At 39.4% G+C, this 288,358-nt stretch overlaps 3 protein-coding genes across 4 annotated transcripts; 1 reads left to right on the plus strand and 2 right to left on the minus strand.

The window, feature by feature from the left end:
• Positions 1 to 956: 956 nt before the first annotated feature.
• NUP155 (nucleoporin 155) lies at positions 957 to 31,831 on the minus strand. The gene is made up of 35 exons (XM_082497906.1): positions 31,699 to 31,831; positions 31,275 to 31,371; positions 30,071 to 30,141; positions 29,372 to 29,464; positions 28,428 to 28,594; positions 27,869 to 27,974; positions 27,217 to 27,290; positions 26,814 to 26,905; positions 26,585 to 26,682; positions 26,338 to 26,490; positions 25,367 to 25,467; positions 23,734 to 23,904; positions 22,726 to 22,836; positions 21,719 to 21,813; positions 20,121 to 20,209; positions 18,537 to 18,599; positions 16,841 to 16,903; positions 16,589 to 16,739; positions 15,666 to 15,732; positions 14,680 to 14,798; positions 14,377 to 14,480; positions 12,378 to 12,511; positions 10,383 to 10,574; positions 9,596 to 9,734; positions 8,800 to 8,935; positions 8,217 to 8,370; positions 7,846 to 7,950; positions 7,562 to 7,716; positions 6,953 to 7,082; positions 6,578 to 6,691; positions 6,000 to 6,120; positions 4,966 to 5,076; positions 3,512 to 3,648; positions 2,659 to 2,759; positions 957 to 1,398 (listed from the first exon to the last, which is right to left on the minus strand). Exons 1-35 carry the CDS (start codon positions 31,814 to 31,816, stop codon positions 1,260 to 1,262), a joined length of 4,071 nt encoding a protein of 1,356 aa, XP_082354032.1. The 5' UTR covers positions 31,817 to 31,831; the 3' UTR covers positions 957 to 1,259.
• A 3,931-nt stretch (positions 31,832 to 35,762) lies between these two features.
• WDR70 (WD repeat domain 70) lies at positions 35,763 to 175,789 on the plus strand (the record flags this gene model as incomplete). Its single annotated transcript, XM_082496965.1, has 18 exons — positions 35,763 to 35,784; positions 35,880 to 35,942; positions 36,145 to 36,228; positions 38,509 to 38,623; positions 42,790 to 42,991; positions 71,702 to 71,761; positions 76,932 to 77,065; positions 82,295 to 82,448; positions 83,919 to 83,995; positions 112,641 to 112,815; positions 134,177 to 134,276; positions 141,744 to 141,828; positions 142,918 to 143,056; positions 160,323 to 160,423; positions 161,668 to 161,747; positions 166,732 to 166,848; positions 167,233 to 167,395; positions 175,293 to 175,789. The coding sequence occupies 18 exons, from the start codon at positions 35,763 to 35,765 to the stop codon at positions 175,375 to 175,377; spliced, it is 1,956 nt and encodes a 651-aa protein (XP_082353091.1). The 3' UTR covers positions 175,378 to 175,789.
• A 29,899-nt stretch (positions 175,790 to 205,688) lies between these two features.
• On the minus strand, positions 205,689 to 223,295 carry GDNF (glial cell derived neurotrophic factor; the record flags this gene model as incomplete). Of its 2 annotated transcripts, none has more annotated exons than XM_082497439.1 (2): positions 205,689 to 206,173; positions 223,223 to 223,295. In XM_082497439.1, the coding sequence occupies 2 exons, from the start codon at positions 223,293 to 223,295 to the stop codon at positions 205,689 to 205,691; spliced, it is 558 nt and encodes a 185-aa protein (XP_082353565.1). The 2 variants fall into 2 exon arrangements, with proteins under 2 accessions (XP_082353565.1, XP_082353564.1); XM_082497438.1 differs by having other exon boundaries at positions 223,124 to 223,295.
• Between the last annotated feature and the right edge of the window lie 65,063 nt (positions 223,296 to 288,358).

A 288,358-nucleotide genomic window follows, 5' to 3' on the forward strand; every position in this document is an offset into this window, starting at 1 on the left:
TTGGCAGTTCACAGGAAAAGAAATTTAATGGCTGTACTATAAACAAAACTTTAGAGCATAGAAATTAGATATAGTAGTAAAGGCTATAAGTAGGCAACTTGCATGTAAATAAATGTCTTAATCTATACTTCTTTTTTTTCCTATTTTTTTGAACACCTGTGATGGGCGTATCAACTGCTCATTCTCCTGGAAAAAAAAATACATTAATCTACTCTGTAGGCATAAAGATATTTGCTTCTTTCCCCCATTAAAAATCTCTCCAAACTCTTTGATTATTTAAATATATGAAGTTATTTGGGAAAGACTAAAGACCAACATAAACTGGTAATTTCTTGTGCAGGTTATATAGAGTTTATGTTGTTGAATATGTACACAATGCACACCAGCAAAATAGGGACAAACCAAATTTCCTTGTATGATGAGATTTTAAAATCTTAGGAAGCACGCATGCATACAGGATGATGAGTAGGTTTTGCTTTTTTTAAGGAATATACACAATTTGATGCTTGTGTGCATGTAATGAAAGTAGACAGAAGTCACTTCTTGACTTCTTTATGTGAACAGGTACAATATCTTTATTAAAATGGAACAGGGAAAATAACCTGATGGGCTTTTAATACTATGCTTTCACGTCAAAGTTTCTTTAATTTAATCCCAAACATTCTATTTACAGAGGCAGGCTGTGTTTAAAGTCACAGTTATGAAATAATGGTTATCTTTGTTATTAAAAGATCTGCCGATAAACACACGCAGAGAGATATGATTGCATCACTATTCCCTAGTTATGACCACATTTACAACCGGACTCATCCACATGCACTCTTATCATCACCTTGCCTTCAGCAGTTGTCATTTCTTGTTTTGATATTGTAAAACAGCTAGTAAGTAGATTTTACATCCTACTTTTCTCCACTACTTTATGTTAAGAAAAGAAAATGAAAAAAGTTTTCCAAATATTTTTAATTCTTAAAGGAATGATCTCACAATGTATTTTATTTCAACAGTATAAAAAAAAAAGCTTTCCATTGTTAAAAAATTTGGTGGCAGTAAAGAAACTCCATTTGTCACATTTACATTCTACAATTTGTAGATACCTTTAGAATAGCACGAATACAGGCCACGCGATTGATAACTGCAACAGGAAATAAAACTTTCTCAGAATTTATTTCTGAGGATTTGTTTTTCCAGAGATTCAGTGCAGACATCTGAACTTTTATAGTTCATTTCATCTGAGCTAATAATCCTGTTATATTAGCCAATCAGTGAAGCCGTTCTAGTTTAGCCTGTAGTGATTTAAAATTCCCAATAGTAGTCTGCACCGTTAGTGTCGGGCTCATAGACTGAAGTTCAACAAGGTAGCAACTAACAGCATCCAAGCAATCATTTGTGAATCGTCGCCTGTAAAGAAAACATAATAATAATGAGCTCCTTTTTGTTTCTGTATATTAGAATTCATCTGAAATACAGAACGTGAGTGTTCTTTTGTGTTTTAATGGAATAACATATCAGCAAGACATCTGTCAGCTACTTTTAAGTATTTATTTATTAGAAAAATTGATTTTTGAAATATAATGCTTGTGACTAAGGCATACTGGGAAAAGGAATGAATAATTACTATTTATCTGATATTAAATATAAACAATAACACGATACAGTTAACAGCAATGTGAAATATTTCATATTTAGATATTACTTTAGATATTAATAAAATCAATGTATAAGTTATAAATGTAGATAGCAATTTAAATATTTAAAATTACTATCAAATCACAACAATTTAGGTATTAATATCTAAGTAGATACTAAAATTAGACAACATTCACTAAAGTTCTAATAAACTAGAATATTTAAATCACCTAACCATATAAGACCAAAGAAGTGAGACAGGTTAGATGTAAACTCTACAGGTGAACAGGGAATATTTACATGTATATTTTCAAGAGATTAAGAAAAAATTATGGTTAGAAGAGCTGTCAAGATTTTGCCTAGTTCTGCTCGTTGTTTCTAAGAGAAGACAGTTCTGACTGATGTTTGTATTCACAAAAGTTGCCACAGCAAGAGATACTATAATATGCAGGCAACTTGTTCAAATATATAGCTATTCTTTTGGCTAGAAACTTTTTCTGATATTAAACCTAAATTCTTTCCTGTTGCAGACTAAGATGAATATTAGTCTTGGAGAGTGATTCATCACCAATCTCTTTAAAACTATTTGGGAAGATCTATCCCCATGTTTAGTCTTCTCTTTTCCAGAATACAAGAATTTAGTGCTTTCTAGCCTTTCTTCAGTAAACAGTTCACTTTTTCATTCATAAGATGCCCAATTCTAATTTTTCCCTGCTTTTCCCAGATTCCCTCTAATTTGTCTGTACTACTGCTTAAAGTATGTTGACAAAATTTACAAAATAATCCTCTCAGTTGCTCATGAAACTTCAGTGAGGTGGAGAAAATTATCTCTATTGAAGCTGTTTATATAGGGAGGACCCTACAAGGTTTTACCAACTGGTTTTGAACAAGGAATCTCAGTGATCACAGATAGGAAAGAAATACCAAAGTACCCAAAAATAAAGAAGAAAAGCTTTGGGGATTGCTGAAGTGTAGTGCTTTAGGATATTTTATATCTTTCACTATTTTTTAGGATATAGTTGCCTTTCTTACCTCAGAAGTACTTTGCTTGGATCGTGTACATAACCTGATAATAATACATGAATACACTCTAAAAGGTGTAAAGGCTTTTTCATTCTATTCCAGTAGGGGTCCTAAAAAAGATGCCAAAATATTAAGGAGACAAATATTAAGAAGGCAAAGGGAAAAAAAACAAAGTATGTGCACACATATTGCCAGCTGTGATAATTATTTATTCATTGTAACAAAAATATAAGAGAAATGGGAATTCTATCTTTATCTATATTAAGTCTGTATTTAAGTACTATTTTGACTTTTGAGTACTAAAACATACATTAATTTAACTCAGTTTTCCATTACATAACAGTCTGTAAAGTAATAGATTTTAGAAGTTCTGAATTCCTTACACTGTAAGTAATCTGGGTAAAAAGAAGCAAATCAATTCTCTTTGTTTTAATCCTGTTTAAACCTTTTCTACAAACCAAAAGCTAAAAATATGACTTCTTATTCTTTATGCCTACTGCATCAATAGATTAGACAAGATGCAGTAATATAGCAAATTTTAATCATTAACAGGAAACAAATAATATTAATATAGTCAAGATATGTTGTTCCTTCTGCAACATAACAGTTCTAATCCTACCTACTCCTCAATCAGATTTAGGTGAAGTAAAAGGATTTACAATTTTCCTCATACTTTAGGATTGAAGTGAATAAAATCAAAAGGAAGAGAAAAAGCAGCATTAAGCGCCTTTGAGTAAAAAAAAAAAATGCAACAAAAGTTATGAAGTTGATATCACACCATATATTATTTTAGGTTACCTGCTAATGGACCTTGAGATAGTAGTTGAAAAGAGAATTTTTATTTTGTGGCTATTTTCCTTACCCGTGCTTTAAACAACTGGTCATATACTTCAAGCAGCCTTGGCAATGGCACTCCAATTTCTTGCATGGTGTATGTTACAAAACCTACATCCCAGTTCAAAGTACAGACCTGTTGCTCTAGAAACTGCACTAGAAAATCTGGAAGACAAAATAACAGGATGTTTAGGTTCCAATGTATTAATGGGAGTCTAGCAAAGAAAGGCATTTGAAAGTGATCTACTCCAAGTTTTCTGTTTTTCACACAGTTGGTACTTTCTCCTGTGAAGCCCACATAACAGTTTCCTCCAGTCTGCACTGAGGGAAGGATATGCAAAATGTAACTACTTCCAAAGATGGTATTAAGCTTCAGCAATGCATGACATGGATTACTCATACTAAGTACTTTAATATCTGCCATGGAACTATGCTCTTAAAAAAAGTACATTAACTTTTGTTTCAGCACAAAATAACATAGTATCATTTAATTTGTTGGAACAGCCAGCGACACTCCTGCATTTTTTTATCATGTTAAGTGTCAGTAAGAATTAACAATAAATTGTTCAGCACTACATGTTCTTTTACAATACTAAAATATTGTAAAGCTTGGTATTTTAGTATTGTAAAAGAACATTTAGTGCTAAACAATATATTTTCCAGGTTTTTATATATTACAAAGTTGTCAAAACATGTGAGCATCTCAAAAGCAGAAATAAGCTCCAAAAATGATCCAGAAATCTCCTGTATTGTTTTTAGAATCTGACCCTGCAAGTAGCAGTAAATACTTCAAAAGACAGCAGATATTATTGTGTTTGCCTAAAATCTTATTATATAATAAGATATATACATAAACAAACATTTTTACTTTGTACTTTGATACAAACAAACTTCACTACTTTCTAAAATGGGATATGCGCAGCCATCTGAAAATAACCGTTGCTGCCTTCTATGCTTCATTTACTTCCCATTCAGGGTGAAAATCTGTAACTTCTGGTTTTTCTAGGAAAAACTGCACCTGTAAAATCTGTAATAGTTTTGTAATCATACAGTTATACTGTGTTTACAAAATTAGAGGCCAATAGGAAGTGTGTTTCTACTTTTTGTCTAACCTCCCTCTCCTCAGTCCTTTGTCAAACTCACTGTAATTATAAACAAGTATCACAACATTTTCGTTCCTAATTTCCTGGGAAAAACTGAAAAGTACCACCCAGCTACCCTCAAGATCAACTCCATCACTACTGACAGCTGAATTTATTTGTTGCTTCAGCTACAGCGAAAAACTTCACAAATAACTACGGTAATTATGGATCACAAGCATGTAATTATGTATTACAGAATTATCAATACTCTTTCCTTTTAGATTTAAAAAAAAAACAACACATTTCTTAGGTTAAAACTTTTTTTAAGAGGCTACAAAGAAAGCTGAGACCCATTCATGTAATACATTTGTTTATTTACTATGCAGGCTAAACAACTTGCCTAAAGGAAAGTAACGAGGTGTGCCAGCATATATCTTTCCAAGCAATACCATCTTCAGACTAAGTGCTTGCATTCTGTCAGCAGGGCTCAGAGACACGCTATCGCTCAACTCTGAAAGTGAAAAAGTGAAATAATTTTGAGAGAACTTCGGAAAAAAGTTCCACATCTATACACAACTGAACTGTGGTGTTTAAATTTATAACACATCAAAATCTTACACTATTGTCAGTGCAAAATCAGCACATGAAAGAGAAAATATAACATTTCTGGTGTGTATGCATATATATTCACAGATTTTTGTGTTTCCTTGAAGTTCCATGCAAATCTACTTCACACAAACAAACAAAAAACCCATCCAAAACCCACCACCAAACGCAACAACAAAAAATACACAAAACCTCACTACCATGTAGCTTTTTCCTCAAATCACTGTCTATGTTGTTTGCACAACGGCAACCTTGAGCACAAAATCTAAGAAAAAACCCAACAGTAAGAGAGAGTGAATAACCAGCTTATGGTAAAGGGTGAGGCAGATGATCAGAGGTGAGTGGCTAGGCTTGCAGAGCTGTGCCCACTACTCTGCTTCTCTATGGATAAAACCCTTACACTTCCACTCCTGTCAACATTATTAAAACACTGAACTCCCTAAAGATTCTTTAACCTTATCATGATAAATTTAACATTTTTATTATAATTTCCTAATAGTGAAACCTTCAGATGAAATTTCACAGGTATTCTGAAGTCCGTGTATCTAGGAACACCTAAGCATTTAAGAACAAGAAGGGATGAAATGACATACACGCAATATAGTCCAACATATACATAGAAATATTACTTTTCTGTCCTTTATTCACACAAGCCACATGAATGAATTACTAGTTAACTATGATTACCAAATATATTACAGAATAGTCCAGAAAAAAAAGCATCTCACTTGGACAGCATGTCAGTAGCAGCACATAGCCTTAAAAGCATTAATCGTACCATTTTCCTATAGTTCTAGTTTGTACCGCTCCTAGTCCATTAAGACCTACCTTTCTCAATGATTTCTTGCCAGAGAGTTTGCACCAAGATAGGATCAGAATGACCCGCACAATGTATAATTGCAAGCTTACACTCCGAGAGCTTAAAAGGATCAGCAAATTCTCCATACAGCTGAAAGAAAAATTATCAGGCTTTACATTTAAGCAGGATAAAAAGGAAATTTTTAAATTCAGTTTTTCTTTATTTTATATGGTAGGTATCAGACTAGTAAAGGTGCAACTTATCTAACTATTGTCAAACACTAAATGATTTTTTTTACTACATTTAGTTTCACTTCTTTAATACAATTTTATATGAAGTTATAATTAATACCGTTAATTTTCTAAAAATTTTCCCAGTAAGAGACTTAGTAAAGAAGATAAAGACAGGGAAGAAATTAAAGGACTAAAGATGAAGGAATATCAAAGTACAGAAAAAGACAGTCTAGGGTAACAGACATCCTGAGACCAGGAATGCCAAACTGTCTTTCTATTACTTTTGCTAGTCAGCATAGGATTATTCTTCGCAAAACATTTTTTCCCCCCTAAATGTGAAAACTTGTCTTTTAATACAGAGAAATTTTAATCACCTTGGTTATATCCATCAGCTCAGCATCAAGCTGGGAGATTGCGTCTTGCACTGAAGAATGATGGGAATACTGCCTTTGTAATGTTTCTTGTATTTGAAGCTGGATCCTTGCAACCTTGATTAAAAAGAAAAATAAAATATTTCCAGATTGGCTTAATTTAATTAAAGCTTAAGAACACACACAGAATTAATTAACCTATTTAAATGTAGAAATGTTACTGTCTTATACCTCAGAGTCTCCAATCAACTGCATAACTGCCACATCAGGAAGGTAACACAGAAAACTGTTCCTACATAATTGGTAATAATGTCATGTGCCGATGAGACAAAGAAATAGTGCATTTACAGTGTATCTTAGATTAGTATTTTTTCTTACTTCCATTTTCTCTTCTAGTTCATGTAGGAATTCACCATCTGCAGCTATAGAGGATATGGCAGTGGAACTTTTGGCACTTAAAATGGCACGTGCAATGTATTCAAGACGCTGCTGAAGAGAAATTTCTGTGCTGCAAAACAAATATTCAAAATGAAATGGGTACTTTATATTTGAGGGTTAGTTATATTTTAACTAGACTCTGGGAATTAGTATACGAGTTCTCCTGATTTTACTAAGTCACGCAGGACATTATTGAACCATGTAACCCCATCTTTGTTGCATGATCTGTTCTAGTGTACTTCTCGATCCACTGCTCCACAGTTACACCATCACATTATAGAATTCTGTGTAAGAAATGACCACTTAATATACAGTACTTGCAACAGGAAATACATTGCAAGCTAATGTATAAAACATAAAATAAACATATAATTTCTTTCTAATAACGGCCTGGATTAACAACTAGTATATTCCATTCATTTAAATTTTTTTTAGCAAACATCCTTGGGCACTGGCATATTCTTGTCCTTGGCCTTTTCTTAAAGTAGATAGTTTGTTTTTTTCCCCCCATTACCTCAATATATACAATAGATCATGCATAGTCCATACCTATGCAGGTCAGCCAACTTAGCCAAGACTCTGGCTGCATTACTAAAATTTCTGTTTTTTTCAAAGTATCTCCACAGTAAATCCATGTAACGGACTTTGTTTTGGTCAATCTTGGTCATCCGCACAAGGTAAGGTTCCAAAAAGGGAGCAGTGACCTGCAAAAATCATAATGATAACAGTTACATTCTTGCTCTCTTCTTTTTTAAAGCACCAGGTTACAATTAACTCTTCCAGTTCAGTGGAACCCTCTGACAAATTATTTCATTGTATAGAGATGAGCTCACCTGTAACAGTTTGTCTGTCAAGTCAACTTGTATCAACCAGTTGTAAAGTGCAATACTGAAGAGTTCATCTGTTGAACGCTGAGCCAGCTTTAGCATTTGTTCAAACTAAGGGAAGAGAAGGCCAAAGCTGCTATTCCAGAAGTGGATACATTACATCAAGCACTGGATACATATGCGACAATACTTAGGTTCATGTTATTTGCATGTCATCATTTCTAGGAACACTCTGTACATAAAGAAGCCAATTTATGAGAAATCTTGACTTTTATCTACTTTGCTAAACTATTCTGTAATTTTTCAAAAATAAATTCTACACCCTTTCAAATCACAGTATTATCTGGAGTGCAGTCATGATTTTCTGTGTTTCTTACATGATGCCCTGCTTCTTCATTGCTTAGCATGTTGGGGTCAGATGACAGCACAGGAGGACCTGGTTTTTTGGGTACACTGGGAGACTGAGGAGCAGCTTTACTTTGATTCACTAACTCCTGAAGGGTGTCAGTGATACACTTGTAGCTGTTCAACCTGTAAACACACCAAAAGAAAATAAAAGTCTCACAATTTTCATTGCAACTATCTATGAAATACTCTTCTCAAATGTTATTGTATGGCTTTGTAAACGGAATTACTAACATTTAAAAGAAGTCACAGTTTATTGTCAGCTAGTGGCCATAATCTACTTCATTCTCAATCGTCTTTCTAACAAGTATTTCTGTAACATTCAGATCACAATGTTTTCTGCGTCTATCAGTTTACCCTCTGTTCCAGATTAAGTTGGTGACATATTAATGATAATCAAGGACAGCACGCAGGGTAAAAACATTTATATTGTGTCCCTTATTATAAAATTCTTGTTTGTCATTACCCTGCATACCTTCCCCAAAAGAGTTACTCTTCTAGTCACCTGAAATAAAGCACCTCATATAAAGGTAACAAGACATTCTGAGAACTTGCCTTTCTTGAAAAGCTTGTAGTCCAACAACATCCTCTTCTGGTTCTCCATTTTTATAGAAATGAAGGCCAAGGCCTTGGGGATCTTTCTTCTCTGCAGCTGTAAGAGAGAGTTCTACTACTCCCTCATAGAAACGCACTAGAAGAAAAGCAACAAATATCACCATTAATTGTTGTATTAAATCTATGACAAAATGTAAGTGACATCAAACAATTCCCATGTTAACAAGCAAGAAAAAAAATAAACCTTATTCACTCTAGTCTGTATCATATAGAGGTGTACACCTGTACCTAACCTGTGGGATGTGAGTTTGAAGTCACATATTTGTACAGAAAACTTGTACTAAAATCTTGACTGTTACAACAGTTATATCTACATTTAAATTAGGTACTGAATCCTGTTTTATGCAGGAGAAGCTAGAACCATTTTTCAAACAGCATATCTGGTATAACAACTTACCTGCAAAAGTACAGTCATTTACCCTCTGTTACATACAGCCCAACGATTTTCCTAAAATCATTTTTACCACATATATGAAACAAATGGACACTGCAATGTGAAATAAGTAGAATGGAATATTTTTATACAGAAGTGGGTTCTTTTATTGGTTGGTGAAATCTAGAAAACCTTTAAACAAGAACAGGTTGACTTATGTTAACTGTAAGAGCTATTAAGAAACTGCTTATGGTAAAACACTATAAAATGAGTTGAAAGTTAATAAAACAAACAAATATGAAGATGGCACAAAAGGATACTACAGAAACTATTTACCAGACATGATCAGTGATTGCCTCTTACCTTGCCTATATTGAGCACAAACGTTAGCAAGGTCTACTTGATTGCTGATCTTCTGGTACTCTTTCAGTGACTCTCTTAGCATCTTCTCTTTTTCCAGTTTGCTTTGAGCCTGTCGAGACCGCTGAAGCAGTTCATTTGCCTAAAGACAAATGATGGGAAAATGGAAACTATTCACATGAACACACCGTGAACAGATCACGGATATTGTTGTAATTTAATCAGTTATTATTCCGAACTTAAAAGCTGAAACAGTAGAAACATCACCCTCTCAAAAGCACTCTCCTGTTGCTTGATAACACAGGTTTCCAGCAGAAATACTACAACGGCAGTAGAGAGAAGGGCTTAAGACTTAAACAGCCACTGGTTCCCTATCCTCCCCTCACCAGTTACTCTTCAAATTTATTTGAAGAGCTTCAAAGAGTGAAGTTCTTAAACACAATTATCTTTCCACAAATGCCATGAAACTAGGCAACAGACAGAAAACAAGAGCCCACGCTGAGGGAAGAGTGGAATAAAATCACATTTTATTAACATCAAGATGACAGTTTTATTAGACATCACATTGGAGGTAGAGACCCTATGAACACTACAAAGAACTTGAAAATGCACCAAACCAGAGGTCACATAATTTTCAGCATTAATCACAAATATGCACATGACCTGCCTTCATTAGTTCTGTGCTCCTGATATTGCTCAAGCATAAAGATTTACAAGCTGCCCAATTTACCTCATTTGAACATGTTCTAAAGTTGTGTTTTGATGCTGTAAAATCTGGAAGTGCACTTACCTTGGAACACACAGCATCATCCGTGCTATACAGAAGAGGACAGATGTCTTGCAAATGGGCAATGATGCCATCCACAGCAGCGTTATCTCTGATATAACAGTTTATGAGAGAAGCAATGAGTGCTCCAGTCAACTCTCTGTCTCTAATTACCAAGTCTTTGAAAGCAGTAATCTTTAGTTGTTCTTGAAGTTCCTGAGGACAGACAGAATGTCAGTCTACTAAAGTTTTTACTTTATTCTCTTCAGAAACATCAAAATGTTATAGCAGCAAAATTAACTGTTTCTGGTAAATAAAAGCATGCAAAACTCCAAGGACTAAAGTGCACAGCATAGAAATACATTACCTAAAACACACACTAAATAGCAAAATGGAAATAATAAAGAAAGCCCTATCAATGAAGGCACTAGACCCTTGGATGCCAAAGGACGGACAGAACTCCCCTTAGCAGACTTCCTCTCCCATCTTCACTATGTGTCACTTTTGTTTCAGATCTCTGCGAGTAAGAATGAAATTAGTTCCCTTTACTTCACAGGGCACTGTCAGAATGGACACCCTATAAAATTAGCATGTCACAGCTTTCATTACTGGGAACCATCTGAGTACTGTCACAAATGAAAAAAAATGACAGATACATAAAAAGGAGGAATTAAAAAAGTTTGAGGTCTGTACTCTTCATGCTTTTTTTATATTAAATTAGATTGAAGGTTATTATTTTTTTTTAATTATTAGGAATATTTGCTCACATACAGTTGCCCGTAGTGTCTATGTAAGGTCTATGGATGACCACTAATAGCATGAAAATACTTTTATAAAAATTCTGAAACTACTGAAGACAGAGGAAAAGGTTCTATTTGTTAAACAACTGGTTAACTCCTTGACCAACACAAGAGAACAGCTGCCTGTGTTAGAAATCATGCTAACTCCCCAAAGCAACAGTGTAAATAACTCCAGCTTCTGTGCATTTGTGAAATTTAAAAACCGTTCTTTTTAATCGACAAAGAATACAACTTCTCAGATAACCTATTTTCCTATCAAGTGCTAGGACAGAATGCCTAGTATCCAAATTAATTCCTTCTTCAAGGGCTGGACGCAAATTCAGCATTAGCAAAGGGTACACAGTAGTAGCACCCACAGTTCTGTAAGCTTCCTTCTTTGCAAAGAAGGAGAGGCTGAAAGAACTGGGATTATTTAGCCTGGAGAAGAGAAGGTTCAGGGGACAGTGTGTGGGATCTTACTAATATTTATAGGAAGGTGTAAAGAAGGCAGAGCCAGATTTTTTGTGGTGCCCAGTGACAGGACACAACACAATGACGGAAAGCTGAAGTTAAGAAAAATCTTTTTTACTCTAAAGGTGGTTAAACACTGGAATGGGTTGCCCAGAGAGGCTGTGGAGCGTCCATCTTTGGACATATTAAAAACCTCACGGGACACAGTCCTTGGCAACCTGCTCTAGTTGATGCTGCTTTGAGCAGAGGGGGCAGATAAACTCCACAGGTCCCTTCCAACTTCAGCTGTTCTGTGATATGTTCTAGACCCCTACTTACCCAAAAGCACAAGGGTTTGAGACTCTAGTTTGAGACTCTACAACCCTAGTGCTCTCCACTGTTAAACCTTTACCAACACTAAGGGAAAGAGTGAATTTCTCTCAGCTGGACAACATTGGTCTATTCTTCTCAGCACATTTTGCAGAATGTGCTTAAGGTGAAAACACAGTAATTTATAAAACCAGACTCATCATTATTAACTGTCAAAAGTAAAATAAAATCTATTGTTAGCAACACTTCCAATTTGTTAATTGGGTAATGAGATCAATACTACACATCAGTCTCTTGAAAATAAACACTTGCACCCTGAATAAAAATCATATGCGGTTTAAAATTCATTATATGTTTCTCAATGAATTAAAGTAATACTCCCTTGGGAATATTTAGGTAGCAAAAGAAATTCAGCTGCTAAATACAAATTAAAATTAAGATCATATGATTCAGAACGTACCTTCTGAAGCTCACCTACAACAACACTGAATTGGTGCTCACACAGCAACTTCCATAAAGCCAATGCCTGGCAGGTTTTGTGAACAAGCTGCTGGATGCCTTGAAGTGAGGTCTTCTCAGTTAGCTGTGCCTCAGCTGAAAAACCAAAAAGATTGTCAATAAGTGACTGTTCTACATGTTTCAAATTAGCATGTAAATTTTTGAGGTTTTACAACAACGATCTCCTTAAATTTCTAGTTTTTTTTTTTTTCTTTTCCATTCTTGATTAATGCTCTCTAGCTCTCTTTGGAGGAAAGTTCCATGTTAACATTTCCCCAAAACAAATACCATCTGTTAACATTTATTTCAAACTACACAATACAGGAGTAGTATTTTGTGAAAAAGAAGTATGGTTTCATGTCAGTGCACCGGATTTACATATCAGTCAAGTTTTTGCTTGTGTTTTTTTTTTTTTTTTTTTTTTATAAGTAGTTATTATAGATGTATTTATGATGAACATAAAGAAATAAAAATAAAACCATACATATTTCCTTTTTGTTTGATTACCTGTACTGGCTTTTATAAGGAACAACTGCAATTACCACTTGGGTCAACACTCTCTACACTATCTTTAAAGGAACAACAACTACTCAAAAAAACTAGTAACATTTAAATCTGGGAAGATGTATTATATTCACTGAAAGAATAATATGGACTACTTATTACTTGTCTTTACTTTTGAGTGCTTGCAGTTCAGATATGAGACAGCTATAACTATACTGTGTCATTTAGTAATCCAGCAGAGTTTATGGGCTTTGGAATGCATAAAAATGAAAAAAAAAAAAAAATTATTAAATAACTACCAGTTCTACATGACTTTAAAAAAAAATAAATTACATCCACCCTATTTAAAGTGAGCAGCACAGAAAAAGAAGTGGAAATTAAACCCCAGGATTACACCCACATGGATCACAGCTATCTTCAGTTCTGTATACACACCAGCAACCCCTCCCAACTTGCCTGCAAGTGCTGGCAAAAGCTACACTATAGGAGGACATGAGTTCAAATAGGCTGTGGGACGGGCTTCTTACTTCTAAACAAAATCTTGTAGACATTTCAGTTACTGTAACTTTGTAACTTGAATTACAGTATTTCTTTTTAATAAGACAACATACTCACTTGTCTCACAAACAAATTGCTTAAGAATTGCTATCCTGAAAACATAAACGAGCATGTAGCTACTAAGTACTGTAATGAGATGAAACAACCTTAAGAAATATGGAGAACATTAAGAAGAAAAAAAAGACACAGGTAAGTGTACAAAGAAACCTCTAGTTTTGTATTTCAAGATTGTCTGATTGATGAAAATAGGATAGAGAGGACACATATCTACACATAACTGGAATTTAGTTATTTGTATGAGAGAGAGAAGTTTAGAAGTTTGTTAAAGTTCAAGCACTTTTCTTTTAGGTTAATAAATTGAAAAATACAACTTGTGTTTTGCAGTAGCTCAAGACCACTAGACGTTACTGTACTGAAACCCAGACTCTCGTCACAGGGAGCTATTCTCCTTTGTGAACCGCTTTAATTAGTTGCAATATTAAAGCTTTCAATACCAAACTGAAAGGTAAGATCTGCAGCTTGTAACAAAGTCTCTTGCCACAGTCAACCTAAAGGCTGGAATGGAGTATCTAGATTTGAGTTTTCATTCTGGGTATCTACTTCATCTCTAGCACAGTCATATGTAAATGATTTTTTCACATCAAAATCACTGCAGAAGCACTGCTCCCGATGGAACAGTATCATATGGTATGGAAACAAAAGAAAAGTTCTAGCAAAGTTAGCTTCCAAATTACAGTGCTTTTTCTGAAGAACTTATTACAGAGTATGGCATGTTAATTAATGCCAAATTTGTGTGGAAAAAAGACATTTTTATTCAGAGGTTTTAACAAGAAAAGTGAGAAAGGCAACATCCAAATACACCATTCCCTGATACTTCCTGTTCAAAAGTAATTACATACCATGGTATTTCCTCTGGAGTTCTTGCTGGACTTGCTGAGAGCTTCCACCATCGGGCCGCATGAAACCCAGGAGCCTCTGTTGCAGATTGGCTGGTGTGGTGAAACTACAATTCCAAAATAAAGAGAGATACTAATATGATTACAAATACTCAATCTTTTAAAGATGAATTTTAACAACTTATTTTTTGCATCTGAATAGTTGAAGCCACAAATACACTTCAACTCAACAGATAGACATGGTATAGTTTTTCAAGAGATGGACATTAAATGCCACTACTAAATTTAAAACACAACGAATAATACCTTGGGTTTCCAAGGGCTCCTACTGTAGCAAACTGTGCATTTCTATCCAGAAATTCTTGTAAACCTTTTAGTTCTTGCAGTACACATTCCAGCACATGGGATGGAACACTGCTTTCTACCTGTAAAAAAAGCAGAATTCTTTACAGAAAGCTTTGTTTCCAAACTTTTTTCCAAGAACTTACAGTTTTAAGCTAAAGCCACTAAAAAGACAAAAGCAAAGAGGGTACAACAAATAAATAGCATAATAGTAATGTTAACACTACAACACAACATAGTCATTGAGGAGGGAGCACACATGTGAAGAGGCAGTAGTCTGTTGAAGACATACAGTATTCAAGATGCTACTTTCTTTGCCCCTCTGATAACAAATCAGCTGTGTTTTACTATTTCCAACTCTGAACTAAAACAATGATCGAGACTGCCAAAGTCTTCCAGAGTCTCCCAGTTGCCTTATAAATGGAGGAGGAAAGCACATGTAGCAGTTAATTTGCATTGCTGAAATTACTCAGTTCAGGATTCTACTAACACCCACAGTCAGAAAAGATGTGGCTATTTTGATCATGGACAAAAAGTGAAACACCAAGGTGTTAGTTAGGAAGATGCTGGAAAATCTTTTTACTTCCTTACATAACTGCAGTGTTTACCCTAATCCGCTAAAGCATTTTATTTTTATGCTTTGTCTGGAAGAGTTATGTAGAAATGAAGGAAGTGCAATCACTAAACATGGAGAAAACTGGCCATTGCCAATTAAAAACAGAGATCAAATTATACAGTTAGGTGTCTTAAAAAGTAACATTCAAAATAGTAGCTTTAAAAGATTAAAGACCTACCATTACTCCTCAGTTAAGAGCTCAGTTAAGAAAACATTCAGATGACAACGATGTTTTTTTTCTCTTACCAGCTTATAATTGGGAACAGAAGTATAATAGAACTTAAGACATATACTATAAGGAACTTTTAAAAATACAAAATTATCTTTTACATACTGCAACAACTTCTCGATTGCCACTTTTGAAAACTCTCTCCAAAACTATACTGCCATCCCAAATATTTCTGCAAGACAAAACAATGCTGTGTTAAAAGCCAAGTAATTTAAGCAACAGTTGTTGCAAGTCTCCTATGTATAATTTCTTAAGAAAGAAATGGTAATGCTTTTTACTTCAAGGTCTAAAATAAGGATTTAATTTGGATGAAAATGAAACATTCAAAAAAGTTACTACTGTACATTTCTGAATGCTACAGATGTAGATAATTAATAAAATTTCAAATTTTAAAACTTGAATCAAATGAAGTTCGATGGTCTCAAATACTTAAATACAGGCCAATATTATTATCTGGAAATATAGCGTAGGCAAACAATTGTCATAGCAAAAATTTCTTTCCCAACCAGCATGCAGATATGACAAACATACGAAGAGCTCTGCTCTTGCATGGAGTGCTTAGTAACACAGGACTCAATATCCAAGTAACAGAATCCTCTTTAGTCTTGCTTCATTGCTCTGATTTGAGCATTCTGTTTAAAGCTTCTTAACAGAAAAGACTGCAAGCCAGGACTTTGATCCCGAAGTCCTTCTGCATTTCTGTTTCATCCTTTAGTTGGAGTTTGAAACATACAGATCATAGGTTTGAAAAATAAAACAGTGGTTTTCAGAGGTGTGCATATACATGATTCCAGGATCAATGTCTAAGCAACTTTCCTGTCCTAGATGTTTACCAAATGCATTAATAGGGCTGTAAAGAGAACTTATTTTATCAACAGGTACTCCACAAACACAACATAAAAAAGCACTTTACTAATTTCAAATTTAAATGCTTTTAAGATAAGAGTTCACCACCTACAAGCATTAGGGGAAAGAAAAACTATGAAACAAACTGAGTGACAGGATCTCTTTTTACACAAATACCTCACCCTATAATCCGAGCAAAGTATATACAGATGCCATTGTGCCTTCCAGAAAATACTATCTCGGGACCCATCATTCCGCTAATGGATGTACCAGGGTGAGACATGGAATTCCCAGAAGGAAACATGGGAGTTGACACAGTAGGAGGTTGTACACCTAGGGTAAAAGTAGGGAAATATTATTCATTCGAATGCGAACAGAAAAGCCTAGTTGAAAAAAAATTCCTTATTTCTCCAGCAAAGGAAAGGCGGCATTACCTGGCACAGGTGTTGGCAAAAAGCTAACATTAGGATGTGGACTATCAGCAACCAAGGGGGAACCTGAAAGTGAAAAGAAATAAGTAAGTTTGTTGTAAAGAAACAATTAAAAAACCCAAACCAAAATGTAACTCACAAAATCCCTGTCCAAAAGCAGCAAAGTTGTTAAATCATGTACTTTAAAGCTAGAACTGTTCCAAGAGCTTTTATTTAAATACCAAATCGCACTCATTTCTTATCAACCCAACACTCTGTAAGCAAACCAAATCTATATGCTTCTTTCAAGAGCAGTTATTAAGCATACTTTTTTCCAGCATTTATGTGTCATTTATTGCACACCATCTGTTCCCTGCATTTAGTAGAATACTGTCCACATACTTTCTCTTGTTCTTTACCTTCTGACTTGCTCCCAGTCCTGATATGGACACTTGTTCTCAAAGCATTCACTTTCAGTCATTTAGATACTTTCAAAGAACATCAATTTTACCTTCAAAGCACTCAACTGAAAGAAGCTGGTATTACTACTCTTTTTTTTATTATTTTTTTATTTTTTTTTTAAACACAGGGCAGTTGGACAAACACTACAGCAACACTTAACTTGGAACATTCGGTTTGAGACTGTCCGTGGCCCCAGATTCAGCTGTGAATACTCAACTCTTCTGCAAATTAAGTCTGAATACCCAACTTAAGATCCCCAAGTATGAGGAATACGTGTGGTCATCTACAAAAATGTCCATGTACCATCAGCATGTAGGATGACGTATCACAGAAATGGCACGAAAAATGGCACTCTGAAAATCTGGATTTTATCAAAGAATCAGTCCTTCTTGCCTTATCACTACAGTTCTATCAACTTGGCAACACACAACAGTGCTAAGGATAACAAAGTCCTTCACTAAACAGTGCCATTGCATTCTCAGAGCACATTCTCCTGTGTGCCAAGCAAAGCACAAACTTGCAGAAAAGCAGCATGCGAATGGATGACTAGACTTTCAACAGGAAAAAGAGGGAACAAAGTTAAAGGTGCTGTCCTGGTTTCAGCTGGGGTAGAGTTTTCTTCCTAGTAGCTGCTGTCTTTTGGATTTAGTATGGGAACAATGTTGATAACACACTGATGTCTTAGTTGTTGCTAAGTAATGCTTATATTAAGTCAAGGACTTTTTCGGCTTCCCATAGAAGCTGAGAGGAAGCATACACAGGACGAGGTGGCCAAGGAAATATTCCATACCATAGACATCATGCTCAGTATATAAGTGGGGGTTGGCTGGGAGCGGGGCAGGCAGAAATCAATGATCACCACTCTGGATGGGCTGGGCAATCAATCATCAGGGTGGTGACAGCAATTGTATTACATCACTTATTTTGTATATCCTTTTACCGTTATTAATATTTTCTCTTCCATTACTGTTCTATGAAACTGTCTTTATCTCAACACAGAAGGTTGTTGGGTTTTCTTCTCCCTCTTCTCCCTACCCTACTGGGGGCAGGGGGGAGTGAGTGAATGGCTGCATGGTCCTAGTTGCTGTCTGGGGTTAAACCACAACAGGTGCCTGGCCTTTTAATGCTAACATTATTGTAATGTAGCTTCACATGCAAAATTCCAAGGTGTTTTAAGCAATTTCTGTCAGCACTGCCAGACCCAGCATATGGGACATCCACAATACCAGAATCTTAATTTCACATGACAGTTCTCTACCCTTTGAGCAAACGGAGTAAGTAGTAGCAGAAGAATGGCGCCATCTTCCACCTAGACTTGTCACTGAAGCAAAACAGAAACAAGTGCTTTGATACTAGGTTTCAAAGAGGCATATATGACAGCAAATGATAAAAATATCCAAACATTTGGACTTGGGCAAATTACAATTACTTCCAAAAGGAGTCACCTAATTGATTACAGAGCTTCCTGCCATTTCTCCCACAACTTACTTTCAACTTACTGCTCCTAGCACCTGTTGTCCCCATAGCTGCTGTCCTTTTCAACTCAGATTTAATTTTACACTCTTATGCCTTGCTTCAGCTTCTGCCCACATTGCTATTGTTCCACGTCATCAGGCTCAGAAAGCGATGCCATTGATGCATTTAAAATAGCCACTCTTGTTAGTATTTTAATAATAGTTAAGAATTCTGAAAAAGAAGGTCAACTGTTTTTCCAAAACTTCATCCCAGTTCAGAACATGTTTCTCCGATACTCATGAATTTGGATATATCAAAAATGGTACTGAAATGGAATTTCTTTGCATTCCAGGCAGTCAAGTTTTTTCCCAGTCTGATGTGTAAAATTGAATGCCACATGTCAGGTAAGGGTAAAGGATCTTGTAAATTAATGAGTTCCTGATAAAAAAAAAAAATTCAGTAATTCAATGAGTTCCAAATTCATAGAATCATAGAATTATTTAGGTTGGAAAAGACCATTAAGATCATTAAGATCCAACCGTTAACCTAACAATTCCAAAACCACCACTAAACCATGTCCGTAACTGCCACATATACATGTCTTTTCAATACCTCCAGGGATCAACCCATTCCCTGGGCAGCCTGTTCCAATGCTTGACAACCCACACCTTGCTACAACCTCCTACATCATTATGAATTTCTTTTTTAAAAACTCTTAAGACCTGAAATTAAGTAACACACGTTAAGCAACAACTTCCTGAAGCAACTGTAGAAATTTAAGTGAACCTGAGTAATACAGAAAGGCTTCCACCCCAATAAGCATCGAGTTCTGAGGAGAAACGATAGGCACTATTCTCATTTGCAGATGGCACTCACGACCTAAGTAGAAACCAAATGTTGAAGCTAGAGCTTTTACAGGGAGAAATAACTCCAAATGGCTAACCTATTTCTTGACCAAATTTTTTTCTTTTCATCTCATACACAATATCTGCAGAGGTATGAGAACGACATTGTAAGAAGATACTCTGCTATAGCCACACAACAACCAACTAACCTTTGTAAAGTTTGAACTACAGTATTGATAAATTGTTCTCTGGCACCTGAAGTGCCTCTGGGAGCAACAAATGCATACCTTCTTCACATAATCTTAATATATTATATGCAACATCGAGATACAGTTAGAGATCACATCAATCTTGCACTAAATAATAATAAAAAAAAAATCATTCAAGAGACATGGAAAAAGCTCTGCAATTAATTAGCTGGTGAGCAGAAAATAAAGAACTATTTCAGACAAAAAGAACACAGGTACTTGGGAGAAGACAAAATACAACATTTTTAAGGGAAAAAAAAAATTGTCTGAAACCATGAAATGGTTTCTACTTACTGGAAGTAACAGGAGAAACCAAAATAGGTCCAACATTGCTTGGAGGAGGCAGAGCTGACGGAAATCTCATTTGTGCTTCTCCACCATACCTGAAGTTTACATGCAAAGACAAAAATTCCTCACACTCCATACACAGTCCATTTAATTTTCAGGTCTTTGAGAATTAACAGCAAATTTGGGGTTCTTTTAAAATAGGGAATAAAAAAAACAGTGTAACTTTTCAGAAATATTTGTGACTTCTGGCAGAATAAAACAAAACTAACTGAATACTTTATAAGAAAAGCATTAACACATGCAATTACAAAGATAAGTTAGATGAACACCTAAGTATTTTTTTTTGTGGATGTTTTGAGTTCTGTGGTGATATGATATGATTAGGGTTTAAAAATAAATTGACCAATTCTCAAAATCAGGCATATGCTTTAGCATCTTTTTAAGGTTTGCCTCTACAGGAAAGTGGAAAGAAGGACACAGTTAAAATGACCCATGCTTATCTTCCTATTGTCCACAAATAATTTCTATTAATCTCTCTCCAATACTGCTACATGAGCCCTTTGCTATGTCTTCCCTTGCAAACACCCATCTCTCCTTAGTTATCACCCACATTTTCTCTCAGATCTTGTAATGTAATTGAGTTTACAAAGAGTAACTATTCACAACCTACTGAGAGTAGCTGACTTGATCTAACACCTGCACAAGTTTTGGAAAAGAACAAGCAAGTTTTTGGAAATAACACTCAAACTCTAGCGCAAACATATAGTAAAAGCTGCCTATTTTATCATTACTTTTAACAGCTGTATCTTACCAAAACCCTTTTTTCCTCCAGCCTACATGCCCTGCAAGGACAGCTAAGAGTCCCAACTTCTTTAAGGCAGCTAATTAAAATACACAGATCTGCACCATACCAAGGGTATGCAGCATTTAAGATACAGAGATGACAAATCAATCCTCCAGAGTGGAAGCCCGTACTTCCTCACTCAATTTGTGGTAGAAAAAAAAAAACCAAAACCAACAAACCAACAAAATAAATAATAAAAAAAATTAAAAAAAATAAATCAACATCTATGATCAAGAGCCATCAGTCCCTGAACAGGGTAAGTCCATTTCAATATAAATTTCCGTGGTGCGATGGTGAACAGCATAACTAACTACAACATGGTAAGAAAAAAAAACAACAAACCAAACAGAAAAACCAAGCCCACCCCACCCCCCAAAAATTAAAAAAAATCTGTCTGTTCTTTTTCCAGCTGTCTTTGTCTCACTAAAGATATTACTACACATTGCACTTCAACGAACTGGGATATTGAAGTATAGGGTAAGTGCATTTCAAGATTAAACTACATTTTCAATATCCTCCTCTACATGTGGAACACAAGCATCCAAAAGGGGAACTAAGCAGAAATCACCATTACAGTAAGCTTCCTTTGTTGAAGAGCCCTAAATTAGCGTGGAAGCTTATTCCACCAGATTTAACAGTCTATGCTCATTTTAAAACAATGCTCCCTCAGGCACCAGGTTAAAGAGCCTGTACAATTATTTAGTATTATTTAGTGACCCTGAGCATAATACTCAGAATAACCTACAGAATTGAAATTTACCTGAAGAATGCTCGAGTAGCCCAGGCAGATACTTCTCTATCACATGCAGCATTAGAACAGGCCAAGATAAGACAAGTTGCACAGGCTTGATCCTCCTAGAGCATATTATACTGTTAGTGTGGCAGCTTATATCAAGTTGATCAGAAATGTATAGAAGTCATATTGCTCAATAACTAAACAGTAAGTACTTTTTGCAGCATTTTATTTAGAATGAAAGGAAATCAGCTCTTCCCAATCACAGACAGGAAGTGAATCATAGGGAGGCATCCCATTGTAGCAGATAAGTTCTTGTTATACAGTTTTTGCAAACTCTGATTTGCTACCTACCATTACTGATAAGAAACAATCTTCATGTCTGCCACCTAATTATGACTAAGAATCATGCAATTTCTACAGAAACGTAAATTAAGATTGTGTTTGAAGAAAAAATTCTATACAAATAATGGTTTGCATATTCTAATGGCATGTTAAAATATCACTTAGTGTGTCCTTTCAAAGAACAAGAGAATAGATTACACTGAATATTCAGTACAGATACTAATAAGTATTAGTCAAAATTGTAATCCATGATAGTTTCCCTCCTGCTTGTTATTTACCTTAAACAAAAACACGGACCAATTATACACATTTCTACTGGCCTTCAACATGTAGAAATATCTTGCAGTGGTAGGAATTTAACTTTTTTAGGAAAAAGGGTGTTTTTTTACTCTTAGATGAACTCCTTTTCTAAACAAAGAACTGCATTACACTTCTGTGTACAAGACATCTAAGAATTTCAGGGAAAGAGAATTACACTTCCATTTTCATATATCATAAAATGAGAAGTTATTCTCATTATACAATCTTGTTTTATGTAGACAAAACAGGAGGAAAAGCTAACACTTTAATCAATAAAAGAAATGTTAACTAGAAGTTTACAGCAACAAAAAAAAGCGATGAAGAAAGAGACTAGATTTATATAAATATTATAAATCTTTCATTTTTCACAGCAAGTCAAAAGTTCTTACCTGATGCAACTTGAAAAACCTTTCAATCTCTTCTCCATCTCCACCTACATTGCTAACAAGCAGATGTCGCAGCTGATCAACAGGTCTGAGTTTATGAAACATAAAGCTCCCCTAGAAGTAACGCAAAATAAGTTAGAAAAAAAAAAAAGTCTTTACTCTGGCCATAACAACACCCTCTCCCCACAATGCTTATCTTTAGCAGTCTGAATTTTCCTTTATTGAGTTATTGGATCAAAATATAACACTAATGGTGCCTAAAGCCCAGTTCCCATTCACATGTAGAAAATTCTTCAGCAAGTCTAGAACAGGCTGAAAAAATGGCAATAAACCCTCCATAAATGGAGTGAATTTTGCTGTTCTTAGCCTAACCTGAAGCATATAATACAAACATATAGTAAGTATATACAGAAAAGAAAGGCTTTATGTATCTTGTAAATCCTCAAAACTGCCTGGAAAAAAAAATGCTGGGAGAATTCAAGATCAAGGGCATGGTAAGACTCTACACACAATCACCTTGCCTGCATCCATAGTTAACTACTGGAGAGGGTCTGATTATTGACTTTAACAAAACAGCTGACATTAAACCCTTTCAAAAAACCCTTTTGGGACTTGTTCTGTGACAAAGAAGAAATAATTTATTCAGACTTCAATTGCCAACAATATTCACTCAAACTGTATTTTCTGGGAAGCCAGCGTCTGTTTCAATTTCATATAATCACGAGTACAAACAGGGTTAGAAGAACTTCTCAGATGATCTATATCTACATGGGTCTCTGGAGATTAACAAAAACTGTTAATACACTGGAGAAGAGAAGCTGCCCCCACAGCTTAGAGTAAATTTAAAATAGGTACAGATGGCTTCAGCAATCTTCTTCCCTATACCTTTTAATGTTCCGAATACAATCCTTAAAATATATTGAAACCAAATAAATATTTACAGGTTTAGATCAGTCTTCCAACTTTATACTTACTCTTCTGATTTCCTTTATTAAGAAAAGTAACACTCACCTGGGCTGAAAGCAGAACAAACTTCTTAGGTGGCAGCATGTGTTGCTGCACAACAACAGGTGAATCAGTTATTGGAATAATGTCTTTATTTAGTGGTGTTACAATCTTCTGAACTTTAAATTCATCGATAGCAGAAAGAGCCCAGGAATGTCCATCAACACGAGTGGTCATCTGCACAACACACAGATATTGTCCAAAGTCTGGTAACACACGTGGATTTTATACATCCATGGTAATATTTTACCATTTACCATTTAAAATTACACAGAATAGAATCTACTTTTAACAAAAGAAAACCCAGAGAAAATAAGCAAGTTCTTATATTGTCTAACAGAAGGTTACCACGAAATTTACAGCCATATATACACTGCTGCTTTTGGGAGATGCAATACTATACTGCATCCTTTGGGGGACAGAAATAGTGTTTTGTATTTAAACGTAAAACAATTTGCAATGTGGGATCTTTTACTGCTGCTACAATATAAACAGCAACAATCTGCTAATCATATTAGAACTAAGTACCAAAGGTATCATGAACTTAAATTATTTCTTAAAAGAATCAAAAAATGCTGCAACTGAATCATAAAGGTTTACAAGACTTTCACAGTTGGCAGCAGTACTTCAAATATAACTCAAGAAGAGATATATGGTAGTGAAGACATTTCAGAAAACCACATATGCTAACAAGGAAGAACTGCTTCTCAATAACAGGCTGCAATTTTGGTTGGGAAACCTAGCTGTCTGTTACGGTCAAATGCTTTGGGAAAAAAGGGAGGTCAGCACTTGGGATATTTATGCCTAAGTGTTTGCAGGGAAGGGATCTAGAGTAATTATAAAGCTCCTTTTCAAGTTTTTAAAACAGCAGATAAATCAAAACCTGACTTTAAAACTTTTATACAGTCTCTCCATTCACTCCAACTACCACTGCTCCTCCAATAATACTATTTTTAACATATCACTTCTCTACTTCAGCAGAAGACTTCAGACTTCCTTCAGAGCTAGAATACATGAAATGGTCTCCCTGAACTGAAGCATAAGGCAACTAACTCCCTCAAAAGCCCTCTTACAAACTCACTTATGTAACAATAAGACAAATTGGAAAAAACACATGAAATAATGAAGAGATTAATCGTGCCTGAAATTTAATAAAGATGTGGCATATCACCTTAAATAAAGAAACCCAAAATCTCTAGTACCTGCATTTTAAATAATCTGCACCAAATTTTATCCTCAGCAAACACCACTATGAACTGTGGACTCTTTCTTCCTGTGCTTGTGCACAATAATCAGCATTCTCTAGACAACTGTATTTTCAAATACGATAATTAGTAGGCAAGTCTTAGAAGTCAAGGCAATTGCTTTTGATACATAGCTTGCATCAAGCTAGAAAGCAAGGCTGAACTAGCATTTTGTGCTAAGTGATCAGTTCCCATTCACTAACAAAACTGCCAACTGATTTCTTTTTCTTTGAAGCATATTGACTATTAGTTTTGTAAGCATTTCCAAATTCCTCAAGAAGCTTCCTGTGAACTACCCATTTCTTGCAGACACTATTATTCAAGTATCAGTTATCAGGAAGGAAAAAAATGTAATCTAAATTCCATCAAAACTGTATAAAAGTTTGCTTTAGTACCTGTGTTTCCATCATTGGCTTTTGAAAAGGAAAAGAATCGTGATTGATACACCACAGGATGTCATTATCCTCATTTTCTGAAGCTGTCATCAGCAGGACCCCTAGCAAGAACACCAATATAAAGTTTATATTAGAAGCAATAATCATGCATTAGATGCAAATTCATTAATTCATTCCTTTTTTATTAAAAATCAATCTTTAAGTCATAATCATACAACTTGAACAGTAAATAATATCTCCTGAGTTTGTATGTCATAAGGTTCTTCAGACGGTCACTTTTAACACCATTTGCCATCTAGTCTAAAATGTACAAACAAAAATAAGCCTAAAATAGGTAGAACATGCCTCAAAAATTAGATGTTTAAACAGATCCTGGATGAAAAAACATCCGGAAATGACTTCAATGATAAAAATCAATATGTATGACTAAAATGGTCAGCAACGCAGAGACATTCCCCCGCCCCCGCATTTCTGCAGCACCTTTAAAAATTCAGCCTACAGTCAGAAGTGACATAAAGTTGGAACCATGTGGTGGCTGTTTGGTATCTCATATGGTATCAGTAGCTAAACAAGTTAAAAGAGAAAGAACAGTCAGCACATGCTAAACTCTGCCTGAGAGGCACTGAATACACAAGAAGCCTATTCTGTACCCTGCTTTCAAGAACTGATCACACATGGCCCGAGACATGTAGGTGAATTTGAACACATTAAATATATTTTATGGGGCGATAAAAAAAGGCTTATCAACGCATGAACAGAGTTCTCTGCTCAAACACAGCACCTTGCATAAGAACTAAATTCTGAAAAACATGACAATCTTCCACTTCCAAAAACTCTCCCATTAACACACAGAAGCCATGCTTAGTTCTTAGTTATTCCCACTGCTTCAAACTCCCCAGTGTAAAAACAGTGTGATAGTAACTGTCACAAAAATATAATCAATCTCACCTGAGCTGTTTTCCACTGCTTACCTTTGCTATAAAGAGCTCTGTGAACCTTTGCGGGCTTCTCCACATTAGAAGAAGCTGAAAATCCAGGTGGCAAACGGACATGAACCAAGGTTAACATGGAGGGACGAGCTGTTGGACACTTAAATGGTGAAGTACTAAAATACAGTCGGACACCTGAACAAAAGATAAAAAAAGGTAACAATTTTGCTAAACTGTGCAGATGCCATTTATTAGTTTAAAAGGAGAGGAACTAGCATTGCTTTCCTACCTGCATGTGTGATTGCCAGTAGCTGACAGTCTATGGATTCAGAATTTTCAATCACTGCTATTTGAACAATAGGCTTAAATACAGAACGATCTATTGTTCTAAAAAACAAAATGAAACAAACCCATACACTCTCAATCCTGGGAAATAAGCAACAACATTCTTCAAAAACATAGCATGAAACTGTTGGCCTTAAAGGAAGCCTCATACATTATAATTGTCATAAACATACCTGGCAATGCTCCCAGCAGCAGAAACTATAGCATTTTGTGAAAGAGAAGTAACCCTGGTCATTCCTTGACCATCTTGTCCCAAATCGTAAACCTGCAACTCAATAAGACAGCTTAGTGATTTATGGTTGAATCAATGAATACAGCTTCACCTATCAAGCAGCAACTCAAACTCTATTTTTATTTCATCCTCATGTTTCCATATAATTGAGAGGAAGATCAAAAGGCTACTCAGAAGCCTCAGAAGAAAGTATTTTAAGTCTTCAGCACACACCTTTGTTACAAAAGATAAACTGGAATAATACTCTGACACACTTACAGAGAATTCCCAGGTACTAACAAAAACTTAAAAATTTATATACACACTAGTAACATAGCCACCAGTCATTAGAAGAAGTCACATACTTGCAGCACTCCTTTTTCTGAGCGGGTGTGTAAGATATTTCGAGAGTTGTCAATGGCGATTTGAACTACAGGATCTGGGGAGGGGGGCAAAAAAGGGAGAACCAGCTGATCAACACTGGATTTAGTGGAAATAAGTTTAAGACAGAATATCTATAAAACAATTAATTGTAAGTTAACAAAAAATGCATGAGTTCCACACAGGACTCCTACCAGAAGTGATTTAAAACAGCAATCAATTTCACACAATTAGTAGTAAACTAAAAAAACAAACAAACAAACAAAAAAAAAAACACAAAATGAGCAAAAAATTGTATAATAATTTCAAATTAATTTTTCACTGAACAGTGAAACACATCAAAAATATTTACTTAAAGATTCTACAGTTCCCAGTGATTCAACTAAGCACATATTAATTCTGTACTACAGAACACTAACTTTAGTCATAAATGTCAAACTTTCCAGGCATTGGAATGTATATCCTGAAGTACACACAGAAACAAGTGACCTGATTTTTATAATCATCAACCACTGCAAGTTTCATTGACAATAACTAAATGCTCGGAATGAAGAAACTATTCAGTCTGACTTCTTAGCAGTATTATTTAAAGAGTTACATTAAATTACTGGGTAAGTCTTTAACACCAGTACTTACCATCCTCTGAGAATGTGAACTGTAGTAATGAAGGAATAAGAAAAGACAGCGCGCTCTTTGAATGATTAATTTTTCTACAGCGCTGGCTAAACCAGCCTGCTTCAGCCTACAATTTAAAATAAACACAACATTGAAAGAAAAAACAAAACAAAACCCAAACTAGTAGTTATATTAAAAAAATTGTTAACAGGACAAATATGAAAACAAGTAAAAGTCTAACTACACACAACTGATTTAATTGAAAAAGTATGCACTATTAAATTGAAAGAAACAGGTGATCGTTAAAAAGAAAACTTTACATAAAAAAGGGTGCCAGATGTCACAATTTTATTTTGAAGTTGACAAAAACTGTGTTGCTATTCCTCATATAATTACTACTTCTTCAAAGACAATGTATCTACACTAAGACGTCAGAGTTGTTGTGCAACCAAGCCATGCAATGCAACAAAATTATGGCAGAAAAAAAGACAGCAAACCTGGCATGTTTTGGAACTCTTAGTGCCTACATCCCACAACCATGAAACAATGAAAAACGCCTGTGTGTAAAACCTATAGTCACCTGGTATGCTACTTCATATAAGCAGCCATCTTTTCCAGCCAAAAAGATACGCCCGTTATCAGTGGATGTTATTGCCAGAATGTAGGTATTGTCAGTAGGGAGCGAATAGAGAGGGTCTGGTAGCAGCTGCATTCCCCCAGACATACTGTCATTGAGTGATCCAGTACCTTAAATAAATAAATAAAATCCTCTTTAATTTTTAATTTGTTCTAATAAATATTACAGGCCTGTGATGAGAAGCATTTTGGAAAGCAGGGAAAATTACAGCAGATTTTATAATTACTAAACATGTTCTGGAATAGCTATTCTCCAAAGTAACAAATCTTCTGTTTTGATAAAAGTGAAAGTAAATTCTCTGTATAGGTTTTCCAAGTAAGGAAATGCAATATTTTTCATTTCTACACATTGTAATTCCCTTTAAACCAGAAAAAGTCTATAAGACAGATTTCTACTTTTGTCTCTTTCAAATCAAGATACTATAGAAAGAGAGCAAAAGATTGTAATCCTCTCAATCCAAACAATTCTGTATTTTCTCTATTAACAAATATGGCATTACAAAAATGGTATCTGGTTCTCGGTTTCTGTGGTTGGAATACAAATGCCAACCAGGCTAAACTATTCACCACTTCCAAGATCCATGCCCACCTCTTCTCTCCCTCTCCAACATGCTGTTTAATTAACAGGAGCACCTGTTTCAAAAGCTCATTTTATGTTAAACTGGTGAATAATACAACTCAATGCTCTTATGGGAGTCCAGCATCCAGCAAGTACACACCCCATAAAAATTACTTCCCCCTGTTTGTAACATGATTTAAATATTAGCAAGGTGTTCAGCACATGGTCTTGTTTACTTTTTTATTTTTATTTTTTAAGTGGCTACTAATACAACAGCAATGTATGTTTGTCAACACACAACTGAGAATGAGGGGAGAAGACAGAATTACCTGCTTGTATATTAGCACAACTGAACCCTAAAATCACAATATCCACAGGGGTAGCCAGAACAAGTAAGTGTCGTACATGAGGCTGGAAGATACCTAAAGAAGGGGAGAAAATAAAATTTTAGTTTGCAGCCAACCTCTCATATCACTATGGTGTATCCAATGTATCCATTGGAAAGAAACATCAACTGGTTAGAAGGAAGAGTCATATTTAAGACATAATGATATGTGAAACTAGAATTAGACAGGAGTACCAGCCAGTTTTTCAGCTTCCAGTTCATGAAATACAGGATCTTTAAGATAACATTTTTCTTATAAACACACTTCTTTTAAATTACACCCTATAGCCAATTCCAGTTTGATTTCAATGTTTTTAAGCAAGAGTTACCAAGAGAACTGAGAGCAATAGAAACCAGGATCCCATGGAAGTTATCACTTGCATGTGTAAATTTATAAAAAATATGAATGTTAAGTGTACGATGTGACAAAAAATGCAAGCTTATCAGTGTAAATGAGTTAAACTATACATTATTTTTGGCTTGTAATTTATATCCTGTTTCTGAAAATGAAACAAACCCATGCATTTTGTGTACGCGTATATACATGTACACAAGACACAGATTTTCACATATTTGCATCTAAAAAACATATATAGATGTCTTAGTAACTGCCTAATTCTAGTCACTGTCATATATTCCTTACCTGCCTTTGGCTTTACAAGACCCACTGCAAGAATAGTTTCACTAAGGCCATCAAAATAAGCCAGATCCCCCCTGTCAACAAATAAGAAAAAAAAAACCCACCCTGCATAAATCTTGTCATGAAGTATCACATAATAACAAAGTAAATAAAATCAGATTCTGTATGTGTTAAAATTATTAATACTCATTATAATACTCTGAAGCCATCTACATCTTTTGCTTTGGGTGAAAGCAGGTCTAGCAGAATGGAATGACAGAGAAGTTTCACAGCAAAACTATGTAAGCAATAATTTGAGCTGCCTGGGACCCCTATAGACAAGTTTCAAATCTGAAACCCAACTGCAATATTTTATATTTTTGGATTTTGTTAATTACCGTCTACTCTCAATCACACAATGCAGCATATGCAATGCTGATTAATATCAAGAGGAAGGAACTTATATGATTTTTTTTCCCCATGAAAATTATCTAAATCAAGAATTCTCAACCCCCTCCCCAGCACCTTATAATTAACACCATGCAGTGTTGTTTTATTTGGGAAACATATTTAACACACTGTGATACAATGCAAATGTATGCATAGGAGGTATGTGAGCCACAATCTGAACTTTAGTCTTCTTAGGAAATGCAACAATAAGTATAAAGCAATTCTTACTGAAAAAATTCTTACTATATAGACAAAGATAGAAGCAAACCTTCAAATTATAAACATATCACTGCCATTTGAAGATATAATTAAATTATTTTCAGTTTGTGCATCCTTAAAATAAGCTAGACAGGTGAGCTTCAATCACAATAATTCAAAGTACTAATGCTGTATTAGTTACCGTTGTGGGAGTAACGAGCCACTGAACATGCACCAGAGTACTTAATAAATATACTTTTCTAAGTTAGGCAATTAGAGTAATTTTTTTCTACTTTTTTGGCATAAGCAAAGCCCTAACAAATTCAGCAAAACTGTAAGATATGTCCAAGCCTAAGGAAATGCATTTCTTTTCTTTCATCTCTAAATGATTTGGCAGCTATATGACTCTTAAAAATCCTTAAACACTTATTATTCAAAAGTTTTAATAAAACCTAAAAGGAATCAAGGTAAGTTAAACTGAACACTTCTGTGCTACCAGTAAACACTCTCCCACTACTGCAATCGCTTAATTCTGGTGTAATACCGATAGAAAATCATCAGGAATGTATTCTCTACATACCCGTCTTCATAGTTCCATATAAAAATGTCGCTGTCAATGGTCAGCCAAGCTCTGCTGATTTCAGGAAACACTCCCATCATACAGTTGCACTGCATATCTGAAGCACTACTGATGTAAGGATTAAATGCATTTTGGCTAGCAAAGGCAAAATATCCTTTGGAGAATTTAAAAAAAAATACTACTACTTTATATATAGTAATACACAAATTATGTATCATGAACACTCAAAATTATTCATACAGAAACTAATTCCACCAGCAACTCTACAAAAATGGACCTTGTTACCACCTGGACCCTTATGAAGGGAATGTGAACAATATCAAAGATCATTACTGGGAGTCTGACAGAAAGATCAGGGAAGAAAAAAGTTTCTTTCTAATATTATGACTTACACAACGTAACACATTAGTTTTCATAAGGATACGTCCAAACTGCTCCACTAGCTCTGGAGGCAGTGGGACTCTGCGGACTGAGCTGATCTCTGGAAGATTAGGTATTGACAGCAAACCTGGTCCTTGCAAAGGATAATCCATATCTGACATACCAGAAACAGTAGGGCTACCTGCAATTAAGAACAACAAAAGAAGATTAGGCTTCTTATAAAGCATGAGAAATTTACAAAAAAGCTTATATTCTCTTTCTCTGTCTTCACCTGACTGCTTCCTAATCTGTGAAATATAAATAAGATCAACTGCATTTCCCATTTTACATGAGATGAATACAGGCCTTCAGACTATGTAGAAAAAAACGCCTTGATACTGCAGAGACTCCAAGTGTATAAATACCACTATTCACAAGAGATGTTTGAACAGAGGTTTCTGTAGGAGCAGGACCACAAACAATAAATCTAGACCTCAAATCAGACATGAGCAAACAGATTTGCGCACAAACTGTGTGGGGAATACAGCACTTGTTCTTGTTAAACTTCATATAACTCATTTAGACCCCAGCCTACTCTTTACCTCATTTTTACTGTGATACTCTCCAGCATTTTTTTCATCGTATGGCCAGACATTAAATACGCTATTTGAACAAGTCAGGAGCACATTCCTTCACCTAGAAAAGCTCATCTGTGCTCCCTGTATCAAGTTAAAATACACATATATACTCATTATTTTATGTGAGGCATATCCATGATGCTGCTAGGGTAGTTACACTTTGGCCATGCACATCACATCGCATCATAACAGAAAACAGACACTCTTTGCTTCTGACACCCACTGAATATAGATATTAATTAGGTCACCTACAGCTCTACAGTGCCTGTTCACAGCCTACTGCCAGACAGCTGGCACCAATGAAGTAGGAAATGATATCCTGATGTTATAAGGAGAACAAAACCAGTGTTTGAGAAGAGGTACACCTTACATCGTAAGTACACATAATATACAACTACAGACAAAAGAAAGTCACTCAGAGAGGCTTAAGAGAGATTTTCAGGCTGCTTGTAACTTAGGGATGGTGCTGGGCACTTATCGACCCCAAGAGCATTCTGCAAGAAACTTCCAATAGACAGAATGGAAAACATTTTCTTCACCTTCTGGAGGGCGATGGGGCCGAGGAGCCAACCCAAGCCCATTCCTCCTGCAGTGCCCCGCTGCCATGGAGATCCCTCACCCACAACTTACATTCACGCACCAAAGCGCCCGCTACACCACGTGCGCCCCGCCCTGCCCCCCCCCCAAGCTTAAGAAGCCGTCAGACTCAGCCCTGCCGCCCTCCCTGAGAAGGCAGCGCCAAACAGCCGCTGTCCCCGGGGCCTGGCCAAGGCGGTAGCCGCCAAGGGGAAGGGGCCGTGCCCTGCTGGCTGCCCGCTGAGGGTCCCCACGCGTGGCGGGCCAGGCACAGCCGGCCAAGGCCACCCTGAAAGAGGTCGCGGTGGGGCGGGGGCACCGGGGCGGCCGAAGCGACGAGGGCGAAAGGCAGCGGGCCACCGAGCACTCCTCACCAGGCGCCGGCACCGCCAGCAGCTCGGACAGGTCCGGGTAGCAGCGATCATCCTGGATCTGCCGGTCGATGATGCGGCCCGCGATCTCCAGCGCCTCCTGCGCGGTGGGCGCCGTGGGGCTCATGGCGGCGGGCATGGCGGTGGCGGTGGCGATGGGGACGAGAGGGAAGGGGATAGCGGGGCCGGGGCCGGGGCCCGGACCGGTGGGCGGCTCTGCGCACGGCCAGAAAGCGCGAACTCGCTACCCGCCGCTCCGCCACCCGCCAAATCCCGGCAGGCCTTGCGCGCGTGACGGCATTCTGCCGCACCGGCTTCCGCTTCCGCCGGCGGGAAGAGGGGGAAGGGTCGGGGCTGCGTGAAAGCGAGGTGCCAGGTCTAGGGAGGAGCTGCCGAAGCCGGGCAGGGCAGTGATGGCCGCGTCGGGGCTGCGGAGCCTCAGCGAAGGGTCCTGTGGGCCACCTGAGGGCCAGGCGTGGTCTGGTGTGATGGTCCTCAAAGGCACAAACCGTCGTAGGAAGTCCCGGAGCTGGGTGACAACTGGGCTTCAGGGAAGGGGGCTGAGCTGTAACTCGTGTTTGCTGCCCCGTCTGCACCAGCGCTGCTCCCGGATTGGTCCAGCACCCGTTCTGGAAAGGTTTCTCTATGGGAGAGGCACCTCTCGAGAGAAAGGGAAACCCCCCTGCTCTGCTTTCCAAACAGAGAGCCTGAAGTTCAGCCCCAAACCCCACAGTGTTTACATGGCAAAGCAGGAAATTCCCCCTGTATCTTTTCTCACGTTTGAGAAGCTGGTGGCCAGTCACCAGTGGGGTTCCCCAGGGCTCAACTTTAGGGCCAGTGCTCTTTAATGTTTTTATAAATTACCTGGATGCAGGAATTGAACGTTAAGTTTGCTGGTGATACTAAACTAGGAAGAGCTGTGGACTCCCTCAAGGGTAGTAGAGGCCTTACAGAGAGATCTGGATAGACTAGAGAGCTGGGCAGTCACCAACCGTATGAAATTTAACAAGAACAAGTGCTGGATTCTCCACCTGGAATGGGACAATCCTGGTTATACATACAAATTGGAGGATAAGAGGCTGGAGAGCAGCCCTGCGGAAAAGGATCTAGGGGTTTGGGTTGATGGCAAGTTGAATGTAAGTCAGCAGCATGCCCTGGCTGCCCAAAGGGCCAGCTGTGTCCCGGGGGGCATTGAGCACAGCGCAGCCAGCCCGGTCGAGGGAAGTGACCGTCCCGTTCTGCACCGCACTGGTGCAGCACCGCCCCAAGTACTATGTGCGGTTTTGGGCCCCTCGTGTAAGATGGACAACAAACTGTGTGTGCAGAGGAGGGCGCCCAAGATGGTGAAAGTCCTCGAGGACAAGGCTGAGGAGCAGCTGAGGCCACTGGGCATGTTCAGGTTGCAGAAGAGCAGGCCGAGGGGTGCCCTCATGGCAGTCTACACCTTCCTCATGGGGGGCAGTGGAGCAGGACGTGCTGTTGTCCAAAAAGCACATTCTTTACCTGGTGTGCAACAACCCTATTGTCACACACTCACAAGAGACATTGATTATTTGTTTCAGAGTTGCGCAAGGCTGGGTGCTCTGTGCTTTCCGCAAATCAGGCACACCAAAAATCATCTCTATGGTATCTTTTATACACACGAATTACATAATCATACTCTCCCAGTTGCAATGATTGGTTAGCAATTATCTAATAATTATATCTGCTTAGTCACTTCTCACACTATTGTGCCTGTGCAGAGGAACGGTCCTCACCTGGGCAAGGGTCTCTCTTTTAGTATAAAGAAGGTAGTTGAGCTAGGGACATCTACACTACAGCTTTCTTTTCCACGCTGGCCATATATATAAAAAAACTTAAGTTTGTGTGTCTTTGATCTAGACTCTGATATTCCAGAAAGTGTAAGAGAAACACTTAAGATCAGTTTCTTTGCTTTTCATCTTTTGGCTTTTAACTTAGCATTGTTTGTTGTTTTCCAAACTAGCTTAGCCTGCAAAAGCCAAGCTTAATTTTAACTTAGCAATAAGTACCCAATAATTTGTATCAGTGCTGATCTCCTCTCTCTGGAGACCAGCAACAGGAGATGAGAAAGTGGAATGGAGCTGTGCCCTGGCACGTTCAGCTTTGACATTAGGTTCTTCACTGAGAGAGAGGGTGGTCGGTCCCTAAGAGGCTCCCCAGGAAAGCGGCCATGGCACCAAGCCTGTCAGAGTTCGAGGAGCGTCTGCACGACGATGTGTTTTAGTTTCAGGTGGCCCTGCGAGGAGCGGGGAGTTGGACTCGATGATGCTCGTGGGTCCCTTCCAGCTCGAGACATTCAGTGATTATTTGAAGATGTAGCCGAGGCCTTCCGAGCAGCGAGGGCCACCACCGCGACCCCGCCGGCCGACGCCCGCAGCCGGCAGTGTGCGCGGGCCGGGCGGGGCCGGGCCCGAGGGGGCCGGGCCGAGGGGCGGCGCTGGCGGACGTTCGTCCCCGGGCGGCTCTGGCCGTGCTGGGCCACTTCCTGCCGGCGCCTGTTGTGGTTCCGGGGCAGCCGCAGCATGGAGCCGGCGGCGGAGGGCGGTGAGCGGTGGGGCGGTGCGGGCCGGGGAGCCCCGCCGAGCTCCCCCCGCGCCCCTGGCTGAACCCCCGCGGTTTTCTTTCCCCTCTCTTTGCAGACGCTGAGATGCTCGGGGGACCCGACCCGGAGCTGGCGGCCACCATGGGCTTCTCCGGCTTCGGTGCGTTGTGATGCGGGCCGGGGGGCACCGGGCGCCCTTGGGGCTGGCGGCCCTTGGCGGGGAGGGGGAGGCTGGCGGTTGGAGGTGGAAACGAAGCGGTTGTGCCTGTCGCCCGCCTCATCCCCCACCCCCGGCCCTGAGCTGCCGGAGTGCCCGTGGCCAGGGTGAGCCTGTGTTCCAGCTGCCTTTTCTTCATTTTCAGGGAAGAAAGCTCGGACTTTCGACCTCGAAGCCATGTTTGAGCAAACGAGAAGAACTGCAGTGGAGAGGAGCAGGAAGGTCTTGGGTAAGATGCAGGCGTGTAGTCAGTTAATGCGTCTTAAACTGTGTCTTGGTTTTCTGTCTTGGGGTGATGTTTGAAGTACCTCAGGCTGACTGTCTAGAGAACAAAAAACAGTTGCAGTTGTGTTCAAGGAAAATGGTCCTAAACAGCTTGGGGCATAATGAATAGTAAAGTTATTAATTCACATACGTTGTCTGAGTATGTGAGAGTAGTGTGTGTGTGCAAGGTTCCTGTTGTGAGGCACAGCTTACAGACACAGGAAAAAAGTCGATTTGAACGCAAGACTTGTTCTTTTCTTGTTTTACTTAGCTCTGTGTTTATTTTGGAAGGGGAGTTGGTACAGACAGCTTTAATCTAGAGATAACAGAATAACAAAGAAGAAATGTGAGTCTTACACTGAACAGCGGGTTATATAGCAGCCCACAAATTTATCTCTGTCTTCTGCTGTGCTGGGAGTGGGTAAGTTTTCATGGAGGTGGCTTTAGAGTGGGAGATGGGGAAAATTTTATCCCTTGCTCCCCATATTCAAGCAAACACCATTCCAAAGAAGGTCCTTGGGAGACTCTCATGTGTTTTAGAAACACCTTTGCTAACCCACATGTCTGTGCTTTTTCCCTCCACTTAGTTTGTGGGTTTGGTTATTGGCTTGGGTTTTTTTACGTGATGCTATCGTGGTTGAGCAGCTTCTGTCCTACTAGATTACACTTAACCTGCTCTCTAAAGTGTTGCAGTTTATGAAATTAGTAGACTTGAAGCACCTTATAATGAAGAAAGCAATTCTGTATGAAGGAATGAGATAATAATTATTTTGGTTGTTTTTATTGTTTTGATTCTACACAAAGCCATAGGAACAGACCTCTGTGGAGGCTCGTTGACTTTAAGACATTGTGAAATTCAAATATGGAAGGGATTCCAAAACTTGATTTGGACCATTTTTTGTGTTGGCTGAATCTAAGCGCAACAGTGTGTTTACATGTTGGAAACCTTTTCATTTTTGATACTGGTTCAGGTTGAGCTATCATTCCTTATGAGAGATCATTTGCTTACACCATGCTTTAGTTTAGGAGGGAAGTCCAGTAAACGATTACAAAAACATAATGTTCTTAAGTCAAGACATCTTGAACAGTATCTTGAATGGGTCCCCTCCCTTGCACCCACTCTCCCCCTCCTCCCTAGGTTTCTAGGCTCTTATCTGTAAAGGAAGCACAAGACCTTTTGTTGTTGATAAGGTTGATTGTTTAACCAAACATGACAAAACTTTGTATGCAATTCGGCTGTTTAACTTAGAAACAAATTTTGGTTTCTAGAATATAGCAATCAAAAAGGTGTATGTTTTACAGCTTTTTGTGGGGGTAGGGTAATGTGAGCATTTTATTTTCAGATTTCTTTGGATACACTGTTGACTTTTAGCTTTTTGGAATACCTATGATAACTTTTGGAAATGTCTTCTCTGCTACCTGAACTGTGGATAAAAAGAACTGAGATCAAATATGTTTCCTGGTTCTGTGTCTTGTGTTTCTCTTCAGAGGATAATGTTTCCTAGCTTTGGCTAGCAAAACGTGTTTTAGTTTAGTTAACAAACAGTAAGCAAAAAAAGAGTCGTATATCTTGTATAGAGAGAAAGTATTTTTTTTCTGCTTAATTGAAGTTATTTGAGCACTTCTAGAAATATGGTAGCTGTATCTGTTAGCCTATCATAATCTTACCATTCTTATTTATACTTTGAAGTGGAAGATTCTGTTTAGTTTGATTTTGTTGCACTGTTCCACAGGGATTCTTTTTTCAGTAAGTGGGAATAAACTCTTAATACAAATAAATCTTTGTATTTATTTTCCATAAATCGTATTTAGAGTTCACTTATTTATACACCTGTGTATACTTATGTACTAATTTGGTTCCTTGTGCTATGAAAACTTAAATAACTCAATGAAGCAATCATCCTGTTTTAGTTTAGTATTGAAAATACTGAAATAGCAGCATCCTTATATGATCAGCTTATGTTCGATAGTTTGTACAAGCTAACAACTGGAAGGTGTTTGCATTTTCCTTGTGGTATTTTTTTTTTTTTTTTTCTGAGTTATCATTGCAGTAGCAATGGAAATTTAATTTATATGGAGAAGTAATCTATTTTCAGGTGAAATCCTTTATTTGCTGTTAGCTTTTCAGGTATCATACATAGGTCTGAAAATGAAGAAAATTGTTTTACTGTCCTCAGCAAGCCTCTAATTTTATTATTTTCTAAAAGTTATGATTGTTTGTCATTTATGTGGTCTCCGTATTCAGAGGCTCGTGAAAGAGAGAAGGAGGAGCAGGCTGAAAAAGAGTTTAGAAGTCCAGGTGCCAATTCATCAGCTTCAGCATCCAGTGCAACAGGAGCTGCATCCACGTTAACCCAAAGGTACTTGGATGTGGTGGGAGATTCCATGTAACAGCTTTCTTATCTGAAGAGGAGTTTTGTTTTGTTTTTTTTGAGAGCATAGGTGTCATTTAACTTGTGTGAACATGTCTGTTATCTGAAGTATTTCAGTGGAAATAGTGATATTTAATTTTTTTTTATCTATGCTTTCTTAAAGATGTGTCAATGTTTTTAAATATTGACATTTTGTATATTTAGTAGTTAATCTTGCAGTCTCTTTCCTAATCCTGCTTGGTATACTTTTGTTAAAAAATAACAACAATATTGTTATCTGTGGATATTTTTAAAATATTAGGGCAAATATAATGACTGCATGTGCTGACTTAATGACCAGCTTTTGTTCCCACTTCTAGATAGGATATACTTGTTCATGCCTGATGAAAAAAAAAAAAGCGAAGTAGGTGGAGAGCCTCTGTATGCACATTGTGTAGAGTAGTGATGGGATTGAGACCGTATTTTGTTTTGACTTCAGTCTGAAATTTTCTCTCAAACTTGCCCAGGTTTGTTTGTCATTTACAAACAATAATTGCTACTGCTTTGACAGTCTGAATTCTGAAACGCTGGGAAATCAAAAAACTGAAGGTAATGGGAGCCACATAACTCCATTGCATGGCAGGGATTGTGGAATCAGTGCACTGTAAATTTGTAGGTTTCTGTATTTATGGAAGTCTAATAACTCATACAAGACTCTAGTAGATCTATATATATTTATTTTATGGGCTGATAGAGTATATATGTGGTAGGTTATTATAGACAAACTTCTGGTATTTCAGACTGTGAACAAATTCCTGTTACAAAATTTACTTTTTACCTGTTGCTCTGTGGAAAACTCAAATGAGCCATGCACCCTCACTGAAATAACTGATAGCAAGATATACTACCTTATAGATCCTGTGTTATGTCTTGTTGCATAAGGGGAAGTACTCTGTGCTCCCATTTGCATTTGATACCTATCTGGTAAAATAATGAGGTATCACAATAACGTAAGTGTAATGTGATTGTGTACTGTGTATGGGTAACTTCAATATAAAGAATCAATTAAAACAAATTGTAAGGTTTAAAGCAGTCAGGTGGTATAAAGCCTTTCCCTAATCATATCATTTCGCTAATGGACTTCACGGAAGAGAACTCCAGGGACTATGTATAAAGGAAGATAACAAATACTTTTCTGTATTCTGAGTTACTAGATGGACTCTGGTAACTCACCAGAGGTCTGCTGAGTTTTCTTTGTTTTTCATTTTTGTTTTTAACAAGCGTTGAGAAGGGAGGGCATGACATGAAAAGCTCTCCTGGAAGTTTTATATTTTCTCGTAAAATCTGATGCGTAGCTTCGTACTTAGTGCTAATAACAGGAAGCTAATGAAGGAGACGTGCCTTTGTGACTCAGCCTTCGTTCAGAGGAACATTCCTACAACTGACAATTGACAAGTCTGAAATGCATGGCTGTCAGTAGTTCTTTTTATAATTTAGATTTTGGTTACTATAAACTGATCTAATATATATATAGCTTGTTCTGTTCTCTGAAAATGGCAACACTTTCCTGAATATTACTCTTTTTAAAATTTCAAGTTAACATAGTAGCCCTCATGCTATTTTTTTAATTGTTACGAAGTTGTTTGCCACTCCAAAAAGATGTGAAGAACAGCTACTGATTCTTTTTGCTTTTGAGCTATTTTGCTGTAGAGTAGTGTTTACAATAGTTACAGTACTTATGTATTTATGCATAAGTATAATAATTACGCTTTGTGAATGAAAGCATCTGCTAGTATATAAAACGAAAAAAACCTGAGAAAATAGAATGGATGATGTGAGGAGAGTGAACGCATGGGGGGGATATGCCCACATACTTGCACAACTCTCAGAATGCTTTTTGTTATTTCCCCTGTCTGTGTGCTATCCGTGCTCTAAACTTTTTCCTCTTAAAGTTTGTTTCACTTACTGATGAGGTAATAAGGGAAAGCAAAAAAACTAATTCCTTACGCTTCTTTGAATCCTGGGAAAGGGGCTAGCAAACTGGTTCTAATTTCTTTACAGCCTCTGGTAGAGTATGACTGTAAGGCTGAAAGTTGAAAGAAATGCCACTTGTTGTGTCCTTTCTGTCAGCACCACTCCCGGCGCTGTCAAGAAGGTGGATGGGCTTTTAGTCTGGCTGCATTGGGGTGTTTTTATGTTTGACTTTCTTCCAGTCAGGACAGAGGAGACCAGTAGCTGTAGCTGGAGTACTTGGCTGTCCCTGCCAAGCTTCGAGTGTGATGAAAAATAGCACTGCAGTTCTAGTCATTTCGCATGCAGAGTGATTATACTGCCCCTCAAAATACTGAAATGTTTAGTTTGATATATTTATCCTTCCTAGGAAATGAGGGAATGATAAGGATAGGTAATTAGGAAGGAAGCTGGTATTGTTAATGGGCGCCCATGGAAAGATCTGAAAATCTGGGACACCACGATTGGAAAGGCCTCCTTGAATTATTATATTGTATACATTTTTCTCACTGGCATCCACAGTGTATATTTGGTTTAGTTCCAAAAGTAATTCAATAGTTTGGCTTTTGGGGAAAAGGTATGTGGTTTGCTAGTTTAAGAATGCATATTGACTCTTAAAACACAACTCTTTGCACATAATATTGTAAAGTTATTAGTTTTGGGGATACCTAACTTTGAAGGTCCCAACCTCTTCCTCACATGCTGGAAAAGGTCTCTTTTGGTGAAAGGATATGGATTGCCACATTGTTGTAGAGTCAGAGAAGCTCTTTCTATTTGAGTTAGATTTATTAGATAATCGTATCTTGATCTAGGTCTTTAAATGTCCCTCATCACTATGCAAAACAAAGTTTATAAGTAGAGGTAATATCTTTTATTAGGCTAGTAAATATAGTTGGAAGAACTAGACAAGCATTCAGGCATGCAAATCCTTCTCATCACTGTAACATCTGAGGACCTAATTCATGTTGGTTTTAGTTTGTTTTGATTTCTTCCTAAAATAGAATCTCAATTGCTTAACCAACACGAATATTTGCTGTGTAACCTACTACCTGCTTGGTGTACAGCTGGTTTGGGGGGCAGAGTGGGCTTGCATTCTCTGTCACAATTACATAGCATGGAACATATTTTCTTAATCCTTTATTATGTTCTTAAACTTATGTGGTTTTATTACAGTTTCTCTGTGATAACCTAAACTTAAAAAACCCTCAGTACTTCTGTAGTCTTTTTTTTTTTCCCCCTTTATTAAACTGCCTTTTGCAGTCTGCTCACTTAAGAGCACGTATGTGAGTTTTTAAACTGTAAGCTCCCAAAGGAAGTCTTGCAATTTGAGCTTATTTCCCTGAATCTGAAAGTAATATCCGATTTCCACTGCAAGGTATCACTGGGACGATACTCTGTATCTAGTCGAAAGTCACGGTTTTCTGCTTATCACTTTTTAGACCTTCTGCCAGTCAGAGTACCGACTACTTGATAACTACCAGCAGAGGGAGCACATTTATTTTGAATAAACGGAATGAACGTGGATTAAATAGCTCTGCTTTTCAGAATTTTTCCAATGCCAAAAATAATGTGTTCACACAACTGATTTGGACAGCAGCAAAATGATAACTTAATGTAACTTTTATAGCCTAGGTTTGTGTCAGTATCGAATATTTGGTTGAAAGTGCCTGATTCCCTGTTATTCTTTACCATCAGTATAAAGCAAGTGCCATGCTTTGTGTCCTCACTCTGGTTGTGAGCCTGGGCGATTACTGTTCTGAGTCCCACCCAGCCAACAGAGGTGCAGAGCATCTGCACAAGTTGCAACTGGAAGGAAAATATTGAAAATACTTTGTAACAATATATTCTGTTGGCTTCTAAGTAATATTGAAACCCATATTAGTGACGTGGTACTGTTGATTTTACAATCCATCTAACTTTTCCTTTGTTTTATTTTGTCCGTTTTTTTGAACTGTCTGTCACTATGGTATTCCTTTTTTTTAAAGTGTTGTTTATGCTTTCAAGATGATGGTGGGCCCATGCTCTGTTAATGAAAATTAGTTTACGTTTTGCTGCTAATTTCAGCATTTAAAAATTTACAACAGTGCTTAACATCTTTTATCTGAAAATTCCTATGGAAGTGCTGATGTTCTTGAAATAGTAATTTTTTAAATTCTTCCATGCAGAGGGACAGTCAGTAGTGAAAGTGAAGATAGCTCAGATGAAGAGTTAATTGGTCCTTCCATGCAATCTCAGACTTCTGCTCAAGGTCCAGCTGACGATACTGATGATGACGACGATAACGAATTCATTGGGCCACCACTTCCGCCTGGGTTCAAGGATAGTGATGAAGATAATGACAATGATGATACAGAGGAGGAAGATAACGTAAGTATTTTTTTCCTACTTAATGTTTTAATGCTTTGAGTAGACTCTAATTTGTAAGTGTGCTCTTCTGTTTATGATTAACTTTGCAGGTGAAAAATGACTGTTGTTTGAAATGCGTTTTTTTTTGTGTTTTTTTTTTTTCTAATGATTATTCAACAAATGCAAATAAATGTTTTCATTTAAAAGTGGTGGGATTTTAAAAAAAAAGTACGAATGTGAATCTCACAGGAAATTAATCATCAATTAGTATGCATTGTTTACTGTTTTTTGTTTTCGTGTTATGAAAGAACTGTATATATAAGTATTTTGTATTAATATTTTATATGATTTGTTTCCCAACGCATGTGTGGAATTTTTTACAAGAAAGAGGAGATAGAGGTGGGCTTGAATCTAGGGAGAACAATTGTGCCAAAACTGTTTTGAGAAAATGAACTGTGGTAACTGGGGACTTCTTTTTCTTTTTGTTTGTCTTGGTTTGATTTTTTTTCTAAACCTAAATATGTGCCAGATTGGTTTGTTAGACTGAATGTAGACTGTCTTTTCTATCTATGTTAAAAGCAAGAAAACCCCTAACATTCTGGAGAACTTACTGGAGTGGATATTTTATGGCAGTGGATTTTGTATGGTGGTTTCCGTGTTGTTTTTTAGCAACAGTGATAGAAGTCCTGTAAAAAAGGCCTTACTTACACTGTTTTGAACCATTCCGTAGCAGGTGAAAGCCTATATGTCCTGTTTAACAAATACAAACCTAAAAAATCTTAAAAGACAAATTCTCAGGTGTCTCAAGCATTTCTTGTCAATTCCTCTTCAGTTTTGACTAGGTGTTCAGTTTGTTTGTTTCCTGTAAAATCTCTTTTCTTGCATCTTGTGAACTTTAAAACATATGTTTACTCACTTAAGATGAGCAAGAGAAAATACTTAAGCAATGATGTAGCTGATTTTTAGAGTTAGTCTAACCTTGTATGATCACAGTTTGGGGATTTTTATTAGCTAGCTGATTTCTGAACTGAGTGTCTCCAGATTCTTCTTCGTAATAATTAAGAGAATTTTGTGTGTGTTGGAAAATCATCGAGAATTTTGCTTAAAACCCACACTTATCAGATTAGCGAATTAATGGTGGTTCATCTTATATACCTCTATTATTCTTGTAACTCATGCCAGAAGTTATTTGAGTTTTCTTTTGGAAATGAGAATTGATACAAGTAGCTTGTGGTTTGACCATAATTTTGTTGTAAGAGTGGATTAAAATTTGGAAAAATTTTTTCTCCTGGTTCCATCGTCTTTTAGAGGCATCACTTTCTGTAAAATATGTATATACCTTTCAACTGAGTGTGTTGGCAATAGTCTTGCCTACTTATACTGAATTAGCAAAATTATTTGGTTGTGTCAAAGAGACTTTCACCATATTGGTCACGTACGCTACAATGGAAATACATTAAATATTCAACGTCTGCTTTATTGCATGATCAGTGGAAGGCTGGCATCGTTTGTCTTTTTTGTTGAGTAATTTTAGTTGAGTAATTAGCTTCACGTGAATAAAGAGTCTTATACATATTACTGTTTCAGTTTATGGTATAATCACCTCTTTTGTCTCAGTAGTGAGTGCTATAGGGATTCTTAAATGTAATCATGTTCAAACTACAGATTAGTGCCAAGTTGTAGCAGGCTCCTTCATTTATTCATATTTATGGGATATAAGAGGCCTTGTGGGAGAAAGTAACTAAATGCTGAGCACTCATTTACACAGCATAGCCGTGTGTGAGAATGGTAGAATTTAATAATTGAGAAATTGCAGGAAGATGCATAACATCTCTTAGGTGGTAAAACTGTATATTTTTGGAGGCAGTCTGTATGTTCACAGAACAGGGTAAGGCTTTTAGTGGTAAAGGTAGGTTATGAAGAGAAGAGGGGGTTATCAGCAATGTGATAGGAAACATCTATTTCTTTTTAATCCCTCTGTGCTATAGTGTGCTGTGTTCCTATTTTCTGTTGTCTTCCATCAAAGATGGCTGCACCTTAGTAGGGCTTTGTGCATTGAAATCTCTAAAACACAATCTATTATGCATATAAATAATTTTGGAAGAAACTGCTGGATTGTTACTTTAACGTGATGTCTGTTGTGTGCCAGTGAGATATGGATTTTTAATTTTTTTTTTTTTGTATAATTGCTTGTATGCCTGTCATATTTGTGGATTCTGAGCACTGAATATAATTTTATTTTCATTCTCTCTCCAAAGGGCAGTGGGCATCTTGTTTAGCAAAATTCTTGCTTTAGTTCTGTAAACTTCTCTAGAATGCCAAAGGGAAAACAATGTGTGGAAACAACTGATTTTACTTCAACCTATCTTTCTCAGTAGTTGCTTTGTTTGCTGGTTGACTGTTTTAATTTCTAGCAAGATTGTAGTGTTAATTTTTTATTTATATGTATTTGAATAATGCTACAACTGGCTCAATAAACTGGAGTTACTGGAAACCAGAGTTAAAAGACCCCAATGAACAGTTTCAGACAGAAAGGTAACTGCATTGCAGACTGGTGTGATTTAAGTTTGTCTGAACTTAAGACAATAGTTACAAAACAGTCTAGAATAGATTTGGTTGAGAATAAGCAGAGCAGCAGAAATATGAGACTTGTGGGTTTTCAGTCTAAACAGTTAATTTATAATGGGGAAGATTTTGTGTCAGCGTGGATGCCAGAGGCCTTTGGGGTCTAGAGCCTCCCCTTACTGCTGCTCGTGAACTCAGTTTCTTTCCTGTGAAGGGAATCAGGAAGCAGCTGTGCTTTCCTGATTTCCTGTTGATCGATTGGTGATCACAGTGTGATCCTGTGAGCCCCAAGGAAGGCAGGTGTTGCTGTTATGAGAACTCTGTGATTCCTTTTTCTTGCCTGTACATCAGGCTGTGGTTGGTATGCATGGGGGCAGAACTGGGAGGAGAAACGGAAAGCTCCATTGAATAATTCTTTTGTTTTGTTTCCAGATGTATGGAGAGACTGACTGTCGTTTGCTATCATGTTTTGCTGCTGAAGTAACTTCTTTAAAACACAAGTATCTTTATTTTTGACCCTGAATGAAACAATTTTTTCTTTAATAGTTATATGAGTTGCAGTTCTGTAATCTGAAGTCCTGTGTACTTTGTATAACATAAAATGCATCAATATACTGGCTCTGCCCTGGTAGCTTGCCACTGTCTCTCAAGCCTGACTTTAGCTGCAGTTTATGTAATAAGAACATTGTTTTTCCACCTTTGCTTGTTTAGTTGTTTTTTCTTTCTTATGAGAGACTGTCAATGGAGACATTTGTTGAAATTGCTTGCTATAAGGTTAGCATCTCTTGAATCTAGGGTTGGTCCAGGACTGCCCGGCTCACATTGGGTATTTTAGTGAATATTCGTCAGGTGGAAGGACTAGCTGGTGGTTATTTGGGAATTTTTCATACCTTATCGCTGTTTTTATAGGAAAATTAATAACAGCAGTTAATTGCTGAATGTTTTGAATCAGCAGTGTTAGTTTTTGATTATTATACATTTCTGTAATTTACATGTTGTACAAACCAAACATAATTTTTTTGAGGAGAGCCATTGATACTGTATTACATGTGTGAATTCTGACGAGTTACTTTTTTTCTCTGAATTTATGTAAGTTCATTTTATATACTCAAGTCTGTGGTAGCTGTTGCAAAGCATTTTTCTGTGCTTGCTTAAGTTCTGTGTTAATACTGATGGTAGTTACGTTTAACAAATAAATATTTAGATGTAATGACATACTCATTTAGTATAATTCACCTCCATTTGGTCCAGAAGTGATGATTCTTAACAAGGCACAATATGCCTGTAAGGACTTATACAAATACCTTACAGTGCTTGTTTTGTAGTAGTGTAAGGAATAGTGCTGTATCAAGGTTTTTTTGTTCCAAGAACGATAGGTACACTTGATATCAATTCACTCTGATATTTTCCTATTGTTACAGTTTTCCTTTTTATATGAAAAACTTGCATTAATTTGGTGTGTGAAGAAAATGGGAAGAGTTGTCTATTTGAATTGCAATCAATGCAATCAAAATAAAATCTGGTTGGACAGGGACAGGAGACTAGCCAAAGCAGTCATGTAAGGGTTGGTGGATGGACAGCTTTGATGCTAGGACATAAGCATTTTTCAAGGTAATAGATTACACTTATTAAAAGACAATATTAAGGGAGTGTGTATTTATTAATATTCTCTTCTACATGTCATCAGAAAATGTGCTGAGATCTTTAACAGAGCTTAATGGAGTGCTAGTACCTTTTCCTCACTTGAAGCAACAGGTATAGAGGTGGTTGTTGGAGGAATTTGCTGGATGGATTTGCAAAGCTTTATTTTCTGTCTGGAGCTTACTTATAGTTGATTCTTCTTTGGAATGGAGAACTATTTCTCCCTGCAGTACCAAAGGGATACTAATCATGTAATTATGTCCCTGAAACAAGTACAGCCTTGGGCCTCTTCAAGGCTGTACTCTGATTTGGGCATATTTCCAGAATGATAGTGTAGCTGTATTCCAAGCTTTAGAATTGTTTTGAGACACTTCTAAATTTTTGCAGAGGTTTAACAGGACATACCAGTAACACTCATTTGTTCGGAATTGAAGAAAGCCATTTCCTGCTGATTTAGATGGAGAATTTAAGTAGACTGTAATTGCTCCAATTAGAATTTGGCTATGATACCAGGCTAAAAATCCTGATGCTGTAAAAGTAAATAAATGTTATGGGAATTTTTAGTCATCCTAAGGAGTTATAACATTTACACTGAGAATTGTCTATCCCGGTATCTGCTGAATCTTCTTTACCCAGTCATGCTTCATCTTGTCTAAAGAAGAAAAAGTGAAGCTGAACAAAGCAAGGTTTTGTGTGCACAACAGAGAGAGAAAAGTGTGGGCTTGAGGATGAGAGACATTGTTTTTTAAGTACTTCTAGTCACTGATAGGTTGATGAAAAATAGGTAGCAATTACCATTGATTTAAATTTTCTTTTGTCTTCTCTTCCTATGTAATTAGGAGGAAAATACTTTTGTCACATGTGGATAGTATGTTCTTAGGTCTTGACAGGATTTCCGCTGTAAAAATCAGGAAAATGTATTTTCCTTTATATTAAACTTGGAACAAGTCATGGAATTTTTGTTAAGGATCATAGATGTGGTTACTGGTGTTGCAAAGAATGAGATTATCTCAAAAGTAGGTTAGAATGGATTTTCAAGCTTCACAAAAATTAAAAGAGAATTAAATCAAACCACTAAATTTTGTATAACGAAGCTCAGTGTAAGAATGTGAGAGAATCAGTCAGAAGCTGGAAGGAAAGGAATACGTAGAATAAGAAACTGAGAGCATCATATGGACAATGTACAAGAGGAAACTAGCAGGGTAATTCCCTTAGGGAATGATCATCTTTTGTAGAAAGTCATGAGGTATTTGCTCCTCTTCTCTCCAACCCAATGCCCCAGTGTTTATGATTACCAGTTGTCCCCAGAGAAAACAAATCTAGTTACAAGATCTCTCTCAATTCTGCAGAGCACAGTAATGCCAAGACTTCTGCTGTGTATCATACCATCCCTTTTTGAAGGCACAATATTGGTTTTAATTAATTAGTAGTATGACTGAATATGAGCAGTTTTAGAATGTTTCCTCTGTGGATAGATACTTAGTCCTATGAGTTTGTTTCTAGAAATATTTTGTGGGAAAATTAATAGGCATATATTTGTTGAGTTCACTTCTCCCTAAACTTTAAGTACCTTGACTTTAGTAGTCTTAAATAAAATGTGATATAGAACATAATTATTGTTACTACTATCCTTTTTAGCAAAGTTTAGAGATCATCTTATATCCTTTTTTTACTCTTTGCCAGCTTCTTTAGAGACGCCTTTATCAGGTCAGCGTAACCTGATGGAGCCTGTAGGAAGCTTCTTTAGGAGCTGCTGGTACCACTTCTCTATTTGGAAAGGGAACTGCAAAGAGTGATGCAAAGCGTTCTTCATCTCTCTATCAGATACACTGTGGCTGTAGGGCTCCCATGCTTGTGTGGTCGTCATGCTCATCTCTCCTGAGACCCTTGGTTTCTTTATAGCCAGAAGATTTTGTGGGAGCTAATGTCCTCTACTGTCCTTAGAGGGAAAGTGGAAAAGTTTTGTTGGTTTTTTTTTTTTTTCTGTCAGGTATATCTGAGGCATGGGTAACCTTGAGGCTGTAAAAGTCTGTGACCTGCCTCTTAAGACAACAATTTCTAAGTCTTTCTAAGTATGCATTCTACACGCATATCTCAGTCACAAGACCGTACATTCGATATAGTAGTATTTAACAAGGATACGTACTTGGAAATGTTAGGAAATTCTGTTCATGCGATGGTATATGAACATCTGATCCCAAATACTACTTTCTTAACTTTCAGTAGAAATTGGGATCTTTGCAGGTGAAGAGGCTGAAATGAACTTATTCTTTGAGAACCTGAAATGCTTACAAAGTCAAAAGTAAGTGGTGACTACTGTGTTACATGATGCTTTTCTTGGCAATTGCAGAAAATTTCCAATGTACTTTTATAAAGAAGCACAAATAGTGTAGTGTTTCTATCAGTGTTTGAAAAGATAACATATTTCTAAATTTGGAAAGGGAGCTCACAGCGGTACTGATACTGCATTTGATGCTGTTGGTATCACTGTGGAATACGTAAGTGGAAAGTAGCAGGTTTTCTTTGTATCTGGCATGTGAATGTTATCTTTTTCAAAAGATTGTTTATGCTCTAAACAGACTAATGAGAAATACAGGTATAGAGAACTTGTGTGAATGAAGAGGAGAATAAAGTGGATGATAACAAGCATCTGAAATATTTATGGTGGGGATAATTAAATAATTTAGAGGGCTATATTTGAAGGAAAATTGTAAGTGACATACCGTTACATTTCCTTTCCAAAACAAGTCTTCACAGGGTTTTCAATTAACAATGATTTATGTTAAACTGTTGGAACTGCAGACTGCTCCAATGGTATCCTTGGAGAGTAATTTTGTAGACTCTTGGAATGTCTGCTGTTTGTTTAAAAGATGGCTTTGAATTTTTTATGCATGTGAGACTACCACATGCAATGTTTTACAACTTCTGCAATGGCATCTCTTATTTACAGGTGGGCACTTAGCGGTACACAGGGACTATACATACTTGATGCTAACACTGTCCAGATCACACAGCAATCATGCTGAACTTCCTTCCTTTCTTCCAGCTTATCTTTTTGTTTTTATTTTAATACATAATGCAGTTATTTTAAAATTATTAGGATCTTGAATAGTATTTTGCTGAGTTACCTTGTCTACTGTTTATAAATGTTTATTTGATGCATCCTTGTAACTGAGGATTGATAAGTGTTCATATAAACAAATCTTAAGGCAATATGTTACAAAATTTTTCTGATTTCCTTTCACAAACTAAAAGAGTTACTTTCTCTAAAGGAACTGACGAATCACAAAGAATCATTCATATGAATTTTTATTAACCATCCCCTTTCATGGTCCGGTCCTGAGGCTTTTGAAATGTGTTTAAAGCTCTTAGTTGGATTCCAGTGAGTGCACTTGTTGCCTTTTTGTAAATTATTTATTCCTTTATTCTGCTAGAAGCATTTTATTTTAATTTTGAAAATTATCAGTTTTACACCTATTGTTTTTGTAGAAAAGCTTTTTGAAATGTCTCAAAGATTACCTGCTTAATGAGAGATAAGATAGCAGAAAACTGAAAAAGAAGTGTTTGAGATCTTACATCTATTTATTTGAGGACCCTAATGTAGTTTAGAAAGTAAGGTGAGTTAGACGTAGTATTTGGTTTTCAAGTAAAATATTACTTTGTAAAGCAAAAGTTATTTTCATATCGTTCCTGCACATGACACTTACAGTAAAAGGGTGATAAATTATGTAACCTTTACTTCCCAATATAAAAAAAAAAAAGCATAGTTCAGACAGGACCTTTATGCAGTAGGGATAAGGAACTTTCTGATCAGTTTTCTTGATGAATGCAAATAGCTAATAAATAGCTCATGCAGCTCAGGTTCATTATTTATGGTTGGAGGATTAGATCCTTTTCCGTGTAAATACTTGTGTTGACCTCAGTGGGACTACAGACATGGACTTCCAGTTTTGTAAGCGGGACTGAGTATGCATAATCGGTGGAACTACCGGCATTGTAGCTTTGCTTTTATGCTATTGATGAGACAGAAGACTCAGACAAAACATAGTTTGCTACTAACAGAAGGTGATTTGTGACTTCCATTTTTATTTCTAGGTTTAGTTTAACAGTGTTTAGTAAATAAAAATGTATGGTATTTTGCAGCAAAGTATGCTCTTAAGGTGCAAATAGGAGCTTATGGAACAGAGCAGTGATGGACTCCCAAAATAACCACTCTGCATTTTGAGCAGCTTGGGACAGCACTGAGCTCCACGCAGGCTAGCTATGAAGGGATCACGCTGCAGGGGAATGGGCAGGTTGTTCACTCTCTGTTATGTCTGCGTTGCAGTTTATACACGAGTTACCTAGCTGGTATACAAGTTTGAGTTTATCTACATGACATGCTGTCGATGTTTGACTTAAATTTTCTTTTTTCTTTGATACACCTTAACCCAAATATTGCCAGCTAACATCGATGTTCTTTTTTTCCTTCCTTCCTGAAAATTGCACTAGGGGGCAGTGGAAATATCTTAGATGCATACTAGCCTTCCTGGAACTTCTGTTTGTCTTGCATAGTTTCTGCAGCCCTCTTCAGCAACTAGCTTGGAACCAGTTTTCAGACTAAATAGTATTATGTAAAGATTTTGATTGGGATTATTTGGATGTGTGGAATTCATTGCAGTGAGGACGTGTACATTCTTGTGTGGTGAAACACAAGGTCTTAAATAAGAGTTGGACTCAGTCATGGTGGACCTTTTACAGTACAGAGGCCCCAGAGGTCATCTTTCATATAATAATGTATATGAATGCAGGTAATAAATCCTGGAAGAGCTATAGAAATTAGGAATATAACTTATTTTTCTATGTATGATCAACATTTTGTCATGGAAAAATCAGTTGTGAAGAGTTAAAATATTCAATTAATTAATTAAAATTGTATCTGGAATGAAATCAAAAGCTAGAGTTATCACTAATATGTGAGTTTTTTGCATAGAAAGGCTAGAAAGCTTGGCTTGTTTTTTTAAGTCAAATATTTCACAAATATCACAAGATAGGTGATATTTCCTTATTAGTTGCTGTATGGTGTATATTTGGATTAATTGAGGTGTCAGAAAGAGCTGAGAACCTTTATTGGAGTTGCAGTGTCCTATGAATTATGACAATTTTTATCTTAATGTCTGCCTCTACTAGTTTACATGAACTAGCCGTTCTCTTCCTATCATATAATACAGGCAAACCATAAGACTCAATTCCTTTTTTTTTTTTTTTAATTTAAAGAGGAAAACAAAAAATTAAATTATTCCTTATACATATAGCCTTTTTCCCTCCTGTTAAAAATGGAATTGTCAACTTTGGAAGATTAGTTGGAGGATGGAGAAGTTACTTAGGATTTATGCAGCATCTTACATCTTTAAAAGGAGTGGGGAAAATAGAGCTGAATTTTTAACAGTCTTCCCATGTCAAATTTCTATTTCTTTTATTTCAGTTTGTTAAACAAAGTATGAAAGATCTTTTGATTGAGTTTGACCATATAGCTTTTTCGTATTGGAGTACTTCATTCTTCAGACGTTTCCTTGTACAGGAGGAAAAATCTGTCCTGTTGCCAAAATGTAGTCAGTCTCTGTGTTACCAAGTATGTGTGTAATGTGGTGTGTGTGACTTTGTATTGATCACACGTAAAGCGGATCAGACCCGCAGACTGCATCTTATCCATTGCTATATTAGAAAACAGGGGGATGCGGGCCAGAACAGGATGCCCTTCTTTTCCAAGTTTAACCCGATGACTAAGACTTACTCACCATGTTCACTGTTTACCTCTTGGGTCTTGTGAAAACAATGATGATGCTAAATCTCTGGAGTTTCAGAGCAAACAAAATCTTGTGGCAGGACAAATGCAAGCACAGTAAAAACGGGTCTGTAAGTTCTGCTGCTGTGTCCTGTGACTTCACATTTTCTCATTAGTCAAAGTTAATTAGAGGGACTTAAAGCCTCCTTGATGCCTTAATGTACAACTGTGTTGGCTCATGCCTGTTTTGAAATACTAGAAATGAAAGTAATAAAAGACTTCAGTTTTCTCAGAAGATGCAGAGATTGCCTGCTTATATTGCTGTTAGTCATTGTCTCAAAAAGTCAACTACCAAAAATGTGAGACATATTCTGCATGTTATTGAACCTTCATCTCTGGGCTTACTTTGAAACCTGCCCTTATATTTACTGCAGGTTGCTTAAATGTCTTGCTTGCAAATATTGCAGTTGTGCTACGCATGTGCAGGCACAAAGCAAATTTTGTAAAAATGTTGAGTTGACAGGACTGAAAGAGCCGAATTAGGAGTAAAAGATCAGATTTTATTCAAAACCAGTAGATTTTATGGTTGATGCAGATTCGATTGAAAAGGCAAATCATGTCAGCATTAGATTTCAAGAAGAATTTGCATTTCTTTGGAAAAGGTGAACTCTTCATATTGGGAGTATTCTAAGTAGAAGGGGAAAACAGTGATTAATTCTGAAGCTTTTGAACTACCTCTGAATGACAACAATAAGGTGCTTTTAACTATTCAGACTTTCAGAATTTTAGTGCACAATTTTCAAACCAGAATCTTTTTGATTCAAAAAGTTAATAAACTTTTTGATTAAGATATAATGTAACATAGGTCTCTATATATCAAGAACTTGCTAGGCTTCATTTAAAATATAAGTTGGGGTGAGAAGAATCATAGCTCACAGAATAATTACTGTTTCTTTCTCAAGTCTGTAATCTTCCAAGTTTCATGCATCATCTGGATTTATAGAGATTTATCTGCCTTTTTCTGACCAACCTGTTACTTAGGGTGTCTTGTAACATGCTGTTCTCTGCAAAGAAAGCAGACTTAGATGTCAGGCTGTAACCACATCTGTAGGGATCAGCTGGCTTTCAGTGCTACCAGATTTGTAACCTTTTTCTGTACAAATAGTAAGTGTGTATCTCTTGCAAAGCAAATGTCATGACGTTAACCGCTCTTATTGCCTTAAATGTAAGAATAAACATATTTTTCAGTGACGTTCCTTCTTCAGTTACATTAATTCTATTACTACCTTTTCTGCTGAGTTCCAAAAATATCATGAATGGAAATTCAAATTAAAAAATAACTAGCTTAATCATCCTTAGCATCTGCAAATTGCACATACCTATTTTACAAGACCACTGTGACAGAGTGATGTATCATTTCAAAGACAACCCCTTCAGTGGATAGAAGTATGTGTGTCATGCAGAATTAAGTCCTAGAAATAATGATGCCAGAGTAAAACTCACAGTGTATCTCAATAGAAAATAGTTTAACAATTCTGATATGGATCTCTATTCTGCCAATGATAGAGTAGCTTGGTTTAATGACTTAATTTGTTTTAGTTTGAAATTTATTACCTTTCTTTTCAGATGAGTCCTTCAGTGTTGTTCCTCTGTTCTATGATTAAATGCTGCCTTATCTAGCAGTTTCTTTGATGAGGGTAGCCAGTTGTTTTGGAGCTTTTTTTTCTTTGTGACAGAGTGACAGACCTGTACTATTTCATAATTGATATGTCTTCCTAAGGTGCCTTGTAGGTGTTAGGCATCCTGTTGATCCTCTGTGTCCCCTTTCTGCTTGTATCCCTATCTCTGGTGACTTCACGTCATATTTTTCTTCTTTCTGAAAGGGAATATCTGAAAAAAGGGGTTTAAAATATCAAATGTTTATATTTGTATTGTGATACAGAAAGCCTGTAAGTAATAGAGTAATAAAGGAAATTCCTGTATTTAACAGCTGCAATTTTAAGGGCAGATATTTTCAATTATCTCTAAATTAATGGTATAAATAGTACCAGGCTTAGTCCAGTTGCTGTCCATAGAATCTTTTTCTTAGGGAAGGCTGTTATGACACATTGAATAGATGGTGAATTTATGAGACGGCCCACTGGTAGTTTTCTGTGATTTCCCGAAGTCTTGTAGTCCAAATAAGAAACTGCGATCAGTGTTTGAATGCAGAACGAGCAGTAGTCAACTAATTCACTGCATTTTCAGCAGAAATAATAACCCCTTAGAGTAAGATGAATGTCGCTGAATCTAAATTAGTTATAACTATGCTATTTATAACGCTATTTTAAATGAGCGTCTGCCCAAATCACATGACAGTTATGAAAACTAGTTCTGCCCTGTCAAAAAATAATAGTTGTCAGCTGTAGTTCAACTCTATGTAGTTTAATGCAATTTGCATTAGTTTACCTCTTGGGAGTTGTCTCATAATGTAGGAACTAATGGAAGCTGCAACCCTGCCTGGTAGTTTTAGGGAGTAACCTCATGATGGATTCTGCAACCAAGTTTTTGTGAATGGCAGAGTGTCATAGAAATTACCGAACTTCTCTGGCTGATTAGGAGAAAACTTTGTGTCTAGCTGCATCTTGAAGTACTGTATAAAGTCAGATTTATAATAGCAGACCTTTTATAATGTGGATCATACACAGCAGTTAAATGATACAGAGGTGAATTAGGCAAGTAAGAATCAGTAATATGAGGGAACACTTAACAGAGCAGTAAATCGGTGGGATAAGAAGAGAGTGTGGATCCTCTGCTGTTTGTGAGGGAGGGAAGTGTCAGAAGAACAGTTAGTATTGCTCTTAAGTATTACTTAGAAAAGCATGGAGAGAAAGAAAAATGAAAATGTGGGATTGCAAAGATTCATGTTTCCTTCTGTTGGTTATGTATGTATCAAGCCTACTTTCTTTTTAAGTATAAGAATTTTTTTTTTTTCTGGAGCCAACCTTGGCACTTCCTGTTTGTTCACATTTTTGGAATCATAGTTAGTGACACAATTTTTCTTTAGAGCATTTTAAACCTAATTTATATGCAGGCAAGAAAATATCTTTAAGTTATGTTTTCTCTGATGGTTGTACAACCACTAATGTCATTGTCTCACTTTCAGAACTAAATTGAGCATGAGAACTTCCTAATAACTGGTCTTAGGTCAAAGCTGTTTGTACGTATTGCAGTTTTTGCAGATAAAAAAATTAAATCAGGAGTGACTGAGGCACAGATAGTCTAAAAGAAAGATTATTGGTGGTTTTAGTCTTTCTTTGTTAGGAAATAATGTCTTGCAGGTCAGGAGCTGATATGAGAATCCAAACACATATGCAGAATGTTAGCATTTGAAATAAGGTGAATAAATAGTATTTGATTTATTGTAACCACTTATCTGTCATCAAAGAAAACAACCCAGCTTTAGATGTCATAGGTTTTTTTGAAAACAGTGTGTGGCAGCCCCTGCTAATACATTGCCTGACTTCGCTCTGTGACATTGTTCAGGCTGAAAAGGCATGGAGAAGCTCTGAGGCACACTGACAATAATCTCTCAGCTTGGCGCTATTACAATGAGAAGGACTTACTATGTAAACGTTAGGCTTAACGTACCATACCTTGTTGTAATTACAAGTTTTAAGGAGGTCGTCTGAGGTCTTCCATCCATTGGGGTAGATAGGTTAAATTGCATGCAGTTCAAAATACAGCTTATGAGTTATTTGAGTTCTTTAAGTGCAAGTTTGTAAACAAGCCTATCACTTGAACAGTAATTATCATCTCAGAGCAAATATCTAAGCTTATGAAAAATTCCAGCATCTTAGCCAGAACTCCCCCACTCCCTTTGTTGTGCAAAATTTTGACAGTGCAATGTGTATCTCCCCTGCAACTGTCAGTATTAATAGATACTTCTAAGCTCTTGATACCCACAACCAACTGCAAAAATCTATTTATATGCATTTGCTCACTCTTGCTAGCTTGTTCCCTTACTTACGTTCTGCACTACTGGAATTGTTCAGTATTATAGTGACTGTGAAGTATTGAGAATGCATGAATACCTTATGGTAGATTTTAATAATTTTTGTGCATGTTTGTGTCAAACTCCTCATTGGGTTTTAAAAGCAGGATTCTTCTGTTTTCTCTATTTTCTTATTTCTGTATTGCACTGAAATTCCAAGGGCAAGTGGTTCACAGGTAGGAACACGTTACCATCAGTGTCAGGGTTTTCCCATTTTTATAGATTGCCCTATATAGTGGTTTCTGAAATAATTGCTTTATGAAGAGAGACTTTACCTACATAAAGTGTCCCAGGAGGAGTTTCTCCATGTCTATAGAGGTTTATCAGGATCCCATGAGAAGAACCTGGAGACAAGAGGATGCCATCATTCTCTACTCAGAGGTCCACTTTTGCTATCTCAGGCTGGATATTACCTGTGGTATCCAGGTGAAGTAAGGATCCAGAGTATCTGAATGTATGATACAGAAAGCGAGGTAAACTCAAAAAGCAAGCACGTAAAGAAAAGTTCCTTCAAGTGATCTGTACTTTGCACTTTGAACTTTAGCTGTAGACAGAATAATGGCACTGAAAAACTCAAGGCAAAACAATTTGTTTTGTGAGCTTATCTACTGTCCATTTTGCGTGGCTCCCAAGAGCTGAAATGCAAATTGTTAAAAGGCCTGGGAAGCAGTCAAGCCTGGGGCAGTGGTAGGTGTTATGTGAGATAGCATTAGTTTCAGAACTAAACCATATCACTTCGTGGATCACATGTCCAAGGTGGACGTCAAACATGAGGTTAATGTGAAGAATTCAGGCTTACAGAACAAATTCCAGAAATGGGAGTTAAATTCTCCCAAGCCCAGCAAACTATGCAAAATTAAGAATCCTTTTTTTGGCTTTGTTATTAGCTGTCTGGAAAATGTCCATAGCAGGGAATTTGAACAAATCTGAGCAAAAATTCTTGAACTGCATTTGATTCAGATTATTTTATGGTTTTTACGTTCCTTCCCACCACTTCATCTTTTCCTGTGGAGAGCCAGTAAGTGTTTATAAGCTCTCTGCTTCTCTCAAGCTAATTTTTGACTTCTTTTATACTTTCATTTCTCTTCTGATAGAATAGCAAGTTGGACCTCTGTTTAAGCACTTGCTTGTTACAGGGGAAGAACTGCTGGCGGGTTTTTTTAGCCTGCCTGTTTATGGAAACAGTAGTCATAGAACTGTGCATTCCCTGGTATCTTCACCAATTAGTCAACCAGGAGATACAAAGTACCACAGGTCTGTTTTCTCAACAATTGTTGAGTTTTCACATGTGTAATATGAGCATTATACAGACAGCTCTTCTTCCCCCCCCCCCCCCCCAATGTGTTTTTCTGTGTTTATTTTTATTTTGTTTTGTAAATTAGTTTGTAAGGGACTTAGGGTACCTCAAAGTATGACACATGTGAGGGATCGGATGCCATTCAGAGGGACCTGGACAGGCTCAAGAAGTGGGCCCATGTGAATCTCATAAGGTTCAACAAGGCCAAGTGCAGGGTCCTGCACCTGTGTTGGGGCAACCCTGGGGATCAATACAGGCTGGGGGATGAAGGGATTGAGAGCAGCCCTGCCGAGAAGGACTTGGGAATACTGGTGGATGAAAAGCTGGACATGAGCTGGCAATGTGTGCTTGCAGCCCAGAAAACCAACCATATCCTGGACTGCATCAAAAGAAGTGTGGCCAGCATGTCAAAGGAGGTGATTCTGCCCTTCTACTCTGTTCTGGTGAGGTCCCACCTGGACTACTGCCTCCAGCTCTGGAGCCCTCAGCACAGGAAAGACATGGACCTGTTGGAGCAGGTCCAGAGGAGGGGCATGAAAATGATCAGAAGGATGGAGCATCTCTCCTGTGAAGACAGGCTGAGAGAGTTGGGTTTGTTCAGCCTAGAGAAGAGAAAGCTCCGTGGAGACCTTATTGTGGCCTTTTGGTACTTAAAGGGGGCTTATAAGAAACACTGGGACAGACTTATTAGCAGGGCCTGTAGCGGTAGGACAAGGGATGATGGTTTTAAACTAAAAGAGGGTAGATTCAGACTGGTACATGGAGGAAATTTGTACAATGAAGGTGGCCAAACACTGGCCCAGGTTGCCCAGAGAGGTGGTAGATGCCCCATCCCCGGAAACCTTCAAGGTTAGGTTATCTGGGGCTCTGAGCAACCTGATCTAGTTGAAGATGTCCCTGCTTATTGCAGGGGGGTTGGACTAGGTGACTTTTAAAGGTCCCTTCCAACCCAAACTGTTCTATGGTCTCTGTAAACAGGCATTAATAATGGCTTCTGGCTTGGTAGAGTCTGAGCAACTCAAATGCATGAACAAACCTACCATACTTATTACTGTGTCATTGTAGCACACCTGCAAGATGGGACTTTTTATCCCATTTGAGACATGACACCTAGACAAACAAGTGATTGTCTTATATGAAAATCGCACAGCAGATATGTAGTAGATACCTGATCTGAAATCTGGAATCTGGAGTTCCTTCTATCTATGGACTATGCTTCTCTTTCTTGACACCAAAAGAAAGTAATTGCATCATCTGAACATCAGAAATTGTCATCTTTGCACTACATAAAGATATATTGTTTACTGTTTATCATGACCAAGTTGAAGGTGCATGTTGCTATTAATCCCCCTCAGCTAGATTAACACGATTATTTTGTACATGACTAATAGTAACTTAATTTGAAATCATATAATCCAAACTTAATTTTGGAATCGAAAAGGAAGAAGACTTTTCTGGTAACTCAAGTATATGGAGTATCTTGTTGAGAAGATCAAGAAGCCTGTTGAATAATTTAAGATCTCATAGGATGTATGTAATATTCTACATTTTCTAGCAGTTACAGAGTAAGAAAAACATATGAGGTCTTACAATAATGTCAGTAGAGGTCTGAAATGGGGCATTTCAGTAAGGTATGATGTGCTTGAATTTTTGCCTTATTTCTCCATGCACACAGCTAAAATTTTGTGTATTGTCTAGACAACGGATCTTTATCTTAGTCTGGGTTAAAAAATAAAAGCATTGCTTCTGAATGCTTTTATACCTCAGGCTCCTTGTGGAATGACTATAATAAGTGTTGGATTTGACATGTGGGAATCATTCTACTGGAAAATGTGTCGGGGTCTTTACTCTGTTCCTGTATAATCCACAACTGAGCAATACTGAATAATAGTTTTTTAATTGCTATGTAGAAATCAATCACTCTGTTTAGTTGTGTGTCTTGTCAGCTTTAATTGTAATGATTTTAAATTTTCAGACTACATTATGTGTGTAGAAACCAGTATTTTTGATATGATACGCTGGAGGGGTCTCAATATTTATAGATACTATAGTAAGATGTATCCTATCAAAACATAGGAGATAAGCATGTTTTATAACTCTTGGGCACAACTTTTAAAAATGATGGGGTTTATGATTAAAAATAAAACCAAGATATTCACAGTGGCTGTGATTTTTTAATGTAGTGCTTATTATTTGCCCTGAACACTTTGAAAATTATTTGCAGTGTCATTGGGTATTAAAACAGTTTTAACAATATGAGATACATCATCTGGCCATAATGCACTACCTTCTTCTGACATAAGCTTTAGTTAAAGGCGTATACCTGAGTGAAGCATGGAGAAAGGTGAGTTTATTCCAAGCGTGGACCTCACATGCATACAATATAAATGTATCTTTTTCTCTTTCCAGATGCATAGTTAAAGTTACTTAGCAATTTATTCTCATGTCACATTACATAAAATTGTGCTGCTATAAGACAGCTTAAATGTTAATGTTTTGAAGGTAATTTATGGGTGGCATGGGAGAATTAGTAATCGAAACAGTAATAGAATTGGAACCAGCTGTGGGAGCTAGATAGGAAATTGTCTTTCCTTCCTGCAGTAACTTAGACATGCTGTAATTTTTAGCCCCCATCCCCCTACCTTTGCCCTGTGGTTGTAGATCTTCTTTGCATGACAAGCTGATGCCTTTGCCCCTCCCTTCTCCTGCTGTTTTAATTCCTTACCCTAATTGATTAGTACTTTTGTAGACTACTGGAATATTTGTCACTAAGTGGGTCCGTATGCGTAAATTTGTGTATCTCAAGATCCTAGAGTAAACTTTTAAGTGAACACCTTTTTACAATCACAATTGGAAAACTATTGAAAAGTATAGTCTGTGGACAACTCTCTCTCTCGAGATGTGATAGTTTAGTTTTGCTGACTGTAGTATGTTTGATGAGAATAAGAGGATCCTCGAGGAATTTGAAGAACTTCATGAGCATTGCTGAATAAAACCTTGTAGCAGATTCTTTATGATATATATTATTTATTCAAATTTTTCAGATGAGGAAACTGCTGTATGCAGGAATGAAATAAATTGCACTGAGTCGAAGGTCAAGGATTGTTCTGCACCAGTATCGTATTGTTTTAATTTGGTCATTAAGACATGTATAATTTAAAAGAGGTTTCTCGCTAATGAGGTTGGTATTATACTGGTATAGAAGTTCTTGTTTGTATTGCCTTGATGCTTTAGAAATTCTGTGCTAACATGATCACCAGAAATCTTAAAATTAACATCAGGCTCTTGTTTGACGGGAGGAAAAATGCATTTTATTTCAGTTGTAGTAATCTCCGTGTCTGTTTTAGGCAGCAGTGCCAAATATTGAACATCTATTGGTTGCATTGGCTTTTTGATGAGTCCAAAATTAAAATTTAGAGTGTAGTGCTGCTGATGGACTTAATTCCACTGCTTACAAAACTTGCAAAAGAGACAGTAATACTTATTCTACTGCATCTATTATTTTAATGTATTTCCATAGAAGTGTGCCTAACTAAAATTGCCTTTTGCTGTGGGAATTGCAAAGACTTAATAGTATTACTAACTTTTAAAATATACGGAGGGGAGGCTTTTTTTTTTTTTTTGCAAAAAATGTTAAACTTTTGTACATACATGGTTTCTAAATTCTAAAGTACTTCATAAATAATTCCATTTTAAGACACAAGGTAAATCTGGAGAACAGTAAAGCTGTTTTAATGATTGAAAAACTTCTGCAAGTGTTCTAATTATTAAAAGGTAGGATACTGCTGCTGGAAGTCTTAGTGTAACCTTGGTTTTCATGGTTTCTCTTGGTCAGTCAAATGAAAGAACTTCACACACTTTTTTTCCTAATGTTTGCTGAGAGGTGATAATGATAAAGTGTCTATAGTTTAGATAAAGGATGTTTTAGAGTGAGTTTAATGTAAATAATTAAGTGAACTGGCTAGCAAGCTGAAAAATGTTATGCATTAATAAAAGTTAGGTTGTCTGGTCCTGCATCTTGTGTTGTGTTCTTGGATTCTTTCATGTGTGGTTTTTAGGGCATATTCCTTGTGGTAGAAATAGCGCATGGAATCTGTGTGGTACAGAAACTCTTATCAAGCTGGATGTGAGATATGTGAATGCGCAAGTAATGCCTGATTGCATCTGAACTAAGCATTTGGCACTTAGACTCCAAAGAGTTGAAAGTCCACAATTATTTGTCCTTTCTGATTTCAGAATTGAGCTATTCTTTGGTTGCCTGCCAGGCTGAGCAGAGCTTTCAGAGCAAAGAATTTAGTTGTGTGTTTGGTTTGTTTCTCCTTGTTTTCAACTGATCTGTAGTCGTGTGTGCTGTTTTACTGTTTTGAGGTAAACAGAATTATTCCTTTAAGTCAAAATGGAATACTCTATTTAGCTCTAAAGAGCAATGTTAATAAAGGATATGTCTGACTGAAAATGCTAGTGATTTTTTTCATTCTTAATGTGGTAGGTTGTAGTAATTGCTGTAGTAAAACTGTATTGATGGAACATGGGTGCTTTTTGATGGTATGTGGCAGTTGTGCATACTGTTTTAGCAAATATGAAGTATTTATATGCATTTGAAACTGCAGTGATAAAGATGGAGTAGGTAGGTGGTTATGTGAGCAGAATGTAACATATCAGAAATATCACCAGAACACTCATCGTAAGTAAATTGGTCTCCCAGAAACTGCAAAGGAAACTTGAACGACTGCAGGCAATTTTAGATTTGAATCAGTTTTATCAGTGGTTACAACTTGTATTAGAAAAGGCTCAAGAGGATTTCTCTGGTACACATGTGAGAACAATTCCCAGGTTATAAATATTAATATAAACTATGACTTCATAAATCAAGGGCTTATTGTAAATTTAGAAATTATTTGAATGCGATTTTAGAATCTAGGTGAAAAATAGTAACCTCCTGAAATCTGTCTAAAACTGTCTCCCAGGAGACAGATCACAGTCACAGAATCACAGAATTATCAGAGTTGGAAGGGACCTCTAGGGATCACCTAGTCCAACTCCCCTGCTAAAGCAGGATTGCCCAGAGCACATTACTCAGGACTGCATCCAGGCGGGTCTTGAAAATCTCCAGAGAAGGGGACTCCACAACCTCCCTGGGCAGCCTGTGCCAGTGCTCTGTCACCCTCACCGTAAAGAAGTTTTTCCGTGTATTTGAACGGAACTTCCTGTGTTCTAACTTGTGCCCATTGCCCCTCGTCCTGTCACTGGGAACCAGTGAAAAGAGCCTGGCTCCATCCTCCTTCAGCCCACCCTTTAGATACTTGTACGCCAAAGTCAGGCAGGCTTTTTGCTGTACTTTAAAAGTGTGATGTTTACAGCTAAAAAAGGTATTTGCAAACCATGCTGAGATTCTAATTGCAATGCCTTTTCTAAATTGTTAAGCCAATGGAGTCTCTTCAGAAGTGGACGTGCCAGTAAGTAGAATAAAAGGGAAGAGGAGATTTAGTTGTGTCTGGGAACAGTCTCTGAATTACCATTTGACCCATCATCTAATAAAATATGTTCTATCTGACCTATAATAACATTACAAAATTATTATTTTTAGTCAGTCATGTGTTGGAATGAAGATTTAATCTAAAGTCTTTTCCCTTGCTGGTTAAACCTGACAAAGCACTCTGGTTCAGATCATAAGAAAAAAATTCATAAGGCTGTGAATTAGATGATGTTGAGAGAAGCTAGTCACAGTACTGTTTCCATATTGAATAAATAAATTTACTTCCTATAGGCATTTGAAAGGAAGTTCATCTAGTTAAGTGCCTCCTTAGTTCGTGAATGTACCCTGGAGTAATCCGTTTTAGCTCACTAAAGAACAGAATAACCTCACCTTAGTCTTCCCATACTTAAAATTCAAGATATAAGCTCTGTGCTGTTTTCAGTGTTACCCAAATTAAAGAATAACTGGGAGAGATAGCATTTTATTGGGCCCTTCCAATATTTCTGTTAATTTTGGAGGTTTTCTACATTTGTCATTGAGTTATGTGTTATCTACGTTATTCAATGAGTGACGGATATTGTGGGTGTTTCACAGGAATATCAGCCAAGATGATTAATACCAATGTTTGCATGCATCTTCCTGTTTTCCATAATATTTTCCTTTTCTTTGCCTTTTTGGGGCCAAAATTTTAGATAATACACATACGTAGGCCCTGATTCATCCAACCTGATCGAGGCACCTATGTTAGGAATTTGGTTGCCCTGCACTCACTGAATAATTCATGAAGAGGAGGGGTCTCCAGATCATTCAGGTTTTTGATACACTGATTTGTCTTCTGGAGTTACATGTCTCTTTTTGAAGGCTATGTAGGAAGTCTGAAGTGTTTTCCATATTTAGATGCATCACATTCATAAACTTGGATTATATGAATCTGGGCCAAGCTGAGTTTAATAACATGTAAATTTGCATCAGAATACACATGTTAACTCTAACACCTAAAAGAGAGGAAATTAAAAGTTGTTGAAACATCCTTTCAAATCTGGATGCTTCCTTCTGCACTCTTGTAAACCCCAAAACGTTTCTGTTTTTCTGTTGCTGTAAAACAGCATCTTACCTATCTCTCACATTGTGTTTTTTTTTTTGTACTCCATCTTTCTCTTGAGTGTACACTTGTGCAACCTTAGTGTATATCTTAGACATTTATTTTCACTTTAAGTTATGGAGGAAAATAACATAAAATTGTGACTCAGAAAACCTGCCCATTTTACAAGTAATATGGTTTTAATCAGTGCATGAGGTGTAACTTGTGGAACTAAACATGAATGTCAGTGTGTGTTTGTTTGCAGAATGCGTTTTAAAAAGAACAGAAAAAATCAATTTAGGCTCTTATTACTGTCTTCCATTTTCACTGCTCTCATGGAAAATTCAGCTGGGTGCCTAACAGCTTAAAACATTTTTCTAGTCTGAAAAGAGGAATGAGGCATGTTTTCTTCCAGATCTTGAAACACTCCCCTCCACACCCTTTTATCTTTCTTCTAATAGTGTTTCAGACCTGACACTGAAGGATGAAACAAGATTCTGTTCTCTCCATTCATCATCAGTAGAATAGTCTCTTGATATCATTCACTTACACGGACATAATATCTATCAAAGTTGGATGTGAGGTAGAAAAGAAAAACTGCATGTTTGTGACTCTGAACTTAACTGCAATACAGGGAGGTTGTGCAAGTGTCACCCTACGGAATTTGATGGAATTCTGTAGCTTCTTTCCACTGAAAAGAGAAGCATTTGGGTTGTACATTAGGTGTCTTTTGAGAGAGAATACGTGGACGTGTAAACCAAACACATCTGATTCAGAAATTAGCAAGCAACAGCAAACCTGAGTTGCTTTTCTTTTTTTTTTTGTAACTTCTAAAATAAAAGTAGTTTAAAGCCTTCTGCTATTGGTATTAGCATATTTTTGTGCCTAGATACTGCAGCAGTTGGATGGGATTTTTGTGATGCTGTTCTAACAGTTTATCTGCACAATTCGGTGTTTTTCTGTGATATTTTATCTGTCTAAATTGGAAGAGCTTGTAGTGGTGTTCCTCTCTGCTTTGGGAATTACCACATCAACAATCCCATCTTTTCTGTTGTGATTGTTGATGAGTTGTCTGCCCACTTGTTTTATTCTTAAATCTCTTAAGAGCATTTTCTTTCAATATATTACATAATTTACAGCACGAAAATTTTAATTAGGAGACATTACATTTCTCTTTTTAACTGCTCCTGTCACTCTTGATTACTCTTTTTTAATCATGCTTATTACTTTAAACTCTTCTCTGAAGAAGAATGGAAGATCTGAAAAATTGCTACTCTCTGGTCACAAGGAAGAAGATTTCAGCACTGTCAGTCTGTATGCTGGAGTCTAAAATAAAAGCCTTTCAAAGACTCTCAAACTTTCCTCCTTCCCCAATCTTGTGCCCCAGCACTGTGGCATTTGCTTTTCTGTGCAATAGTCTTTTTGAAGAAGAAGTGGGAAGGCTTTAAAAAAACTTAAAAGAAAACATGAATATGATGTATTTAAACAAAATGCTTGAAAATAGAAAGTTCTTTTTTCTTAATTGCCAGAACGCCTGGGATTTGGATGACTAAAACATGGTTTTGTGCAGGGAGTCCTTCACTTGGGAGTTTGAATTGCTGCAGTTTCTTAAGCAGATGAAGGTAATTTCATCACCATTTGATGCTAGTGTTTTTTGTCCCCCTCCCACTGCCACCAGTTATTTCTGCTGTCCATTAGAAGTCCAGTTATTCCATCTATCTTCTAGTGAGGCAGCAATCATCTGTGTCAGACCACCTCTGTTAAATTTGTTCTGTGAAACGTGCAGTTTCACCAGAAATGGAGAAGTCTCTGTAAAGTGTAGCTCTTGCCTCCTTCTCTTCACTCCTGCCCGTGAACAGGCGGCATCTTCCATGTGGAGTGTAGCAAACAAGAGACTCAAAAGAGCAGTGTGTGAGTGTTTACATTTCCAGCAGAAGAGATTTTTTTAGTATAGTACTTGAGGTATTTAAAGTAAGTAGTAGCCAAGCCAACTTTAACCTTTTCTCCTGCTCAAGACGGGGAAAATGCACGCGCTTAGTTTAACCAGTTGTAGTTTTGCATGTTTTTCTCCGTGCTGTACCATAGCTCTGCTCCCACAAATGAGAAGTCTCTGCAAGTCTCCAGCAAGTCAGCGACTCAGGAGAGCTCTAAGAACGCAGGAGCTATCCAGAAAAGGAAAGTTGTCTTTTCTTCCAGGGCAGCATACGATCTTGAAATCCTCAAGGAAGGCAAGATCTTCCATACTGGAATCTAAGGACCATTGACGACACAGAGAAAAAAATTGTCTTGTTTCCTCTGTTAAACTGTAGTCGTCTGGGTGCCCAGAAAAGTTCCCATTTAAGGGCCTGGTGTGTGAAAGATTACCTGTAGCTTGCAAGTGTCTTTCAGACAAGATAATTTCCACTTTGTGAAATACAGACATCTGCTAACAGAGCAGTATCACAGAATCACAGAATCACAGAATTATCAGAGTTGGAAGGGACCTCTAGAGATCATCTAGTCCAACTCCCCTGCTAAAGCAGGATTGCCCAGAGCACATGACTCAGGACTGCATCCAGGCGGGGCTTGAAAATCTCCAGGGAAGGGGACTCCACAACCTCCCTGGGCAGCCTGTGCCAGTGCTCTGTCACCCTCACCGTAAAGAACTGTTTCCGTGTATTTGAACAGAACTTCCTGTGTTCTAACTTGTGCCCATTGCCCCTCGTCCTGTCACTTGGAACCAATGAAAAGAGCCTGGCTCCATCCTTCTTCAACCCACCCTTTAGATACTTGTATGCCAAGTAGACATACTTTTAGGCATAAATGCATCATTCTGCCCTTCTCTGGTTGGGCCATGAAAACGTGAGTCATTCGAGGACCTATATTCTAACTTGTAGGGGTATTTTTAGTGGGGGAGAGGTCAGATTCTAGTGGATGAATTTATTTTTCACCAAGTGCAGTTTGCAGTTACTGTGTATTTGAGATCAGCAGAATATGTCATTGTGGAATCTACATTTAGTTTTTTATAGCCTTTGCTTTTATCTGTTTAAGCCTGTGAACATAATCTAATGGTGATTCTGAAGTAATTCTAAAATACCTTTTGGGTGGTCAGTCTGTTAGAAAGGCTAACAGCTGGTAAAGGCTGAGGTATTTATTAATTGTAGATTCTTCTCCCTGGTACTATTTAGTGGATTTTTTTTTTTTTATTACTTTGGTAGGACCTAACTTTCTCCCCAAGCCAAATGTTTGTCATAAATATACCAGCACGTTCTTCTGCCACCTTCTGTATCCCTCTGTCTTCTGTCAAGTCCCAGTGATTATTATTGCCCATATTCACAATCTCAAGGATATTGAAGGATATCTTGTAGGATGTAGAAAGCTAGATTTTACCTAATTTTTCCTTTTTGTGTCTATTCTCTCACTTATCTGGTTTGACCTGCATCGTTGGTTGGTTTGATTTTTTTCATTTTTGTCTTTGGTTTTTCTCAAGAGATCTTGGGGATTCCGACCTAGTTTCAGCCTGTGGTTTCTAGTGTCATATTTTCTGAATATTGCTTGAGGATAAGGAAGCTCCCAAAAGGAACAAGGAAAAAAAATTCCACAGTATTTAGGGACAGTGATGCAGTGAATAGAAGAGTGTTGTCAGGCACAGGAGCTTAACAGTCAGCTGGGGCTGGAATTCTGTGAAAAAATGTAACCGCAAACTGCAGATGTGATGCCTGACTTGCAGTGCCTCTTTGCAGAAATTATGTAAAAGGTAAGACTTTTCATTTTTTAGAAAAACTGTGAACTCCTAGAATACACTATTTCACAGATTTAATATATATTAATCTTATTTAAGCTAGGGAATTGAGAATTTTTGTAAAACTATTAGGAGATATGTCAACACCAAACCTCTTTTCCTTTCTTCTTTCTTTCTCCTGAAAGAGAATGAGAAATTTAACATGTCTTTTCCTGATATGTTTTAAAAAAAAAAAAAAAAAAAAAAAAGAAAGCTAACAAAAATTCTGTAAAGATTTCATCTCATCTAGTTTTAACCATAATACGAATTTGCCAGAACAGCATTATTGAAATACTAAAATCAATTTCTGTAAATGTAGCAGCTGGAATCCAAGCTATAACTGGAAGACCTGGAAGTGCAAGTACACTTCGGGCAAACTCTACCTTTTTATTTTTTCAGACTTACAGTAATATTCCAGTATACATGGAATCCTGATGTTCACATCAGCATAAAATGTATTAAGTATGATTTCCTTTGAGGGTGTGAAAAAAGGATTTTATGGCATTCCTTATTTGGAATGTAATAACTGGAAAAGTGGTAGTTGCATCTGATTTTTGTGTGCACGTATAGGCGTTTGTTGTAGCAGGTTAGAGATATTTATAGCATTCTCAGTCATTTAGGAAGTTCACAGTTATTAAAATAGAACAAGCCACCTTGTTTTTTTGTAAATGCTTGGCTGATTTGAAGATGTTATGCCAAGATATGTTCCTGGACATTGTTATCTTAATTTTTTGTTTTGAAAAGTCTGAACAGTTACTTCAACTCTCAGCCATCCCTTGGACAGTGCTGAGTGTAGCAACACTAGCACTCGCCAAATGTCTGACTTTCAGGCTTAGGGTGTTTGATTTATCAGGTGGCAGAATGTAGTCCTATCTGTTGTTCTCCCTTAAAGATAAGTAGCCAGAACAGTGTTCAGCATGAGTGCACTGTAAAGCAAAAATGTTTTTTCTGGGGGTGGTTCACTGTTCTCATTAAAAGAGAGATTTGATTATTGTCATCTGGAGGAGCTAGGAATTAAAATTAAGTAAGTTTGTTCTAGCACATTTTCTTTATTAATAATTTAATTTTTGTTGTTTGCATTCTTGAAAGTAGTTAAGATACCCTCTCAGAATTAAATTCAGTGCTGATGCAATATAGACATACGATACCTCCCTTTATGGCAAGGTGTATGAAATGGGCAACCTTATAATATTCCAGTAAGTGGATTGGAATACAAAATCACCTTGCAGTGATGAAGATGAGAATGACCAAAATGCTGTTTCTTGTTCCAGCAGCAAATGGCTTCCTTGAAAGCCTTTGATTCATGGTAGTAGTACATCTTTTGTACATCTTTACCTGGTGTAGTGGAAGGTGTGGCAGGGGGTGTTGGAACTAGATGATCTTTAAGGTCGCTTCCAACCTAAACCGTTCTATGATTCCATGATCTTTTGTTGTGGGTGGTGGCAGCGTGAATCTTGGAAGCTGTTTGTTTCCTTTTCACACTTCCATTTTTATGGAATGTGCTTAGATGGCAAGTGCAGGCAGCAGCTGTTGAGCAGTTTTTTGCATCCTGAGAACAGCAAATGCCAATTTATAGTGCAGGGAATGATGAGGCATGGAAAACGTAATTCTTTAATTATAATTATACTTTTTTTTCCAGGTGCTTTATAGTGTCAGTTGAACAGTAAACTTATTTTCGTAATCACAGCTTCACTTGGAAATTTTGAGTTACACCTGCTTCTCAACTTGTAAGCCACTGAGTCTATGGAAATGTCTCTTTATGCTATGTGGGCTATTCCTTTCACAATGTCATGTGTAACTAGTTGTAAACCTTTACCTTTTCAGACTTAGCATGAACCACAGTCCCACAAATATTTTTTTGCTCAGGTGCATGTATGATTTCCATGCTAATACTTGAGTTGCCCTTCAAACACCTGTGACTACTGAAGATGTGCATATGCTGTGGGTGTGAAAACAGAGAGTATGAGTCTTCTGCTGGCTTATTTCTGTATATGCATGTGTGAAAACGGAAAGACATTATACAGTCGTTTCAGGAATTGGAGCTGTTATTAGTGGCAAGAAACAAAGGTAGAAGAAAGGTAGATTTGGCTAAACCAAAGATAATGAAAGTTTCAGTTTTATCTAAAACAAGTATAAAGGAAATCAGACCAATGTTATACTTTTGGTGGCAAGCATGTAAAAAGAAAGAAATTGGCAGAGATGGATGAGGAAAGAGATATAACATGTAATATAAAGTGCGCTTCAAGTTGTTTTAAAATCAGACTTCAGCAACAGAAACCTGTAACAGAGATGTCGGGCATCAAAATGATAGATTGTGTCTGTTTTAGGAAACTTAAATGGTACCACGCAAATGAGCATTTTGAAAATAAAGATTGAAATTACTTTTGTTGAACCTTGCAATCACTTGGGTACTTTCAGTACATTTCTTCCTGTGTAAATTAAATATTTTCATAATTGTGTTAGAGATGTTAGTGTGATGTGTTAGCTGTTTAAACTATAATTGCCTTTGATCTTTATGTTGCTATTAAATGAAATTTCCTGAAGTACATTAACTATGGGCGCTATTGAAGCGGCAGGTGTGAAGACCCATGAGAGCTGGGGATAATGGCACAAGTGGAAGTGGGAAGCCAGTCCATGATCTTAATAAAACACATAGATAACTTAGCTCCTGTAATGAATTCTATATTTTTTCATTAATTTTGTTTACTTCATAGAGTCCTTTTATTGAAAAGATGTTGTATAATAATGACAGGTTGACTAAATCACAATTCAAGATTGTTAGATATTGGTGATTAAGAACAAAAGAAAATTTTAATGTTTTCTAAAGAGGAAAAACAGGAAATCTTTTCCTGTTTTTGTTCTTTATTAAGGTAGTCTCATATTTTTTAACAATTATTCCTCATATTTCCAGGGTTATATCCATGAAAATAAAAAACTGGAATCACTGTCTTGTTTCTGATTTCCCCCTGCTTTCTTCTCCTCAGGTTATGGCTGGTGTGAGGGAAACCTTTCTTAATTTTATATATATTGCAGTATTGGGTTTTTTGTTTGATTGGGTTTTTTTTTTGGTCATAGCATTGTTTTCACAGAGGTAGATTTTCTTTTTTTTTCCAGAACCCCATCAAGAAAATTCCAGATTCTCATGAAATTACACTCCAACATGGGACAAAAACAGTAAGTGATAACACATTTCAACACTTCTTGTTTTTCTAGAACTGAGCCAGTCTATGAAATGACTTAACAAATACTTATTGTCAGCTAAAGTTCAAGAAGCTAATTATCTTTCTGAATTTGTTTTAGTCTAGCTCTTTTCTTACTGCAATTGAAAGTGTGTTTTAGGGTTGCCTCTTTACTGGATTGTAATAACCCAAACATGGCTCCATTTGACTCAATTGTAGTCTCATTTTCTTCTTCCTTTTGTCAAACATACTCTCTACAATTGTTAAAGTTCCTCTTCTAGGCTAGACTTTCCCAATCTAGACAGAAATCTAATCTAGACCTTTCCTTGATTGGTCATGGATTTCAAAGAGAATGTTATTGCTGAACTTTCTAAGACTATTTTGTAGCTGAATACAGGTCTCCTTCATTCTCATTGAATCTTTAAGTGACTTTTATATGCCATTCTCAATTTCTTGAAACCCTGTGCTTTGTCTTTGACTGCATGTTTTCTAGGTTTCACCTCCAATATTGCTCCTTCGCTTACTTTTTAAAGAACCACTGTCCGACTTGGAACTATCACTTCTTTGTTCTCAATATTTTTATCTCTGGGTAACCTCATCTTCCAACACCAATTCAACTGCTTTTATTTGCTGATTGGTTTAAGATCTATTTTTAAAGAATGGAATTTATTTTCTGGCCATGAATAGCCCTGAATCTGTTCCTAAATCCTTTCCCCATGTTCTTCTTTGGTCATAAGAAAAACTTGCTGCTGCTGTTTATGCTCTTCAGTTTGGGCCACAGCTTAATAATACGAGAATACAAAATAATACTAGAATTCCTTTTATTGTTATTATATTTCCATGAAAGCAATGTCAGCTAGTTAATACAATTCTCACTTACGGCATTCCTGAGAATTTCTTGGGAGAAAGGGAAAAAGAAGAAAGGAAGGAGAAATAAAACAACAACAAAAATTGAGAAAAATGCTTTTTCATGAGGTTTTAAATGATCTAAGGAAATGTATAATTTTCCTTTTATTGGATTTTTAAGACAACTCATGGTTTCATTTGCTGTTTATATAATTAATATAATCATACATGTAGTATTTTAACATTCAACAATATTAATTATTTAATAATAAGCTTATTAAATTAACATATATCAAATTAAAACATTAAACATCGTTAATAATGAGTTTAAAATTTGAATTTTTAATAATTAATTTCTCAATATTGGGATTTTAAAGGTGTTTTCTGGGGGTTTAAACTTAACAGTGTAGATCATAAATGTTTTTTTATAAGCTTTCAGAAATAGTTATTTTCAGAAGTGTCTATTCATTAATCTGGCATCAAACTTTGTGGTCTGTCTTGGAGTGTGGAGAGATGATAAGGCTTACCCATTTGTTTTATCATAGAGTTAGATGTACAGTCGTAGAGTGAGGAGAGGGGAGAAGTAGCAAGTGAGTTATAAATGAAAATCGAGAAACATTCTCTTTTAAGGCCTGTAAAAGATGCATTGTACTACACTAAACAAAATTAGAGTGGATTTTAATACACACAGTGCATGTAACTGTTGCATACTAATTTCTATGGATACTGGGAAATGCATACTAGTGTACTAGTGCAAAGCAGTTACATTTTGCACGTGACAGTAATTGCTTCTACAGTATGTTTCTTGAATACATTTTCTGACAAACTTTTATTATGGAAAATTTTTTGAATTATTTTTCTTTTTATCCAGTAAATCTTTTGATGTCTTCTTAAAGCATAAGCTCATGTTATTTCTAACTAAATGGCCTTGTAAAGTGGAAGTTATGGTTTTGGAAGACTTCTGAGGTACTTTAACTGCATGAGAATGCAGCTGTCATCACCTAGAGCAGAGGTGAATTATAGTGTGGGTATATATAGCACAGTTGGATTAGACTGGATGCAGTGAATGAAACATATTGAAAAAAAACCAAACAGCTCTTCTGTAAGAGGACTGTCTTTTTGTTTTATTTGTTTTAGAATAATGAAAGCACTTATGCACGTCATTACGCACATATAAGGAAGGGAGCAACTTCATATCTTGATATCAGTGTTTCACCGTAACGTTTTAAAATCCAGTCTTCTCATTGTGTTCGTACAGTGTACTGTATTTCAGCTAAACTTATGTATCCCATCTGTACCTCTTCAGTCTAATCATCGTGGGTTTGATGATGACTCTATTCCTGCGCAGCTGAAAAGTCTCAGAAAAGATTTCCCAAGCTGGAGATTCTTTCCAGAAACCCAATTAATTTCCCGGTTGCCTTGCTTATACAGTGTAATAGGAGTTACTGTTCGCAATGAAACTTCAGGGATATATATATTTATATTTTTTTCTCCTGACACTTTTGATACATAGGTGGATATAAAAAAGAATACATAATCAGAGGTATTCTGAACAGTGTGCTTTCTAACATCTCGTATCACAGCTGCTCCTTCCTATAGTAATTATTGTAGAATAGAACACTTGAGTCTATTAATTGAATGCATGATTAATCTGGAGATGCCCTGTTTTTCCGCATGTTAGAAATCATGAATGAAGTGAATAGGGTTCATAATTTGCATTTAAATGTTAAAAAGGGCATTTTTTTTTTTTTTGGAAACACATAAGAGGTTGCATCTGTTTTATTTGAAAGAAAAACAAGTATGTCACAGTGACAATCACTAAGTGGAGTTTAATTCATTCTTAGGGATAGCACAAAGCAGTACATCTAAACATTTGATTCAGGGAAGTAAAAAGAAAAATGTTGAATCTGTTAGTAACTCTGTAAACTAGATTTTTTTGAGGGGCACTGGATTAGGATGTCTGATGATCCTTTGCATTCTTTAGAAGAATGAGGTTTTAGACCTTCTACAAAAGCTAAGATTTCTGCAAGTGAATGCCTCTAATATAGTGCAGGACGATTAGATTAAGGACGAGTCAGTTGCCTGATGAGCAGCAGCATCATTTCTGCAACATCGTGGTTTTCTTGAAAGTACTTTTTTCAAACTGTTGGCTATATGATGGCACTCAATGTGAGCCTTAAGGAGAAGATGACTAGAAATAAGTCTTTGATAAAATAAGGAATACCCAAGTGAACCTTTTCTACATGAAGCTGGAGAATGAAGACTCTTTCATATAAGGAGACCTTAATTTTAGAAAAACAAATTGTCCATCTTAAAGAATAAATTCCATTTGTAACTGGTGTTTTTATTGAAACATTTATTTTCTGTAGGTTACTTTTTCAATGGGGCATGGAGAAGGGAATATCTCATGCTAAATTCCATTTTTTAAACAGTGTTTTGTGTGGGAACTATTCAACAGTTTACGTAAGTTTTAAAAGTCTCCGTAACACAGTGTATATACTAAAGCTTTAAAAAAAAAAAAAAGTAGTAGTAGACTGATACATCTTTCAGACAAGGTTTTTTGAAGGTACTTCTATGTGTCTGCATTAAGTCATAGTGAGTGTCAGTACTTTTCACGTATACATGTAAAGAAGATACATACAGCCGAGCGTACTTATATGCAAATTATTGTAATTTTAAAACTTCAATATCTGGAATTTTTAATACAGCTTTAGGCATCTGAAAGTAATTGGCCTGATTTCCCTCCTCTTCCCCCCCCCCCGAAGTTGAGTGTTGCTCACGTGTAGCCATGACAGTATTCTCAGGTGTTATCTTTGACTCAGAAATTAAGGCTTTGCCTTCTTTTATGGTGTATATGCTTTCTTTGCCTGATTGTCGTGTTTCCCCCCCCCCCAGTTTTTTATACTCCACCAAGAACATTCAGACTTATATGATTATTTTCCTTCCTTCGTAATTTTCTGGCTCATCTCTTCAAATCCCTTTCCAGGAACTTTCTAGAACTTATGATAATAATAATATTATCTTGTGTTGAAGACTGCCTTCCTTGTTGTGAAAAGGTTTCTGAATCTGATGATTATCTATCTCATGTATGTTGGATGACCCAAGTTTTTGTCCAGTGGTTAAAAGTCATCCTCTGGTTAGAGTCTTGGTTTTACCCCTGGTCTGCCTAACTTGAAATGCCTGTTAGAGGTTAAGTAGTGTTCTAGGGCACAAAACCTAAGCATGAATTCCATATGAGTTTTGTTTTCTCATGGAAACTTTTTCAGTCATTTTAACACTTCAGGTTGGGCATAAATTTGAGTAATACTAAAAACACTCTTGTTTTACAGTTTTTGAAATCACTTTTCAATGCTATCTCATGTAGACAACTTAATTTTGGAGAGTTATTCTCTTTACTTACAAATTTATTAAACACATTGTGTAGCTAATCTTGTATTAATATTTGAAATCATGGTAGGAGATTATATTTTCACAGATGAGAAATGAGAAGAAATAGTTTTGAAGGTAAAAGAAAGGATATTTAATCAGTTAGATGCTTTCTGTTACTGCCACTTCTCCATATGGTGATTTGAAAACTACTGTAATAAAGTTCTTCAAATAGAGAATTAAAATCCCATTTTAATCAACCTTTGATTTGAGGATAACAAATGACAGTAATGAGCATTAAACATTCTTTCCTCAAAGTTCTTGAGTAGCTTTAAGCGCAGCTAGTTCTGTATATAAAACAAATGGGTTTTGGTAAGTTTCTTTTGAGCTTTTTTAGTTATAACATCTTTTTTAAATCTGTGGTTCTTTTTTAATCAGGTTAATACTTTATTTTTGTCTTTTTGTCAGAAGAGAAATTTAACCAAACAACATATATGCACAGATGAACTCTCTTGAATAAACTAGAGCAAAATCTTAAACGTATGGAAGTTAAATGCCATTTCAGTATCTTAATAGAAATATTATTTGTACTTTTGAGAAAAGTCTGGAGTACAGTTTTCTTCATAGAAATGAAACGTATCCAAATTCTTCAATGAGATTATTAAAAAGCAAACACTGTAAACTAACTTTTCTCAGCTGTCTTCAGTGGTTTATTCAGATTATGTAAGTTCCACTTCTATTCTCCCTACTCTTTCCAAAGTACTCAGACATTATACAAGCTAGCGAAAATTTAGAACTGAAATATAGCTGATGTATTTTAGAAAAAAACTAGCACACATATTTTTATTTTTTTTTTTTTACTTTAGTACTATTTTATATTTTGGTGACACCTGAAGAAAGAAAGTAACAAAAAGCTTCAGTTATCTTCATTTTTTTTTTTTTCCCCTGTGTAGGTTTCTGCTTTGGGGTTGGATCCTTCAGGTGCCCGTTTGATAACTGGTGGATATGACTATGATGTTAAATTTTGGGATTTTGCTGGAATGGATGCCTCTCTTCAAGCTTTTCGGTCACTCCAGCCTTGTGAATGGTAGGCATGAAGACTGCCTTTTTAACCTGAGACTGTGCCTATATTAAGCTCCTAATAGAATGCACAAAATCCTTGTAAGATAGCTTGTTTAAAGGGCTTTTGTAACCCATTGTACATTTTGTGGTAAATGGAATGTGAACCTAAGAACTTGTCTGCTTACGTGTTCTCATGGTTTTTCCAATGACTTGCATATTTTGCTCTTTTAGAAAGCTACAGGGGAATTTGCAGATTGAATTGTTATAGTTTGTTATAGCAAATAGATTATGAACCTCTCAAAGAGACAGGTTGACCTTCATAATTGGAATCAAAATTAATAGAATAGACGTTCCAAATGTAGGCTGCTTATATAAAATTATTGAAGAAGAGAAGAAAGTTAAAACAGTTGACCCCTTTGTGGAGAGCCTGTGTAGTTGCTGCAATCAGCAACTACAGAGTATCTAATTTTCACTAAATTGTCTGTTTCTGGAAGCACTGGTCCTTTGCATTGCACTGATAATTGAATAGCTGCATAGTGTGCATTAAAAAGTCTATTATCTTTTTTAAAGGAAAAAAGCTATATGCTTATTTACATTTATCTAAATATGTATATCTGTAAATTAAAAAAAAGGAAGCATGTTTTAGAGAGTGATTTCCATACTACCCATACTGTTCACTGGTAACTCAGCAAGTAAATGAACTGAATTAATTTACTTGCTGAATTAACAGTGAACAGTACATGAACTCAGTTCATTCTAGAGAATTGGACTATGTAACTCCTTCAAAAGGAGTGCATGTCTCATGCACAGCAAACTTTCAGATAAACACATGCATAAATTAGTAATACAGTTGTTCTTAGCAAGGTACTTTGTAATGTCTAATTAATGTGGTGCACTTCATAAGATACTTTGGTATGCTTAAAAAAGGGATTGAATTTTATGATGCACGGTAAGTAGTCCTTAGAATGTCTAATTTTAATCATTACTGTATTACAAGGTTGAGTTTTGGTCAGTTTGGAAGGTTAAAATGTTTATGACTAATTATAGATGTGCCAAAAATCTAGATAATGAAAGATGAGAAAAAGTTGGGGCTGTTAGCCTGAAAAGGAGCAAAATAGAAAGGGATTCTACTGATGTTCTAAACTGTGAAAAAGCAGGAAAACAAGAAGTGTGCTTTGATTCATTATTCAATTCTAATGTCTTTGACAGGCTTATATTGTTATAATAAACCAATGAATGGCACATGTACTTTGAAAACATAACTTAGTAAACATGCTGCTTTGAAGTAAATAAATAAATAAAATTCTCCAAATATGAAGTCACATTCAGACTCTTCTGGCCTGAGTTTCATTTACATGATTAGTTAGCAGGATAGAAATGGTATTTTCCTCTCGTCCATCATAACTGAGCAAGCTGACAGTCTTTACTCTCACAGTAGGAGTTTACTTTAACTGAACCATTTCCAAATTGAGCAGAAGACCGCATTCAAATTTAGTAGTACATGGTAATAGAAGTATATGACATAAATATGGTATGAAAACTGCAAGTACAGTGTACATTAATGTTCCATTTCAAGGAAAACAGCTTGCCAAATACATTTGTAACTTCCTTTTGGCAAAAAATGATGGTAAAATATGAGGTTAAAGTGCTTGTTATCCCTGCCACTGTTCATTTAGTGTGTTATAAGTATCTCATAAGTATTTTTATATGAATGTTCTTGGTTACATATACATTCTTGTGGTTTGAGTATGTTTAAGTATAAATGAAATACATAAAAATCTAAATATAAAATAATACTAAAAATAGAATTGACTGCTGAAGAGTTTGGGAATGCCACTTATGTTGCAATTCCCATGTACTAATTTTGGATTTTTAAAAGTATAGCATTTAAATACCCCTTCTGTATTGTTTTGTAAACATCAGACTGGAACTGTAGCTCTGTCTGGTAAAAAGATCCAAACTCATGAAAAAGTTCTTTCATGCTGACATTGAGGCATGCTGGTGAGCACTATGTGGAATATTATATAACTTATGCCCAGGTGTATATATATTTTATGTTTGTTTTTTTTTTTTTTACTATGGAATTTATTGCAAGGACTATTAGCATTCACAGATCTTAATTTCAGAGAATTCTGAGACGTTCTGGTATGGAAGCTTTAGATGTTAGCAGAAATCCAGTTCTGGAGCCATAACTTTAATTCCATTTAAAAAATAAAAAAGCCTGAAAACAATTCTATATTGTCCAGGCTTCATTTTGTAGCAAAATATCAGGTTACGCAGTTAATTTCTCCTTGGATTTGGGATGTAAGTAAAAAAAAAAAAAAAAACCAAACCAAAAAAAAAAAACCAAAACCAAAAAACCCCCAAAAAATCCTTAAAAAAAAAACCCTAGTGTGTTCAAACCACACCTCGGTGTTAAAGGCAAAGGCAAGCATAAGGCAAAGCTGTGTTACGTGTGTAGAAATTATCTGTATGTTGTGGTTCACTCACGTATGTAGCTCTGTTCTGGGGGTCCTGGCAGAAAGTACTATGCACATTTGGCAGCTTTAAACCAAAATGACTTGGATTAATGCTATTAAAGGGGACTGTTTTTGTAAGTTTCTCAAGACTTTAACATTAATAAGAAGCAAAAATATTTTCTTTAAGAACTGCCACTGTAGAGCCTCACTCTTGGTCATACTCCAATAAACATCTGAAAAGCGGTAACTTCTGGGGCTTTGCAAATACCCTGCTTATAGAATCAATTTTTGGACGTGATTTTAAAGGTCATATTGTACAGTCACAAAGGTGGGTTTTTTCCTTTAGATAAAGGCTGTAGAAATCTTTTCTCTGAGTAATTTTTTCTCATGACTGATTTGATGAATTATTAGTTATGATGCCATTGTGGTAGAGACTGTAAAATCAGGTGCTCTTCCTTGTTATAAGAAACTTTAAATCTAAGATGAAAACAAAGTTTGTTAAAACACAGTCATATAGAACTATAAAGAAGCAATGAGACCATATTGGTCAAATTATGAACAGTGCCATGTTAAAAGTATTAGTGTCTGTAGTTTTAATTTCAGTACTTTAGTGTCTGAAAAAGTTTTCTCAGAAGACTCTGTAGGCCTTTACATATTTTGGATTCTCTCAGAAATCTGATTTTACTTCAGGGTAAGCCGTTTGGTCATATCTAGTGGCCAAATCCTCATAACGAATGAAGCAAAAATAATCTTTTAGTATAGTTTTTAAATGTTTATTTTTGGTTCTTACATTTCAGTAATGAAAAGTGCAAAACATGAATCTGTGCTTTGGAGATGGGTATTTTCTTTTGATGATTTCAGCATTACAAGACGAGAAATATAACTAGGGAAGTACTTCATTGTGCATGCAGTACTGAGGTGGGGCTCAAGAATATTTTGTGCTTTGTATGAATCGGGTGATACAGCAGGAGCACTGGGAAGTACAACTGGGGAAAATTTTTTAATTCCTAAGATATGCTTGTTGCTCTAAAGCTGCATCTGGTGGATTCATTAGTCTAGTTTATCAGCTGTCTGCAGAGAATATTCTAGACTTTAGATATTCTTTTTCTTGTGGGTTTCTTGTTAATTTTTTCAGTGTTTCCTCTGAGTTTAACGTGGCTGGCCTTCTTTCCCCTCTTCTGAGCAAGTATCCATTTTTGCTCTTGAGACTCAGGATGCTTTTTCAGACGTCGCCTGTGATCCATTTCGGAAATTCCCAGATTTGAGTGTCTCCTTTCTACTAAAAATCAGAGTTTATAATACTTCAGCCAATTTGGCTGCCAGTTTGTATTACATAATAGGGTGCTTGAAGCAATTTTTGGCTTTTGAATTATAATGTAATCAGTTTTGCCAAACAAACATTTTTTGAATGAGGAACTTATGCTTAGTTTACATTGCTATGATCAATGCAGAACTTTTAAAATATGTATTGCAATGTTTTATGTGTTTTGTGTAGTAACTCACAGTTTGAGGACAGATTTAACAGATAATAGCTACTACTCAGTCAGTCATAAAGGCACTACCATATAGGATGTGAAAAGTTAAATTATTAAGTTGCAAGTTGCATAGTTGGTTTTGTTGATCATCTGAGTGTTAATTTTACTGATTTGAAGTTCTATTAAAACATAGTTTCCTTAAAGTTACTAGGATTTGAATGCACATGTTCTTCAACAAAAGGAAGATACTTCTTTGAGGACAGTTTGGATGCCTTGGGAATCCAAATCTAGCTGACAAATGCATTCCAGTCCTTAATTTGGAGTTAATTTGGCTGCAGAGCTGAAGCATCAATATAAAGTAACATTATTGTGCACATTCTGTTAATGTGCCAGGATATGAATTCTGTCAGGTGTGGAGTGGATAGTCTTTTTTGCATTCTTCGCCATCCTTGTAGTGGAGTATAGCTGGGCAGGGGATCAAAGGGGTATCTGGTTCAGACTTTGACTGCAGTGAACTTTGTTCTTAAAGCAGAATGCTGAGAGAAGATGCTGAAACTGGAAATGTATTTCTTACTTATCAGCCACCTTACCACTTTCAGTTAATAATTTTTGTCATCTTGCTATTATTCCATGATTTCTGTCCCAGCTTTTGTCAATCAATAGAAGATGTGTGTAAGAAAACCTTTACAGATAATGAGCTATCATCTAAGACATAGTCGACTAGGCAGATTGTTATCTACTGTCATGTTTCAGTGTTGATGGTGTATTTAAACTTTATCTAAGATTCAGATGAAACTGTAGCCCTGAATGTAGAAAAAGGTGCAAGAATGCTGACATATGACTAACTTGCTAGTATGCATTGTATAGTCAAATTTTATGTAGGACTATAATATCCTTTTTTCTGGTAGTTTATAGATCACTGTAAATTCATGTATTGCTTTTGAGAAAATGAAAACGGATTTTCAGCCCTGAAGAGCTGAATCTGACACATACTATTTTTCACTTGGAGTTATAAGAGCATTCTTAAAGTTAAATGTGTTTGCCAGAAATTACGTTTTAGGTGCCAGCTTTGTAAATAACATTGTTTGACATGCTGTGTGGTTGAAGAAGGAAATGTGACATGCACACACACACAGAGGAATAAAAAGCTTTAATCCATTGATATCAGATATTTTTTTCCCACCTTTTTAGTATAGGAATGTATACAGGTTTATTTCTGCAATGCATTTTCTCACCATTGACACTTTTGTTTTAGTGCAGGCTTACAGGAAGTGAAAGGAATTGAACTGTTTTCTTTCTTTTTTTTTTTTTTCTTTTTAGTCACCAAATCAAATCTTTACAGTATAGCAGCACAGGAGATGTCATTCTCGTTGTCTCTGGTAACTCCCAGGCAAAAGTTCTTGACAGAGATGGCTTCCCAGTAATGGAATGCATAAAAGGAGACCAATACATTGTGGATATGACAAACACAAAGGTAAAGTCAGAAATTAATTGAATGCTGGAAGACTGACAATATAGTGTATTTTTACTCTTAACAAGAAACCTCATGAAGTTCAGTGAGGAAGAATGCAAAGCCCTACTTCTGGGATGCAATAGTCCCATATATTGATGTGCGCTGGAAGTTGTGGGACCTTCATCCATGAAGGTTTTCAAGACCCAGCTAGAAAAGACTAATAAGCAACAATGTGTACGTTTTTAATGGAAGTTAAAATGCAAATGGAGAAGGGCTGATTCCTATTTTTGAGTATTTTAACAACATTTGATTGCTGTTTTGACCACTCTGCCTTCCTATCTCCACAAACTATATTAGATAAGGATTCTATTTACATAGATGATTTAAATTCAGGTCAGTTTTTTAAATAGCTTAAGCCTAAAAAGTAATGATAAAATCTACAGCTCAAACTGATGATAAAGTTGATTTATTTATTGCTTGTGAAGTATATTGCCAAATAACTAGGCTAAATGCTGTTTTGCCTAAGGCTGTTCTTGTCAGATGACTATTTCTTTTGGCTAGTGATATGTATATAAAACCATGAAATAGTAACATCTGCTTTAGTTCTTGTTTACTTAAAAATAATTCAGATTTTCTTTCTCTTGTAAACCTCTAGAATTCCAGTGTATTGTGGTCCAACAGTCAAAATATTGAATTATTTGTTATATTGCCCCATTAACTTTTTGGTATTTCTCTCCGTATTTGTGCTTAGAGCAAACTGAAGTAATTCCAATGTTGCAGAAGTAGTTTCCAAATTTCTCTTTGAATGTAGTCAATGAGCTTGTGGCTGTACTTCAAAGTAGTAAAGCCAACTGGACAAGACATTTTATGTTCATAGTCACCATAATGGCAATCACTTACTTTGGATAAAATCCTTACCTTCTGTTTTTTTCCATCTTAAAGAAACAGGGCTGACTACTCAATTTGCAACTTCTAATCGTTTATGAAAAATTCACCTGAGGTTAAATCAATCTTAGCTCTCAAATTCTGTTTCCTCAGTTTTCTCCCACAAGGTCTTTGGCTAATGTAGTTTGGCATTGAGTATGTATATTGTGTCACTCTGGTAGTTCTTGTTATTCCTGTTATTTTTGCATAGCTTGGAACAATTTGTATGACACCATATCGATGCCTGTTATTTCGTCCTTTCTCTGAATTACAGCTCTCCCAAGAGAAAAAGGGGAAGTCTGATTCCATGCCACTTTCTGAAAGAAAAAAATATAAACAGAAGAATGGCAGGGTTTTTATGATTCAAAAATGGAAATAAGCAAGGATGAAATGGATTAGAGTACATAAAATCTGTTAAATCATTGTGATGTCGGTCAACCATTGTTGTGGTCAGAAGGGCCTTCGGCTTTTATGTGATTCCACTTGAAGGATTTGGAGTAAAATATGTAAAACCTTGGAAGACATCTTACAAAACCCTGTAAGACCTCTGTGTGTTTATTTCCTTAGGGTCACACAGCAATGCTCAATTCAGGCTGTTGGCATCCAAAAATCAAAGAAGAATTTTTGACATGTTCTAATGATGGGTGAGTATTGAGATCTGTCTTTGTCAGGGGTGTTCTAGAGGCTTGTTTGGCTTTTGTGTTTTAATATTGTGCCCTAATTTGCTTTAGATATCATCCTTTTAAATCTAGAGCAAGTTCTCAGGACAATATTAGGTGAGATCTGGAAGCAAAAATTTTATTTGTTTCAGCTCTAGATACTGAATGTATTTTGCCTCTATTGTTTTAGTTTTGTAATTTAAAATTACTTTTAATGATATTTCATGAACATTGTTGGTTAAATGTTTTTATAAAAATTCTGGGACAAAACTTAACTTTACCCAATATATCTTCAGAGTAGAATAATTCCTTTGTAGAGACTCAAATGTAACTGAATTTGCTGGGAAGACAGTGTATTTCAATTAGAAGTTGCAAGTTTTATGTTAAATGCAGGTTAAGCCAACTATGTATTTTTTCCATCTTGTAGACACAAAAGTTTTACTTCCATAATAGGAATATTTATTAAATGGTAGAATCGATACTTTAAAAAGTTTGTTCTTTTTGAATGTAGTTAGGCATTACTACAGCTTTTAATTAGGTTAAATAGTTTGTAGATAGAGAAAAATCAAATTTAGATATTATAAATTATGAAGATTGTCTAATTTTGTCCTGTCTAAGCAAGTGCCTAATTACTGTACCAAATACAGATTCAGTGCATTCCTGATGCTTGAATTGCTGTGAATTGAATTGATCTGGTCAAGCAAGTAAAATCCACATAAACGCTACTATAAATGGCTGCATAATTGCATTTTCAGAGACACTACATGGCTGAAAAGTATTTAATTACAGGAAACTTATTTTAAACCTATTTCATTTTGTTTCATGCTAGTGACAGGTCTTTTCAGGATTTGGACACATCATGTGAAAAGGAAAATTTGTATTGCTTAATTTGCAACACAGGACTTAAAGACAGTATTCCATATGTGAAATTTAATAAGAACACAAACTATAAAGTCTCCAAAGTTTAATCACTAATTCACATTAAGATTGGAGCTGTAAACTAGAATAGAATAGTTCCAGTTGGAAGGGACCTACAACAATCATCTAGTCCAGCTGCCCGGCCACTCCAGGGCTGATCAAAAGTTAAAGCACATTATTAAGGGCATTGTTCAAATGCCTTTGAAACACTGACAGGCTTGGGGCATCGGCCACCTCTCTAGGAAGCCTGTTCCAGTGTCTGACCCCCCTCTGGGTAAAGAAATGTTTCCTAATGTCCAGCCTAGACCTCCCCTGGTGCAGCTTTGAACCATTCCCACACGCCCTGTCACTGGGTACCAGGGAGAAGAGCTCAGCACCTCCCCTTCCATGTCCCCTCCTCAGGAAGCTGTAGAGAGCAATGAGGTTGCACCTCATTGTGTGGACTTTCTCCACACTAGACAAGCCCAAAATTCCTCAGCTGCTCCTCACAGGACATTCCTTCCAGCCCTTTCACCAGCTTTATTGCCCTACTCTGGACGCATTCAGGTCCCTTCACATTATTCTTAAACTGTGGGGCTCAGAACTGCACACAGTGCTCAAGGTGAGGCTGAACCAACACAGAACTCAGCGGGATAATCCTCTCTTTTGACTGGTGGGCTGTGCTGTGTTTGATGCACCCCGGGTTTGCCCTCTTGGCTGCCAGGGCACGCTGCTGGCTCACATGGAGCCTGCTGAACTAAGAAAGCAGGAGTCTGAGTAAGGAAGGTCACCTGATTATGCCGATGTCTAATGAGCTTAATTCAAAAAACTTAATTCAAAGAGATAAATAAAAGTGTTGGTTTTGTTAATTATGTTGTGTAAAGGTTTGTTACTGAGTAGCATGCCTTTGAAAATGTATATTTCATTAGTAAATGACAGCAGTTGTTGGTAGTATACAGTATCAAGTGAATTTCTGACTTCTTTCTGGTGGTGGGTCTTGCCATTGCTTTTGTAATGTTGAAGAATGCTCAAGTGGAAATGGAACTCTAAATAAGTGAAGGTACTGTCTAGTGGTTTTTGAATGAGGAAAAGTAACTGCTGTAAGATGCTTTATTATGGTAATTGCAGAGAATATTTTACTTAGCAAAGTAACATTAGAATACTTTAGGTTACAGACCAGAGATGTTTAAAGCTAAAGAAAGAAATGGGCCACACCAGCAATAGGTAATTGAGAACTGTTATTGATTTGTGCTTAAAGGAAATGGATTTTCTGAATTTCAAGTAAAAACAATTAAAAAATTGGATTTATATCAAGCATTCCAGAAATGAAGAATTTCATCTTTCATACTGATTATTCTACATAATTCGTAGAATGTGTTTATGGATGTGATTGAATGTTACAACTCTCTGTCTATCTGCCTGTCTATTTTTTCATTTAATTGGGTATTTACACCTGGCCCTGTGTGTTGAAAAACTATACTTCACAGATTTGTAAAGCTGGCGCTTTTTTTTTTTTTGAGTCAATAGATTTTCACTTAATGACACCCTTGCAGAAATAAGAAACTGTTGAAGAGTCTACGTGAAAACTTGGTTTGTGTTGCGGGCAGAGCAAACAAAACAGCTATAACAGAACTTGAGCTTTGGAGATGGTGGCCTTACCAGCTCTGACTGAAAGACTAGCACTCTTTAGAGAGAAGAGGTCTAAATAGGGGTAGGATGTCATCAAAGTTTGCAAAATATTCAAGATGGTAGATGAGCTGAATGTGTAACTGTTGTTTGCCAAATCCTCTTATAGTGAGGCATTTGTTGAAAGTGCCTGGAGTTAAGTTTTAAACTGATAAAAGAAAATACTTAATTTTGGATACTGTCCAAATATATATTGGAATGTGTTATCATAGGAGGTTGTGGAGGTAGGTTTAAAAAGAGATGTGGAAAATTCATGTTTAGAAGGACTGACAAACAGATAGAAAGTGCAATAGTCGTTATAATGTCTCTTGTATGACAGTTGTGGATAGTGAGAGGGAATGAAGGGAATAAACCATAATGGCCAGATGTGGTCAGCATTATTATTGCTGTGGTCAAAGACTGAATACAGTGCTGAATGAATGTATGGTCAGATTTAGTTGGATGTTTCTTATATTTTTATGTATTTTTCAGTGACAGTTAATAGTTAAGATGGAATTTCGTGCTATACTACTGTTGAAACTGTGTAGTATGTGGATTGTTCTCAAGATACAATGTTTTTGCAGTGATTTTATATCTAACGTTGGTGTAGTTTTCATGCAAATAGGTTAACTGTTGGTAAGGTCTTCTCTCTCGAGGAAGGTGTTGAGACAGAGCCCGATATATCTTTGTGTGGCTTTGGTACATAGAGACTTCATGTAAGAATGTGTCATCTAGTTTTTTTTTTTTTTAAAAAAGAAAAAGTGTCCCAGTCCTGAATCAGTCTTTCTACAGGGCAGGGGACCTACCTGTTCCCAATTTTGACATTCCTGACTTTATACACAGATGTGATTTGGCATTCACAGTCCTCAACGTATTCCTCTCTGTCATACTTTATCAAGAAAACTAATATTCATAAGAGAAGAAACAAAAAGCTTTACAGTACTGCACTTCAGAGGAAAAGATGAAATCACGCACCTACTCATCTCAAAGTTTTTTCTCCTGACAGTGCACAGCTGCTCTTGTATACAATGAAGATGAGGTCTGGAAATTTTGCAGTAGATTTCTGTTAGTTTTATTCTAAAATTTGTACTAGACATTGATGTAAGATCAAATTACTTGAACTATGGTAACTGCTCTGGATCTTTTAATAGGGAATGTGGTGCTCTCTGTATCTCTAGATGGTAGCGTTAGGCTAACGGTTGGACTTGATGATCTTAAAAGTCTCTTCCAACCTAAATGTTTCTGTGATTCTATGTTTTAGATTTAATCCTCACCTTGGAAAAGGACCTGCCACAAGTGGCATGTGTGGAGAAAGACACCTAACACTAAACACCAAAACAGGACCCTTTAGAGGGTCAATCCTGAGTGTATGGATGCAGGAGAATGAAACCAGTGTTGCCTTTAATAGGCATGAAGGAAGGTTGAACATCTTCCAGTTTTGCTGGCTTTAGCCTCTGTTGGACATCACATGAAACACTAAAGCAAAGCAGTATTACTTCTTAAATAGAGATTTCACCACTTGCTTGGTCAGTATTTCTGTGCGGTGAGCTTCTGTGTACTCCAGACCTGGTTGCCAGAACCAACACCTGCTTTTAAAGATGCTTGCAAGAAAAGGTGTAAGGGTTTTCAGTTTATCGAGTTTGGAAGCTGCTGAAAGTAACAGTTGAAGCATGTGTGTCATGCTCCTGGAGGCATGCTGAATGGCAGTGTCTGAAGTTGAAGGAGAAGAGGACACAGGGGAATGCCTGAGGGATGTTAGTGCATTGTTAAACCCTAATCTATATATTCTGTGCTTCTAGATAACGCCTCTAGAGAAAAGTCATTCATAAACTGAATGTTAGAACTATTTGTGGAGTATATTTTATCTGACTGCTGTAGCATTTGCATTGTCTTTCTCTTTAATTGAACGGTTGTCACTTGCATGCAGTTTAAAAATGAAGTAAGGAAAGAAGATTGCATTTTCTAGTTGGTATATTGAAAGCAGGAGTTTTCATGATGCTTGAAGAAGTTAAACGAACTTTGCAAGTGGATTTGTGGAGTCAAATGAAAATAACACATTTTAAATATGTTTTAAATAAATGCTTTTAAAATATTTTAAATACGTATTTCTTTTATGTTAACCTGCTATAACTCAAGTTCTTCCTTGGGGATAGTCTTTATACACACTTGACAGTTTCATTTGATTCCAGGTGATTAAGGCTGTTAGTGGTATCCAGAACTAAAAAGTAATTCAAATGAAGGCTCTTAGAATTGTAAAAGAAATTGTAAAAGAAATACTTTTGTGAGATGATCTCTTTCTTGTGCTTTATTAATTGCATTTAAATTTGCTCTACGTTTAAAAAGATAAATTCTATAAGTAGGTTTTGAATATAATGTATTCTAATTTGTGGTTATTATGCTGTTTGTAAATTTATTACTTCAGACTGTAGATATATGGGTTACCAGCAGGGAGTCTCAGTGTGTTTTGTATGACTGTTCAAGGAACTCAGGAAGAGACTACATAAGAAAAAGACACTGTTCCTTCTGGCTCCTATATGAGAGAAGCAGAAGCTGGTCGGCTTACACACTGGAATGAGCCAGACCCTAGACCCGGCAGTTATAGAATAAGTCTGAAAACCGCTCTTATTAACGTATAAGTTCCCGTCCACTTATGCAATTGTTAGTGAATATATATAACTTACAGTAGTTCACTTCACTTTGTTTTCCTTGAAAACATTGCAGATGATGGCTTGTTAAAACATGTAATACCATACCATTTCTTTTTTGCATGTTGTAGTAAGTTTAAAAAAACCCAAACACTTATTTTCCAAACAAATAGTTTCATTATTCTTGAATTAGAGATGAATAATAATTTTGTTGGGCTATTACAGATTGTTCAGAGTTTGCTAGTGTTTAGTTGCAGAAGGAGGTAAGAAATTTTTCAGCTCTGGAAGTAATCCGGTGGTTAACCTTGAATAGCACTAATTAATGTAGAGATTTAGCAAGGTTCTTTGTTTGAATGTATTTTTTAGCTAGATTAAATCTTGTGCATATATTCTCAGAACTGTGTAATTTTGCTTTTAGCTTTCCAACATTTCAAGTGATTAGAATAAAATTGTATCAAAAGACAGACATAGAAACTAATTTGTCTTCTCCATGGAACTGCAGTATTTCTGTCTTTAAAAGTTTCCCTTACAGATATATGATAATTTCGATTTTCACTAATTCGGCTGTTGTTAATTCATACCAACCTTTCACTGTTTTTAAAGCATACATACAAAGCTCTCTTCAGTGCTGGTATTAACTTGATTTAAACTTTCTTCTTGCACAGGCTATCTTTTCATTTACGACTATATGTTGCCTAGAACTTTAAATACCCCCCAGCTATTCCTGAAAGATCAGTCCCTTTTAATTCCATGTACTCCTTGCCGTTCTAGATAAGGCTCAGATACAGTGTGTGATCAACAATGTCTTTGTTTTTTTCATAATTACTTTACCACATTATTCAGGCTTATTTGGAACATGCGCTTATTAAGGCAAGCATCTGTCAATTTATCAGCGGTATGTTGAGCATGTCTACAGAACTGCAGTAAATTTTACAGTAACAGAAATGCCAACGTTAATGCATTGCCTGAAAGTGAAAGAAAATTTTGAAAATGAGAAAGACTTAAGAATTTGTTCTCCTCTCTGGAAATTAACCTGAGCAGAGTGACCTAAAAAGATACCCCGTGTTTTAAGACATAACTAACTCCTTGTTTATATAATTTCAAAATATCAGTTGACTTAATTCTATGTTAAAACAAAGGAGGAAGAGGAAACGGATAATATTGTTTTTGTTATTTGGATGTTTTCTTATCACAAATGTGATAGGTAGTGCTGTATGAATAAGCAAGAGGGCTCAGTGATATTAAATGTTCCAGCAACAGGTGTTCTATGTCCCTACTTTCATATATTTTTTCCTTTTAGAAGTAGAATCGCAGCCAAACTTGAAATTTAGCAGTCCTGAACTTTGTAATTTGTCATTGCAGCTGGGGTTGTGGTTGCTTAACAGCTGGTTTACTGTAGAACATTCCTCTCAAGTCTTCCCTCTCTCACCCTCTGGTAATTTAATGTTCATACTCTTTAAAAGGTATCATAGGGAGTATTGACTGGCATCATCAGGTAACCTCTCTAGTAAGTTTCTTAGGGATAAATTGTGCTTCAGTGTAGCTCTATCTCCGATTACATAGATGGAGATATTTCAGCAAAGTAGCTTAAAATCTTCAGAAATAAAATTTTGCATTTAAGGTACAATTTAACCCATACCCTTCTGTTAAACTTATGTTTCAAATATGAAGCTACTCTGCTCCATGGGATAGGGTGTTAAATGTTTTTTTAATCATATACTGCTGCTTAGTAAATGTTCTCTGTGTCTTAATGAAAAAGAAAGAGAAGTAGAATAAGTGATGACCATGGAGAGTGTTCGGAAAGGAAAAGTGAATACATTCTTAAAATACTTCTTTTAAAAATAGATTAAAACTATTAAGTGTTTGACAATGGTAGCTTATCTGCCTTTTTTAATGGAACAATTGACAATAAGCGTAATTAAATTTGCAAATATGATTTGTAGTTGAAAGCATGTAAAATATAATTTGTGAAGGACAAGTGGTGTAGATAGTAGTTTTGCATGATATTCATCTAATGTTTGCAAGCAATGCTGTTTAGAAGAATTTTATCTCCTTTAGGACATCACTTAAGTCCTAGTACTTGTAGGGCCTGTTGAAATTTGATACATCTTAGTGAACAGTGCTATTTCATGATCGTTTTTATCTCAGCTACCTTTAACTTTTTATACATTAGCCAATTCCTTCTGTAAACCAGGTTCACATCTAGAATATCTGCTGTCTCGTCTCCCATTAGCTGCCTTGTTTCTATGTACGTGTAGGTAGGTGACAGCTATCAGTATAGGACTTCTCCTTCATGACCATTGTTTTCTGGCAAGTGTTCCTTTAGTTAGGCCCAGAACTGCATAAAGGCTTGATTGCTTGACAGAAGAGAGATTTGAGCAAGGCCTGGAATAGTACTGCTGAAGATGGCCCACAGTCATTTTTCCTGCCTACAGAGTAGTTGTTTACTCTTCTGTCCACGTGCTATTCTGCTTGTCTTGAACTGGCAAAGCTCACTTCAGCCAAAACGGTCCTGTTTGCAGTTGATGACGTCTGTGCCCCATAAGCTTTAGAGCCAAATCACCTACTACAGTTCACATACTTGCTCCTTAGATTTTTATTTTTTATTTTTCATGGTAGTATGTTCTCAGGAGAGTGTGAGATTTGGTATCTCCAGCCTGCTTGGCCATGCACTGTGAAGGACAGCTCTGCTGGCTGTGAAACTGGGATTACATGGCATTTGTCCTGGATTTATATAATCTAATCTTGAGGTTACATACTGTCTGCTCACTCTAGGTTGATAGCCTCTCAGCCTAAGATGATTACTCTCTAAGTGAATACAACCCTGGAGTTTGTCTGAATAGCTTGGTTGACAACTGGAGAACTGAAGCTATAATTTTACTTTCCTTGAATGTTTTAAGTATCAATAATACTGTGCATATGAAAACATAGGTGAAAGCAGAATCTGGGCTTGTGCAGTTCAGTGTAAGTGTAGTTATATTGTCTTGTTGTTGTGCAGTATTTGTACATTTTGTGAATAATGTATTGAAAGAAATAAGACAATTAAAATTGTTATATATACCGACTTTTGTTTAAAAGCACCAAACAAACTTCAACACTAAAGAAAGATTTTGGATAAATATTATTAGTTGTAACACCTTCAGTGTATTAAACATTTTTTATGTAATAAATACAGTTAACACTGATCAGTCTGCAGCTTTGAAAACTGGTGAGACCATTAAGATAGCCATACCAAGGCTACTTCCAAGATGTTTGTATAAACTTCCATTAGAACCTTCAACACTGCATCTGTCTTCACAAATTTGCAGACTAGTTGGCAAAGCGTACTTGAAAATAACTACTAATGTTTCACCTTTATCTAGGGGATCATTTAAAAATCTTTGTTTAATTGCAAAGTCTTAGGCTTGTTGTTTCGTGCAGTTTCTAGATTTACTTCTTAAAACAAGCTGCATGTTACAGAGCATAGGATCTGCTTTGGCATCCAAAGTTATTACTCCCCAGAAAGGCCACCCTGAATTATATCTAGTTGTACCATACTGCTTTATAGAGTAGGGAGTGCAATAATATTGAGGTGAAATGACTGAATTTGCCAGTGGTGTAGTATGGCTTGGACTTCCATCCTAGGAAACTAAATAATTATTTTCAAGTTGTGTCAAGCATATATATGTGCAGGTGTGTATACACATCTATTCACCTCATGTGAAATGCTCCATATGAAGATGAAATTCTGAAGTTTGAAAATTTTTCTTCAAGATTTTTATGAGATACTTTTTTCCCAGGGCAATGTTACAGTTTAGGCAAATTTTCAGAGTTAATTTAAAACATAACATAATAGAATTGTTCTGTGTCTTTTTTTTTAAGTCATACCAAGGTAATGCCATTTTTTATTACAGCAAGAAACTTGAAAGTTCTTTTTTGTGTTAGATGAAAATATACATTAAAAAAAAGGGTTGGTTTATCTGGCAAGCACAGAATTTAAGTATTCATAGTACTTCAGTACTTCCTGAACAATTTTCTTGTTTTAGAACTATGCAGTGAGTGGAGCAACAAGGGACAGCCTTTTCAAAGGAAGTTGGCTTTTGCTAGTCAATCACAAGGTTCTTAGCTTAGCATGGGAAGGCAGTAGTTTCGGTGTATATCATAGAATGGTTTCATTTGGAAACGACCTTAAAGACCATCTAGTTCCAACCCCCCTGCCACTGGACCAGGTTTCTCAAAGCCCCGTCCAACCTGGCATTGAACACTTCCAGGGATGTATTTTCTTTTCTTGTCCCAGAACACTTAGTATTTCACTTCTCATCTGTATTGTGCAAAACGTAGATTATATGGATAAGCTTTCTTGGGACTTGTTCCCTAATCCCTTGCTGTCAAAATGAGACAGACTGGAAGAACTGTTTAATTATTACATCTTTCCTGGTCTTGGCTTACTTTGACTTAGATGGATTAGATCATACTTTTGAGGAGCCCCGTTAGCAGATCTGAGGGGTAAGTAACTTCTGGCAGGATAGAAATGATGGGAGACTGGAAGTTTTAATATTTCCATCAGCTCAGCTGGGTATCAGATAGGGAAGAAGACAGGACTTTGCCGTTTTAAGAACTGATAGGAAAATTCCCATGTTTTTGAGTCATACAGAGATTGTTGAGCAGACACTTCCATTGTGATGACTTCGTTCCACAAGTACCTTTCACTATGGCAATTTCCTTTCCTGTCTTCTCCCATGAAGAATTTATTATGTCTTTTATTATAAGAAGATGAAATCCTTTCCTCGCAAGTATTCACTGGTTATTTTAACCTATAACTCAATTTAAAGGACTATTTTCTCATGAGATATGCATCTTATTTGAATGACCAGAGTTCTCTGATTATTCTAGTAATAATGGGAAGTACAATAGACTTAGTAAACTAAACTCAAATGTTTTTGTTTGATAATGAGAAAGTAAAGTAGGGTAGACAAGAATTTATTTTGGCACTTACATACAAAGATAAAATATGTATTCTGTCTAAGAAAATAAAATTAAATTGCCGTGATTAATGTTCAAATCTGATTCTGTATTGAAGTTATGCAGTAATGATTAGTGGGCAGCCCAGGCTAAACCACAACAGTAGTTGATATCCTATAGATCAAAATTCTGGGAAAATATTTGCTGTTGTATTTTGACATTTGGAATTGCAGGTAATTTCATGGTTTGCGTAATGAAATTTAAAACTGTTCCTCTTATCAGGGTCCTCATGTTATATAAATATATGTTTTAGTTAAAATCCCACTGATAATCTACTTGTTTAGCGCCTAAGACATATATGTTGGGTGGTTTTTGTTTTTCATGAAACGAAGTGGAACAGTCTGAAATTGCATTTCTCAATTGGTAGTCTTTTCAAAGGTGTGTGGTTTCACTCAATGATGGTTGGTCCAGAAATGCTTTAATTTCAGAAAATTCTATTTGAGGCTTATAAATCCCATTTTGCAAGTGGAATAGAGTATCATGGAAATTCTGTATGGGTTTTTGTGAGAGAATCTTCTCTTGCATATTTAATCAAATATTTTATAAATTTTTGTATAGTAGCCATTAGTAAGTTACAAGCAGTAAATTACAATCAGAAATATGTTGATTTTTTTTCTGTTAATTCCAGTGAGTTTAGTTTGTGACTTTTAAACAATTAATCTTGTAAATACACCTGAGATGTTTGACATACATCATCTGGACTGGCTAATAGGGAGAGATTTTAAAACTGGTAATCTGAAGTAATCAAAACAACGTTTCTAATGCAGTTTTGTAGGATTGGACTATTGCCTCAGAACTTTTACATTTTTATAAATTATTTTAATTAAGCATATTTTATCAGAGAAAGTGTGAATCTATTTCTAGTAAAACCTGAAAACTAAGTATTAGTAACTGGTAATGAAAGCAAATTTGTTCATGAACTGCATGAAGAAGCATGTGAGGTCATCCATGGAGAAGAATCTTTTTAAAATTAGACCCATTTTCTGGAAGTTATGTAGGGTTAATTGCATATAAGCTCTTAGCATGAAGCTATGGAAGAACAGATACACATCTTTTAAAAATCCATACACACAGAGAGAATTAACTTCTACTGTTGACATTGGTAAAGGATATAATGTTAGTGTTTTGTTTCAACAATTACCATTGAGACTGCAGTTGAGTTCTGCATCTAGTTCCAATGACAGCAGCCTAAAAAGGATGTTGAAAGACAGTGAAAAGGAAAAATGTCAGAGAAGAATCCTGAAACTTCACTTAATAGACTCAAGGAGCTGAATATGCTTCAGTTTATTGAATAAGGTATTAAGAGACTTGGCAGTAGTAAAGAAATATTGAAATGGAGATAAAATGTCTGACAGTTGATATTTCTTTAAATTGTTGAAGACATAACTAGATCCAGTGATCAGAAGTTAGCAAGGTTTGAATAGGAGAGAAAAAGTATTTCTTTGTCAACAGAGGGATTATGTGACTGTAGAACTGATTATTTAGGGAGAAATGCAGTAAATTCTCTACCATTTGTAGCCTTCACATAGAAATTGGTGGACAAAATTTCTCTTTTAATTATCAAACAAATCAATGAGCTCACAAAACACCAGTTAATAAGCCTGAGGTTGGAATGGACATGTAGATTTCTTGGTGATAAAAACTGTGATCAACTTATACATGTGGCTTAGGTACTTACGGATAATGGTTTGAGGCTTGAGCTGTGGATGTCTATTGAAGTTATTCAACTTTTTGAGGTTAGGAAGAAGTCCATACATAGTCCTTCTGAGGATGGCAGAACTGTCTATGTGGAACTTCTGGTGGGAAATGGATCTAATAGTTCTTTCTGTAGCACATAAGTTACAAGATTTTTTTCTTTTTAAGTTGCGTGTTACCCCTTCAAAATCAATCTGCCTTCACAGTGTGATCAACCAATTCCTCTTTGACTTTTTACCTGATTTTTTTTTTCCTCTCCCTTGTTGTCTCTGAATTATTCCCCAGTAGATTGTTTCATGGTCCCTTTATGGCAATAATGCTATTCTTTTTAAGCTAATTTTATTGTTCAAGTATATGCTAATAAAGCTTTATATTAAATGCATTTCTCTTGAGAGGGATTAGTTTGGTTTTGGGAACCTATCGTCTACTTTCTTGAAAAGATTCAAGACCTCTGATTTGTGAAATCTTCTGTTTGCTAGGACAGAAAACATCTGATCGATATTCTTCAGTTTAGCTCATTAATGGTAGTGGAAACTTCTGGTCAGCTAATATCTACAATTAAGATCTGCATTCATTGGTGTCTGTATGATTTAGAACCTGCTGGCAAACATTTCAGTCTCCTGAGGTTGAACTTTTGGTGAGATAAGATGCAGATCTTCTTTTGTCATCATAAACTTACTAGACCATATACATTCCTTCCTTCAAAATAAATAATTTACTTGTACTCATTTGTAGCTTCCTTCTGTTGTGTGGCTCATGGTGAATTAAACGGATAGCAAAATAACAGGTACTGAAGAGTTTCAGAGAAGAAAAAAGGTGTCTTTCCTTTTTTGGTGGTATACACTTAAGCTTTAAAAATTAATTATTCTATCAGCATATTTATTGTAAATCCTAGCAAATAATTTAACTTTAAACAGAATTCGGTTTGAGTTAAAATTTGGCTTTAGAACTTTTTTCTAGGAGTGTTATTTAAAAAACAGACTATTTTTTCATCCAAATTATAATAATTCTGAAAATAACTTTAATTACTTGTCTATAAGCTGATGTTTCATCCCAGCATGCATCTATCTGCAGCATGAACTGCTTTTCCTTTTGGATTTTTTCTGGTTATTTTTTAAGGACACTAGTGAGTATAGTGCTAATATAAAAATACACTTTTGTAGGTGACTTTTTGGACCATTGAATCAATATTTCCATTGAAATACAGCGTGGAATATATGCTTCCAGTTATTTCATGCAGAGAGACTACCTCAGAGGAGCAGAGTAGACTTGTGCAGTCCATGGCCACAGCTTGTTTGCTGTAAAAGTTTTTTCATGTAGACAAAGAGTGTCTAGTGTATTTTACATAGCTCCTGTTTATTTACATGAAGTTTAGCCGTAGAGTGACAACTCTCTCAGTGACAATAGAATGGCTAATTTTTAAACCCAGGACCCATGTTTAGAAGGATCTAGATGACGTTAATAGTCTCCTGAGCACTGTACATAAAAAATAATAGCATTATAGTTTAGTTTCACAGGTTCTGGTATTTTGGGGAACAGTCCATGCAGTTGTAAAGTAGTTGTGCAAACTCCACAGCGGTTCCACATGCTGAAGGTTAGCACTCTTATCACAGAATTAGTGGAATGAGTGATGTGAACGTTACTCTTCTGCTTTAGTAGAAAGTTAGTGCCTTGGTTTAAAAAGCTTCCTCTTCAGGTTACGTTCACATGAATGATTTAGCAATGAAACAGGCACATGGTAACATCTTAGATAACACTAAGTAGGTTTTTCAGGTACATATATAACAACATCCATTTATTCAAAATACAAATAATTTAAATATTTAACAGGTTGCTTATTTGTTTCCTTGTTTCTGAGCCTTTAGTCTGAACGTGCTTAATATTTCAAGCTCTTTGTGGTTCTTTCAAGTGAAAGCTGAAGTGCTGGTGCAGTCTACTAATTTCAAGAATGTAAGGTCTTGGGAAAGTACAAAATATTGCAATGCTTAAAAAAGCAGTAGAGATGTGGTAGATCTGCCCACTTTGGAAATGCATATAATTATTTGGAATATAACTTTAAAGTATGTCATGCATATTCAATGCCATAATATAGGAAGACTTTAAGGTAGTGAGCCTTACAAGTTTTATTTCTTGTAATGAATATTTGTGAATTGGAAGTTAACTTACTTAAGGCGCTCTCAAACTGTTGCAGATAATATTACTCAGAATTAAATACCGAATGTATGTGACTAGTGCTACATTCATAAAATCCAAAGCAGGAGAAAAGTTAGAGGTACATGAAGGAACAAAATTTTATGGCTTCAAAGAAACCAGATGTTTGTGTGCATGTACACAAGTAAACATGCAGAGCAAGGAACTGATAATCTGGTACCTGGTCCCAAGATAAAATAATTTTTTTAATTTTTTTTTTTTATTCCTCTGTCAGTTACAGAGATTTTAGGTCTCCCAGTTTTTACCTGTGTAAAATATAATATGTTTTGCTTCCACACAAACCTGGTTTAACCAGTATTTTATATACTCTGTGCACTATAGAGTTATTGCTTACATACCTACATTGAAATACAATGTAGATTACCTAAAAACTTGTTCTCAAGAGTTGCATCAGACAAAAATAAAGCAGAATTGGTATTTATGAATATCAAAGTACACAAGAGGATTTGTATATCCACCTTATCTGTCCTCACATATTTGATATTTTACTTTTTATTTCAGCTGTAGCAATTCAGCTGTTTCCTATAATGAGGCATAGGAATTATATGTGTCAATTATGTTAAGTTCTGGTGAATTTTTTCTTTCTCCTGTCTCTGGAACAGTGCAAGTTCTCATCCTTTGGCATAGAGGCATGGTATTTTGCAAAAATTGTGGTTGTACAGGGGTAAAGTTCTGTTGCTTTTGTGAAAATCTCCCTGATTAGCCAAAATTATAAGTCTTTGCAAAAACACCCCTGGAAAGTTGTTTGTAATACAAGAGTGCCTTCATCAAGAAATTGCTGCTGTCTCTCATGTGTGTAGTAATTTGCACAGCACTGGCATAGTAGTTTGCTTTTTGTCTTGACATGTGTAAAGGTGTGAAGTCCACTCCAAATATGTGAGGATGGCTTTTCCTAGACTAACTTATCTATTTATAGATATATATGCATTGCAGAGCTGATTAAGAGAGCAGAGCAAATGAGCAGGCCTGGTTAAGAGGGGTTTGAATAATGACTGTGCTGGCCCTTGCTGAAAGCTGTATGTTTACAAAAGGGTTAGTAGAGCTATTTTCGTCTTTATAAACTATGTAGGTTTGTATTAATATTTTTCTGAAGTTTTTCTTGATTAAAATGTTAGCTACTGCAATAAAAAATGCAGTCAGTTGTAAGAGCTTGCATTTGAGAGTTTTTTTCAACTGACATTTTTACGGCATAGCCTCATTTTTAAGGGGTTCATACATTTTCAGGTAAATTATCTTAAGAACTAAAAATTTAAAACAAGAAAAATGTGCTGCAATGCAGAGAAGATGGGGGACCAAAGCATACTAAATTGTGACCAATTCTTTTTCCTCAATTATTAATCAAGTATTGATATTATATTGTCCTTGGCTCAGTGAAAGTGAGTGTGGCTTGTGCTTTCTCCCTAGACCCTATGGAATGGTGTTAATTTTAAAATCCAGAGGCGATTACAGACGTAGACAGGAACAAAACTCTACTTTCCACATAGCATAGTTGAAGTGAAATTGATTAATCAAGTGGTTTTTACATTGCAGCTCATTTGAACACAAACTTTTGCTGAAGACTAGGTTTTCAATTAAGCAATGTGCTTTGATCTTCCAATTTCATTTTGATATTCTGTCCCTAGTCTCATATATTTATTCCAAGACTAGATCAGTTTGTTCTGAAATGCTAAGTTTAGAATTTCATGTTATCCACAGCTTCCAAGTTTATCGTACATGAAATAGGCGAAGTTTACTCTGTTTGTTAATGTAAGACAGAGAAACTCACACAGCAAAAACTAGGGAGTCCACCCAGTGGTGATGGAGCATAAATTAAGAATTTGTAGTTCCTTGACAGTAGTTTGAAATACACATACGTGCACATATATCTGGTGTGTGTATAAATGCAGTGACTTTAGTAAGCATGTCAAGTTGTTCATGTGCAAACAGCAGATGCAACATGAAAATACACTTCTTTTTTCTCCATTTGAAAATGGAACTAGTTTTATAAACTTAGTTCACAAGTTAATGTGATTTCACCAAAGGCTGAAAGTATCTGGTAAACTTGCACTTCTGACACTGACTTCTCTGCAGCTACTGTGAATTCAAACAAGATGGTTCAGCTTTTTCGGTGACAGGAACTGAATGGCAGCTTAGGAATGTCTGTCTTGGGCTGTGGAAAATCAGCGGTAGCTTGTGCGTCTAAACAACCAGTCATAGGTATGTGCAAGAGGAGGTTTTAACATCTCATGCACTTCTAAACTGTGCTATCTTTCCACAAAATTGAGGGTGCCAGGAGTGATGAAATTGTGTAAGGAGCCAATTTCAGCCTGGGACCACCAGTCTGGCCTATTTGCATCTATTATTGATGGCTCTCTTGCTTCAAGAGAAAACACATTTGGATTTTAAACATATAAGTATACAAAAATTAAAAAAAATAATAATTCAGAAATGGCTCATTTTTTAAGAGCTTTCTTAGCAGCATTGTGCCATCATAGAAAAGAGCTAAACATGGAAAGTGTCCCAAACTTGCTTTTCACTGAAAGCTTTCAGTTGAGTGGAAGCTGGCAAATGTCCCAGTATTCAAGAAGGGTAAGAAGGAAGACCCTAGTAACTACAGGCTGTCAGTCTCACTTCAGTGCCTGGTAAAATTATGGAGAAATTTATTCTGGGAGTTACTGAAAAACACTTGAGAGACAACACAGTCATTGGTCATAGCCAGCATGGGTTCATGAGGGGAAGGTCCTGCTTAATTAACTTAATTTCCTTTTATGATAAAGTAACCCATCTAGTTGAGCAAGGGAAACCAGCAGATGTAGATTTTTTTTTTTATTATTTTATTTTAGCAAAGCTTTTTGTACTGTCTGTTACAGTATCTGTCTAGACAAAATGTCCAGCACACAGCTAGGCAAGTCCATAATATCTCGGGTGAAAAGTTGGCTGACTGGTCGGACTCAGAGTTATAGTAAATGGGGTTACATTAGGCAGGCAGTCAGTCACCAGTGGGGTTCCCCAGGGCTCAACTTTAGGGCCAGTGCTCTTTAATGTTTTTATAAATTATCTGGATGTAGGAATCGAACCTACATTAAGTAAGTTTACTGATGATATTAAACTAGGAAGAGCTGTGGACTCCCTCAAGGGTAGTAGAGGCCTTACAGAGAGATCTGGATAGACTAGAGAGCTGGGCAGTCACCAACCGTATGAAATTTAACAAGAACAAGTGCTGGATTCTCCACCTGGAATGGGGCAATCCTGGTTATACATACAAATTGGAGGATAAGAGGCGGGAGAGCAGCCCTGCGGAAAAGGATCTAGGGGTTTGGGTTGATGGCAAGTCGAATGTAAGTCAGCAGCATGCCCTGGCTGCCCAAAGGGCCAGCTGTGTCCCGGGGGGCATTGAGCACAGCGCAGCCAGCCCGGTCGAGGGAAGTGACTGTCCCGTTCTGCACCGCACTGGTGCAGCACCACCTCAAGTACTATGTGCGGTTTTGGGCCCCTCCATGTCAGATGGACATCAAACTGAGTGTGTGCAGAGGAGGGCGCCCAAGATGGTGCAAGTCCTTGAGGGCAAGGCTTATGAGGAGCAGCTGAGGCCACTGGGCGTGTTCAGGTTGCAGAAGAGCAGGCCGGGGGGTGCCCTCATGGCAGTCTACACCTTCCTCATGGGGGGCAGTGGAGCGGGAGCTGCTGATCTCCTCTCTCTGATCAGCAGAGACAGGACATGAGGAAGTGGAATGGAGCTGTGCCAGGGGAAGTTCAGGTTGGGCATTAGGAAATGGTTCTTCACTGAGAAGATGGTGGTCAGTCCCTGGAAGAGGCTCCCCAGGGAAGTGGCCGTGTCAGAGTTCAAGGAGCATCTGGACAATGCTCCTAGTCATATGTTTTCATTTCAGATGGTCCTTCAAGGAGCAGGGAGTTGAACTTGATGATCCTGATTGGTCCCTTCACATTCTAGATATTCTGTGATTCTATTCTGTGATGCTAAGAAAAAGAGAATTACAAATTTTGCCAATTCCCCAGGTAAAAAGGAAGGGTAGAGCTGGGCATTTACACTCATGGAAAGAACAGCTGAATTATTGAGGAGGCATCCCTGAGTTCTAGTGAGGAAAAAAAATGAGTTGATAATTTTCCCACTACTTGATTGACCCTGTGTAGTAGTGCTTTCAGCAGCGAGTTAAACCTTGGTTGCGGTGGAGTATCCAAATAGGTGTGGGGATGGCTGCTTGTCTTACTTCTCCACTCCCTTCTGCACTTGTAATTAACATCTCATTTACAACACGTAGGAACAACAGACATGAGTCATGAACTGGAGGTTCTGCAGTTTTCCCAATATCCGTCTCCCAGTAGCTCTTGAAATCAGTGATGTTGATGGTATTTTTATGTCTTTGTTGTGATTTTTGGCTTAGTTCTAGTCTTACTAGCTTTTGAACAAATTTGTGTTGGTTTGTGGAATTTTAGGTATAAGAAGTGCGGGTACCTGCCAAGAATATTCATATGCTCTAAATGCATTGTAAAACAACCTTTCAAGTTGTCTGGAGTCACAGAATAGTTTAGGTTGAAGAAGACATCTGAAGGTCATACGTTGCAATCCCCTGCTTAGCACAAGGCCAACTCGGATCAGGTTGCTCAGGTAGCAGCAGGCTGTGCAGTGAACTAAAAGGTGAATTTCTGAACAGACTGAAATTTCAGAGCTTAAGGCAAACAGAAGGCTTGAGCAGTACAAAGTAACATGTTTAAACTCTAGAGATACTTGATTGTTTTTTATCACATTGGGCTATGAAACAAGTCGCTTCTGTGGTCGTCTTATTTAAAAGGAAAAACAGTGTTTAAAATATTTTCTTAGCTGTTTATGTGTTTCTTTTACTGTTTTTAAATAATTTTCAACTCCAGCAAAACAATAACATTTCCCCCCATGTAGAGAACATAACTGATAAAGGAGCATAAGTCCCTTAGTTTTCATCTTCAGAAATAATAAATTTTAACAATACATTGTCCACTAACCTTTGCTTTAGACTTTTAACCTTACATAAAGTCAGAAAGGAGTATAGGGGCTTCTTCAGTGGCAGCAATATAATGATGTGAACAGACTATGGTGACAAATATATGAAAAAAATTATGCTCTGCGTGGTTATCCAGACAGATAGTGGGACTGTGTCACAACACTTTGGAAACTTCAGGTTAAGAAATGTATTTCTTCTCAACAAAAGATCCTGTCTTCCTTTCTGAATTTTTGGGAGGAAGAGGGAAGTATCTTACACTTTGGTGTGTATTCCAGAATATATGATAAATACATTAATTTGCACTTACTTACACATTATGTGCTGCAGTTTGGCATGTTTTTTATAAGCCTTTCATAAGGCTTTGTGGGGATTGTACTACAACACATGAAAGTTATTACTTCACACATAAGTACAAAGTAAAATGCACTTTAAAATTTTCTGTAGCCCGAAGTGTATAGTTAATCTGTACAGCTGAGTCAAACTTTGCGTTGTTTAGAAGATTCTGTAACTTAAAAAATTGAAATACATTTAAGACTTACAATTTGCTCTCTTGTGTTACTTACCTCTGATAGATTGCAGTTTGTTGCTAATGGAACTGCAGAAAAGTGGCTGTGAATGAGATCTAAGACGGCAACAAAAATGGTTAAAACTAATTGTCATACATATAGGATCAGTTGAGGTGTTGCTTCAGAGAGCTTTTAATTTCTTGACTGCTATAATTTAATTTCAGTTGATTTTTCACTGGTTTAATGTTCTGCTGAGTGTTAGTTCCAATCCAAGTTATTTATTGGAGTGAAGGAGAACTTGAGATCCAAAGGAGCCTTAAGTATTTTATAGCCATGACTAATCAGCTTTTTAGAAGGCATCCTGTTTTCTAGTGATTTACTCTTCCGGCTTTTGCAGTATCATGCAAGACTGCTCTTGAGTCATTTCAGTTCTTGCAGGTGACAGTAACTTGAACTGTCGAGATGTTCTTTACCAGAAGTCTTCCCCTTTGATCTTAATCAGATGTACCCCATAGAGAGATTGATTACATCCCACTCTTATCTTTAAGTGGGAGATGAGGTCTCAGTTCATTGCCTTTTTGCTCCATTTGGAAAATGGCACAAAATTGTACCTCCTTTTACTGTCACAGCTTTCAGAAGTCAATTACATAATATCTGTAATTTATCTAATATTCTCTATAGAAGAAATAATATTGAAGTTAAATGTTGCTGGAATAGTAAATGAAGGGCTTCTTGTGTGCAAAGTGCTACATAGTCTCAGGAAAATACCAGTGCTCAAATTTTTAAAACAGTGCAGCATTAGCATAGACTTTGAATTATTATTAATTCAAGAGCGTATTGACTCCTTACAGAGCTTGATATAATTCATTAAAATCAGGGAACCCGTTACTGATTGAATGAAAAGATCTTAGGGGAATGGTTCTCTAACCTACTCCGTGGATGGTTTTCTGAAGACTTGCTTAGATACTTTGCTGATCTGAACTGGAGAAGTGATATGTTTTGAAGCAGGCATCCATAATTGCCAACCTAATTGCTGATGTAAAGAAAAAAACCCTCTTTCTTCAGTCAGATTTGTACATGAAGTCTTCATCCACAGAAACAAAGCAAATTAGCTGTCAGTGCCAGCAAGAAAGTCATTCAAAACTGGCAAGCTTTTTCTGTCTTAGTGCAGAAAGGGGTTTTGTCAAATAGACTGAATCTATTATAAGTACCTTGAGCTAAACTTGAGAAAAAGTTCTTCAAGGAAGAAACCATCACAACCACACAATTTGGAACACCTAGATTAATTATTTTTTAAGTTATGAGCCCTGCAACTGCTGTTTTCAGTACAGTATATGTCTTTAATTTTTCTGTATCATTCTTTTGGGAATCTAAAGTAACGGGGCATGTTTCTGGTTTGTTCTTTTTTTTTTTTTTTTTTTCTTTTTAATACCTCAATGATTTGCCTTCCAATTTATCTTCTACAGAATTTGAATGTATTTAAGATAGTGCTCAGTGTAGTGCATTCTCCTGTCAATAATACCTAAAGCTTTATTTAACATAATTTTCCTTTTATGTAATTTATTCTTGTACGTTGGTTTTTGAAGCTGTTTGTTTTGTTTGGGGGCGGTGGGGTTGTTTGTGTGCCCTCTCCACCGCCCCCCAGTTATTCTATCTTTAGAATGTAATCATTGTTTTTAATTTGCTTCTATTTTTCTGTATTCTAAGCAGCAGTGAATATAACATATGTGGAATCTTAATCCTTCTTCCTCAGAAGTATGGACTCTTACTAGCATAATAATAGCGTACCTGTGTACCCTCTACTACTGCTTTCTGTCCAGCAGTTAGCTTTAGTTAGCCTTTTTTTGTTTTGCCACAATTAATGTTGTTTTTCACTTCTGTATTCCTTCTTAGCTTTCTTTCTTTACTTGTATGTTCATTCTCATAATATTTCTTTTCCTATTTTTTCTTGTGAGGTGGTAAAATATCTCCCACCAAGCCTTTTGTTTTACTTATGTTCAGACTATTTGTTTTGATGTGAGGAAAATTCTGCTGAGCTTTAGTAACTACATAGAAACTCGCCTATCTTTTCAATAACTCTTAATGGAAAAGACATACAGTAATGTTATTCTTTTGTTTTTAATGAAAATTTTCTATCATTTACTTTCCTCCTGACTGTCTACCTTTCTGTATATGATTTATATTTTAATATGTTATACTGTCTTCCAGGATAGCAGATACATTCTAAGCAGATTGCTGGTATCCTCATCTGTTAGTAAAAAGGATGTATTCTAGGGAATGTGTTTTCTAGCTGGTTTTCATTATGTAAGAACACTTGATTTACAAATAATTATTTCAAGATCTATACATTTAGCAAAACAAATCAGATATAAGAAAACAAACGTATTCTTCTTTAGATATGTTATGAGCAAGTGTAGTTTAAAGTTTGAGGGTCTTTTGAAAATCTGTGAAGAATGTATAGATAAAAATCATTTTAGAAAGGAAAAAATGTCTTGTGAAACTTTTAAATTCAAACCTAGTGGTTTGAATTAAAACATTCAGAATCTTTGAAGTTAAAGACTGGAGATAGCAAGGTATTTATCTGAATTTTGCATTGCCCAGTATAGTTCAGTGGGAATTCACAAGGGGGGGGAAAGTCTAGAGCAGAATCTTGGAATTGCTTTTATGATCCATTCTGAAATCTTCCCATTTTTGTGACTGGATGGTCTTTCTTGTGCTTTGAGTTAACAGCTGCTGTCTCTTTTTCTAATTTAGTTTTCCTCAAATCTTGCATACATTGGTCAGCAACAGGATTTGTGTTTAGTATATCAGAATGTCTGCTCCCTGTGCTCTCTCAGACATGCAAATGTGTCATTTCAATTTTGAGTTGGTCTCTTTTTAATTCATTTTGACTTGACAGTGGGAGGATTTCCTGTTTGTTGTTACTAGATTTTAATCTATCCCCCCTGATTAGGAATTATAATTCAGCTGTAATTACCCAAATGTTGGTAATTTCTCCTATCAAAAAAGGCTACCAATTTTATTTGGAAATATGGAAAAATGTAGTTTTGTAGTTACTTCCACCCATTTTCTGCGTATCACATAAAAATTAATTTTTATGTTTTTGTTTGTTTCTTAGTCTGGTAAAGTTTCTGTTTGATTTTTACATTTAGGGATTATTTAAGTAACAAAGAAGCTGAAGAATTGTTATAAATTATTAAGCTGTGTCAAGTTTTTTGGCAGTTCCCTCCATAGTTATGTTTTTGCTTTTGTTGGATGTGACTTTACTTGTATTCTGGTTTAAGTTATTTTAACTAGGTTCAGATGCTGGGTGTAGGTAGCTTATTTAGAAGATTTTCTGCCAAAGAAGTATGGAAAGTTTCTCTGGATTTCTCCATCTGTTTGTGTGTACAAATTTTTTTCAGTATCTGGCAGGTGATTCAATCTTCATTGGGTCCCATGTGTTCAACAGAAAAGGACTATAACGTACTTCTGCTGAAAGAGGGCAAAGAGAATACAATAATGAAAGTTTTCTTGCTGACATAGTCTTGTACCACCATATGCACAAAGTGCATTTTGGCAGAACTTTTCAGCTATTTCTTATCTATTTACTCTCTTTACGTATTCTGCTTTAGGTAATTTTTCACCATATTATATAAGCATCTTAATTTCATTCCTGTGTAGGTAAGGTTGGTTTATGTCATAAAAAAGATGAAAAGATAAGAAGGACATGGACCTGCTGGAGTGTGTCCAGAGGAGAGCTACGAGGATGATCCGAGGGCTGGAGCACACCTCCTGTGAGGAGAGGCTGAAAGAGTTAGGGCTGTTCAGCCTGAAGAAGAGAAGGCTCCGGGGAGATCTTCTTGTGGCCTTCCAGTACCTAAAGGGGGCCTACAGGAGAGCTGGGGAAGGACTTTTTACTAGAGCACGTAGTGATAGGACGAGGGGGAATGGCTTTAAACTGGAAGAGGGCAGGTTCAGATTAAACATTAGGAAGAAGTTTTTCGCTCTGAGGGTGGTAAGGCACTGGAACAGGTTGCCCAGAGGGGTTGTTGAGGCCCCATCCCTGGAGGTGTTCAAGGCCAGGCTGGACGTGGCCTTGGGCAACCTGGTCTAGTGGGAGGTGTCCCTGCCTATGGCAGGGGGGTTGGAACTCCATGATCTTCAAGGTCCCTTCCAACCTAAACCATTCTATGATAAAAAAATCTTGCTTTAAGATCAGTTGGTTTTTGATAAAGAGTCTTAATTTAACACTTTGAAAAAATATCTTTTCTATCATTGATAAGATGACTTGAAATTCTGCACTTTGCTGATAAATTCCATGGCAGCAGTATTTGTGTAATGATTTTAAAGTATGTTATAGCTTTCCAAGGTAGACCTTTAAGACAACCTTATATAACAATGGTAGGCATTATAATACATTACAAACATAACCATTATATATATATAGTTACTAGATGTACAACATTAAACCTCATCTGTACTTCTAGCATTAATATAGTCTGGGGTTTTTTTTTTGTATTTTAAGTGGGATGAGAGTAGGTTTAAGAAGAAACTTATTGTATTTATACTGTATTAAATGCCAATAATGTTCCATATTGTGCAAGAGAGTTTTGCAGTCCAGTAGAAACAGAGGAGATGGGACAGGCAGAGAAACTTAGAGGAATTTGACAGGTCAGGCTTTTAATGTTTGAATTGGTTCAGTCCTTGAATTTCAGTAGATTGTATTAGAATAGTATGAGAAAGAGCAGTGGCTTGCTGAATCAGGAATTACAGAAATTTTCCGTGCTTGCAGACTGGGAAATGCAGCTACGTAAATACCTTTAAAAATTTGTGTAATACAACAGCATTGTAAAAAACTAATTTTATTAGAAATTTTGGCTTAATAATAACATCATAAGAACATTAGAAAAAAGGAGAAAGAAAGAGAAAAACCATTTGTGAGGAAAAAACCAAACACACACACGCATGATCTCCAGTAATTAAATTAGTTGTTTATTATGGGTTATTTAACTTCTCAGTGGTCAGGAAAATATCCACATTACCTTTCCAAAAGAACATTCCCATCCTTTTCTAAGTTCCTTTGAATTGCTCTTGGCAAATATAAGAACTTTACAAAATCTGTTTTGCAGATGTGGAATCCACCATTTAAAAAGTTAAATTTAGGCTTGGTGTATGTGGAGCCTTTTTCATGGAAGTTTTCTTTGAAAATAAATTTATGAAAGAGAAATTAAAAATACTTATGTGGCTGTGTGTGTCATAACATTAAGATTTGATGTGATGAAAAAACGACATTTTGCGTTGGAGGGATAGTTTAAAAAAAATTCCCTGTATGTTGCTTTTACTAAAGAACAAACTTTCATTAAACATAGTTTGTTTTCAGGTGGAAAAAAAAACTCATTTGGGAAATGTTTTCCTTTTGTTTTCAGTGGAGTCAAAAAATATCTTGGTTATACCTATCAACAGATAAATATTAGTATTATACTTCTGCTAAATGCTGCAACACAGAGCGTAAAACAATGTTATTCTTTCTTCCTACACATATTTAGGCCTAGGGAAGTAGTCTTAGTAAAAGGTTTTTTTTGACCAAAATGAGTCTCCTGGAAGTGATCTGATTGATGCAGGGCTAAAATTTTTCATTCATTTCAACACAAACAATGTTAAGTTGGACCCAAAGTAGTTTAGAAAGTGAAAATGGGACTTCAGTAATGCAGTCTCAGTTATTTTTTCATTACGTCTGAGGAGGAGGAAGAATCACTAAATGGTACAAAATATTCTGTAAGAAAAAAAACAGAACAGAGGCATAACTCCAAATTGTGCTGAGTTGACTGTGATATAGTATGGTGACTGAGGGTCAGAAGCAGAAGGCAAAAGAAAACACAGAGGCAGCCTTAGCATTTATTTGCCATATTGCCAGTTTAAAGACATATTCACTGAAGGCAATATGGGGTTCTGTGCTTCTGTTCTTGCTTATCCCCTTTCCTTCTGGCTCGAATGGGAGGACTTAAATATTAAGAAGTACTAGGCTTTGTGAGGGAAAGGGACTGGAAAAAGGCTTCAAGTAAATTTCGAGTATAAACAGTAGATGGGGGGAAAGCATCAAAGTACCTGCTGAAAGAAGAGGTAAGGTGCTCAGATAGTTATTGATGGAGCATGGCCGGTAAAAGGGGATTGTCAGAACAAGTTAGTCTATGTCATACTCAGACTGTGTGATTAAGGCCCTTAGAATGGGGAGTGAAGGCATCTCTCTGAGGTCCTTCAGCGATCCCTATGTTTCTAGTCCATCACTGGTCTGAAGGAAAATATAAACCATACATAGTTTATAGATGATTCCTCATGTTTTGGTTGGTAGTGATTCAGTCAGAAACTGGGGGGCTGATTGATTGATGTGGTAAGCTGAAATTTTGTCCATGGTATTATGAGATGTGTTTGCAATACCACGTACATATTTAAAGAAAAGTTGAAAATGATTCCATGAAGAATAAAAACACTTAAACACATGAAAGAAGAGATTAAAAAGCTCAGCCTTAGCTCAAGAGTTAAGGGCTTTCTGGGAATGATTGATCAATTTGTGAGTAGTGTATAAAATTTATTTTAGTAGAAAAGTTTTATAGTTAGATCCAATAGCAGCAAGGCAACAGTGAACACATTCATTGTGGGTACATTAAGAAAATATTGAGGGGATGTTAAACATGTGCTATAGGCTATGTGGGCATTTTTAACTGGGCATGTAACTCATATTGGCTGCAGCAGAAGCAGCAGCTCAGGAAACTTGGATTTTTCCCCTGACCTGCTGATATTACAGTTGATTTAGGGCTCACTTTTTTTTTAACCTGTGTTATAAGAGAGAGAACTATACAATGGTTACTTCTTTCTTTACAGTTGAAAGGTAAAATGAATAAGAAGGTTTGAATATGCTCTATAGTCTTGTGAAGTGATTGAGGTTTTCACAGGACATTGAGCCCTGATGAAAAGAGTGAAGTCTTTAAAAAAATCTTTCTGTGCCAGCAGAAATGAAGAATTAGGATGGTTAAGGATTCTCAGAGGCTATTTCTGGAATTGCAGCTGAGATGCTTTTGAGGCATCTTAGATACAAAGGCAAACAGGGGGAGGCAGCCTTTAAACTTCCCTGCACGTAACCATGTTACTAGGTACACCATCTGAGAAGTGGGTATGCCAAGGCAGTCCTGGGAAACTTGCACTATAAGAGAGGGAGTAGGAGGTGGTCATCACAAGAGAAGGAAGAGAAGCTGAAGGTACAGGATATTCAAATGAGATTCTAGAAGGATTTAATATTATGAGGGAAAAGGACTGGAAAAAGACTCAAATTTTGAGTAAATAACAGAATGGGAGAAAATGTCAATGTGCCTGTTAAAAGGTGTGAGACTGAGATGGTTGTTGACAACACATGGAGAGGAAAAGAGAAATTTCAGAATCACATAACAGTTGAGGATGGAAGCTGGAAGCAACCTCCAGATATCCTTTAATCCAACCATCCTGTTTATAAAGAAGGGTCACCTAAGCACCTAGCGCATGATCATATCCAGACAGGTTTTGAATAACTCCAAGAAAGGCATATCCATAATCTTGCTGGGCAACCTGTTCCCATAGCATCATGGATTTATTTAAGTGACCCTGGAAAATACATCATAATCTAATGTTTCATCTAAAATAATAATAAAAAAAAAAAACCACCAAAAAACCCCAAACAAACCAAAAACCAAACCAACCATTGAAACACTTGAATGTCGTATGCTAGGTCTCGAAATAGAGCAATGAAGTGCTTACAGATATGAGATTTGAGGACTTTTGAGACTAATCTTGACTTTATTAATGGAGATTCATTCTAGTTCAGTTCCTGAGTTCTCATTACTGTCGTTAAATGTGCAATTAAATGTAACTTCTGTGAGCTATTTCCAGCTCATTTTCATGTCTGTTTTATCCTAGAATTATATATATGTCAGCTCTATAGCCTATCTGGTCTTGTAGCTCTGATGGAAGTCCCTAATGTTATGCCACAGTGTCTTGTCTTGTTCTGGAGAAATGGCAGCCTTTGTTAAAGTGGTATTTGCTTTGCTAGACACCAGTAAATTATGTACTGTTGGATTATAGGCAGTGTTTGTATAGTCTAAACAAATGAGGTTGTCTTGAGAACTTAGTGATTTTTTTTTTTTTTTCTTTCTGAATTAATGATCTTCCTTCCTTTGCCAAATCCTGAAACTCTTCTCTGGATTAGATGCCAGAAAAGTTCTGATTTTTTTTTATTGGAAAGAACTCAACATATTAAATGGACAGAAAACATTTGTATCTAAGACAGTTTAAAGAGTCCACCTGTATCTCGGTGGTTTAGTTCTCTCTCATTTGGATGTTTTCGTGTATCTAAGAAACATTGAAGATCCAGGCAGATACTCTTTTTCCATTAAAAAGAAAAAGGATGTATTTGTTTTGCTAATAATGTGAGAAAAACTCAACTTGAAAAAACTGATATTGCATAAATGAGTCTTTGTAAAGTATTTGAAGAACACTTACAACAGAACTCTAAGACCTTGAAAATTAGTGAAAGAGAACTACAATAATATTGCAATTAATTAAGTGCCTTTTAAAAGAAGGTTTTTCAGTTGTTGTCATATCAGAACAATTACGACAATCTGTTTAGTTAATGAATTTGTATAAGCATTTATGCCTGTTTCCTGAAGTCTCCATTCTTGTAAAGGACTGAGTGCTTTCATCTTCCTGATTTCCAGCAACAGTGGAGACTATGTAGTACCTGCATATTAACCTTTGGTCGTTTGTCCAGTTGTAAAGAATTTAATGTGTGGTTTTTTTCTTAACCTTCACTTACATGTTAGTGAATATGATGTTTCTTACTTGGAAAATTGTCACATTAGTTTCATGACTGCCATAACATATCTTAAATGCTATTTTGCCATTAGAATTTTATTTGAACAATGTTATATGCTATTTATGCCAAAAAAATTGTTTGATTATATCATAAGAATTATTTAATATACGTTAACTTTCTCTAAAACAACTCTTTATTTAAACATTTTTCCAGAACGGTCAGGACATGGGATGTTAACAATGAAAAAAAGCACAAAAGTGTATTTAAACCACGATCAGTTCAAGGTAAACGGGTGATTCCTACAACTTGCACGTACAGCAGAGATGGTAAACTCATTGCAGCTGGCTGTCAAGATGGGTCCATCCAGATCTGGGATAGGAATATGACTGTAAGTCAAGTATTTGATAACAATATATGCTTCTAATATATCAAGTGCTGAATGTTGAAGCTGATAAAATCGAGTTTGGTACTTTTATACTTGCACATTATTTTTTCCTCCCCCAAAACCTAAATAACTCATAGGCAAAATTTAGTATTTCTAAAATAATATTTATTTAGTGTGCTGCTGTTCAGCTCAAAATGTTGAGGAAACTCTTGGCAGTGTGTTTTTAAGGAGAAAAAAAAAAAAGTTGGCCACATACCTATATTTAGAATATTATTCATTTCAGATGTGATGCTTGTGAAAAGAGCTGTAATTTCTTGTTGGTTCTATGTAAAACATAAAATGTATACTTCCATATTTTGAGATATTGAATATTAAGCATTACGTTACATTAAGCAGTAAGTTATAAAACTTCATACTAAAGTCAGTCATTCATTGGGATAATAGACAGAGGAGAATAGCATGCAAGCAGGTAAGGAATAGGGTAATGCTTACACATTAAATGCCAAATGTTGTTATATTGTCCAGTGTGTAAAAATTAACACGGAGGCAAATTTGAACAATTTATGTAACTGCAGTGTGGTTAGAAAGAGTCAGAATGGGAAAATATTCTTTAAAATTATGAAATATACCTGTAATTTCTTCTGTTCATATTGAACTTAAAATTGAATTTCCAGTAGTTATGAATCTAACTGACAAAGAACATGTACAGTTCCTGCTACTACTTTATAATTTGAAGATTATAGCAATCAGTGCTCCCTGTTGCTTTTTGTTGTATAGTTTACAAACCAGTCCAGTTCCAAGAGTTTAATTTTGCAATGTCGAGTGCAAATTCACCAGGCAAAGCTTTACTGCTTTTAAAATTAATCCTCCTAATAATCATCCATATCTTCTTTATGCCCCTCTTACCCAAAGAATTAATGCCCAGTCCCTTCACTTCAGTGGGATAAGTATTATGGCATGCATAGGAAGAGAAAATGAGATTAGGGTCAATTTTTTTGGAAGTCAAAGTAAGATTACAGAGGAAATGGGGCAGGGGGAGCAGGATCCTTTGAATCAAACCGACATAATAAATCTTTGAAAGCTGTACAACTCCAATAGGATGGCTTTGGCGAAATAATACTGAACTAATATAAGTTATGTTAGTCTACTAAACTTAATCTTTCAAAACATTTGATTTTAAAAAGGAAAACAGGCAATTTAGGGAACTTTTCATGAAGACTGAATAAAATTTGATTGCTGGAGGCAAGAGGAAATGTATAGATGTAAAAGGAAAAGAAACCTCGTTGACCATATTCAAAGTACAGCATGTATTTTTGGGATTGTCATCTATTTTTATTTCTGTTTTTATTTCCACTATAAACCCAGTAAAACTTCCTAATGGCATGAAGCTTGAGAATTCATCCTAAGTGTAAACTTGTTCTAACAGAATAATAAATTTTTTGGAGACTGGCTTTCATCACCTGTGTATATTGTTTATTTTAACATATACAGTATTGAAATATTAAGCTTTCTGGTATAGTTTTAACAATAGTGCTTTGGTAGTCTGCTTTTTCATGTCCTTTTCCTTTGAACTTTTGTATGTCTATAAGATGACGTATTGCAATGCTGATTGAGTGCAGTTTAAGGTGATTATGAATAATTTAAAGATATGTCCTGTGCATCTTGTGCAATTTCCAACTGGTGACCCCTGTATAACAATGCAAGACTAAAGTGATTTCCTAGTGGAAATGAAGTTGGTAGTGTCCTTGGATTTGTATTTTTAAAGCCTTAAGAATTTTTGTCTTTGCTTTTGTTGGTGTCATTAAGGAATGTGCAAGATTTTTGTATAAAGGAGCAGTGGGAATTGTTTTTTTAGTGGCACTCTTATCTAAAACTGCTAGTACCATCTGGAAATCTGTGTGTATAGTGAAAATCAGGCATCTCAAAATGTGTCTTGATGAAATAATTAAAAATAAAAAAGGCCTCCTTCTTACATTTGGGGGACGGGGGAGGGATAATAAAAATTTAAAAAGGAACATGTTTTCAAAGCAGGATTTAGAAAGAGGAGGATGGGATTGACTCCTGCACTGGAATGATGAAAGTACTTAGTGGCCTGACAGGATGCAGAGATGCTTGCGAACACGAACAAGAAAATGTTAAGTCATGACAAAGTGGTGCAGTTTTGGGGGTATGTAATGTAGGTGACACAGGAAAACAGGTAAAGCTGTGGAGAATCAAGACATGAGTGTTAAGCTGCTTGAAGAAATATGTAGTAGAAATACTAACTTCTGATTTTTGAAGAATTTTTAAAATTTCTATTCAGCAAATACCATTTGACTTTGTTGAAACAAGTGTAGAGATGTGTACACAGATTTTGCTGTACTACAGTACAGCTGTTTCAAGTAAAAAATTAAGACAATATTTGGGTTTAACTTGAGAAGGCCCCATTGAATCTGTAACAAAAATTGCTAGTGTTTGAAAGCAGAAAATAGTTGCTATAATTTCTTGATCAGTTAGGAATGATTCTGGCATCATTATTTTAGAATATGGATTTGGCACATATGTAGCAGGAAGGTGTTTAAAATTAACTGTAACTTAGTTGACTGTACTGTCATGCCAGAGCTGATCTGATAAAGGCCTGTTTGACTGTCTGAATTCATTTTTGCATTTAAGCAAAAATATAAATGATACTGCAACCCTGATGTTGACTGCCCATACCATTGTTTCTCCATATGATGGTAATAGCACAAACTAAATCCAGGAAGGTGTCCTACCAGGTACTATAGGTCACATTACGTACTATCCGTGTGGCCTGTTGTCCTCATGTCTGCGAAGGCTTTTTAGACACATTTATTTTTGACAGCAGTAAAAACTCCTGTCAAACACAGACCCCACTTCAGAGAGAGGGGGGTTTCTTTCTGCTTCAGTGAAAATGTAAAACCTCCAATTCCCCACAGGAAATGAAAACAAGTTCATGAAAACAGCAAATACCAAGGTCAGAAGCGGATACCCCAATAGGAAGGAGGGTCTGATAATGCCCTTTTGCCAGAGCAAAAGGAGTACTCATGAGAGGCAGGCACACTGCTGCAGTGCTGGTAGGAACCCGCTCTTCCTCTGGAGGTTCACAAAGACCATACTGCTTCACAAGGTGGCAGAAGCTCCTTGATGAAGCTCCTGGGAATCTGTATCCATGGTTTCTGACTGCTGGTTGTAGGTTTATTGTCCCCTGCTCCACATGTCTTGATAGCTTTACACCTGACTACAGGAATCCTACTGCTGTGTCTATCAAAGGGCAAGCAAATTAAAAATTAACTTGTTGTGTGGTGGTGTCCACATCACCACCATGGTGTCACTTGTGTTTGCTGCTCAGTACTGTAGAAGAACTTGGTCCAGAATGGTGTTATTAATTCTTTGAATATTTTTTTTTATTTAGAAAGAAATAAGATCTTTTCTATCCCATGTTTTATCATTCATGCTGAAGTCAAAGGAGCTGTTCATTGTAAGTTAGGGTCATGAGTTAGTTCTTTTTTCCAGGCCACTTAGAGCCACCTCAGTATCTGCTTTTTTTTAATTGTGTTGTTATGCCTAAGGAGTGATTTTTGTGTGTGATCAATTCCCTCCTTTAGTTCTGACTAGTAATACACACCATAAGTGTTTCATTCAGTTTTCTGCTTCTACTATTTTTTTGGTGGACTTCCAAATCTCCCAGCTGTATGTAGTGAGAGTAGAAACACTTTTGTAACTTTTGGAGGAAGACTTTTTTTTGTCTTCATGACACTGACATTGGTAACTTGCTAATGCTGAAGTTAGCCAAGCACATTCCAGCTCTGCCTTGCCTTTCTCCAGACTTCCTCAGCACGATTGTGATCCATTATAATCACCTGCCTCAGAGGATTTTTTTCATTTTGTCATAAATCTGTGTTATTTTCTCATGTATTTTTTTTTGTCAGTGCATGGTTTTTCTTTAAAGTTCATGTACATGTGCATTTACAGTGCACATTAGCAGAACGATCTGTCAGCTTGTTTGAAATATTATGAACACTGTCAACTTGGCTTAAAATAACAGCTTCAAAGGACATAAAAAATAACTTCCCTCAAACTTCCAATGAATAGTGGAAACAATAGCGTGAAATAGTCAATCAACATAACACATTAGAAGTCTCTCAATTTAAATGTTCTGAGATGTGGAGAAGTATCTGGCAAATATGGGGAGTTGGAGAGTGTCATAATAAGACAGGATCTTGAAAAGTATTGATTGACAGGCAGTGCAGTAAAACTACTAGATTTATGTGCGGTTCAAATTGCTCTTCTTGCCTGTGCTTGCCCCTTCAGAGCTTTTTGCGAGACCAGTAGTAATAGCTATTGGTGAACCAGCTGATCCGTGGAGCCAGTCTTCAGTGTCGAGAATGAAGTGTGTCTTGCAGTCAGTAAGCCTCTGAATGCCCAGTCTTCCTGTGTAGAAGTGGGAGTATCTCATTCATAGAGATAGGGAAAGACTGAAGTATTTTTTGTAAAAACTGTTAGTACTCTTGGTGGGTAGGTTAAAAATGTATTGTGAGTTAAAATTGACAGAAATCTCTTTAATGAACAGAAAAGCTCCCCTCATTTTCCACACAACAGGAAAGGATCAAGATGTTTTTCTTTGATTACAAATAGGATTTATTAGGGCGAGAAAGCCTAACTTTTTAGTTAGCCTTTCTTAGTAATTCAGACCACCTGATGAGGCTACCTGTTATGTGAATTTTCCTTCCAGCTTTTCCTGGGTGCATTCAGCCCAGGACTGCATAAAGGACTTCTCTGCATATGGCAGCTTGAATCATGTTTCTCAGTTTCACACATCATCTATTTTATTGTATATCATTGCAGCTGTGATACAAAGATATTGATAAGGATGTTGGGGAGCCAGAGTTTGTAAGGAGTGGTGATGTCTTTTAAATGCCTTTAGGAAAACAGCTTGTATACCAAAAATCTTGAGTATTTCTTTTTTCTAGCTGTATTAAATTGGGTCTGTTTAGAAACCTTGAGTAATTTTTATAATCTTTTAGCTATCTAATGGCTGTGCTGTAAGTAACCAAGAATTAACTTTGACAGATATACCTGTAATAGGTTTATGTTTTTATGTAGTGTAAATCTGAGCAAGAAAGATGCAGTGTTTTATGATTTTCAACATAATTTAATTCTCATTAAACACAAGTTGATTCAGTGCTCAGGGAAAAATTTTTATAGCTAGTAATTAACTTCTATTTTTTTACTTTCTTCTTTCATAAAAGATCTAGTGGTATGTTTAACTTGATTCTTAAGCTATTTCCTGCTCAAAAGTGAGCATCTACTACAGTATTGCTTAACTACTGCCTTGCTAGTGGTTTTTTTTTCTCCTGGTTTTAAAACCTTAACTTGGTTTTTAAATTGCTACAATAATTTAAGTGTGTTTTAGCTAACTGATTTAAAATTTATCAACTCAAAGTGATTTTACAGAACTTAAAATGCACAGTAATAATGGAATCCAAAACTATACTAATATGCTGCCCACATGAATATCCCCAAAAGTGGTGTGATCAAGCGGTAATCCCAATAACCATTTTTCCACATGCCCTTAAGCCACCCTGTCCTCAAAATATAAAGCAAGGAAAAGTGGGATGTTACAATATGCACTGCAGTTAAGCAGATCTAAGCTCTGTACATTTTAATTACAAATACTCATGTTAAAAGTATTTTCCAAATAATTGCATGATTAGTAGATGTAAGATAAATACTTTTCTATATTTAGGGATTGTTTACTTTGAAAGGGTTTTTGTAAGCTTTAGTTTTGTGGTGTGCAGTATGAAGTTTTAACGTAGAGTTTTCAGAGATGAGAACTTTTACTAAATATTGGAGGCATTTTGAAGAAATATTGTACAACTAAGGACGTAGATTTAAATAATGCAAAAAGATTATGTAAGATCTAAGTAGGGTGACCCTTTTGTTTTGGAATGGGAATCCAAGCCTAGATCTTATTTGATCTTTGTTTTTTATAAACTTATTTTGCTGTTCTTGATGGATTTTACAGCTGATGCTGCCAAGAAACAGTAATGAAAACTAGTAGTAAGATCTGAGACTTGCTGTAAATATTTTCTCCATTTATTGGAAGGTCCTTTGAGGGGATTTATACTTGGATTTTTGCACAGTTTGTTGGACTTTTAGACAGTTAAAGAATGCTTTTTACGCATGCCGACATGCAAAAGACATAGCTCTCAGTAATAAATTCTTGAAATGTATGTCTTATGTCTATCTACTAGAAAGCTTTAGTAGCGTGTATATGCCTTTTTAGATACAGTTTCTACCAGGCAAAGCTCATAGTGTGTCTTTAGCATCTGATCTATCACAGCGTTCCAGGTTTATGCTCTTTTCACACCAGCTAAATTTTATTCTTTTTTTTTGACCATGGAATATTCACTTGTGTATTTGGATTTTGTTTTGTTTTGCTTATATAAAATTTGAGATTTATATTGGTATCTTCACAGAATTAAAATTATTCCAGTGAAACATCAGTATTTAATAGAAACGATTTACAATGACTATTCTTAAATTTGCTGACTATCACTACTGCAGCTAAACAGCAGGCAAATCTTCCAATTACCCCCAAGTACGTAACATGCTTCATGCTTTGAAGAGGGCAGTCTGGCTACATCTGGAAATTTCTTGTGTAAATACAAGATGAAAGATATCCAAATATACTATATTCCCCTTTCAAACTTAAGGTAAGTTTTCCATATCCATAATATCCCACCCTTTCATTCCATATGTATACGTGCCAGACCTCTGCTCTAGAAACTGGAAATCACACACAAGCTTGCCAGCAGCAAATATTAACAGATTCATATATTATTCTTTTTTGTATACGTCTGGTTTAACCAGTACATCTCTATCTATACCCCGAAGCTAGCTGCAGTAAAGAATCTGACAATCATATGCTAAGATAAAATGTGCCCTGCTGTATTTCTAAGTGCATTTCTCTCATGTAATAAACAGTTTATAGTTAAGAACTATCTAAATGTTTGCACTATCTAATATAGTGATGGAAGGCAATTCTAAATCTTGAAGTCTGTCACACTCCAATAAAAACAGCATAAAAGATTTTACTTTGAATTCATGTATGGTTAAAGGAAAAAGGCTTATCCACCATGATTATATATCTTTCTTTGATTTGCTATTTAGAAAAATAACAGTAAAACTTACAGAAATAATTTAAAAATGGCAATTTAAGAGGAAAAGAGTAGGCATTATAGCAACATGATTGGCTTTATTAATATTGTAGTGTCATTGATATTAATGTGACATGAATAATATTACAGACATAGAAAGATAAAATAATGAAAAATAATAAAACAGAAATAGAAGAGCCTTCTTGAGCTAACTTTGTTATTTTAGAGAAAATTTTCCTTTTATGCAGAGGGAAAAAGTTAAAAGTACAGATGCTACATTGATTCTAACAAGAAGTGAGCTCCGGAGTTGTCTGGCTTATCAGAAAAATGGCTTTTAGATACTATAGCATATGCACTCCTCAAGCAAGCTGAACACTTCATTGGTCTGGAGCTCAATAGGGTTTGTATATTACAAAAAGAATTTTGTCCTTGATGTGTGTATTAGGAAGCTATTTTTGCGTCCAAATGTTTCTCGTTGTGGTTCATTGTATGTCACTATTTCTTGAAGCTAGTGAGGGGATGAACAGCAGGTTTATATTGTAAATTTGTAAAAGCAATGAAAAGTGTATTTCTGTACAACTCTTGGTCATTAAGTTTGTTTTATTAGAGAAACTTAAAACTCCCATATTTTAAATTACAAAAGAAAAGCAGTTACGGCTTGATCAAGTGGATTTATTTAACAACAAAAAAGGTAGGAAATTATGACTTCTGATCCATGGAACATATAAAGTGAAGATTAGGTACTTTCTGTCTGCATAAGCTTGCTCTATTTCTTGGGTTAATTTATGGGCCCTTCACCCCCTTCCAGCTTCATATTTGGATGTCTCTCTTGCAGGTTTCACTTTTCTCATCAATTTGTAACTTTTAGAAAGCTTTCTATTTTGGGGTATGCATAAATAGTAATGTGAAGTGAATTTTAACCCATAGTGTACTAAGAGTTAGCTGGGTTGGGGTTTTAGATTCTTTTTTTTTTTTCAGGAAATTAAAGGTAGGGTATTTTTTAATGAAATGGTCATTTCAGACAATAGAAAAATATCAAAAGTAAAATAATTATTTGGAATTTTTAAACTTTTGAAATGTATTTTATATTTCCCTTCTCAATTCTTCTCATTACTATAGCAGAGTAAAGTTTCCTTTTACTTCTTATTTTTTTCCTGCTCTCATTTTAAATACTACCAAATTTTTAACTTTTCCAGAAGTCTAATATAGAAGATGGGTAACAAATTCTTCCCATTTAAGAATTGTGGAATTTTTATGTATTCCCGTGTCACTGAACACTATCAGAAAGGTCACTGGCCTAGGAAACAAATAACAATGTTTTGTGGTGCCTGTGCATAACCTTTTTCATAACTGTTTGATTTAGAAAAAAATAAACTTAACAAAGAGAGACAGTATGTTAAAATCCTTTTCGTTCAATTGAAAGAGAGTGATTTATTTTGAAATGTGCTGTTTTATGACATTAAGAAATATACTACTATTTTTAATACAAAAATATTCCCCATGAATCTGTTAGAATTTGAGAAGCTAAAAAAAAAAAGATAAATTATAGCAAAGCATAGCTTCTGTATGTAAACTAATGTTACATACACTTAACACAGAAAAGTCTGATAAAGAACAAACTGTACATAGAAATCGATTGTTTCATGGCTGCTGCATCCATTAAAAGGTGCACTTCTGTGAGGATGGAGTTTTAAATGCGCTTAAATAGTTGGTCATAATACACTACAGAATGCTTTCAGTTTCTAACAAACATCCCTTAAGTCTAGGTAACGTTAATTAAAAAAAGTTTGCATGGCATTTGTAGAAAAATCATAAGATTATAAACTAAAGAAGTTATTCTTATGTCCGTGATTATCAATGAGAAGATAAACTGCACAACTACACCATCTCTTGGCAATAGGTACAGAACTAAACAAATCATATGAAATGAAAAGTATTTGTAGTAATAGTATATTTTTTGTATGAGCCTTCAGTGAGCAAGTCTCTTTCAACTCTAGGTATAAATCTTATAATTAAAACCTAATTGAATATATATGAGGCTTTCTTTATGAATTCCAGTGCAAGATATTTTAAAATAAAGGGTTTTTTCATGATCTCCCTATTTCCTAAAGTTTGTTTTCAACAGATGTTAGTGCTAAACTCTCAGCAGAGAGGGTGGTGAAATAGGTAGAGCATTGTCCAGCTGTGTTTTATTTAATGTATGACTGCAGTGATACTACACAGACTGAAATCAGATACATCCGTGGAACAGCTGCCTTCCTCAAACCAAGCTCTAAATTTCTCATGAGATGGAGAACTAGATTTGGAGTTGGATATGACTACCTATATATTTCACACATTATGCGTAAATACATACACAGCCTGTGTCTGTGTGCCTAAGTATGTGTACAAACTTATAATGAAATTCTAGTTTAATAGATTTCTGAAGTGTATAATCATTCTAAGCTCTAGTAATTTAAACAAGGTACTCTTGGATAATTCGATGTATGTAATTTTCATTCGGATTAAGCAATGTGCAGCTTTTTAAAAAAAAAAAAAATGCCTTTATGGTTACTATTTCACTTTTTACCATGTATGTGTATCACTCCAAGATTTGGCTTGCGACTGTTTTGTGGTCAAAGCAGTCACCTGTAATCAGTGCTAAAACTTAATTTATATTAAGTTTTCGGTATAATGCATTTTATTAAGGTTGGGATAGGGTGGCCAAATTAAAGTACTGTGCTAGTTCACAGAGAAAGAGTGAAATATTCTGAAAAAATCCAATTCATTGTATAATCATGGAACATATTTTTTATGGGCACTGAGAGCTCCTGATGAATATAGCTGCTGTGATCAGCACATACCCTGGTAAGAGCATATAAAGGGTGCTGTATCCTAGCTCCCTCACAAGCATGCAGGTCTGTGGTCTTGTTTGGAGAGCAGATTGGGCCCAAGACCTGTAAGCAAACTACACCTTGTTGAGGTCCAGAGTATACCACTGTGACCCTTATTGAGGTTGTTTCACCAGGGCCTGCAAAAGCACAGCTAGTACAGGTAGTGTGTTCCTGCCCTTGTAACAGGAGGACTGGCTTATATTCAAGACAACCTTCAAGAGCCTGAGTGATTTTTCAGAATTAGGGACACCTGTTTTAGTCAGCAGAAACCATTGCATTGCCAGCCATTGGCTTGTCACTTGTCACAAATGTGTGAATGCCTGGTTGATTTTGATACTTGATGTGTGAAAGTGTGGTGCCAAATTGGATAGGAGCTGGCAGGGGTTTAGGAATGGTTTCTGTTCTCCAGACAGGTCACTGTTGTTTCTTGGCTATTGCATTGATGTAGGAGACAAGGCAGGGCTGCGCTAATGTGTGCTGCTGTGTGTCTGCATGTATGAAACAAACTTCAGTTTTGATTGTTCTCCTTCTGAAAGAAATGTGGTTATGTCAGAAAATGAATCCTTTGGTGTCAAGTGGGTAAAAGGTTTATACCAACAAACAAAAGCAAGGCAGAGTGCAAACTCAGTTGCTACTTGTCTCCTTCTTTGGTCATTTTTAAATGATAGTTTACTGTGTGTCCATGTGTGTTATGGAAAAGGGAGTGGTGGTTTTATTCGTTTTGACTTTGTTTTTCTTTATGTGAGAAAAACAGATGTGCTTGAGGATTAAGTGAAGTATCTGTAATTGCTATTATTGGAAGAATATATATTTAAGTCATAGGTAAAATACAGCTGTTAAAGAAGACAAAATGAGGCAACAGTGGGCCCTAAAAGTAGAAGACCATTATCAAGGAAAAACAGAGGGAAAAGATGTCAAAGTAATAATAATAATAAAAGTAATAATACCGGCATAATGCGTATAACAACATTTTTCTTGTGATGAATGGTTAAAAGAGGATAGATCTTCCAGGGAAATCGAGGAGATCCAGGTGAGAAAATCAGGAATAGCTTTCATAATGTTGAATTCAAGTTGCCAGTTAAACATTCACAAAGTGATGTCAAGATGAACTAAGATGTGCAGCAGACAGAGAATGATATACCTTTTCTTGGAAAGTAGTTTAATGGCATAAAAATATTGGTAGTTATGGTTATGAATAAGCTTTTTAAAAATACATTGTAGAGTGAGAAGTTGAGTGACCAAGGGGATTGTGTAATGGTGAATAGCCAGTGAAACTGAAAGAGAGGGAATCATGCACCAGAGGGAATAGTGAAGAAAGGAGCCAATACGTAGAAGGTGTACAGGACATACCGGACCTCATAAAACAATGAAGAAAATATGCTTTTTTTTTTTTTTTCAAGGTTGATGAGATTGAGGATGGGTTGGATTTGTCAAGGATAAGTCTGTTAGATTCAGGAAGGAATTTAAGTGAGATTGACAAGGAATGAGGATGGAGGAGAAGGCAGTATTGGATGAAAAGGCCAAAGTGTGAAAAATAGTAATGGAGGCAGAGAGAAAGAAACATGGAACTATTCGGTGAAAAGTGGATGATGCAAATGAGATTTCTGAGATAACTTTCACAAACAACAATTCGTGTATCTGCCTGTGCTCTGAAGATGCCACTGCTGATGGAAAAGAAATACGAAGTTGCCAGGTGAGGTGCCAGGGCGCCTACAAGAAGGCTGGAGAAGGAGTATTTACAAGGGCATGTAGCAATAAGATGAGGGGTAATGGCTTCAAACTGGAAGAGAGGAGATTTAGAATAGATATTAGGAAGAAATTTTTCACTCTGAGGGTGGTGAGAGACTGGAACAAGATGCCCAGGGAAGTTGTGGATGCCCCATCCCTGGAGGAGTTCAAGGCCAGGCTGGATGGGGCTTTGAGCAACCTGGTCTAGTGGGAGGTGTCCCTGCCCATGGCAGGGGGGTTGGGACTCGATGATCTTTAAGGTCTCTTCCAACCTAAACCATTCTATGAGTGTGCAGTACTGTGCTGAAACGAAACGGGAATGCTAGGATGACAAAATGGAAGGAATCTTTTTTGTTGGATGGCAAAGAATTTTAGGGATGATGGAAATAGGAGAAGAGGAGAAAAGACGGTTTTGAAGCAACATTAACAGTAGAAGAGAAAGCTAATTGCAGAATGAAAAATTCTGTAACGATTCTGTACACCTCAGAGACGAATTGGTATGGATATACTGCAGCCCATTTGAGGGATTCTTGGTTATTGCCTAGGACGTTTTTACGTTACCATAGCTTTAAAAAGCAGGTTATTATTTATTTTAAATGAGACAGAAGGGATTAATTGATTCAGGGATGCTAATTCCAAGCAAAGGAATTCTGTCCCCTCATATTTAAACAGTAATCTGTTTTTAATATCTATTAAAAAAAGAAAACTAATTTTAAAAGCGATCCATATATGAAATATATTCAGGAATCTCATAGGTTGGAAAAGACCTTTAAGATCACCTTCTTCGGACGTGCTCTAGCACTCGATCCAAGCCACATTTTTCTAAAGGATATTACAAGTTTTTGTTTTTTTCTCTGTACCTAATGCTTAGGTACTTGATTGCTGCTCTGTAACCTAGCTGGAAACTTGATGTGACAAGGTGTTGTGCGCTGTGGATGGGTAAATATACAGCGTGTTTTAAAATAGAAACATTCATTTTCAAGTCATTTCAATATTGAGTGTCAGAAATCAAATCCAGGTATATCAGAGCCTCTTCCTGCAGCAGCAGTGAAATCCTGGTTTTAAATTTAACTTATTTTGCAAAGTATCTTTAATCATGAAAGATTTTAAGGCTTTTTTTTTTTTAGGTTGATGCTGATGCTACCACAAAACCTGGACTGACAGACTTATTTAAGACAGTATATTGTCTCTGAGCTAAGTGCCAGATGAATTGAAATGCAGTATTTGGTTGTGATTTGTTGTATTTGGACAATTCCACATTTTGTCAAAAGAGCTTTCAACAACTGTATATTGTATGCATGGAAACAGTGATTAACACTGTAATATTTTACTTGTAAAAATCTGTAACTTTGGGTTTACAGAGTCTGAAGCTAAGTGGGGATTTATTTTTTTTCCCTGTGAACACTGTGTTCAGTTAGTATAAACTACTTGCAGAAAACTCTTTTTGAGATTTTTTTCCACTTTGTCAATTTTTTGCTTTTGAATGTGTAGGGCTATTTGTTTGCTTATTTAACTATTCCATTATATAAAATTATTGTGAGAAGAAGTCACAGTCAATGAAGTAATCACTAAACTGGGATAGGAATATTGCTTGAAAAGAAATGAAAGTTTGTTTGAGTTACTTTCTTTTTTCTCTTTTTTTTTTTTTTTTTTCCCAACCAGCTTCTTACTTTTACATTTTACTGACACATAGCTCTGGGGCCTAATCCTGAAATTGCTGAACTCATCACATAACATTCTGAGTTAAAGGTAACTGAAATAGAGTGCAGTTGGCAACTCTGCGTCTTGTGGATTAATAGCAACATATCTTTGGTTTTTTTTTTTAAAAAAAAAAAACACACATATTCCGCACCATCCGTAAGTACCCAGCTGACCTGTAACAGAAGAAAAGGAGTTTCCTTTAACTTCTCTCAACTTACTTTGCTGAATGATGGTGGCATTTTTTGTTTTCTAGAGGCTTTAAAAAAAAAAAAAGAATTCAAATGTGTATGGTCCTTGAAAATCAGTGTTAAGTATGTTGAGCGAATAATCTCAGCTACCTTCTGCAACTTTACTTAAACCACTGAGGCTCTGAGTTAAGAATGTTCATTTTATCACAGAAATATTTAATGTGGCAAAATACCACTTACCCTTTTAGCTGAGGCATTCTTCCTTCTTCATCTTTCCATCTGAATAAATAAAACCAAATCCATGTTTTAGAAAAATTATATTTTTTAATTAATAAGTAGAGAAAATACAGCATAGTGGTTTACAGTACATTTTTATTATAAAAATCAAATAATTGAAAAGAAATCATAGCTCACTATGTTACAAGTTTAGTGAAAGTGACTTTATTTCTTAGAGAAATATACCCATTGTGTTGGAATACACGCTTTAGCTACTTTTTTTCAACAAGTAAGCAAATTTATTGTATAGCCACTTTTGATAACTTACTAAAAACTATGCCTTTTTTGGCTCAAGTGTTACTGAATCAGAAATATTAGCTTTATGTTAAATTCTGTATATTTTCAGTTATTTCACTCTAGTCAGGCTGTACCTCTATAGGATCAAAATGCGTCTTAAGCTTTGGGAGCACTGAAGACTGAAAGATTATAAGAAAATGTGTTGAATTATGGTGAGAATAACTTTGTGGTAATTGCTTTGTAAAGACATATTTGTAGCTTCTTTCTGGTTTTGCTTGTTTATTACAAATAGGCAAAAGGCTACTTTTAATTGATATGAAACATTCAGTGTTGGCATAGATGAGTTTGAAGCAATGTGTGGACTTTCAGTGGGGTTCTAGTATATCTTAACTAAAATTTTAATAAATCTTTTACAGAATAACATTGATCAGATTTGATTCTTTTCTGGAGGGCAAAGAAACCTTCAACAGCTGGGCAAGTCTAAAGAGTGATTAATTCATTTTTGAAAGAGGCAAAAGAAGGGGTGGTGGGTTTCTTTGGTTTACGTAAGCCATATTTATGATAGTAAAAAGGAAGAAAATAGCATGGCATGGGATGGGTTAGATAAGGTATGAAAAGATACAAAAGAATGTTTCTTTTACACCTTGTATGTTTTCTCATGCAGCGTAAAAAAAATCCCCAAAGGAAGCCAACTAAATAGTTTCCAAAAGCTATTTTTATTCGTAATATTTATCAGGTTTTTAGGCAAGATAGATTATTTCCTCAAATGCAAAGTTTGATAGTGCACCCAAACATCCAGCTGGGGTTTAATTTTCAAACCATTAGGCAAATGTTTAGCAATGCTGTTAAGAAGCCATCTTTCTAAAATGGTTTCTGAAAATCTTTCTTGATGAATTAACTTAAACAAGAAGAAATTGTTTCTGTGGTCAGCAATATTCTTAGAAATCGAATGCTCTAGGTGGTGAAGGAAGCATGGGCAGATAGGAAGGACTTTTGCATCACTCTACAGTGCTTCAGAGACCTCTCTAAGGCAAGTCAGCCAGCTTGCTTCTAAAACCTCATGTAGTTAAATGGATTGCGTGCCTTGCCTCATTGCCTTCTGTGTAAATGTTGGAGACCTTTTTTTTCAGTAGAAATAAACTTTTTTGTATCAATTGCAATTAACAGAACGCTAAATCATTTTTCATCTTGACTAGCTACAATGCTGTATGGCTTCTCTTCCAAGAATACTGTTTTCAGTAACAGCCCAGTATTTTCCAACTAAGCCTTTCACACTTGTTTTTTTTATTTTCATTCATGGTTCCATGATACAATGATGATTCATTTCAAGGAATTGAAGATTTTTGTATACTTCAAAAATAGTTACACAGCTGTTATCTTTTCTGGTTTGGTTTTTTTTTTAGGTTATTTAGGTTTTTCATTGCACTACAGTTGCTCAAGAAAACCTGCAGAATATTAAAAAAAAAAAAAAAAGCCAAGCCTCTTACCTGTTTAGAATTGCAAATAACAAGAAAAACTTCTCTATGAAATACATGTAAAAGCTTATTGGAGGGTATTAAACCACTGCTGAGTGTGAGAGATAAAGAAATCCCAAAGAGTTGCCTCCCCTAGAATATTATCCCTCCACCCAGAAAAAGGCCTTAGTTGCAACAGATGAGAATATAATGCACACACGGGACAGTTAAATTGCCAGTCAGATGTCCTGGTTATGGCAAATAAAGTTAGATTACTGGTTTCATAATTAGTTAATTAAGATTGAAAGAAAGGAAGGAGTGTTTCAGGTCTGCTAATGATACATGTAGATGTCACTGAGTTAGAAAATCACGGAGAAGACCGAATCATGTAACAGTGTAATCATGTAAACACTAAAACCTCAAATTTCACAAGTTAATCTTGTTTTGCATCAGTATGGTCATTACTGAAACAGCATCCATTTCTACACCACGGGAAGTGGTATTGAAAAGCTGTCACATAAATTGAAAGCCCACGGATCATGTTTACAGAGACTTAAGGAAAGCATCTGATATAGTCTGCAACTGCCTAGTCAGGGGAAAAAAAATCGAGAAATTCCTGAATTCAGCTGGCATATGTACACCTGATAATTTGTAAGTGATATCCTAAACCGAGAATGTACAGTTATGTTTCTTTTCTGGGCTATAATTGAGAGCAAAGCAAATACGCTTCCTCCAGTGGAGATAACTGAAGGGGGGGTGGGGAAATGGCCATTTGGAGAGTGTAACTTGTGCCCTGGGAACCTGTCTGTCTTGTCAGCTGTGATCACAGCTCTGAGATTGCTGTCTGTCTCTGATGGGATCACTTTCAACAAAGACCCAGACAGCTTTGCTCAGTTGTGACTAAAAGGGAGGTTTCTGGTTTGTTTGTTTGTTTTCTTGCAGCTTTGTAGCTCTCGTCTTTGTCACCTTGAGACTGGCCTATGATAATGTTATCTTGGAAGGCTTTTATGTTTATTAAAAATTATCATTTTTGCTGTTGAGTATTGATAGTGTCAGATAATTTATTTTGCTGAAAGTATCTTAGTTGGGTGAAATCACCCGTTTAAATCTCAAACAGCCATAGATGGCTTGGGACTTGCTTCTCTGGCATCTCTGCCCAGCTAGTCCTGCCCTTCTGCCTCGTGTTTGAAACCAGCATAAATCCCAATTTCCAACTCTTGCAAGGAGCATTGGAAACATTCTTTGATGTGAAAGAGGGGGAACAGCTGGTAAGCAAGCATGGGGGGCATCTCTAGAGATCAGCTTCCCTGCTCAGAATACACCTTCCTTGTGCTGGAGCTAACTGTATTAGATTCCACATTGCGAGTGGCACACTCAGTATTGGATAGAGTTCCTTTTGCTGTAGACGTGATTGTGGTTGTACGGTTGACTGTGCTTATGCTAATGAACAAGTGAAATTTTGTTACGTGTCTGTAATATAGGGAAAAACTGATATAACAATCTTTGTGGATCTCACGTTCTGTGAGGCCTTCCTTAATTTACTGCCTCTGCTTTTAAAACAATCTTGAAGATTCTAGGAACAAGAAGGAAGAAGAATGTCTTGGTTGGGACATTCGTTGTGTTGTTAAAAGAGAAAAGTGGGGGGAGCATTATAGTCTTGGGAAAGTGTGTATTTACTGTGGAATATTGTATCCTAGAAACAACATGGAGAGATCAAAAATCTCATTAGTTAAGCATATTGTTTTTCTCATGGACATGGCTTGGATTTCTGAGGTGAACAAACTGACTAGGTCTATCTTCTGCTTTTCATAGAACATGTTTTATTGAGGGTTCTGGAGACGGAGAACAGTTGCATGATGCAGAACTCTAACCATGCAGTTGTGTTGTAGGTCATTCGTATGTGATAAACACTCAATGTGGCCACTGTCGTCTTCACTTCCCATATTGGTCCTCTTCAATCCAACCAGATTTTTGTAAAAAGGATATCCATTACTGATGCTCCAGTCATGTACCTTTCCTCTCACCCCTCATCCCTCCTTCCCAGTCTTTTCTCTGGCTTTCTTTTTTTATCTTTTGGTTCTCATCCTCTCTATGAGGACTGCTGCAGTATTGCAAACCCTGACATTTATCTATTATCCTCGGTTTTTTGATACATGCAACTGCATCCTTTCTCACATGTGCTTCATGTTTTCTGCCTGTCATTTCATGTTGCACTCGAGTCCAGTCAGCTGTAATTGCTTAGCGAAAATAAAGGTGCTAATACAAAGCTAGAAATAAAGTGCTTACATTGCTGGGAGTTATTTGCTAGAAAGCCTTCAAACGAGTTGCAGAAGATAGTGTGTTACTGCAGAATTTGCGGAAATAACTAAACCTTTAAAAATTTTTAAGGACTAATGAACTTGTCAAATTTTGTATGGCACGTGAGTAGCACTCCGTAGGAGCAGGCACTTCTGCAACAAAAGGAGAGGAGTAATGAGGGAAGAATGTAGATACACTTTGCCCTAATTATCTTTACATCTTTACTTAATGTTTTGGTGCTGTCTCCCTTCCCTTCTGAATCAAACTTTTGAATTGTGTACATTAGTTCTGTTGTTTCATGTCTTTCCAGCAAAAAACATTCTAATAACAATTTTTTTTTTGCTAATGATTTGTTAGCAAGATTAGACATCTGTTAAAAATGTTAAGAGGCCAGAGGCCAAACACATTATTTTCTTTGAAGACTGCAACAAATGCTTGCCAGTATATGTAAAAACTTTGTTCAACCTTTTATCATTTTTAGAGCAACCCTTCAATCATTGTAGAATATTTGATTTATTATTACAATTCAGGGTTATATTCCTTTGCAGAATAATATATGGAGGGCAGGCTTGCAGAGCTCAAAGTTAGGAAAACAATCTTTTTACTGGTAAACTGAGCAAATTTATTTTTAAAGACAAACAGAGTTGCTCATGCAATCTTAATGTCCCTTTCAGACAAGTATCGTTTTACATGAAATCCTAGGGCATCGAAGCTGCATAGAGTTGGGGTAAATTTGTTCTGTTGTTTTGTTTGTTGTAATTCAGGGTTAAACAATTTCTGAGTTTTGGATATCTGTGTGTTGCTATTTTCCTTTTTCTATGGGACAGTTGAAAAAGGGTAAGAACTGGTCAAAGTATAGGTACTTCATTGAAAAGTCTTCATAGTGGGTGACACATTTAAGGTGAGCTGTTTAATTCGTGAAAGATACAGTTTAGGCTTGATTAATAGGTTCATAAATTCACACTAAATAAAATCAGTATCTTTGACCATAGAAAAATAACAGAGCTCCTGAAACATTGCAATTTATTACCTATCTCTGTGTGTGTGTATGTATATATACACGTTTGGGTTTTTTTACTAGTAAAACATAAAAGAAAAGGTGTTGATTGGACCCCGAATATTTTTCTTTATTTTAATTTGTATCCAAAACAAAATAAAAGGAAGGAATTTCAGATTGATTGAGTATGAAATGACAGAAAAAGAAAACCTACCCTTGCATTAAGTTGAGCAGCAAAATGAAAAAAAAATGTTATTTTAATACATGTATGTCAATGTGACATTGTCAGGGAGGGATGGGAGTGTTGAGTAGACAAGTGTTGTGGAGCCCAAATGAAGTTTTTCCTATTTATTTGAAATAGCTAAATACCATATTGTAATCTTTCTGTCATTTTTAAGGTCTGATTATTAACCATTTATGATGTTTTTGCAAGTGTCCACAGTATTTCTTAGACAGAAGATATATCATTTTAATTGCTTGTTAATGTTTAACAAATATTACAGAAAATTTATTTTCTGATAGCCAATTCACAGTTTATTCTTTATATGTTACCACATACTTGGAAAATTTTATGTAACTGGATGCATAAAATATGTTTCTTCATATTTATAAACACCCCCACAAAAGACAAACAATTGTAAGCTGCAATCTGTTCATAGAGTTTCTCCAGGATATGCACAGTTTGCTAGAAGTGACAGTAATTTCAAAACAAGTACTATGGCTAAATGTAGGCTATTACATTCTATCTCCAAATACTGTAAGAAGCATTTACTTAGTGTTTGAAGTCCTCCTTTGTTTGTTGAAGAGTTGTTTGTGGAGGGAATGACTTAAGTGACTCCTCTCAGAACTTGACAAAATCTGCACACCAAAATAAGCTTGCAATCATTATTAATGTCACCACACGAAGATTCTCTAGGTTTTGGACCCAATTTAGAATAAATATTTGAAAGGGTAGACAACATTAATTACTTTAATAGCTTGGATCTTTTTGCATACAAAACATCCCATAAAAAAAGAGCCTTAGTAAGGTGTATAGTAAAAAATTAGAAGATACAGTAAATGAGTATTCCTGTGCAAGCTTAATTCAGTCCCTGTGTTTGCATTTTGTGATCACATCCTCCTTTTTTGTTCAGTAGAACTGTTTCTCTGTTAATGTATAGATTGGATAGCAGTCACTAAGCATCTGCTATTTCGTCCTCTCACTGTTCAGGGTGTGATTCTAGATCTGACTTGCTGCTTGCTGTTCAAACCCTCCTCTGGAAATACATGCTTCTGTGCATATTTTTCTGTTTTGCTTATCACTATGGTAAATAAAGGACTTCAAGGTCACTAATTTGTTTTCTTCCCCTCTGTAGGAGGAAAGGAACTTTTTAATCCTCATCTTACACATGGGAAGCTGAGATACAGTTGCACAGGCAACGTTCTTTTCTTGAATGCTTTGTTTTACAACTATATGAATTGGCTTTATGTTAGGGAAAGAGGGCACATGAGAAGTGTAATTTCCTAGGTGTTCAAAAAGGAGTCAACTGCTCTCAAATTCCTTGATCTCTGTTTCGGTTTCCTTCTGTTTTCCCTTCCTATGCATGAAAGGCATCTTCTGTATCTTAGCTGAAAGCTTTGTTTTTGGCTGGGAAGTAGGAAAGTCTGGTTTTCCAAAAGTGCTAAAATTTAAGTGCAGTTTTAAATAATTTAATACTGAAGTTTTCAATAATTTAATAATTATAATTTTTATTTAATTGATGTTTTCTTTTTAATAGAATTTTTAGGGATTTTACTAGATAGCGACTCAATAAATAAGAAGTCAGCTCCATACAAGAACAAAATGTTAATTTGAAAGTAATTTCTACCTTTCTCTAGGATTATCGGCAAAATGGAAATAATTAAAAATAAACATACGTCGTTCCCAAACTTGAATTTTCTTGCAGCTAAATGGAACCCAGACCTTAGAATATCTGAGTTTCGTTCTATGGTATAAGCCATTAATTGTGGCAGGGATTAAATTTGGCAAAAGTAAATTCTTCCAATCCTTCTTTTAATTCCCTTCCAAAGTATGTATATTGCATTTTGGTATTTTTTGTAATTATAAGCCTGCTGAGGGGAGTGTTGAGAACTGTCTTAAAATGTATTTTTGTCCTAACCAGGTGTAACTACCTTTAGTCAGTGCTAGTGGGAGTCTTCCAAGGGTGCTGATGCTATGTAAATGTGGGCTGTATCACTAAACCTATGGAAAAGTCAAATTTTGCATTCAGGCTCTTACTATGAAAGTCTATGCTGAAACACAAATGACATTTTTAAAAGGCTGCAGAAATATTAGCTTCTGTACCTGCTAAAAATGCAGGGGTTTCTGTTTAAATTTAGGAATAGCAGCAGAGTACATAAAATGCTATAAAGAAATGTTTGTCCCATCTTGAAATAAACACATTTTCTAATGTTTTGGTTTTTTGACAAACAGGTACACACGAAGTTCCACTGCAGGCAAGCCCATGCTCCAGGCACTGACACTTCATGCTTGACATTTTCCTATGATGGTACTGTCCTTGCCAGCCGCGGAGGTAGGTGATTGAAAGAACCCTTTGACGTGTTGAATGTAAGACTTGGTAAACAAACCATTTAAGTTGTATCATCGTTTAATGTAACTGTTTGTGATGGAGGTAAGATAGTGAAATCAGATACTGGTGTTTTAAACCTGAAGTGTTTCACAATTCACATCGTTTATTTTGGTACACCATACAATACTGTGTTCCTGAAAGTGCATTTTACATCAGTTAAGGAATATTTTAAGAGAACTTTGCTGTTTATATTACACAGTTCCTGATCTGTCATCTTGTCTAGCATTAATAATACACCAAAAGGAAATCACTAGCTTTATTAACAATAAAATGAGACCAGCTTTGTTATTTAGTTCTTTGTGGGAAGATTACTGCCTCTCAATAACAGTATCTCTGTTCTGGAGTTATTAATTGCTCAATCAGCTTTCTTATGCAATGTCTTTTTCTGTTCTCATTGGAATTTTTGTCTAATTTATATTACAAATATCAAGAGTTGATGACTGGCAGTAAGTGGCCAAGAAGTGCTTGAATGGTGCAAAAAAAAAAAAAAAAGGAACATCTACAGAACAGGAAAAAAAATATTGTTTCTTAAACTTCAGGTAAAACTTTTATAAAAAAGTCTTTGATAACAGAACAAGTCGTGAGAAGACAAAGTTATATTTGAAGACTTATTCACTCTGGTGTTAGATGTATTGGATAGGATGGTGTCTGCCTAAGACAGCTTTTCATTCAAAGATTTGTCTACCCAGTATTTTGCAGGCAGGTGCAGGCATACAGTCCAAACTGTCTGGATGGAAACCAGCTGTAACCAGAAGCTCTTTGTATGCATTAGCATGGCCACAAGGCCAAATAAGCAGGCCTAGGGAGAGGCAGTGTATGTTAATGTCGACTAATGTTGCGCCTAACATATGTACAGGACATCTGGTCGGTTTGGTACATAGACAAAATGAGATTACATATACAAAATACCAGGATAGAGATACTCATAGACAGCAGAAGCTCTGAAGCAGGGGCTGTGCTTCCAAGCCGAGGGCTGTAGCTTGCAATTGCTTTGTATCCTCCCCCTGTACAGTGGCACCAATAAGTAGAGTGGCATTGGTGGCTTTTGCAGCAACATGCAGCTGCTATTGGACGCTGCCTCTCTGACTTCTTTGTATGTCTTGCCACATTTATAAGATTCCAAACATTATGTTCCCCGGATCACATCTTTCAGAGTAAGATGATGGTGGTCTTGTCCTTGACAGCTTACTGGGCCATGCTAATGGTACTTGGGTTGTTTCTTAATTGCTGCTCAGGCTCCTCAATCCAGAGTTCTGCTGCCACTGTACTCATTATGAACGAGTCCTAAGTGGTTGACGTAAAACCTCTCAACCTTGCTAGTCCTCACTGAACCCAGCACTTAGTATCTGAGAATCTTCTCCTTCTTGGAACATAGGTGAACCATCTCTCTTCTGGGCTAAGTGAAATGCTGCATCTGTTTGCCGGTGGTGTTGCCCCCCCAAAAAATCACAGCTGTACTTCATAAGATTTAAGGAGAAACCTCAGTGTGCTTTTAAATATTAACAGCAAACAAGGTTAATAATCACGAGTGAGGAATATTCATGAGTGCTGTCTTGAAACCTCCATTTATGTAAATTCTGTTATGTCTCACATTTATAAATGTAGACCACATAAATGACCTTTGCTTATTTTTATTCCATGTGGCACTCTTGGTTGCCTGCTCTTCCTCATCTGTCTCCAGATTTTGTCGTGTTAAACAGACTTACTTACTTATGTTTTATCTACCACACTCTGCTCTAAGCTATATAAAATATTGATTGATTGTTTGCAGAATGTAAGACTGTATGGAAATTTGGCCCTTCAGTGTGGATAAAAGTGCTACCTTTGTCTAGTGTATTAAAAAAAAAAAAAGCTCTGTGTGCGCTATGCTAGAGAGCAAGGATTCATACCTTATTTTGACTTGTTTGGTTAGTGCTTTACTATGAGTATTGCTTTGGATCTGTGCCAACAAAAGCAGATGTGGATCCAGCATTCATAGATTAACACACCTGCCAAGTGCTGAGGATCAAAGAGAGGATAGTTGTTTGGGGAATGAGGACTTTCATTGAAAGCCTGACGGACTCTCCTGCATCTGATGTAGATTCTGTGTTGGATATGAGAGAGACGAGGCAGGGCTCAGCTGCAAGCACAAGGGAAAATGAAAAGCTAAGGAGCTGCTTATGAGAGTTCCCAGTCTTACTCTTATTTTGTATTAGGTAGGTAACTTGACAGAAACTTGTATTTTTGCACACTCGTAACCACAAAGGTAATTTTTTCTAAAGACAGTGAAGACAGTATTTGGGGAATGTTTTCATTGTTTAGCAGTGAAGAGGTAAGCGTTAGGACTGGACCTGGGGTCCTATTATAAATATTTAAAAATAAACCAACCTTTTTTGACTCCTGATATGTACAGAATTTATGGAGTTAGTTTTTGTCATAACATGAAGCCATGACTTCATTAATTCCATGAATCTCATGATAGCTATTAGTTTCATGGTTTGTTTATTTTCTGTGGTATGAACAGTTTGCAGACGCAGTGCCATCTTAATCAGTAAACATATGTAGGAAAAAAAGTTGACCATAGTTAAACCCAAGAAAAAATATTCACATCTAAGACTATCAGATAACTTATGCAGATATGTGCTTTCTTTTGAGCTCTAAAATGATTTTTTGTGTTTCCTTTTGATTTTTGGGGGGTTTCGTGTGTTTTTTTTTTGTTTTTTAGTTTTAGCTGTCTTTCTCTTCTCACAATGTCCTTGAGGAAAAAGAAAACATTTAATTTTGAAGTTGGTTTAAAAAGTGAGAAAGTTCCCTGTATACTCAAGGATTACACAGCAGCATGTATAGTGACTTTCTGTTTTGTGCAGAGTAGTAATATATTGCTCTTTAGGGTAAATAAACCCATTTAATTTTCAAAATGCTAATGTTTTTATGTCAAGTAATATTTCTCAGGAGCTGAATGTTGATGTTCATTTCAAACAACGCTGAAAATCATAGAACCATAGAATGGTTTAGGTTGGAAGGGACCTTAAAGATCATGGAGTTCCAGTCCTCCCTGCCATGGGCAGGCACACCTCCCACTAGACCAGGTTGCTCAAAGCCCTGTCCAACCTGGCCTTGAACACTTACAGGGATTGGGGTATCTACGACTTCCCTGGGCATCTTGTTCCAGTGCTTCACTACCCTCAGAGTGATTTTGTTTTTTTTCCTAATATCTATTCTAAATCTCTTCTCTTCCACTTTGAAGCCATTACCCCTCATCCTGTCGCTACATGCCCTTGTAAAAAGTCCCTTTCCAGTTTTCTTGTAGGCCTCCTTCAGATACTGGAAGGCCGCTATAAGGTCTCCCTGGAGTGTTCTCTTCTGCAGGCTGAACAGCCCCAACTCTTTCAGCCTGTCTTCATAGCAGAGGTGCTCCAGCCCTCTGATCATCTTCGTGGCCCTCCTCTGGACCACTCCAACAGGTCCATGTCCTTCTTATGTTGGGGGCTCCAGAGCTGGATGCAGTATTCCAGGTGGGGGGTCTTGCCAGAGCAGAGTAGAGGGGCAGAATCACCTCCCTCGACTTGCTGGCCACACTTCTTTTGATGCAGCCCAGGATACAGGTGGCCTTCTGGGCTGCGAGCGCACCTTGCCAGCTCATGTTGAGCTTCTCATCAACCAACACTCCCAGGTCCTTCTCCTCAGTGCTGCTCTCAATCCATGCTCCACCCAACCTGTATTTGTGCATGGTATTGCCCCGGCCCACATGCAGGACCTTGCGCTTTGACTTGTTCAACTTCATGAGGTTTGCATGGGCCCACCTCTCCAGCCTGTCCAGGCCCCTCTGGATGGCATCCCTTCCCTCCAGCATGTCAGCCATGCCCCACAGCTTGGTGTCATTGGCAGACTTGCAGGGGGTGCACTAATCCCAACATCCATGTCGCCAACATGTTAAACAGCACTGGTCCCAGTACCGACCCCTGAGGAACACTATTTGTCACTGCTCGCCATTTGGACATGGAGCTGTTGACCAGCTAGTTAAATTAATTAAAGCTAAAGCATGAAATTAATTATTTTACTAAATTAAATTAAATAAAAAATTCATTTAATTAATTAAAGCTAATGCTAATTAAATTAATTAAAGCTAATGCGTTCATTAGCTGTAATAGGCATAGTCAACTGTAACACTTAGATCTGCAACAGCTTTTTCAAAATCTTCCAGTATCGTTTGCTTCCATGTGTCTAGAGAGGATGTTGCACTTAAATATTTGGCCAGGCTCGTATGGATGCAGGTGATGGTGACAGCTGTTCCAAGTGTAAGTGACTTCCAGTTGTGACTTCCCTCCCAAAGCCTTTGGCTTGGGGTGAGTGTAGTCCTGACCTGTAGTGCCTCCAAATGTCATTCTTCAGATGTTGCAGCTCCTCTTGCAGAGCCAGTGCAGAATGCAGAAGGATATACTTGGTTCTGTAAGGTACCTCTCCTCACATGTATATAGTATGAGCCTTCACAGAAAGGCTCAGAGTTTATAAACATAATATATTCTGGTGCTCCCTCACAGTAAGCCTTGTTATGCTATGCCTTTCCTATGCTGTATTGTCTTCTTCAGATTCTCATTTCCTATGTTTCTTTGCTTTCCCCAATGATCTTTGTGAATTTCTGTCCTTGAGCTTTGCTTTCAACACAGGATTCCCTCTTTAAAATAGGAACTTCTTGAAGACTGTTGCTGACTTTAGGCATTTTGAGTTTCTGGCAGCACTTTTGCTTCTTTCGGGCCCATTTGCATCCATGTACTTGTTATCCTGCTCAGATCTTTTGAAAAGGAAAAAAAAAAAGCAGGTAAAATCTTTGCAGTATTAGTGCATTGGTCTTATTTTGACTAAAAGCCATTTGCAAAATGCCTGTCCTGGCTCACCAAAGACTGTTTTCGAAGACCTAATTGTTGCTTATTGATAAATCCAATGCTCAATACCATTGGCATAATGGTGTTTGACCTGATCAGGCTAGACCCTTTATTGGTATCCTTCTTATTAAAATGGCAAAGAATAGAGTTTGAAATGCTACTAAAAATGCTATAAAAGCTTTAAATAATCCTGCCAGGCTTTGGAAAAGTCTGCCATCAAGAAAAATACTGAATGATCTGAGTGGACTATTTTGAATGCGTCATACTGAACTGTACAACTTCTGTTTCTATGTTTTTGATTAAGGGTAACTATTTTTGTCGATGTATTAAGTAATTGAAAAATAGATCAGTACTGCTACAACTCTCATAAAGAAGCCCCTTAAGCACTGATGGAAGGATGTTATTGGAAAAAATCTTGGTGTTGTGGAAAGTTAATATGTCTGTTTTCTTAGTGACAGTGATTTTAACTCCGAGTGCAGATTAGATTCAGGAATCGATATTGTATTTGCAATACAGAAAATTTTAATTATAAAAAGAGAATTTGGGCAAATTCTTAATGACGGTAAGATTTTCATGACGTTCAGCAAGTCATTCTACTAGCATTTCTCCCTTTCCAAGTACTTAATCATCTGGTTTTGCACAGTGTCAAACAGTGTTGATTTGAAATCAACCACAACTTTTTGAGTCCTTCTAGAGTCTTCTAATTTTTTAAACCAGCAGATTACATTTTCTTGTTAGCAGAAGAGCTATAGCTAAGTGTATGACTGCATCTCTCCTGCAAAAGCCTGGCAGGACTACAGCTTGAAGATCATGTCAAGGCTCGTTCCACTGGGAACAGAACAGCCTTGGCTCCTAGCCTTAGATCTGTCCCTATCCAGGAGGTTTGCCGAGTGGCCAATTGGTATGCTTTGCATACATTTATAAAGTGCTGGTGCTTTAGATATAACATTTCACAGATAAGTAGGGTTTTTTGTTGGAGGTAGGAGGGAAAAGGGAGTGTTCATATTACAAGACAAAATGCTTTGAATTGTTTGGGATGGAGTCTACTGGGAAACAATAAGAAAACAGATACTCCCAAAATAGGGACTCAGCAATTTTCTTTCATGTAATTTTTTAGCTTCCCAGTGAATAGGAATATACTCTGCTCTAGACATCATTTATTAAGTTGTCCACTTCTTAAAAATATTTTGTAGTAAGGAGTTATCCTAGTCTTTAGTATAAACATACATGATGTACGAGGCCACACATTACTGCTTTCCCTGTAAAGGGTACTGCTGGCCTTGATTTCTTTTGTTACAGCATGTTACTAATTTTTTTTTTTTAACTTTTCATTTCCAAGGCATCCTTTAAGCTCTTGATCTCAAAGGCTGTGAATTCACAAAATACTTTTAGGCAACAAAATAACTTCCCTGCAAGGTTTGTGCTTTGGAAGGAAGCAGGTCTGTGGAGTACCAGCCACTTGCCTCCTTTTCCTCCTAGGACTGGAAAATTTTGTCACTTCTTGTCTGAAATTAATCTTTGGCTATTTTTAAAGAGAATTGTTGTTTGAAAGTCCTTCTTTTCACCCTTGAAAGTGCTGAGGCACTGTTGTCAAATGCAAGGAGATGTCTTGGTGCCCAGGTGAGGTGCTTCAGAGCTCAAATTCTGTAATTCTTCTCATGCTGGAAATATGTGTCTCAGAGGGATGATCAGCAGAGATGTAGATCTCTCTGGGAATAACTAACTAATCGCTTCTCTTTTTTTTTCTTTTTTTTCCCTGTTCTCACTTTGTTAATATGTCATAACTTTTAGAAAGGAATAAACAGCCTGACTTTTACTGGCCTACAGTCACACCATGTTTATCAAACACAGATGAGAATTGCTATAAATGTCTTGCTGTAACCTCGATTTTGGCTTTTATGGCCAGAGGTGGTGTGGAGGGGTGTGAAAAGGTTTTGTTATAGTAAGTGTGGGTTCACTTACTTCCCTTCTACCCCTTCGCCAAGGATTTCTGACTGATTCCAGGGCCTGTTCTCTATACTGAGATTGCAGTTTGTTGTTGTTTGCCTGCTAAAGAAGGAGGAAGACTTTATGTGCCTTCGTTTCTTCCTGATAATTTTTTCAGAGCGAGTAGAAGACAGACACATAAAACTTGTTTAGTTTTTGATCTAGACCATCCATAGTAACTTTTTAATTTCTTTTGATATCTTAAAACTCAAATTTACTCCTAGTAGCAAAGCACCAATGCTTACAAACACAAAATAAATTAGAGTTTTGGGGAATCTAATTCCACTGTGGGTATTGGTTCTTAGTAGGAGGGAGTGCCATGATGGAGTTGAGCCACTGAGGAGAAGTTTCTGATCTACTGGAGTGCAGCAGGTAGAACTTCTCATCCTTGCACTTTCGTAGTCATTTGGGGACAAAAGACTTCCAAACCATCCCCATTTTGAATGCTTCTACCATATAATTATCTTCTTTTTGTGTCTGAATTAGAGGATGACATTTTCTGCACATCTAAATTCTTGACTTAAATTCTTTATTACTAACCTTTGTCCCTTTTGTTTCATAGGAGATGATACTTTAAAGATATGGGATATTAGGCAATTCAAAAAGCCTCTTAATTCAGCAGAAAGACTGCCCAGCTTCTTTCCAATGTAAGTACTCTAATTTATTCCAGCTAGTTGAAATGGCAGTAATTGTGCTGAACGGGAGGGATTCTACCGGAGTTCTCCTCCTCGGTTTTCATTACGTCTGGAACTGCGCAGGAAGGACTGCGCAGGGAGGACTGTGCAATGATGATTCTTGGCTATTTTAGGACTTCACGTTGCTTTAACAGATCTCGTATTTTTTTGTGATAATTCACAGCTAGCTTTGCTTGTTTTATGCCATTTTCAGTCTCACGTCTTCAGTCTAATTTGATTAGCAGCTTTTCAGGACGTGGCCAGTTCATTGCCTTATGTTTATGTAATGAGATATATAAGTAATCCTTGTTCTTATTTGCTCTATGATTAATTAAAAAAAGAAGCTGGATTGAAAAGTAGACATAAGATGAAGGTGCATGGTGTGAATTCAGATTATGAAGTTAGAGGTGCTAATGACTGTGTTCCTTGGTACTAAAATACTATATTGTACTGCATAGTGCTGAGTATTGTATTTCATATTTTTATTGGTATTACCTGCATTTCTATAGCTGAAGCGTAGCCAAATCCAACTCTAAGGACATTTTATACTTTTGAAATAAGATCTCAGAAAGCAGGTCATGGACAACTGAATCTTAACTGCAATTTGTAGCATAGAGGAAAAGCAAACAAACAAGTATTTTTGGCCACTGTATAAACACACTGCCTTGCATCATTGAAGAATGTACCATCAGCAAAAACAGATTTCATCTTTTTTTTTTTTTCTTAATGCTGATAACCAGATTTGAAAATCCTTTTTTTTTTTGTTTGTTACTCATGTTGAAAAGTTTGCAAGACTTCTAAGCAGGGGAGAATTTTGTTGGGAGGAGAATTTTTATTGGATATGCCGGTTTTGCACATTCTGTGCACAGCTGTAATTGTACATGTGAACTGTGTCTGATAAATATATTAATAGATGACAGCTGACAAAAGATTTTTTTAAATCTTTGTTTTGAAAGAATTAACAAATAGAAAAGATTATTTTGAAGGAGTGCAATTTATATATAATTTCTGTATACATTAATTATTGGTTTGCCCAGTACGATGACTTGTTTTCTTCAACAGGACAGATTGTTGTTTCAGCCCAGATGATAAAATACTTGTCACAGGCACCTCTGTTAAGAAAGGTGGTGGCAGCGGAAAGCTTTTTTTCTTTTATCGGGAGACATTCCAGAAGTTGTATGAGATAGAAGTTACAGATGCGGTATGTATTAGTTTGGGTTTTTTTGTGAGCTATTCAAATTATGAATAAAATCATATTCATATGCTTTTTTCCCCCCTTATACAGGTAATGACCTACTATCACTACTGTAATTTTTTACTACATATTTAAGAGACAGAGGTAGAGTGGCTTGAATAGGTGCTATTCTCCGTTCAATTAAAAAAATAAAAGAAGATCTTGGGGCATGGTGTTTAAGCACTGGAATCCCTGCTTTGGTGTTACCATTGCATTTCTCAAGGATTTCTGTAAACCTTTCTAGAATTGTGAAGTGAGGCACGAATCCTAAAATTCTTATGTGTTTATGCTGTTTACCCCATCAGTTATCATGATGAAATGCCATATTGTGACAAAATTCCTACTCGTCCCTGAAACTAGACTTGTGGTTACTATAGAATACTTCAGTGGACTGTATCTTGTGTAAATGCAACAATTTTGTGGCAAAAGGAAGGCATCATTAGGAATCCCTCCATCAAAAATACCATTCTCACCAGTAATCTAAAACCTTAAGTTGTGAATCTGTGATAATATCATAGTTGATACACTCTTGTGTATACAAGTAAGCTTATACAGCAAACAGGAGTGGGAGAAATTCAAACAGATTTGCTGTTGCTGAAGTATTGCTATCAGGTTGTCTCAAAATTGAGAGGTAAATTTCTGTTGTATGGCCATACATTGGTACGCTTAAGTCCCATTAGTTGATGCAGTCTGTCAGATAGCAACTTTGTCACTTTGTTTCAGGATATTGTTTTCTCCTTCTGTACTTTTCTTAACCCAGCAGAGCAGTCTTTCCTAGCACAGCCAACCAAACCCCCTTGTGCTGGAGATCATTTACACAGAATTTACATTTGTGTTTACCTTTCTTTTCAAATCCCATTTTCTCTTCTAATTCATCCTAAAGCAGAATCTGCTTAAGGGTGAATGTTATATCCCTCATTTCTGTGGCAGCAGTCTTGCAAATAAAAGCCACAGGATTCATGTCAAAGCAGAAAGTATGTGTTTTTTCTGGAAGGGAAAAAAAAAAAACAGTTTTATTTTAAACATATATTCTAAATACAGTTTTATATGACATTGGAAGTTTTATTTAGTACTGAAGAATTTCTCCAAAGATAGCATAAATTGGATTTTAAATTTTTCTCCTATGGAACATATCAAACTTCAACTCATGAGCATTTCTGTTTTCTGATACAAGTATTATAACCAGATATTTATCACCTTTTTGTGAGACAAAACATTAATGCCTCAGTATCCCCTCTGAAACTTCATGACAGGGAAAAGGAAAACAGCTTCATAAGATAGAGCGCAAGAGGTAGATTGTTGTAGGAGCTTCTGTCCATGGGCACAGGAAACGAAATAGCTTAGCAATTCCATTCACAATGAATTTTGGCTCCTTAGAGCTAAGTGTCTGGATGTGGTCATGGTGGCATCTCCATTTAGTGGTGGTAAAGTCAGTATCAGCACATAGAAACTTCACTTGAGTTTTTTGACTGCAAGAATGAGAAGTTTGTCAATGGTGGATCCTGTATCTCCAGAAGAGATTAAATAGTGAGAATTACTGCTCACCAAACGTCTTGTTTTGCGTTAAAAGGAAATACAATTTTCATTTGCTAACTTTGTCTTCCGGAAAAATGGTTATTTAGTTCTCTGAAACAGAGGGTCTGTTTACCTGCTGTGGTAGACAATGCTACAAGACAGTCCAGAAAAGATTGTTTTGCTATCAAATTTCTCCCAAAATTGAGAGGTAAATTCCTGTTGTTCTGCCTCAAAATGCAAGAGAGTCATGGAGCTGAGAACCAACAGTAGGAAATTGTTGGAAAAACAAAATTAGGGATCAGTAAGCGACTTTACTGGGGCAACTTATGTAGTAAAATTTTATGTATGTGTACGTATCTCAGCACGTTCATACTTTCATACTATAAATTTATATAGGTGCTGATATTTATATGGTACTTTTTAAGACTGTAGTAAATTACTGTTGTCTATAGAGTTTTAGTGCTTCTGTTTTTCTTCATTTGTAGTTATAAAATTTAAGACTGTCATTCCCCTGCTTTGAATATAAGAGATCAAATGAAAATAATGGAAATAATAAGTGAAGAATTGAGACTTTTAAATACTGATCTTATGACATAATTTTCAGTGAGTCAGCTCTAATAATACGTCTACAATCAGTCTATCCAGCTTCCAACTTCAACACTACACATGTAAGAAAAACACAGTAGAAAAACACAGCTAAGCATATCAACCTGAATCGAAAAGAAGAAAAATTACTATAAGCGGTGTTACAAAATAAAAGCAGTATATTTTCTCAAGATCTTCCTGTTTCTGCTTTTTCACTAGTGTTTTTTTCTTGTTCTCAAGTTGCAGTGTTTGATGAAATATGAACACAAAAAGGCATGCTAAAAACAAATGCATTTTCAAGAAGCTGGCTTTTGTATTTTATAAGCAGTACATGCTGTTTGTTGGAAAGATCATTGGCCTGTAAATTGGTAGGTTAATATCTTGCATGTAGTTTATCAAAGTGTTTTTTCAGCAGTGCAGCAATGACTTGCTTTCTGCGGACTACTTCCCTAGTTTCCATTTTTTCCTTATACTCTCTCAAAAATGCAGATAGCAGTTAGTGTAATTAAAGATAAACACTTAATGTTGTCTAAGACTTCAGTTTGTCTTCTGTAACTAAATAACTTACTACTTTACCTTTTGTATGTTATCTAGTGCTTAAATGTGTAATTTTTATATTTGTTTTGGCTTTTTTTAGGCATAGTATAGATGAAGTTACATTATGCCAATATGTGTAGTAAAAGCACAAATGCACCAATATGTATCTCTCCAAAGAGCTTTATCTGCTCTCATTCCTCATGAAAATAATTTCAGTGATTTCAGTTGGATTCACTCCAAATTGCTAAAGAAAAATGACATCATTGGTCATTTCTTTCAAGTATAAAATGAAAATAATAAGACTTTTTGAGGGCATCTATATACCAGTTTAGTGGTAGAAGGTATATAATCAGAGTAACAAAATCTACTGTGAAGAGAAAACAAACCATTCATGTGTTACTTTTTGATTTCTGAAGGATTTTAAAAGGAAGTGCTGGTAAGCTTAGAAAATTGAAAAACACTAAAGAGCAGTAAACATTATCTTAAACCTCCTTGGTAAATAGCCAGTGCAATTGGCCTGTGAATGAACCTAGGTGCTAATGGGAAAATATTTAATGGGAATGTTTGACCAAAGCTGTGTCTGGCATTCCTTTCCATCATACCACACAAACCTTTTTACCTTTTTTCACCTTTTCTTTCAAGTTTTCATGGGAAGACCTATTACTGTTTCAAAGGTGCTGGAGTAAAACCTTGTGGTTTTACTAATGGACTAACAGTCTGATCAGTCTCTGCTCTTGTGGCTGGGTGTAGAATATAAATTTGCTTTTCATTTCATGTATTAGTCTTTTTTTTTTCTTTTTTTTTTTTTTTACCCCAGTTACAAACTGTAGCTAAACTAGTGACTGTATTGTTGTGTCTGCTACTGAGTGCCATCCCACCATGCAGGCATTGGGACTTCTGTAGAACTCAAGCTATACTTTTTGAAGAAAAACTAAGTGTCGAAAGTGGTGCAGACCGCAGGCTCCATCTCTGTCCAGTAGCAGTGTACTGGCAGGAGGAGGTGGGAACAGGGCAAATACACAATGATGCTTCTCTGACTATCTTGTTCTGCCTCTGGTAATCTGTAACTTAGAGATATCTTGATGCAGACATAGGAATTTTACAATTAATAGCACTCTGTGGATTTTTCTTCCAGGATTTTATCAAGGAGTGAAATTACCCACGTGCAGGTTACTTTCAGATCATTTACTTACTGCAGATTAGATCAAAACTCAGGGGTGGGAGCTCCTGCGTCTCCCACTCTCATAAGGAAGCTGATGCTCTGCATGCAGTGCTTCAGCCTTACTCTGGCTCAGCATCTACAGGTGTGACTGGAAATTATGAGGCCTTTGTACTGTAACCATAGTTATGTGTGCTAAACTGTACAGAATTGCTCTCTTTTTAGTAAGAACTGAACTTTATAAAAATCCTGCTATACACGTGAAGCTTTTTCGTAGTTTTTCTGTCTCTTCTATCTTGACAGTATTATCTGTGAACAGTTCTTTTGCTGTCACCTCAAATATTCATAAGTTTATATTAACCTTTCTCAATTTGAGCATTTGAGGCTTATTTTATATGGAAGATTTATAATTGCATGCAGAATGTTTCTTCAGTCCATTTAGATAGCCGAGGAGATTTAAAGAGATGTCGGGAAATGTAACTGCCGGAAGAGGGGTATGAAGTGTGTGCACAGAAACTCAGAGGCCATTTCCCATTCCTTGGGTAGCATGAGAGGAAGGAAGACCTGTAGCTGCTTGGGCTTGAAGTCTCATCTTTTGAGATGTCTGTAACTGCACTCTTTTTCTAGTATGGAAGGAAGATTTCATTGTCAGATGCAAGTCAGGGAGGGTTTATTCCTAATTCTGGTTTTGGTTATGCAAGTATGCGATCTTCCTGGGAACCAGTTATAAATACCTAGTGTATGGGAAACAGAGTTGGGTACACAACGTTTCCCCCAATGTCAATTTAATTTAAAATAGCTGTGGATAGCCACTTGAATCACTCTCACATGTCTATCATTCATTTGGCTAGTTCAAACAGATCACCCAGTAGTTATCCTATTACAGACAAGATTGATTTTGGCAGCAGTAAAGCAGTCCTTTTTCCCATATGGAAAGGAGAAGTAGTACAACCCGTTACTGCCAAGCAAGAGTGGGCACTGAAAAAGAAATAAAAAGTTGCACAGTTACAGAAATTGCTATTTTTAAATGAAAATGTAAGTAACAATTTAATTTAAATATGAGCTCAGATGATGAGATTGTGTGCATTATAAAATGAGATGTGCAAGTTTTTAAAATATTCTGCAGGATTTTGTAGATAAGCAACAATACAAAACCATAGATTTGTGGTTGTTTTGGGAAACCTGTTTCTGTTAGGAGAATTCTTCAGTATTTTCTTAGTTTCTCAAATATAGGTAAAAGTTAAATTATTAAATACTTCTGAAAATACCTCTAAGGGATGTTTCAGGAAGGTCTGCTGAGACAAGCTATAAATAAAGATTCTTTTTAGATTAAAGAGTGAAAAGGAAAGAAGGAATAAGGAACATGAAACTTCCAGCATCCTTTCTGCACAGTTGATATAGGATTGTGGTATTTCTTTCCTTGACCTCAAACAATATCATTTACTATTTATAAGGCACAGTAATACAGTAAAGGGCTTTTCCACTGTGGCCCGTTTCACTAAGATTTAAAGCTTTTGAATTTAAGAAAAATAAATTCTGCTAACTTCTGGAAGAGATCATCATGCTACTTCTGGGGTTTCTTTAAAGCCATTTATTTTATTTGAAAGGAAAATCCACATTTTCCACAATAAGGAAGTAAATGTAATATTTAAGGTCCAGTAAATTTTTGTGCTGATTAAAGTTAAAAAAAAAAAAAGTATAGAAGGTGAATCACAGGAATGTATCTTTCTTTATAGTGAAGTAACTTGTCATTTTTTATTCTCTGCGTTTATATCTGTAAAGACAATGTGGTCCTTCCCTTCATATATCCAGCAGCAGCATGTACTTTGTTTTAGGGGAGCTGTCACTAGAGGTTTGAGGAATGCGAGAGAAATAAACTGTGCAGGTTTCCTCCCTGAAACAGGGAGTGGGGGTTTTAAGGGAAGGTTGTCTGCCTTGGTTTTGTGATATACTGTGATGAAAGTGTGGCTGTAATTTTAACGGAGCAGGTGCTTGAAAATGCCCTACCTTGCAGTCACAAGGAAAACAGTTTGCCACCTTGACTAAGTGCCTTTTTCTATTCATCAAAAAAGGAAAGTGTTGTTCAGTGGCTCAATTCACTTCTAAGAATACATTTTATAGGTGTACCTTGAAAGGTAAGTGATACAGCATTGCTATCCATATGTTCTATATTGAGACCCTGCTTTCAATTATTGGCCTCTGAAAAAGTTTTTAGGATATTTGTGGTTTCTACATAGAAAATTGTAAATTTTATCCGTTTCTGGTCCCTTTTCTATTGAATGTTTCCACACATTTTCTAAGTCATGTTTCACAAGGGAAAACATTAGTGTTGTTTCCTCTACTACTGTATTCTCATGAGTATTTTAAATCTAATGATAGCAGGTCACTGCATTCTAGATATTCCCTAACCTCCCACCTCATTTATTGTAGTTGGCTCTTTTCCTTGGAAGAGCTCCAGGGGAATCCCAAACCTGAAGATTTTTGCAACTGGGGTTTAAAGTATTTTTAAAGATTTTTAATATGATATTAGTATATTTTTATTGTGTAAGCAGCCTTTTTTTGGATCAGAGCATGCATAATATCAACATATGAGTGTAAACCATCTTTTTGCTCAAAAGAAAGAACAAGGTGGAGGCCAACTTGTAGCATTTGTTGTTCAACTTCACAGACATCTGGAAATGTCATAGGTCTAAATCTGTGATTTAATCTTTTTTAAACTTAAAAATACAGCAGCTTTGTAAAAGTTACTCAGTCTTCATTTTTCCCCCTCCGCTGGTTGGTGGGTGCATCCAGGCAGCAGACCAGCCTTTCCCATATGCAGCAGCATGGCAAGCCAAGTTGTTGGCTTTTGGATCACCACTGGACTCTTAAGAAACTAACGGAAAGAGATTACAGAGAATGCAGTGGCAATTAGTGTTGTCTCTGAGCAGGATTTCTGAGCAGGATCGTTTCTACGATTCTTAAGGCAGAACTTCTGTTGTTCTTGAAGGGGAGCAGACAGTTAATGTAGCTGCTGTTTCACGTAGACCTTCTGCAGTGAAATCAAGGTGAATGTAGGAGAAGGAAAGACCTATCTATATAGAAGCCTTTCCTTACTATGCTAATTTTATGGGTTGATTTTACTTTGCATTCTACTTGTCAACCATCATTATTAATGATCCTTGATTATTATGTAGAAATACTGATGTTTCTGCAAGTAAGACTGCCATTAGCTTCATTAGAATATTGAATTTCTAATTATTTTTTTTAAAATGTTTCCCTTAAATTCCAGTTGCATAGAACTGGGGAGAAAATATCTCTTTGTACATTTGGGAGAAAAATGTGCTGAAACATTTTCTTAGAACTCTTTTAGGCCTGTTTCTGAACTTTATAGAGTATGAGGGAATGAGAGGGAGGAAATAAGTGTTTTCTTCTGAAGCTTTGAGATTTTGAAGACAGGCAGGAGTCACTGCTGCCTGTAAGTTAGAGTGCGTATAACCTTTCTTGCAGCCCAGCATCATGAAATTTTTAGTATATTCTGAGGCATTTTCCTCTCTTTTATCAAGGAGTGCATGCATTCTTGCTGGGACGTGTTTCATAAGCAGTTGCAGAGAAGTTTTCAGTCCATGAAGACTGTGGGCCACTTCAAACGCGTCCCTGAACACTTGTACAAAGATTTGATTTGTGTCCCCTATACAGCAGTCTAAGTATCTGAAGTTTCTGAATGGTTCCGCAGCTTCATTATAAAATGGAAAAGCTTGAAAGCTACTGCTTTAATGTCTTTCCTAATTACAGAAGTTGTTTAAAAGCGGCGGTAGCCAAACAGGAATGGAGAAAATCGTTGAAAGGTTTTGTGGTAGTCAGAAGCTGTCTTTAGCTGTTAGCATCCAAATATTTTCATGTGTTATTTGAAGACATATAATTCCTTTGAAATAAGTACAGTTTTATCCAAAATAACTTTGTACAGTTCCCTTCTCTTCTGGGAAGACATATCACTAAAGTCAGATGGACTTAATGTTGTTCAAGTTCCAGAACTATAGAAGATCAGGCTGGAAGGCACACTGAGATTTGATCCCTCACTCTGGCACAAGCTTCAAATTGCTTACCCCTCTCAAATATAAAGATAATGTAATATTAGGCTTAAGTAAGGTGTAATGTTAATTTGAAAGGTAATTACTGTTTCTTTAAAATAATACTCATAAGGGGTTAGGTTTCCTAAGTAGTATTACTTAATTATGTTTTAGGCTCCTACGTGTTTAAAAGGTAATGCATAGCACAAGCAGTACTTCACCATGAACATGGGGGGGGGGGGGGGGGATTACAAGAGAAAAGGCAGAATAGATGTGCTAAATAAACTAGCTGCACCTATATTTGCACTGACTTTGACAGACTGGGTTTTTTTTTTTCAGTAATGTTGGAATTTGTAAAAATTACAATTAAGGTAAATGTTTAATTCAGTCAGAAAAGCCCCATTTGGCCACTGCTGTGGTGACCTGTCCTTATGGAGTCCACGACCATGGTCAGAATGTCGTTTTACACGTTTGCTATCTTCCCTGCTGACATGCCTCTTATCTAGCTGTCTGGACAGCCAAGTGCAGCAAATCCGAGTAGCGCTGTTCAAACAGAACGCATCACATACCGTCATGGCCACTGAAGCAAAGCTTGCACGTAGGAAAGGGAGAAGGTTTGTTTAAGGTTTTCTTTTCCTAAGTGAAAATATTTTTTTTAGAGCAGCAGCTCTTGCTGTTGCTTTTTTATTGTATAGCTTCAGAGCAGATTCTGAAGGAATTATTTATTAGATTGTAGGTTAGGAAAGGGGTAAGCAATAAGGGTGCGTATAGGCTGTGTTGTTTCTGTTTTATCCCCATTCAGTTTTTAAGTACCTCCAGAGCTAGACCTGATTGTTCAAGCTAAGATTCTAAAGATTTGTTGGACAGTTTTAGGAGTTTGTATCTGCTGTGTTCTTTCTGCATTAGGAGTATTTAATTTGGCTTCCAGGATCCTTTATCCTTGAACTGGAGAGTTTTATGTAAGCAGCACAACATGCTGTAATATAGATCCTTGTTAGTTTTCTGTTTTTCTTATGTAGTTATTTTGGCTGCTGTAGGCTGCAGGGATTCACCTGACCAAATATAGATGTCTACAGCTGATCCAGTCACCCTAGGCTCCTTTTCTAATCCACAGAGAAAAATAAAACACATCCAGACTGTGATTTTTATCTCATCCTAAAATAGATATCTGTAATAGGTTAGATGAAGGCCACTGCAAAATGCTTATTTCTCTCCATTAACTGTAAAGGGAGGTGAAAGGTTATAGGCATTTAAAGAGTAGACCTCTAAAGATAAGAGGTGTAGACATCTTAAGTTTGTTGAGGTAAGTCCCACCTAAGATCTTCAGTTCCCTTCACTGGTGCTGATTCTCTCCTGCTAAAGCACCAGGACATTTCATCTCTTGTGCTCTGACCTTGCCAATAGCAAAGTAGGAGATGATGGATTACTTTTGCACTCATTTCTAGTGATCTAAGGATTTATGACCATAGACAATTTACAGGAGAAAAGCCTGTCACTTTATGAAAAGATTGTGCGAGCTGAGAGTCAAGTCTACACACAGAATCACAGAACAGTCAGGGTTGGAAGGGACATGTGGAGATCATCTAGTCCAACCCGCATGCCAGAGCAGGGTCACCTACAGCAGGTTGCACAGTGTCCAGGTGGGTTTTGAATGTCTCCAGAGTGGAAGACTCCACAGCCTCTCTGGGCAGCCTGTGCCAGTGCTGTGCCGCCCTCAAAGTAAAGAAGTTCCTCCTTATGTTAAGATGGAACTTCCTATGTTCAAGTTTGTGCCCGTTACCTCTTGTCCTGTCACTGTGCATCCTTGAAAAAAGACTGTCCCCATCCCCCTGGCACCCTCCCTTTAAGTATTTATAAGCATTGATAAGATCCCCCCTCAATCTTCTTTTCTCTAGACTAAAAAGACCCAAGTCCCTCAGTCTTTCCTCATAGGAGAGATGTTCTAATCCCCTAATCGTCTTTGTAGCCCTTTGCTGGACCCTCTCCAGCAGATCCCTGTCTTTCTTGACTCTCTTGCACCCGATTTCCAAACATAACTGTCAAAACATCATCAGCTTCACCTTAGAATTACAGAACTTTATCTAAATTTTAAAAAACTTTCGTTTTAAATCAGTGGAAACATCTTGTGGAGGAAACATCAAAACCCCATGAATTCTTCCTTCAGCAGTTAGAGATGTGTGAAAGCCAAGGATTAGTGTGTTCCCTTTCCATTTTCAGTATTTATCTGGAATTAGCAGTAGTTTTTTTCCAGTTGTAATTTGCAAGGAACTCACTTTTGCTTTTTCCAGTTTACAAGTGGGATGTTGGCTGCACACTCACCACAGAGATAATATGAATATCAACTGTATGTCAGCATCATTCAGTAGAGATTTCCACCTTCTCAGGATAGTTTTCTGTACATTGTGAAAGTAGATAGGTGCGTCTTCTTCATTCACCAGATCTGTTTGTCTGTTAAAACAATTTTCACTAATATGCATGGGAGTAAACAATAATTTAGTGAACTTAGCCTAAAAGTCTGATAGCTGCAGATAACTGAATAATCAATCCTGGCATTTTGGAGCAAATGTGTAAGCGGGCTGAGAGGCAAGGACTGTCAGAGAAAGGTGGTACCTGAAGTGAAGAGAAGGAAAAATTGAAAAGGTTTATTCTAACAGTGCATAACAGATACAGAAGAATGTTTTGTTTTTTTTTTCTTCTTCCCTGTGTGGCAAGGAGGAGCTTTACTAATGAACTTGGTAAAGTTGATACCTTATCATGCAATATCTGAAAATACACTTCAAATGAAATACTCATTTTTGAAGACAAATGCATGGTATTTAACCTGAAAACTTAACTGTTTTAAGGAAGAAGAAGTTCTTTCCACAGAAAACAATGTCTGACTGAGAAGCAGTAAGACCTCCCAAAGGGAGGGAAAAGAAATCAAAACATCGTTGTAAACTATAGCCCCTGTAATTTACTTTTCATTTTGGAGTAGCAAGGGAAGAGTATAGCCCCATTGACTGAAGTGCTGCAGAAGTGTATGGTCATTCCTATTTATGACAAAAATATGAAAGTCCTTGGAATTTTTTAGAAAACGGTGAAACTTGATATCATGCCAGTCTTGTCGCAAATTATGACCTGTGTTCCATTACATTAGTATATGCATACACACATATGCGTCTGTCTAATAAAATTTTGCTAACAACAAAAGATTGGCTGTTATCTTGGGGTACATATAAAGGTAGTTACGTTTTGTTGGATATCAGACAAAGATTCAACTGAAATGCAAAAAATAAGAAATCAATGCTTTTGTACAGCTTCAGCTCACAGATATGTAAAATGTTAGCATAGGAATACAGGACGACAGCCATGGAGAGAAAACAATTTTCCCTGGCGCCCTTGCAGCAGAGTGAAAGAGGATAGAGATGAATAATACTTTCAAGAGATGTTCTTTATATACACTCTGCTTATTTTGTTACATAATGAGCAACCTTACATTTTGGTAGATTCAAAAGAAACTAGTGAGATTAAGTGACTGCTCTGGAACATGGCAGAAAAATATTTTAGGCACAAGAATTAATGTTTATGTGAAGGATCTACATACTCTATAATATGTAGGAACTAGGAACACTTGCTGTATTTGCTCAGGTTTTTTTTTTTCTTAATATGCTTCATCTATGTTTTCCATAGTGCATCCCCTCCGAAGCTTCTCACAACTCCCATAAATCTCTGCCAGTCCCTCTTCCCAATGTGAAATATCTCTAACACTTCCTGGTCCCTCTGAGTAGAATTTATTTACCTTTCCTTCCCTTCCTGCCTCCAACCTTGAGTGATCCCCCTGAGACTGCTCTTCCCATCCTGGATCTGCTCTATCTATGCTGTAAAACTGAATGTTTTTACCTGAAGCGTGGACCAAGGAACTGAATTTTGCCTTCGCTGCTGCAGTCTTGGAGACATCTTTATAAGCAAAGATCCAGGAGAATTCTTTCCATCCTTGACATCAGTCTGTAGTTTTATGACCTTACCAGCTTCATGGTTTCATCTTAGGGGTAAATTTTCCATTCCTGTGCCACAAATCATTTTAATCTTTTCTTGCTGACCTTGTAAAATGCCCTCTCTGCATTGTTTACTCCCATCGGGGTGTTACCCAAGTGCTCTGGACAGTTTCAGTTGAGGTAATTGGCTTTTACTTGCTGGGAAATCTGCTTCAGTTATTCTTCACTTTGCTTGTGAAACACAGGGGTATATTTCTAGGCCAGAATAAATGTCCCGTTCTGCGTTACAGAAAATTATGTTTCAGGCTTCAGTTTCTCATTTAGAGGCACTGCTGTTAAATCCCATCAAAGCACTGTTACGTGCATAATACAAGCAAAGCCATGTGTGTAGTTGCCTAGTGAGCTAACCCAGGTAGAGATTAACCTAGCAGAAAAATTATTTGGTGTAGTTTACTGTTTACCTGCAGCAGCAGCTCCACTTATATCATACAAAGTGAAACACACAGGTGACAAGAGACTGTCAGGTTGAGACTATTTATGAACCACCCCAGAACTGCACATGAGCTGGGACTGCACATGTCTCAGAAGAAATGTGGGTGGAATAGCACAAGAGGGAATCATGATATCATCACTTCTGACTGCCACCTTTCTATGTAGTTGAGTTTTACAGTTTAAGATTACCACATATTATTAAACTTTTAAGTTATTATAGGTAAAACTTTCTAAAACTGGAGTTTATTTTAAAAGAACCAGGAGTCTGAAGTGAGTATAGTGCTTAGTTTAAAAATTATGTAAATTTAAGTAGTGTAAAAATTATGTATTGTTAAGGTAATTCATATTTTCTATTTAAAACAATATTATCACAACTTTAGAAAAAGGTATGGCTAGTTTCAGGATCAATCAATAACATGTTCTTATTTATTAGGCAGTTGTTTCAGATAAACATTTTCATCTGGATTGCCCTGAAGATGTCTTTAAAATTGTGTAGATAATTTTTTAATTGACTTTCAGTTTAAGTCATTATTGCAAGACAATCTGTTACCTGAAAATAATTACAAAGGTCTACTATCAATAACATCCACTGAATCTGTTCTTTCACACTGACAATGAAGAAGGTAAATTTGGAGTGTTTCTGTTAACATTTTTAACATTTTCCCTGCCTGACTTCACAAAAATATTTTCACAATCTTTTCCCAGTATTTCCCAATGCAGGCTACTGTGTTTGTATATGCCATAGACGTTGCCAAAGGCTTTTCAGATTGATTTCATTTGAAGAACTTAATGCTTTTGCAACAGCAAAAGTACCAAACAGCTTTTGAATCATTACTAGTAATTGTCTTTTGTAAGTAAGCGCTTCGTTTTCAGGCCTTATGGTCACGAAGCTGGCCACATCAGTTCATGGATAAAATTATTTTCAGGATTTTTATGACAGGCTTCCAGGACTTAATGCTCCAGAGATATACTGTCCAAAACATCCAGCCGTTACGGAATTATTTTTTGCAAATGTTGAAGATGTTTATGCAATGATACATTCTGCGTTTTCTCATTCTTATTTGTTATAATAAGACATTGTGTTCCATTTGCAAAGCTGAGATACGACCTGGAATTTTTTGGATTTCAGAATCTACATAGATTTGTCTTGTTTCAGCTTTAAATGTTATAAGAAACAGGTTTAGTCTTTGTATTGAATGTCAGTTAACTGAAGGGTTATTTTTGTTGTTCTGGGGTTTGTATTTGCTGTGTCTTGAAGCTGTCATTCACAGGATTTCCTCACAACTGGTACTTATGGTTAGTCAACTCTTTTGTGCTAAGTTTCCATAAAGCAGCGTTAGGCAATTTAATTCCCTGCTCTTTAATTTCTCTTACCAAGTATGAAACCACCTTGGTAGGTGGAACGAGAGCTTGCAGTTTGCTCTTAACTGCTGAGGTTGTTGCTTTCAGCCTGAGCTCCTATCTCAGCTGCAATTAAAACTGGAATACCACCTTGTTTGTGTTGGGTTCCATTGCAGGGCACAACCTTGAAATTAAACAAGTTATTCTTCAAAAGTGATTGTGGAATGGCAAATCCCCTTTCCATCTCAGAGACGCAGAAAGTGGCAGCAGGAAGCCCATGGACATGTGCATCAGACAAAAGTGGGTTGCCAGCAGATGGAGGGAAACCTTAATTCCCTTCTGCACAGCCCTGGTGGGACACATCTGCAGTGCTGGGTCCAGTTCTGCACTCCCCAGTACAAGACAGATTAACATATTAGAGTGGGTCCAGTGAAGGACTGCAAAAGTGATTAAAGGCTTGGAGTATCTGGCACAGAAAGGCTGAGAGAGCTAGGATCGCTCACCTGGAGAAGAGGAGGCTCATGGGGCATCTTACATATAAATACTTGAAGGGGCCAAGAGGATGAAGCAGATAAAGCAGAGCTCAGTGGTGCCCAGTGAGAGGACAAGAGGCAATAGGCACAAAACTGGTAACAGGAAATTCCACTTAAACGTAAGAAAATGGTTTTGGGTGTTGGTGTTTTTTTTATGGTGGGGGTGGTCATACATTGAAACAGGTTGCACAGAGAGGCTGTAGAGTCTCCATCCCTGGAAATAATACCAAACTGGACAATGTCCTGAGCTATCTGTAGTAGCTGATGATGCTCTGAGCAGGGGGGGGTTGAATTAGACGATCTCCAGAGCTGCGACTGCTCTGTAATTGTATAAAATTCAGTATCAGTAGGGATGTATCTACCTATGTGCATAGGTAGGCCAAGCCAGGAGAACACTTCTTTTCCTGCTATTAACACACTTACTTGCCTAGAGAGCTAGGAAGTAGGACCGTCTTTGAACTGGAATTTGGTGTTTAACATTTCTAGTGATAAAGGCATCTACTTGAGTTATTCTAAGTGTAAAGAGTAGGAAAATTAGAGGCATTGAAGGATAGAGGGTCTTTAAGAATTAATTACTGTTGTGTGATAAATAATCCCCTTTCCCCCTCGCTCCCAATGTTAAGACCTAGTCTACAATGATCCCTTTGTTGTAGTTTTTAGAATTTTTACTTCTTTAGGATTATATGATTGGGAAAAATTATGATGATTTGGTTCAAGAATTCAGTATTTTGATCTTTTTAAAGTATTGCTCATTTCTAAAATAACCTGATAATCCGCATAAGTAGTTTTTATTATTTCTCATGAAGTAGGTTTATATGCCAGTGGAGTAATAAAATTACTTGCATGTTCAGAGCTTGTATTTGTTCAGTTTTTAACAAATTGTGTTCTGGGAACGTTTTACGGTTTCAGAAGATTTATAGGGCTGCATTTAATGGCAATTTCTTTTGCCTGCTCTGGAGCACGTGCCATGGTGGCTTAAGTGCGCTGTGCATGTTTGACAAGTTAGAAATTTAGCAATCCCCATCAGTGCTGAGCCACACTGTCTAAGGCTTTGTTTTTGTTGGCTGGTATCCAGTACCATGCTATAAAATACATTTACTTGACAGTAGAAAGTGGAGAACCACATTAACTACAAAGTTTAAAAAGGCTGGCAATAAATATTAATAAAAGAAAAGGCCACCCACCTTTGACCTTCAATACTTGTTATTAGCTTTGCGTGGTTTAGAGTTACCATAGCATTTTGAGCATTGCCTGACAATATGTGAGAATCTCTTACTTAAATCAAACAACTTATTTGGAACCCTGTATTGGTAATTTTGGTTGCTTGTGGCACAGATCATGGACATAATGCATTATCAGAATTCTTCTTTGTACTTCAGAGTTACCTGTAAAAAGACTGTTGTCCTTTAGTTGTCTTGTAATAAACAAGCCAGGTTTATTTGTACCTGTAAGTAAATGGGAAGGTATAATGTTGTATGTGTATCTGTTAGAGAAGGAGGATGCCTTACAGAGGAACCTTGTAAAGAATGATCACGTCGCTCAATTTTTCTTCTTAAACAAGAACACAAAGCAGAAAAACAGCTCAGAAGAGAGTCATCCATCATCTTGTAGTAAAATGAAGTTCTGACTCATGATGGCTGAATGGGCTTCAGAATTTTTTCAGTATTTTTTATGTGCCTCATAGCATTCAAAAAGAAGGGGTGTGGATCAAACCAGAAATAGTATGGAACACAAAATGGGAAGCGATTCAGGAGTCACTAGAGCTTATACATAACCATTCTCTTCCAGATTAGATGGTTTTCATGTCCCAAGTTATAGGGCTACATTACACCCCTAATTTTAGCTTTGCTGCATTTCTTGCGTTAAGTTGTTAGTGGTTCTCATTTTGTGAATCTCATGTGCTGTATTATGTAACAAAACAAAACAAAACACCCCAAAACAAATGCACAAACTTTACTGATCAATGGATGATAGTGATAGTGGTTGAATTCACTTTGGATAGTGGTTATCAATTCACTTTGGGAAGAGTCTATTCCTGGTTTTTGAGAAAGGAGAAGTAAGCTTGCCGGGAAAAAGGGGCTAGAAAAATGGGCATTGTTCAGTGAAATACAAAGAGGATGATGCATCCTGCTAACTCTTGATACGTTTATTACATAGGTAACACAAACACTGTTAAGACCTGTCTTCGGTCTTGGACTGTATCCTTTTAAAGAGTTACTGTCTCTCAAAAGTAGATACTTTTTTCCCTCCAGTTAGTCAGATGCAGGTACAGGTTTTGTGTTTGTGTTAAGATGTGTTGTCCTTTGTGGGAGATTGTGCCGACTTCTTTGGCTCTCTTGAGTCAGAATCTCAAGTCTTAGAGTTTCTGTGCTGGCCTGTTGAATCAGACTGGATACAGTAATCACATGTAGATTCCAAGTCACACGGAGAACCATGCTATCTGCATAAAAGAACAATACTCTTAATGTCTGAAAATTAGTTTCTCTGCTGACCAGAAGGGTGACAGAGCTGTGAGACACTGGCTTCAAATACCAAGTTCTTCTGGGTATTGTGGGGAAGAAAGAACCAAGAGTGAAAATCGGCTACTCCTCCGTTTCTGCAGTCAGCAAGTGAAAGGTCAGCACTGTGTGAGAAGAAGGGAAAAACAGATAAAGAAGAGGGTGGAAGAATTCAGAATTAAAAATAAAAATGCAAAAGTCATGAAGGCCTGTATTGCTATATCTGAAGCACTTCATTGTTCTCCTTCAAATTCCCCTTTAACTTTCCATTTTCGTTATGGCCATGAAGATGCTGGAGCAGTTAGCCTGTGGAAACCACTGGTTATCACACAGTCACCAATTTCTTTCTTTCTCTGCCGACATCCATGTGTTATTAGTCCTTTTACATTGTCTTCTGCTCTGGAGAGAAACGTTTATTCATTCACATATTCATTCATGTGCTTAAGTTTCTTCCTGCTACAGTGTGACTTTGGCAATATGACAATATGAATGTTAACTCCAAGATCTAGATGAATGGCGAACTAACTATCAATATCTTGCTTTATTTCAGAGTGTTGTGCGTTGCCTTTGGCATCCCAAGCTGAACCAGATCATGGTTGGTACAGGAAATGGTTTGGCCAAAGTGTACTATGATCCCGTCAAAAGCCAGAGGTACGTAATCATGATTAATGATCAAGAACATTATTTTTTGATCAAATTTAGCCTGATTCTATGGTTCTATGATTATACTAAGAAAGGAGAAAAACTGGTTTAGTAAAATTTGTTTTGCAGTGTTTTACTTATTTAGTAACAGTAGAAAGGAAAAAAAAACACAAACCAATTTGTTTCTGAGAAGCAGTGTGTTTTCCTCTGGGCTTTTCATGGTGCAATATGCTGGCTGTTCTACCTGAATTTACTTTCATTTTTTACTTTCCTTTTTTAGTTGCATGAAATCTGCAGTAAGAACAACCTTTCATCTGATCTCTTGGAGGTTATGGATGTGGTGTTATTGAAAGGATATTCATTGTAATTAGTTATATTTTGATCTCTTTTTTTTTTTTTTTTTCTGAAGTAAAAATCTTGTTTGCAACCAATAGCTTAAATTTCAATGTCTTTGAAATAATACTGGAAGATCCAATTTGAGAGAGGGCAAACCAAGAAAACACATTCCTATCTTTCTGCTACTCTTCTCCTCCACCCCCACCTATCACATGTGGATTTTGCCTGTACATCTAATGAAAAGGTGGTAGTGATTCATCAGAAGGTGACTTACCAGCCTGGAATGGAATGAAGAGGACTTAACTAGTCCATAAATACTTCTTTAGCAATTAATTTGCTTTTACTGTCTGGATTGGCTGGAGAACTGAGGCATGCTTCCTTCCTGTCAGCAGGGGGAAGATGTACACTTCATCTATACTGAGTGGTATGAATAAGATATTATTGCCCTCTATGTGCTCATCTGTGTTTCTCTGGCATCCAGAAACATACTGTGTTACAGTTCGCAGTTTGTGGATACTTGCAGTGACCTGAACACTTGGATATGAAGATAAACTCTGTTTTACAAGATTATCAGAAATAAGTTAGATAACTGCCACCTCTGCTGCTTAGGAGGAGTACTAGGAGCAAACCATTGCCCACGTTTGGAGAGGAGCACTTTCAATGTGCACACCACAAGTACTGTGGACAAAAGAAGTGTGAAATGAATCTTCCAGCCTTATTTCCACGTCGTATAAACTGCTCTATAACAGAAATACTAATCTCTTCACCCTCCTTTATATGTGCATGGACAGGCAAAGATACCCACATTCACGAATATTTAAAGTGCTATATAATTTTGTTGAGACTATGTCTTGAATAAAAAATGGTTTCTGTTTGATAGAAACATACCAACTGAACTGCTGTATGTTTCTTCCTAGGGGAGCAAAATTATGCGTGGTCAAAACAAAACGAAAAGAGAGACAAGCAGAGACTCTTACACAGGATTACATTATAACACGTAAGGACTTCAAACATATCTTTATAATAACATCCTTAGCTCTTTCTCAAGGTTGAAATTATTTGCAGATCATTTAGCTTTATATTGTCCCAGCTAAAAGGTTACAGTCTTTACATAAGTATTGATCATTGGTGTGAGATGTTAGTGCTTCATACAAATTTTACTGTAGCCTTGCACAACCAGAAAGGTATATATTCCATATGCTCTGTAAAGTTGTTAATAATGGTTGGTTTCTAGGTTCTGATACACCTGAAAGCACAACTGCCTTAAAAGAAAACCAAAGGACACCACCCCCCCCCAAACCAATAAAAACAACAACAACGAAACTCCAAAATTTTTGAGCTTTCTTAAATCTTCAGTTTTGGATTACAAAATTGGTGAACGTAGATGGGTTTAAAAAGTGTTTTGCCACTTGAGAGCATTAACAGTACCAGTGGCAAAATCAGAGACATTAGAGAGAGGTCTGGAACAAATTTCAAGTGATTTTTCAAAATGTAGAAATTGCCCAGAGTTACATGGTGTTTTAAATAGCTAAATATCTCTCTTCCCTCAGGGTTATACTTGTGTAAGATCTTATGTTCACATTAAGACTCACTGATGCACAGGAAATAGTTATCTATAGAATAGTTAATAGAAATAGTTATGATAGAATTTTCAAGTCTTGGTGAAGCAAGGCCGGGAACCAGCAGAACTGCCACCTTGGATTTCCGAAGGGCAGACTTTAGCATGGTCGAGAGTGTCCCTTGGGAGGCAGTTTTGAAGAGCAAAGGTGCCCAGGAAGCATATTTCATGCAGGTGCTCTTAGAAGCACAGGAGAAGGCCATCCCCGTGTCTCAAAAAATGAGCAGATGGGGAAGAAGACCAGCCTGGCTAAATAGAGAACTTTGGCTGGACCTCAGGAAAAAAAAAGGAAAGCTTACATTCTCTGGAAAAGGGGGTTGGCAACTTACGAGGACTATCAAGATATAACAAAGCTTTGTAGGGGGAAAATGAGAAGGGCCAAAGCTCAATCAGAACTCAGCTTGGCCACTGCAGTTAAAGACAGTAAGAAGAGGTTCTTTCAGTATATCAATAGAAAAAAGGAAGACTAGGGAAAGTGTAGGGCCTCTGATGAATGAGACGGGTGCCCTAGTGGTGGAGGATGCAGAGAAGGCAGAGTTACTGAATGCCTTCTTTACTTCGGTCTTCATTGCTAAAGCTGTCCCTCACGAATCCCATACCCTGGAGGCAAGGGGGAAGGTCTGGAGAGAGGAAGATTTTTCCCTCAGTTGAGGAGGACCGGGTCAAAGACCACTTGGCCAAGCTGGACATTCATAAGTCCATGGGCCCTGACAGGATGCACCTGCGAGTGCTGAGAGAGCTGGCAGATGTTATTGCTAGACCGCTCTTCATCGTCTTTGAAAGGTCATGGAGAACAGGAGAGGTGCCTGAGGACTGGAGGAAGGCTGACATCACTCCGATCTTCATAAAAGGCAAGAAGGAGGACCCAGGGAACTACAGACCGGTTAGTCTGACCTCTGTCCCTGGGAAGGTAATGGAGCGACTCATTCTGGATGTCATCTCCAAACACATTGAGGAACAGGAAGTTATTGGAAGTGGTCAACATGGATTTACCAAGGGTAAATCATGCTTGACCAATCTTGCTATGATGTTATAAGTGGTTGGCTGGATGAGGGGAGAGTCGTAGATGTCATCTACCTTGACTTTAGCAAGGCTTTTGACACTGTCTCCCATGACATCCTCATTAGGAAGCTGAGGAAGTATGGGCTAGATGAAGTGACAGCGAGGTGGATTGAGAGTTGGCTGTGGGACAGAACTCAGAGGGTTGTGATCAGCGCCACAGAGTCTAGTTGGAGGCCTGTAACCAGTGGTGTCCCCCAGGGGTCAATACTCGGTCAATACTCAGTCTAATTTTGTTCAATGTATTCATTAATGACCTGGATGAGGGGACAGAGTGTATCCTCAGCAAGTTTGCTGATGATACCAACTGGGTGGGTATCAGCGAGTGCAAGGTCCTGCACCTGGGAAGGAAGAATGCAAAGCACCAGTATAGGTTAGGGGCGGACCTGCTGGGAAGTAGTTCTGAGGAGAAGGATCTGGGGGTCCTAGTAGACAGGAAATTATCCATGACCCAGCAATGTGCCCTTGTTGCCAAAAAGGCCAATGGAATCCTGGGCTGCGTAGGGAAGAGTGTGGCCAGTAGGTCATTCTCCCCCTCTACTCTGCACTGATGAGGCCACAACTGGAATACTGTGTCCAGTTCTGGGCTCCCCAGTTTAAGAGAGACAGGGAACTACTGGAGAGAGTCCAGCGAAGGGCAACTGAGATGACTGAGGGACTGGAGCATCTCCCTTATGAGGAAAGGCTGAGAGAGCTGGGACTCTTTAGCCTGGAGAAGAGAAGGCTGAGGGGAGACCTTATTATTGCTTACAAGTATCTAAAGGGTGGGTTGAAGGAGGATGGAGCCAGGCTCTTTTCAATGGTTCCCAGTGACAGGACGAGGGGTAATGGGCACAAGTTAGAACACAGGAAGTTCCGTTCAAATACACGGAAAAACTTCTTTATGGTTCAGGTGACAGAGCACTGGCACAGGCTGCCCAGGGAGGCTGTGGAGTCCCCTTCCCTGGAGATTTTCAAGCCCCGCCTGGATGCAGTCCTGAGTAATGTGCTCTAGGCAATCCTGCTTTAGCAGGGGAGTTGGACTAGATGATCTCTAGAGGTCCCTTCCAACTCTGAAACTCCATGATTCCATAACTATAAAATGTATAGTGATCTGCCTTTTCCCAAGGGCCAAATTTAACAAGGGAACGAGGGGATTGACTGAGATATTTTGGCCCTCCCCATTAATGTTTCTCTATGTAGTGTCTCCTCATGTGAAATGACAACAATCACACAGTTGTGCTGTCCTGCTTCTTTCTCTTCATCCTCTTCCAGTCCCATGGTGTTTGGATTCAGCTCTAGTTTCTAGTAGTCTTGGTCTTAGAGATCACTAAAACCTTTTTTGTAGAACAAAGTAGTAGTTTGGCAGCATAATATACAAGAAGAAAGTTTAGAATGAGAAAGTCTGGGCAGTCTTGGTAACCAGGCTGGTAACCAGTCTTGGTAACCATATCAAGGTGCTTTGATTCTGGGTTCCTTTCTCAGGTACTTTCCAGCCACAGCTGTCTCCTACTTACTGCTGCAGACGTCCAGCTCTAGTTTTTGAGTAGCCATGGGTAAAGTAGCAGTGGGCAAAGGTCAGGAATATTTATCTCATTTGGGTGCTTGTCTCAATCCATCCTTACTACAGCCTTGGCTACATCAGCACGTGGTCTAATATCTAAATACTTCATGTGCACTGTTGTTAGTGTTTATACTATAAAAATCTTTTGTGAGTTTTAAAAAACTTTCTGCAGCTTAAAATCCAATGGAACTTGTGTATTCAATGGCATTTATAAATGCCATTCAAAGATTTAGGTCCCAATTATGCAAAGTTTCGAATTTTATCATTGAGTTTTAGCTGTTTAACTGTTCCTTTCACATCATTTTGAAACTAAATAAGGATACTTCCATAAAAAGCAATGCAGAAAAATGTTGTAAGGACTTGCTTTGCAAATTTTTAAGTTTGTTGCATATTTTGGAAACTTTTCAGAGGTTGGATGTCTGTCTTTTAACCTTACAGATAGAACTGGAAAGAACTGAAGATCTCGGAAGTCCTTTTGCAAAGGACCTTTTTTTCTCTCCTTTTTTTTTTTTTTTTTCTTTGGACTACTAGCTGATCTTTAATCTCAGGATTGCCTGTAACAGATATTGAAAATGCAGGAATGTTGTTTTGAGACATTAGGTGTTACTTTGAAAACACAGGAATAGGCAGTTTGGGTTTCCCTTAGGCAACCTCAGCTCCACAAATGGCAAAAGCTTGGATCTGTTCATTAATCACCTCAGATGCTCTATGCAAACCAATCAAGCTTAGTGCTTGCCAGTAAATTTTCCGAGGCATTTCATACTTCATGAAATCTGCAAACCCAAAACCTAAACAGTTATTTCCAAAGATGTACTGCTGTGTCACCTGGCTGTGACTTCACTCAGTCTAAAACTGAGCGACCTTCCAGAAATAAGTTCAAAAATCAAACTGGTAGGTCCCTGGATGCTGCTTCCATTTTTTATTCAATATAGAGCCGGTACCCTTAAACGTAAGGTTTGTTTCATTGGGTTTTGCCTTTGAGTCTTTTGACTCCCACACAATTTCCCACATTTTGGGAAACAGCAGCAATCAGCACAACTGAATGAGAGCTAAACCTCACCACAAGAAAACTGTGTCCCATAACATGGTGTTTCTCAGTTGCTGCAAATGTGTCTCTTGTCTGAGTGGACCAAAACCATTACTGTGATTGAAGATACTGTAATGGGCTTATGAGGAAATAGAAGTTAATAATAACAGTAAATCCTGTTAATTTAGCCAAATAGTCTCAGATACAGGTATTCTTCCAACCTTGATTAACTCATAATTTAAGAAAGAACATGATTGTGACTTCATATGCAGAAACATTACATTTTCGATTATTGAGGGGATTCCACCCATCTCTGTTTCAGATCCAAGAATGCCTTTAGGGTTTTGTCATGGTTCTAGAGTATTAGAAAGCTGTAGAAACATGGAAAGTTTGGAAAAGATCAACCGGTTGGTGACAGTGCTACTGTTGATAACTGAATGACAGGGGAATAATTCAAATACGCATAAACTCTGCAAACAGTATTTCAGATGAAAGGCTCCTGCCTGAAGGAACCCTGGAAATCTAGCTGCTATCATCTTTGAAAAATTCAGCAGAAAGAATCCTTCTGAAATACACCTCAGTAAACCACTGCTTTGATACAGAAGAACTGGGAGGCAGCTTCTACTACATTTTCCATTGCAAGGAAGAATTCCGGTCTTAGTCTTTTTAAGTAAACCCTGAAAAAGAAAATGGAATTTCTAACATTTCTTCTTCTCCAAACTGTGACCCTTTAGCCCATGCGCTTCCAATGTTCCGTGAACCACGACAGCGAAGCACCAGAAAGCAGTTGGAGAAGGATAGGCTGGACCCCATGAAGTCTCACAAACCTGAACCTCCAGTAGCAGGACCAGGTAATCTACACATAATCATTTCAGACTGTCGTATGCCAAAGAGACCGTCATGCTTGGGTTCTACACTTGTTCAGATTTGCATTTACACTTTTTTGGGAGGCGACTCTACTATATATGCATGTGCAGTGTCCAGCATGGTAAAACATTGGTCTTTGATTGGAGTGCTTGCATGGAATAAACTAATAATCACAATGACTCAATGACTTATTTTAAGTTACATAGTCAGTAAAACATGTGAATGCAGCTCTAAATTCAACTCTTCCTATAGTATTAAAGAACTTTGTTGTATCAGATCACTGTTACAGACACAATACAACATTTCTCTGTTTATTTCTTAAATATTTTTTCTCTAAAATGCTCCTTTTTTTTTTTTTTGTGCTACAGGTCGCGGTGGGCGTGTTGGAACTCATGGGGGTACCTTGTCATCATATATAGTCAAGAATATTGCACTGGATAAGACAGATGATAGCAACCCTCGAGAGGCTATTTTACGTCATGCAAAGGAAGCGGAGGAGAATCCGTACTGGGTTGCTCCAGCATATGCTAAGTAAGGAAACAATTAAAAATACAAGTAATATTTCTGGAGGCCAGTTGGAGTTTGGTAAAAATAGAAGACACGCATTTTTAATGGTATACTTTGCCTTTCCTGGATTGCTGCCACAAATATGCAAACCAAGAATATGCCATACTCTTTTATGAAGATTAAGAGTTTCCAGGAGGTTAAATTGTTGAAATTTGACATTTCCATTTTTAAAATATACCTGTCAGTGCTAGAAAATTATTTTAAAGCTTTCTAAGTTGATCAGATTTTAAAATTCTCTGCAAATCAATGTCTGAAATTGCAATATACCTTTTAATAAGGTACTGTCCCATTGACAGACTGGGATGATAAGTTTTCCAATATGTCCTCCAGTTCTGAATGATCTTTGGTTAAATCTTCAAAATATTTACTTGGTGTTATGACAGCATATTTTAGATGATTTCTCATATGTCGTAAGTTTTTATTTTATTTTTTCCTACTTAAGGACCTGCTTGAATTAACTTGGTGTTAAAAGTATAGCAATATTAAAAATTGCACCGATAAAAACTCCTACCAAAAATTCAACATAAAGAAATAAGTGGTCAGTTGTTTTTACATAAATTGAAGAGCCTCATCAAGATTATGGTAGTAAATTCGGTAATTCCACAGATAGTTTAGTTTGTATGTGTGAATGTGGTATTTGTGTGTATGTATTACAATGAAAATTGTGCAATACACTTCTAGAATGCTTTCTAGCAATGTTTTTTTTTTTTCTAAAGGTAAATACAAGTCAGACCATGAAATAAATACTAGTACTAAAATACATACTTAATAAATACATTTTATACTAATGAACAGAAACTCCCACTTTAAAAATTACTAAAATGCTCGCGTTTTGCTTTTATCATTAATGTTTTTGTTACACAAAATAATCTATCTAGTATAAGTAGTATTTTCAAAAGGCATAAGGAAAAGGTTTTGAAGGGGTGAAAGAGGCTGCACAGAACAGTCTGCCAGTAAGAAACTGTTTTATCTTGTTTGCAGCCAATATTTTTTCTCCTAAGTTCATTAGTACTTTACTGACTGTACTTTCTTTATTAATGTTTAGCTCTTTAGTGAGACAATCACTACCTTTTTCCAGAAACTGAAAATGTATTAAGAATCACAGCTGTTTCTAGTGTAATGCTTGCTTTCTGACTTGACCCACGTATTCACAAAGATAACTGAATAGCTATTCCAAAGCTCCTTGAGAACATCAATGACCCAGCCTGGCTTTGACTGGGTAATTAATGAGTATGGCATACTGGTAATTAATAATTATGGTATTTGATGTGGTACACCAAATCAATCCATTTTAAAGTATCGCCCTTGATTCCAAGGAAGGAGTATTTGAAAGCCTGATTCTGTAACCAGTGTTGTAATTGTTTGAGAGTTCATGTTTGCTAGAGATGAAATTTACTTTGAATGCGTAGGCACCTGGTTTTATTTGAGATATGCAACTATCTATTCTTAAAAGTAAATGCAGTCACACGTTCCATCAGGTAGATACCTTAGTGTATATTGTCTCAGTAACTTTATTGATTGTATATTAACTTCCATCCCTGACACCTGCAATGTAGTAGCCATGAAAGTTTTAAAACATAGCTGTATCACGGAAGGCTGGCTGTGTCAGGCGGGCAGATCTCGTTACGGTTTCTTGTTAAAGATGTAGCTGCAGGGGAAGAAGAGAGCTGGCTGAGAAGTGGGGAGGATGCAAGTCCAGACTGCTATTAACTTACACACCAGACGGTGATATGTATGTGGGGAAATTGGACTGCAGCCAACAGCATGCTGCCTTGATGGTTTTGTCAGCTGATAAATCCCATGCCAGTGAAACTGCCGTTATCCTTGCTTTAAAAGCTTGACTTTAAGATGTACTCTATGCAAAGAGCATTTTAAAATTTATTGTTGTTATGACTACTACTACTACTATGACTAATATTGGATAAGACACCAAAATGCAAAAACTCTTTATAATTTTCAGAAATGGAAGTCTATATTAACAGCTGCAGACCAATGATAGACACAGGTTTCATTAGCTGCTTGCCTGCACATGCAGATAATATAGAAAGCTGTGTTAATTATATCCTATGTATATATGTATGTTTACCCTGTCCTTAAAGGTCTTAGATGTTCATACAGATGCATATTTAGTAAAATATGCAAATTACAAGTACTTGATATAAATTGTCACTGATTGTAAGAGTGTCCCCGTGCCCTGTTAAGAATCAGAAGTTCATAATGACAGCAGTATACAAACCTAGGGAAACTAGCTGCTCTAGCTATAGCACAAGATATACTATAGAGTTAGGAAAGGTGATATTCTGATACATACTTAAAATTACATACTGACTTGACACCTAAAATTCATACATTCAGTACGTTTCTTTTTTTAAATACTGTTTATTTTTTTTTTACTGATTTATTTCTCTGCTGTCAGTTTTTCCACATTTCTTCTAGTAAATTTTCACTTAAATATATTATTAAATATCCACTTGATACATCTCTAGTTTCACAAGGCTTTTGTTTTTGTGTTGCCTAACGAATGGTTATTCACTTACAGTTTTTCATTCTCCTTAAGAAAATGTCTAAGGAAACTACAGTTAACTTAATTTTCTTCAGTGATGGTTATTAAATCAATTTAGACTGAAAAGACTACGAAATGCTCTTTTTCTGGTTGATCAGAGTTTTCATAACTCCGATTGTGATGACTGGGTTACAGTTCGTCTGGTCCTGATTCATGCTGGTTAGATCATTCTAAATCAGATAACTGATTTCATGCTTTTTTAATTGTATTTTCACTTCAAAAATTCTCATAAGACATACTTGCAACATGACTTTTGCTGTTAGTTTATACATTGTATGTAAGAATATTTTTTTCTTGTTGGAGTTAAAGGTGCCTAATTTGTTCTTGAAGCCAAGTAGTCATTTGCATTGTTTATCACGTGAAAATTTTTTCACGCTTGTTATCATTAGCCTGACCTTTCTGTTTGTTCTGGCTAAAATTTTAGCCAGAAAAGGAGGGGGAAGTACGTAAGAGGCAGAAGGATGGGTGAAAAACCAGATGCTGCTGAAAAGGATACTGGGGATGATAAGAAGTATCAGGAGATGACATGTCACAGAAGCCCAGTGAGAATAAAGCATCAAAAAAGATGTGATCAACACAGCAGAAAAGTCATAATGGATGAGGATAAAGAAAAGATCTTGAGGTTTTTCAGGAAAAAGCTTGTTAGAGACCTTGGCAAGAGCCATTCCAGTGGAGTGAAAGGAAAGGAAGGACAGATTGAAGATTTCAAGTAAAGAACTACAGGAAAGGAACTTGAGGCATCAGTTGTAAATGTTTGAAAATTACATTCTTTGTGAGCTGTTTGTTTTAACACAGCTGTACAGAGATACTATAATGACTTCAGATGTCCCTCAGAAGGATCAGCAGGAATTACTAAGCATTGTAGCTGAGGGCCTAATCAGGCCCAGATGTAGCTCTCTGCTGTACCATAGGGAAGGTGAGGGTGAAATTTCCCTCCCCATCAAGACAGACCAGAGTTCTTAGAAAATACCTTTCAGTTCAGTAATGTTGCCCCTATCTTGCTGTCTTTGTCATTACTGCTTGTCACAGGCGAGAGGGAATGACTTGAAGCAACAGCCTGTAGCTGTGCTGTGCTCACTGAACTTTTTCTCAATGGCAGTACCGGTGTGGTCAGGTAGTCACCGAAGTATCTTCAGCTGAAGAAGCAGCACTGAACAGAATGTCTTGTAACAGTGGTTTTGTTGGCACATGTTGGTATATTTAAGCTAAATCTTTTTTAGAAATTGGTAATTTTGAGAGGGAAGCCCCTGATATTCAGAGAAGAGTCAGGCTGGTTGGGGGGGGTGGTAAGAAATACAAAGGGGCTTGATGCTGAAAACCTTCACTTTTCAGTCTGGAAGTAGCCTTTATGGCAATATTCTCATTTCCAAGCATGCCTGAAAGTCTTCTTTTTTTTCCTTTGTTTCAGTCCAATATAAACACAAATTTCAAAAGTTACTGCGACATGAGTCACATGCTGTGATATGCAATTGTCATCTCCAGCTGGTTTAGCTGTAACAGTATTTTTTTTAGCTGCTAGTCTATGAACCTTAGATGTCAATGAGCTACTTCTACTGGATCCCTGAAAGGTAACTAAGAAAAATAACCCATAACCAGAGGGATTATGGTGACTCTGAAGTAGTCTGGAAATTGGCCCCTTGAAGGTTTTTGGGGGTCTGCATATCTGAATATGTTGAAAACCACTGAAATAGAAAAGCACAGAGTATGGATAAATCATGTTAGTTTGTTTTCCCATTTTTCTTTGCAGCCTGTTAGTGTAACCCACGAATTTGCCAGTGTATGAGGTACTGGTATCAGCTCACAGTCATGTGGAAGCACAGGATCATAGAATAATTTAGGTAGGAAAGGAGGTCATCTAGTCCAATCTCCTGCTTAAAGCGTGTTCACTTAGATCAGGTTGCTCAGGTCCAATTAGAGTCAGGTTGTTCAGGGACTTGCCCAGCCAAGTTTGATATCCTCAAGGGTGGAGATACCAAAACACCTCCCTGTGCAGCCTGTTCTAGCAACCTGGTTGGCAGGCATAGTATGCCCATGCTAAATCCATGCTGGCTGTTCCCTATCTCCTTGTCCTTCATGTGCCTGGAAATGCCTTCCATGGGGATTTGTTCCATAGCTTTCCCAGAGGCTGAGGTTAGGTAGACCGTCCTGTAGTTCCCCAAATCCCCCTTTTGCCCTTCGTAAAGGTAATGATGTTTTCCTTTTGTAGTCATCAAGAACCTCCCCCAGTCACTATGACCTCTCAAAGATGATAGACTGCCCTTATAGTGACATTGGCCAGCTCTCTCAGTACCTTTGGATCCAGCCCATCTGATCTCATGGGTTTGTGTATGTCCAATGAGCTACATACTCCCTGTCTCTGTTTTCCTTTTCTGCTGGTAATGTCTCACTCCCTCCCAAAGACTCTGCTGGTAGTGTAGGGGTCCTTGGAGACCTGAGGACAGACCTTCTCAGGGAAAACGGAGCCAAAAAAGCACTGAGTATCTTGACCTTTTCCATATCCTACGTTAGTGGGTTACCTGCCCCATTGAGCACATTTTCTTTAGCATTCCTTTGGCTGCCAGCGTAACTGTAAAAGCCCTTAGTGTTGCCTTTCACATTTCTTTCCAGTTTCAATTCCAGCTGAGCTTTGGCTTTCCTAACTCTGTTTCTACATGTTCATGTAATGCCTCAGTTCCTCTTGCCTAAGGCTGTCCCTGCTTCCTCTGTCTGTGTTCTTCCTTTTTAGGGTTGGGGGTTTGTCTCAGGAAATCCCTGCACCATCCACACTAGGCTTCTGCCAGACTTCACTTTCTGCGCGTGGGGTGGAATGTGTTTTGAGGAGGTTGTCCTCAATGATCAACCAGTTCTCCTGGGCCCCTTTGCCCTCTAGGCAGTCTCCCATGGGATCTGCCAAGCAGATACCTAACAAACTGAAATCAACCCCCAAAGACAAGGATAAATAAAATTGAGAAAGTTGATGGTGAAAAAGAACACAGCTTTCCACATGTATTATTTAGCCCTCAGAAATAAAAATATTTTGAAGTAGTAAACCTGTTTTGATAATTTTTGTATAAATATTAATCATGTAGCAAACTCCTACTACACTAGCAATCTGCAGTTACCAAGCAGAACAATTTGGGTTTAAATTAAATGATCACTGCCTAAAATGCTATAACAAAAACGGTGTTTTCTATGCTTATGTCTTTAAAATGGTCAGGGCATATGAATCACCCCAGGTGCCCCAGTTACCGCTGTGTAGCTTGTGGAGGTGGAACAGTTTACATTTCAACTGAGCTGAGGCTACAGCCATTTCATGCTAATTTTAAAAAATGAGATCGCAAGCAGACTTGACTTCCTCTGCATGTTTTTGCTTTAGTAGCTGGTTACTGCTAGATTATGCTCCGGTTTCTTTTTTTTTTTTTTTTCCTTTCTCCCCACCCCCAGCTTTATTGGACTCAGCAGCATGCTTACATTAGTCTATAACTGTTCCTGTGCCACTCCTATCCTGGAGAATGCATAGGTTCTGCTGCTTGTTTCACAAATTAAATCATTCTTCCTTGTTGGAAGATTCTAACCAAACTTACGACAGTTGCAGGTTTTGTGGTCAGAAATGATAGGTTTACACTTGATTAGTTGCTCTTTGCTAACCAGCATCTCAATACTGACCTGATGTGATCCTATATGACTTTTCAATACCTTTCATCTATTGTGATAAAAGGAAAGTACACTGTTAAAATGGACTTCCACCAATATGTTTTGAAAAAAGAGGAGAAGGTTCCATACATTCCACCTCTTCAGCAGCTAACAAAATTCAGTATTGTGGCCTTTGTTCCTGGTTGTCTGTTTTGGATTGAATGTTGATTTATTTATTTATTTATTTTAATCCTCCTTCAGTGATCAGTTAGGTAGAGTTTATGTAACCATTTTCTAATGAAATTTTTAAATCAGATTTTTTTTTTTTTTGTAAATCTTAGTTCTGCTTTCCATGGAGAGCAGAATGACTCATCTGACTTCCAGTAGTGTAAGTCTTCATCTGGGTACACGGTCTGCTTAGGTGTAATGAGCCATACAGCCTGCAGCCAGGGACCATGTGCCAGTAGAGTCCTGCAGTGGGACCATCTCTGGAACATCAGTATACTGCTTACCTCCATGGCAAGTTTGGAGGGTGGAGGAGAAGGCAGGATGGTGGCAAGATCCTGTATATAAGGGAAGTTTTCTTTGACTAGTTTTGGTGACTTTAAATCTATTTTGTATCAAATATTTAGCAAGTGGAGAATCCTGCCCTTTAATAGCTGATGGCTTGCTATTGCTCTTCAAAGTCAGTGGCAACATTGAATTATGCCTATTGCATTAAGTAAAGCAAACACAATTTTGTTAAGGTTTATGCATTTTATAGAGTCTGCCAAATAACAGTTGTTATAATAATAGTGCTTCACATCCTTAGACTGCTGTAAAAACATTAGTTAATACGTTAATGAGATGATGACTGCCTTGGCTGCCTTTTATACTTTGTTGTGTTGATTGTAAAGAGAAGTCGAGCACAGCCAGCATCAGAAATCCAGTAGTTTCAGCTCCGCAGTGATTGTGCTGGGAATTAGGTTGGAAAAGGGGACCGTGCAGTGATTAAAGTGTAAAACAGGGGAACAGAATGTCCAAACAGTTTATTGAAATGCTACTTGATACTGTGTTCGTTTAAAAAGTAATCAATAATTATTTTTATAAAGTTTAAGTGTTATTTAAAATACAAGTAAACAGTGGAGGAATAGATACGATCAAGCTTAACTTTAGGATACACTGTGTTCTCATATGAAGATCATTAGTTTTTTTTTGTGTTACGGTAGTGCTGGATAGTCTCTGGAGAAGCTGTTTTTTGCATGCATAGGCTAAGCCAGAAACCTGGCTTAGCAGTTCTGTTTTCACTTACTGGCTGCTGTCATTCTACACTGTATCAAAATGGAGATTTCTTTTTTTTTTTAAATGAGAAGACCTATGGCTCCATTTTTCTAGCTTGTATTAAATTGATTTGTTCCTCTCTTCTATCTTAATTTTATTCATGGAATACACAGATAATGATTATGAGCTGATGGGAAAATAAGACTTGCAAAACGTGTGTTTGTTCTTTGCCTGAGAGCCACAAGTTTCTTCAGTTCATAGAAGGTTAGTTGATAGATTTAGGTTGAAAATAAAAAAATGGCAAATCTAGAATGCTCTTTTTTTAAGTACAGGAGGGATGTCATTTCTGTCTAGTACATGTCTAATACAGTTTCTGATAAAGAATTGTAGTCTGACCATTATTTTAATCTCTTTAATGTTTTCTAGAACGCAGCCAAAAACCGTTTTTGCAGAAGTGGAACCAGAAGATGATGAAACAGACAAGCCAGAGTGGAAAAAACGTAAAATTTGAACGTTTAAAGAATAAGTTTAGAGTTTGAAATGAAGTTTTAAGTTTGAAATGAAGTGCAGCATTTAATTCTTTTTTTTGGGGGGGGGGTAGTGGATCGAAATTTAAAAGCAAAAATTACTTCAGCTCATAAAACTTGCTGCAGTGTAAAAAGGGATTGTTGTATTACATTGGATTGTGATCCCACATCTGAATTTTGTAATAAGGAATGAATTATGTTGTGCAAAGAACTCCTCTCTAGGTCAGTTATTTAGCTTTGTGATTTAAGTGAAAAATATTTCTTTATAAATAGAACTCTAGTAAATTCATTATATTGCCAAATGTTTTTTTAATTTCTGCCAACTTCACAAATGCTGTGTCATGACAGTGTTCAATCATTTAAAGTATATAAATAAAACAATACAGTTTCTTCAGACTCTTTTATTTTTTCTAGTTAGGATCTAACAAATTACACCCCATCGTTACAAGTGCAACAAAGTTTACACTTTTATTTAGTTAATGTGGAATAATACAGTTTAGTTCATTTGTGTGTTCGCACAAGTTCCAATTTCATTCACGCTTTTATGTGAATTGTAGAAAACATTTTCTAGTGTCTGTCCTTATTTGAATGATGTTCCTTTTAAGTATGTGTAGCACCTCATGGTAGTATTTTATACAGCTTTTATTTTTCAACAATATGAAATCGGAATGGACCATTATGTATTTTGGTTGATAAAAATAACATGTTTATCGCCTAGTTGATGCAGAATTTTATTCATGCTTCCTATCCCTATTAGTTTGTATTAATAAGTGTTAGGGTAGAGCAGAGCTGTGTATTTATTACCAGGTCTTTGTATCTTTTGACTTTGTCATGTGCCTTAATTGTGTATATCCGGCCTCAAACTGTCTGAAGACTGATGCTGTTCTTTATAAAGTGGTTTCTTAAATATAGAAACTTTTCATTGTTTAACACAAAATAGCAATTCTGAATGTCATAAAGTGAAGGACAGATTTAATATCCTTTAGAGAAGGAGAAAGGAACCCAGGTTAGTTTTAGGCACGTATATTGTGATTATAATAGTACACAATATGCTAAGGATCATGATTATAATATACAGTATAGCAAGCACTCTGCATTTTCATTAAGAGTAGAAGTTAATAGACATTATACACAATCAAGCTTTCTTACTTACCAGTAGATTCTGAAGGCATACTTTCAGGCTATATTTAGCAGAGCACTTAATCACCTTCCTAACCTCAAGCGTGTGCTCCTGATAGTCAGCAGAGCTTAGATTTATTTTTTTTTTCCATCATTGTTCTGCATCTGCATTGTATGATTTTCTTTTCCAAGCTTATCTTTCTTTTTCAGTTATCATTTTTATACTTTAGGGAAAAGTAAGCCTGACTTCAAAAGGTGTAATAAGCATTGGCATAACATTCCCATAACAAAATATTTCCACTCTTTCGCTCAGTGTAGTCTTCTGATAAGAGTAGAACCTCACTAAATAATCCACAACTTTGTCCCTTGTAAAAATACTTTAGTACCTACTTATGTAGAAAAGCAAATCAATGCTTAATTTACAATTGCAGCTGTAATATGTAGAATGAAGGACTTAATACCTAGGTGGACAGTAAATGGAGGAGAAAAAGAAGTACCAGATGAAGAGCAGTGGTTGTTAACAAGACCTGCTATGCAATCTCCCCCTCAGCAGATAAACATTAAATGGCCTTGTTTCATTTAATGCTATTTTTTGTCTTTTTTTATCCAAATAGTGCACTACAAAATAAAGTATTTTCAAATAAATTTCTATAAAATCATTAATAATATTTTAAAAGGATTAATATGTCCTTGGTTTTAGCCTGAATATTAGTAGTTTATAATTTCTATTGTTAGTTGTTCACTGAGGCAGTGTGGCTTAGGGAGCAGAGCTGCAGGGAAAGGCAGATGAGGAGAAATGATGCAGCTGTTCTCCAAGCTTGAAGGGAGCTTCTTCTTTTAGGTTACTTATTCGTGTCAGCTAGGTCTTTTTTTTCTAATTCTTAGAAGGACGAGTTCTGTAAGTGAACCCAGCAAAAGTTCTGTTAGAATTTCTCTAAGAGGTTGTTGTTGTTACAGTGATTGTCTTGAATGACTGTTTTAGCAGCCTAGAATTTAAAACAGTGCCTATGCAGATATGTATCAAAAAGATTTTAAACTAGCTTAAATTGTATTAATACTTTAACTATTGGCTTGGTTTGTTTGCCATAGTCCTTACACTGGATTTTCAGGCATGTTCACCAACAAGGCAAATCTTAACACATTGTTAAAAGTAGTTTTTAATCTTGAACAGTTCAATGGTAAGAGTTAATCCAGTTCAGGAAAGTGATATGAACAGTCTGCTTGACCATACTTGGGACAGCAAACTCTGACTCAACCCTTTGAATTGTCCAGGGAAAAATCTTAACTGTAAAAATATTAACATGATTAAATATTAGGCATGAAAGGTGGAACTCTACATGCAAACTGAAATATACTTGTATTAATTTTTTATGAACCTAATTTTCTTTTAAACTTCACAAAGCACCTAAGTTTTAGTAATTGCCAAGTTGTAATCTTGGTCCTCTATGTGTCCATATTTAGTGTTAATGTGGCCAGAGTTCAGACGGGGTCTTGTTTCTATATTTCTGAAACAAGGTGGGCTTTTTTTGTTTGCTTGCTGCCTTAGAAGACTCGATTACAGCGGTCTGTACACAATCATCACTAGCATTTTGGCATACAGAATGGCTTCTACAGTGCTTTCTCCAAACCTGGATTTTTCTCTCCATGTTCTGTGCAGCTTCTAGGTGATTCTTTATAGCAATTTATCGTCTTTTGTCCTTTGTGCTAATGACTTGTTAAGACCAGCTGTTGAGTACTACATGCCTGTCCATGGGACCAAGGACTTTCCTGCCAGATAATTGCAGCCCACCAGATAGTGGTTAGCCTGGTTTCCCATTCCATGTTTGTGTTCCAGCTATTGGTCTAGAGGTCTTAATTTGGCTCTGTAATACTTTGTCTCATTCTAGCCTCCATATTCCTTTGTCCTATCTTAATTTTTAAGTCTTCTGCAACAGGTGAGAAGATTGCTAAGGCTGTCTTTAAGTCCTAGTGCTTTTCCTCCAGCTGTTTGCAACTACTTTATGATTGTTTAAGTTAGTCTCTGGTCTACTTCCTATGACATAATTTACTGAACATGATACTTTTGCCTCTGTTTTTTTGTGATTGATAGCAAGAACTGTGAATTTGTGCCCAGAGGGCTCCAGTCATTGGCTCTTGCCTATAATTACATGCCTAGTTTGATGTTCTTTGTCATGGCTGCATTTTCTCTGTTGGGCTATAGAAGAATATGTATTATGAGAAGAGAAACCACGAACCTTTATCCTATTAGTTCAATCTCTGCTGGACCTGAGGAATGTTTTGCAATGAGTGGCATTGCTGAGCCAAAGTGCCATCCTCTTGGTTAGATCTTTATCCATTAGTTTCTTTGACCTCTGATGCCTTTGGGGGTGTCCAGCTTGAGACATTTGTAGCTCACATTCTCCTTTAATACTGAAACATTTGAATTTTGATGTGGCCTGTTAGTCACAATAGTATTGCAAAATCCCTCTTCCATTTCCTCGTCACTTTAAATGCCTGTATGTCCTCCTAGCCTGCCTCTCAGCAACAGGAACTTACTGTTCTGACTTTTTACCAGGGGTAGGCTAGGGTTTCATGAGGTTCTGTCCACTGTTACTGATCCCTGAGATCTCATCTGTTGAACTTTCATGCATACATATAAATGAAGAGTTGGATAGTTGGCTAGCAGAGATATCCTTATGCTTGCCTGGTGTTGAAGCACAGACGCAGCTTATTACATCAGTTTTTAAATCTGTTAGGATTTTTGGCTAATCCCATTTAAACACAATTTTGTATACAATATGTACTTTGTCCTCTGGGACCCCAGCATCTAATTGCTTCATGCAGTCTGCATAGCTCTGAAATGTAAGACATTTCTCTGTCTGTAGCATATCATCCTGGTTCAAATTTGCTTTGGTTGTCAAAGCTTCCCATCCTACATGCAAAGGTATTGGAGCATGCTGACAGTGTCCTGCTGTGGCATCAGTGTCTTATATGCAGATCATCTTGTTGGAATCTCCATAACCTATGTGTTGCTTGAGTGCCTTGGCAATAGTTTATGATTTTTTTTTTTAATGGCTGATGATCAGAGAGTATGTTCATCTTGTACTCTGAGAGATGACTCAAAAGAAGGCTGATACAGAAAGCATAGCCAATAAGTCAGTGTCTCTCTTTTTTTTTTTTTTTTTTTTTTTCTACCTTAACTATCCTGCAGAGCTGTTGTATGTAAGGGATGGTACTTATGATTTTTCTTACTCTTTCAAAGAAGTATTCCTGCGGGCTCTGGACTTTTTCCTTGTATCATGAAATAGTAGATGCAACAGCAGAATACCTGCAGTAGATAAGCTGGACTAGATAGGTCCTAGAGAGGTTACGTAGTCCATCCTTGACTCATGTTACAGCTATACCTGAACCAGTTCTGGTGTGTTTATTGGATCAGCTCTTTAAATGCTCCCATGGTAGACACTGCACAGTCTCCCTAAACAATCTGTTCCAATGCTCCATTCTTCTTAGCAGTAGAAAATTTTTCATAATCTCTAAGAAAAATTCTTGCAACAATTTAAGCCCACTATTTCCTATCCTGTTTGCAGCAGCCATGGAAGTCAGTTTATGATGTTCCCCTTTGCAGCCAGTTTTTATTATGTTTGAATTTTATTATCTTCTGCTGTCTCCTCTTGTTCTTTCAGGTTTTCTTTATGGTTTATGTTTTCTGGCATGTCATAATTTTTCTTTTCTCTGCCTTGTTCTGATTGTCCACGTTTCTTGAAATGTTCTGCCCACAACATATTCAGTATTTCAGATGAAAGTACTTTATCACTACTGAGTAAGCAGGAAAAATGTTTGCATGTCTCATTGCAGTCACTTTTTTCTCTGTAGTTTGGCATTACAGGCTTGTGTTCGGGTCCTAGTCCCCTTCAAACTCCAGAACCTCCACTGCAAAGCCGCTGCCCGGCCAATTCACTGTCTAGTGGTTAAGTAATATTCTTAAGTATCGAGTTTTTTCGGTTGTACTGGATTTCATTGCATTTTCTGAAAATACATCACCACTTTATTCAGATTATTTTGAATTTTCTCTTAGCTCCAAAGTACCTGCAACTTTTTACAGCTTTTAGTTGTCAGTGGAGGTAATGAATGTATTCTTTGTTCCTTCACCTAAGCCACTATTGAAGTTGGTGTTTAGTGGCAAATCAGTAAGGTTTCCCATATGTATGGGAGGGAAATGTTGCATACAGTGTTAATTTTTTAAGGGTTCATAAGCTTCTAGTAAATGTACTCAGAAATTTTTGGAAAAACAGTTAGCTTTCCTAGAAATTGCTGGATTCCCTTCATGTCCTTTGGTTTCAGGATTTTTGTAATGGCTCTGTCCCTTTGTGTCCAGCAGGAATCCTTCTGACATTAACAGTGTTAGATGTGGGAGACCTCAAGACAGCCTTGTGTTCAGCATTTCAATACTCCACATTCTGAACATATTCCCAGCCTGTACCAGTTAGGTGTTTTGATCCTGAATTCTCACTTACTTTAGCTCTCCTTCTAGAATAAAAAATGTCATCAACTATTATCTTGTATAATCTGTGAATTAGCAACAGGGCTTGCCACACACCTATAGGTGTGCACCTGGTCTGATCTACACTAGGATTGCATTACTACATTCACACCTGCCAAGAGCTGTGACACTGCAATGAGATCTGTGGTTGCCTTGCTTGTTGGTGATTGTGTTGCCCACACGTTGCCTTCCCGAGACCCCAAGCGTGATGGAAGCAGCAATGTTTCTTGTTCCACAGCTTTCCTGTTCACCATCTGGTCTTCCAGTGACCTCAGGAACATTTTACTGAAATTCATTGTCACCAGGCATTTTCTAGTCCAGTATTAATGCTTCTCAAGGTCACTGGGACTGTATTGCAGCTGATTTAAGCACATAGGAGTGTACATGACACTTAGCTTGCAGGTGTTAGGTGACACTTAGTGTGCAGGTTTCCATAGTGCTCAAATGCTGAGAGACTTGCAGCTCGTTAGAGATCTTCTCTGGAAGTCTCTGTCTTCAGACACTGTCTGTACTTCTATTCCTTGCATGCCACTGACCACCCACTATCTACATTTCTCACATCCTCAGGGGCGCCGTTGTTTCTAGACTGGAGATTGCCTCTTGCTGTTTCTTCTTGATTTCTGCAGAGCGTGCACTTAACTGTGAAACCTGCGTTTCTGGTCCCTGCCTGTCTCGTGTTACTTAGCTTGATTTTGTGGGTCTGTTGTGCAGCCTAGCACCCCCTGCACTACCGAGTTGCCATCGCTAGTAACAGGCCAAGGTCTTGTATTAAGCGAAGAGGCCTCAGGACTTGCCTGGGTTTGGACCTGTCTTGGGCTGCCTGGAGCTTTGTCTGAGCTTCTTTAGCTGCTGTCCAACAACCAGATGACCGCTGCTTCGTTTGTTTAAGCTTTTGCTGAGCTTTGTGCAATGATGGGGCAACTCATGTTATTCATGGCTTTGTAACTGGTAAGTAGTAATTCCATGTGGTTGTTCTGTGTTGAATGAACTATTGATGACCCTAGAATTAAAATGCAGCATAGAGCAGTACGGGCAGGGGGTGACAGCAGAGCCTTTCAAGGTGTGGACACGGGAATATACCAGCATCCCTGAGGCTAATAGGAACTCACTAGTGGTAATTGGTGGTCATTCAGAGAATGCAACTTTTGGAGCTGCATAGGCTGTTATTAGGGATAGCAAAGAGGAAAAAAAAATCAAGTCTCTAACAAGTATGAAGCAGGCCATATACATTAAATCTGACCGTAACACAGAACTACAGAGCAGCAAAGAAAGAGCAAGGGGTTAGTATGTCTTGCAAAAAGTATAAAAAATAATCCCATGCAGGTTCTAGAGTGAGGAGGAAGAATACACACCCACCCTCTGACCTCCCCATCAACATCAATCTCCTGGCAAAAAGCTAGGGGTGGTAATAACTTGTCATAACACCCATCTCCCCCATCACCCCTTGGACTGGAGCCATCAGCTTAGGACCCAGAGGGATGGCAGATGGGTTTTAGGGGTACCTGCAATGGATTGTGTGTGTAACAATTTTAACTGTATTGTTATGCAGACTTTTTCCTGTAGTATTAGTATTTATTTTTGTGGTGTTGTATATAGGCATGCTGCTTCATCCCGTATAAGCTGCACTAGTTGCAGTGCAGCCATGCTATGCCAGTTGGGGATCATCCTTTTTCTGTATTATTCACTTCTCTTGTCACTTGGCGACACCTCCCTAGTGCACTGAAACCTCTAAGTTTGCAATGGTTATGCAAGCAAAGGACTCCGAAACTTAGGAGTCTGCATGTGATTCTAATGAAAGACATCTCTTAGCAAGCAAACTTAGGATTTTCTAACACTGTGACATGTGGCATCAGCAAGGGGGCCCACTCTATGATTAAGTTGGTGTATTGTTTGCAGTCAGCTCTTCATTTAAAATTGCCTGACTAAGCAGCAGCAGACATCAGGAATATTCCAAATAGAGAGGTCAACATCTTCAAAATAGCCTTTGCAAGCAACGTTATCAACAAGAGCTCTAAGTTTTTATGGCATTTTCCAGTAAGATCCTGGTTATTCATAGAATAATTTCAGTGTGTCTTGATATATATTTTAATTAAGTGACCGAGTTAGTATTAAAAGAATACATTTATTTTAACATTTTTGGGAGAAAATTAAATTTTCCATTTTGTTACAGTAATAACACTGTAATTTTTAACAATAAAGTGATTGTAGCCATATCCCCATAGCTTACCAGTGCATCACAGAATTGGGGCAAAACTGTATTGTTATTGTAATGATTCAGAGAAATTTAATTCAATCCTTAAGGGCCCACCATAGCAGTCAAAGGAAAACCAGAAGGAATCCCAGACTAAGAAACTAAGGCCTGATGACTCAGGAATTTTCACCTGAAAATGGCATGTCATACGAACACAGGGCGAGCTCTTGCAGAAGAGGAGGAAACAGGTCATGATAAGTAATAGGGCACAGAGATGAGTGGGAGGTGATCGGTGGGATGCTGCAGGAATAGGGATTTTATGTCCGGTTTTATGTAACATCATTTTAAACTACCCCCTTCGAGATCATTAAACAGAATGTTAATGAAATTAACAGATGATGCAGACGAATACTGCAAACACCACTGAAAAAAGAGAAGCAGGAAATAACAAGGAGTCACCCTGACAAATGCAAGATAATACATCTGGAAAACAATAATTCAAAATGCAGATTACTTTTTTCTCTGTGCAGGATGACTCTCGGCTACACCAGAGTTGGTGGATGACAGTTTGTGTTTCTGTGTTTCCTTTGACAAGGCAGACAAAAAAATGCACATGGAGCTTTTGCCAGAAGGATCACTCCCGACACCCAGGCTGGGAACGTAGCACATTCTGTCTCACAGTCACTCAGGAGTACAAAAGTGGTTAGGATGGCTTTTGTCTGAAAATCAGCTTGGTAAATACAGCATAGAGGGGGGTCTCCTTTTGGGAGCAGCAGATGCTGATGTGTACTACAAGTTAGAAGTGCTCCTTTCTATTTGCAGTCTTGCAAATTTAACTGGCCCTCTGAGGGGCAAGCTCTTGTCTCCTGTCAGCTTTAAAAACTCGCTTTCTCTCTCATGCGTGTAATTGCAGCTGTTTGCATCCTTAAAATCCTAGTTTCCAAGGGAAGTTGCAGGAAGATAGGAGACTTTTTATGCCTCTCCCTTTCTCTCTAGTTTGAAAATTTTCACATTTCAGAAAGCAATTATGCTGATCTCTTTCCAGTCATAGAATCATAGAATGGTTTAGGTTGGAAAGGACCTTGAAGATCATCAAGTTCCAACCCCCCTGCCATAGGCAGGGACACCTCCCACTAGACCAGGTTGCCTGAGGCCACGTCCAGCCTGGCCTTGAACACCTCCAGGGATGGGGCCTCAACAACCCCTCTGGGCAACCTGTTCCAGTGCCTTACCACCCTCAAAGTGAAAAATTTCTTCCTAATGTTTAATCTGAACCTGCCCTCTTCCAGTTTAAAGCCATTCCCCCTTGTCCTATCACTACATGCCCTAGTAAAAAGTCCTTCCCCAGCTCTCCTGTAGGCCCCCTTTAGGTACTGGAAGGCCACAAGAAGATCTCCCCGGAGCCCCTCTTCTCCGGGCTGAACAGCCCCAACTCTTTCAGCCTCTCCTCATAGGAGAGGTGCTCCAGACCTCGTATCATCCTTGTGGCTCTCCTCTGGCCACGCTCCAGGCAGGTCCATGTCCTTCTTAAGTTGGGGACTCCAGAGCTGGATGCAGTACTCCAGGTGGGGTCTCACGCGAGTGGAGTAGAGGGGCAGAATCACCTCCTTTGACCTGCTGGCCACACTTCTTTTGATGCAGCCCAGGATGCGGTTGGCCTTCTGGGCTGCGATTGCACATTGTTGGCTCATGTTGAGCTTCTCATCAATCAGCACACCCAGGTCCTTCTCAGGGCTGCTCTCCAGCCATTCCCCACCGAGCCTGTGTTTGTGCTTGGGATTGCCTGGACCCGGATGTAACACCTTGCACTTGGCCTTGTTGAACTGCATGAGGTTGGTTTAGGCCCACCTCTGCAGCCTGTCCAGGTCCCTCTGGATGGCCTCCCTCCCCTCCAGTGTGTCTACCTCGCCAAACAGCTTGGTGTCATGGGCAAACTTGCTGAGGATGCACTCGACCCCACTGTCCATGTCGCCGACAAAGGTGTTGAACAGTACAGGTTGCAGTACTAACCCCTGAGGAACGCCACTCGTCACTGCTGTCCACTTGGACACCAAGCTGTTGACCACAACTCTTTGAGCGCGACTGTCCAACCAGTTCTTTATCCACTGAGTGGGCCATTTGTCAAATCCATATCTCTTCAATTTAGAGACCAGGATATTGTGTGGGACAGTGTCAAATGCTTTGCACAAGTCCAAGTAGATGACATCAGTTGGTCTTCCCTTATCCACTGCCGCTGTAACCCCTTCGTAGAAGGCCACCAAATTTATCAGGCATGACTTGCCCTTGGTGAAGCCATGCTGGCTGTCACTGATCACCTCCTTGTTTTCGGTGTGCCTCAGCAGAGTTTCCAGGAGAATCTGCTCCATGATCTTGCCAGGCACAGAGGTGAGACTGACTGGCCTGTAGTTCCCTGGGTCTTCCTTACTTCCCTTTTTGAAAATAGGGGTTATGTTTCCACTTTTCCAGTCAGCAGGAGCCTCGCCAGACCGCCACGACTTCTCAAATATGATGGCTAGTGGCTTAGCGACTTCATCTGCCAGTTCACTCAGGATCCATGGATGTATCTCATCAGGTCCCATGGACTTGTGCACCTTCAGGTTCCTCAGGTGATCTCTCACTTGATCTTCACCTACAGTGGGTGGTTCTCCATTTTCCCAATCCTCCTCTTTGCATTCTGCATCATGGGTAGTGCGGCTGTGGTCCTTGCCAGTGAAGACTGAGGCAAAAAAGTCATCATTGAGTACCTCAGCTCTGTCTCTGTCCCAGGTAACCAGTTCTTGCATTTCCTTCCGGAGAGGGCCCATGTTTTCTCTAATCTTTCTTTTCTCGCTGTCATACTTAAAGAAGGATTTTTTTGTTTGTCTTGATGTCCCTGGCCAGATTTAGTTCTATCTGGATTTTAGCTTGTCTAACCCAATCCCTGGCTGCTCGAACTATTCCTCTGTACACCTCCCAGGCTACCCGCCCCTGTTTCCACTGCCTATAGGCCTCCTTTTTCCTTTTGGTCATGTCGAGAAGCTCCTTGTTCACCCATGCAGGCCTCCTGGCTTTTCTGCCGGCCTTCCTCTTTGCAGGGATGCATTGTTCCTGAGCTTGGAGGAGGTGGTCCTTGAATATTAATCAACTTTCTTGGGCCCCTCTTCCCTCCAGTGCTTCATCCCATGGTGCCATACCAAGCAGATTCTTCAAGAGGCCAAAGTCAGCTCTCCTTAAGTCAATGGTGGTCAGCCTGCTGCGCACCTTCCTCACTGCCTCGAGGATCTCAAACTCAACCATTTAATGGTCACTACAGCCCAGGCTACCCTTGAGTTTGACACTGTCTGCCAGCCCCTCCTTGGTAGAACAGTTGGTAAGAACAAGGTCAAGAATACCTCCTCTCCTCGTTGGCTCCTCAACGACTTGGAGAAGGAAGTTGTACTCAATGCAATCCAAGAACCTCCTGGTTCACACAGCCTATGCCTGGCTGTGTTACCCTTCCAACAGATGTGGGGGTGGTTGAAGTCACCCATGAGAACCACGGTCTGTGAACGTGATGCCGCTCCTATCTGTCTATAGAGGGCTTCATCCACTCAGTCTTCTTGGTTGGGTGGCCTGTAGCAGATCCCCACTGTAATGTCCGCTGCACCTGATTTCCCTTTAATCCTGACCCATAGGCTCTCAGTTGGCTCTTTATCCATCCCTAGGCTGAGCTCCATGCATTCCAGCTGCTCATTATCAATCATGCTGTTGTCCATATGGATGTGCTTCAGGTGCTCTGTTTTAGAGTTTCTCAAGAATGTTGAATTCTTAGGGCAGACATTTTTGCATTGTAAAAACAACCTTTAAACATTTTGGGGTTTGATTTCCCACCTCCCTGACCCGCACGCGAACAGTATATAGAAATTTCAAGGAAATACATGTCAAGAAAATATGATAATGAAAAAATAAGCCTGATATTGGACTTGCCAGCCCATTATAAATTGTCCGTATGTAGTAAGGTGGAAAATGCTTCCTGGTTTGTTAATTTACTAGACAGCCCATGCTTAACTTCCAGATCCATGATCCTTGTAAAATTTGGTGTTTGGACAATGCCAACAAAGGAGGCTCCTGATTCACAGGAGGCTCTTCCTCATCCTGCAGTGATGCCGCTACTGGTGACTACCACAAGGCAGACTCTCCTTGAATGCCAAGGATTGCCTGGAAAATTATTCTGAAAGGAATGTTCTGTGTTACACTGACCAAAAAATATACAACAAAATGTTATGGTTCAAACTATAACCTTCTTGCAGATTAACAGGTTGCATGCTAAAGTAACTGAGATAGATCAGCTTTGTCTTTAATGTGACAAGCATTTGTATGCACATATATGTGTACATATATTGTTTCTGTTATTGATACATATATTGTTTCTTTTATTGATGGAGACATGCTATGCAGGGAATTATGCCCAAGAGGTAACATGCTACATATCTGAAGTAGTGCATTAATTGTGTGGATGAGCAGTTATCTTTTGGGATATTTACCTCAATTAAGGCAGTATCTTGGGTGAAATGTGGATGACCAGAGAAACTGAAGCTGGACAAGTAATCAATGAGAGGTACAGCCAATGAAGGAACAAGTAGAAGAATCTGCAGTAAGTATTTTAATCTGAGAGACATGAGCCTCCCTCACCCCATTTGGGGAACACTTAGGCAAAACACTGATATTAACCCTTTGCACAATGGGACAGTGAACTGGAGTATCCCAGAGAGCCGCAAAAAGGAAAAAGAAAAATAAATAAAAGAGGAGAGAGACTGACATGGTCCTGAAAATTATCTTCGTGGTGAGATTTTTCCCAGTGCTTAGGCAGCCATTTTTAGTTATCCTCAGCTCTGACGTTCAGGCTTATGTCCTATTGCCTTGATACTTTTTAGGAAACCTTTCCAAGAGCGGTCAGGCTGGCAGATGGGCACCCCAGGCTAGTTGTAGGATGAAGGTGAGGGATGAAGATGATGCACACCCATGCATCGCAGCCCATGGTCATAAAAAAATTAATGAGCCGACATTCAAAGGTTCCTTACTATTTTCCAAAATCATTGTAAAATTGTTCTGCAATGCAAGAAAGATTACAGAAGAAGACAGTTTCAGTGATGATGACTGCTGTCACACCCCAAATGCAGTAAGAGATTCTGCTGTTCACAAGGTTATAATCTTTTTTGGTTGAGGCTCTAGAAATGTCCATTTGTAGGATTCTTTTGTTAATTTTTCTACTAGCTTTTAACACATATTTACACTAAAAAAAATAAAAGGGAAGCTTTAGTTCTGGAAAAAAGTATCACAGTGGTATATATTCTTCCTGTTTCTTTTAACCACTTGCTTTATTGTCCAGCATGCTGCCCTACTCTGGCCTGCAACACAGTTTGAGCAGTTCTGTAAGAGAAGTTGTTAAATGTGGGGGGGAAGTAACTTCAAGTTCTAGAGAGTATCCCCACTCTCCACCTTTACTTTTTGCTGCACTGCAAGAATCCCTGTTCACATTCAGGCTTTTATTCTGTTAGGTGCTTCTCAAATACGATCAGAGACAGTATTATCTGCTCTAAGAATCTAAATGGGAAAAACAGCTATTACTGCAGGACTGAAGAAACAGAAATACAAGATGAGGAGAGGTAATCAAAGTCAGATTAGTGGCAGATCTTGGAATATAGTTCAGCGCTCTCAGTGTCCCAGTGCTCTTTACCAGTATCTCTCTGCTGTGGGGAGGTCCATAAGACATCTTTTTGAACCAGGGAAATGCTCTTATCTTGTGGTTGTAATCTACGTTTTGTGGGTTTTGTCTGTAACTGAGTTACAAACAGGTGTGTAACTGCAGCAGCAGCCATTTGGTTGTCAGGGGAAACTGAATCCTTCAGGCTGTGGGCATATCACACTGGCAATTCGGGTTGAAATGGCTCCTTTGGAAACATACCCCAACTGATGCATTGCTTAATTCTACTTTGTACTCATCTGCTTTCACTCTGCTCCTTAACTCGCTTGTCCCGGGGCACCGTTCCCTGCACACAGCCGAGGAATGTTTCAGTTCCTTCAGGAAGCAAGAACCAAGGATGCCACGCTGACTCTCCACAACCCAGACTCGGCATTGATGATGGTTATTACTGAATCATGTTGCACTGCTTGGGAGATGTTTTCTTTAAGTAGAAATTATTGGAATCTCAAACATAGGGCCCTCTGCCTGCAGGAATGAATGCAGGGGCTGCAATCCGACAGTCCTGAGCAGAATCAAACCTTGATGTTTCACTTACCCTGTTTATAAATGCCCAGACAAACAGACAGGACCCCAGCGACAGCTAGACTGTCTTCCTTGTCCTGAGGTATGATCAGCACTCCCCTTTGCTTCGCTCAGCATTCCTGCATGGTTGAGCTTTGGTTTAATTTTTAATCTGTTGAGTAAATGTGATTTTTTTTTTTTTTTTTTCAGGGAATTTTACAGTCAGTTTTTACCACATGGAGAATTTTTATTGTTAATTACCACGGTATCTTTAGACATAGAATAGATGCTGCGGGGGGGAAAGCTGTGCACAGCTAGTTGCCCTCTGCAGCACAAACATCCAGCTCCCAACATTAACATGATTTGTTTGACTCCTACTAACACCACAATCAAAAATATTGTGCCAGTAGTGCAGAGCGAGCTCGAGTCCCAGAGCCAGTTCCTCTGCTAATGGAAATGAGTGCTAAAGAGCTGCCATTACTGAAGCCAGCGGAGGATGTTGCCTTGGGTTTTAGCATGTTTGTTTTTCCAGAAATTGTCACAAAGACACTAGTTTTGTTTTAACTAGACAGGAAGCCGGGCCAGAGTTCTGTCTGCAGATTGTAGCGCGGCAAAGTGGAAGAAGTGAGTCTGTGCCAGCGCAATGTGAGCATATCTGTGAGGTGAGCTCGTTGATTACACAAGGGACGGCGACGGGCTGCCAGCTCTCCTGGCTGGAGAAGAGCGCTGGGCAGCAGCAAGGGAGAGAGCCGAGAAAGTCAAATCTCCAGTATGGGGATAGGCGGGATTAGCAGAACTGTGGGTTTGGGGATTATAACATATAAGTAGGCTTTTACATGTAGTCTCCTTCTGCATGCTCCGTAATAAAGTGCCTTGGTACAAGCCCTGTAGATAGTCTTCTATCTTTTCTTTTCTGAAATTACAAAGAAATCTATCAACCTCTTCAATAAGTTTCTGCAGGTACAGGAACTTCTGAGCAATTAGCAATTAGAATTTCTGAGATTTAGTCTGTTAAGTAATTTAGATGAAAAACCCTATAGAAATAAGGAGTCTTTTAAAGCTATGATTCTCATTGCTAGAGCGCAGTTATGTAAAAAATATCAGACAAAAAGCTGGAGAAAGGTAAATTGGACAAAATAACATCATTGGCTTGGCTTTTTATGTGGTACAATCTGTGGAGCTTGTATGTGCAGTATGCATAACATGCAATTTACCTGAAACACCCAGGGCGCAAACTGTGCGTGGGATTCCTGCAATGAAAGCCCTCCTTTCTTACTTCTTATTCAGAAGTGGAACATCCATGTGAGGGATTTCCAACACTACTGCTAGCACGTCTAAGCTACCACATTTAATTCGTATCTGGAGTTTGTACCTATAAATGGCATCAAATATGCATGTGTCTGCTGCTAATTGATTGCAGGGAAAAGGGCTTGCAGATGCTGCTGTTGTAGCAAGTCGCAAGAAGTCCTTGCCCAAAAATATTTCTGGTTTAAAATATATTTTCATAGATATTTTGTAAAACTACAACAAACAGCTACTTTTAGTAAACCAGGTGCCTTTACTTGACCGTGTGTGTCTGGTGCTTGAATTAGGGCTTATATCACCTAACTGTTTTCTCATTGACAGTCATTATAAAATCCTGAGGTCCTGTGCCATATATTAGTGTCATGAGCACCATTACAACTGCGATGACGAGCTAATGATCTGTCAAGGTGATCACGAGTCAGCAGAAGCCTTGAACATGTTTTGAAGAGAGGGTTTTCTTAAGGGAATACAACACCTTGAGACTTGTGTAAGGAAATAATTTTAAACCAGGAAAATAAAAACCTTGGAAAAAGCTTCTGGATACTAGACAGTTATTCAGAGCTCATAATACACTGTGGTACTGTATGTGGCTCACTCAGTAGCTAAAATTAGGTGATTATGTAAAGAGACCACAGCGTACATCTGAATAGCTACTGTATTGGGTTAATGATGTCACTCATCTTTATTGAGTCTTTAGCTATTCTATGGCTTGGCCAGGGGGCAGCGTGAATTCAGGAGTCATGAAATCATAGCCAAATTAAACTTTAGTGAAGTAAACACAACAGAGCTCTTACAAGGGAAAGCAAAACAACTCCCAACTAAATGTCTCCTGTCGTGACTCCCAGGTGATGCTGCTGCCAGCTGTTTTTGCCTGTAAACCTTCAGGAAAGCACATTTACAGCTTTTAAACCATTGATAATAGAAATGTTACAGTGAATCCATCGGTTTGTGATTGGTTTGGAGAGATCAGATTTTAGCATTTTGATTGTTGACTATGAAATTGGGTATGTTTGCATTGAGGTCCTATTGCTAAGACAATTTATGAACTATGTACTGTATACATTGTTGACGTGTATAAATAAATACATATATGCCAAAGGTGTAAAGTGAGAATTAAATTTCATCCACATATAGTAATATGCCTTAGCACAACAGATACAATCCAAATCGAACATCCTACCATATTTGTCATAAGTGTTTTATTTACTCACCTATGTTGCATGCTGTAGCTTTTTCCACTTGCAAGTGGTTTATATGCCATACATTTTTCTCCTCCTAGTTGCTGAGCCTTTTTCTGAGTAGTTGCCAATTTTCATAGAGCCATAAAATCATAGAATCATCTAGGTTGGAAGGAACCTTTAAGATCATCAACCATTAACCTAACACTGACTGCCAAAACCACCACTAAACCACGTCCCTAAGCAGCACATCTACCTGTCATTTAAATACCCTCAGGGATGACAATTCAACCACTTCCCTGGGCAGCCTGGTCCAGTGCTTGGCAACTCTTTTGGTGAAGAAACTTTTCCTAATATCCAATATAAACTTCCCCTGGCACAACTTGAAGCCATTTCCTCCTGTCCTGTCACTTGCTACTTGGGAGAAGAGACCTACCCCACCTCGCTACAACCTCCTTTCAGGCAGTTGTAGAGAGTGATGATGTCTTCCCTCCCTTTCTTCAGGCTAAACAACCCCAGTTGCCTCAGTCGGTCCTCATAAGACTTGCTCTCCAGACCTCTCACCAGCTTTTTTGCTCTTCTCTGGACATGCTCCAGCACTTCAATCTCTGTCTTGTAGTGAGGGGTCCAAAACTGAACACAGTAGTCGAGGTGTGGCCTCGCCAGTGCCGAGTACAGTGGGGCAATCACTTCCCTCATCCTGCTGGCCACACTATTCCTGATACAGGCCAGGGTGCTGTTGGCCTGCTTGGCCAGCTGGGCACACTGCTGGCTCATATTCAGCCGGCTGTGGACTAATGCCCCCAGGTCCTTTTCTACCAGGCAGCTTTGCAGCTACTCTTCCCCATGCTTGTAACGTTGCATGGGGTTGTTGTGACCCAGCTGCAGGACCCAGCACTTAGCCTTGTGGAACCTCATACAATTGACCTCGGCCCGTTGATCCAGCCTGTCCAGATCCCTCTGTAGAACCTTCCTAACCTCAAGCAGATCAACACTCCTGCCCAACTTGGTGTCGTCTGCAAACTTACTGAGGGGGCACTTGATTCCCTTGCCCAGGTCATTGATATTAAAGAGAAGCGGCCTGAGTACTGATCCCTGGGGAATACTACCCGTGACTGTCCGCCAACTGGATGTAACTTCACTAACTATAACTCTTTGGGCCCGGCCATCCATCCAGTTTTTTTACCCAGCAAAGACTACACCTGTCCAAGCCATGAGCAGCCAGTTTCTCCAGGAGAATGCTGTGGGAAACTGTCAAAGTCTTTACTAATATCCAAATAGACAATATTCACAGCCTTTCCCTCATCCACGAAGTGGATCACTTTGTCATATGAATGAGGTCAGGTTTGTCAAGCAGGACCTGCCTTTTAATAAACCCGTGCTGACTGGGCCTGATCACCTGGTTGTCCTGTATGAGCTGTGTGATGGCACTCAAGGAGGTGATCTACTCCATAAGCTTCACTGGCACCAGCATCAGACTGACAGGCCTGTAGTCCCCTGGATCCTCCTTCCAGCCCTTCCTGTAAATGGGTATCACATTTGCCAACCTCCAGTCAACTGGGATCTCCCTAGTTAGCCAGGACTGCTGACAAATTCTGGAAAGTGGCTTAGTGAGCACTTCCGCCAGCTCCCTCAGTACCCTTGGGCGGATCCAACCCAGCCCCATAGACTTGTGTGCGTCTAAGTGCTGTAGCAGGTCACTAACCATTTCTCCTTTATTATAGGGGCTTCATTCTGCTCCCTGTCTCTGTCTTCTAGCTCAGGGGGCTGGGTACCCCAAGAACAACTGGTCCTACCACTAAGGACTGAGGCAAAGAAGGCGTTAAGTACCTCAGCCTTTTCCTCATCTTTGGTCACTATGTTTCTTCTCCCTGTCTAACAAAGGCTGGAGATTCTCCTTAGCCCTCCTTTTATTGCTAACGTATTTATAGAAACATTTTTTATTGTCCTTAATAGTAGAAGCCAGATGAAGTTCTAGGTCGGCTTTGGCCCTTCTAATTTTCTCTCTACATAGCTTCGCAACATCTTTGCAGTCCTCATGAGTGGCCTGCCCTTACTTCCGAAGACCATAAACTCCTTTTTTTCTCTGAATTGTGACCATAGCGCTCTGTTCAGCCGGGCTGGTCTTTTTCCCCGATGGGTTGTTTTTGGCACATGGGGACAGCCTGCTCCTGCGCCTTTCAGATTTCCTTCTTGAAGAACGTCCAGCCTTCCTGGACTCCTTTGCCCTTCAGGACTGCCTCCCAAGGGACTCTGTCTACCAGGCTCCTAAACAGGCCAAAGCCTGCCCTCCAGAAGTACAAAGTGGGAGTTCTGCCGACCCCCCTCCTTCTCCAAGAATCAAAAACTTCAGAGAAGGCTGAGGAGGACACCACCAACTAAAGGCATGGATGTGGAGACAGCCAGGTTGGCTTCCTCAAATTTTGTGTGGCTAAGTGGCTCTGAGCTGTGTCAGCAGTTACTTGCTGTCATGGCTCTGGTGCCTTCATCTGGAACATCCCTGTTTAGACAAGCTTTGTGGCTGCCCTCTAAAATTTCTCCATGGGTTTTCTCTTCTGAGTGCTGGTATCACAGACCCTGTCAGACAAAGAAAGGAAGAAAGGAAGAACAAGGAACAAGGAAGAAACCTGGAAGTAAATGAAAGCCTGTTTATTTCTCAGAAGGTGTCCAGGCCTTCAGAGTCACAGGGCTTTAAATGCTTTAAAATGCCAGAAGTAATTGTTTTGGGGATAACCTGGCGATGAGCGGTGAGGGTCCCTGGTAGGAGCGGGGCATTGATGGTAGCCATGGTTTGCAGCACTGGCGGTGTGCATGTGAGCGCCCAGGCTGGCTGTGGGCAGAGGTCTGCTCTTCCAGAGCAGAAAGCAAAGGCTACATTTGGAAACTTTTCCTAGATATCTACTCCCTTCTTTGAAGTAACCATTCCCACGCGCTTCCTGTCAGGGGTCCCCTGGGCCCCAACACTCTCTTTTCACTCCCTTCTTTTTTAATCCAGAAAGCTGCTTGCTTTGGGAAAGTTTGCCTGGGATTGCACTGTACCCATTTGTTTGCAATGAATGAGAAGCATTTTTCATTTTCTCTGAATTATTGTTGCCAGATACCATGTGTACACATGTTGCAGGCCATCTTGCAGAGGGAGCTGGCAAATCTGCAAAGCTGATGCGCTCGACTTCGGCAACTGAAATGGGCTCCTCTCAGCCAGACCCCTGCTGAGGTCAGGAAACACACATTTATTGCTCTCTGTAAGATCTCAAAAAGAGGGTTTTCTTCAGCTGGATTGAGATAGTGATATTACAGCCAGGCCTCCCAACTCCAAGCACCTTTCTGCTTTCTCACCGCACTCCCATCCATCTCTTTTTCTGAGCAGTTTCAGCAATTCTCAGAAGCGCAGGCAGCCTAGAGCAAGAGTTAAGCTTCTGAGAAACACTTAGAAAGTACATGGGTGACGATATTAAAATGGTGCGACTTAATGCAGTATTAGGACTCTCTTTTCAAGTTATTTTGCTCCTCTTAAACTGATGATGTGAAAGTTGTTGCTATCATCCATTGTCTTCAGCAGGGTGGCTCTGTAGTAGTTAGCTATCAGGAAGGAGTGGCTTTTTTCTGCTTTGTTTTTTGTTTCTCCATGTCCCAGAAAGTGTGAATAAGTATGCCCTGATTAGCATCCCATCAGCTGGTTGATCACAGGACTTGTCAGGATGGACACAACCTACTTGCAGACCAGTATTGGAAGTGAACCGCCAGGAGCGGGCAGCTATGGATTTCTTTCAAAACCTGGTGGGATATTTCACCTTTGCAACGCCAGAATGTTTTGTTTCAGCTTTGCCATATAGCCTGACATGCTGTGTGAGAGCCACAGGAGAGGTGAGCTGAGCTCCCTTTATTGCTTGCCACAGGAAGCATTGGCTGAATGGATGAGTTATCACAAAAGGCTTCCGTTTTGCTGAGCTGACTTCTTCTGATGGAGAAACAAACTGCTGAGTTTGGAAAAAGCATAGGAAAAACAATCAATATCTTTACTGTTCTTCTTAAAATATTTGTATGTGGAAATGCATGAAAGTCCAAGAAGCAGATTATTTGCTTGGTGCCTCTTGCTAAACAGTTGTCTGTATGAATCCTTGTAGGTCTAAAGGAGGCTCGTAACCACTGAAGCAGCATCTCTCCCCCATCATCCCTGTGTGCTATTCCTTGGATGAGGCTCAGAGGACTTGCTTTAATTTGGTCAGCCTTGAGTTGCTCATGCAGTTGGAGTAGATGATTGTTGTAGGTCCCTTCCAACTGAAATAGTCTATTCTATTGTATTCTGAGACTTTGTATGGACACAGGCAGCCCCACAGCAACGGAGGCCACTACACATTTACATACCACCAGTCTGCAATGTCGTGCCACTGGTAGTAGACTTCTGTTGGATGTGAAGGTGAGCAAGTGTGAGTATTTCTCCATTACAACTGGCCTTGTTGCCTAGGGTCACAGTGTCTGTGCTCAGGGAGGGTGACAGAGGCCAGGCACGGGGAGCAGCAGCCTGCTGCCATGGACCATGGCGCGTGTGGCTTCTGCATTTGCGTTACTGAGCAGAGCGGGAAAGGGATTTTCCATGGGGCCTCCTGAAGAAAGGCAAAATCAGTACATGCAGTGAGTTCTAACTGGTGCTCACAGCTCTTGGATGGAGTTGGATATAAAGATCAAGACATCAGCTGGGCCGTTTCTAGCGTGTGAGAAATTATTGAGCCAAAGCACTAAAAAGTGAAAAAGAGGCCCTGTTTCAAAAATATGCTATTTCTTGGGAAAAAAACAGCCATAAATGTCATCAACAGGCTAGGGAAAAGCAAGGCAATAGTACCAAATGATGAGTGGGACTAGGGGGGATGTGTGTTACAGAAAGCAGGTCTCTCTCTCATAAGGCACAACGCTTGACAGTTTGAGAAGAGCTGACAATAAAACACATGATTAAATGAGCACCAGAGAGCAGACTCAGCCATAAAACTATACATTTAGTGGCTGTCCTAGCTAAGTCATAGCAGTATTTATTGAGTTATAACACTGGAAGAAGTGAATAAACATGACTGGGACCATGCGGGCTCAGAGGGATTACCTTTGTTTTTAAGAGAGGCTTTACCATATTTGCTCAAAAATCTTCACACAGTGTAATTTTAAAGTATACTTCTAAGTCTGCAGTTAGTGTCAAAGAAGATAGAGGAGATTTATGGTTTATCATGAGGTAGGTAAATTAAACCAATACATGAAACTTTGAATGAACTTTCTTGTCCTAAATACAACGGCATAACTGTGGCCTCTGATTCTGGGCGCTCCTATTTTCCATTTATCCTTCGGACGGTGGGGGGATGGGGAAAAAATTTTAGGCTGTGCATTATTTCACCTTGTGCAAAAAACCATGTCATGTAGGGAAATGTCACGTTATATCACTGATGTCATGTGAGAAAAATCTATGAGAGATTTGTTTACATTGAATATGGCCAATATCACATTTATTCTAAAAGAATACACAAAGATTTAAAGGGATTATAAGACATCTCCCCAGAGCAGCTAGCCAAAGAGATACCATGACACAGAGGTGCTTCACTGGTTCGTACTAGCATATAATATACACTCTCTCACGGTCAAATATGAACCACAGTCTACTACTGAGACTTACTTGCTGTAATAGTCACTTATTACTGACACTAAGAAATCAGCCTAAGGTGTTACCAAGACTTTCTTAATAGATTAATGGAAAAAAAATCCCAACATTTTGGAGAACTTTTTTTAACTATACCAAATTTTGTTCCACCAGCTGTCGGAATCAGAAAGGGAGGTTTCCATACTCCTTCCAAAAATACCTCGTTATCACTGACTTGCTCTGGTGTTTTTAAATTAGATTCTCACTCGTAGCTGAAATGAAACCAGATATCCTTGATAGGAAAAGATTTGCTGTTAGCAGAATTTGACCTTCTAGATAAACACCAGAAAAAACTGCTGCAGGACTTTCTTCAGCTCCTCCCAAACCTCTGTCCCTTAGGTCATCTTCATTTCTTCATTGTGGTAGGCACCCAGTCCATGTGAGAGCCACAGAAACTTTCTGGTTTGGATAGATTTTTGCATTTACCCACTTGTTTCCTGGCCTGACAGTATCCCTTTTCCACTGATCATCACAGCTTCTGGGGGTGGCCTGTGCCACATTTCATGTTCTCCCCGAATCCCTTGCTTGCAGCAGCGCTTGGTCACTGTTGCTTGTCCTTGAGCTACTGCCATATCCCTTCCTCCAGCAATTACTGTTTTCAAAGAGGGCCAACTCATTGTCTATGTATGATCCTTTTTGATTTATGGCAGCCCTCTGGGGTTGGGACCTCAGAAGACAAGGTCCCTTTAATTAACTTTCTGTGAGCAACGAGACACAAGATTTGTTCCTAAGTCAGATGGGTCCCTCAAACCTGGAGAGCTGGGGTCTCCATACATTGGCAGCTCTGGGATGTGGGTATCTGTTGGTACCGCACAGTGGCCCAGGCCTGGGGCAATGCCTTCTGCCTCCACAGTGACTGCACGCAATGGTTTCACATCAGTAAAATAAAATCTTATTTTGGCTGCCACATGATATCTTGTATAGACCAACACAATTGGAGTTAGTCGGGTTCAGACGTGATATTTGGCAAAAAGTTCAGTGTTAAATCAAGGGGATTCCCAAAAGCATGCAAGCCTCTGAAGTCATGTCTCTGATGAGTTCCTCATCCAGCACCTGAAAGGAATTATTGGAAACAGAGTGGAAAACAGAACAAAAAATATCAATGTGCCTCTGTGGAAATCCAGCGTTTGCTCCCATCCAGCATCCTGATGGGAACATCTTCCCCTCAGGAGGAACGTGGTGCAATTGGAAGAGAGAGAGAGAAGACATGGGTGGTGCAAGATACAAGGGCCCCTCAGATTGGACAGACCCACACGGACTACACAGGTGGAGGAGGACTGGCAACTCATCAGGACACAGGAATGAGTGGGCAATCGATGAAATGGAGGTTTAGTGCCAGCAGAGAAGTGCTTGCTTGTATTGAGCAGAATTAAATTGCCCCAGAGCGCGGGGGAGCCCAAAAGAATAAATTCACAGAGGAGGATGTTGGGTGCCTTCCCAGGGAGACAGACCTGCCAAACGCTGTTGGACACCAATAGAACATCTGGCTCAGAAAGTTACTGAACTGCAAATTGTTGGAGCTGGGGTGGGGTTTCCAGGGAAAATACCCCTCCCAAGTTGCCTTTTTGGTCTACTCTTTCCTTTCCCAGCTGAGGGCCACTACCAGACACTATTGGGAGATCTTCATCCTTACCCTGGCTGTGCAGCGACTCTATCCCCCAGAAGACCTGCTTAGTCCTCAGGGAAAGGAATCTCTATATCTTCTGAAATTCAGAGTTACCCAAAGTTGATCTCTAAGCTGTGGGAGTTTTTAAAGGAAATTTTTCATCTCCAGATGAAAACTGCTATTAAAAATAATACCAAATGCTAACAAGGAGTGCCTGTTGACCCCGGTTTTTATCTCAGAAGGGAATGATTTTAACCTGAAATAAGTGAATATTTGAACATGTTTACAGCATCTGTGATGCTAGAGTTTAATGTGGGAGTCATGAGACAGTCAAGGAAGAGAAAGCTGTGATAGTACCAATGGAGACGGAGAAAAGAAGGGGAATTAGCAACATGGTAAGAGAAATGATTGAGGGCTTGGAGCACCTCCCTTATGAGGAAAGGCTGAGAGAGCTGGGACTCTTTAGCCTGGAGAAGAGAAGGCTGAGGGGAGACCTTATTAATGCTTACAAGTATCTAAAGGGTGGGTTGAAGGAGGATGGAGCCAGGCTCTTTTCAGTGGTTCCCAGTGACAAGACAAGGGGCAACGGGAACAAGTTGGAACATAGGAAGTTCCATTCAAATACACGGAAAAACTTCTTTACGGTTCAGGTGCCAGAGCACTGGCACAGGCTGCCCAGGGAGGCTGTGGAGTCCCCTTCTCTGGAGATTTTCAAGCCCCGCCTGGATGCAGTCCTGAGTCATGTGCTCTGGGCAATCCTGCTTTAGCAGGGGAGTTGGACTAGATGATCTCTAGAGGTCCCTTCCAACTCTGAAAATTCCGTGAAATAAGTTTAAGGTCTGGAAATCCCAGGACACCTGAAATAAAGAGAAACACGAAACAGAAACTGAAAGACTAAGGGGATTGTACAAGGATCCAGTCATTGTGTTTGTATGTGAATATTGCCAAGAAAATCAACAGCTTTTATATACTTATTTACATTCCTGTGAAACTGGAGTAACTCCACGACAGTCAATAAAGCAGCTCTGGGGAGGACATCAGTGTTTTTAGACCTTCTAGGACCACTTGGGGATAAGGTGTGCAGCTCTGGGCTAGGATTTGATGTTTGTGTCTTCCCTGGGGTGACAGAGAAGGAACCTTTTCTCAAGCAACTCACTGGCAGACAGGAAACCAAAGGTTTGGGGCAGCTGGAGGAAACCTGCACCTGTGGCCCAGGGCTGGGATCGCTGTCAAAAAGCTAAAGTTGCCCACACAAGTTCAGCCCTGTGGGTGATTACAGCAGCCCTTCATAGCCTTCAAAAACCTATTGTGTTATTCTCCATTTCTTCAGCTGCAAAGCAGAAAGCTTTCCACGCTTGTGAGTGACCCTTTTGGGGGAAAGTGAACAAAATGCCACAGTTTTGACGTGAAAAATCCAACGGCAAGTGAAGGTGTCTTGGTGCTGACCTCAAGTACTGGTGCTTGGTGCCTGCCCCAGGAAATTTGTTGGCATCAGGCTGAGCTGAGCACCGTGTTTCTCTCACTGGCTGCTGCTGCGGCTTCTCTGAAAGCTACTGGAATTAATACTGCTAGAATATATGGCTTGTTTAGCTATTTTTATTGACCCGTGAATATATCTACTGTATAATTTATTGTAACATTAGTAGTTCAGCACTGTGATGTTTGCTATAGAAAATCTTCAGTTCAAGCCAGTGGGAAATTTTGCTAGGCTGCGGAGTGCAGGCCTGGCCTCTGCTTCGCCTTTTTTCTTTTCCATTGCAACACAATTAACCTTTTCATTAGAAGAGCTCTGTTCCAAATAAGCAAACTTCTCAATGTGTATTACTGAGCCATTTCAAGCTGTCTCTTGCTTTGGAACAAAACATCTTTGTTCCAGCCATGCATGACATTTGAAGACCTATTTATACAATGTGTCAGCTCCATTTGTTTTCTTCATCCTGATATTTTCCTCTGTATTTTTGGTGAGCCATCCAGATTGCAAGGAGTGAGGTTTCCCTCTGCGCTGTTCCAGACTGAGGCACTGGCTGCCTTTGGCCTTTCTCCCCTTCTGCGGGCAGAGGTGAAACAACCCAAAAGGAAACACAGTTTTGCCTACTTCATCCTCTCTGCACTGAGCCCAGCACCACCAGAGAGCTGTGGGATGGAGCGCACCTGAGAGCTTGCAGAAGGACCTGGTATTGTTACAATTTCTCTCTTGATGTCCTGCTTGTGGGTGTCACTGCCTGTGGGACGCGCACGGCTGCAATCCCTTCTGCTAGAGGGGACTCTCTGAGGGCCAGATTTCCAAGCTGAGTCACTAAATATGTCCTCCTCTAAAGTACCTGCTTTTTCCTCAGATGTGCATTATTTGTCCCAAGCCTCTAGTCAGCCTTTCTTGTCTGACAGCACAATGCTAACCGATACAACAAAACTCAATATAACATAAAATAAAAAATCCTTATCAAGATGTCAAGTAATAAAACTTAATGTCCTCACGATTTTAGTATTGAATAAGCTTAAACAATTACGGGGTTTGGCTCATCCTCTCCTTTGTAAATAGTTGATCTAACTTGGGACACATCTTCTGCTTCCAGAAGGGACCCAGAGTGGTGCTGTCCCCACTACTCAAGCCGCTACATAACATCTCTCCCAGCACTGGCTCTACCCAGTGACAAATTAAAATTTAAGCCCTTTTCGAAATCTTTTACACAACCTGCCAGCTGAAGGTTTCAAGCTGCTTTAGTGTGTGCAGGACACCAGGGCAATACTGCAAGCCTTGCCTTAACCAGAAAATGAGGCTGAAGGTGCCAGCCCTGCAGTGGTCAGCCTGGGGTTGCAACGCCAAAACCCCATCTGCTGTCTCCAATACTACCCTCACCAGGAAGGTTGGGGAAGGAGGGCAAAACAGGTCCACGCAAGCAAGCCTGATCCTGACATCTATTACATGGCCCACTCAAAGACTTTGATAGCGCTAAGCAAGACTCCAGCATTGGCCTTGTGCTTTCCCACCCATGTAAGAGGAGGCGGAAGCTTTGGGCTATAAGATCAGTGATTAATCTTCAGAGCACCTCACAGTTGTGTTTTATGTAGACACTCCTGCCAGCTCTTGGAAAAGCACATGATCTCTGCTGAACACGAAGCTGAGGGTCATTTTAATTCCAAACACTCAATGTGTGCCATATTCAACCAGACTGCAATCAGCAGCCTTTGTGCATAGTGGATGGGCTTCTGCTGCAAGGAGAAGAGGCGGCGGCATGTGAGGAGGAATGCCTTCAATACCTTGTGCTTCAAACGCAGTGCTTGCAAGCTTTGCTTTGCGTTCCAGTGGCTGGGCTAGAGCTGCGTGCATGGCCTCGCTCAGCACAAATGAAACCAAGGCATCCATATGCTGTACATTAAGAGAAAGACTGTTTGATCTCCTGCTCACTGCTCAGATGCTCCCTCTTCCTCTCTGTAGCAGTTTTGAGGAGTACAGAGCCTGGTGTCAAAACCTGTAAGTCTGCATGTGTTCATCAGCTCTGTGATGGGAATTGCAGCACTTAACACAAAACAGTTGAGAAAATGTTGCTGGCCACAGCCACAAAACCTGCCCTCATCTTTTCCGTGATGGTGACAGGAAAGAAAATTCCTCAAGTTGTATTTTCCTATTTAAAGATTAAGGGAAAAGGACTGCCAGAGTGGATGGAATTGAGTCCAACCGGTGTAACGCCTGGGTTAGCAAAGCAAAACACAAACCTCCTCCGAGTGCAGGAATTGTGGCTGTGCATAGCCAAGGCCACCACAAAGCCACGGCAGCCCTGCATGAGCAAAGAACAGCTTGGGTAACACCAGGCTTCCTTGAGCCTGTCACTAGGTTGATTATTGTGTCACTGCTTACCATGCATTTTTGAGTCATTTATTGCAGTGGCCAATTAATGTTATGTTCTGCTAAGAAGCTACAGGCATCCCTGATCCACGTTAAAGACGCTGGTGAGACAGGAGAGGAAAGCTCCACTGTGTAGAGGACTTGCTGGCTCTTCAGCATTGCCCCATGCAGGTTGGAAACCAGGCAACACTGTAACTCGGAAGAGGTACAATGAAGAAGAAGCACAAACAACAAACAGGTAACAATAGAAATGAGTTTTATTTTGTAAAAAGTTATAAAATGAATATTGTACAAAAATAAAGTCTGTAGAGAACTTTGGTTGATTAACACAAATGACTGAGACATAAATCGCAGGTGAAGTAAAAAACTCCAGAGAAGCACACTCCTGTCTTCAGTAAGGTCTAGAAAATTAAAAAAAAATCACGAACTTTACCCTTTTGTATTTTGAACATAGTGATTTGCTTTGGTTACAGCCTCTTCAAGCTGCACAGAAAATGCTTTGGGGCAAGTTTTCTGCAACCAGGCCAAGTGAAAGGACAGCTCTGAGCGCTGTGCCTGGTCAACTGCCCAGCAGCGCAGCTGACCCTCAGTTTAGCAGGCTTTTACTGCCCAAATCATGCTGATGCTGGTGGTGGTATCAGCTGTACCACCCCTGCCCAGCGTGGAGGGTAAGGTATCCCTGTGGGAGTGCGAGAACAGACCCCGCGAGTGGGGTCTGGGGCTGCCCTCCATCCGCCCAGGAAAGCAGCTGAGGTCTGGGCTGAATTGCCTTTCATACACCTGGTACATCTTTCTATGCCTGTTCTTGACTTTTTTGACCTCTAGACCTTTTTTATGCAGTACCCTGAGGGGCCCAGGGCAAAATGAGTGTGGAGATGCATGAGATAAAAGGTCGGACCATCATTTTTTGGTTTTCAGTAGGGATTATTTTTATTTTTCCTGTTGTTTTTGTGGGAGTTGATGCTTCACTGGTTATCAGGTATGTCTAGTGACCTGCACTGCTGCTCCTTCGGGAAAATAGCCCCCAGAACGAGAGCTTGCATTAGCAGTCAGGTACGAACGCCTTCGCTGTACAACCTCCCTCATCCTAAGGAAACTCAGACTGTTCTGCTGTGTGGGTACGATCCTGTAACATTTCAGCAAATTATACAAAACACTTTGGTTATTTAACACAATTGTTTACCTGCAGGCTATATTAAATCCAGGGCTAACTAGTAAGAGGGACTTAACCTCTTCTATATGGAAATACGGAAGGAAAAGCTTAAATAAATATAGCAAGAAATTACAAGGCTAAATGTGATTATTTTCCATTTGTCAATAGTTATATGAGGTCAGTTGGCAAAAAGTGTGAGAAAAAAACATGGCTACATTTTAAATATGACTAGAATTAGTTTTTCTAACAAATTGCTCAAGTTGAGCCAAGTCCTGCGACCCTCACGCATCCAGAGCCATTGCTGCTCCTGCGCATGTATGACTGCAGTAATTTTCAAAAGGATTAGTGAACAGGAGGAAGGGCTGCAGGCTTCGGCACTACACTTCGTGAACATAATCAGGATTTTGTTTAAAAGAAAAAAAGGTAAAGTAAGTGATTTTTTGCATTCATGTTAACACTTTCAATCAAAAGCATGGACCGTTGTTCCCAACTTCATTGTCTCTCTGTATCTTCCAAGCACCTTCTACTTTGGCACCTTTGAAAAGAAACTTCAATAAATAAGGAAAGGAGACTCATTATTGAACTGTAATAAATAACAATAACTTAATCTCAATAAATATCTTCCGTATATTTATGTCTCTGAACGGATGCATTGCATCAAGTAGTCTCTGCTCACTCACAATGACCAAATAGAAATGTAGTTACGCAAGTGATGTTAGTCCTTTGTAAACCAAAAAAAACACGTCATGTAGGCCGGGCTTGTTATTTCTCTTAATATACTAGGAAGAAGTGCTTAAAAACTCAACTTGTTTCCATAGGTAGCAGAAGAATGAAATCCTACAGTCATTTTGAAGAAACGTGAGATGGAAATAACCAAACTTAACCAGTAAGTGGAACTGTTTTGCTTTGTATCGATACTGGCCCTACAGAACTTGAGCCTGGGAATTTTGATATTTGCCCAATATCATCTTACTTACTTACGTACTTAATCTTACTATATCTTAGATGTTGTCCTAAGTGCTTAGGAACCATCCCTCGATGAACAGTAGCACAATGTGCCTTTCAGTAAAGCTGAGGGCACAGGGGATGAGTAAGATACTCCCAAGCTACTTCTCAGCTAAGCCTCCTGGCACGCATGGTATAACTACAACAAAGCGTGATATGGCAGAGTTGTGTTTTTAAGCACATTCCTCGTGGATCCGAGGCTCGCTGAAGGTGGACTGTGTCAAACAGGAAAGGCGCACACTATCAGTTGTCAGCATCCCCATGTGTGCTTTTATTTACTTTCCTGTAGGAGGTCAACAGCCTCCACCCTCCTATGCTGCCTCGTGCCCACCACCCCGGGCTCTCATGACCCCTCGTTCTGCGTTCTTGGTCCTCTTTTCTCTGCTCTGAGCAGACACATCCCCAAGGAACCTTGGTCCCTCTCCTTGCATTGTAGCAGGAATGCAAAACTGGCGCCGCCTCTGGCGCGCAGCCGTTAGACACACCCACACCTTTTTGCGGAATGTTTTTTCAGTATGTGGTAAACCAGGTTATCGTCCAAAAAGGACAGGTCATCATCAAAGGCTGTGGGTCTGCAACAAGCTTGCCTCACTTTGTCAGTGACTAGTTTTTTCTTTCTGGTTAAGTTTTTTAAAATTTTGTCATAGGTGGTCTCGGCTGCATCACAAGATCCACTGCAATACCGGAAAATTAGCTCTTCTTTGGTTTCGTATCCCAAATCCAAGTCAGTCACGTTTAAATGTATTTCTGTTAAGACACATCCTCGATTTTTGCCTTTTTGATTCCTTCTTCCCTTTTTGTTGGAATTCTCTATGTTCATGGCTGCGTTTTGCCGGTTTCTCTCCCGCCTAGAAAAAATCGGAGTCTGTTTATCTGGTGACCTCCTCAGTCTTTTAATGGTGGCTTGAATAAAGTCCACTACCTCATCAAACTGATCTGGATAATCCTCTGGCATATTAGCTGTTTGGGAAAGAGAGAAAAGGCTTTGTCACACATCAGTTGTCATTAAGTTTGTCCGTTTGTGGCTCAAAAACGTTAAAACACATGCAAGCTGCTCTGCCCATCACTTCCAAGTGCATCCCCAGGACTCTCAGAAATTAGGGAGAATTTGGGATGGTTTACATCACCATGGAAACTCATTTGGAGAAAAATAAATGAGATATGTATGTATCTCTGTAGGTGTCTGCTGATGCTTGCTAGCACTCCAGCACACCTGTCAAAATTGAGGGAAGGAAAAGCATGTCATGATAGGAATATTAGTTAATGGGTGGATGAAGCTACTGTAGAAAGGTTCTACAGGGTCTTCCCAGCAAAGCAGCATAAGGACAAGGTTTGTTTAAAGCAACTTTGTGATTATAATTGTTAATTGTTGTCTTTTCACACCAGCAGTGGTTAGCATTGCCAAAGCCACCTATTGATAACGTTTTTTGGGCAGGACAGAAAGAGGAATTTCCTGGGGTACCAGACTGAGCTATTATTCCTGGCTGAATGCCTGCTTTTTTACTGCTTCTAAGGGGATAATTATTATCAGAGCTTTTGAGAAATTTCTCGTGGAAGTCTTTTGTATCACAAGATGCTGATTAGACTGAGTAGAAATAGGTCAGAATAGAAGTATTATGTTAATTTTCAAGGGAATGTTATTAATGCTTTTTCTTTTTATGAAGTTAAAATACCTATTTCATTTTTTCACTTCATATATATACTCTACCAGTGATAAATTACTGAAGTAAACTACATGTTGAAGTCAACGAAATGTTTTGATACCCTCTTCAAGGAGGGTGAAATTGCACATGCTCTGAAACGTTCTCAGATTTCAACATTTTGAAATCTTTAAACTTCCCATGGACTAAATCCCTCAATGTGATCTGCTTTAGTGAATAAAGTGATTTAATGGAGGGTAAGGCTGTCAGAAGCCTGTGTGTAGGTGCCCTTATGTGGTATTATTAATGATTGTCTCTTAAACACATAAACTACATTGCAGTATTGAGATTTTTTTCCTCATTCATTGTGCCAAAAATCAAGACTTGAGGACCCACTTCCTTTGCAGTAAGACCTAACAGGATGCTTCTTTCTGTACTCAACTCCTAAGTGACCACCCATATAATAGAAGAATATCATGCATCTGGCCCCGCATGTACAGAAGCCCCATCTGCAGTAGGACCCTGTTACGGTTTGAGAAACCCACAACAATTTATTGTCATTTAGAGAACTATTCTATCACCCGACGACCCCTCCCCATCTGCAAAGGGGAATTGGGAAAAAACAAGGAAACCGAAGGGTTGAAATATAAACAGATTTGACAGAATAGATAATTAACATTAATAACACTAAAGAACCAATATTGATCCCAATACCAACATAAAATACACAAGAATTATACTCAGCCAATTCTATCAGTAGAAGCTGCGCACTCCCAGCAGTGGACAGCAAATGTCAGACACTGCGAGTGTTGAGGCTTCGGGAGGAAGGGAAGGGCTCATGTGTCCAACACTGGGGCAAGAAGTTTTCAGGATTGCAGCCATCAAGGGAGAGAGCACTTTGCAGCAAACTTTCTAATTTATATTGAATGTGACATTCATGGTATGAAATAATCCTGCTAGCCAGCTTGGGTCAAGTGCCCAGGTCTTGCTCCTCCTCATCCCTGCACCTGGCAAGCTTGAAAACACTGAGACCTTGAGACCCACACACCATAGCTGGCTATAAAGTAAGTATTTTTGCAAATTCAGACACGACAGTCTTCTAAAAGTGCAGTCTTCCCAAGCATTAGAAGAGAAATTAGTCCTGTGTCACTCAAACCAGGACAGACTCCTACAAATATCCCAGGAACTGCAAACACTGGGAAAGACAATACCCAACACAGTGCACCTGGCCAGGGGTTGGTACCTCCATTGAGCCATGAAGGCTTTCACCCCATCAGGTGTTGAGATAGGAACAGATCCCTAGCCAAAGGCTCAGCATCACATTTCCCTAATGAGCACTGTAACAGACAGAAGCCCTGATGGGAGACCAGGTGGTGCACGTACCCTGCCCACATGTGGTGGCATGGACTCTGTTAACAGGAGAGAGGCTGCCTCCCATTGCCTAGTGAAGGTGCACCTTCATACCCTCAACAGAAGCACCAAATACAGAGGAGATTGGCAAGAGTGGCGCAGCAGGATCTTAACTCTGTTAGTGCAAAAACCTGGTGAAACACGGTGCATCTGCATGCAAGGAATAACTTGGACCCCCTCTGTGAAGCAGCCACATCCTAGAGGTCCCCTTCCATGACAAAACAGCAATGGATCATAAGTATACAGTTTTTCATAGACAGCTCCAGCAAAATAGTATAGACTAGTAAAAAAAAGTAATGCAGGAAGACAATCTTGTACCTTCACATAATGAGGGTGGCACATGGGAAGCAGGATTCTATAGAGTTTGGGACTGGGATACCCATGCTAAAGGCAACAATCTCACAGACTGTCAAAAAGTGGCTGTCAAAAAACATGAAGAAGGGATGTCTGCTATCTATACAGCTATATGGGACCTGAACAAGGCAGGATCCTGCACCAAACTCCATATTCCTGTGAGACCAATGGCAAGTGCACCCTTCTTGCATTTCTCTGTCATTACCTCTGTAGCAGGTACCAAAATACCCACTACAAGCTACCTGCTGGAGGGCTTGGATATACGTGTCCATTGGATGCACCACCCAGCTCTGTTGCAGAACAGGTTGGTCTGCCTACACCATATGAATGCTGCCCTACTGAGCAAAGTCAAGGCAATGGGTGGGCTACATTCCTTAAAAGCAAGAAAGGGTAGACACCTTTCTAGGCTCAGTCAAGTAAGATGACCCAAGTGGAACTGCATACCCCCCATTGCTGAAGTACCAGCTTGGCCCTGGCACAGGTACAGATAGAGAGGGGTTTGGCAGGAGGCACTCGTTGCTGTGGGACTGGGTGGTTTCTAGGCTTCTTGCACAGGAGCCAGGTTTCTTAGCTTATAACCCAATAATGGAAGGATGTGGCCCTGAGGAGATGACTCTAGCTGCACCATCCTTCACTCTCGCCTTCAAATTACCCCTCCCATACTACTGTGACTACCCCTGACATCCCACACCCCTGTCACATACTCCTGGCCCAACCCTTGTAGCAACAGCATAACGCAAGGAGACGTTTGCTATGGAGAATGAAATACAACTGTGAGGGAAGCACACTAGGGTTTAATGAAATTCATGCAATGGTCAACCATCAGGAAGCGGACAGGAGCTTATTTCAGGGAAATGCAACCTAGACGCGGAGATACTTGGCTTCAGCCTTCAGCCTCATACTTATCCCAAGCCTGGTACTCTGCTACTACAGTGACGGGACTAAGTGTCCCCCACCTAAGAAGGGAGAAACGAAATTGCGGATTACCCGAAGAGGTAGCAACTCAACTAGGCACAAGATTTTTAAACTGCTTGTAATTTAGGTGCAAAAATACCACCTACCCCCGCGACAGTGCTATGTGCAGGAGTCTACTTTGGTTAAATACTAATCAGAAAGTTATAGGGTTAAAGCACTCTTCTGCTCAAGCCAATCCAAGTATGCCCTAGAGAATAGAGAGGCCCATGTTGTGTACTGTGTCCCTGCCCAGACCCCACGCTGACATCTATCCTGGTTCAGGCATGATCACTACCCCAATTGCACCAAGGGAGCTAATGTTGCTGAGAGCCTTCTGCACTGCAAGTGGCCTATGACATTTAAGGTGGAGGAAACACACCCCAGAAGAGCCCTACACAACGCTTCTAACGCAGGCATGGGGTGTCAACATTGCAGAAGGTGGAAGTACTAGGGCAAAAAGTAGATCAAGTAAACAAGCCAACAGCGTATCCAACTAGAGAAGCTCTACCTACACACATGGATTTGCTGCAACCAGAAAATGGGGTAATTGGCAGCACGACTGATCCTGCTAATCTCACTGTGGCTCTAACACAAACCATGGAAGAAGTGCTCCAAGCTGTAACCTGGTATGAGTTGTGTGTGGCCAATATGTCTAATGGAGCTGGGGATCCCTGCTCAGCTCATCCCCTATTGTAACATCAGGCCACTTGGGAGACTCACCAGGAGGGATGCCAGCACTATGAGTATGATGAATGCAAATCTTCTGTCTCCAGGGTGGACTTCCCCTTCAGCCCAGGGGATTGGAAAATATCCCAAGCAGATATCCAAATCTGTTTAGAGGACTCCTGCAGTGACTCCCAGTATTTGGAGATTACATCGCTGGGGGAGACAGTGGGTGATCTTAGGGAACCAGTGGGAACAGTGGAAACAGAGCCCACCTCGAGAAAATGTGCTGGACCTATTGACCATGGTCAGTATCTGCCCAGCTGCACCACACATGCTGTTATGCGGGTATGTGGGTACACCACATTAACACAGCGGAAGCTGCATTACTGGGCTGCTCAGTGAGTCCTTGCAAGCTGCTGTAAGCAACAACACTCTCTGCCCAAGAAGCCCCAAACTAGTCACAATCAATGCAACGATGGTCTTTTTGGCAGCTTCCAACTGGACTGCCAATGTACCCCAAGTTTGCTTCTATAATTTAGCACCGTTCAACAAACACCCTCAGTCCTCGCAATCAGCCAGCCTCTGGCTGGTACAACTCTGAATTATTATACAATCCCACAAAGCCAAGTTTCAACACACGCTCGGCAGCATGGGTCTGTGCTCTCAGCATTGCACCAAGCGCAGCTGGAGCTAGCAACCACTGAACCATGGACCCAAGCGATGGGGCTCATACTGATCGGATTTGGCTTGGCGTTAACTTTCTGCTGCTTAAGGAAGCATAGTCATTAGCGTGACTACAAACAGTCACTAGGAGCGGCTCGCAAGGGTTTGAAGGAAACCTTGTCAGCCAGGAGTGAAGTGAGAGTTGACTTAGCAGCCTATGCCAAGGTGCTAGTCATGACTCAGTAGGGGTGTTCAGTTGTCCAATAAGTATGGGTGTGAAGCCTGAGAGCCTGAAACAAAATGCTGCAGAAAACTGCTGAAGTAGGACCCTGGGCAACCAAGTGGAAACGTCAGCATTAACACCAGGCATGACGGGTTGAAACAAGGCACTAGAGGTAAGTGCTAAGGAAGCTACTACCAGACATCACACATGAATAAGCAATAACCACTGACTAAGGACTAAAGACCATAAAAGGCTAATGGACAGAAGGGAAGGTGGAGATGACTGACAGCAGGACCACCCCATCCTGATGGGCACTTGGTAGATGTGCTACAGGGATGCGGAGACCTCTCTGCTCCACAGCCACCGCATGCTGAGCACTTGTTTGGTCTCTGCACTGTGGTAAGTGCTGCTGGGGGGTGAAGGCGGTGCTGAGCTGAGCTGTGTGGCCAGGGAACACTACCAGACTCATAGGGGCTGCCGTGGCACCGAGTGCTGGTTTGTAAACTGAATAAAGCCACTCGATTGAGGGGTACTTAGTCACCCCTCTGTCTCCAACACTGCTTCATAAAGGGTTTACAGTCTCAGAACTAAGGTCAACAGCCCCCCAGCTTTGTTTCTCTAATACTTCATGCACTGTTCTGACCCAACCGCGCAGCAGGCAGAAGTTTTCCATGGGATTTCACACCCCTGGGAGAAGCACATATTAATATCCCTTCCTGTAATGTACACAGTTTGCACGTGTGTATATGTCTGTTGTATTTACACATACACACACACAAATGTATCTAATTATACATACACATATTTTTTCAAAACAAACCAGTTTATTGACAACACTTTCCTTCTGGTGGAAAAGCTGAGAGAACAAACACATGACAGATGCCTGTCACACTGTACAAAGTGCCAGTAGAAAATGCTTGGATACTGTGGCAATACAAGCAGTAAAGATCTCTCAGTAGTAGTCCCTGAGCTCAGGCTCCAATTTGAGCAGGAACTCAAATTTAAAAATCCAAAGCCCCCTAAGCATAGGACAGGAAGGGATGGGATGGCACAGAATGGGACGGGACAGGACAGGACAGGATGGGAGAGCCCACAACGGCATGTGCTCAATAAAGGCTAGCGAAGGTTGGCTCACACACATGATGCACCTCAAAGTAGGTGTTTCCTGAGGGAAAGGACCATATAATAGAATCATAGAATGGTTTAGATTGGAAGGGACTTTAAAGATCATCGAGTTCCAACCCCCTTGCCATGGGCAGGGACACCTCCCACTAGACCAGGTTGCTCACAGCCCCATCCAGCCTGGCCTTGAACACTTACACTTACACCTTCCCTGGGCAACCTGTTCCAGTGCCTTATCGCCCTCATGGTGAAAAATTTCTTCCTAACGTCTAACTTAAATCTAAGTCCTGGAAATGTAAAATTCTCCCTCAGGGAACACAGGCACTCTGTATATCCTGTTCACAGCGTGAGAAAAAGGCTGACAGACCCCACTGGCGCAGTGTGACGGGCTGAGCCCCTACCACTTAGACCATGGTGCCTTGAACACTCACAAGACTGGCACAAAGTCATGAGGTTTCACTTGGGTTTTACGGCATGTTTCTGAAAGCTGTTTCCTGCCCATCCAACTCCCTGGGGAAATCCCTTGAAGGCGGTCTGTGCATGGGCACGCACATGTGATTTTGCATCACCTCTGCCTAGCGCCCCACTGGCAGAAGCGTGCGACCAGCAGTGGTGCCTCTGGGAGCTGTGGCCAGCACGTGTGTCCTGCTCCCGCTCATCTCGCTCTCCTGCAGCTCCTTTCCATGCTCCCTCTTTCAGTGCCATGCCAAGCACCTGACCACTCGGGCAGGCACAGGCAGAGCCTTTTCCTCTGGTGGGAACCAGAGCTTGAGTCTGCTTTCTAGCACTGGAGTAGCAAGAGTGGGGGGTATGGATGGCAGCCCATGTGCCAGCCTGCCTCTGGGCACCTTCTCTGTCTCCTGTGTCCAGCTGAACCAGGGCTCTTGATCCACCAGGAGTTTCTCACGTGACCAGAAAGTGAAGAAAAAAGCAAAGAAGGAAAGAATGAAACATCACAGGACTGGTGCACATGGCAATTTGGAAGAGTGACCAGGCTGGGGGCAGACTTGGTGAATACCAAGAACTCCAGGTGTCAAACAAAAAAAAAGAAGAAATGAGACAATTTAAAATACTAATTAAAAACCCAAGAATATCTGCATCTTCCGCTTGCTGTTTGCAAGCTGTTTGTGTGCTTTCTGAGCCTTTAGGGCACACTCACATCATAGTTTTGACCCAACCTCTCATATTAGGAATGTCCATCTTGAATGCAAACTGAAATTTCTCTCCTCACTTCTGCTCTCTGGAACCTGAAGGTTTGACCTGCCTGTCCCCAAGCACAGTCCCTGTCCCCTGGGCACTGCAAGAGTTGGCAGCGCGTATGGGCGCAGGATCCTGCAACCAAACACCCGTGGTGGTCCCCACTGGCCTCTACAGAAAGCCACCGCGGAGCTCTGCTTTGGGCACACAGGGAAGGTGTGCCTTCCTCTGGGCATCTTCCCCGCTGCAAATCCCCCAGAGCCTGTCTGTGCACTTCCAATTAATTACAGGCACCTCGTGCCAGCAGGATCGGGATCCGATGCCTGTGCTTTTTAGAAGAATAAACTATACAGTGTTCCGATACACTTCTATAAAAAAATAGGTCTAAATGAATATCCAAATCAAACTCGTTACATTCTCAAGAAAGCAGTCTCCGTTAAGGAAAAATGGACAGTTTATTTCTTTTTGTTCAAATGTGATCACAATTACATATTGTAAAACTATTCCTTTGATTTCACTAGCAACAGATTTATTTTAAAGCCAAATATTCCCCCGCAGTGGCAGTAACCCAGCATGGTAGAGCAAGAAAACCCTCAGTTTGTACCTGACCACAAATTGATTTCAGTGGGAACAGATGGATCTTCAGCCTTTGAGAAAAAAATCCAGTTACTCATTTTGATGCCTGGTTATGCATTTAAAAGGCTAACTATAGTTTCTTCTGACCATGCTGCCTATTATGGTTTACAAGAAAAGCTTAAATTCTATTAATTGCAAAATAATAATTTATATAAGTGCATTTTCCTTTTTTTTTTTTTTTTAAATCTCATAAAACTCGACGTTATTTGAAACTGTACTTTACAAAATAGTTTTCCATACTGATCTCAGGAAAATGTAAACACACCACTGCAGCGTCATTTGGCACTTTGCATATCCTGACTTAAAGTGATGTAATAGAAGTCACATAAGGTATACTAAAAATGATAAAATCAGATTTTTGTTTTACACTGTAGCTTTTATGCATGCATTTGTGGCAGTGTATAGCTACTACATCAAAATGTCAGGCCAAACATTTAATAAAATTACCAGGGTATTTCACTTAAGCACAGCTGTCTTTCAGTTAGAGAAGTTCAAACAGCAGCATTCAGACTCTAGTTTAAAGTACAATTTCAAAGTTCAAGGGGGTTAATCTAGCTCATTATACTGGTAAGCATTATTTAGAAAATTCAGATCTAGATCTGTGTTAGGATGAAATGGCCCCTTTTCAAAAACAGTTATGGTACTTTAATCTGGGCCCTTCATAACTAAAATATTTTAATTTCCTTCCTTACCCAGTTATTTTTTAAGTTTTCTCCAAAGTTATACTCACAAAGACATTTCTTCTTAGATCATTTGCTAGTGGGAAATAGACAATTAATGTGCCTCTAACACTGACTGCAACGAATCATCCTCATTTTTTTGTCATTTATGAAGATTACGTTGGTATATCATTTATTCATTAATTATTTTTGTATTCAGCTTGTTTTGTGGTAGTGTTTTCAGGTACATACCCTGTCCGAACACAGAATCCCTCCATCTCACACCACAAAGATGTACTTTAGGAGACCCTCAGAGTAACCCGTTTGTGGAAGTGCAACCTTAGCGGGGTTAAAATTACTAACGTGATGATCACTCTGCTTTGCAAAGTAAAAAAAGCATCAACTGTGGTAGGGATAAAACATTTATTTTATTGAAAAAGAAGTATTTTTCATGAAAAACAAAGCCTACCATGCAGGCATCAAAGCAAAGGCAGGTGTTAAAAATAGTTATGCTGAAAGGTGTTCAGGATTTAAACAATTAAAATATCACCTCTGAGGCGTGACTTTGCTTTCATGCCTTGCACGAAAATCCACGGAGCTAAGAGTGAAATGGAAACCAGTCGGCTGTGTCCATTAGGAAATAGAGCATCAAACAGACCAGGGTCAGCTCATCTTTAAATGTTTAATACGGTTCTGGTTCACCACCTCACTCCCTGCCTCATCAGCTCCCAGGACACGCTGCGTCCTCCTCTCCGACTCAGAGAGCCCTTAGAAATGGAGCCTCTCACCGGTGTCACTTCTCTCTCATCCAGGTAAAGTGCCAAGTAACCTGGAGGATGACTCCGGGGCCACCCACACCAGTCAGGTACGATAAGGCAGCACTGGAAAAAGGCACAGGGTTAACCTGCCTGGTGTGCTTGCTCCTAAAGGAGCGGCCAAGTTTTGTGTTTGCAGCTCACTAGCTAACCCCGCCGCTTCCCGCGTGTCGGTCTTAATGGCAAATCTGCAGAGTACTTTGTATTTTCACACTGCCATGCTTGGCAGTGCATCCCCTTGCATCCTTTGCCTACTTTCTCACAGGTTTGAAGCGCCGGCTCCCACCAGGAGAAGAAAGGGGAGAAATGACAGAACCACCATAATTGCTGCCAGCTGGGGGAATTTCCCGAGAGTGGGGGGAAACAGCCCAGTCAGATGAACGATGAAGTAAAGGAAGCTGACCTGTCCACAAGAGTTTCTTGTGCTTCATCCAGTCCAGGTGGAGTTGTTCACAAGATCCTGCCTGACTTCAGGCTGGGATCGGGTGCTGGATCCCTCCTCTGGCCCCTCCGGGGTGGGCAAAGGAGTGTCTCATCTGGCAGACAAGCAGCAATGGAGCAGCAGGAGGACGTGGTCTTGCCTGTGATTCAGAGCTTTGACAAACCAGCTCTGAAGCAGACAGGAGGAGCAGACAGCTCTGAGGAGCAGACAGCTTTTCAGCAGTCACTCTGGAGGTTTTGTCACAGCTCCTGCAGCAGCTGCCAGGAGCCCATCCGCACTAGGGCCTCATTGTACGGGGCTGTGTGGGTACTTGAGCACCCACAAGGCAGTCTCTGCATCTGAAGAAGTTACTGCATAAAGAGCCTAACACAGGGGAAACAAGAAAAAGTGGCAGCGCCCTGCCCGAAGCCAGTGATGGATGTAGGAGCCAAAGCTGGGCAAGGCACATACCTGTCTGTTGTCTCCTCACTTAAGGCCTTGTAACCCTCCAAATCCATACCATGCTGAGTAAATATCCAGCTTCCCAGCAAACCCTGGGTTTATGCTTTGGTTCTGTCCCAAACTTGCAAGAGCCTCTGATGAGTATGTATGAGTGGAACCCCAAACCTGTGACCTCTGTGATCAAGAACGCATGCAGCCAGCTAGAAGGCACGGTACTGAGACTTTAGTGGAGGAAATACTGTCGGTAATAAAAAGAAATTCTCTTTAGTATCCCTGGTGCAGAAGTGATCCAGCCCAGCGCTCGCATGACATTAGTAAAACCCCACGTCGGTCACCCTGCCCCACCTCAGTACCAGCTCACTGACTGGGAACGGCATTCCTAAATAAATACAGCAGCTGTTCCCAGGCTGCCTGTGCTCTTGCACGCATCTCCCGTTGGGTTTTAAGGGTGTTCCCAAGGAACAAGCACAGGTAGCAAAGCAGCAGGAAGGGACCCTATCTCAGTCTCTTCCCTGGGGCACTAAAGCAGAGCCATATGGGCAAAGCCGCGGCTGATGATGCTCCTGCGGCAATTTCTGCTGCTATCAGATTTTGATCTGACCTATAAATAATACGTGTTCTTCCACTGTTGCCTTTCACTACCTGCATTTTAATGTGTTTACAAAAGGAAAGACGTGAAAAGTTTTAATATTGCAGTTTGGAAAATGTTACTATTATAATCACCAGTCCCTGGCTCTAGGGCAGGTCCTACATGCTCCTCTGCAGAAGGTGTCATGTTGGGATGTGTGGACCATGGCCTGGCAGACAGCGCTGGCATGTGCTCAGAAGAGCAAGCTCCTTCCCAGCCGCTGCACCTCCCTGTCAGAAATTTCCTGAGTAATAGCTGGTTTTGACGAAGAAATCTGACGTGCTTGGGATGGGAGCAGAGGTAGTCCAGATGTTTGTATGTAGCTCGTTAGTTAAAAGGGATACGACCAGCTTGCCTCCAAAAACATGGCCACCTGAGAAGTTTTGGCATAATGCTGTAACACTTCCTGGCCCCAATGCAGGAAAACAAGTATTCCAATTTCAGTGTTTGCTTCTTTTGAATACTATTCCTGCTCAATAATCATTAAAGCACTTGTACAAGTCCCATTGAATTCAAAGAAATGTACCTGCAGGTTTCAGTTTTAAGTGCTGTACCAATACATACAGCCTAAATATCTGCCAAATCATACAATGTAGCTTTATTCCTCAAAAAGAATGCTGGTATTTGAAATGACTCACATAATTAATGTTCTGCCCTTCATTTTAAAAACGGACATACTCTCATGTATATTTTGCGTCTTAATGCTTTGTTTGTACCTGTCTCAAATATATCTTTTTGATTCTATTTTCTTTCTTCTCTTTTTAATCAGGACTGGATTTCCAAGAATCACTGGAATATTTCCTTTGGTCCTCCTTACCAAATATTACTTGATCAGAAACTACAGCTGCTTTTGTCAAAAGTGACAATTGTGCAGTGTCAACCATTCTACCAGCACTAATGTGGCAGTGGCCTAATTAGATGTCTGATGATCCTGAACATGGGTTATGCTGCAATATTTAATATTCCTCATTTATTACTTGTCATTAGCTTATTACCTCAGAAGTATGAGAATCCACAAGTATAGTTATGTCGGGTTTGGCGTTTGTACGACAATTGTTAAGCTGCAGTTGCTTGATAGCGTGCGTGGGGATGAAGACTGGATATTTGCACCAGATGTCCATCCCTGATCCTCTGCAGTTATGGGGGATGGGACTCGATGACCCCAACGGCTTCTCTCAGCTTCCGTAACCTTAAATATTTTTAAAGCTACTTTATGCAGTTCTAAACAGGAACAGTATAATTTACAAAGACATTACAACCTGTCAATCTGAGGATCCTCTTCTAGTGGACATATAATGCCTCCCCCGTCAATTAATCAATAGTCACTACACAGCTGAATTCTGCAGCCTTTCAACAAAGGTTTTGCTGCTTGTCATCTGCAGACCCTGAACACGGGGATTTCTAAAATATATTGAAGAGGCCCATGAAAGGTGAACAAGAAAAGCATGTTCAGGTATGTTATCTAGCAACCCACACCTGCAAAACATCTTAAAGGTTCCACACTTCCACTGGGAAATTTTTGAAGTCCCTAAATTGAAAAGCAGCAAAGACATAAAACTTCAAACAAAGGATAACTCTTAAAATGAGAATAAAACCATACTGTCTTGCATTTCAGTCCTTTCCTCCTTAAGTCCCAGAATACCCTTCAAAGGAGTATATTCAGTAGTCATACCTGAGACTGTGGAGAAATCAGCTTCTAGACATACATGCATCTGGATTTAACCAGATGTGTCCTGTTCTTTCTTTTTCCAGAATTTTGCCCATGAATGGGCAAACTTGAATGCTTGAGATTTCTAAACACCTAGATAACCTGGGTGTGCCCATGCAAACAAACATTACTATATATATGCTGGCACAGGGGTACAGGCACACTCGGGCTGACACTGGGGGGATGCACCAGCGGTACTGGGAAACACAGATCAAGTGATGCAGTGTGGCATCTGCTCAGTGTGGCAGATACCTCTCTGATGCATCGGATTTACTGTACATGGGCAGGTTACCTCTGTAGCTTCTGGGCATCTTAGGCTAAAGCCCGTGTGCCACACTGTAGGTGTGTTGAGCAGGAAAGCCTGGACAGAAACATGAGAGTTCTGGTTCGCAACACTGAATGTGCCTAATAAATATTGTAGGGAAGGAATTCACCTGGATGTATAATTTAATACTGTTTTTGCCTTAAAGAGCCCTACAATACAATACCACTCTTTATTCTAGACACTTTCCATATTAGTTGATAATATTGCAGCTCAACATTAAATACCCCTTAGCAGGGGTATGAAGAATTTTTAACAGAGGTACAATGCACACATACCATGGTGTGTTATAGCATAACAAACACACCAAAGGAGCTCCAACAACAAATGACCATCCAGCGGCTGTAAAGTAACTCAGACATTATAATGCAAAAAAAAAAACCCCACCTTTTCCTCCTATTAGGAGGGAAAACCCCATGGTGAGATTTTTCATTTAATTCTGCATGCTTACCATGAGCCCATACTAAAGCTGCTCACTTGATCAAGAGACTATATATCATATCCTGGATCTTAGGATACTCCAGCCCTCACATACATGTTGATTATGGCCACATAGCAGCAAGCGGTTACAAAATGTATTCGCTGGGAACAGTGTATAAGTCAAACCAAGTGTTTGGCTCCCTCTGCGCTGTCATGCTTCTGAAGCTGCTGACTTAGTATTTAGTTTATAATAACTTGGTTTATATTTGTTCTGTTTGCAGTTGCTATTTAAGCTAATTGTGTCCTTCCCCAAGCAGACTGTAGCATGTGGGAAACAAAGAACGGGTTTTCTAACCTTACAAAGTCTACAGTGACTCTTCTTTGTGTGAAATAAGCTATCCCATAAACACTGATGCCTAAAACACCTACAAACACTGGATTAATCTCAAATGCACTGCATTTATGGAGGCTACTCTCACTCCAGCCTCCAGTCCACTAAAAAATGCAGAAGACTGCAATTGCCAGCACCCTCTGCCATCTCTAATTACTGCCCTGAACAGCAAAGTTCAGCACATTACACCTGATCAGCCCAGGAGGTTAGGACCTTGCCTGTAGGCTGGAATGAAGGAAAGTTTCCAGCCAATCTGAAAGGGATGGGGTAACACCAAGTGACCTCAGAGCACTTTGCGGAGAAAAGCAATCCCATCAAATGAGAGCACAAAAAAGTGTCAAGGGCCTGGGAAAGCAGATCAGCGCTCCAGCAAGGTGTTTGGCCTGTCCCTAGGCGTGGGATGTGATCTCACAACCCTACCAACCCCTGCTGCCAGTGGTGGGGGGGGAACCGAACTCCCTGGAGTGAGACCAGTGCACACCTTGGAGCGCAACTGCCACTCCCCACCCAGCCTGCACGGGGAATCGCTTTGGGGGAGAGCAGTGCACCCCCCTGAGAACACACGCAGCAGCCGGTCCCGCTCAGCGCCCGCACACTGCCCTACGCAGGTGAGCCAATGTGGGCGATGACGGCGCTCCCACCACTTTGTGAGCTGCCTCCTGCAAAGGCACTCGGCGCAGCAGCTGACCAACAGCATCCACATAGATACTAATACACGGCAGGCCTGCCAGCAGATGAGCCAGGGAGCTGCAAGCATGCCTGCGTGCTCGTGGCACACTGCCCTCTGCTTGTAAAAAAACCTCAAAGAGGAGAGGGAAGTCTACATGGTGCAGACGTCACTCCTCTTGTGTACGTCATTCTACATCCTTTGTGTGTTGAAGGGCGCATGCCACCAAATGGTAAGTGGAGAGCAACAAATACGTCAAAGACAATGATGGTGGTGACTCAAACAAAGTGCTGCTGTGGTGGGAAGGCAGCGATGTGCCCAGACAGGATCAGCCTCGCGGGCTCGGTGTTTGCAGACTGCTCTCCAGACACCGCACACTTTTAAATCAACTAAAAATGGTGTAAAAGTGAATCAAAATTGTTCACTGCTCTCTTACAGCTGGCTTGCTGCAGGTCTCCCCTGACTCATCCAACTTGGCAACGTAGTGGAGGGAAGAATTTCTGACTTTCAAGTACGGGTGCTGCGTAAACCGCTGCCTTGCAAAGACCACAGGAACTCTCGGGGTTTTCCCCAATTTCTGTTGTGAAGAACAGCACTGCTTACTTTCCCCTTGCAGCCAGTCCCCTCTATTTGTGAGCCGCAGAGTTAAGAGATTGAGACCAAACTATCAGCCCTTTCTCAAATGACTATCATGGCCAATAACCTGTGACCCAGCTCTGCTTGGCAAAGCCTACAGCCGTACCCTGGAAACAGACATCTCTGGAAGAGGCTGTCTATTGATACTACCATAGGTCAGCTAAAATACCAATTGTCTTTCTTCCTACTTCTTGTTTACCCAATCCACAGGGTAAAAAAAGAGGCAAGAATGAGAAGTTTTGGGCACTAGGCACAGACAAGACCGCTACTGCTGCCTGTTCCCTTGAGCTGCTGTGGAGAAACCAGCTCACCAGGAACCATACTCCCACAAGCAAGTTTCAAGACAAAAGCAGGAGTTGTACAAATACTATACACCTGGAAAGATGGAGCATCAGTGCTCGGCCACCCTGCCAGATCCACAAACTGACTGGCACCGCTTTGCCCCCAGTGCTCTTCTTGCCATCGGTGCTGCGGCAAGCCTGTGCGGGGGGGGGACCAGCACAGTGACCTGAAAAGCTCATTACTGCCTTTTGTAGGACAGTACCTATCCTGCCACGTAGCTTGCCATGGAGAAGAAGGTCACCGCGTGTGATGGCCCTGCAGCCCTGGAAGGCTGAAGCCCTGGGAGGAAGCACTTTTGGCCGACCTCCCTGCGTGGAGGGGCTGAAAGGACGTCAGGGGCTGCCGGTCGGTGAGCAGCAGGAGCCCAGGCTGGGATGCGCGGAGGCGGCAGCCTAGGCAAGATTCCAGCAGGGGGGAAACACAAGCAAGAAAAGGAAAGAGAGAAGACTAAATGGGGAAGGACATAGATGAGTGTGCAAAAGAGGAGATGGGTGTTGGGGAGGGGATAAAAGCAGAATCAAGGCACACGATTCCCCACTCAGTGCCTCCACGTCGCATTAGCCTGGCTGCTCCCCGAGGAACCAGAGCGGGGTTGCCCGTGGTTGGAGCTGCAGTAGGCGCAGGGAAAGGACATGCCTCCAGATAAGGAGATAAAAATGAATCCCAATTACTGGATACTGTCTGCATCCTGCAACGAGCTAAACAGAGAGGGCTGAGCAAGGGCAAAGGGAGCAACCTCCAAGCTGCATCTGTGCCTTTGCTAAGTGAACACCTTCACAATTCAGGTGAGTATTTTGCCACTTCTTACCGAGTCATATTAACTCTCACTTTAAAAAGCCGCCAGAGTTAGCGTAACACTCACATACCACTGTGAAAATCCTGTACCTGCTATTGCAGGAGACCTATTATTAGCGAGGCATTATTATTATCTGTCATTTGGATTGTAAGCTGTCTTACTGTGAGCTGGTTCATGTGGATTGCTCTACATCAAGCTCCTAACCCTGCCACCTCTATTCTTCTGTAAATTTCCATGTGGACACACTAATTTTGGGATCAGGATCCAAGGAGGATATAATGAAACTCAGCAGCACTCCAGGATGTGTACAGTGCCTCCCACCATGGAGCCCAATCTCCATCAGGACTTGCGCCCACTACAGACAGTGAATAATTGCATTGGCAGGTCCGAGCAGGGAGAGGACGTTGAAGTGGTGCGGAAGGAGTTTCAGTGCCTGCACTGCGAGGCATATGTACCTGATGCTCCTCTTGGCTCCTCTCCACACAACTAACTTTCTCATCTCTCCAGGTTTTTAAACCAAAGGGTTCTTACGACTGCCAGGAAGGTAGGGCTGGGGAAGGGGAAGGGGAGATAATTGCCACTGCAACTGCCAACCCCAAGGTTTGGAGGATGACTTGGTGTGGAGCTGCTGCAGCCAGACCAGAGCCAGTGACCCTGCCTGGGGAGAAGTGGGGGCAGAAAGTGTGGGGGGTCCTTTCCTCACCCTAATGCCTGGGAAAAGGGGAGAGCGGGTTTAGCAAGACAGACAGCAGTGGCTACAAAGGGGAATGTTTCTTACAGTCACTGTGCACAGCATAGGGAGGCAGCAGGCTGATGGGGGAGAGATCATCTTCAGGCCCCTCTATCACTGAAGGGGGCCCCTTGGGAGGCGTCTTACCGGTGGGCAGGGGCGAGGTGGAGACCGTGTTGAGCAGCACCACGCAGAGAGCCACAACATCCCATAACTTCATCTTAGATCTCCTTCCAACACGGGCCCCTGGCAGAGAGGAGAGGCAGGGTTAGCTCCCAGCTGCTGCGCTCCCCCAGTCCTGCCCCCCTCCTTGCCAGCCCGGAAGCAAAGCTGGGCAGCCTCGCACCCCAGATCAGCCTGGTCCACACTGGCCAGGTCCAGGGACAGAGGAGAGGGAAACAAGATGTGCCCAGCTCAGCCTCCCACCCTGATCGCCTCCCAGAGCAAGGGAGGTGGGCTCTCCCCAGCAAGTGGTGTGGGAGAGGGCAGTGCAGGATGGCCCCCAGCCCCTCCACGTCCAAGTGAGCTGCTTTGGGGGATGCGGGACGGCAGGTCTCAGGAGCCTGCGCCCAGGGACATGGGGGTGTGACCGTGTCCCTGTGCTGGCAGCTGGGTCACCTTGTGCTTGTCTCCCTCCAGCACCCGGGTGACGCCAGGGCACCTGTCCCCAGACTGGGCCAGGGCAAACCGGGTTGATCTGCGGTGTGGGGCTGTGCAGATTTGCTATGCTACAGGCAAACCTTCCTTTCCCTTTCCCTATTGTCTCCTTCCCCTCTCCTGTTCTTTTCCCTTTCCCTTTTTCTCTTTCCTTTTCCTCTTTTTTTTTCTCTTTACCCTTTCCTGAGCCCTTCCCAGTCCTCTTTCTGTTGCCTCTTTCATTTTTCTCTCCTCTTCTCTTTCCTCTTCCCTTGTCACCTTTCCTTTCCATCTTCTTCCTTTTTCCCTTCCCTTCCTTTCCCTTTTCCCTTTCTTCTTTCCTTTTCCCCTTCTGTTCCCGTTTCCCTTTCCCCTTGTTTCAATATTTCCTCGCCTTTTGTCTTTCCCCTTTCCTGTTTCCATCTCCCTTTCATTTTCCTCTCCTTTTCCCTTCCCTTTCCTTCCTGTTTTCCTCTTTCTTGTTTCCCTCTCCTTGTTTCCTTCTCCTCCTCTACTTTTCCTTTTCTTTCTTTTCCCGCTCCTCTTTCTTTTCCCATCTTCTTTCCCTTTCCTTCTCCCTTGTCTCCTTTCCCTTCTCTCCTCCCTTTCCCTTTCCCTTCCCTTTCCCTTTTTCTCCTCTCCCCTCGCTCCCCGCTCGCCCCGCCCGCAGTCAGCCACCGCACGCACCCGATGCCCGCCGCCCCGGGGATCGCAGCCGATCCCCAGCCCGCTCCGGCCCAGGGGGACGGCAGAGGGCAGTGACCAGCCCGGGGGGGCGCAGCCCCGCCGGGGGACCCGCGGCGGCCCCAGCGGCGCTCGGGGCGCGCCCGCCGCCCGCCGCCCTCGCACCTCGCCGACTCCAGGGGGGCTCCGGAGGGGTTCCGGGGGGCCCTGTGCCGCCGGGAAAGGTCCCCACCCGCTCCGCCGCGGCCCCCGCCTCGCCCTCACCTCTGAGCTGGTCTCGTCGGACCCGAGATGGACATTAACGCCGGGGAGCCGAGCGGCCGGACGGGCGATGCATGTGGGCCAGGTCGGGGTCCGACCGCCGGGACCCTCTTTGCGCGGGGTCGTGGGGGTGGGAGACGGATGGAGCGGGGAGCGGGGAGGAGGGGGCAAGGTCGCAAGTCTGGATGGAGGCAGAGGGCAGCCGCCCGCACAAGCCCCGGCGGCCTCCCCCGCCGCCGCCGCAGGTGCTGTGGCCGCGGCAGGAGCGGCGCCGCGGGGGTCTCTGCCCGCTCCGGCCCCGGAGCCGCGCTCAGCAGCGGCGGGAGCGGCCCGAGCCGCGGGGAGCGCCGCCTGGCAGCGGGATCTGGCTCTGGGTGCTGCTCTTGGGACCCTGCCTGGAAATCTGAGAAAGACACTCCATCAACAACTGCGGGGAGTCAGATGAAGACATCAGGGCTCCTGTAACGCCAGCTGGTCCAGCACCGCGGGGAGCCGCGCACCGCTCGGACACGCACGCAACGGCGGGAAGAAAAAAAAAAAAAGAAAAAAAGAAAAAAAAAGGAAAAAAAAAAAGAAAAAAGCCCACCCCAGCTGAGGAGGGGAGGGAAAAATAAAAATAATAAGAATAAAAAATCAAACCACCCCCCTCAGCTTGCTGGGAGAATCTGGGGCCGGCGCTGGGATCTGTAGAGCCGGTAGCAGCAGCAGCAGCAGCAGCAGCAGCAGCGGAGGCTTCCTCCTCCTCCAGACCGGGGGTCCCGTCGCGGCGAAAGCTTAGATCCAAGCGGGGAGCGCGGCGGGAGCGGCGGGAGGCCGGTCCGGTGCCGGGGAGCGCCCGCTGCGGCTGGGCCCGGGGGCGCCGGGCTGCCCGGGGCCGGCGGGGCTGTGCGGGCGGGGGCGCGGGGCCGGGCGAGGCGCGGGTTCTGGGGGGAAGGGGGGGGGGGGGGGAACCGCACCGGCGGGCGGAGGGGAGCGCGGAGCCGGACGCGCGGACGCGGGGGCTTTGCCAGGGCGACTCGGCGCCGCAGATGGATTTATAGGGCCCTTTGGCAGTGACGCGCCCTCCGCTGATTCGCTTTCAGACCCAAACACACGCTGGCCCCCCGCACCGGACCCCGCGGAGCCTCCAAATATCTCCCGGCTGAAGTCACCGGCTCGACATACCGTGGGCTGCCCGGCGGCCGGCGCAGCCCCGCGGCACCCGTTGGCCCTGCGGCGGCGGCGGCGGCGGGGCCGGGCCGGGCCGGGGTAACCCAACACCGCGTCCCTCCCCAGCGCCGCTCCTCCGCGCTCCCGCCGCCCCGGACGCACGCACGGACGGACCGACGGACGGACGCGGGGCGGCCGCCCCCTCCTCGACCCCGGCCGGCCGCAGGTGCCGCCGGCGCGGGTCCCCCGCCGGCAGCCGCGCTGCGTTGCGCGGCCCCTGGGCGCAGCCCGGCCCCTGCGCGGGGGGCGGCGGCGGTCTGACTCGCCGGGGGCCGCTGCAAAGTCGCTGTAAACAGTCTCGGCTTTCAGCCCTGCGCCGTGTATTTATGACTCACCCAGTTGTCCGGAGGTATGAGGTCCTCATGTCGCTGGTGCTATGAAATTAACGCGGCGCAGCCCGGGCGGGCGGCGGGGGAGCGCGCAGGGCTTGTCCGGCCTCCGACAGACCGCTCCGTCCGCCCTGCGCTGCTGCTTTTTTCTTTTTTACTGTATTTTTTCATTTTTTATTTTTTTTAATTTTTTTTATTATTATTATTTTGGAGTGGGTGTGGAGGCGCTGCGGTATGGGATGGAGGAGCGAACCCCCAGGAGACCAGCTCCCCCCGCAGCGCACCGCGCCGGGACAGCACCGGGCACCGGGGCTGCGGGGACGGAAGGACCCGCGCAGGGCACGGCCGGGCCGGCGGCAGAGCTGCCCCGAAAGTTGTAATCTGGCTGCGGATTTGTTTCTATACCACCCCACATTCCCCCCCCCCCTCCCGGCTCCTTGTGCGTGTGCGTGTTTGTGGTTATGCATTCACACGTGTGCGCACCGGCTCGTCCCTCTTTCCCGGGAAAGGCGAGCAGCCCCCGGGGCAGCCCCGCCGGTGACCGCTGCCCGGTCCCGGCTGCCCCCGCGGGTGCGGCTGCTGCCGTGGGGTCCAGCGGGGCGGGCGTGGGGGGGGGGTCTCGCCGAGCCTCGTCCTGCCCGGGCACCTCCAGCGGCACCGGCGGCTCCATTTCCCCGACTCTGCCTCTCCTGGGCCATCTCATCTGCTGGATGTCCCTTCCCCTTTCCTTTCCCCTTTTCCTCTCCCTTTCTCCTCTCCCTTTTGCCTTCCCCTTTCCCTTTCTCCTTTCCCTCTCCCTTTCTCCTTTCTCCTTTCTCCTTTCTCCTTTCTCCTTTCTCCTTTCTCCTTTCTCCTTTCTCCTTTCTCCTTTCTCCTTCCTCTTCCCCTTCTCCCCTTTTCCCCTTCCCCCTTCCCTTTTCCCCTTCTTTCCCCTTTCCCTTCCATTTTTCCCTTCTCCTTTCCCCCTTCCCTTCCCTTTTTCCTTCTCCTCTCCTCTGCCCCATTCCCCTGTGTATGTCCCAGCCAGCCCAGGCCCCACAGCGAGAGGATGCAGGAGGCAGGTGGGACCAGCTCCTGCTGCCTGTCCTGGGCTCTCTGCACAGCCCTTGCTGCAGCCTTTGCACCCTCCCTGCACCCCTTGGCTAGGAAGCAGGATGAGGACCTCAGGTGCAGACTCCAGAGCCTGGCACGTGCACACCAACCCTTATTTGCTCTTCTTCATCAATGTGAAATGTGCAGAATCCTCCAAACACTCAGTTCTGGAGGAGATAGACCAGGGGCTGTAGGTCTGTAGAGGGGGTGGGTCATGGTCACCTCACTGGGTGTAATGGGAGTGAGGTGCAATCCCTGTGCCATCCACAGTCAGAGTAGTGAAGGTTTTTAAGATGTGTTTATTGGAAATTTGGAGAGGTTTGCTAATGTCATCTGGATGGGCTGCCAGGACAAATATTTCTGCAGGAGGCATCTTCTAAATTTCCACTGGATGACAAGATGGAGAGATGAAACGAACCTCCTTGCAAAGCCCATTGGGCAGCATGGCTTTTCCATTTTTTGCAGTCATCTGCCTGCTAGGGGAAATTTCACAACTATCTTCCACTAAATGGGACATTTGTGATGAAGGGAGCAGCCTTCCTTGGGAATGTGTCCCACTGTCTACAGCAGCAACAGATTCGTGACTCAGAAATAATGTCTGAATTAATTACTTTATTAGATTTTTTTCAGACTATTTATTTTCGTAACTGTTCCATTTGGGGAAAGATTAATTTGCACAAAAGAGATTTCTTATAAGAACAGCAGAGTAAAATACTCCCAAAAGTTACCTCCCATTATATGTTTGAAACAGTATTATACATCAATAGTCACTTAAAAGCCATCTTAACTTTTTTTTTGGTACAGACAACCCAGTGATAGGCGCTTGGAATAAAAGTTTCTGAGGTACAGCCTCTTTACAGACAACAACAAATGGGTGGGACATTGACAGAACAATCTATTAAAAAGAAACAGGGTATATGGTATCCGTACAATAAAGACACGGCCATCTGATAAATGCATATGTTAATATGTATGTGCATGCCAGAAGGGAACAGAAGGCGTTACAAGAAGCAGTGGTTGGTTTGGCTCAGTGATACCATTCAGGTGGTGCCGCCTTTGCCACAAAGTTATTTACACGTAGTTGTGAGATGGGTGGTGGATGCACGTGCTGTATGCACCAAGTGCCGTATGCATCAAGTGCTGTATACACCAAGTGCGGTATGCACAAAAAGCCATTCCTGGCTCCCATCCTGAACAAAGCAGGCAGAAAGGTTAGAGGAATGGATATGACATGGTGCCTCTATTAGAGATCGGGGACTGAGACACGTTGAAAGGAATGTCTTGGTTACCCTGCTAACATGCAGTCCGATGGAGTCCTGGTATTTTAACTAAAAGACCATTAACTAAACGTTCACTGTGCATATTGGATAAAATGAGCTCAATACGTTATTCCTCTGCATGGGTTTTGTCAGTGCAAAGCCACTAATTTTCCTTAAATAACATCAGGTAATGAAGCCAAGACAGAGATTGTGTATCTGTAATGCTGCAGGAGTTTATTTTTCCTTGCTATTAAAAGCCGCTGAAAGGCTGGTTTTTAACATATGTGTTATTTAGCTCACATGAACCATAGTGAAAGGAAATGTTATGCAGATGTCTTAGCTGCACTAATAGGATGATCGAAATAAATGGAGAGCAAACCTGCTAGTTCTTAATCACAAAAATAATGTACCTGCCTCTCCCTGCACCGTTGTTGTAAGTCTCTTGGTAAAGGAGGGTTATGGAGAGCCCTGAGCACTCTTGCTTCATGGAAACTAAAGTAGCTGCTGGAAAATTTCCATAGTTCTATTAAAAGCTAAGAAAAGCTACAAAAACTTAAGAATTGATTATATTTTACTATAGGGATCATAAAGTTTTAAGCAAAAGTGTTTAGGAGCTGATTAAGATAAAACTTTTTTGGTGAAGAAAAAAAAGCACAACTGCTCTCAGGAAAAAAAAGCAAGAGAAAAACGACCCATTCAGACCTAAATAAAGTGTGTCTTTACATTGTAAAGGTTGCCTCTTTTAAAACAAGCTCAAAAGCTGCTTGACATTATGCAGTATGGTCTCATTTTTTGTTTATATGTGTCAACATGATGTATAGATCTCTTAAGATGTCAAGCGCTCCATATTATAATTTCCAAGTTACCTTTGAAATATGAAACATGATTTCCTAGTCACAGTATGACTGCTCAGGCAGTAAGCGGTGGTTTCTTTGGTGTTAGTAACAGAGGAGATTGCGCTGTTGTTGAAGCGAATGCCCTTGGAAGTCATCTGAGTATCAGGGAAACGCACCAAGTGGCTGCACGCCTGGGGGAGCAGTTGGGTTTTGGGCTACAGCTGCTTGATCCTGTATGATTGTCAAACGCCCCTGGTCATCCCTGGGCCTGCAGGATGGCTTTGTTGCATGAAACTCAGTTTTGAGCATTCATTCCCTTTCTTTGATCTAAGATGCTTAAGGTTTGTGTGAGTTCATGTGTTTTGGGGGCATGGGGGGCCATTCTGTTCTGCACTGGCATCTAATGCTGGACCTGCCGTTCCTGCGTCCCATGGTACATGTATTATGGTGACATAACTGGCGAGACCTTAATTTAGATAAGAAGCAGAGTGAAAATGTGGTAGCATAGATGTGCCCCTGAGCAGTGCAGGTCTGTTGGGGCCCACGAGGATTTGCTTGGGTGCCTAGCCTGTGCTGGAGCCCAGACTACCTGCATTGCTCAAGCAATCTCGTTAAAGCTGGCCCTAATTGCTGTGTTTATTAGAATTATCCTGAGCCAGTGCCAAGGTCTGTTCTTTAGCCTGGGGGCCAACTGCTGCCGTTTGACCACATCCTTCCCGCGCCTTCCCAGAGAGGGTGGCTGCACATACGTAGCCTTGGGGGTGCTCCTGGTCCCTGTGGGCTCCTGCACCCGTGCGGGGATGGGATTGCCTGGGACGGCATGGGCCCCAGCACGCCAGCGACCGTTCTCCCAGAGTGATAGCATCGATGGTTGGGCCTGGCAGCATCCCTGGCAGTGTTTGTTTTCCTGGGATAGGTGCAGCCAGCATGTCTCCACATGCTTCAGGCAGACCTCCCTGCGCAATGGGAACAAGTCCTAAGCAGGGGCTCTTCTCTTGCTGGGGTGTGAGAAGAGGAGAAGACACCCCGTTTCTAAAATTGGTCTGAGATGTGGCAAATGGGGCTTAAAAACAACCTTAACTTTCCTTCTTTTCGGGTAGATATTTGCAGAACTTTATTTTAGATGCCTGCTTATATTGTTTAACTTGTATATTTATAGGTAAAGTTTAACATGTGATTGGGAGCACTGTAGGCAAATTAGGTTTAACAGTTCATCTGGGCAGTGTCCTGTGCCCAAATTCCGCCCATCGCTGAAGTTCCTTTATCCTTTAGGAGTCATTTTTCAGGGAAATGCTAGCAGATCACGCACAGCTTTTCTGCTAAAGCCTTTCACACAGTAGTTGTCTAGCAGAGAGCTACTGGAAGGACTAAGGAATCATGAACTCAGGACCTATTCTGGGTGCATACTTCAAAGAGGAGCCTGATAACGGAGTGTTCAAAACTTGCTAATTAGAAGTAATTGTAAACAGCTGTCACATGCTGCTACTGTTTTAATTGGCATTCATCACAGCTGCATCTGTATTATGCTGCCACTGGGATCCTGGTGTATTTACTCTAATCTCAGAATGTGTCACCTTCTGAGAGATTAGGAGATCATAAAAGCATGAGGGCAACATATTTGTCAGGGTTGAAGGTCACTAATGTGTGCCGAAAGCAGCCAAGAGGAGTGAGATGTGCAGCGGGACAACCGGAACAAGCAGCACCATTTTGCAAAGGCATTGAGCTTTTCCATTTGGATTCTCTCTCCCAAGGGTTTTTTGCATATTTCTGAATTTGTATTCTGCTGTCAGATGTTGGCATAAGACATAAGGAAGGTCATTCAGAAGTATTCATTAGCTTGTTAAACTTAACTTCTGCCAGGCCATGTTTGTAAAAAAAAAACCAGACAAAACAACCCCCCCCATCAAATTTCACAAGATATGTAGCAGAAGGTTGGTTCTTTTGGATTAAAATCCCTCTTAGTTTATTACTAAGGTCAGGAAGAAGCATCTCAGTGGTCTGAATGACTGTGATACATTCAGCAGAATGTTCAGCTGTTTGCTTATGGCAGACCTACAGCTGTAATAGCATTGTCCGTGGAATGTCAGATAGCAGTGGTTATCCCTAGCCTGGGTGGTTAGGCAGATGTTTCTGTTAGGGTGAGCAGAGACACACTGTGATTGGGATTGATTATTAGCACAACTGGGCTATAAATCTTTTGCTCCTTGCTTAGATGTGCTTTGCCATGTAGAGACAATTAAATGATGCTATTTCTCTCCTTGCAAATGTGGAATTATGGTAGTGTTTGTTTAATTTCCTTTTGTTTTTTACATAAAGCGGTTATAAGGTGTGCTGAGCATCAGCTTGTAATGCTTCAACATGCTGACTTACATTGGGAAAACTTCACTGTTACTGAAACTAGAAACATTTATTTGGTTTTTGTGTTCAGAAGGAGGCACTCATGAATATACTTTCACAGAGCAGAAGACTTATGACTTGTTACAAATTCAGAGGAAATAGCTCATGTGCAAAATACGTATAACAATGATTAACGGAGCTGTGAACTTACCCATCGGAAAATCCTCTTCAGCAGTTAAGAAAAAAATTCTGAAAACTTCAGGCTGTAATTTGGGAGAAAATTGCAAACTGACGCATTTTATTTATACCAGGCTTCTTTTAAAGTCAGTCAGTAGGAACCAGTCACTTTTGCTTTGATTTATGTGAAGTCTTTGCGTGGATTGTGCATAGACCTGTACCTCCTTTAGCAAGGAAAAGCGTGGGGTACTGTACCATGCTCTTGCCTACATCTCTGAGCTCTCCATAGTTAGTAAGATTCTGAAACGCAATGATGTATGTGCTCTTCAAGGAAGTTCCTCTGAAGATTACATTTAGCATCTCAATTCAGCAAAGCAGTGAAACATTGACTTTGAGCCAGGGATGATTAGCATACTTAGACACATCCAAGCTTCTTGCTGAATTGGTTCCTGCATATTTAAATGCCTCAGCATGGAGTTATATTTACACTGCTTTTGTGCAGGCGAAGTGAAAAAAAAATAGACGGCATTAATCAGCAAACTGAAATAGAGTCCAGCCATTTAGGCATGTAGAGGTGAGTAAGTGAGGGAAGGTGTGAAAGAATCCCAAATTCACCAGAAAGATACAATTAGTCATTTTTAGACTGAAAAGAAATGTCAGAAGTGTTATAATTTGCAATACAGCTTCTTAAAAAAATAAAAAAGTTGTATTGTGTACCCTGGAACGGTAGGATGCTACAAGGCTTCATTGATAACTGTTGGTAAATTTGCTACAGAGGTTTCCAAGTATCTGCGGTCTCGGTCCATGAAAATCAATACAAAACCAATATTGGGAATGGTGTCTGCTGTTCTTACTCAAGCAATATTTGCGTTGGCTTCATTGTGATGATTTCCTGAGGGACTGTTTTCTTCCAGAGTCAGTGTGGTACTGCTGGATAAGGGATAGTTCTAGCAGGCTTGTGCAAAAGCTATTTCCCATGGAGAATTATTGTTGCCTTGGGTCAAGTCACCCCCTCATTCCCACTCCCTCTCTTTTCAGATCCTTCCCCAACATCATGCTTTCCCTAAAGTATCTCACCTATACTCTCTGAACCACTGTATCAGCTTTTTATTCTGGTTTTGTTGGGGAAATGGAAATAAGAAATGGAAGCAAGATGACATTATTTTTGTAAGAAGAAATTCACTCTTGTGCAGGAGTAAAGATTATATCATTATTAGCTAAGATCCCAAGGAATTGGCTTTTCTGGATATGGCTAAAAGGGGAGTTTCCCCACAACCTTCCTTCATTATATTTCCCTTTGCATTTTTCTCCTGTGACATTTAGAAAGGAGCCAGGGAAAAAACTGGCAGGTCTCCTCAGGAAGAGCAAGTGATATCATGGTGGGAGCTATTAAAGGTTATCGGTTCAAGGAATCAATTATCTTTTGCTTGGCGTGTTTAAAGCCAAACTTGCATTTTTAGAGGGGGGTATGAACCTATATTGCAAGAGACTTCCTTTGTCTGTTTAGCAAAGGACTGTTTTATTTTTTCCTGTAGGAATGGGGATCAGATATCAGAACATGCATGAGGAAAAATCCAGGGAGGCTTTAGTCAAGGTAGCTTTTAATGTGAAGTCAGGTTACCCCAAAACATCAACAGATTCCTTAATTCAGAGACATTACCAAGATATCAAACTCTCTGTTCCTGAAATCAAGGAGTCTTCACTTTCTGACAACCCAAGACACGAGCTCAGTTCTGGCCCTGGTCTCAAGTCAAAATTTCAATGATGTTTGACTCCTTCGATGCTCCTTCACACTTGTCTGACTGTTCGTGTCAGGGTGGCCACAGCAGCTCTTGTCTTTCCATACTGCAACCTTCCCTGCTTCACTCCCTCCAGGTGCTCCAAGCAGCATCTCCTGCCTTCTATAAGAGACCCTCTGCACCCTGCCCCCCCAAAACCCTGATCCCCTCTCCCAAAAACAAAACAAAGAAAAAGAAACCTCAAACCAACAGAATTGTTTGGTACTGAATTCTCTGAACACATCATTTAATCTCTGTTCTCTTTATGGGAAATCCAACTTTTCTCATCACATTCCCCACTTTGTAATAAGGTGGCTACAGCTTTTAATTATTATTTTCCTGTTTTTTGGGGGGAGAGGGGCAGACCAGGGGAATGGAAGTAGAGTAGACACACAAAGATCCTTGACATTGATGCTCTTGGATCATCTTCTGCCCCTTTGACTTTGCCTTATTTTGGGAAAAGCCCACTGAAAGAGGTTGAGAGAGAGGTACTGTGGGTTAGCCCCCCTCCACCTAACTTTTGGCAAGCAGCTTGGATGCCCAAGTGAGAAGCCAATTTGTCACAGGCTTTTTCAGTAGTTCATGGAGGGTATAGCCTCCATATATAGGGCAATTCAGCCCACCTAAGAGACAAGTAGCAGCTCTTTGTCTCTTCACTGGTGTTAGAGGAAACCAGAGATGACGAGTCTCATAAAAGAGGCATCTCTGCAAAACGAGCTCAGATGGGAACAGGTCTATGGGATGGGAGCAGGGGAGACAGGACCTGTTTTCTGATGCTTGGATGCACATTATTGGGAGCACTCAGAGGTGTATTTTTCCACACAGAGCGTTTGTTCTGTGTCCTGGGCTGGTTGATTACAGACACTTGCATCCGTATGGAAACCATACGCACTTGACCCACAGTGCCCTGCGGTCCTGAAAGCCCTTCCCTCCCCTGTCTCTCTCCACGCAGCCACTGCTGCTGGGATGTCTTGCTCACCTAATCCTGGCCTAATTTTTCCCCTCCACTCTCCCTGAGTAGTGCCCTGGGATGAGGGTGCCTCTTTCCCCAGAGCACAATGGCCAGAGGTGACTTAGTTGTGCTGCTTCTGGCCTCCATTCTCCCAGGTTTTCTTGGGAGACAGTTTGCAGGCAGCTTCTTACAGAAGACGTTGCCTAAGGAGAAACATGGATCTTGGCTTGTTCCCTGGCACCGGGGGAAACACAGCACAGGTGCATGGGAAAATACAAGGGCATAGGCACCCAGCACAGCAGGAAATACTTAAGAATCACCAAGTTTAATGAATTCTTGCTAAGCTGATGATGCCTTAGAAGATAAATGCTAACAGTGCTGTTATAAGAGTGCAATCTCTCAGGTAAGATTCCCTGGGATGTCAGCGCCTGTCTGACAGGCAAGGGGAAGCAAAGTGCCTTCAGTTTTCAACAGCTGCAGTCCCAATAACTGGCTGCACAACCATCAAAGCTGAAACAAGCTCTGCATAATTTCTGTCTGTGTATCTGCTGCAGCTTATGCTGACTAGGAAATGGGAAACACATGGGAGTAGCCCGCCCCCTTGGCTTCATCACAGCTATATCAGTTTTCCTACAACACTTAGAGTTAACTTGGCACAAGCAATTTTAGCAAACTTCAATGCAATCCATACAAGAGTTTTTGTGTCATGGCTAGTCTGTGAAGAGAGGCAATGACTGCAAAGGTAATGATCTGTCTGAAACGGCTGATTATTTTTTGGGAATGAACTGAAAGGTTGGTTAATAAGCCAGTTTTTACTGTAATCTGTGGTCATTAATGATAATATTAAATCCTACTGTAAAACATCGTTAACAGCTGTACTCCTGGTGTTTTACTTGGTAAGAGACCTAACCCCAAACTTCTGTGTGGGGGATAACTCTGTAATGAAACCTCTGAGATGTGGAAAATCGGAGTGTCTCCAAGGGCTGCTTTTAGACTGACAGCCTGAGAAGCCTGAGACAGCGTTCAGAGGAGCTGGAGGCTATTTGCTGTGGTCTAGAGCTTCCTGTGTGTTGGGAAGGTGGTTTGTTTGCTGCAGTGCCTGTGGGGATCCCCAGAGGCTTGTAGACTCTTGGCTGGTGGTCCTTGCTCACCTGAGCCCCTTCATCCTCTCTGATGGCTCTCAGGGTCTTCTTTGGGGTCACCCCTCAGGCTATTGGGCTGTCGTCTTGGCTTCTGCTATTAGATCTGTACATACTTCACCCAGGAAGGTTTTGTGTTTTGATGTGGTATTAGATGTTATGAATAAGGTTTTGCGTCATCACTTTGTTTTAAAATTCTTACTCTTTCTCGATGCTGTATCAGGGATTAGATAATCAAGAAACTTACCTATCGTGATATCTCCAGCAATTAATTGCCTGGGGATCTGCACTCCTTTTCCCCCCGTCCTGTCTGTTTGGTGCCATTTCTTAAGGACCTTTATGAGAGAAGCATAGTTGCAGGAGGAAGATTCAGTGTTTGAGTCATTGTTTTTTCCTGGGAGGAACTCTAACTTTAACCTTTTTACAAATATCAGCACTCTGTCTCCTGGACCTGGATCTCTCTCTCCCATTTGGAATACTTAACTGTATTTGTCTCATCTGGATATGTTGTAATAAATTGAGCTCCTTTGTTACAATATAATAGTAACTTATGTGATTAGGTGTCTTCAAATTATATTCAGTATCTGATAATTTTTAAAAGTTAAGCAAGCATTGTATCTCTAGCTGTTGCATTCGGATATTTAAGTAGTAGTCCATGCGAAAAGCATCACAATAAAACCTAAATATCAAAGCAAGTAAAATAAAATTCAAAACAAAATAAAAGGGTTCTCACAGCTGATGACAAAAAGTACGTTTTGACATTTTAATGGGGATTTTCCTGAGACTGACACAAGTTAATGGAAAAACTGTTTATTTTGCCACTGCATCTTTCTCTGACAACAAACTGTTTATAGGCACTTTTAACTGTGATGCCTCTCATGCTGGTTTCCTGCACACAAAAAAATGGCCATAACTTGTTTTGCACGTGCTCCCAGGGCTCTACCAGCTGCCAGAGAATACTATCCTACTTTGCATACATTCAATTTCAGAATTCCTTTTGCAGTCATTTGCTTTCCAGTGACTCTGTGAAGCCCTTCAGGGTTTGAACCTGAGCTCTTTCTCTGTGTGATCTGGTCACACCTTTCCTCCTCCAGAGGGCCAGCAGATAGCAGCCTGCTTGTCTCATCAGTTCACGAAGTTATGCAGATTGGGTGGCTGCTACTTCATCCCTGAAAGTCCCTGCCCAAAGATGCCAGAGATACTGCTGCCCTTTCACACTTTAAATCAAAGCTGAAAGCTTCTTTCCCACAGTGCTCTCGTCTGTCAGCTGGCTGCTGCGTGCCGAGCTATTCTGTTGTGGATCACTTGGAAAGCATCTCTCAGCTGCGATCCTCAGAGGGGCTGAGAGCCTCCCTCATCCATGAACTTTGGTAGGGGGTGAAATGGCTCCGCAGGGTAGAGCCCTGTGCATGTCGCAGGCTGAGGCGCCTTGTGCTGGAAGGGGTGGCAGGTTTCCCACTGTCCTGAAGAGGAGCCGGACTAAACTGTTCCATGGCATTCTGCTTAAAAACCAAAGGTCACTTATGATCAGGATGTTTTAAGAAACATATCTATTAAAGGAAAAAAGCATTCCATTGCTGGGCACAGGTGACAAGATAAAGTAGTCCAGCAGCTTGATTAAAATAGCTTTTCCATTTTTAAGGGCAATTCCTTTAAAAGAATGTTTGGCTTCTCTTGTGTGGGTGATAAATCCTGAAAACCTCTCAGGATAGCACTTGGATTTTGGTTTTCTTGATTATAGGACAGTAACTATCATGCTTATAGGCTGTCAAAGCATCACTACTCTGAAATAAACCTACTGGACTAAGTACCTTCATTTGGATCATATTTTTGTGCACTTAAGTTTTACTCATTAAATACAAAACCTGATGCAAACTGACCTTTAGCTCTCAATTGAGTCCAACTATTAGAAATTCAACAGTTACATTTCCAGTGACAATATGAGTTCCTGAATGTTCTGTATTTAAGTGCCAGAATAACACACATATTCACATGCGTGTGTCCCCCAACCCCCAAAACCACACAGGAGTGCCAGTGGGAGCCTGGCTAATGCCATGGGAAGATGAGGATGGATTTTGTTAATAGGAGAGGTACGAGGCTGGTCCCAATCCAGTGAGTTTGTTTATTCATTCTGCAACAAGATCAAAACAGTTTTAGTAACACTGTTAGCACGTCACTGCTGCTGTTGGCAGCAGGAATAAACAACACCTGAAGGGCATGAGAGAGGCTGGCATGCCCCACTGCCGCGGGAGGCAGGATCACCTCTGTTCTCTAGGCAGGATATGTGCAGGAGAGCTCGTCATGGGCCAGGCTTCTCTTGCACTAGGCACTATATGAAGAGAGAGGAAAAAGATAAACTAGACAACCTAGCTGCTGTTAGGATGTTGTCTGCTTGCATGTATTTAGCATAAAACACACAAACAAATATGTTTAAGACAGAACCCATTGGCTTTTAGGAGTTACCAGTCAGACCTTGAATGCCGGCCCTGGAAAAGTGTGCCGGAGAAGCTGGAGTTCTTGATATTGGCTGTTGTGGTTAACCATTGGTTTACATCAAGTGTTTTTTTTCTGCCAGAAAACCTCTGTTTTAAAAATGCATTCGCTAAGATTCTTTTATGAGCAGAAATCTTAACTTCTGGTGGGTTTGAAATATTACACCACCAGCAATCATAATAAATCATTTTACATTGTGGTGAAAATGAGCAGAAGGGAAAGAGAAATGAAAAGTAAAAAGAAGCACTGTTTAGATATGAGCAGTGTTCACATCTGCATTTTGATCAACTCCATATACTAGAAATAACCCTTCTGCAGACAACCAATGACATGTATTAATGACTCTAGACGCTGAAAAAAGCTGTGTTCTGCATGCAGAGAATAATTATTTCATATAAATGACTAACCTTTTCCTCTTCCAAGTTTACCAAAGGTCCAGTCATCACTTAGTATACACCGGTGTTGAATTACTGGGACCAAACTTTTCATCTGACTTGATCAGGTATGCCATTTCTCCATACAGAAATTTGGAGTTAGTTTTGGAGTAAGTAATCTGCACTTTCATTTGCAACTATCTTGGACTAAATCCTTACCTGCAGCCAAAGGCTGGTGTGCTAAGACACCGCGTTGCCAGTGCACAGAGTGACTTGTGTGCTTGGTTTGCTCTCCATGCCAGAGGGAGTTAGTGCCTGAAAATTTGTCTCTTAATTAAATGCAGGTGCAATTTGAATTCTGCCTTTTCAAACTATTCCCATGGTGGGGGGGGAAAGATATTTTTTTTTTCACTTTCATAAGTTAAAAGCACCCAAAAAATACGTAAGCTAACTGCTGAGTTTTGAAACGTGGCCCAAATGCTGTGGATGGACACAGGTAGAGAGAAAACGAAGAGGACGAGCAGAACTGCACTGTGGCTAGAAATCCCGTGTTCATTCTGTTTCAGCCCTCTTGGGGTGGGAAAAGGCAGGCTGAGAGTGGCTTGGCTGGAAGGGGAGAAGGGAGATGGCTGAGAGGGGATGTGTGGTGCAGAGGGGTAAGGGGACACGTGGGCAGTACGGTTGCAATGGGTGTGGGGTGGGACTGGAGCATAGGAGCAAGCTGCACCAGGCCGAGGATGTCAAGCCGAATTATAGAAATGTTACTGGGGCTTATGGATCCTTTCTACTGCAGTTTCTGATATTTGTAAGTGGTTTTGCTTCTGAGTATTTGAAGAGAAAGTTAAAACTACACTTGAATGCTTCCTACTGGACCCTCTCCATCACCGTGGGAGAAGGGAAGTGATGCTCTGATCAGCCACTCAAACTTTTCTTTCTTCCTTCTCTGATGGGCCCAACCTTGGTGCCGCTGAGAGCCAGGCTGGAGCAGAAAACAGCCTGAGACAGTTCCTAAAGCATCCTGGGAAGCATCAGGGCAGACTGGTGATGGGCAGGGGGTGTGCTCTGGTGAGCAGACAGTGTGGTTTTCACCACCCTGGAGGCTGTGAAATGAAGCTCTGCGAGGTGAGTAATCTTGGCCAAGGTTGCAACATCTCTGTACCAGAGGATATTAATCTAAACTCTGCTTTGCCTTCATGTAAACTATCCCCCTCTGGAGGAGCCTGCACTGCTGCAGCTACACGTTCGCTTTCACAGACCCCAGGCTGTCAAGCAACCTCACACAAGCATGCGTTGAGCTCATGTGATGGAGCTACATGTGTTTACTTTGTTATAGGTCAACCACTTGAGCCTACCCTCAAGATGAACTTAATGTTTGTGGAGGAAGGGCAGCAGCTATGTAATACTGGAACAGGCAGAAAACAGAATCGTAGCTTTGAACAATAGGAAAAATGCTGGCTGTCTTAACTAGGTATGTTATTGCAACTGAGTATATACACCTACAGAAAAAGTTATCACACTCTCCTGCAGTGTTTGACCTGAATATGGGAAATCCGGTAGGTGAAGTAGGAATTTCTGTGCTAATTTCTCATAAAACTGGAAACAGGATCTCTACAAAGAAGCATGAATCTGGTAAATACTACAGAGAGGGAGCAAAACACAGACATAAATAAGTGTTATTTTTGGCCCACTGTATATGGCTTAGCTTTGCACGCGCTTAACTGCTTTACCTGCAGTGGCTGATTGTGGTCGTGAGCCAGGGACAGAAGAGTGAGTTATGTGGTGGCAAACCTTCCTTGACAATAAGACTGACTGAAAATACAAATAAAATTTACTGTGGATCTAAATCACAATTACCCTGAATTTAAGACTTTTATTTTTTTTGTTTTAATGCCACAAGAACAGTACTGAGGGCTTTAGTATGACATACTAAGTTGTATGGAAAAAACTTAATATAAACTCTTGTCTTGATAACACAAATACATTTGTTCTAAAATGTTGCCATTTTAACCTGGGGAGAAATGCTTAGTTAAACAGGCAATTTCTGCTCCTTTCACCTCCATTTTATCATTAATTTTCAATGGAAGAGCCAAAATGAACCACTACATTGAGTAGCCTTCTCATAATTAAAATCACAAAACTTACTACTGCAAACAGACTTTAAAGCTCTTTCTATAAAAACCAACACAAAGATAAACACTGCTCTCTCTGGTAGCTTTTATTATTTGCATCCTCACTTTATAAGTAAAGTGAGTATTTGAGAAATATTAAAGACTAAAGACAGCTCATTCAAGCAACCCTAAGAAAGCAGTATAGATGGAAAAATTACCCTCCTCCTAGGCCTTGGGTTGTCTTGGGGTGAAAAAAATCCAGTGTAAAAGGTTAGGAACTTCTTGGTATTCTCTGTGCAAGTCACTTCACAGACTTTCCGCCCTTCGCTAGTCCCTAACCCTTTAAAACAATTTCCTAGGTGAGCCAACATGGTATCCTCCCATCCCTGTACACTTCCAGTTCCTTTTATTGAGTGGCCCCAGCAGTGTGGTGACCCTCAGAGCTGCAGTGAGGGATGTGGGGTGCTCCCCATGCAGCTCCTGCTGGGGTTTGCAGAGGGCAGCTCTTCCCTTGACACACATGGGAAAGCTGCCCCGATGCTGGTGGGAGCTCCTGCTCCACAGCGCTGCAGGGATAAGGCCAGCATTGTGCTTTTGCTTGCTGGACGGTCAAGCGCAGCCTATGTGTAACTTTTAGTCAACACAGGCACGCACAGATAATAGACTGTTTCAGCTGCCTCTGGGGAGCTTCTGTTATAATCTGCCAGAAGATTCTTTCTGTGGTTTAAACTTTGGCATATGAGGAACGCCAATACTTTATATATATAAAATGTCAGTTATGTGCCCTCAGGCAGCAAGCTAAAAATGATATTACCCTGTTGATGGATCTGGGTTTAGATAGTTTCAGTTGCAGTAAGTGTCTTGATTTAAACTCTGAAGATGGCTGTGCCAGTCAGATAAATTAAAAATTGCAGGGTGTCACTGGTTTTCTACTGACTTCAAAGTGCTTTGAATAAATCACCAGGGAGAAAAATCATTTTCTTACAGGGGCGATGACCCAGTGCACCAGTAACGAGCAGCCACGATGCCTTACACAATGCAGTGGGATGAATGAGCTGCTGCCCAAACTCTGCTGACCTACAGCCTGATGGTGCTCCCACTGGCTTCAGTGGCATTCGATTGTGCAGTGTTACTGAGTCTGCTATGGACAGTGATCCGTAACACAAAAGTGCCTGATGTTCTGTGGTCATTGCTGCAGGAAAATTGCTGCTGCCCTGGGGGAAACTGCGTGTGACAATGAACCGCAAGGCAAGGCTGGTGGTGCGAACCCCTGGTGCCACTGCCAGAGTAGCATGCCCTGAGACCGGCAGAGTCAGCGGAAGACAAAAGTCTTAGTAGCAGAAGCCAATCAACAACCATATACATCTTATTCATGAGAAAAAATCACTGCATTGCAGAGAATTATTGACAATAAACAGCAAAAGGAATGCTAAACATTAAGCGCCCAATTCTTATTTACAGCAAAGCCACTTTATATCCCTCTTGGAGTGTGTAAGTGGCCCTCAAAGGGAAGGATGCTGCAATAATTTACAGCCAGTGTATAGCTGTGTTAGCTTACAAATGAGAATTGGAGTCCAAACAAGTAGTAGTTTGCTGATTTTGACGTTTTTCATGCATTTATAACTTGTTAAAAAAATTCTGACAACACTTTAGTAGAAACTTTAAATTACTATTTGGAATTTAGGCTGGAGGTTTAAACTGCTTCAGTCAACAGAAGTTTCCTGGGACAGACAGTGGATGTTCCATAGCTGGAAAAGACCATGGTGTGCCAGCCTCTGTGAAAAAGCCCATCTCCAGCTTTAGTCAAACTATCAGCATCCAAGGTTGTGTGACTGGTGAAGTCTAAAGCAAGCGAAGAAATAGAAACTCTGGGCCAGATTTTTATCGTACTCATACCAATGTAAATCCAGGCAAATTCTCCTCGAATCAGTGGAGTTATTCCAGGCTTACATAAGCTTAGCTGATATCAGAGTCTGATCCTTTTATTTTGGGCTACTGGAATTCCCTAAGTAAATAATGTGGACAATTGTGCAAATTCCCATCATGGAATGAAGTTTTCTAGTAATAACCACACCAGTCAGACCAGGAAGAAAAAGGAGAAGAGACAGATGGTAGATAATGAACAACGCTAATGAAAGAACTGAGCTGGGAGACAAAAGACAACTCCATGAAATCTACAATGACATAAAAAAATTCTTTAAGACCACAGCCAAGTATAGCTTAGGAAGCAAAGTTCTGTAGCTATGTAAGACCTTGTGAGCTGAGTAAGTCCTTCTTTCATGGTGTCCCCAGTCTGGGCACCCTGTGTTTGCAAATATGGCACTGCTGAAGATTTTATTACCTTATCTGCTCTAGCTGCTGACTGTTGTGTCATTTCTTAGGACTGGATGTCTCCAAAGATCTGTCAGGGCCTGCACCCACTCCTTCCTTATATCTGGCCATAAAGAAAGGTAAGATCTTCTGCTGGCATAAACAGGGCTGTTGCACCAGTTACTGGGCAGCCAGTGGTGACTGCAGTTCTGCCCCTAAACTCTTAACTATGGGCCTATGGCAAATGTAATTCTTTGGTAATTCTTGAAAAAGTCTTGAAAATCTTGTTGTGTTATACAGATCAATATGAAATTGTCTGTCTGCTTCTCTTTTCTCTAAAAATAACACTTCTGAAGTTTGTCATTCATCTGTGAATCAAGAAAATGATATAAATATACAGAACTGTATGTTCTAATATATGCTGAGTACAAGGCCTAAAATTAAATCTTCAAATTGTAAGTTATATTTTGGTTATATATGTAGTAGTGTAGGAAGTATTTGCGCAGCATTTTATTTAATTTATGCAGAAAGACTTAAGTAAAACAGTGTTTTTAAGAAGGTACGTGCTCCGTGGCTTCATGAAAGAGTCCCTCCTGCACGGTTAAGCAGTGACCTCTCTGGGTTACGGACACGTCAGATGGGTATTTCCCCTTCTTCGAAAGATAAAGAGGGTAAAACTAAAGCTTGCCAGAGTAGATGACTTCAGACTGTGGGATCAATACTACAGCACTCCTATACCAGGAATTCCTCCAGAGCGGAGCACTTTGCCTCTGCCTGCATCTGCTTTGGGGAGGTTGTGCAGTAGTAATTTCATTGATGCTTTTCCAGCACCAGTTACCACAGAAAAATGATTATTTTCTGAATCACTTCCCTCTGTATGCAAAACTCAACTGAATGGAGCAAGAGTTGGAGAAGAGGGACACTAGCAGGCTGTACCGCCTTTTAAGAGTGATTTCACTTTTCTGAAATAATCTGCCTACAGTAATGACATTTGAGGCCTACAGAAAAATCCCCCTAAAAATCATAGTGTCCCATTGAAATGTGTTTGTGGGGAGCTGTTCATTTAAAATGAGTAAAGCTTGTTGAATTTTTATAACTTGCAACTTTTCAACAAGCTGGAGAAAGAGGTCTCAGTCACCAGTGGATTTGCCACATGACTAGTTCAGGATACTGTCTGTTTTGCCTTGAGAATGATCAATTTCCTCTCTGATTGGACAAGTGATAGAAAATCCTGGTGCAGCCACCCGCGTGGGACTAATACAGAATCCCAGTGTTCCCAGGCAGGTGGCTGACCATAATGGCTGCATGAACCTTTTAATGGACGGTTGAGGAACTGACCAACCAATTTTAGCACCTATTTTCCATTTGGTGCTTATTTTTGCCAAACTACTTTTCCTGTGAAGTAGCCCTAATGAAGTAAATGTCTTTCACCCTTAAAAGCTCTCCCACAATAGCTATTGCTTCTGCAAGTCAGGTGGGGATACCACTTAAAAACACAGAGGATAGCAGAACCCTTTTTCATGGTGCGAAGACAAACAGGCTTCCCATGGCAAGCATGGCCAGGAATTTTTAAAGGAGCCCCTGGGAAAGGATATGACTCACAGCTTGGATGGCTTTTGGGGCGGTGCATGAGTGGGACAGGACATACGTAGTCATCTCTACGCAGGAGATGAGTTGTAGCTAAGAGGGGCATAATCATTTCCTCAATATAATCTAAAGGCTGTATAGGCAGGGGCAAAACTGGAGTGGCTTGTGAGAAAGATAGAGATTTTTTACCATGGCCTGTAGTGACAGGATAAGGGCTAACAGTTTTAAAGTGAAAGAGGCTAGATTTAGATTTGACATAAGGAAGAATTTTATTTTTTTTTCAATGAGGGTGCTGAGACAGTGGAAGAGGTTGCCCAGAGACGTTGTAGATACCCCATCACTGGAAGTGTTCAAGGTCAGACTGCATGGGGCTTTGAGAAACCAGGTTTAGTGAAAGATGTCCCTGCCCACAGCAAGGGGGTTGGACTAGATAATCCTCAAAAGTCCCTTCCAACCTAAACCATTCTATGATTCTATACAGCTCCACCAAGGTATCACTGAAAACACCTCTGTCTCCTTTCTCATCTTTCTTCCTGGGTATTAACTTTTTTCTGGGACATGTTTTTCAGATGGGTTAGGAAGTAAGCAAAAGAATGGAAATGTGAGGTTGCCTATGAAGACGTTTTGTACACCTTCATGTATAATGCCTCGTGATGAATATACAACTGATTTTCCAGATCCCTTCTGTGGAAGAGAAACAGTAAAATGCTGAGATGAGAACTTATCTTTTAAACCCTCCTGAGAATCTTGGGAGCAGGGAATGGGAGCAGTTGTCTGTTCCCAGTTGCCCTGTGCTGGCAAGGTAGAGGGCCCAGGCAGGCAGTGTCAGATTGCAAGGACCCAGATTTGTTCTGATCCATTCTTGCTGCTGTACGTCTGTGCTGTCCTTACCTTCAGAGGTCTTTTTGGCTCTTTATGGCTTTTTAGAAATTCTAGCAGATGTTGGTAATACCAAAGGTATGCTCTGATTGCCTGTTCCAGAGGGGAGGGTTCAGAGATGGCCTCACACATTCATTTCTATTGCTATGATTATATTTATTGTAATCACTGGTACTATTTTAAGGAAACTCCCTTAAATACACTGAATATACATTAAGCATACACTGAACTGCCTGGATTGTACACTTCTTGTCTGAATCCAAGGCATGCTTCACGCTGCCTGGAGCCTCCAGCAGAGATGCTGTGGGGAGGCCATCTGAGGGCCAAATGATGGGGTGAAGGTCTGATCTTTCGGGACTGAAAACTTGCTTGGGAAGGTTGATAAAGCTAATTGACTTGATGCTGCCCTGTGCCTATAAATTCCTGCAAAAACCTCACCTGAGGACCAAGGTTAATCTCTTAAATCTCTACAGCCTAAATCTCAGACCAAAAGCTTCATGTCCCATTTTGTAAAGGGTTCTAGAGAATTTAAGCTTTCAGCTATACATATATGTGTGTGTATGTGTGTATATATCTATACATATACACATACATCTGGGAGAGCAAGCTGCTAGACATTTCTCTCAAAGATTGCCCTGTTGAAGTCTATAATTTCTGTGGGGAGGTTGAAGGAAACAGATTAGCCTCCATACAACACAAATGTAGGGAGGAAGCCTTTGCTGGCCTTGAGATTGTGATCTAGACATAAACAATAATTTGGTTCCAGCACCAAAATGTACACCCAGCTGAAATTTGATTTTAGTGCTGCAGGCAAAAAATTGCTCATATGATTTGTAACTACCTAAATAACTACCTCTTTTAACTTCCTGTTTAAGGATTTATGAAGATTTATTCCCTGCCATCTGAGTTTGACAATCTGACCAAAATGGCCATTTAATTTCAATGTTCCTGCTAATTTGTCTATTTGCTGTGGTTTTAACCTCAGTTTGACTGTTTTTAGAGCTCATTTAGATAAATAATATTAATAGCTATTTAGTCTTAGTGGCACTGCAACTCAGAGCTTACTGAGAATTACCTCTACTTCAAGTCTAATGAACAGGATAATGAGCCTGATTAAAACAATTAAGGCTAGTGGAAATAACACTGGTAGGAAACATGGCTAAAAAGGCTGCTAGGCAAAACCGAAGGTTGATAGAAAATTCTAACCCAGAGAAAGAGCCTTATGTTTAGAGTAGTGAGTATTGAGGTACCCAGGGTTTTACTCCTGGCCTTTAAGAAAGTTTCTCCTACCTACCCTTAGCTCATATCTTTTATATATCCTGGACTTAGGCAAAAAGAATGCCTCGAAGACAATGATCAAGACCTCAGAGGTGATTTGAGCCAATTTATAGCATGGGCAGGCTTGATATCCTCCTAAAACCTTGTGCTACTTTGTTCGATGTCTTTTAAAAGCTGAAATTCCCGCCTGAAAGTAAATGAAGGTTCTTGTGTCTAACCAGGGATACAGAAAGGGTTATTAATGAATACTGCTTTTGGAGCACATGGTGAATCCAGCACAGTAGAGCCAGCTACTTGGAAATCTTCAGGCAAAGATAATAATTTTATGCTTGCAAATGATTCAGGATGGATAAAACTACCTTCAAGCATTGTCGCTGGGTTATAACCATGCTTCATGTTTAAGCCAGTATTGTCCATGCACTAGACAGCTGTGGTTGCTGCAGGTGGTGATATTTGGTATTGATACTTGGTGCTGATGGCTGTTAAGAGTCCAGCTTCTATATTGAATTTATTATTCAATGCAGTATGATACAAAGACAAAGGAAAATTGAGAAAATACTGATCCAAGAGACATGTTATAAGGACATGGTGTTTGCCATTATTTAGTTCACTGAATTTCTCTTATTGGGAAAGACTGAAACCATCTTAGCACAGTTCTCAGGACTTTTACCACTTGTACAGTGAAAGTATTCTGAAAACTTATTGTGAAAATACAATAATGTGTCAGCTGCTGCAGGGAGGTAGTAAAGAAGAGCAGTAGAGCGAGGAGGATGGATATATTTCCCTCTCCATCATGATTGTAAAGGTGACTTTAGCTCTGTGTCCTGTCTTGAGCCAAGGTTGAGAAAGCTTGGAAACTTTTTTCATAGAATCATAGAATAGTTTGTGTTGGAAGGGACCTTTAAAGGTCATCTAGTCCAACACCCCTGCAATAAGCAGGGACATCTTCAATGAGATCATGTTGCTCAAAGCCCCATCCAACCTGACCTTGAATATTTCCAGGTATGGGGCATCTACTGCCTCTCTGGTCAATCTGCTCCAGTGTTTCACCACTCTCATCATAAAAAACTTCTTCCTCATATCTAATCTGAATGTACCCTGTTTTAGTTTAAAACCATTACCCGTTGTCCTATTGCAACAGGCCCTGCTAAAAAGTCTGTCCCCATCTTTCTTACAAGCCCCCTTTAAGTACTGAAAGGCCACAGTAAGGTCTTCCGGACCCCTCTCTTCTCCAAGCTGAACTACCTCAAGTCTCTCAGCCTGTCTTCATAGGAGAGGAGCTCCAGCCCCCTTATCGTTTTTGTTGCCCCTCCTCTGGACCCGCTCCAACAGGTCTGTGTCTTTCCTGTGCTGAGGGCTCCAGAGCTGGACGCGATACTCCAGGTGGCGTCTCACCAGAGCGCAGCAGAAGGGTAGAATCACCTCCCTCGACCTGCTGGCTATGCTTCTTTTGATGCAGCTCAGGATACAGTTGGCTTTCTGGGCTGCGAGCGCACATTGTCAGCTCATGTCCAGGTTTTAATCCATCAGTACCCCCAGTAGGCTTTCTGCAGAACGGGATATTTCATGGTGGGAATATAGCTGGGCAGGACCAGTGCATCTGGGATGGGTGTCTGGTCTTTAAAGGAAGAAGAGCTGGGTCCTCGAATGATGCACTGGCTATTTTGGTCTGAAATTTCACCAGTTGCTCATGACCCTTCTCACAAGCCAGGAAGGGCATGGGTTATATTCACAAGTCTTCGTTTAAGACTCATGGGTACGCAGTAGATCTGACATAAGCTGCTCTGCCATGCCTCAGATTTCATAATCACAGGACAGTTGGATTCCTGACCGGCTGCACTGGGTAGGAATTTTGGGTTCCAGTTTACGCCGGACGTGTCAGAGACGTGCTGGCACTTTCAGCCGCTGATTTTACGACTGTCTCACATAAGGATTTCTGGTTCAGTTATTGTGTTTTGTAAGTGATCTATACAGCACAGGATTAACTTTAATACCCTCTAGAGTAATTATCAAAGCATGTGGTATCCTGATGACACACTTACAGCTTCTCATGAACTGGTAGATGTTCTGCTGACTGTAGGACAGAAAGTTAAAATCCTCAGCCAGTCAGCTGGAAAGAAACTGCCTGCGTCTCCTCTCTTCAGGCATTTGCATAATTTTCAAGTTTGGAGAATGACTTGTTGGGGAAAGCTTGGAAGCATAAAAATTTGAGGTTTCAGTGATGAAGCGGGCACATAACGCAAGCCCCCCCTCTTTCCACCAGCCCAGTCAGAAGGGTTCCAGTCCCTCGAGCAGGCAGCAGGCTTCAGTGCTGCTTTCACAGAATTCAAACACAAAAACCCAGACTTCAGTGACAGCAGGGTCTGGCCCAGATGTTTGAGGGGGACCAGGAGCCTCACGGTCACTGAATCAAGTGAATCAGAGGCCTTGCTGTTCAGCTCCTTGGAGCTGCTGGCACCACAGCGTGTGGGGAAACAGCAGCCCTGCAAGGGAGAGAGTGCAGGAGTGGGAGGCAGTCTCAGAGCTCGTTAGGGCCAGCGCTGTGATGAGGATGATGCTTCATCAAGGTGGCAGGGTGTCCGGGAGAAACCAGCACTTTCAGGAACTTCCTGCAGAGTAACACAAGTACGCATGCTGCATGAGCTCCTCTGTGTGAATGCAGGGTGGTATGAGGAAGGTATGTCTTCCATGCACCTCAAACATTGTATTGCTGTCTTGGTGGACTCATTCTACCGGATGCTTTCCAATATTTTGTACCGTGCTCTGCAGAAACAAAAGCATTTTGTCATTAATCTTCCAGCATGCAGGGGAAAAAAATGATCATCAAGCTTATCTGAACACTGGGCTGTCATTTATCCCTGGACTTCATACAGGACTTACAGTAAGACAGAAATTTTCTTGGGTCTCACATTTCCCTCTTACGTGGTGAGGGAAGACTTGGTTCTGACTGTACTGTGGCCTGTGCATGTAAACCTGTTTCTTAGCAGGGGGGCGTCCCAAATGGTGGCCTGCGAGGGCATGGTGTACAGCTGGCACACACAGCCATGCTTTCCTAGGAGTTTGGCTAAATGTTTGACAGTAATGGTGATTGATGGCGTGTAAGTAATGCTGAGAGTTGACAGTGGGGCAAGGTCCAAAACAGTTTGGAAACCATTGCCTTGGAACGTGTACTGAAAAAGAAGGGCTGTGATTTATCATTTCCTTCAGAGAAAAACACTTTAGGCAATTCTGACATGAAACAGTTAGCTGTATCAGATACTGGTGAAGATAATCTGGTGCTTGCTATCGTATCTCTTCAGCAGATGGTAAAGGCCAGGTACTAATTAAGAAGTGGCAGAAAAAAAGAAAAGAAAGAAGCTTTAGGTTGACAAAATGCTACATCGTGTAATAAATAGCATCTTATTTATTATTTCTGCTAACAATTATGGACTGGAATGAGACCTCTCATAAGGAGTAGATCATGCCTCCATCTGTCTATTGCTGGGTTATTCCCCTTCCATTTTCAGCAACTAGTTCTGGACTTGTTAAAGACAGATAATGGAACAGTTGGATGATTAGGACCAAACTTCAAGAGCTGTTATCCTCCTGTGTTGTTATTCATGAGGATAATGGCTGTTTATGGGGCTGAGACAAGCTAGTCATCCATTGTGGCTTTTCTAGGTCCTCTTTCTAAAGAGTGCTGTTTTGTTCCTGGATAAACTTCTGTGGACCTGAACCAGGTTTGAAATATGAAAGCTAAAATGAACTTTATGAATCAACAGATGAGAGTTATTGAGCCTTTGCCAGAGAATTTCTAAAAAATGAGCACATAAAGGAAGAATGTAAGTTGGTAATGAATAATCAGAAATATTTTTCATCTGAGGTTTTGATTAAAAGTCCTCTGAAGTTTCTTAACACACAGTCGTAAAACCAGCTTTGACTAGCCTTTCACTGCCCTTCCTCTTTGCAGAGGGCAGATTAGAATGAGGACATGGGTACAGACCTGGGCCTGCTTTGAGGTGTGGAGATACAGGATTACAAGCTGCTGAGAAGCTTCTGGGCAGCCCTTTAAGTCAAGCTCCCAGAACTGGGGCAGTGCAAAATTAGATTTGAATACTCTGGGCTGCATTATCAAGTTGCACCAATAAGGAACATATAGCTGAATCTGGAAGAACACTGCTAAGCTGAAAGGACAAAACAACCTCAGTTTCCATGAGCCTGGAAAATGGAGAAATGCTAAAACCAAAGAAGGAAGGAAAAGGTGGGGCAATCAGTATCAGCTAGTAGTGTCAAATGAGACAGTTAAATTCTCTGGGCTTGTGTAACAGTTTAAACCATTGAAATCAATCAATGAGGGCATTGCTACAATCAAAGCTGCGAAATTTTATCTGATAAGGGCTGAACAGAGCAATTTAATTCCTGATGTATACTGGCTGGTGTTACACCAGAGAAGGATTTGGCCCTTTCAGTTAAAAAAAAATAGAAAAACAAAACAAGAAAAAAAAAAAAAGAAAGAAAGAAAGAAAGAAAAAGAACTTGGCTCAGAAGAGAAACAGAAATGAAATAATCTGCTGAAAGTTTCTCAGAATCTGTACTGAAAGGACATTTTTTTCCATGGGAACAATTAAGAAGTGCTCTAAAAATAGAGTTAAAAACACTTTTCAGTGTTTCGAGTGATCTACCTAACAGACGTTCATATTTTGGAAGGTATAGAAGCAAACTTTGTTTTATCTCAATAAAATGCAAGCAGTTTTGCCTCGTCATTAAATATATTTTCACTTACTTGTATGTTGAGCTATGCTTTAAACAGGTTACTCTTCTCTTTAGAATGGAATCCCCCCCTTTTTTTTCTTCCTTCCCTTCCTGGCTTCCAGAAATAAAGCTGGGTTTTGGGTATTTATATGCATTATTAACATTGCATGTAAGTGTTTGACTCATTTGGGAAAAACTTGGTGTACCAAGTAACATTTATCAGCTGTGATGCAGATCTTGATCAAATAAATATTTTTTCCTTGTATAGTAAATTGGTTTTGTTAGTATAAAATATGCGTCTTTATTGCATGCAGCTGGCCCTCCTCTAGTTGTCCATATCTGTGGGCAGTTTTGGTAGCCCCTTCCATGGATTTCTAGTAGTTTCATCATGGAGCATTTGGGTTTTTTTTAAATATTGCAATTATTGAATTATTTTGTGTGGCTTAACTGAGTAATTGAAAATACCACGCGGCCTGTATTTATTAACAAAACACACGATCCCTTAGCTTCCATTATACCTTAATTTATTTGTCTCAAAATATTGGCAAAACACATGAGTTGTAATTTCCACTGAGTAGCAGTTAGCTTAGACACAGAAATCTAGGTTCAGAGTAGCCAGCAATACTAGCTCTGCAAGGAATTCCTAGCTGGCCATGGTCCTCATGCCCCGCCAGTCTCCTCATAGGCTTTAAAGGTATAAATAGAGAGACACTGGCATATCTCTCTTCCTGCCCTTCCAAGCTTCCAGGAGGGATGACTCCTACTGTCCTTTGTTGCTATAGAAAGGTCTGGCTCAAGGTTTGGCAGCTCAAAAGACTGTATAGGAAAACATGTCTTTGGCAGGGATTAAAAATGACTATCAGTACCTCTTTCCAAAAGAGAATGGAGAAGCCTAATGACATTGATGGACAAGCCCTCAGTATAACAAGTGACTTTGGCTGGGAGGTCTTACAGAAACTCCAAACACTGGATGATTTGAGAAAAGACACGTCCTTTCTTCAGTATTGTTACTGGCAATCACCTCCTTCCTGCCCTGTTACTGAGTATGGGATAAAATGCCACATTTCTGAAGTGTTAGTAATGCCACAGGATGATAAAAATTTAAAACTATCAGACTGGAAATTCAAAGGAAAACCACTTCTATTTAGACTCCCACTTGAAATTCTGCATTTTCTTCAGTGCAATTTTTCTGTCTTATAATTGTCCATGCTGTACTGCAGGGCTGGAATCTGTTTCTAGTCAGTAAGGAATTTAGTAAAGAGGAAAATGTTTACAGGAAAGAAATCCTTAGTTCTGAAGAGTGTAAGGTTCCTTTTGAAAAGTCTCTCTTTATGACTCCCTTTGCATTATTTTTATACTTTTCTCTAGCTTATCTTTGTATTTTCTCATTCTCCTCCTGGCAAAGGTTCTCTCCTTCAACTTCAGAGGGCAAGTAACTCCTGGTGAAGCCACTGAATTTTTCTTATTTTCTTGATGAGAAGGAATAGTGGTCTAGTATTAAATCCACTGAAATTTCTGTTACATGAAGCTCTAGGGATTTAGTACATCCACTTTTTGGTGCTGTTTAGCATATCTGAAAGCTGTGGGTTTTTGGTCTTATTCTCCTCATCCCTGTATGAGAAATCTCCTCCCTAATGTGGCGTTTGGAAAGGCTCTTGTACTCAGGCAGGTTTCTGAGATTGTAGAAGCCATTGACAGGCTATAATGTGTTTTAATTAAACCCTTCAATATTGTGTGAGGGGAATGGATATTGTGAAAGGAAGAGCTATCCTAATTTCTCATTTCTACAGACATGACAAACCCTCATGTCTTAAGTAGCTTAGTGTAAAAGTACAGGAGTGAAAATCAGGCCACAGCTAGACAGGGAAGGGGGGCTAAGCCACAGTCTCAGTCCTTTGCTGTCAGCTCTTGGTGGATGTCACCACAAGAGTAAATTTTAAGGACGAATCTAAAGAAGGACAGTGAGGCAGCTTTGTGATTACTTGCAGGGAGCTGCTCCCAAGTGCAAAGACCAATGTGGTGAGAAAAAGAAGGTACTTGTTTAGAAATTTAGCAATAGGTTGTGGCAGAAAGGGTCCATCTCCTGTGTTTCATTTGGTCTCTCAAAATGGGTGGGAGCTGAAAGGCATACTGAGGGTAGGCAGTGTCTGGCCTTGCAAATGCAGATATGGAGTTAGAGCTGATCATATAGAGAACAATGTGCAGGTGATGTAATCTGTAAAGATTACAGGAAGGAAGCAGCAGAAACTTTGCCAACAATCACTACTGTCTCCCATTTACTTATTTCTGCTCCTATTTTTTCTTTTCTATGTGTCTGAAATTACCAGAGGTGATTCCAGGAAACAGTTGGGATGATGGAGGTTTTTCTTTAAAAATAGTGATGCGCTCACTATAATTGCATTAGGGTTTTTGAAAAGTATGGGTGTCGAGGACTTAGTGCTCCCTCATTTTGGCAGCATGTTCAGCACATATGTTATCCTGTAGATGTCATTTTCCATGTCAGGGTTTTGTTTTCCTTCTGTGAAAGTGATAGAGTGGCTGTGGTTTTCTGAAGTTTCTTTTCTGCCTTCGGATTAGAGCTAGTTCAGATCAGCACCCAGGCACTATGCTAGCAGCCTTTTTTCTATCACACTAGCATGGACAATATGAAAAAAATCTGTAATTGTAAAAGGCAGTTTGTGATCTTACTTACTTCTTAGTCATTCATCATGGATAGCTCTGAACAGAACAAACAAATAGAAAGTAAAAGCAAAATATATCACCACTTATGAAACTGAAAAAGGGGAAAAAAGTTTACAACACTACTAATGAAGCTGTTCAGCTTAACTAGCCTAAGTTTCTTTCAACCAAATCTGAGTTCCTCTGGGAGTATATAGGTACCCAAACAAAGTTCTTTACTGGGTCAGTGATGTGCTTCTCAATAATATGATAAAAGTAATTGCAGATTCCCAGCAGTTTGGTGACCCCAGCAAGTGACTTCTCTGTGTTGCCAACAGTAAAACTGCAGACTGGAAACTTGCCAGCTTACTACTGTGCATGGGAACAACATTTTTCTATTTAATATTGTTTGATAAATATATATTCAGTTGTTGCCATAATAAAATGCTGTAGAAATCCCAGTTGTAGGATCTGGTTAATGCAGTCTGTCCTGTGCCACCTGCTGCGCTTGCCTGATGGATGCCATGCTTGCATTCAGGACTTCTCCCTTGTAACTACAAATGTGTGAACAGAAAAGCTTTTCCAAGTGCTCTTATTTACGGTCCTGGAAAAGGGACTGAGATCAACACACAAGGTCATGAAGTGCCTAGGGAAAACAGTAGCGCTTATTTCCAGAGACATCATAGTGGCATAGCTTCTTACTCACTCACAAGCTGCATGTGACATTGTCATTTAAAATGCATTCTCTGGTCCATCCAGAGCTGGTTAGCAATTCAAGGTATGTGCCTTTCATGGAGCTGAGTTGTTCATATATTCTGTAGAGCATTTACTTTAATTGGCTTGAAACAACAGAGTATTTGGTAGTTGGTTTGCATTTCATAAAAAATACACGTGCCTAAAAGAGTTGGCTAATTGTGCGGTTGAATGGAATGAGAGGAATAAATAAATGTTCTCCCAGCATGGGCTATCCCACTGAAGGAAATATAGCAGAAAACCAAGGGTTTGGGTTTTGTGGCTTTAGAAGAATAAATCTTACCCAGAAAAAATAATCATACTGGCTTCAATGGGAGTAGCAACACACGTGACTGGATTACACTTAAAGGAGTAACACAATCAGACCCAAAGTGTATACCTGTTGGTTTTTGCCTAAAGAAGCATTGTCTAAAGCAGGTACAACAGCAGATAAAAAACACGGCTTACGAGAAAAAAAAGGAAAGAGGTAGCTTTATTTCTAATTTAAGATGTATCAGTCAGCAGTCTTGGACCTGAGAGATCGTTCTTGCAGGATTCTGCTGGTTTAAAGGACCTATGTTGATCACTGGCCATTATGTCTCTGTGTGGTAGATGCTACATTAGAACTTACAGTGGATCACAGACAGAATATATCAAGCTTTGAGTGCATATAAATGATACATGGGTGTCTACGTAATCCCTAACATGGGAAGAACTTCTTAATGTGAGGGGTGTACCATAGCACCAAACACAGTTTGAACAGAGCTATTTTAAGCCAAATAGTGCTGTAATATGGACCCAATAGCTTCCCTGAAATGCTGTTGCAGAGGTGTTAGACCAAGGCTGGCTCAGGACCTGGCTGTTGCTGCTCCACAAAGGTTGTTCCCACCAGGGGCAGATGTGGACGCTTCCTAAGTGCAGCCTGGGTTGCTGTGGGAATGTTGTGGAGGTGCCTGGTGTGGGGGAGAAGGCCCAGCACTCAGAAGTGGCTGCCCCTCTGCTCTCACCTCTCCCTGCACCCTGGCTGCAGGTACAGACCAAAGGAGCAAAAGGGCTGTGCTCGTTCTGCTGCTGCTGGAGGTTGCCACAGTTGGTTTTCTACTCTGCCTGTAGCTGGGGCTGATCCTGCTTGCTGCTGCTACAGGTGTGTGAAATGGATGATTGGAGCACGCAGTATTTCACACAGCTATTCTCTAACCAGTACAGCATAAGCACCTTCTGCTGGAGGAGGGCTGCAGTCCTGGCTCTGCGGCAGGCTTATTTGTCTGTCTGGATCTCAGTCAGACAGATGCTTGTTTGCTAGATGGACAAATTATCTGTCTGTAAAACTTGGTGTGAAGGATATTGTGAAGAAAACAACCTGCCACCATTCTCTCCTATACCAGTATTTCAATGACTAATGCTTCCTTGGCTTGTCTTGTGTTCAACGATCCTTTCCTCTATGCTATGTGCATTCCTGTTGCTTAGTATCATTTGTTTTTATTTTGATCTTTCTAGGAGAGGCTGTGTAGAGATCGGGCCCAATCTGGCTTCCTCTGAAGTCTGAGAAAATATTGGCCTCGAACCAGCAAAGCACTTACGGTCCGATAATGCTCCTATAAAATTCAATGGCAAGACTCCCACTCACTTCAGCAGTGCAGCCCAAAGTGCTGGGATTACTCAGTTGCTCAAAGTTATGTGTGTGCCTGAGCATTTTGCTGTTTGGAGCCCTAACCAATAAAAGCAGGTCTGGAAATGGGGAATTCCATGGAGAAGATCACTAAATATTGATCATCAAATATCTTCTCTATTGAAGCTAAAAATTAGAACCCCAATGACCTTTGGTGTCCTAGCAGCATTGGTACTTGGCACAAAGACTCAGCCTTTTTGATCAGCCTTGGGCAAAGTTCCAAGTTGCAGTGGTGTTATTTAATGGTTTTGATATCCAAAATAAATGAATTGTGGGATATTTCAGGAACTGAATAGAAACAGAAACTGGAAATTCTTTCCCGAACCTGAAATACAAAATGAAATTGAGTTCTGTGAAGAGAAACCAGTGCAAATACTTGCAGGGCTCCAGAAACACAGCACAGCCATGGAGTCCCATCTGCTTTACCTGACAGTATTCAGCTCCTTTGGCTCCAGTGGTCTCGAAGTCTGTAAAGAAAAGTAATTTTTAGCACTGTTTCCTGTTATTTTGACGTCTTCTCCCTTCCATTTACTCCACAGAGCAGATGCTTGTTCGGTGTATTTATCAAAGTGTCAGCCCAGCCTTGTGCTCTGCCGCAGCTCCCACGGTAGACCATGCAAAAACGCAGACTTAGGCATGGAAGGGTTTGGCACAAAAGCCACTACGCTCTGTGGGAAGGAGAAACATAATAGGGTTTGGACAGGCCCAGATCAGTATCTTTTAGACAAAAGCATAGTATATCATCGCTAGAAGTTGATTCTTTCATTCCGCTGTTGTTTAAACCCTGCTTCGTAACATTCACAGCGAGAAATGTCGTATGTGCTGGTGTCACTGGAAGTTTCACCACTGAATTCATCTGAGCCATGTTTTTCCCCACAATACATAAGGTATCTTGGTAACCTGGCTTCTAGGTAATCAGCTTTGCAGGTATTTTGCACCATAGTGTGACCAGACTTATTAAAGAAGTTTGTATTAAATTATGGTTTTGCATAAGCTAATGCACAAAAATGCATGTATACATAACCACCTATCTCCCATATACACTTCCTATAACAAATTGAAATTTTGAACAGTGATACAATTACTGCATATAACTGTAGTACCTCCTACTCCATATCTGATGAATGACTGCAACTACCACTTGAAGTGAGGCCCTTGACACCTGAGCTGTTGAAAAGTGTGCCTGTAAAATCTGAGGCCACCAAAAAGTAGTGCTTTAAAGAAAGTGCAGGGTATTCTGATAGTCATCAGATCCCTTTCAGCAACTGTTCCGCTTTGCATTCTGCCCACAGAAAATGTGTATTTATAAAAAAGCAGTGAAAAAGATCAGCATAAACAAATACGCCTAATTCCTAATAAAAGGACAGCCCAAAATAAAAATCTACCAATAAAAGTAAAGAAAAAAAAAGTTGCAGGGTTGATGCCGTCATTTGCTTGTATAACACCACCACTACAAATCTGCATATATACTTTGCCTTTTCAATGGAAATGCTGAACCACAGCCCTTGGAAATGTAGTTTCACATGAGCTAGGAAGTAATATACCTCACTGAGCTGGCAGGTGGCTGCCAAACAGGAACTTGGGGCTTCAGATCCTAGCTGTATTTCTGTTTTGCTGTCTGACCTTGGGGAGGTTTGTTAAGAGGAGAGGCAGTGTGTTTTACTGCACCAGCTCTTCTGCGTTTGCTTCCTTCGTATCTCCCTGTCTGTCAGGTGCTAAGAGAGCTCAGGAGAACTGATGGGACTTCCCCATAACAGGGGCTACATTCTTAAAGGCAAAGAAAGCCCCGTACATAAATTATGTGTGCTAATATACTGTTCATCCCACACTCCCCATGACATCCATAATCACCCAGCAGGACTCAGCGTTTCAAGTGAACATGAGCCACCCTAGTTTAAATCAACCTATCCAGTCGCTTTGCGCTCTCTCAGTATTGACACTCACCCCATCGTGCTGCATGACAGTGAACAGCTGACAGAATAAATCAGGGATCCTGGACATGACAAGAACTCACTTGACCTTACTTGACTTGACCTATAATATCTTGTTGGCGTGGGAGGAGAGTAGGCTTTCTCTAGTAAAGTAATCCTATCCTCGCTAATTTTTCTTCGTCCTCTTCAGAGCATGCTGTTGTGTGTGCATGGAGTGAGGGGATTTGTGAGGGAGGAAATACCTTTTCCTTCTTGAAGATTATTCTAGGAAACCGCAGTATAAATCTTTATTCAGTAGAGAAGCATTTGTCCTGTGAAAAATGTTAATAGAGAAAAATCCTGTATAAACTGAATTGGAGGGAGAGTGAGAAAGGTCCAGTGCTTTATTTCTGAGCCTCATCATTACTTTGCATGGGAGAGAATGAGAAAGTGTAAATTTTAATGACTACGTTTCTACAAATAATCACAGGGTATTAACTTTGCATGCTAATCAGAAAATAATAATCTACTGCAAGAGGACTAGAAAACAGGACAAGTTTCTCAAACTTGCACACTCCAGCTCTTCTTCTATGCATTGAAAATCTGACTCAACCAACCATGCATGAGGGGAAGCATTCAAAACCTAAACGCACATGAGGTCTTTGCTAATATAAACTTCCCTATGCCAGAATGGAGGTTATTGGGAGACTTAGTGAGCTAGACCATCAGGCATCTATTTCTCCATCTTCAACAGACAGATATCAGATAGATGAAAGGGATGCTAATGAATGCTGCTCAGATAGTATGATGGTAGATGAAAAAAATAGTTTAAATGCATTACAAACGGATTTGTATTTTCCCACACTGTTTTGTTCCATTTTAAGTAAAGTTATTACAATTGCAATAGTGGCAACACTTTACACTAAGTGTCACTTTAGATGAGGCATCTTCAGGGTGCTAGTCCCTGGGCAACCCAAAACCTTATAGTAATATAAAATGTATTTCAGTTTAGGTGCTGCAATTCTTACAAGTCCGTTCAGACTGAGACATTGCACATTTAATTTCTTGTGCTGCTTTCATTGTTCTGTCAAACCAGCTTTTCTTTTAATGGAAGCTTATTTCTGAAATAATTTAGTAATAATAAAATCAGAAATATCATTTTCCCACCCTGATTACCAATGAAATATTAAATAATGCATACCATTAATTCTCACACAGAAATTTCTTACTGACGTTAATGACATGCTGGACTTAGCTCCCAAATGTTTGAAATGATGGTACTCATATGTTTTATATATCATACCTTGACATGGATTCTTCCCTTTGTTTCTAAGTTTTGTATGCTCACGGTCATGCAACAGGTGTTTCCTTTATATTATAGATATATTTATATTTACCTATTTGCTCTTTAGTAATCTTGCGAACACATATGAATGTATGACATAGGATATTTAAGTTTGAGTCACATAAATGTCTACATTTTCTGGAAATAAGATGCAGTGTCAGAGTACTTTGACACAAGATCAGTCCTCATTTATCTGAAGTGAGTCACAACTGCGCAAGAGTGATTTTACTTCGCTAGAGATAAAATAGCCACACCATCCTGAGAAATGCATCCCTACTTTTGAAGAATCAATTGTTTAGTTTCATCCAGGGTGAGAGAAGTATTGCGGCTTTGATAACAGCCATGTGTACAGAGAACATCACCTGTTACCTCATCTAAAACTTCTTGGGGTAAAGACAATATTCATTAAATAGATTATATCAAGATAACACCAAGAGCTTACAGTTTCAGTGTTCTGATTTTCTTTCAGACACTCATGCATCCAAAACCTTTGCTTTTTATTATTTTTTGTTTGTTTTGAGGAATTCAGGTTTTATCCTAGGATATCACCTTGGTACTGCGGCAAAGAGAATGATAGACTCTTAGTGAGTTTTCTACTGGCAAGCCTCTGCCAGCTTCAATGAAGTTATACTTGTTTACATACACCGAAAATTTGGCTCAGTGCCTGGATATGTGATAAAAGTTATCTACCTGCTCCTACTTTTTCAGATAGAGACATCCTGTGCATATCTTGGCTTTCTTCTTTCATTCCATTTAAGTCAAAGGGGGCCTCCAGATAAGGAAAGCCTAGTAGATATGAATAGTGGAAAGCATTAAACTGATATACTGTAGCAGGAAGCTGCTTTAAAAAGGAGGACTTGGAATTTTTTTCATGATGGCATAAGGATTGAACAATGAGAAAAGTGGCTCTTCTACCCCAGATTAGATGCTGAGGTCTTTAGTTGTAACCATTTCATTTGCCCAGCTGTTGTAAGCTTGTTTTGGAAAGACATACTTTCTCATTCATGCCATTTTATAGAAAAATACAAAACCTTGGTCTCCTGGGAAGATTATCTCCTTCCCTAACCATAGAGCCACATCAGTGGCAGGTATCACTCTCTACATGGCAGGTCTGCTTAAAAGCTTCTTGTGACGATGCTGCAGCTGTCCAACAGCCTGTTTTTTTAGTGTGCACCCAAGTTTTCAGGAATTTGCCAGCATTCTCCATTCAGGCTTGGTATTGCAAATTAAACAAAAAACTTCCTTCTTCACATTTTGCCACTGGTTTTCATTTCTTTTCTTTTTTTTTTTTTTTTTTTTTTAATAGCCAGAGGTCACAGTGCCTCTGTCTGTGAAGTAAAAGTCCTGACTTGCTACTGGTGTGGAGTTAGGAGGTGTGTGCCCTGCACTCTCTTGCTACATGTCAGGGAACATATTTTGCTAAATTCCATTTCAGTGCAACTTATTTTGGAATTATGCGCTTGAGGTTTCTGTGGAGCTTCTTGAATTACTCGTTTATAGCAATGCTGCAGGGTGTAAATCATAATTCACTTTCCAGAATTTTTTTCCAGTGAGGCAACACTTACAAATTTAAAGTAGTGTTTTCAGATGCAAAAAAGGTCTCTCAGTAATCCAGTTGCATGCCTTAAGACTTTAAAAGATAACTTTTATTTTGAATGATTCTGGTCTAATGGGAGTTCTTATTTCTGTCATGTAATTTGAATCTCAGTATTTTCCTTCTGAGCCTAAATATAATTATCTGTTATATTATACCCACTCTAGCTGATTTTACGATAGGGAGTTCAGGTGCAGGTGCTCAAAGCAAAGGGAAAAAACAGAAATATGATGTCACCATAGATATAAGTTAGAGTTACATTTCAGAGCAGTATTTCACCACTAATATCTATGGACATCAATTCTGATAGACATGAAATTCACTTTTTTCTAAAAGATCACCATGTCCTTTTATTATTTATTCCAGGTTCAGGGACAATATTGACTAAAATTAATTTCATTTATAAAAGAAATATTTTTCACGGGAAGTGATATGTTTTAATGACATGTGTTTAGTGTCAAACATCACTGGTACATGTGTGTTTCTTTTTAACTCAGAGCTTATGACAGGTAAACTTTAACTTAACCCTGTTTTGTGTCCTAAAATACATTCCTGTGTACAGGTGTGTATGTTGTGGCCGAAAGAGAAAACTGTAAAATTAGCAAAAGACAACTGAAAAAGGCCACTGTGTGTTTGGGTAGATTGTCATAAAACATCAATAAATATTATCCTTTTATACAACAGGACAAAATCCAGAGATAGTTCATTTGGGTTCCAGCAAGTGAAACCAGAGTTACAGGTATAAAGATCTCTGCAAGGATGGTATATCTGATGTTCACAAGAAGTAAATGAAAGCTTATAGTGGTCTAGGATGATAGCAGGAGATGGATGGCCATAGGAAGTCAGTTCTTTTTCTTCATCCATTTTTATTGTACGCACTCAAAGTGCTGAGATCTGCTGCTAGAGTCATCATTAGGGTTAGGATTTCCGGGGGAAGCTATGGAAATCCTATTCACATCATCCAAGACATCTGCAGTGAGGCAGCTCTGCTGGGAGGCAGGAGACAGTTCACAAGCTGGCAGAGGAGCCCATGCACCCCTGTGCCTCTCCCTGGGCGGGTGCTACCAGCGTCAGGGCATGATGTATGCGCGAATGCCGACACTGCTCAAGCATCCTGGCTGGGTTTTAGAAAGAAAACAGAAGCCTGATGAGGGCTGCCTGCCGGCAGGCGGGAGCAGGGTCAGGCTCTATTTGGAGCACTGACACGGGCGGATGCCATGGCTCTGGAGATGGGACAAGAATTCGTCCACGCTCCTGCAATTAGCATTTCCAGCTCCAAGTGGCTCCCACTCCTGCTTTCTTGGATGGCCCTTCTGAGAGGTCTAACTTTGCATGTGCTCAATGGGGGAGGCTTAGCACCCAGCTCCGAGTTTTGAATTTCACAGAAGGAGCCAGATGCTTAGAGGCCAGGTATTCAGTGCCTAATCTGCGGGGGTTAACTCTCTTATTGGATCTACCTGCAAGAATTTGACCTCGAGGATCGCAGCTCCAATTAGACATCATAGGAAATGGAACCCCCCCACATACTCCCCGCATGCTTTTTAAAATAGTTATATATATAGGTCCGTGGCAATTCTTTGTGCAGGCACGCGTGGGGATTCCAACAATAAGCCCCGGCAAGCTGTATGCATCGAGTGAGAGGTTCTGGTTTGGAATGCCACGGGCAGATGTAATGGCATGCTGCAACCTCCTCTTCCCCACTGGAAATGTTTTCTTCATTTGCCCCCAATTTCAAATTGACTACATACTGTGTTGCAGAGCAGAGAAGTAAATGCTGCTTAAATTAGTTTCTTTTTTAAACTTCGCTAATGAGTTTCACATTGTGATTATCTACTCCTTTATATTCTGCTGAAAATTAAATTAATGAGACTTTCTCCCAAGAGCTGAGGGAATGGGCTGACAGAATGTGACTTTAATAGGGGGGAAAGAACAGCAAAGACTTCACATCACCGTGTGGCTTCTGCTCATCCACCTACACATGGAGACAACTGTAGAATGAGAGTCAGTCAAATTGCTCCTAATTTCTGCACTTGACACAGTGTTGCTTTCTACCTGCCACTGGGGCTTTTTGTGCTGTTTTTTCTGTAAACTCCATCCCAAGCTGACTGAAGTGATGGCAGGATGTTGCCTGAGGCCTTCTCCAAGGTCGAGAGTCAACAGAAATAATATTCACGCCCCATTACTGGGAGGAAAAGAGCCAGGTTTTGCTGCAGGAAACCCATGTGCATGTGAAGGATGGTGACGAGGATCCGTTCCCATTAGGGAGGCAAGCAGCCATGTGGTGGCTTTTTAAGACACTTCAAGGTGTTAAAAAAATGTCCGGCTGACCCTGCACCATACAGGAATCCCCCGGTCCCTTGTCAGGGCCTGCCACTAGCTGTGGGGACACCGCCTGCGACCCCACCTGGCGCCACTCTCTGGGGCACACCGCCTGCCTAGTGCAGGCCCAGCCTGGGCCTCGGTTGCTAGGCGACCCGAGGTCGCCTAGCAACCGCCTGCCCGCCTGCCCAGGGGCTGTAGCCAATCACGGTGGAGTTTGGCAGCGAGCGCCATGTTGGGCGCGGGACTCCCGTGTTGCTTGGTAACCGCCGAAATGGCGGCTCCCTCCTGGGCTGGTTGTGTCCCTGTCCTGCTGCCGTGGGTGTGCCTGTGGTGCCGGAGCCAAGCAGGCGGGAGCCATACTGAGGTACGCACAGCCTGCACCAGAGTATCCTCGGCTGAACGCAGAAGGCGCACACAGAGGGTGGACAGTGCTGTGCAGACCCTCCCCTTACCCTCACTGCGCTGAGCTGTGTGAACAGCCTCACTGACACCATGCGCTTGGCTCTAACATGTCGTACTGGTACGTGGCCACATACAAGGCTCTGAGTGAGGTGCAGCTGACTCCCTCTTGGATCAGGCATGGGCTAATCTGGGCTACAGCACATGAGAAGTGGTAGGGTTATCCTGTGAGTGGCCATCTTGGGATGCTTGCAGGCCAGTTTCCCCCTCCCCTATTTGTGCCCTGGTCACTTGTGTTGCTGATAAGGGTACATCCTGTTTGAGTACATCATGCTCAATGCAAAGGCTTCTGCCCAGGTTGGATCAGGCAGTTCTGCTGGCACTCTTGGGCTGTACTCCCTCTTTCCTAGGCTTTTGGGGATCCCTGGATGAAAGGGGAATTTAAGCTCCCAAGAGCACTTGGTAGACAGGATCTTCACCACTCTTTCAGTAGTGAACACAGGGACTTCCTGACTGAGAGAGATGACGTGCCAAGTGTAAATGCTGCCATTATCATCTATACTTCCAAACTGAAAAATGCTGTCAATTTGCAGCATGTATTTTTCAGGGCAGGATGTTAAAAAATGACTAAATGCATCAGAAGTTTAGCTTAATGTAAAACAGTATTTAGTTAAATGCTTTGAAACAGTAGTGGGAGGAACATTTTCTAGAAACAATTTTAAGGCTTGTAGATGTGATGTAATGGATAGCACAGGAGTTTCAGTCTGAGACCTTCCAACCCCAAGCAAGGAAGGAGTGTGTGAGGATACATCAGGCTTGAGGGCAATGAACCATCTGACTTGTTTTGTTAACTAGGTCACTTGGGTATCATTAGCTGCAGTCCAGGGCTATAAGAGGCCTGGGTGTCTTTTTGAGCCAAAGAGATAGTCTGTGAGATGGTACTCCAGGTGGGAACATGTCATACCAAAATGTAACAGCATTAAATGTACTTGGTATTATTTTACCCCCTCTTTTTATGCCTCCTAATGTTTTCTTCAGTTGGGTGAATGCTATTTGTGAAGCTAAGCACAACGATTTTCAGATTATAGCTGCACTGGGCAATGCAATAGGTATTGAGAAGTGCTCAGACTACTGTGGTTTCTAAGAAGCTGTATAGTTCCACCAGCATTGGATTTTTCTAAATTAATAAACTCTGCTTACTTATTAGGCGTTATTATTCAGAATGGGTTTTGTACTGTCAGGTTCTGCTTTGTACCATAGGCACTAGGGTTTTTTGATACTGTTTTCTGTTTTCACTACATTTAACTCTTTCCCCCATTTTGCATTATATTGCATTTAACAGCATTGGTTTTCATCTGGCACTCTTCTTTGGTTACCAGCTTCCTCATAAGCTTCACTAGCCTTTCTCAGGCTTGGTGGACCAGAAGGACCTTGTTTCACATTCTAGTGTTGCCACCTTGGTATTGCTTTTCTTGGTCCATGCACTGTTAGGAACTCAGAGCATATTTTCAGAACAAACCGTGCACCCATTTATGCCTCTGTAAATGTTAAAACTCATTGAGTATCCACTGTTAATCCTTTTCTGTGTCACTCCTTGTACTCTGACTTTAAGACTTTTTTTTTAATCCAAACTAGAGATTCTTTTCCATCCATTGAGAACCTTTAAGATGGAGGAGATGGGGTGGAGATTGTTTTTTTCACTGCCGTGTATCTTCTGTCTCTTTACTTTTCCAGATAAAGGTGTATAAGAAACAAATATAGAAGAAAATAGTAGTATCTTCCTTGGTTTTGCTCTCCTCTGACAATTCCCCTTTCCTTCCCTGTCTGCTGTGCTGTAGCAAACTTCAGTTTGGGGACTGACAGAGCGAGCTGTGTGTTTTCCTTAGTCATTTACCAAACTGTAGAAAAGTATTAGGAAAAAGCCTGGGGGAAACTTGTGCACCTTGAACAGAAGCTTGTTGGCTTGACTCAGTGCTGGGTTACTCTGGTTGCTTCTGAAGTGTCCTCAGTGCTTGCTGTCCCCAGAGGCTGGGCTTACCTGTGAAGGACAGATGGTGAAGGTGCTTCACAAGAGTGAATTGGCTCAGCCTAACATGCTCTTCCTTCCCAGGCTCTTTATGTGGGGAGCAGTAGCTCTAAGGGATATATCCTTGGAGGTTTCATTGCAGTGAAATTAGTAGAACTGTGAAATGAAAGATTTTCTTTACTTGAACAATGTTGTTTGACCATCATGAAGTCAGCATGTAATACAGTCTTTCATTATCCTCAGACACAGGAGCATATGAATGCAGAACAGAAAAAAGAGATTAGTTGCATCACTGAGTCTTGTCCTCAGCAGGGTTGGGGAACCACATCTGAGGTGGTTAGTCCAGAAGAACTTTTACTCCGTGTGCCTCAATCTATCAGAGACCACAACGCACACACCCTGTACCAAATTTAGATCTGGTGAGAGAATAACATCAGTACCACTAGCATATTGAAATGCTTTGTCTATTTTTTTTATGTGTCTGTTCTCCAATATTTGGAAGAATGAAGGGAAAAGAACATAGATGTCAAATTTTATAATAAAGGGGAAATTAGTTATTTCCTGACCACTTCAAGCAGCCAGCAGAAGCCTTGAATGAATGCCATAGTATAAAATATATAGCATAAAACAAAGATGATCAAGAAGTGAAGGTGATGTCTTCTTTCTGCTCTCCTCACTGTCAGCATACCAACAAAGTAACCACATAAAGACTTATGACTAAAACTTGAAATGATTCTGCTGTTTTCCAAAATAAGTATATATATCTTTCCTGATGGTTTTCTTGTCTCTGGTACAACAGTGAGTCCAACAGTTATAACACAGATAACAGAAAATAGAGAATGGATGAATGATTTTGGTTTTGGCCATTTTAAAGTATGTTACAGAAATTCTTGAGTCTTTTACTGAATTCTTACGGAAAACACATCACTAGTCAGGTAACTCTTTTTAGGTTGCACAACATGGATACTTGTCTCTGTCATGTTCTATGCAGCATCTGAAATCTTCACTAACTCACTTATCCATCTCCCATGTTAGTCCAGTTAATCTTTATGTAACATCTTGAGGATTGTTTATTTAGAAATACGCTTACTTATTCATGTGTAAAGCACCAGTGTGATGCTTTCCATCCAAACCCAAAACTTCCAATAGTTTAGAGTTTATGGTACAACTCATAATGCAATGTATTTATTGAGTTGCCATTTAGATTTATTTCCTAAAGTTGCATGTGATAGCTATCTAAACCTTGCTTCAGTAGGTTGAAGTGCATCAGAGGAACAGTTGCATGAACTATTTTGCTGATGTTTTTTCTTGAACTGCAGTTTCCCTTAATTTTTTTTTTTTTTATTTTTAAAAGATGTAGGATTTACAAGATTGGAAAACATGGATCTCACAGGTTTGTGGAAACTCAACCTGACCAACAAAGATATGTACTGACACCCTAGCATCACACATTCAGTGGTTACTGTGATGTTAAGGAATGCTTTAAATATTTGTTGCCAACATAAAAACATGAGAATTGTACCCTTTTGCAGCAGATTTTTTGATGGCCTATTGTGTAAAGATGAAATCTTAGCATAAAAGCCTCAGTAATGACACTGCTCTAGAAATACTGCAGGAAAGGAAAGAATCTCATAAATTTCACTGAGGTTTTGATTAGGATCTGTATCCATTCCAGTCTTTAGAAACACACATAAAGCCATCAGTAACAACCTCTGGACTACCAATCCATGGCAATAGATGAGATACTTTGGAGATAACCTGGCTACAACATTTATACCTTATTTCTATAGAAGATATATGTAAAAAATCAATACACTCATTTAATAAGATGTTTTTGTATATTAACTTTCAGCTCTGGTCATCAGAAAGTGTAGTTTTAAGATGAAGCCAGTATACGTGACAGCAAAATGTTGCTTGTATTGCAGAACACTGACAGCCAGAGCTTTGAAATGTGCTGTAGTTTTGAGGTACTAATTCTGAGGCCTAATTCCAGATGGTTTTGGTGTATGTAGGAAGGAAATCTTTTGACTTTTTTTTTGTAATGATACTGGCAAAAGAAGATGGCAGGGCAGTAATACTGAAAATTTCTGTTGTTTTAATAATAGTCAGAAGTCAATGAACGCTTTGAAATATAATTTTATAATAAAAAGGAGATAAGGATTCTGCACTCTGAGCAGTTCCCTTTGTTACAAGGGGTAAAACTACCATAAAAGAATACAGAATCAGAACTAAAGGATAATATAAAACAATAACAACCTCGGAGAATCAGTCTCTGATTACAAAAAATTCCAACTTATTCACAGTAGAGGCATAGCAGAACTGAGCCTTGTGTGTAGAAATCATGATGGTTCAGTCAGTACATGCCCACATTTTCTCCTCTCTTGGGTGTTTGCAAAGGATAAGGTTTTTTTCTCAGTATGGCTTAAGCTGGCCCTGGGTAATACCAGGTGTATGCAAGAGCTTCATACATCTTGTTCATATTGTCCTGCAGAGATCTGCAGCTACTGCAGAGACACCGAAGAGCCAACCAACCCTGGGACAGAAGCAGATGAAGCATAACTACTGAGATACAACAGTGGGTTGGTATGAACCAGCTCTATCATGTCAGTGGGGTGTTGCAGAAAGTCGGGGCAGGTTACTGCAGGAGCAGCATCATCCTGTGGTGGTTGGACTGAGCTCTCATAACTGGTGCTACACTTCACTGCAGGCCATGCTAGTGTGGATCAACAACAGTTCTGTATTTCATTGCTGAGGGTAGAGATGCCTAAAGACCATGAAGCCCAGGCCTGAAGATACTGTATCATAGTATAGGGTGCACACCTGAGCAAGTGCATTAGTAGAAAGCTATTGCAACTACTTAAGACCAAATTAAAAACTTAATTTGTTAATAACTTGTTTAATTAGTCATTACAGTGTCCTGTGTTAATTCTGCGGGCACCGGTAGACCTGGAGACACCCAAGTGATTGCCCTGGCACTATATATAGTGTTCTGAAGGCTTTGAGTACAGATATTTCAATTTGCTTAGAGCTTCTCAAAATTTTTGAACTCTAGAAGATAAAAGAGAAAAAGGAAGCAGCTGGATCATTTGTGAAGTAAGAGGAAGCTTTGTTTCAATGAGATTCTTTTCCCTTAAATAGTGGAGGGTTTAATTTGTCAAAGGAAAGCTCCTGTTCAATAGTCTGTCAGATGCAACAGTGAATACCTTTCCATTTTGGGAAAAAGAAGACATGAGTTGGGTTCTGTGGCTGGACCTGATGTTGCTGCTGTTGTTAAAATCTGATTCTGAAAGCAAAGCAAGATAAGCAGACCAAAGATGCAGAAAAGAGCAGCAGAAATAGCAAACAAAGACTCTGAGGTTTTGACTCTCAGAGAAACAAAGCTACAGTCACTACAAAACTTGGCAAACTTACTAGCATCAGCCTGTTCACTGAACACTGCTTTTAACTTCCTCTGAAGACATTGGATCACACCAGTGCTTCCTAAGTCACACTGTGGGCTGTCTGAACCAGACTTCTCTGAGGGAAATGGCTAAAAAAGGAGACACAGCAAAGGGAAACAGGGTTTGAAGAAGATAGTAGGTGAGAGGGGGGTAGGCTGGGAAGAGATAGCAAAAGGAAAGAAAGAATCACATCTGAGGTGGGGTTTGGGGTTCTCCTGTCACTGATGGAAGCTGTAATGCCCAGAGGTCCCTTTTCCTGTTGTTTAAAGCATGTTTGAGGAAGTTACATGTTCTAGCATAGTTTCAATTATTCTTTGATCCCAAAGACTCTTTTTTTGGAAGGTTTGAAAAGAGGTGTGCTTTGAATAGTCCATAATTTCATTCATCAGCTGAGTATTAACTACTCCAGTACTTCCTTTTCAGTTACTGATTTCCGGTCCTACTCTCATATTTCTTTTAGCAAACTTAATCTTGATGCAGCCCTTGGATGGCATTGTCAGACCATTATAGTGTATTAATTCAGTCTTTCTCACTCTTACTGTCCTGTATAAACAGTGTCCTGTAAACAGGCTTAGGTTCTTCGTAGAATCATAGAATGGTTCGAGTTGCAAGGGACCTTAAAGATCATCTAGTTTCAACCCCTCTGCCATGGGCGGGGACACCTTCCGCTAGACCAGCTTTGAAGTTTGCATGTATCCAAGTAGCTCATGCATGCATTACCAGCACTGCTAGTTTTCAAAACCATTAATTTGTCGGAGTTTTTTTTGTATTCTGGGGCTCTCTTGTCACTAATGGCTAATGTTCTGCCTGTCTGACATCTTCTTGGAGAAAACAAGACTCTTGGTGCTTTCTTTCTTTTGAAGATGTTAGCAGCACATTGCCTAACCTTTAGTAGCATGTGCCTGTCTGGTATGGAAAACCATAAACCCTGGTGAGGCCATGTAGCTTCTTAGTCACCTTGTTTTCTATCATGGAAAAGCCCAAGCATACTCATTTAATTTGATGTGCAGACTCTGTTCAGCTGTAGCGTCTTTGATTGTTCGTCATGTCTATTGTACAATAGCCATGTCTACCTCATTCCAGAGTGGGTGGTTTCATTTACATTGCAAATCATAACTGCTTTGTAAAGGGTTGTTTGTCAAAAGTTTCAATCATCTGTCTCTTAGAGTGGTTTGACTTTGATCTTAGTGACAATCTGGTTTGTATTATGGACCCAGCTTGTTATCCTTTGTCCTTTTCATTTGTCTATTGCAGAAATTTGTTCTTCAAGTTTACATCAGCCTCAAACTCTTCTATAGGTTGGCCTTCTTTCTACACTCTTTTTTAAGCGGACATCTCTCATATGTTTCATTTTTATGTGGCATGCAGAACTGTTCCCATTTCTTCATCATGGTTTCATAGTTAGCCTTCTCTGCCAGACATAAATGAGAATTGATGAACACAACAAGTGCTTCAGAAGCTGCTGCTCTCTGAAGTCTGCCTTTGCTGGACCCCTCTGCTGGCAGATACAGAATGAAACACTGTAAGTGCTCTCCAAAAGTTTCTTGTTTTGTGGTGACTTTTAACTTGGTGGAGGTCATAATGGGAGGAGAGAGGAGCTGTGTTTAATTGTAGTCTTATTTTTCCCCACATAGGATATTTGGTGTGTAAAGGGGGATGTCTTTTTTCCCCCCAGTGTAATGAGATGCTCAGTTACCCATCAGTGATTGGAAGAAATCTGCTTTACTCTGTGTTCTGCATCTGTACTTAAGGATAACAAGAACTTATCTGTGTGTTCCAGACTGGAGTGCAGTGTAGAAATACAGAGGTAGTTTTACACATGCTACCTCGGGTACTGAAAGAGATCAAAAGAAAGAAGACTGCATCGGGTTAATTAATGCACTTCTTTTTGGCTTGGGCAGAAGAAAGAAATCTCATAAGTGTTAATTCTCACCCACTGATGTCCTTAATTGCTACAGTCACAGAGACCAGAGGGAAATCTTAACAGAGACAATGAAGACAAGGTAATGTGGGTTTGTTACAAATGACTCACAACAAGCTAAACTGTGTTTGGTGGTTATTGTAATGAAGGAAAGAAATGCAATGCCCATACAAGTTTTTCGGTTGTGTGAAGTTTTCCTCTGAAAAGCTCAGGAATGTGGTGGAGGTGTAGCTGCCATAATGAGAATCTAGACTTTTCTGACTAAGGTTAGTTTAAACAAATATAGTCAGTAATTGCCATTTATTCATTGCCAGGACATGCTGATGTACGAGGAGCCTGTACTTGAGGTGGATTCAGTGTTTCTTGGAACCTTCATTATTAACTTTTCATAAAATTAGTCAGAAGAGACATAAATGTTTCGGAGAATAGGGCTTAAAAATACTGTGTGAGTGATAACTGTAGAAAAAGACTGAAGTCAATTGAGTGATGTTTCAAATGCAAATATAGCATCTTTCACATAAGAAAGAATAAATATAGAATGTGGGAAATCTTTTAGGACATGTATTTAAGCCATGCAGAAGTATCTGGGGACTATAGTCGATGGTGATCTGAGTATGACTTGGTAAACAGTGCAGCGCTAATGAGAAAAATATCTACTATTGTATTTCATTGAACTACCAAGGGTATTATGTGTGAGGCAAGTGTTCTCAGCTTGCTGTAGTCAACACATGATTTGTTGTACTGTGTGCTGTTCTGGGCAAATGTTGTAAAAAAGACCCAGACAAGCTGGAGAGAGATCAGAGGAGAGCAGCGAATATGATAGATGTTTTGGAAATGAAGACCTATGAGGAAAGAAGTGAGAATATGTAATGAAGAGATGACTGATGGAAACATGGGACCTGACTATTTCACATTAAAACAATCTTACAAGGAGAAGCAACATCATTATTCGTGTTAGTCTAGGAGGATGGTAGAAGTAGTTATGGATGAAGTAGGAATGAAAATACAAATTGAGTGGGGAGGGTTTGTTAGATGTGTGGAACAAAAAAGACAGCTGCCAAGGGAGGGTACAAAACTGCTGTCGCAGGATGCATTTTCAGCTAGAATAATGGTCCATCCATCAGGGACAGCTTCTGGGCTTAAAAAATAGTTCTCCAAAGATGCAGGTGGCTGAGTTACGCAGTCCACAATTCCTATCAGATCCTAAAACTGACTTGGCTTTCCCCTTTTTGTCTGGCATCTTCCATCCTTACCTCTCCTTCCTGCCTAAGGCACGGGCCCAGCTGTTTTGCATCAGTGAAACACTTGTCTATTTGGCTGACTTAAGTTCAAGGAATGGCACTAGTGAAGGCCCTGGAAGTACTCCTGGGGTAAAACCTGGGTACATGAATCTGCATAGAGATGTTGGGAAGTATTTGCAGAAGCTTTTGAGCGCCTCGGGCAGTGAAAGAAATATCCTGTGACTAAGGAAACTTTGCAGAGAAGCAACATGACTGCCCTGATGCAGTGTCTTTTTGCTATGAGTCTCACAGCAATTCTAGTCAGTACCACACTCGTGCTGTGCTGAGGTGGTGTCTGGTTTGAGGGTGCAAGATTCTGTTTCTGCACAGCTTTGCCCCGTTCTGTGAATACATGCTGGGATGTTTGGCTCCAACTTGGACATATCTACCTCATTCTTAGTTTCACCATGTGGACATAATTTCCATTTTCGTGAAATAACTGAGAATTAAGTGCTTAACTATGTGCAGAATCTGTCTGTTCTGAAGCTGTTCTCCCATCCGTTACAGCTCGATGTTGATGAAATAGGGGTCCTGGTGGTTTATAACAAGGTACTGCCATCACACTACAGGGCTTGCTGATATGTAGCCATCTAAGGTTGCACAGCACCTCTGTTAGACTATTTACATAATATAACCTAAGGAATAAAAGCTAGAGACCCAGGAACTGGATTTCTGCAGGACTGTAGTCTGTATGGAACTTGCCCTTTTGAAAATACTTAAAATACTGATAGATTGATCCTTGCATCAGCTCAGTCAACCAGGGAAGAATTTTATCCCAAGTCTCCCAAGTGGAGACAGTGTAATGAAATAGTTTAAGGAACTGCCAGCTCTCCAGACGGTGTTTTGGCTCCCACACCTTGCATTTTTCCTTCAAACATTCTGAGCACTTCGATGGAAGGAAAATATTTAATAGGAAAAAATACTGGGAACAAATGGTCGTCTGATGCAAATCAGCACTGTGAAGGAACAATCTCTGTTCAGTATCTTGCTCTTTCTTGGCAGTGTTGTCCCACAGAAATGTGTTGGTTTTCCATTTTACAAGAGTAAAACCTTTCTGTATCAGCATACCCTAACCCTGTATTTCTGACTTTTATCTAATTTTAATGGAGCTGTTAATTTTTTTTTTTTTAATAAAACTTGGCCATCAGCAGCTGAGTGCAGGAAACACAAGGAAGTCTCAAGACATCTGAAAAAGGCAATTTGATGATTTTTGAGATAAAAGGGTACAAACAATAATAAAAGTTGAAGGCATTTTATGAGCACTTTTCATTGACATCTACAACTTCAAAGCATTTTGAGGCATTTTATTATTTAAATTTCCAGGTCAGTGGTCAGGAGGGTGAATTATACCATGTATGAAATATTAAAAAGGAAGGGAAGGAATGATAATAAAACATTCACAGCCATTCATGTGCATGTGCAGACATATTTAAATTGACCCAAAAGTTTTGAGTGTTTTTTTGGCCTGCTCAGAGTATTTGTCAGTGCCAGCACTGGTGTAGTCTAAACACTGTAAATTGTCTTCTGTTCAGCTGCGTTAAAGTCACTTTACTACAGCTTTGACTACTGAGCTCTGTTTGTTACTGCCAATAATACATTACTTTCTCTTGCTGGGTTTCACTTATGCATTCAGTGATAGTTCTTTTGCCAGTCAATTATGCTAAGTATGTGCACTCCCTAAGGGTAAGTAAGACTTCACGTTTGACTCCCTTTTCACACTGATGATATGGCAAGTGCAAATAATTACTGATATTGCTTCTGTTGTTTGTTTTGCTAGATTGCCAGGCTACCGCTAGGTACAACATACAGAGCTGGAAGAACTTTTGCCTTGAGTCATGGCCATTCTTTTTTTTGAGAAAAAAATTAAATAGAAGAACATTAAGATGCCCAGGAGAAACATGGTATGTCCTGCAGTTGTTCTGCCTGTGTAAATTCAGGCTCTCCTGGCTGTTCCCAGAATTTATCATGTGTGGACTGCAGTGAATATTTGCAGATGGCTCTTGTCATGTGCCTCACACAGCTAGACACTCCATTTGCCCTGGAAAGAAGTGTGTTGTTGGGCACTTTTCTTTTATCTCAACAGAGAGTCTGTCAGCTTCTGTGGGAAAGTAATGACATGCGGTCTACTCTGATCACATCTACTTTGCTGTGTGACTTGCTGACTGATGCTGTAGCCAGGCTAATCATGAGGTGAATTGGAGTGCCAGAAATTTGTCTTCCCCTGCTGCCATGGAAGTGCTGCTCTGTTTTCCCTCCGCCCAGTTGTGCAATATGAGGCATGGTTTGCTCATAAGTTTGTTGTTTTGGTTTAATCTTGTGTTGCTCTTGTTTCTTGTTGTCTCTCATCAGCTTGATATTTCCTTAGTAATGCTTTTGGACCAGCTTTTGACTTCAGCACTCTGATTGGTGAGTTCCTATGTAAAGCCCAGAGCATCAGGGTTTTGTAGCTAAGATCTGCAATTGCTAGAATGGCTTCTTGTGGCCATGAGGACAGAGGCAGTAATTTGAACACTTTTACACCTACCTTCAAAAGGAAGCTGTTTATACAACCTGAGCTTGTGGTAGGCTTTAAAAGGTGTCTTTCCTTCTCCATGCTTTTAACTCCTGAGCTTGGTTTGTACTGGAGGCCCAGGAATCATGACCTCAGGATAGTTTTGTGCTTATCTCTTTGGGAGATACCTTGCTGTATTCTCATATATGAAGCTGAGACAGATACCCAAGACTTTAGATTTTAAGGGTCTTTCTTAGAACAGCTTCATTTGTTTCAATACATTGTGTTAGATGCAGTGGGAAAAATCCTATTGCACACAGTGACACAGTTGCCATGCAGGCATTGCAAAATCTTTTGTAGTTGGCTTAAATCAAGCAGTTTGAATGAGGCACAGCCTTTACTCCATGAAGAAAGTTATCCATACAAAAATTAAATGCTAATAATAACTGTTTGTATGGAGGGGTTTATTTTTCATTGTAGTTACTTGCTGGTGAAATGGATCTCTACTTCCCAAGAAACATTTTATTCATTTTCTGGTTGCATTTTTGTCAGCATCCCAGTTCAGCTTGGAGATTTTGTACTGGTTGTAATTAGTTTCAGCTCATACTTGCTGGCAGGCATTTCTCTAAATCAGTGAAAATCAACAGAAGCATAATAGCATTTTTAAAAGAGTTGCAGTGCTTTGGTTTTTAGAAGGCCAGAAAACAAAACACACATAGAAAAATACAGCAAGGCATCAAATGTGTAAATCCAATACCATAAGGAAGACAGCAGGAAAATTTTACAGTGTTTTCAACCTCAGCTAGCTAAAGGATTGTATCTTTTGCATTAATATCTTTTGATGGGTAAAAAAAAAAATCCTTCCATGATAGGGACTGTAGCTGACAGCTTAAAGCTTTTGCAAAGAGAACTGAGAAAAGTTCTGGAAGTTAATAGAAGCTTTCACTGATAATGGCTTGAAGTTCATGAATGCTAGAAGTATGTTATTTCTGGTGTAAGGTTAAAAAGAGCATAATATGGTATTCATTAAACTGCGCAGCCAAAAATAACATCTGTCTCTCATGAATAAGGGATAAGGCCTCATTTTATATCTCTTCGCATTTGAAAACAATATTTTTGCTAGAAAATTAGAGTTTTTGTACCCTTTAGGAAAAAAAACCCCAACATTAAATATCACAGTAATATGAGTACACCATTTTAACACCAAGTGATAAAAATATACAAATGCTGGTTGAACTTGGTTATAGTAACTTGGGAAAATCTAGTCATGATTCTCACTGCCCAAGCAAGCCTTTGTTTGATTTTCCAGTAGGCCACATGGGTATTTGCCACATATACCAGAGAGGGAACTGGATCTTTTAATCACTAATCTCTTTGGTTACTCTGGAACACAGTTCATCCATAAGGACATAAGATTCAGGATACCACTGTAACAGCCTGAGTCTGTGCAGACCTGAATGCCTTTTAGGAGGTCCTCAACACCATTAGGTTCCTCTAGTTTAGTGCATGGGAGATGTCCACCATCACTAATATTTTTTTGACAAATTCATAGATTTAATTTGCCATGAAATTATTTACAAAGTCATCTAGAATTCAGCAATTTGTTTCATATAAAAAAAGCAGTATTTTAGGAAAGCACTGAAATGTTGCAGACTGGTATCTTTGAAGAATAAAATTTCAGCAGTTAGCCATGTTCTGTTCAGTAATGCTTATGGATTTCCTGCTACTGGAAAAACCAGGTTAGCTTTCCCTCCCCTTGGAAATGGCTTGCATCACCTGAAAGACATTTTTGCATATTTTGCTGGATAAAAGTAGAAGGTTTTGTCTCAGAGTGGTAGGTTTTTTGCTTTACCCAGCTCTCTTAAATGTGTTTTTCACCCTGATCTGCTCACCAGCACAAAATTGCTATAGGCACAGGCTCTGCTGCTGCACTCTGGTGAAGGCAAATGGACTCTTGTGTACATCTGCATTGGATCCCTACTGGAGTAATGTGGCACTGGGTGTGTGTAGATATGTGCTTTTTGTCCTGTAGAAGCAAGCATCAGGCCATCATGTTTTCATGACTAAGATTATCTATCTCTAAGGTGTTCTAGGTTAGTTTTTTCAGGTAGTTGTAGCCATTTTCAAGACCAGACTGAGTGCAAGGGAGAGCAACCTCTGTAAGGCAGATGTGAAATTGGAAATGTCCTCTGGAAAGTGCCACATCTTGTGGGTGAGTTGGGTGCTAGGTACCCTCAGATGGGAAGCTTGCAGGTAGCCTCTTCCCTGACCGTGGGTCTGTGTGTGGCTGGAAGTTGGTGGCTCAGAGACCCTGCAGTAGCCTCCTGCTCCCCATCTGATCTTTAAAGTGGGTGCAGAGGCAGTGACTGTGGTTTGTGCAGTGCCTGGTCTGCTGAATTCGTGTGAAACAATGTGCAATAAAAATGATGGATAGCGAATGTCATATTGCGTTATAACTACATATTTTTCACGGTTCAGGGCAAAAATGCATCAATCAATAGTAAAAACATTTTCTCTTTGGAACACCTGTTACAATTAATTCTGGATAATTAATTATATTTTTTTAAATTAAAAACAACAGCAACATAGGCATTATTTATCTTCAGCCTGATTTTCATTTTGGTATCACACAAATCTTTTTGGTTTTGATTAAGGGTGTAAGCTCTATAACAGGTTCATAACATAGGTCAGAGGATCTGGCTGATATAGGAAAAAGATGACTGTTAAAGAACAGGTTATCTTGATTTGTCAGTCTGGTTTTTACTTCCTTTTTCTTGTTTTCCCAATAGGAACTTAATTAGCCAGGGGTGGTTTAAGTGCAAATGTTGCAAAATGTTATGAGTGGATAGTAATTCTGTAATCTTAGTGTCCATTTGGTAATAAAGCATTATTATTTAAAAATGCTGAGTCAAGACAGAGCATTGGAGCCACATGTTGCTATTATTCAATCTTACAAATTTAGTGTTGTTCAGGATGAATCTCAGATATGTCTGGAAGTAGTCAAAAGTCTTCTCATTCATTTGCTGCAATCCTCGTAACCCAAATAAAATGGCTTCAGAAATTTGCACTGGTGGAGAGCCGCTGAGGGCAGCGTGAAGCTTGTTGGGTCCATGTTGTGGTGCCCATCTTTTAGCCGTTGTCCTGAATGGCAGAATTCACAGTCCCGATGTAGGCAGCTAGGGATGTCTGCCCAGCGTGCAAGGAAAGGACAGGAACCTGGGACACTAAGCAGGGGGCTGATCAGAGATGCTGAGGATGTAGGAAGCCTTTCATCCTACTCTCTCTCAAAGAGGCACCAGCAGCTAAGTCTAAAGGAAGGTGGCTCTGTTTCTCCTTGGCATTCACAGCCATGAATCCTTTCCTGCAAGTAGGTGGGTGGCCAGGCCTTTCTCACATAAAGTACAGCTGGAATAGGAGGAGGGGAAGGAGTGTGTGGTGCATTTGCACTTCTGGCAAACAGCTCAGTCAGCAGAGATCTGTCTGAAATAAAGGACAGTTATGTTCAAGGTCCTGCTCCAGTGAATATTTAATTATCTGTGCAAAAATAGGTAATTATCTGGCTTTAGTCTGGTGGTCTTTCAGTTCAGCAAACCATCCCAAATCAGTTATTCACACAGTTCTCATTTGCTCCAGTATCACAACAGCTTCAACAGGAGAGACAGCATTCCTTCAAATGCTCAATAGCCTGGTGGTTAAAGCATTTTCTTGGAAGTTGTCTTCAGATCTCTGCTCCAATTTGTACCTTACATGGCCTTGAATTTGCTTCGTTTACACCCCAGTACTTCAGTATTTTAGTTACAGAGGATGCTGGTCTACCCCACAGCTTTTGGCTTCTAAATAAAAATAAGAACATGGTTCTGGCATCAAGTCTGCCATTTTGTGTATGCTTTCTTCCTTAAAAAGCAGAGAGCACCTCATGTGTGAAGTCTTAAACCGTGGTTTAAATCTGAGGCAGTAACTGCACAGCACAGTACAGCCATGATCTGTGCAGCTATGTATGGCCAGGAGCAAAAAACATTTTGGTGAAAAATTTAGGGTTAAGCATACACAGGTCAGTACAGACATGCATCTCTCCCTCACTCTGATACAGTAGTTGATACAGCTTGCGCCCTGAAACAATATAGTAGCAGAAACATGGCTCTCTGCTTGAGCAAAAGAGAGGTATTGTAGAGGTAAGCACAGCACTGAAGACTTAAATTTTGCGTGTAGGTACCCATCTGTAAGTCCTTCAAGTGTGAACATGAATGTGTGGTATTGTAGTGTGTCCTGATGGTTCTAAGCAATTTCTTAGAGGATGTCAGAGTATGATTTGGTGTTACTAAGCTTCAAGATCTAGAATGCGTAGTCAAGGAGTAAACCTTATCTTGTTAAATGCTGAAGAAGCAGAAAAAACCTCTCTGCACCAAATAAATAAACTTGAAATTTAAGTATAGGATGAAAACCAAGAAAGAGTTGGTAATTATGGTACTGGCACACTTTGTTATCAAAGTTTTTGGTACAACATGCAGAACATGCAGTGAACTGAGGTAGGAAAAATAGGTTATTTGGCTGGTGCTTATAGTGTGTGTGAGATGTGCTACTGAGGAAAGCCCAGAGACATTAGAAATATTAACAAGCAAATCATGCTGGCTGACAACCTGGGCTATTTGGAGATAGACACTGACACCTTGATACTGAACAAGACTGAAGGTACCTAAAGGGTACTAAAGGTCATTTTGAGTGTTGCTCTCCCTTGTTCTTGCTCCATTTGTCTCAATATTCAACTATGCAGAACAAATAAAATCAGAAGTAGTTGTATAGCATCTTATCTAAGGTGACTGTGCAATACGTATTGTTACCTTAGTACTGTATTAACTTTTGAGGCTTAAGATAGATTCATTGAAGGCAGTATATTGTGCAAGGAGCTAATAATAAATACCATAATGTAAAGTATATTGTATGCCTTGCTCCCAAAGGGATTAGAACTCCCAGATCTGGAGGAAAGGGCCTGTGTTTCCCACCACTTTATTAATACCTTAAATCACAGTCCTCTAATCAAATCCATATCAGCTGTGCTCCTAACAGGCAAAGACTCAGTCCTTCTGGTAAGACTCATAACTGTAACCTGTAGTCTGACTTGCATAGAAAGAAATAAGGAGTTGTTCTCACTGCGTGTTTTAGGTCTCAGTTCACCCAGACACCTGGAAATCTGCTTTTCATTGAAATCAAAGAATAATTTCCTAGGAGAATGATGTATTGAAAAGTACTGAGGAGAAAATGTCAGCATTAACTTCATATTTTCTTGGATTTCTCTGGTTGACGCATATTTAGCATTAGCCAGGGATAGCGTTTGTGTTGAATATGTCACGAAAATTACTTTTGTTCTTGGTATCAGGATGCAGAATTACACTATATTCGGCTAACTTACACTGTATGGTTTGGTTTTTATTTCAAATCTAATTTAATAAAGATGGGTCAATTGCAGTAGCTAATACAGAATTCAAGTTCCACTGGAGAAGGTTTGAGGATATAATCTCTGAAATACTCTGCATGGAACATGAACCTGTTTTCAATCTGCCTTAAGACTGGTTTTCATGTAGTTTTAAAAATGTGAAGTAGAGAAGCATTATTTTTTAAGAGAAAAATAGTCAATGCAGCATATTTTCCATTTAATTAAATGAACCTTGTACACACGTACAATGTGGATTCCAGATTCTTTAAATTTTACAGTACTAAAATCTGGTAAGATGCCAGAAAAAGTTAATTGAGAAAGAGATACATCCCTAGAAAATGCATAACATGATATCTGTGCTTTAAAAGACAAACTCATTTCTGGTGCCTATCTAGCACAAATTAAACAGATTCCACAGGATGAAATCAGAGCTGCAGCAAAAAGACATGAAAACAAGATTGGGCTGAGAAAAGGAAATAGGAATTAAAAAGCACTTACAATAGCCATACTCTGCTTATGCAAGCAATCATGGGATGACATCAAAATACTTGTCAGGTATTAAAGAGGCCTCCCAACAACTTCATGAGATTGCTTATTGCATTCATTTTATGGATGGGTTAAACTGAGAAAGCATGAAATTTAAATGGCTAGATCCCATGAAAAATCATTGGCAGAGCAGAGAACAGAAGCTTTCCCCCTCAACTGCTTCCCAGTAGTGTCACGAGTAATCATTTTAAAATAAAACCTTTGAACTTAGCTTACAAAATCATGACTTTAAAAAAAACCCTGAGATAAAAACTGAGATAAAATCCTCAATGTGTCTTTAATTAAAAAAAAAATGAGTTTCCATGTTCAGAAAAATGGAGAGAGGGTAGCACTAGCTGAAAAGAAGGATTTCTCAGAAACTATTAGAAGGGGTTTGTTTTGAAGCCATTTCTAACCTTTATGCTAGAACTTCTGGTTTTACTGAAAAGACCAACTTTTTCCCATAAACTAGAGTGTTGGTACATCTGAATTTGTACAAACGAAAAGATGGGAAATAGAAGGTCAGCCTACCCTTGGATTCAGAGAATACCAGCAAAACCACAGTTTTGGTGTGGTGCCAATGTAAACAGTTTTACACCAAATACCCTAACAGGAGTGTTCATAACAAGTTGTTCCCTGAGCAGAGGAATTGAAGATTCCTATGGATTCATGATCTGTCATCCGTATAATGCAGGCCCTCCTGCAAGACCCCTGGTTCCGTCTCCCTACACCTGCTACAGCTGTCTCTCTCCCTGTGTGCTTTTATAATAACATTATTGGTGTGCCCTCAGTTTTGCCCAGTTCCCCACTCTGTCTCTTCCTTTAATACTCACGGCTCTGGCTTTTCATTTCTTTGGGGCCCAAAACCCCTCACAACTCAATGTCCTCAGCACCCTCTCCAGCCTCCATCCTGCTGGTCTGGCAGTGGGAGCACGTGCAGTAACGGGTCAGGGACCTCGTGCGCCGTTTGCAAGGCTTGTGGGCTGGTTAGCTGCCTGGCCTGCCCCACTCAGTAGGACTAAGTGGATGAGGGATGAGAGCACCTTGTCTTCCCATGAGTGGAGGCAGTAGTAGCAAATCTCTCTCTCTCAGTGGCAGGTGCTGATTGTTCTGTTAAATTCAGCGGAAACTGGAAAATGGATTTGGGTACTATTAGGGGAGACCTGGGAGACAGATGGATAGGATCATGTTCATACAGATATCATGGCCACATAAACATAATTTCCCTAAGCAAAAAATAAAGCACTATTTCATGAGCTACATGATTCAGACACCTACTTGATTAGAATTATGAACTACTTGAATCAATAATCATAATCTACTGAACTTGTGGTAACAGGGGGATGTGAAGAAATACAGATGGCAGGAGTGAATGCAGCCATGCTAAGAAAATTCAATGATGTCCTTCATACAAACATAGGAGAAAGGAACCTCTCAGAGAAACTTTGAAGCCCTTTGTGTTGCTGCTGACAGAGAAACGGAGGTATTCATTTGCTGTCCAACAAATCAATGTCTGTGATACAACAGAAATATGATTTACTTCTGTGGAAAAGCACCCTCTCCTCACTGAGACTCACAGAAGTTTCAGGAATCCAGGAAAAAACTCCCAGTCACCTCAGCAGGCTTTGAAAAAGTACAGAAAACCTCTTACCTTCCTGTGCACTGATGTCAGTATTCCCAATGATTTTGCTGGATGGAGAAGGAGCTAAATCTAAAATGAAAACTGAACCCCACTAGCACTATTTTTAAAGCATGACTCTGCTGCCATGGATTTTTTCCAAGAAATTTTTGCCCATCTGTCCATAAAATGGTTTGCCCTGGCCATATTTCCATCCTCCCCGTAAAAGACATTTCACATCCAGTTGAGTGTCATTAGCTGCCCTTACTGCACCCAAAGTTCTGATGTTTTCTCACCTCCCACGCTTGGGACAGAAAAAGACCCCATCAAAAACATTCAGAGACTTTAATGCCTCCCCTGCTTCCTTCCTTTTTATGTTCTACAATTTTACGGGCAATGAAGCACAGCTGTAACTAAAAAGCAGAATAACCATACTATCCATTGCTTAGTGATTTGACTTCTGAAGGAAATACTCATTTCAGGACCGTGAGATTGCAATAGGCTTCAGTGATTTTTTTGCATATTTTGCTTTGATTTTCTATTGGGAATATTTCAGTATATGGTCTTCATATAGCTTTCTGGCTTGCAGATTACAATGTCACTGCCAGAAAAAAATTTAAACCTAAAAAACATGTTTAATCTATTGTGCCTATGTTATGACAGAGTTTTATTTGATCTTGGCAGGTCAAACGTCTTTGGGGAACATTTGAAAACATCTTTCGAAACTCATTATTGTCAGTCTAAAACAGCTCTCAAAAATGAATAACTGCAAGCTTTGGTATGAGGCAGCTGTACATTTATTAGACATAACATAACACAGCAGAAGTACTGCGTCTTAGATTAGCTGGGCTGATAACATTTTGTACTATTCTGATATAAGTGAGATTATGGGGTGTCTGCTAACAAGGCAATGAAACGTTTAAATGCATTTCTAGTAGAGCTCACAGATTAATATTACAGCCTTGTCAAAGCTGAGAAGCATTCTGGATTTTCCATAATAGCATTAATACATGCTGGTGGAGAGGGATGGGACTATGACAGGTACCAAGTATGGGCCAAAAGAAGGCAGAGAGCCAGTTGTGTCAGTTCTGTCTCTAATCAATAACAGAAAATAACTGTACTGAATGTGAAGGTAACAATAAAAAAATAAGCTTAACCATTGAAGTTAAGCTTGTGGAATTGGAGGGCAAGTCATACTGGAAGTGAAAAACATGATGATGTGTCTGTGGTGAGTCCCATGTATCTGTGAGATCCAAAGCAGAGAGAGACCAAGTATTCCAATTAACCAAGTGTTCAAACACACTCAAGTTCAGCCTGTGATGCCATTAATATTTTTGGACTTAACATATACAGAACTGTCACTCTTTAGGATAATTATAGAAGGTGGGCTTTGTAACTTAAATAAACTTCTTTGCTTAAAGGATACAAAGAACTATAAGCCCAGACACAACCCAGCCGTGGTATACAAGGATGCCTAGAATAAGCAGGAGGCTGGAGTGCCAGGTCCTGTGCTCAAAGAGATCTCAGAGGTGTTAGCAAAGCAGCAGTCTCTCCTTTGCCACCTCACGTGGTGTACACACCACATCTCATCCTGGGGCTAGCGGGAATGATCAGGCTGTGCACTCAGGGGCATCTGTGTCCAGGGAATGTATGCAGTTGGAGACACACAGTATCCCTGTGCTGCTTGCAAGATGTTAACCCTGCCCATGATGTTAGTTCCCTTCCCTGGCAAGTCTGGCTGTGCTGACAGTCACTGGATCCTTCAGTGTCCTTGGCTTACTGATGAGCTAGTCCTGAGACATCAAGGACACTCATGCATGGTGCAGACAGCTGCATGTCTGCTCTTGGGAAGGCAGGATTTATAGCCTGGACTCAGCAAAACACTGATGCAGTCACATGGCATCTGTGTTGCAGCTGGTTAGGGAGCGAGCTGGAAGTGTGAGGGACTGTATGTAGGACTGTAGATGTGTTCTGATACTGCATGCGAAGATGATTTTAAGGAGTTCTTCTATAGAAAAGATAAGGGTTAAAAAGTCTCCTAAAGAAAGCAAGAGTAACAAAAATCAGTTATCTGTTTGCTTTGTTGGCTGCACTCCCAGAAGGCCAAAGAGCTGCTATTCTATCTGCGTATTTCTCCCACGTCACCTGAACAAAAATGAAGCATCATAAATTAATTACACTCAAAAAAACTCCTGGGGTTGGGCAAGTTGCTCCATTTCGTGTAAACTCCTGGGCTGCTGAGTATTAGCACTGTCCACTGACAAATTCAGGAAACTCTTACTGTACATCATGCATATCTCTAGAGAGGGAGAGTAACACATACACACAGAGTAAATATTCCTGAAAGAATTAGCTAACAAAGCCCTCATGGTAGAATTGATCACTGGAATTAAGTTTTCTTTTCCATTTTGAGTTGTAATATTGCATTTTAAATTCTGGGATGTAGAAACTATTTTATATTACTTACAGAAAATATCCCTATAATCCATTATTTAATTTTGCCACTCAAAGACATTTGTACAGCCCAAAGGTTGTCACTTTAAAAAAAATAATATCTGTTTAAATCTTTCCAAATGCTACATTATTTTTTAATATATACTTTAATATCATATTGCAAGTCTTTAGGTAATTGCCTCTTCAACTAATTACATCATGGATTTATGATATGATTTGTATGGTGCTTGTTCCTACAACAGCCTCCTCAACTAGGATTCATTTTGCTCTGCAATTGCACAGCCATATGGTTTGGTACAATGTCGTTCCTCAACCAGTCCTTAAAAAGACAAAACTTTCACTTTGATTTTGTGTATTTATAGTCAAGGAATTGTGAAATAAAAAGCATTGATCTGAAAAAGGCTTACAGTAACTACCGTAGTTTGCAAACTATTTCAGTACATACACTAATACAGAGGCTTGGTGTATGGGATATTGGATACATCTTGTTTTTCTGTATTTTACTTTCATGATTTGAACTCATGGGATTATCTTCTAGAAATCTATTGCATTAAATGCCATTCTGCATGCATTAAGTTTGTTTGTTTGTTTGTTTGGTTTTTTTAAGTAAGGTTTCTTTCTGAACTGAACCTATCATTGACTTAACATGGTTTTCTTTTAAATTAATAGACATATACAGTTAGGCTGTAACACTGAAGTAGGTCTATTGAGCCTCTGTGTGTGCATATGTTGCTTAGAATTTGCATTGTTTTCATTCCTGTTATTTGTAAGACACCCTTATACCTAAGCATCCTCTAAAAATGCACACAGTAGTAATGGTATAATCCCTGGATTGTGGTTTGCACACAAATGCGGCTGACATATCAGTTTGGTATCCACCAAGGCTGCAATTGCTTGATAGCATACATGGAAAAATACATCAAGAGATATGCATACATACGACTTGCCTTGTCACAAATACCAACAAGCATTAATATTTTGAGTCTCCCATTGTTTAGAGTGATTGCATTGGGCTGGGATCAACTGTTTGGAAGGCAAGGGAAAATGATGAGGAATTCAAAGAGTTGGCCCTCTTTTTGAAAGACAGTCCGGTTCCACCATGGCCTGAATACACTGATGGAGCCCATCTACCTCTCTGTTTAATAACCTTGAATGCTTAATATAGTACAAATATGTTTCTAATGGCATCATCGTTTAGGCATTGATATTAAACTCACACGGGCTTATCAATCAAGGTAAAATAAAAGACCACTGCATTGAAATGTTAGTGATTAACATCATGGTGATTGGTTTGGATTTCAGACTCTATCACACCTTGAAATGTGATCTTTTTCATGAATGGTATTTTTTTAGGATCAAAGGTAACATTTTTGTTTATTTTTAAATAGAATTAGGACAACAATAAAACTGAAATTTGTCCAGCAAGACAATGAGATGTGTGAGTGATCCCACTGCATTACTACTTACATGCTCAGAAATAGGCATTTACTAAAATAGCTTCTTGAAGGTTCCAGATATATTGCTCTATTTTGTCTATGTAAAAATTGGGCAATAGTTAATAATACAGAATTTAGTGTCTAATGCAGAGGTGGCATATGAAGCTTCCTATTTCCTAAAATAAGAGCCTTGACGCCACCAGGGGAAAATGCATAGAAGTAATGGGAGAGCTGCTTGAAATGGCAGAAGTGCAGAGTCAGAGTGGGACACAGCAAGAAAAAAAGAAGTGACTATTACTGTCTGAAGATAAAATTTTGATGCTGTATTTGTATTTGCAGAGGATAACAGATTATTTTAAAGTAAAAATTGAAGCCTCCATTGAAAGCGACTGTAAAACATAGAACACTTACTTTGATGGGCTTAGGGCTTGGCTCTGTTTTCCATGGGCAGACTTATATCCTGTTTGAAGCTGTCTGGAATATCTCCTGCATCAGCAGTGAGAGCAAAAATTCCTGCTCCCTTTCACTGAGTTGCTCTGGGGGTTGGAGGGGTTTTCCATGGGGTAATTCTGCTTGTTACAAGGTGAAGGGAGAAGAAGTGGGAGAGGACTGGAAAGTGGAAATCCATCCACTGCCCAGAGGCCTGTTCCTGGGTCAGCCACAGTCCTGAGCTTTTTACAGAGGAGGCACAGCAATGATGGATGTGTGTAGGAAGGTGACTTAAAGTATGAGACTGGCAGCAGCTTTTAGGGAAAGGAGGCTATATCAAGTAACCTAGAGAACCTGAGCTTGGCATGATCCTCTTCCACATACAGTAGGGTCTGTAGCATGTACAAAGCAGGTCTCAAACATCCACGCTGACTTTCCTGCATACTGCTTGCTCAGTGTCCTTTGAGAATGGGCCTGAATGTCCCATGGGCCTGTGCAGTAAAATAGCACTGAGAAAGGGTGCTAAAGGGAGGGGAGAGGTCTTCTTCCATATTACAGCTGTTCTTGTAATTTATTTTTGCCTCATGAACCCCTGGAGGACTTCATTCTTTGAAGAGAAAGCATCTTTATCATCAGTTGCATTACCATGGGCTGGAAGGAAATCCTGCAGTGTCATTGCAGTTGGTGCAGGGAACCGTGGTCAGTTGGCTTTGGTCTGGCTGCTGTCACCAGCACTGTTTTTTATATTAGTTCCAGTAACTTTGCTGGCATTCCATTGATTTGATTTTAATATGCTATCATGGATGTGAATTCCATGTGCACGCAGTCTGGGCAGGGTTTGTTTGTTTGTTTCTGTTTTGATGGTTTGTTTATCTTGGAGGTTATTTTAGGGCAGGGCTGACATACTCACCCTGTCCAAAGTGAAGGCAGACTGTAGCCTCACTGCCACAGTGCAAGGATCCCATTTGAAGCTTTCTCCTGTGCCAGAACAGGCAGCCAAATTGTAGCATGAAATCTGACGGCAGAAACTTCCTCGAGTTTCTGGTTGGTGGTTGTTTGGTTTCTTTTTTTTGTGTTTGTTTATTTTTATTATTATTTTTTATTAAGCCAATTTGAAAATATGCATGTCCTACAATATACTTTCAGTGGAGAAT

The sequence above is a fragment of the Vanellus vanellus genome, assembly GCF_965231255.1.
Source record: "Vanellus vanellus genome assembly, chromosome: Z".
Taxonomy (NCBI): Eukaryota; Metazoa; Chordata; class Aves; order Charadriiformes; family Charadriidae; genus Vanellus; species Vanellus vanellus.

Excerpts from the sequence above, each read along its gene's own strand:
- NUP155 (XM_082497906.1), bottom strand. The coding sequence starts at position 31,816 with ATGTCAGATATGGATTATCCTTTGCAAGGACCAGGTTTGCTGTCAATA. Across the intron at positions 6,121-6,577 it reads AGCTGATGGATATAACCAAG|CTGTATGGAGAATTTGCTGA; the intron begins GTGATTAAAATT and ends TTTTTCTTTCAG. Across the intron at positions 5,077-5,999 it reads GCAAGAAATCATTGAGAAAG|AGTTGAGCGATAGCGTGTCT; the intron begins GTAGGTCTTAAT and ends TTTCACTTTCAG.